The sequence below is a fragment of the Motacilla alba genome, chromosome 24 (genome assembly GCF_015832195.1).
Source record: "Motacilla alba alba isolate MOTALB_02 chromosome 24, Motacilla_alba_V1.0_pri, whole genome shotgun sequence".
Lineage (NCBI taxonomy): Eukaryota > Metazoa > Chordata > Aves > Passeriformes > Motacillidae > Motacilla > Motacilla alba.
In genome coordinates, this window is record NC_052039.1 from 1,707,450 (window position 1) to 1,928,699 (window position 221,250).

Consider the following 221,250-nt stretch of genomic DNA (forward strand, 5'->3'; position numbering starts at 1 on the left):
CCAAAAAACCAGACTTGGCCCTCTCTTCCGTGCTGAAAACAATCCTGAAGCCCTCATCTTTTCCAGTGGCTGCCATAAATCAAGTCAACTTAACTCCTCCGCTGTGCCAACCCCGATTTTGTTTTATTTTGGGGTTTTTTCTTCAGATTATGGGATTTTTAATCTGCTGAGGATTTTTCTGCTGTTTATTTTCTTTCTCTTTTCCCCTTTCACACTTGTGGAAATAATGACATCCTACAGGAAACCTCCCGAGGGATAAAATTAGGGCTGGTAAACACAGGGCAGTGCAGCGTTTTGGTCTCACAGGTTTGTCTGAAAAACGTAAGACTTTATTTCAACTCTAGTTTTTTAGTGGGGGTTAAAGCTTATTTTTTCTTTATTTTTAAACATAGCAACTGTGTTTCTTTGCAGTTCATGTGGTGCTGAAGCCTTTCCTGGTGAAACCCTTGCTGGGATAAATCCCTTTCCAGCTATCACTTGCAGATGTGACCAAAATACAGCAAATTCCCAAAAAAGGAGGCATGTTGGGCATATTTGGGTTCTTTTGGAAAGGGTCAATGGTTTGGGCACAGTATGAGCCCTTGATAAAGCCCCTTTTTGCAATTTTTAGCCCAAGCACGGGGTTCTTGGAGGCGTCATCTGGAGAAGGATGATGCATGGAGCATGTGTGGGGCATTTCCCAGCCCTTTGGAAAAAGCCGGAGCCACTCCCTCACTCCAGCGACACTCCGAGCATACAACCGCTTGCAGGAGAGCCGGAGTGGGAGCCGTGGGCTCTCCGGCGTGGGAGCGAGCGGCCGGGACGGGATGAGCTGCGCACCCGCGGGGGCGCGGGCTCCCGGGAGGCCGCGCAGGTGAGCCGCGCTGCGGCGCTCGGAGCGGGGCACGGGGTGCCGGCTCTGCGGGTGACTGTCACGCACAGGCGACAGGTGGCAGGGTCGTGTGGGTGCGGGAGCGCACGGAGCGCGGAGCGCGGCCGCCCAGGGCTGCGCAAGCGCCCGGTCCCGTGGGAGCGCAGGCAGCGGGAGCGCGGCTGCTCGGTGCCCGGTCTGGCACACAGGGCACTCCGGCCGGGCGGGTGCCCGGTCCCGGCCTTCCCCGTCCCGTGGGTGCGCAGTGCACCTGCTGTTCGGAGCCGCGTCCCGCGGGCCCCGGCTCACATGGATGCCCGGTCCCGGCGGTTCGGGGTGCGGTGCCGCGGGTCCCGGCTCACACGGATACCCGGTCCCGGCGGTTCGGTGCCGCGGGTCCCGGCTCACAGGGATGCCCGGTCCCGGCTGTTCCGGGGCGCGGGTCCCGGCTCACAGGGATGCCCGGTCCCGGTGGTTCGCGGTTCGGGGGCGCGGGTCCCGGCTCACAGGGATGCCCGGTCCCGGCTGTTCCGGGGCGCGGTGCCGCGGGTCCCGGCGGTTCGGGGGCGCGGGTCCCGGCTCACAGGGATGCCCGGTCCCGGTGGTTCGCGGTTCGGGGGCGCGGGTCCCGGCTCACAGGGATGCCCGGTCCCGGTGGTTGGCGGTTCGGGGCGCGGGCTCTCGGCCGCGCTCTGCCCGGCAGCGCACGGAGCCGCGGCGCCCCGCGCGCACGTGCATCCCCGGCACCCCTCCCGTTCCCTTAAAGGGCCCGCAGCGCCCCGCCCGCCGCGCGCTCGGGCCGCGCTCACCGCCGCCCGCTCCCTCCCCTCCTCGGGCGGTGGGTCCGCCCGCGGGGCACCCGTGCTCCCCCCCGGCCGGCGTTGGTTCGCTCCGCGGGGCGGGGCGGGGCGGCGGCGCCTCCCCCGACACGGGGCGCCGGTGGGAGCGGGGCGGGGAGCGCAGCGCGGGGGGAGATAAGCGGCGCCGAGCGGCCGGGCGGCGCTGGATGGAGGCTCCCGCCCGCCGGGACGCCCGCCCCAGCCTGGAATGTCCTGGCGAGCCGCCGCCGAGCGGCACCGGCACCAGGACCGGGACCAGGGAGGGGGCGCGGCGGAGAGGTAACGCGCGCGCTTCCCGCCGCCGGCGCGCGCTGAGGGGGGCGCGGGCGGGCGCGCGCCGGGAGGGGCGAGCGCGGCTCCTCCGTGAGGGGCGAGCGCGGCCCGGGGCGGCCGCAGGTGGCGGCTGCTGGTGGCGGCTGCTGGTGGCGGCCGCTGTCACCGCGCGGGGCTCGTCCGAGCCGTCCGGCTCCGCTGCGTGCCCTCGGTGCGCGGGGCTGAGCCGGTGCACGGCGCTCCGGGGAGCGGGACGAGCCCTCCGCGCTGCCCGCCTCTGATTTATGGTCTCATTTCGCAGGGAGCGCGCCTCCACTCCATTCTATTTGTCATTTAAACGCTGCTCTGCTTGAAGGAGGTGCCGAAGGGGATGGGTTTGGGGTCGCGTCCAGCCTCTTAACCGCCTTAAAATGGTTAATCTCAATGTTTTTAACCTGTAAGGTCACTTTTCTCTGCAATTAGAGCGGTGGAAAGTCAGTCCCTAAGGCAGGAGGTGGTGTGTGATGCCTGAGGTCTCCGGCTGTAAAGCATCCTGACATCTTATCTCTGTTATTATTATTTTTATTGCATTAAGCTGCCTACCTTCTTAAAGCCACGCGATTCTTGAATTTTAAATTACTTTCCCTTGCTTTATCTGTCTCTTTGCCAAAAACAAATATAAATTATATAGTTCCTGACTTCTAATGGAAGAACTTTCCAGCCGTCTGTCCCATGCTTCCAATGCTGATGTTTTTTAAACCAAGAGGGATGTGTTTTTCAGCCGTGACACACTGCCGGGCAGAAAACAGTCAATGTTTATTTTGCTCCTGCCTCGTAACTGCGTAAAGGGTTGGTGAAAGAGTAAATGTGATGGCTTTATGTAGCTTTTTCTTTTTAATTATTATTTTACTGCTTTCCCCAACTGCCTTGCTGCCCCTGGGAAGGAGCAGTCGCACCGAGCCTGTGGCTGTAAAGCTGTCAGCTCTGAAGGGCTGTTTACTCAGAGAGTTGTATCTTTCACACATGCACCAGAAATACAATTTACCAACCCAAACACCAGCCCCGGTCACCGAGGTTACGGGCAGCGTGGAAGTTTTGGTTCTCTGGGGTTTTATCCTTTGTGGCCCGGCGTTTCCCTTGAACAAAGCAGGTAATCCTGGGGTGCTGGCGCTCCCAGCCGAGCTGTGTGGAGCCCGTTTGCTTTTCTCCTCATCTCCCCCGACTCGGGTGTTTTGACAGTTGCGATTTATGGGATGTACAGCCTGCCCGTAGCTGCTTGAAGGAGAAAAAGTGCTTTTGTGGTAGCGGTTGCTGCGGGCGACGGCCAGCTCCTTCTATATTCCAGAAATTCACAGTGAACCTTTCCCGGCACAATTTCTTAATGCTTTTCTGTTGAACTTGATATTATTTGCCTTAATTACAGCCAGCATGGTTTTGTTCCACCAAATTAAAATAGGTGTTGAGAGCATGAGTCTAACACATTGAAACCAAGCCTTGCTTTTTCAAAGCGGCTGCAAGCCTATCTTATGGGAAGGACTTGGTAATGGAGTGATTAAAAAGAAATAAATATTTTTGACCAGTATTCCCCTTTCCATAAAAAGAGGGAAGCCTCTGACTGGCTTGGTCTGCATCCCAGAAACTCCTCAGGCTTGTGGGGAGACCCATGACTGTTGCTCAAAGCTGTTGAAAGCTGGACTCAGCTTGAATGTGGGATCCACTGAGTTACCTATCATGTTAAAAGGTGGGGTTTTTTCCTCCTCAAGGGGTAGGAAGTGAGATGGGAACTGCTGCGGTGTGGAGGGATTAGTAACTCAGCCGAGGATGAGCGGGATGTGGCTTTGTCGCCTGGATTAATGTGATTTACACCCTTAAGCTGCTCTGAGTGCTCGTAAACAGCCGTGCCGTGTGTGCAAGGTGAAGCGTGGGCGGGCAAGCTCGAGTACACCACGGGAAGTACCTCGAGGGGTTGGTTTTTGCCATCCTTCATGCAGTCTTGGTGATTTTTCATCCTTTTTCTCTAGTTCTTTGCCCCCAGACTCTGTGTTCTTTGCCCCCAAACCCTGCCATAGTGGCAGTGGGGTTTGGGCTGGCCCCCCTGTGTGCCCCCTGTGCTGGATCACTGGGCTGCTATGCTGCTAAGATTTTTGGGTTTTACCCCAAAACTGAGGAGCGGGTGGAAAAAAGCCTTGCAAGGAGAGGCCTGGCTGCAGGGCAAGTCCCACCAGTGCTTTCATTATCTCAAGGTGTGCTGTAAGCCCATAAATGAGGCTCCTGCTTACTTTGGCTTGCTGGTGTGCCAGAGGAATAAGGCAGCTGTGCTCTGACTTCAGGTGATGTCACTTGAGGATTTTAACTGTCAGAGCTTAAAAATACCCTGGCTTGTTTAAAGACTGCTTCTGCAGATGTGGAAATGGGGAAGCAAAGCAATGGATTGTGAGTGCACAGCCACATCAGGGTCCAGCATCTCATAAATCCCCCTCTGCCTGTCCCACAGCAGATCTGCTGTGCCTGACGAGGCCTCGGGTGTACCATGACCAGGGGATCAATTGGTGGGTGCTCAAGATGAGGCACAAGACTAACAAAGTTTCAGTGCCAAAAAACTAACGGGGTAACCTGTGATGATTACATCATTTTGGGAGTAAAGCTGTTTTCTGATGGCATGGTACAGTCAGCAGCACTTTCTCCTTTACGGGTGTTGGCGTGCCTGGGTGTGATCAGGGCCAGCTGCTGTGATTTCAGGTTGTTTGCAGGGCTGGGTGTGAGGAGCTGTGGGTCAGGGGCTGGTCTCAGAGTGTTTGTGTGTGCACATAGAATGAGCTCTATTGAGAAGGTTCCCTGCAGGTCATGTGAGCTGTTTCTAGTTCTGTGTGTAAAAAGGCATTGAGCTTCGCCTGGATTTCCCATATCACCCACCAAACCCACTCTTTGCACCTTCTCCAAGAGCTCCTTTACCTCCTCTGTTTCTGCCAGGCCTTTGAGCCTGTGGTGGAACACCTCCTGCACTGCATCCTCCTTGTTCCCATGTCCACAGATGTGACTCTGGAGGGGTTTCATTGCAGTGCTGTGGTCTTGGCACACAGTCCTGTGCAAAATGCCATGGGAATGTGGTGAACCTGTTGGTGAGTTTCCACGAGGCTTCAAAACCTTTGGTTTAGTACCAGAAGCCCTGAGACTGAGTGAGTTTTGACCCACAAACCTGCTGGGATTGGGTATCTCAGGTAATGGTTTTTATGGAATCACTTTAATCGGTGACTTGGAAATGGAACGCCTTTTGTTAGGCAGCATCTCGTTAGTATAAATTAATTGATACTATAAACTTGCCCTTTGTACGTAGAGTCAGGTTGTCTCCTGCCTTGCTTATGAGCTGCTGACTAGTGAGTGGATCCCTTGAGCTGAATCCTGCCCCTGCCTCCTCACTGCAGTGGTTTGCTGTCAGTTCTCTGGCTTTTGGCTTTTCAGTGGGCTGGGGAGCTTCAGAGCCAGTTGCTGTCTGTGTCTGGGGTGAGACTGAGCTAAAAACCTTGTTTCAAGTGGAACTAGTCAACTTTCCTTCTTAAATGGGAATTTGCAGCTTGCCTTGCAATCCTGACTCTCCAGTTGGTACTTGGGCACCAAACTGCATTCTCTGTGCACTATTTTGCTATTTTGACATATTCTGTTAATTTGGACCTATTTTGTTGTTTGGGCTGGTGCTTGGTTGGTTCTCCAGGTGTTTTCCTTTTCCTACACACTTTCTGCTCTCCTGGAGGCCTCTCTGAGCAAACCCTGCTATTGTGTGTCCCCTTGTCCTGCACCATTTGCTCTGGGATGGTGTTTGTCTTTGGCAAAGTCAGCAAAAGCCTCTTTGCTGTGTTACTTTGGCTAGTGCGAGGTCTCCAACTATGCTGGCCCAAGAATTTCTAGACTAGATAGTTTCCTGTGTGTGAGTGTGTGTATGTTCACTTTTCTCAGATGAGTGTTCTTCCAGTAATTTCCTTGGTAGATGGCTCAGTACAACTTCCAGGGCTGAGTGTGTCAGAGTTTTCCACTTGTGTTCCCTAGCTCACTTCTCTCTTTGTGCTGGGGATGATGGTTCTCCAGTGACAGCCACCACTTTAGGGGGAATGCTTGTTCAGCCCAGTCAGGGATTGAGCCTTGTACGTGCAGACCACCTGCCATTTCCATTAAGCCCATACTCATTCTTTCAGTGTGAGGAATATCTGCTGTCTTTCAACAGGAGGGAAAACAATCATGTAAGGTGGGTTGTTTTCCCATTTTCCATACCTATAAGATGTCTTGGAGCTCTTCTATCCAGGTGGGACTCTATTTTTTTTTTCTTTTTCCCCCTTTTTTCCCCCTCCCCTGCTCCTTGGGCGCAGTTTCACGTTACAGCTCCCTCTGAGGACTCGCTGCTGCAGGAGGTGGCAGGTACATTCCTGCCTCTTCCCTGCTGCGGGAATCCAGCACTGGAGCAGCCGCAGGGGAGTGACTCCAGCTAACCCTTCAAAAAAAAAAAAAAGTACCCAAGCCCCAAACTTTCCTGGATCTTGCCCTGCAGTTAGAGTTGCTAAATCTTCCACTTGGATGACTGGGAAGGCCCTGAGGGGCTGGAGGGGGGATGGCCCCTTTTGGCAGCACTGGCTTCTAAATTGGCTTTGCTGTCTCCTGATCCTGTGTGCTCGCTCTGCTGCTCAGCCAAGGGTGGGTGCTTTGCAGAGAGGGAGGGGTTCTGGCCAGCTCCCTCCATCTCCTGCCTCTGGAAATGCCCATTTGAACCAGTCCAGCTCCCAGAAGCAGCATGGGAAAAGGATAAAATAATTCCCTAAAGCTCAGAGTGAGCAAGACCGGCTTGGCTGGGATATTGCCATCAGCTTGGCAGCAGGAGGGAGCTGGGGCAGGGGAGCTGAGCGTGCCAGGGAAGGAGAAGGAGAGCGTCCCTTTGGCAGTGGCTGAGAGGTGAAACCACACCCTCGGCCTCACCTGTCTCTCTGATCACGTCTTTGATTTATACCCTGGGTTCTGCTGTTTAGCTTTCCCCGCAGACTCCAACCATTGAATCTGATAATGAACCAAGTGGTTGAGTCTTATTTGTTTAATTGAAAGAGAAGTTTAATGCTTCCTTCCTCGCAGTGTATGGAGGCTCTGCCTCGCAGCCCGGGGTTTTCTTTGCAGTGAACCTATAAAATGCCAAGACAAGGACTAAAAGGCTTGAGCTGTGAGCAGCTTGTCATTGAAACAGTCTTGGCAAAGAGGCTGAGCACCACAAATCTACATTTTTTGGAGGGATTCACAGGTGTTTTGTATCTGCAAAGATGTATGTGGGTGGTGTTGCCTGTCAAGTATTCCCTGCCAGCTCACCTTCTGTGTGCTGGTGAGCCCTGGGCATCATGAGCTGCCAGCTCCAGCCAAGGGGAGCTGTGGGGAGCTTCTCGGCCCCCCTTAATCTTAGATGAAGAACAGACAGATCCTGCATGTCTCTGTAATCGCTCTGTGGTATGTGCTGAAGCACAAAGTACAGACATGCTGGCGATGTCCAGCCTCCTGGAATTGCTGTTGTATTCTGTGTAGACACCTTCTGTCCAAGTGCAGCCTGCTCTAGCTGGAGATGCTCCTGCAGGGGGATGGGATGGCACCAGGGGGTTTTGTTCCCCAGTCAGTTAAAGAAACCATTTATCTGGGTAAAAGGCCTCACTCTAAAGAATCTTGCAGTAAATTAATCTTTCTTTCATGCCAGTTTGGATGGTAAGCACCCAGGTGACTGTTCTTCTGGGGAACAAAAACAAGGGAAGGGGACAGTTCATGTGGCCCCTTCTGAAACAAACGGTAATTGTTTGGAGTCAAAATGCTCTGCTTGCTTCCAGATCAATCCACTTGAAGTTACTGTAGACAGGTGGTATGTTTTCAGTTTTTAATTTCTTTTTTCTTTTTTTTTCCCTTGCTTGTTGTTAGTGGAGAGCTGATAGATCGGCCCAAATAAGGCCATGAGAAAGGCTGGCCATTTCCAGGAGGATCCACAGACAGTCAGTGCATGACTTGTTGCCTTTATCTCTGAGATCAGGAGATTCCTTTGCAGTGATGGATTAATCCACCCTTGAGTGAATAATATAACTGAGAACAAGTAGGAGCCAGCGCTCCAAACAGATGATTTGTTCAGTACGTGTGTGCCTCCCCTCCCCCTCTGAAAAGCATCTTTCTTCACCGTTTCATTCAGCCTGTTGAAACCTCACAGCAACCTGTGTCTGCACCAGCCCCCGGCCTGGCGAGGCCAGGATGGGGCTGTGCCAAAGGCCTCTGCTCCCAGGTGCAGGAGGAGATAAGCCAGGATGGAGAGAAGGTGCCTGTGGGCTGCTGGGGCTGTGATGTCACCTGTCTGCTCCGGCCATGACATCACCTGTCTGCACGTTCTGGCTGTAGAGAGTGTTGGTGCTGGCACCTGCCCGGGGTGAGCTTGCCCAGCTCCGGTCCCTCCCTGGCAGTGACTGTACCCCAGCGTGAGGCAGCGGGCTCTGCATCCAGGAGAAGTTGTGTAAAGGAGCTGGAATATTGGGGTTGGGGGAGTGAGCTCACTGGGCGCACGGGGGGATGGCAGTGGGTGGCTTTGAACAGAAATAAGATATTTGGGAAGATGGTTCTTCAGTTGTGCCAGGGCAGATCTGTAACTCATAAGCAGAGCCACGGCTTCTGGAGCTGCTTGGGGGTGTCCTGGAGCCAGACGCTGAAGGTTTCAGTGACACCTGGGCAGTCCTTGTTAGCACACCTCCAGTAGGATACCAGGCTGGAAGGGAGTTATGCAGCTACAGCAGTGGAATTCATGTAGTGAGATCTGTAATCATCCCTGTGGATACACTGGAATAATTCTTTGGCAGCTCATATGCTGGGTCTTGTTTCTTTAACATCTTGGAATGCATCAAGGTCTGCTCCTGTTGATAGGCTCGAAGAAGGTGTGAGATGCCTGGGGCTCCTCTTGCTCAGGGACCCCCCCAGGCAGTCAGAGTCTTACTGAGAAAAGCTGCTATAGCTCAAGGTCAAGTTGGTGGAAGTCCCTAGCTCTGGGGACTTTTCCCCAAAGCTTTCCTTGCTTTTCCCCACAAGCTTTCCTTGTGCCATGAGTGCCAATAGCCTTGCCTTGATCCTGTGCTCTTAGGGTGTGGGATTGGAAGCATTGGTGGCAGCTTTCAGGTGTGTTTAGGAGAGTTTCTGTCTTCTGTGGGTTGAAGATAACATACTCAAAATGGTATTCTCCCTCTGGAGAACGGGCTCTGCTGCTGTTGGCTGTACATGATTTCTGGGAGCTGAGGAGTTTTGCTGTGTAATGTTCCAACTCCATGTAGATTAAATGTGTTGCGGAGTCAAAATAAACAATAGCATGTGGTTTTCCTTTGTTCCCCCCCCTTCCCCACAATAAGAGTTCACAAAAGTTCTTGAATTAGGGCTCTGCGTGCCATACGTTCAAGCGTAGGCTCAAATCATAAAGCTTGCTGAGGGCTGTTACTGCTGGGGAGCACTTTCTCCTTGGGGATAGCTTTGGAAATCTCTTTGTTTCTCAGGAGCTTTTTCTGAAGGTGTGTTTTAGTGCAGCACTCGGATACTTGTTGCCTTAAATGCTTTGCAGTGACAATGTATTGCAGCTTGATGGAGATTTGAGACTCCTCTAATAAAATGCAAGAGAAGGAGGAAAACCCCGAGGGTTTTTTGGAACAGAAGATGTTTTCTGTTCCTGCCACTAATCTCTGTTGCAGAATGAAATAGGAATGTATACTTTAAATCTCTGTCAGGGTGTAGAAGGAAGCTGGCAACGGATGTAATCAAAAATGTTATTATCAAAACTCTCTAAGTATGTTGAAATTTCAAACTTAATGGTATAATTTTAAATACAGCTATTCAGACTGAGGCATGGTTTTGGGGTGCAGATTGCACTTCCAAATTGTGCATCGAGATGGGCCAGAGAGGAGTTTGGAGCAGACTGTACGTGGTGGGTACTGCAGTGGTATGGCTGGAGTCTTCAGCCCTGTGATTTCCAGTGACTGGGGTGGCAGCGTTGAATTGAGATGTGGTTTTCTAGATTAAGGACTTTGTGGCTGAGCACTTAAAAAAGGGTCCAGTTTCCAAGTTAGCATTTTTCCTAATTAGTGCATTTGCCGTGGCTTGTACGTAACCAGCACACGCAGAAAGTGTACGTGTTCAGAGTTTGTCTGAAACAGCTCTGGGCACAGTGAACACAAGGAAGCGCACCAGATCTGATGTGCAGCAGCAAAGACTCTACCCAGTGCAAGAGGAGACAGAAAGCTTCCAGCCTTAGACTTGGAAAAAGGGAACTGTGAGTAACCTTCACCCTTGTGACCCTTCAGCCTTGAGTGGAGAGGCTGCAGGTTGAGGATGCAGAAGAAGCTCAAGTCCTTCTCTGAGCCAAAGGTGTGAAGCTGTTTATTTTCACTGGGACAATGTATATATTGCAGGAGGCAGATGCTCGCCTGCTTAACCCAAGCACTCTCTGCTTATCTGGCTCTGGCGAGTGTACAAGTGTTGTCCCTTCTAATCCCCCAACATTAAACAGTCCAGGCACCTTTCCCTGGCTGAGCCTGGGACTGCTTTAAAAAACACACAGAGGGAAGCCAACAAAAAAGAAACATTTGCTTTCTTTGCCAAGTTTAAATGAAGACTAATGCCGTGGTGCTGCTTCATCTTGTTTTTCTTGCTATCTGATGGATGCTAACGTGGGATGGAATCAATCCCGGCAGCCGGTTATCTTTGCAGGGCCCCCATGTTGCTGAGCTCGGCATTAAAGTCTCGTGGGGGAGTTATTTGCTATGAAGAGTCTGGAAATTTCTTCCCATGTGGTGAAGCTGTGGCATCCATCTTCCTTTGGGAAGGGGTCTCCAGGAATCGCCAGTCTGCTGTTGGACGTCCAAACAGAAATCCTGTTCGGCAGAGCAGGATGTGTCTGAGCGAGTGAGAACAGGGCACAGTCAGGTGAACCTGGCAGAAATTTCTCCCTGGTCCCTGTGATGAAACTTAACTCCTTTCCTATCGGTTGCTCGTGTTTAAACTGGTTCTGCTGGGAACAGCTGCCGTGGCCCCGATTTGCAGGAGGAGGTTTGGGCTGTGACTCACGACCTGCCACCATGAGGGTGCTGCCCCGAGTGCCCCCAGCCCTGGGCAGGGGTCCCTGCTGCTGGCGGGGCTGAGCTGGAGGAGTGAGCTTGGCTGCAGTGAGTGAAGCAGGAGGGCTGGAGGAGCCAAACCCTCAGGCCAGAGTTACATGATGACTGCTGCCTCCCTGCCTTGGATCAAGCTCTCCTTCGCTCTGCTGGCATGAGGAGGGAGGCGGGAAGCTGCACCGGTGCTGGGTTGTGCAACACCACTGAGCCAAGCCAACCCAAAGACTCCCTCTCTTTCCCCCGTGTTCCACTACCCCTCTCCTTGCCTGGGAGCCAGGTTGGTTTGTTGTAGCAAACCTGGCCTGACCAACACAATTTTTTCATTTCTTTTTCTGCCGAGCTGCTGCTTTTATCTGGGCCTGAGGCAAAGGGGCTCCTTTTGCTAAGCAATATTGTCAGTTGTGTCAGGACTCCTTCCCTCGAGGTGAAGAAGTGCAGAAGTGTGCGTTTGCCAGAGAGCTCGGACTTCAATTTTGAAACCAGGTTTGGTCTTTTGAGCATGGGGGAAGGGAGGGGAGGAGAGCAGTAAAACTGAATTACTGTAAGGCTGGAGGATGGATTGTGTGAAGGCTTGTTTTAATCGGGGGAGGAAAGGCCGGGGTCTTTCCTGCTCTCTCTCCCTCAGCTGTCCCTGGTTAGCTGGTTTGCTTTTTAATAAGCATTGTTCTGCCTGGAGCCTGGGTCCAGCAGCAGGGAGTGTTGGCATTGCCTGTGACAGCGTGTGGACAGCTGTAACGAGGGGGGAAGCAGTGGCTTGGAGTGCAGGGCAGCACTTTTGTTTAGAGAGCAGAGCCCAGATGGGTCTGTTGCTCCAGCCTGAGCACAGTTCCAGCACGGTGAGTTCGAAGGTGCCGAACGACTGTGCTGTAACACAGGCTTGGCTCTCCGGTTCCAGTGCACCTCCCATATCCTGCAGCCATGAGTTCACAGGCTCCTAATTGCCTATGATGTAAGACAGCAGTCGATGAGGTTGCTATAAATTCTGGCTGCAGGTGTGGATTTAATGGCTGTGCTTCCCTTTAAGGGCTCACGGATAGCATGGATCCCTGCAAGTTACAACAGACCGAGTTGGACTCGGGCTAGCACAGCTAAAAGAACCCATTTGTCTGCGTTTTTTAGAGCTGTTGCTTGCTGGAGGCTACCAAAGGACGAGGTGTCAGTGTTCATCTGGAATTGCCTGGGGAATGAGCTCGCTGTCCTCTAACAGAGCTCAGCCATGGTTCCAGTTCTTTCCATCAATGTTCTCTCGTGGCTAAACCACCCAGGTGCGAGAGTGCCGCTGGAAGGGGACCTTTAGGCAGCCTGTGTGGACACAAGCACCTTTGTCTGAGAGAATGACAGCTTTTCCTGATGACCAGTACATGACTGTGGTTCTTCTAGTCCTTTTTATTTCTTTATTCCTGCTGGATTCTGGTTTTAGAAACCATAGACAAATTATAATCATGGGTGATGGTACTTGACATGCACAATGCAAACTTTTTGGAGGCGAAAATCCACTCCCTGAGGCAGTTACTCCAGCTTGCTGCAGTGTGTGCACCTGTACCTTGTATAATTAGGATGGTGAGTTCCCTAGCTCCCTTGAGAAAAGGGGCATGGCTCACTTGCAGTTTGGTTTTGTATATTTTTCTTCATTTTTGCACACATTCTTGCAGTCCAGGGTTTATTCAGCATACCAGGGTGGTGCTTCATGAGTTGAGCTGAGGCCTCATGCTGTTCAAGTGCTAAGTTCCTGTTCTTGGATGTCCATTCCCAGCCCCTCCTTTGGGCCGGTGCTCCAAGACTGCGTGGGGAGCTGAAACTGCTCCCTCATCCAGGTGAAAACTGAACCTCGTTTTTTCTCTGGCTGAGTTTTCAGCTGGATCTGCCAGCAGATCTGACTCACTTGCTGGCCGCAGGATCCCTGGTGCAGATAGGAGAATGCAAGCCAGGTCCTGAAGGAAGGTGTTGCTGCCCTCCTCGGCAGCAGCCCATCTTTAAATTGGCTGAAAAACTGGTTGCGAAATCTCATTCTTGCTAAAAACCAGAGCTGGAGAAGTAAAGCAGGCGCCTCTCTCCGAGGCTGAGGCCAGCCCTGAGCAAGGAGGGGAGGGGGTGTTGGCCCAAGGACCCTTAGAGAGACATGACTGAAGGCAGCAGAGCTGTCACAGGTGTCCCTTCAGTGGTATGGCACAGGTGTTGATCTAAACGTGGGGAAGAAAATGGAAATATGAGGCAAAGCAGTGCTGAAGCAGGAGAGATGAAGACGGGAGGTCTGAGGGGGCCTGGAAGAGCAAAGGGTGAGAATTTTGTATGTATTTGGCCTACTGTGATGGAACTGTTAAACTAATGATACCCTTAGCTCCCTCGGGGGCTGAAAGCCCTGATTTAGGCATTTAAGCATAATTGCAGCCCAGCAGAACTATGTATCAGGCCAGTGCTCTGTTCTCTGGCTTCCCCGAGGCCAGAGGAGGCAAGAGCCATTCCCACTTCATTAGTGTGGCAGCAGGGGGACTGTCTCAGCTCCTTTGCTGAAGTTAATAATAAAATTAAACTAATTGTTATGCCTGTTTGTGGAGAAGAAAGTGTGGCTTCTGGGATGATTTATTTATTTTTCTCCCGATGCCTGTCTGGCTGTGACCGGTGTTGGAATGGCAGGATGGGAGCCCCAGCTCTCCCCCCTGGGAGCACAGATGTGTCTCGGGAGCAGAGTCGTGACTCGGGAGTGTTTTCATCTGTGTGTGCTGAGGCACAGTACACAAACTGTTAAATTTCCTTCCCTCAGCTCCCAAATCCATTCCTCCAGTCCATGCCAAAGCATGCGTTCTTCTATCAAGACCATATGTACGCCAAGACCAAGGTTCTAAAGTCAAGGTGTTTTTGAAATATTGGAGTGCAAATTAAGTATCTGAGTAATCTTGACTGTCTTCTAAAAAAAAAATTCTCTATCAGCCTCACATATAACTCAAAAGATTAATGGAAGGCTAAACTTTGATCCAAGTCCAGCAGCTGATACCAACCATGAGACTTTCCAGGCCTGAAATCAAAATAGAAAAATCCAATAAAATATACCTCCTTCTCCATCTTTGAGACAGACAGCCTCTTGGCCATGGTTTGGGCTAATACTGCTGGTTTTCCTCAGTTTTGCTTAACCTCTTCTTGTGTCACCTTTGTCCTGTGCCATTGGACCTTACCTAGAGCACTTTGAGTAAATTAATGACATTATTTAGGGTGTTCTATAGCTTGGTAGGGAACACATCTGCTGATTATTGAGAAAGACCATCAGGCTGTGGGATCCCCTGTCCTCTCTGGGGCTCAGTCACTGTCTCATTTGCTCAGCACTGTTTGTTTTTCCTGCCATCTGCCACCCCAGCAAACACTTACTCTGTATTTTGACAAAAAGATCAGCTTTCAGGTCTTTGGGGCCCCTCCCAATTCAAGCCTTTCTATGAACAGTGATGTGCCATTAGAAATAGCAGCACAATTGATAAGGGACTTTAGCCCCAGAATTGTTCTTTGGATTCATCACTGATTCATGGGGGATTAAATGGTGTGAAGCAAGAAAAAGCTTCCTGCAAGGCTGCTTATAAAAATATTTGTTACCTAAACAGAAGTAAAAGTACCAGTTGAATCCTTAGGTGGGGGTTGGCATAGGAAGCACTTGGAGCTGGCCTAGCACTGGTGGGTGTGGGTCCCAGCCATGGCTTTATGGGCAGAAATGTGGAGGCATCACTGAAACCCAAGCTGAGGATTGCAAAGTTTGAGCAACTCTAATTTCTCTCCTTTATTCAGGAGATCCTTATCCTTCTGATAAGGATCTGGAGGGTGCACTTTCATTTGTTTAAAATGCAATAAATAAATATGAGCAGAACATCAAAGGATGCTTTTTCTTGTAATTTTTGACTGCCTCTCTCCTCGGTGTTTCTGTGGATCCCTTGGCATCCATTTCATTGTGTTCTGACCCGTTTGTGTCTCTCACACTTGGTTTATAGGGTTACTGTCAGCAAACTGATTTTTCTGGGGTTTTCCCTTTCACATGTTTTTTTGGGCAATCAGAAAATCCCAGGCGTATGGGACTGTTCAGCAGCGTTCTGCGTGTTTCCCAAAAGCACATGCAAAATCCCTTTGAAGAATGTAATTTTACTGCTTATACTCACAAAATCCTCTCTTTGGTGATGCCATAATTCCAACACAAATGCTTAATTACGGTATTTTTTTACAAAATCCCCAACCCTTCTGTAGCTGCCTGGCTCCTTATCTCCAGCACTGGGCTTCCTGTGATTTAGTAGCACACAAGCTGCAGCTCGAGGTGGAGAAGGGTAAAACGGGAGCACTTGAATGTTTTCTGCCCAAGCTGTGATTACAGCCCGGCGTTTCCAGGCGCTCGAGCCTTCTCTTCGGAGTGTAATTAGGAACACATTGATTCTTATTGCAGCTGGCAGCTGCTCGCTATTGCCTTTTTCAGCTTCTGACCCCCATAGTCCCGCTGACCTTTCCTGGGGTTAGTCGTAGGCCCTTTTCATTGTGATGGGCTCGAAGTGGCTCATGTGGAGTTGATTATTTCCTTGCTTGTCTGGCCTTTTTGGTGCCATAACTCCAAGTCACTTCCATTTTTTTCCCCTGCTTTTGGCTGACCACAGTGAAAGGAAATGCTTTTGCTGGCGACAGGATCGGTTTGCACGCTCGACTGCCTCGATTGAGACCCTGAAAGGGGGGGAGGGGGAGGGTAATGAACACTGTAGGTGCTGCATTTGCTTTTTAAAGGTTGATGTTAATGATTGAGTGGTCATTAGGCATTCATAAAAATGAGGCTTCGGCCGGCTCCGTTGCCTTTTGGCACTCCGGGCCGCGCGGGTTGGCATCAGGAGCGCGTCTGTCGCATCCCCTGGGCAGCGGTGGCTTTGGGAGCGCTGCGCTGTCACCTGCGCTGACACCTGCGCTGTCCGGGCCCCGCAGCGCTCCGGTGTCACCTGTGCGGCACCGCCGAGCTGTCCCGGCCCCGCAGCGCTCCGCTGTCACCGGTACCGCCGGGCTGTCCCGGCCCCGCAGCGCTCCGCTGTCACCGGTACCGCCGGGCTGTCCCGGCCCCGCAGCGCCGGGGATAAGCCGGGCAGGTTCGTCCGTGCAGCCGCGAGCAGGCTGCCGGTGGCTGCCGTGCTGGAGCCCGCTCCTCCCAGCCCCGAAAGCTAATGAAGTCTATGTGCCAGCTGTTACACTCATTTTGCCAGACCCCAGGAGGACAGCATGAAGACAGTCAGTGATCAAAGGCTCTGGAGATCACTGAGGAGCCGAGCGGCAGGAATGTCTGATTGCTTTCTCTTGGAATGCCACAGGCTTCAATACCTCCTTTTTTTTCTTTTTTTTCTTTCTTTTTTTTTTTTAAGGTGTCTTGGTGTGAGATTTAATGATCTAACTCAGCTTGCTCACGCTGAAGCCAGAGTATTTTACTTAATTCAAGGGGATTCATTTGCTCTAAGTTTAGGTGGTTTGAAAATTTGTGGGTTTTGTTGTACTGATAGCAAGTTAAAATGAAATTTTTCTCGGTAATTCTAATAAATTACCTAGGGGAAAAAACCGATTTGCTGAGCTTTGGGTGTTAAATCACAAATGGCTTTATAAAGTGAGGTGGAATAAATCAATTTTGAGTTGATGCTGTTTAGGAAAAATGGGAAGTCTGTGTATCCAAAGCTGGTACACTCCAGAGGGCTGTCACCGTGCAGCTGGCGGGCAGTGCCGTCCCTGAGGCTCAGTCACTTTTTCCTTGGGCTTCTTAGCAAAGGCTGTCAGCTCCTGGAGGCGGAGTGGGCAACCTGAATAACTCCCTCTGTTCCCGAGCATGCTGTTTCCTTCCTCCTCCTCCTCCTTCTTCTGCTCTACCCAACATTTATAGGACCTGGAACGTTTGGGAAGTGCAGAAACCCTTCCTCATTTAGCTGTTCCTCGTGGAACAGCTCACTGAAGGTTGGGGGAGTGTTGGAGTGGGAGTGCATCAACCCATCGAGGTGGGGTGGTGGCGGTTGGGAAGGGAGGTCCTGGTGGTGTCGTGCCAGCTGGTCTGAGATGGCAGGAAGATGATTCAGGGAGCTAAACCAAAATGGGGATGAGATAATGCTCTTTTCATAGTGACTCTGCCCTCAGCTGCAAGGCTGGAGAGGAGAAGTTCACGGTCCAGTAAATAAGTGGGGCAGGATCTCAGCTGTGTTTGGAAGGACACAGGAGCTTGGCACCATGGGAATGCATGGAAAACAGCATTTTGTCATCTTTTAGAGTGTGAAGCCTTATTTGGGGGCAAACTTGGGTAGGAATTAGTTAATTTGGAGGTGAGGGTTAAGTTACGGTGCCAGGACCAGGCCTGTGGGGCTGTGCATTGAAGACCACTGGTTTCTGGAAGCAGTGACAAACACAAAGCTTGGGAAGGGACAGGAGGGTCACTGCCAGAGCTGCAGAAATCCTGGCTGCTCTGGTGCCTGTGCCTCCCCATCTTGGCTCAGGAGGGTGCTCCAGTGATCCCACGGGTTGCTCTCTTGTCCAGGATGACCCATGTCCATCCTGGTGAGGTCTCCAGGCCACACCAGCTGTGTGCCAGCTGCCCTGCAGCATCCTGTGTGCCAGGCTGCTGTGCCATTCTGGTGTTGGGGACAGCCCTGCTCCCGTGCTGGGAAAACACTGTTGAACTGTGCCTTCCCCTCTGTTTGCAGTTTGAGGTGATGGTTTATTTTCTTGCCTGTGCATTCCAGAGGTTGTGGGGCTGAAACTGGGAGCTGCTGGATGCCTGTCCCCACAGCTCTGTGCTGAGGGGTTCCTTTCAGAAAGGGTCTGTGACAAACGAGGCGCACAGCTAGAGTTGTGTCATGTGCAGAAATACTTCATCTTACTAATTACGTCCAGAAGTAGCAGGCACATGTTTCTGGGTGCCCCTGTGTGTGCAGCATGCTTCCCGGGGCCAGGCATCCATTGGAGTGGTCGGGATGACCCCTCCTGCTGACACAAGTCTGTTATCTTCCTTGTTTCCCTTGATCCGTGAGCAATAACATACTTTAGAGCTGACAAGGAGGTCAAGTGCTGCATGAAGATAACTGGAGGATGACTTTAGGTGAAGAGGTCTGGGTGGAAGTAGGGGAAATGTGGCCTTTGCCATGCTGTGACTTTCTGCTGGGCTGGAGAAATGGTCAGGGAAAGTGAAACGTACATTTTCCTGATCCACAAAAACCATGTCTGTCTCTATTCAACGTTGAATATTATTTCTATTAATAACTCCTCTTTTAATTTAAAATGCTCAGACAGTGACACCTCTTACTTCAAAACTTACTTTGACTATTTGATCCACAAGTGATGGAGGTACATCCTTCCAATCTGGGAACAGGGAACAGTGGGCAGAGTTGTTCTGAGCAGAGCTCATCTTGGAGTCTAGGACACTAAAATGGAGTCCCACCTAACCAAGATGCTCCTCTTTCAGATCCCAACAGGACCCCAGTGACTGGTATTTGCTGTCAAAATGTCCCAATTTTGCTGTCAAAATAACCCCTCAGGGTTGTTGAAAAGATGGCAGAGGGGAAGAATCATGTTTTTCCATCCCTTGGGCTCTTTTAGTACAATATTGAAGAGGCAGAGTTTCTCCATGGGATTTCTAAAGACCAAGAAACTACGAGCTGTGGTCTTGCCCTGTTCTCTATTTTTAACAAGGGGCTTCTGGAGTATCACCATCTGCAGAAGAAAAAGAAAGAAGCATTTTTGGGTTATGTTGTGTTGCTGGGACTTATCTTCCCATGTTCCCAGATCTACCGGTGAGCAAGATGTTTCTGCCATCCCTTCAGAAGGAGGTGTTGAGAAGCTTCATTCAGATGCCCGAGTGTTGATGCTGAACAATCCTACTCCAGTTAAAGACAATATTTTTCCTTTTTTTCCCCCCAGTCAGGGAACTTTGGTCTTTGTGGCTCGCTCTGTGTACTCGCTGCTTTGCAGTTGATCTTACCACTCCACAAGCCTGCAAAAGCCAAACTGGTAGGTCAAAAGAGGAGTAGCTGTTGACACTGGCAGCGAGGAACATGTAAGGAGAAAGATAAACAGAGGGAAATCAGAGCCTGGATAAAGTAGATCTCCAAAGATAAAGTTTAGTTAAAGATAATGAGCTGGCCTTGTTTAAAAAGACAGCTGCAAAATAACCCAGTAGCTCCATGTGCTGGGGTTAAAGTTGACCCAGAATATACGTTTCATTGCTTTTGATAAATAAATAGTGGAGGGAAGATTTGGCAAAAAGCAACATTGCCCCCAGCCCTCTTCAGCAAAGTGTTTGATGTTAACAAGTTCTCTGGGTGTTTACTTTGTCCTCTGCGTGCGCTGGTGGAGCGGCGCTCCTGCCCTTGAACCGAGGGAGAATTCAAATAAACCAACCCCTTCGGCACAGCTGGGCTCTTCTGCCATCTGCGGCTTCCCAGAACAGCCCCGGCTCGCCTCGGGAGCCAGCCTGGGCCACGGGATCGCCGGGTCTTCCCAACAGCTGAAAGAAATTTGCTGGATCAGATAAAACTGCCCAGAAACGGGAGCAGAACTCGACAGCGTTTCTTGCCGCCCTCTCAGGCTGTCAGTGTAACCAGAGTGCAGTTTGTGGGCAGAAGTGGCAGTGAGCAAACAGTTCCATAAAACCCAGAGTGATTATTTAATTATGATTGGAGGCTTTTCCTGATGCTTCATTTGCATATATACTTTACAGTGATGGTGTGATGATAAAATATGGTTATTTTTAAATAAACCACAGGAATAATTTTGCTGTTGATATCTGGATCCAGCTTCTTGGAAAGCAACTGGCTCTATGAACACTCAGTAAACTGGGACTTATTCCTACCAAGCATGTGTGTTGCTGCACTTGTTTCTGTGCTGAAGTAAAACTCCCAGTTATTGTGTGTGTGTTGGATACATGTTTATATATGCAGCTGATAGATGAGATGTTTAAAGTCTATGTTGAGTGTTATCAGCAGCAGAATTGTATGGCCGGGCTGATAAATGAAGTAACTGTGCTAAATGAGCTCAGATCTTATCCATCATAGCATTACACAAGGCCAGTTGGACATTTACGTGAATGACAGCTGTGGATTTATTGTTTTCTTGGAGAAACCAGTGTTTGATTGAGACTCAGAGTGACAGAAACACCATTCCTGAGACTCACTTCAGGCAAGTTCTGTTGCTGGTTCCATGATTTAGTTTGTATCTTGCTGGTTTGACAATTTATTGTAGAGTCATTTAGGTTGGAAAAGACCTCTGGGATCATATTTAGTTTGTGTTTTGCTGGTTTAATGATGTATTTATTTTTGATGATGAAAGGGAGATGTCTCGTAGCTGAATGGTCATGTGTGATATGGTCAAGGAAAGGACTGCCCTCTCTAGAAGTAGCCGTGGAGATAAAAGTGGATATAACGCATGCCACAAAAGGATATAGGAGAAAGCACCATTTTTTGGGGTATATAAATGAGAACAAAACTGATATTGGTGTTTTTCATTGCTATGGTTTGCCTGTAAAGCCCAGCAGAAGGAGCCAGCAGATGACAGGTCTCAGTGAGCAGCTTTAGAGCAGTTGAGAGCGGTAGCAGCATTGCAGCAGTAGATTCGTAGAAACTTGTAAAACAAGTGCGGCCTGATGATAGATGGTCAAATGATTATTGTTTGCAAACAATATTATCTCCAATAGATAAGCTGTTTACTTTGGACTCCAGCTCCTCTGGGTGGAACGGAGTCTAATTTATCAAGGCAGAGCGGTTCAATGCGGATGCCTCATGCCCCAGCTGTGGAAAAACTCTTACGTTAAGAATAGTATTTGGAACCACAGTGAAGTTCAGCTCTAACTCACTTTTACAGATGGTTTCTATATTGCAGAGAATATTAGCTGTTTCCTGGTTGTGCTTTTTTTTTTTTCTTTAAACCCCAAACACTTTGTTGTAAGCGAGTTAAAAGACGATCTCCTGAAACTCACAGTAGACATGTGCCTGTTTGTTTTGTAGCTGTTTCCGTGCCTCGTCTTAGTCTGGAGCTTTGGGCTTTCAGTTTGGATAATCTGGCGCTATGCATCCAGCCCCTGGGCGCTTCCAGGCACTGCTCCTCATCGCTGCCAGCAGCCTTGTCACTGTCACCAGCACAGGTAAGGCCTCGCCCAAGCTGGGGACGTGGAGGTTTTGGGGTTGAGCTCAAATTTGGAACAAACAAAGCTTGGGAGTGCATTTCGAAGTGGCCAGCTTTAATGGATGTTGGCAATAAGCTGCTTTTAAGGAAGCATGGAGCACTTGCTCCATGAAACACAGCCTTGCACTCACTATATGACTTTGCTTGTGAAAACTTGGCTCGGGGCAAGCTCCAGAACATGGAAGACTCTGGGATACGTGGGTTTGTTCCTTGGGATCTCCATGGATTCAGCTGGACGCCGGTTCTGCTGCATGCAGTGCATCTTGTGTTCCCAGGGGTTGGGAGGGGCTTGGATTTTCAGGGGGAGAGGGGAATCAGCCCTTTGAAATCCGAAAGCTGATGCGTGGCTGCAGTTGGAACAGCTCTGGTGTTAAAAAAAAGAAGAGGGATGGTTTTAATTGACACATCTGCTCTGTGTAGTCAGCTTGTCTTAACGTAACCACACAAAAAAGAAGCTTTTACTACTTTTAGCACTTCATAGCCAATCGTTATGAGCAAATGGGATAAATTTTATTTTTCAAGCAGTCATAGGAGATAAATTCCAGCTGCAGGGTCACTGCTACCAATTTTGCCTTTTACGCGAAGTGCGGTATTGGTGTCAGAAGTGAGGGCAGGGGCGAAGATGAAAGTAGCAGTATGATTTCATAGCAATTGGTGGCAAGCAGACTGAAAGGTCAGTGCTTCCCTCGTATCCCTGGAAATTCCAACTGAACTAACAGGAAAAACAGTTTTCTAATTAAAAGCTAAAAATGGACATCTGGAGTCCTGCGAAATGCTTGGATACCATTTTTATGGATTTCATCTTTTTTTGTTAAGTGAAGCCACACTTTAATTTCCAGTTTTATTTTATGTTTATGCAGATAGTTTATGGTTCAGTTAAAAATGTGCAGTCTCTCATCTGAAACTCATAACCAGAGTTGGGATGGACTGACTTGAGAAGAAAAGCATGAACCCAGGGCCCCACCTATAAGAAAACTGTCTCTGACTTGGATGTCATTTAATATCATCTTGACCCGTACTATCTGGAATTCCTTAGATCCTTTACAAAATAGAAGTTGTTTTTCCCTGCCAATGTGTCTATTTTTAATGCAGTTTTTTCTCCTAATTTATGTTACTAACCAATTAAATATTACTGGTGTTAATTGCCTTTTGCTTGCTTCCTTCATGCAAAATCTTTAGTGGAGATTTCAATAGAAAACAAATGGAAATACTTCCCAGTGTTTCATTGGCCAGAATAGGAAAAAATCTCTTCCAACAAGCAGGAATTTTCTTCTGGCAAATAAATGGATTCTCATAACCAAGTTCTGTGGAATTGAACCTTTTATTTATTAGCAGCTCTTCCTGTTTCTGTTCATCTTTACTCAGTAAAGATAATGGATGCCCAATTCATCATCCTTGTCCTGATGAAGTCCATGTATTTGGAATTAGCAAGAGCCTTTGCTGTTCGTCCAGCTTTTTTTTATCCGGCTATTTTTAATTAGTTCTGCAGACTCGGAGACGGTTCTGTGTAAATACCTGGCAGGCTCCTGCCATTTCTAGCATTTTACAAGTCACGTCCGGGCCTGCTTCATATGGGACAGATCAGCTACAGCTGCGTGTTCCTGTGCTCCATCTCCTCAGGTGACGGGTGCTGTTTTCCTCTGGATAAATCCAGTGGGATTGCAATTTCTGCTGGCCCTGGCAAGCCTGACTCCTGTGCCTTGTGCACACTTGGGGATTTACTTACCCTTACTGCACCTACCTCCATTTAACTGTTGTTACCCCCTTTATGGGGCTTGAATCTTGACATTTTCCCAGTGTTTGAGAGCGAGCAGGAATCTCCCCTGAGTTCCTCTTGCCAAGGAAAAGGCAGCACTTGCTTGAGTATCACTTGCAACTTGGAGTTTAGAGACCCTTTATATGGTGAGTCTTTCCTACCAGCCACCACATTGTTAACCTTATCACCTGTGTCCATGCAAAGTTCTGGTCTCTAACATATATTGAGTATGTGTATTTTTCCTTTCAGATATAACTCCCCGCTTTATTTCTGAGCCCTCATCTACTGTCCAGAAGTCTGGTGAGCCCGTCCAACTGCGCTGCTCTGCTGAGCCCTCCACAGCTCGCATTTCCTGGCTGTTTAATGGGGAGCCTCTGAACAGCAGGGCGGGAGAGGTGGAAATCCAGCCGGGATCTTTGACAGTCGTGTCCCTGAGCCCGGCGACGTGCGGGCGCTATCAGTGCGTGGCGAGCAGCGGCGTGGGCGCCGTGCTGAGCCGGCCGGCCACGGTGTCCATGGGCAGTAAGTTCATCTGCATTTCTGTTCTTTGCTCCTTGCCAATTCTCAGCTGGCTTGTATGGCTTGTTCTTTGACTTTTAGAAAATGCCCAGATCAAAATGTTCTGGGGTGTTTTTTTTCCTCAGCCAGTATGTACAATACGATGGATTGTACACATCTTGCCTTTTTTTTTATTACATCATCTGAGACCTGTCAGGTGATGCAGCCCTGGAGCAGATTCCCCCGAAAGCTTGTGGATCCCCACCCTTGGAGGCTTTTAAAGCCTCAGCTACACCAAACCATACCTGATGGATTTAGTGTTGGTGTCCGTCTCATTTTGAGTTGAAGGACCTCAAGGGTCTCCTTCAGCAAACACAAATGTTATTCAATGAAATAATATTCATTTCCATGAATTGGCCTGAAAATACAAGATTCTCAAATGCTTCCTTCACAAAGGATGTTGAAAGAGCAGCTGAACTGCCACACCATTGTAGAAGCATGCATGAGAGTTGAGGAGAAATCTGTGGGAGTTGTTGCCTGGGAAATAAGTGGGAGCTGCAGATTTTAACTTTCATTTTATTTGATCAAACCAGTGTTGATGTTCTTCAGGTGGGGACATTCTTCTCACCTCTTAGGGACAGCTTCCCTTCTCTTAGTTGCACTGGTTCTTCTGATCAGTCTTTGCTTTGATGCTTGATCTGTAAATTGTGTGTCCTCGAGGGATTTGGAAGAGGGAGGACAATATCTTCCACATGGGAAGGACAGTGCAGTGCTGAGAACGGGAGTACAATATTCCTGCATGAGTGTGGTTTGTCTGCTTGGGATCTGTGGGCTGTCTGAATCAGGTCTTTGTCAAGCAGGGTTTGAGTGATTTCTCTGGAAGGGTACCTCATCTATGGAGCATGTCCAAAATCCCCTTGGGAGGAAAATCTCTTATAAGTGTTTTGGTAAAGTACTGACCCATGGCCAGTCCCTCTCAAGAGAGCTCCAAGGGTGGCCAGCATAAGAAAACTTCACAGCCTCAAAGAAGTTTGAACATGGAGGGAGTAAAAGAGCAGCTTTCACACTTTTCCTCCTTTCTTGGAGGTTTTGGCAGCACACAGGAAGGTGCTGGGAGCTCTCTGCCTGCCTCATTATCATCCCAGAAAGACAATTCCATGTTTTTATGGATAGGCTTCCTGCTGTCAGTGTGAATTGTCTTCTGTAGTGCCTGCAGAGTGTGTGAGGAGTCCTGCAGCCTTTCCAGTGTCTCTGCTGGCTTTTCTGGGAGCAGTTGAGGGGATGTAGGAATTATTTTTTCTCCTCACTGTTCCCATGTAAAAGCTTTTTGTAGTAAGGAAGTGGGTAAGGAGGGTTTATGCTCTTATGGGCTGCAGGATAGACCAGGCCTGTTGATGTGAGTGTCCAAAAGCTGCAGCAGAGAAAATAATCAGCATGAGACCAACTGTATTCTGAACACACAGACTGAGCTTCCTGCCCTTCCCCTCCTCCAAGCCGTGGCTGCTCTTACCCTGTTCCCAACTCTCTCCAGGTTTAGCTGACTTTGATGCCCTGGGGACAGCAGCTGTTGCAGCAGAGGAAGGAGGCACAGCTCTCATCAGGTGCAAGGTGCCAGAAAGTCACCCCAAAGCACAGGTTCGCTTCCAAGTGCAGGGGAAATGGCTGGAGCAATCAACAGGTGAGGTGTTTTGTGCAATATAAGTATCCAGCAAAAGCTTGCCTGGAGTTTTTTCTTTGAACCTAAGGGAAAAAACTCGTCTGGAAGTTTGCAGAACTTCCTGTACAAATTACTTTATCTAAACCTACCCTTGGAAATGAGTCTCCTTTGCATGATGATTTCTTTTTGATTCTCTATTTAGAATAAGTAGGTATAGCTGACAAATTAATTTTAAAAATTACAGAAAAGGAAGACCTCTTTTGAAACTAAATTAAATTTAATCCTCTTTTCACCTTCCCTGCTTGTTCAGACAACTACCTAATTCTTCCATCTGGAAACCTGCAAATTTTGAATGTATCTTTAGAAAACAAAGGATCCTACAAGTGTGCAGCATACAACCCAGTTACTCACGACCTCAGAGTAGAACTCACTGCACGGAAGCTCACAGTCACACGTGAGTATTCAGCTCATCTTTCCAGAATTAACACAGCTCAAACAGAATAAATAACATCCCTTTTTTTAGCAAGGGCCCATCAGTGCCTCCAACACCATGGTATGTAAGATCTCTCCTGCATTCTTTGCACATTCAGTTCTTATTTCCCCTCACTGTGGAGGAGCAGCATGACTGCTTTTCAAATCCCAGGCAGTCACCTTTGGAAAGGGAATACTGTTAATACTTCTGTCCCCAAATCTTTTTTGGGGCAAGACTTCTGGAAGTGTTACAACATCATGCTCAGTCCCAAGTGCAGTGTTTGAAAGACATGGAGGAGGACAGAGAATGGGATGGGAGGGTGTGGTTTTAAAGCTTGGTTGATTTCTCCTGCAAGGAAAAGCTAAGAGAATTGGGATAGTTCAGCCTGTAAAATAGAGGGTTTAGGGGTGACCTGATTGTGACCTTCCAGTACCTGAAGGGAGCCTACAAGAAGAATAGAGGGAGAGGACCTGGAGTGACAGGACAGGGGGGAATGGCAATGATTCCCCCATTCCAAGGGGGAATGACACTCATAGGTTTAGATTAGATATTGGGTCCCTGTGAGGATGGTGAGCCATGTGAAGCTCTCTGCCAAGAGAGGCTGTGGCTTTTCCATCCCTGGAAATGTTCAAGGCCAGGATGGACAGGGCTTGGAACAAACCAGTCTGGTGAAAGGTGACCAGATGCCCAAACCAATCTGTGATTCTATTCCACGATTCGTCTCCTTTCCTCCAGGCCCTTCTTCAGGTGGCTCCCACATCCTTCACCCGCTGGCTCCCCAGAGCCTGGCAGTGCCCCGGCACAGCGCCCTGACCCTGGAGTGTGTGGTCAGTGGGGCAGCTGCAGCCCCCATCCGCTGGGTGAAGGACGGCCGGGATGCGCTCAGGAGAGGCGGGTGGAAGCTGCTGCACTCCCACCTGGTCACGGACCGGCTGGAGCCATCGGATGCTGGGAATTACTCCTGCGTGGTGGGAAGTGACTCTGGAGCAGTGAAATATGTTAACTATTCGCTTACTGTACTTGGTAAGAATTAAAGACATTTTCACATTTCATTTTTCATCCAGGCAACAAACATACCCTTCATATACCTGCTGGTTTTGGCATCTGCTTCCAAACAGCCTTGCATTCTTTCTCAACCTTAAGCATATTAAAATAAAGAATACAGATCTGTTTATAATGACCATATCCCATCATTTCTCCCAAGTTAAAATCCGTAATTATTTATCTCTTCAAACCATTTGCAGTCTGAAATAATGAAACAGTGAAGGATAACAAACTCCAAGGAAAGAACTGATCCATTTATTTTCCTGCAGAGTGCCAGTGTCGGTAATGTGCCAGGGACCAGATTTGCTTCTTTTGAGGTGGTATGTGAACAAAAACTGGTGAAGGAAGGCGATATGTTTGGATGAGAATGTCAACAAAAGCAGAAAAAATATAATCATATGCTTGGCCTCTTTTGTTTGGCTGCTAGTTGTTCCTCACCTCCGCTTTCCATTATAGCAGATTTTCCTGCTACTTGAGTTTTTCTGCATTCGTGACAGATTTTGTTTGAGTTTTAAAATGTGTGTGTTTGAGTTACTTAGAAAACAGGGTGTTGATGCACAACACACCTCTTTTTGGAGAGTGTCACTAATTAGTTGTTTTGAAAATAGAAGTCTTTTATTTACAAGATTAATGCAAGCATGTGGCTGTTGAAATAAAAGGGAGAAACCGTTCAAATAAGCCCATGCATGGGAAAACCAGCTTCGGCCTGTGCAGCTTGTGCTTCCTGTTCAGCCCTTGGATGTGATAAGCCTGTGTAATGTTTCACAGCAGTTTTTTCAGGACTTAGTCTAAGTCGTTTATGTGGAATCATTTCCCTTTCCAGAACCTGCCTCACTCTCCAGGGGACTGCAGGACGAAACCGTGGCTGCGGGAGCGAGCGTCCATTTCTGGTGCGAGGTTGGCGGCAGCCCTGCTCCCACCCTCACCTGGCTCCACAATGCGGCTCCTCTCCAGCCCTCCCCACGACACTTCCCCACGGGAAGCCACCTGCGGATCTGCGGGGTCACCCTGGAGGACTCTGGCTTGTACCAGTGTGTGGGAAGCAATGGAATTGGGTTTGTGCAGTCCACGGGGAGACTCCGTGTGCAGCCAGGTAGGAGCACTTGGAGCCCTCAAGAACTCACATTTAGCATTTATACTTTAAGCTTTATTCTGTTGTGGTATTTTTTTCCCCTAGATTATATATTAATTTGTTTCTGACCACTAATCTTACAAAGAAGGTGCTTTCAGCTGGATTTTAAGAGATGCAGGGATTTCTGGGGTAGTGTGGCTACTTGATACTTAAAACCTGGATTATCAGCTGCGATCAAATCAGCTTATGATTGGACTTGATGCGATTTATTCTTAAATGGAATCAGGATCCTGTTGTGCTGGGTGAGCTGGTACTCCTAGTAGTATTGGCTGCTGAGTAGTTAAGCCTGTTCCATAATCAAGTTTACACAACAATCATCAGGTTTGGGGTTAATGCACACTTCCCCTCTATCAGATTTGCAGGATCAGGTACCAGCAGTACTTTTGATCTCTTTTCTCTCTAAGATACCTTCTAATACCCAGAGAAGTTGATTTCTGCTGGCACAAGGATGGTGGCAACACTGCCATCCCCGTTCTCTCCCTGTCATGTGTAGCTGAAGCTTTGAACCTTCTCTGGACCAGTTTTGGTTGGTGTGAGCTGTGCAGAGCCTGGCTGAGCAGAGATCTCATGGCCTGTGCATGTGTGGAGTGGACTAAGCCAGTCTTGCCTGCGCTGTGTTCCTCCCTGACAGTCAAGTCTTTGTCCTTTAGAAAGTTTAAAGTGCAGTTTGAGTGTAGGTTTTTATCAGCCTCCTCTAAGGTGGAGTCTGTGCTGATCTCTGCAGTCTGGAAAGGAAGTCTAGAGATGCTGTGTACAGAAGAAATCATTGTTAAAATGGTTAGAAAGAACCACATGTGATTTTTTTAAATTATATTGACTTGTTCTGGCATTAAGTGTCATATCCCTTAGTTGAATTCATTCTTTGGTTGTGTTTCCCCCCAGGCAAAGACTCTGTCCCCATCATCATCTCTTCCCCGGCCAACACCACTGTGGTGGCCGGTGGGGATGTGACCCTGTCCTGCAATGCCACCGGCCTGCCCGCTCCTCTGATCCGCTGGTACGACAGCAGAGGCCTCGTGATCGGCCACCCCAGCCAGGGGCTGCCCCCCAAAGCACAGAGCCCTCCCCCAGCAGGGCCAGAGCCCCGGTGCCCCTGGGTGCCCCGGGCGGGCTGGGGCTCCCTGCGCCTGCGGAACGTGACCCCCGAGCGTGCCGGGCAGTTCCGCTGCGAGGCCAGCAACGAGCACGGCTCCGCCCTGGCCACAGCCTTCCTGACAGTCGGTAAGTTGAAGCCCCAAACTTCCCTCTTGGCTCCCTGATTTAGGTGAGAAATGCCTCAAAATAAGCAGGTGGGTGAGGCAGAATCTCAGGGAAAGGAAGCAGAGGCGTCTTAGTTGTCTTCACGGAGCAGTTCCTCCATCCCACCTTAGGCAAAGGAGGAATGCTGTGTGCATTGCATGGGCTTAGCATCTTCTATGTGAAAAAAACTATCTGAGGGTGTGTCAGACTAAGCCCTTTTCTGACTCAGAGATGGGGCAACTGAGGGGACGAGAGCCTTTCATGCCTTAAAGCCAATCATCTAAAATTACCCCTCGCAGGTCCTAATACAGTGCATCTTTCATAGTTCTATTTCTCCAAAGTATCTAGTCTTTTTTACAAAACCATCCTTTAAAACTTGTTTCTGTTTCCATTTGTCTCTCAACAATATCTGTCGTATTCCACAACATTTCTAAGTCACCATTTCTTGTCCCAATGTTTACATACAAATACATACCATGTGAGCCTTCTGTCAGGTTTTGAGAATTTTCTACAAATCCATTTCCCACAAGGCTGATATTTTTTATTTATATCTTGAAATTACTACTAGGAAAAGACAGTAGTTACACTAAAGCAAAATGGGAAAGAGCCTTTCCTCACTTTGGAATATTATGTGACATTAATAACAGGTTTGAGCTCCCCCAAGTTCCCTCCACAAGAACCGAGATACAGATTTTTAGTTACATGAAGTTACTTAAGTTTCTCAGCTCTTTCAGCACCTTGCCTCAGTTAATTTAGCTGAATGCCAGGGAGATTTCAGGTTAGTGGGATTTAATATGTGGCCCCATATTTAAAGTTCTTTGGTTAGAGTTTAAAACTCCTGTAAATAACATAAAAAGATGCTTAAAGGTTCACTTAGAGGAAAAAAGAAAGAAGAAACCTCAAGAAAGTGATCCCATCATGTAGTTTTATAAATCAGTTATTTTTGGACCTTGCTGAGTGGAAAAACGAAACTAAATATCATCCCAGAATTCAGCCTGCGTTAAAGAGAAAAATCCCAGTGCTTTGCTTCAGAATTTTATGGCAGTGAGTTCAATTTTAATGCTTTGTTTATTAACTTTTATCGGTTTCTAATACGTTGTACTGGCTGCTGATTATGGTGCAGAGGGTGGTTAAGGCATTTGGTTTTGATATAAAAGTCTCTGAGGACTTTCTGGGAGCTGTTAGGGGTTTAGAACAGCTCCCAGCCATGCCAAAGACATGCTCAGACACTCAGCTGTTTAATGAAGAATTCCTGCCAGGTAACACTTCCGAAGCACCTGGATGACTTCAGCTGGGATTCCATTGCTTCAGTAGAAGGATCACCTTAAACACCTCTCAGCTTCAGTCCCCGTTCCTGTAATTTGCCTTGTCCCAGCACACAGTAAGAGAGCCCATTTGGCTGAAAAAAATATTTTTTTTTTCCCTTCTGCTGGATCTTTTCCAGGCTGTGATTCATTGCATGGTCTTACAGTGGGCAGGACAACTTCAGCTGCCATCATAGTGAGAAACCACCAAAATGTAAAATGATGCCTCAGGATCCTGTACCCACGGCCCTCCCTTTTTGGGTCTCTTTTTTAGACAGTTGCAGGAGCTTCCCAGAGCTACTGAACACAAAGTTAAATCTCCAAAATAACTTCATCTTATGGAAATGAAGGAGAAAAATACACTGCAGGCAGTCTGAGTAGCAGGAGAGGGAGTGAAAAACACAAGGAGCATTTAGTCCACACAGGTGGGTGTTTCAGGGGCAAACAGGCTGAAGTTACTCCTACAGAAACCTTAGAGAAGCTCTGAGAAGTCCTAATGTGATTTGAAACACGTGCCAGGTGTGGGTGACCTCACTGATGTGCTGTGTTCAGGTTTTCAGAGGGCTTCCCCAGCCTGTGCTGAGGTATTTGGAGAGCTTGGAAAGAGGGAGGATCCTCTGGCTGTTAAAGGAGCAGGGAAGAAGAGGCTGGGAATGTGACCTGTTTGCACAGCAGAGATAAAACCCAGAGCTGCTGGCTCTGCCTGTGGCTGTACCCTGGTCAGCAGGGAGCAGGAGAACAAGCCAAGGTGCTGTGAAACACAGCAGGTGGGGAAGGGTTTCTGCAGGAGGGGAGGCTGAAAAAGTGAGGGCTCTTCCCCTTCAAAATGAGGCAGCTGAAGGGGAGAAACAACAGTGGGCAGTAGAGTACTGGGTATTATGGAATGTGTGGTTTGGAGCCAGGCTGGGAGAGTTGGGATGGTTCATCCTGGAGAAGAGAAGGATTTGGGGAGATCTTAGACCCTCTTCTCATGCCTAAGAGAGCTGGAGAGAGTTTTTGTACAAGGGCCTGGAGTGACAGGACAAGAGAGAATGGCTTCACACTGCCACAGAGCAGGGTTAGATGAGATATTGGGAAGAAATTCCTCCCTGTGAGAGTGGTGAGGCCACAGAGAAGCTGTGGCTGCCCCATCCCTGGGAATGTCCAAGGCCAGGTTGGATAGGGAGGGCTTGGAGCAACTTGGGATAGTAAAGGTGTCCCTGCCCATGGCAGTGGGGTGGAACTGAATGGCATTTAAAGTCCCTTCCAACCCAAATCATTCTAAGATTCTATGAATACATTCTTTTAATGCCCAAATTTGGGTGATTCAGTCCTTCTCTGGTTGCTGGTGGGATCAGGATTTTGGGTGCATGCAGCCTTTGGCCTGACTCAGCTCAGTGCTTCTGGTGTTCCTGGTGGAATGGGGAAGCTGAGGAAGAAAAATCTCCATGGCTAAGGGGAAAGGGATGGCACTGGGAGCAACAGCCAAAAAAAAGTTCCATAATGACACAGCAGCAGAGAGAAGGCTGATGTGCTGGGTTACATGGGTAGTAATTATGCCAGAAACTTTGCAGAAAGAGCTTTGATCTGAATTACTCAATGGGAATTGTTACCCGGGGCTTGTTTTCCAAAGCAAAAATACAACAACTCAGCAGTTGTTGACGACTCCCCTCCTGCAGCAATAAACACAGCGCTGGCTGTGGGTCTGCTGTCACCAGCTGAAACCACAACTCATCCTCCACTCCAAGAGTCCGTGTCCCCAGTGCCAGCAGGCGCCAAACCAAACCATGCCCACCCACATCTTTGGGGTCCACCACGGAGCTGAGGGCCTTCCACCTCCTCCCATTTGTTTCCAATATCACGCCCTTCCCGCTGCTCCACTGACAGCTGAGATATCCTTTCGCTCAGGGATTGTTCTGGGAGTGTCTGGCATTTTAGGACCATCTGGGCTTTGGGGACATCCTCCCCACGCTGTTGCCTTCTTCCTGTCTCTGAATTTTGTGGCATTGCTAAATAAATGAGAAGAAACAAACAAGGAATGCTTGCCGAGAGCATGTCTTCAATTTGAAAAGAGAACTTTCCTTCCCAGCTTTTTAAAAAGTGGCCAAAAATAGCAGCCACACTTGCTGCTGGTATTTTAATGGAGGTTTGAAGGAATCTGAGTCAGCCAGGCTAACACTGCCTAGGCTTTACATTACCAAGGAATTTGTTTGTTTTGTAAACCAAGTTCCCTTCATTCCCTTCCCCTTCCAGACCCCGGCACGTAACATAAACCTACACAAATCTGAAAGGACGGACAGGGCTCCGAACATCTGGCTGTCCCGCTGCTGCCGTGCGCAGCCTTGAGGAGCTGTGCTGCTTCCCAAACCTTCTTGCTTTAAGTACTGATGTTTTCTTGTCCTGGATAATCTCACATGTCCAACCTGCCACCCTTTTCCTGCCTGGAATTCTTACGGGCCCTGCATCAACCGAATAGGCCTTTTTTTTTGTCTTGTGGCCTCTTTTAGAGTACTGATGCTATATAGATTTCTTTTTCATACCAGCAAAAGTAAATAGGATGGAGGAGGCTGGAGAAGGATTTCTAGAAATGCGTTGGTATTAAATTGCATGTAGATCTTCCTGTAAACTGAGTTTATTCTCAGCATAAATTTTCAAATGAAGTAGTTGAGTTGTGCAGCTTTCAAAGCTTCTCTAAATTACAGCTAAAACCTCAGAAACTGGGGTAGGAGAATGTCCTCTTGTGTGCATGCCAGTGCAGGCCATGAAAAGTTCCTTGTACAACGGCGTACAAATTACTCGGTTTGTCTCACAAATTTAGCTATATACTTATTTATTTCTTTTAACATGCATTGCCATGACTTAATTTAGTGGAGATACGGTCAAACTGTGCCTGTAGACCTTGAGTTTCAGGTTTCCTCTCTTTGCTACTGTGAAAAAAAACACCAAACCAAACAAAACAAACCGAACCCCACTGCTGTGCCCTGAAAAAACACCCAGGCCGCAGCTTGGCACCAGGCTCAGATCTGTGTGGGCACCTCTGGACCTGGTGTTTTGCAGCAGGGCTTGTTTGGAAATGTCACTCTGAAATGATTTAGCGTCCCCTCGGCGTGGGGCAATGTACGTCATCGTGGGGATGTAACCAGACCCTCCTTTTGCAGTTCCTTCAGCAACTGGCACGAGAGCAGGAGAAACAGCTCCTCTGGAGCTTGCCCAGAGCGACGAGAGCGGCAGTGATTTTGGTGCAGAAATGGCATTTTCAAGCTCACCTCCGACAAAATCTCCTCTGGACGCGGCTGCGATGGAGAAAGCGTCGAGCGCCGCCGCCCCGCCCGAGGCCCCCATCATCCTGAGCCCCCCACAGACGCCGAAGCCGGACACGTACAGCCTGGTGTGGCGGCCGGGCCGCGCCGGGGGGCTGCCCATCAACGCCTACTTTGTCAAATACCGCAAGGTACCGTCCCCAGCCGCGCCCACCCTGCGGGGACACACCGCGGGTCTGCGCGTGCCACAAGGAGCCAGCAGTGCCGCCGTGTTGTGGCTGCCAGCCAGGGTCTGATGGCTCGACCCGGAGGCTGCAGCCTTCCCAGAGAGAGCTCCCACAGGAGACAGCTTCCATGGGGTCTGAGGCAGCCCTTCAGCCTCCCCAGAGAGAGCTCCCTCACGAGACAGCTTCCGTGGGGTCTGAGGCAGCCCTTCAGCCTTCCCACACAGAGCTCCCACACGAGACAGTTTCCTTGGGGTCTCAGGCAGCCCTTCAGCCTTCCCACAGAGAGCTCCCTCACGAGACAGCTTCCATGGGGTCTGAGGCAGCCCTTCAGCCTCCCCAGAGAGAGCTCCCACACGAGACAGCTTCCATGGGGTCTGAGGCAGCCCTTCAGCCTCCCCAGAGAGAGCTCCCTCACGAGACAGCTTCCATGGGGTCTGAGGCAGCCCTTCAGCCTTCCCACACAGAGCTCCCACACGAGACAGTTTCCTTGGGGTCTCAGGCAGCCCTTCAGCCTTCCCACAGAGAGCTCCCTCACGAGACAGCTTCCATGGGGTCTGAGGCAGCCCTTCAGCCTCCCCAGAGAGAGCTCCCACACGAGACAGCTTCCATGGGGTCTGAGGCAGCCCTTCAGCCTTCCCAGAGAGAGCTCCCTCACGAGACAGCTTCCATGGGGTCTGAGGCAGCCCTTCAGCCGCAGGGTAACCTCGGAAAGGGGCAGGCAGCCCGTGGCTGTAAGCAGGCAGCTCTTAGCAGTGATTTCAGCTCTTAGCAGAGATTTCAGCTCTTAGCAGAGATTTCAGCTCTTAGCCGTGATTTCAGCTCTGCCTTGTGAGGTGTCCCCAGGCGGACACAGGGACAAAGAGACAGGAGCTCTGTGTAGCAGTTCCACAGAGTTCCTTTATTCCAGCAACCCTGCAAAGGAGGCCAGGGATGACAGGGGTGACAGCTCGCTCCCAAACAGGGCAGAAACAGGGGTTTTTATGGGGAAAAGTGGGGTGGTAAAAAGGGGGAAAAACCAATGGGTTACAAAGAATCTACATGGGAGCCCAAGCATGCTGGGAACTTGCCATGACCATGAGGATTTCTCAATCCAGGAGTGCTGAGATGATCCCATCACAGCCCACTCAAGGGACATCTCTCCAAGGGAGAGGTTTGGCATGCTTATCTGTCTCCACACTGCTGTGAACCAGGACATGGGTTCAGGCCAGGCAGAACACAGTGTGTAGCCGAAGCACAATGTTCCTGTGCACACACAGCTTGTTTGTGGGATGGCTGACACTGTCACCAGTACACTGCTCTGTCTAGTTTTAAGTGGGATTTATCCAGGCTTTTCTGTCCTTTACAGTGTCACTATGGAGAATGGGGCTCCAGGGCGTGTGTGTGCAGTCAGTGGGGTTAAAAATGCATTTAAATGTGAGCCAGCTTGAATCTATGTGTGAGAGCAGAAGGGAAGCTGGGTTTTACCTTAGTGCATCACTGAGTTTGCTACTCTGGGTCCCAAAGGGACTCAATTAAACTGAAGTTATCAAATATGACAGTGAACTGAAATTTGCAGGGCAGTACCTACTATGGCATTAAAAATGGTGTGTCAACCCCAAGCTCTTTTGCTGAACATCACGTGGTGGGATTCCTGAGGTCTCCTATGCAGAGCCAGGAGTTGGACTCCGTAATTCTTGTGGGCCACTTTCAACTCAGGAAGTTCTGTGATTCTAAAATCAGAACCAAGCAATGCCTGCATCTGTTCTTCCAAGCAAACCAGTTTTCTGTGTGGCAAAGCTGTTTGATTTATTTTTCATAAGCTTTTTAATCCTCTGCATCCTGATCTTGTCTTAGCCTGGAGGGAATGCTTAGATTTTTGACCTGTTGGTTCCTGAAAACCAAGTGCCAGAATTTGTCAGTGATGATTTCTCATCCAAAGGTGGTTGGTTCACATAAGCCCTGGAAGCTCTGAATGCTTTTTTGACCTTTTTGACGCTCTCCCTTCTCTCACACCAATCCTTTCCACATTAAATGTGCTCACTCATGCATTTCTCGGCACTGAATTTATCCTAGTTTATAGGGTGGTGCTCTCTTTGTGTCATGAAATTATTTTATTGGTTTCCCTGTTTTAATAGAGGAAAAAAAAAAGTTGGGGGAATAAAAGCCCTGGAGTGGCTGCTGTAGAAGAAAATAGTTGAACAAAGACCTCTGGCATAACCTTTGATAATCCACAGCATTTAGATCTGCCTCCAATGTTTTATTAAAGTCTTATATTGTTTAGTAGTTTATTTTTGGTGGAATCTTTGTCTTTTCCTTTGGGATTTGGGGTAATGTTTTCCTGCAAAGGTCAAGCATTAAGAGACTACCCAGAATGTCTTTCTTTTCTTTAACGGAGCTGGTGATTTCACTGCTAAGTTAAAAAGTGGTTTTGTTTTTAAAAAAAGGAAACGTGCATTGGTAAACCCGAAACCAAATCTTTGGTTTCTCTGCTGACTTTTTTGCCATCTTTAAGGAGTAACTAAGACTTACTTTTTGTTGCCTATTTTAGCCAATAAATATTTTTAAATGCTGAAATACAGGGGAAGCTGGGCAAGTACAGGGGAAGCGTCCTTCTCATTAGGGTATTGGGTCCAGCCCTTTAGTAGCACACAGCTGAAGGCTGACTGAAGGCTTGAAAATCATTTGGGCTCTTGTAGATTTAGCCACAAGTGAAAATGAAAAAAACCCCAGTCAGAACCAACTGTGTGTATGTGCGTGGAGAGGGAAAATAAGTTATCCAAAGAGTGCTGTGGTGCTTACTCCAAGGAGTGAAAGTCCCTGGTTCTGTGCGTGCTGTGCTGACGGTTTCTCTCTTTTGTGCACTTGGGGACAAACCGTAGGTAAATGTAGAAAGCAGTTTTAGTGAGGAGCAGAGGTGCTTTGGGGTGCAGTGCAGCGTGTGAGCAGTCCCCAGTTCCAAGCACGCTGTGCTGACAGTTTCTCCCTTGTGAGCAGCTGGAGACAAACCATAGGTAAATGTAGAACAGCAGGAGTTTTGGCAAGGGGCAGAGGTGCTTTGGGGTGCAATGCAGGCTGTGAGCAGTCCCCAGTTCCAAGCACGCTGTGCTGGCAGTTTCTCCCTTGTGAGCAGCTGGAGACAAACCATAGGTAGATGTAGAACAGCAGGAGTTTTGCCAAGGGGCAGAGGAGCTTTGGGGTGCAATGCAGGCTGTGAGGAGCCCCCAGTTCCGCCTGTGCTGTGCTGATGGTTTCTTCCTTGTGTGCAGCTGGAGACAAACCATAGGTGAATGTAGGAAAGCAGTTCTGGTGAGGAGCAGAGGTGCTTTGGTGCCTGTGTCTGGAGTGATGCAGGCTGTGAGCAGTCCCTGGTTCTGTGCATGCTGTGCTGACGGTTTCTCTCTTTTGTGCACTTGGGGACAAACCGTAGGTAAATGTAGAAAGCAGTTTTAGTGAGGAGCAGAGGTGCTTTGGGGTGCAATGCAGCGTGTGAGCAGTCCCCAGTTCCAAGCACGCTGTGCTGAGGTTTCTCCTTTGTGAGCAGCTGGAGACAAACCATAGGTAAATGTAGAACAGCAGGAGTTTTGGCAAGGGGCAGAGGTGCTTTGGGGTGCAGTGCAGGCTGTGAGCAGCCAGTTCCAAGCACACTGTGCTGACAGTTTCTCTTGCATGCAGCTGGAGACAAACCATAGGTAAATGTAGAACAGCAGGAGGAGCAGAGGTACTCTGGGGTGCAATGCAGGCTGTGAGCAGCCCCCAGTTCCAAGCGCACCGTGCTGACAGTTTCTCTTGCATGCAGCTGGAGGACGGCGTGAGCGCGGCGGGCGGCTGGCACACGGTGCGAGTGCCCGGCAGCGAGAACGAGCTGCGCCTCACCGAGCTGGAGCCCTCCAGCCTCTACGAGGTGCTGATGGTGGCCAGGAGCGCCGCGGGCGAGGGCCAGCCGGCCATGCTGACGTTCCGCACCAGCAAGGGTAGGTGCAGCACAATGTGCCCTGTGTCCCTGGCCTTCCAGAGACATTTATTTAATGACATCAGTCATTTAATGGCATCTGCTAAGCCATATGTGAAATATTCTGCAATTTATTTGCTAAAGAACAGCCTCTAATAGCTAAAATTGCTGTAGGGCAAACTTCTTGAGTGTGAGGCTGTTGGTAAGTAGAAGCTATTAAAAGCTTGATAATATTATTTTTGGGGTGATTGTTCAGATTTGTACTGTGAGGTTTGTCTTGCTTTAAGGAGCAAAGTCAGGAGCAGCCTGTCTTTGTTGAGGTTTTTAATCATAAAAGAAACTCTGCACCATTGAGTTTTCATGTGTCAATAAAGCTGTTCCTGGTTTGCTTTGCAGACACCTCAGTGACAATCTCTGCTGACCACAAGCCAGCTGTTCTGATAGTTGTGTGCAGACAGCAACAAGCACAACATTCCTAATCAGAGCGTTTTTTCTTTCAAGCTTGGACGCTGCTGCCTGTGCTCTTTAGCACACAAATGAGTAGATGTTTTTTGTACTACTGTCCAAGAATGCCTTTTAAGTGACAGAGGGTAGGGTTAGATGGGATATTTGGAATAAATTCTTCCCTGGGAGGGTGGTGAGGCTCTGGCACAGGTTGCCCAGAGAAGCTGTGGCCGCCCACTCCCTGGAAGTGTCCAAAGCCAGGTTGGATGGAGCTTGGAGCAACCTGGGATAGTGGAAGGTGTCCCTGCCCAGGGGAGGGTGTGGACCAAGATGAGCTTAAAAGTTCCTTCTGACTCAAACCCTTCTGGAATTCTGTGATGGACAGGATAGCCTAATTTTTTAAAAAGAATTTAATGTCTTCATGAAATTTGTGAAACATACTTAGATCCTTTGCGCTACCATCCTTCTCACCATTCTATCAATGAACAGATACAAAACTGATGGCACTCAACCTCTGAAAATCTCTCCCCCACTAAAAAAGTCAACAACTCCCCAATTGTGACCTACCCACCACCCAGAACGTCTGTGCCTGATGAAACTTTGGGTCCCTCCCAGGCATCTGGCTAACAACTCAAATCCTGGCTGACCTACTGCTCGCCCTCCACAGCCCAGCAGACACAGCCCCAGCCTGCACCACCCTTGGCCAGACACACAGAAATGTTCAGTGTGGCTGACTGGTCCCTCACCTGCTCCAAAGGGAGCCTCATTCTTCATCTGCATCTGTCAGCATGCTAGATGAGGATTCTACTATGGCTCCTACTTACACAAAGAAACCTCTAACACAGGAGCCCTTCTCCTGCTCCCCCTTCATAGGCTGTGTGCTACCATGAGGCCAAGCACCATCTCGAGAGGCCGCAGTCATCCATCCCCAGCCTCTTCTCAGCCATCCCCTTCCTTGCACAGACCCTCAGAGGCTGAGTCTCAGGAGGATTCTCGTGGAACGCCCCACATTTACCTGATTTTTTGTCCTACACCTCCTCCCTTTATCATCACAGGTGCACATTCCTCCACCCCACCTTCCTCCAGGAGTCAGGTTCAAACAACCCCCCAGGGTATTGTACCAAACTGTGGCAAAATCCCGTTCCACCCCTACTTTTCTGTAAGAGACATCCTGGTGTTCATGCTCACGTTCCTCCTCCTACTAACCCTCCCAGCTTCCTGGGGGGCTGAGAAGCTTCACACCAGCAAAGCCACTTGTCACAGCCCATCATATTAAACCCAGATGATGCTTCCTCTTCACTGTCCTGTGGTCAATCCCTGGCAAACTCGGGGGAGTCAGTACTGCCACCCCACCCTGCTCCATACTATCCTGCCACAGGTCAAAAGCCCTCTCAGCCTGGTGTACTGGCTCCAGCTGCTTCCACAGCATTTTAACTCTTTCTCTAGACATGGATTTCAGTGTATAACTTTCCCCATCTGGTGACGTTGTGATGAGTGGGCTTGGCAGCACAGGCAGGAGCTGGTGGCATCACCACTGAGCACTGTGGATGTCAGTACTGCAGATGGACAGTCACTCACCCGCAGCCTGGGTGGGAAATCTCTCTTGCTCTCCCAGAGAATCTCCCTAATTGCTATCCTGACTGTCCAGCTTGGGATTTGAAGCCAGGGCAGCACGGTAGCAAGTGACCTTGTAGAGTGAGCATTGACAAACAGCATTTCCTTATACAGGCCCTACACTGATGTACTGTCTGTCAAATCTTCTTAGAAAGAACATCATCCTCGAAAAACACGCAGGCTCCATCTCCACCCGTAGGAATCCCCAAACATCCCATTGTTCATGAAGGCACAAATAATTTCGGTGTCATCCTTCCGGACCTGTCTCGCCACAGTGGAGGTAGGAGTGTGGATGGTTTGTGAGTTGGGCACTAAAAGTTGTGTTGCAAAGAGCTGTATCTGAGTTAAGCTGTGTTTATTACTGCTCCAGGTGCTTGTATTGCCTCCTCTATTTCCTGTTTATTCTGAGGCTACTCTGTTACATAGCATATTTCTTAGGATGCTGCTGCCTGCATGTGTGGCTCTCAAAAAACAATAGAATTTTCACTTACAACCCATGTTCTAACTGCTCATTTGTAAACCTATGGCATCTTTTTGCTAAATACTCTGGTTTTCTCTTTCCTTCCACTGAGAAAGAGGAAGAGGAAATGGGAAATGGCTGTGTCAGAGTTTTAAGTTCTCCAAATGTGTGATATCTGTTCTGAATGTTTTCCTGTGGCTTCCCAGGGACAGGCTTATTTCTGATGGTGAGGAGATATAGGCATTTCCCAGTAGATGTAATGTTTGGCCTGGTTTCCAGTGAAAAGAGCACGTTTATAGTCCTTTTTCTCACCCCTCCTTCCCCCAGCCTTTGAACTCCTTGGCCTAGTTCAGGCAGATTTACTCAGGGGCTGAGATCTCAAAGGTATCTAAAATCTGGGGTAAAGCCAAAGGTGAGCGGAGAGGTTTAATAATACAGGCAAGGAGCTGAGCTTGTGGCAGCATCAATGTCAGAGGAGCCACACAAGGGCCTTACTAGTGCCTGGCTGCAAATGCTCAGCTGCTTCGTGCCCCAGAGCCCCCAGCCTGCTGCTCCTTGCTCCACTCCTCTCCTCAGCACCAGCTCCATGTTCATGAATCCAGGCTGGTTTAGTAAAGCCTCACAGCTCTTACAACCAGGTTTATTAACACCCCTCTTTCCCTTCTCTCTGTCCCACTGCTGCCTGTAACTTCAGTGAGTTCCGTAAGTACATCCTGGTGCATGCTTTGTTCTCTCTTCCTTCTCGTTTCTCCAGCACTCATTAATTCAGATGGGTTGAAGTCTCATTGGGTCGGGGGGATTTTGGGGGCTTGAAAATATTTTTCTTGTTCACTTAGTGTATGCATCTGTTCTCATGTAGAAATGGTTGGAGTAGTGCAATACCATGTAATTTTTTAATATTATATTGGTGAGATATCAATTCCTCTTGAATTGTCTGCTCATCATCCATGCTTTGCAGCAGAGTAAGGGCAGTGGTGATTTCAGGAGGATTTAAGATTCTCCTTGTTAATACGTGAAATCCGACACAATCATCAGCAACGAGCCTAATCAGTTGTTAGTGAAAATGAAGTTTCAGCTGACTCTAATCCTCTTGTACCTGAATTTCCCCGTTCAGTTCCAGAAGCTCCTGACCGACCCACGATATCCACGGCCTCGGAGTCGTCCGTCTACGTCACGTGGATCCCCCGCGCCAACGGGGGCTCCCCCATCACCGCCTTCAAAGTGGAGTACAAACGTCTGGGTCGCAACAGCGACTGGCTCGTCGCAGCTGGCAACATCTCTCCCTCCAAGCTGTCTGTGGAAGTTAGGAACTTGGAGCCAGGTATCAGAAATGATCTTTCATTACTGCAGCTCTTCAGGTTTTTTCGTTTTAACTTCTGCTTGGATTACCCCGTTTCTGCTCCATTAGGTTTGGGTTTTGTATATGGCCTAGGAGCTTGTTACATGAATTCAAGATGATTTCTGGCTTTCCATGTGGAAAAAAAACCTCCCATAATTTAATACTTGTTCATGTGGAGAGGAGGGTTGTGTATCACTGCTATTTTTAACTTAATTGTCCTTCTAGTGAACACTCAGAATGTAGAGAAAAATGCATTAGTGGAAAAATGTGACTTCTTCCAGTGTCTAGCCCTGAAAACTCAGGCAAAAAATACAAGAGAAGATGGAGTAGATGGTGATAGGGGTCCTTTGAAGCATCTTCTCAGTGCCCACCAGCTTAGGGATTTCCTGGGCTGATGGAGGTATCTCCAATAGCCTTTGGACTTTCCTTGAGTGACTTCTAGAAGTTGTTTACATCTCCACCTCAGCCTGTGGCGGGGACTCCTCTCCTTTTCTAACTGGATGCTGTGCAAGAAGTACTTCCTAATCTGTTTAGTCTCTTCTTGAATCCTCTTTCCAGCGCTTGTTTTGCTACAAGGCTTCTTTCTTTTCCCTCTTTCCCTTAAAAGGAGAAATGTACAGGTTCCGAGTGATCGCAGTGAACAACTACGGGGAGAGCCCGCGGAGCGCGGCGTCGCGCCCGTACCAGGTGGCCGGGTTCACCGGCCGCTTCTCCAGCCGGCCCATCGCCGGCCCGCACATCGCCTACACCGAAGCCATCAGCGACACGCAGATCATGCTGAAATGGACGGTGGGTACAGCTCTGCCTGTTCTTCCCGCAGCTTGTACTGCAAAGTCGAGGATTAAGAGTTGTTGGCGGAGTGGTGAGCGGGGGTTTTCCTCCCCACGAGACCTGGAGATGATCGTGTTCCTAGGACGGGGCTAAGGCAGTTAGAACTGGGGGACTTAATGGGACTTGTGCCTCTTGAGCCCTTTGCCCCCGTTTCCAGACACTTTTTCCCGCTCAGAGACAGCCCTGTCAGTTGTCTGTTGCGTTTTGCACCATCTCCCGGCTTCCCTCCACCCCACTCCCCTTCCAGCTCCCCGGGGAGCCCGCACAGCCCTCCTCGGGTTACGCCAGATGTGCCCAACTGGCAGCTCCAGTGGGAGGCTGCAGCCGCCCCAGTCCACCTGCTCTGGCACAGACATCTCAGAGGCACCAGTGGGCTTAACTCTGTCCCAAACCCTGTTCATGCCATGAGTTGTGAGTGAGTTGGCTCCGTTTCCTGCAATTCCTGCTGCTTTTGTCAATCCAGGCTGGGGTGGCTGGGAGAGTGTTTCAAACCCGCCGTCTTCCCTCACATCCAGTGGAGGTTTCATGTTAGAGAAACATTTTCCTTTCCCCTGTTACCTCGTCTATTGTAAACAAGTACTTTAAAGTCCTTATTGAAACCCACAGAAATTCTTTGCTCTTGTTTTGAAATCTAACCCCCTGGTATACTTTGGAGGATTTAATGTGTAGAGTTCCCAGTGTTAGTTTGCTCTGCTAGCTCAGCCTTAAGAGATGTTAAGGATAATAAACTTAAAATAACCTCTGGTTCCTCAGGAGGCTGCATAACTTAAAGATTCTTGAGCTGATTTTTAGAGTGACCTTAACTCTTTCTGAAGAGTTTTATGGTTTTAACTTTTCCATTTCCATTAATCATGCAGATTTTCAGGCTGTGCATGGTCAAACCCTAACTGAGGGTTTGGGAAGTAATATGGGAGCAAAGTGTCAGCCCAGGCTCAGTCTCTTGTACCCATGCTACTCTCTGTCTACTCAGGGGAGTTCAGTCACCTTTGCTTACACAACCTCATTAAAAATACTCCTATTTGCATAGCATGGGCTACTTGGTGATGACAACTCAGCAGGACTCAGTTAAAACTTTTCTTCTCTCATGCGGTCTCTTAAAATTCTTTTGCAGTACATCACATCGAGCAACAACAACACACCCATCCAAGGATTTTACATCTATTACCGGCCCACGGACAGCGACAACGACAGCGACTACAAGCGGGATATCGTGGACGGTACGGTGCCGGGCACGCCTGCTTGGAGAAGGGGAAGGACACCCTGTAGCCATGTTGGCTGTGTTTATATGAAATCTAAACTGCTTTTCCCGAGCAGTCTTTATAATATATCTCACAGAAGGAGCTATCTCAACTCCCTAACGTCGGGTTTTGCCCACACGTGAGCTGGTTTCTTCCCTCTGAAGCCTCTTTGACGTGGAAGCTTGAGAGCTAATTACTGGTTTAAGTCTGGCTTGTTATACAGATACTTAATGAAGGTCAATTTAAACTGGTGTAGCTCCAAGTTGTATGAAGAGAAAGCAGTGTAAATGAGGTTTAACCCAGGATAAAAACATCTGGGTTACAGACTGTACTAACAACTAGCTGGCTTTTAAAATTATTTACCCCAGCGTGGACTTTCTAAGCTGGTAGTACCTTGTGTGCAATTGCCCTTCTCTCCTCTTACCTCGCCTAATCACTTCTCCTGCTATAAGGAAGTTGCTTTTAGCCTCAAGTGCTGTAGCACTCTGCAAATGCAACTATGTTTGTGCTTCATTTTGCCTTTTAATCAAGTTATTTTTTTCCCCTGTGCATATTAGATCATCATTTTCCTGGAAGAAGTTATTAGATAATGTCTATATTAGTCCAGAAGTGGAAAACCCTTTTAAAAATATTTTATTTAATGTCCTTATTGCTTGGGCTGAGCAAATGCAGTGATCTCATTCTGGCCCAATGACGTTAATTATTTTCCCCCTCATTTATTCAGTTACAAGAGGAATGGACCTTTATTTTGAAAATTTTCCCCTGCCAGACAATGCTGCACATAGTACTTTGATGCATGACATAAGCTTTTGCACACTATAAAGCTATTAAAGATCCAGAGTTTGAGCTCAGAGGCTTTAAAGAACCTTATGCAGGCTTCACCTTCATCTGCAAATGTATTTTAGCCTTTGCTAGACAGAACTTGTGTGTTTATAAATCTTATACACTGAGCAGTTGGTTGTTTAAGTGGGCTCCACTGTGCTGTGAAATTAGCTTGTTTCGGGGTTTTTTTCCGAGCGTGTGTGTATTGAACTCTTTGTGGCAGTCTGAAACCATTAGCAGCTGCTCCGCTCTGCCAGAGCCTGCAACAGAAATCACTTGGTGGAAAGATTTAAACTTCAGCTTTTCTTTACTGTGCTCCCCTAAATTAGCTTTTCAGGAGGGAAAAAAAAAAAAAGAGAGAGAAGTATTTTCAATTAAGTTGTGATTGGAAGCACTTGATGTGAAATATGTAGAGGAACATGTGACTTAAGGTATTTTTGCCATAAATCACTTGTTCTTTGCTTTTTTTTTCCCCCTCTGTTACCTTTGAATTAATCTGCTTTATGACAGGGAATTTTATCTTGAAATGACTGCATGAGTTGTGGAAAAAGTGTTGTGATGCCTGTGCTAGCTAAGTGCTTGCCGCAGGCTTTCCTCACCGCTTCCTGTTAAGTCTTGTCTTTCGAGACATTCAAAACTCTGCAGAAACCTTTTTTTTTTTCCTTATAAATACCGCTGCAGGCAAAATCATATTTTATTTGACGGAAAAAACAAGCAAAAAGCTCTGATGGCTCCTCGGTATCTCTCAGTCGCTTTAGGCAAAAGCAAAAAAATCCCCCCCTGTCCTGCAGCGATGATCTGCATTTCTCCGTTTCTGCTCTGAATTTCTCTGTTTCGAGAATCCTGGAGATTGAATTTTAAATGTAAATGCAGTCTGATGTCAGTTGTTTAAATGTTTTCCCTTGCTAATGGTGCACGAAGAGGACAGTTAAAGTGCCTGTACTGATTCCAGTTCCACTAATGGTTTGAAGCGGAAACCTAAAACCTGGTGTAGTAATTACCGAAAGGAATGCTTGGGGGTGGGGGCGCCGGGAAAACCGAGCCTGAAGCTTGGGAAAACGTGCGATTTAGGGAAAGGCAGCTCCAGCCTGAGCCGGGGCTTGTCCGCCTTCACTGGGGTGCGGACAGGGCCCGTGCTGGGCAGCCCCCGGTGCAGAGGGCCCTGCTGGGGCCGGGCAGAGGGGCTGCACCTGGGCTGCGCTCCCGGAGGAGCTGGAGCAGCATCACGGTGACAGCCCAGCACGGCCGAGCCTTTTTATTAATGCTTCAATCAGTAGGTGGTAGACAGTTCCTTAGAAACAGTGGAAACAGTTCAAGGTGGTATTTTCCAAGAGGGATTAAGAGCACTCAAACAGTTAATTAAACTCTCTAGAAAAAAAAAAAAAAAAAAAAAAAAAGGGTCGCTGTTTAGTAAAATTTGTCACAAGCCCGTGAAAGTAAAAACTGGGAGTGATTTATCCTGAAATGCTCAGTACTTCAGGAGGGTGTCTAAATGAAAAGCTGGCTGGGGGCCAGAGATGACAAAACTGTCCTATTAGAGGAGATTGCTTGGCTGGGGCTGGGACTCGGGCTCTGCAGGGGCAGTGGCACCAGGACAGCCTTGCTGTGTTCCCAGGATGGTTCATAAAATGCACGTCCAGTTATTTGGGGTTTTGGCCAAATTGAGCCACCCAGATGTGTCCTTTCAGTGGGACACCGATGGCTGCAGTGGTACCTTGCACCTCTAGAAGGTCTGCTCACAGCCAGGTTCTTCCTTGTCCCAAGCTCTCTGTGCCAGTTTCCTTGTTGTTTGCCCTGGGTACTGTAAATAGTCAGCGTAATCCACCCTAAACCCATCCCTCTGACAGTTCCATGTTTAGGCTGCACGGGGCTGCTGTTGAACTTAAATGCACACGTGAGGGCACTTAGATGTCTGGGTTTGAGTTTAGTGAGTTTTGGCTTTTGTAGAGAATTACTTTCTTTGAAAGAAAATACTGAAAAAACCCTCACTTTAATTCATCAAAAGGTCCTTCTAATAATCAATTTCACAAGATAACGCAAGTCTTAGAGAGTCATGGAATAATTTGGGTTGAAAGGGACCTTCAGGATCATCTAGTTCCAGCCCTCTGTCATGAGCAGGGATGCCAGTCGTGGACCATGGCTTCAGCTAAGTCCAGAAGCTACTACTGAAGATTTTTGTGCTTCAAAATTCTTGTTAGCTTGTGCTAACAAGACAAGCTGCAGCGCCCCTGCATTTGGTTGAAAAGGTCCCTGCAATGCTCCTTGTCCATAATTCTGGCTCCCGTGGGTAAATGAGCTGCAATTTACTTTTTGTGTCCCCTCCAGGTACAAAGCAGTGGCACCTGATAAATCACCTGCAGCCTGAAACTTCTTATGACATTAAGATGCAATGTTACAACGAGGGAGGGGAGAGTGAGTACAGCAACGTGATGATCTGCGAGACCAAAGGTGAGGCTGCGGGGCCGAGCCGAGGTGGCCTTTGGGACGGGAGAGATCCACTGGGGGAATTTTTGTGCAGCACAAAAGTCAGCTGTGATGATGACCATAATTTTCTGGAATGTTTCGGAGGATTGTTTTGTCTTCCGAAGCTGGGATTGTTTTGAACATATGGAAAGTGATCCCTTGCACTCCTGAGGCTCTCAGCAGAGCTCTGCAGCTTTGCCTGCCCTCAGAGATAGCGCTGCTGCCTCTGCTCCGCTGATGGCCTCTCCTTAGGAGACAACCATGCGCCTGAAGATGACAGAATTGATTTGTACATCTGTTTTATGTCTTCAGGGCTCTGTGACACGTTGTATAAGTGCAGACCACAGCAATTGATGGCTGTGTTGGCTGCCTCCATCCCTAATCCTGCATGCCTCTGGCACAAAGTTTGTACTGTTCTCGGGAAGTGTCAGATATGGCAGTCACATTTATTTTGCGAAGAATTCCTGTCTCCTTTAATCTCTAAAACCAAGTAAGGCTGTAAAGGGAAAATGCAGACAGTAAACTTCAAATGCAGTGCTATGAAAAAATGTTTGAGAAAAAAAAAAAGAAAAAAGCCCTCTGGGAGCGGAAGCATCAAAATTCAGTGAAGTGAGTAGTGAAACCTTTGAAGGAAGGAGTAGGAGCTGCAGGGCTTCAAAGCTGCACGCACAGTTGGTCTCCCTCCTGCAAGGAATATAACTTTTTTCTCTAATTTTAAAGTGGGCAAGATGTAATCTGTCATTCACACTGCCTCTTCCTTAAAATTTATCTCCCCCAGGCTCATAAGGGTGATCCAGCTTATCCAGCATACCTGCATGGAGGTGCCTGTCTCTCTCTGAGCAGCTTCACTCCTAAGCCAGGCACCTCTTTTAGGGTTTTAGTGTAGAATGAAATAAATCTGAACTGTGGTATACTGGAAATTAATATAAATGCAATTCCTGGGTTAAACCAGCATCTCATTTTCAGTGATTTTCTGTTCATCTCTTGGTTGATCTTCAACTGTGTGGTTTGGAAAGGGGGTTAGCAGGGTTCACATCAGATAAGGGTAGGTCATCTGGCAGAGCCTGGGCAAGAGAAATGAGTGTTGTGGTTTCTCCTGACCTCAGAAGTGGAAAGATTTGTGCTCTTTCAAGTTGAGAGTTAGAGCAGTTGCAGCCACGGGTACCTCGAGCGGCTCGTTAAAGTTCCAGTGACCTCAAAGAGCGGTGAGCAGGCGGGATAATCACCATTTTCCAAGGCAAACAGTTATTACCCAATAGGAGTTGGCATTCTCATTGCAGGATTTAGTGTTGACTTGGAAGCTTTCTTTGCGAGGCATCGGGACTCAGGCTCGGCAGTAATTATTTTCATTTCGTGACGAAAAAAACCACATTTCAAAAACGCATTTAGTGGATGTACACGTGCTTGTCTCTACTCATCCAGTGAAACGCACGCCGGGAGCGTCTGAGTATCCAGTGAGAGACCTGAGCACGCCCCCCAGCCCCCCCGAGCGGGCGGGGGGCAGCGGGGCTGTGGCTGCCAGCGGCCCCGTGCGCAGCGGGGACATGCTGTACCTGATCGTGGGCTGCGTCCTGGGCGTCATGGTGCTCATCCTCATCGTCTTCATCGCCATGTGCCTCTGGAAGAACCGGCAGCAGAACGCCATGCAGAGTGAGTGGGGGTCGGTTTCACGGGGAAAACCTTACCAGGGTAAAATCAGGAATGTCCATGCTGTGTTTTAGGGATGGGAAGCAGTTTCCTGTTAGGAGCCGACTTGCATTTCTGTAGAGACTTGTACTTCCAGGTGGGCCTTAGGTGCAGACTTGAGTTTTTCAGAGCAGCATCTCCATTTCCTCACCCTGATGCTCCCTGTCCTGCTGGGTCCCTGGAGGATTGTGCTGCGGTTTCAGCCAGGGAATGGTGTGGGAAAGCCCAGTGCAAAGTTTCTGTAGTTTGTGTTTAACTTTAAGCCTCTGCATAGGTCTCTGATGACTGCAGAGGCAGAATGTGTGTAATCATAATCACTTGTTAAAATTGTGGAGAGTTAAACCCTGGATCTCTCCCTTTCTTGAGTGCATCTGGAAAGAAAGAGAACTTGCAGCTCTAGGACAAGTCCCTTGTTACCTCTTAGTCCCTGCACAATGAGATGGCATTCAGTGGCCAAGTCTTCCAGAGAGGTGTTAATAAGGAAAACCTGTTCATTAGTGAGCAGGAGCCTGGAGCAGGAGCTTTGCAAGGTGCTCTGCAGCCACCAACAACCCAGAGCCAGCAGAATCTCTGCAGTGGCCTTTTCTGCTCCTTGTGCATAAATCAGCCTTGCTCTTGCTCGGCCTGTGGTTATTTTTAAATACTCTTACTCTCCTACAGAGAGAAATGTGGAGATAATGAAGATAGTGTCTTCAGCTGCAGCCCAGAGAGATCTTCTGGAAGCAGCTTATAGCAGATATAGCACAAGGGCTGTTGGTGATACAAAAGGCCTGGTTTTAGGATGCTCTTGTAGTGATTGACATCAACCAGCTCCTTCCAGACCAACATTTCTGGCCTGTTCTCCAGGATGTGGCTGTTTTCCATGTCTACATGCGTATGCTAAGCAGTTGGATAGCAGAGTTAGTTCACAAAAGCTGGAGAAAGAAAAGATAAGTTTCATTATTTTTTAGGGTTGCTCATTTAGCTTCTCATCTATCAGTAGAAGTGCTTTCAGTGAAAATGTCCTTTGCAGAATACGACCCCCCAGGCTACCTGTACCAAGGGGCAGATATCAACGGGCAGATGATTGAGTACACCACCTTGCCCGGGACGAGCCGGGTCAACGGCAGCATCCACGGGAACTTCCTCAGCAACGGCTGTCCCCACCTCCATCACAAAGTCGCCAATGGTGTCAATGGCATCATGAGTGGAGGAGGAGCAGGACTGTACCCAGGGCACAGCAACTCCCTGTCCAGAACACACGTGGACTACGAACATCCCCATCACCTCGTGAACGTAAGCTCCTCTACTGGGCGGGAGGCTCAGCCCAGACCTTGGGGTTCATTCAGGGGCTGTGGAAGCAGGCCTGATTTGGGTGGGGGAATACTCATCCATTGATAACAGCCAGTTCCACTGAATTCCTTATCCCAGAGGAAGCAACTGGGCTGATATTTGTGATACAAACATCATGGTTTTCATTTGAGAATATCAGATGACAGCAAGAATTCCACTTACTCTGGGAAATCTGCCTCTACCCTCCTCCTAACAGCATGTAAGCTCTGAGAATGCCTCAGTGCTGGGCTGAGATACTTTACTTGTACATATGGTATTTCTCAATCTCCAAGTTAAATACATTTAATTATAGCTGCTTATTCTGCTGCTTTATGGATCACCCGTTTTTCCCCCACCTGTTTCAGATCTGTAACTCTGAGCAATGCTATTAATTATGGCAAAGCACGAATGGCGCAGGAGGTTCCATGGAATGAAGTGCCCCATACATCTTGAACTGCAGCAGAGCAATAATGCTGCTTTCTTTTTCTTTTTTTTTTTTTAGTCCCCTGTTTGTGACTGTTGAGACAGGCTCGTTTTTTGTTTTGAAATTGAAAATAAAATTAAAAACTAATTTCAGTCTGCGATCCAGCCTTTGTATGCTGTGGAAAAATACTTCATTTGCTGAAACGTGTCCTGTTTCCAAGAGAGAATAATGATTTCATTATTGTCTATGGAAACAGATGGCTTGCATTCAAACTTACTAAACTTACTCAAAACTGTGAACATTGCCCAGGAAAACTGAAAGAAAAAGTTCAAAAGTCTGAATAACCCATGCTGTTTCTGGAGAAAAAAAACGGGTCTATTGTTTGTGTTGGTAATTGAGCACAAGCACTTCATTTTATTGAACAACAAATTAGCACTTGCACAGTAGTTGCCACTTCAGTTCCCTCCAGTCTGAGCCCAGACCAGTCAGTTCTTCACCCCATTCTGCCCTTGGCCTACCCATGGAGCCAGAAGTGCCCACTTCTTGTTGTTTTCAAGAGCAACCAAGTCCCAAACTGGTTTGTTTTTTTTTTTTTTTTGACCTGTCCAATCTCCCAGTGGGTGAAACTCTCCAAAAATCTCCAAGCCCACAGGGAGGGAGGATTTGCAGTGCTCAAAAGCTTGCCTGGGACTGAGACTGGTAGTTTGCATTGTTTTGTGTCTCCCATTTTTATTTTTTTTTGGGGGAAAAAAGGAAATATGTTTGTGATTACACAGGTCTTGGTGCCTGGAGCTCCTCTGTGCTTTGAGGTGTCCACCCAATGCTGCTGTCTTGCTGGGAACAGGAGATGGGGTTGAGCTTTTCTTTCCCCACTCCCTGTTGTAGAAAGTTTGAGTCACAGGATCCGTGCCCATGGAGAAGGGCTGGGACTGGCACATGGGCGAGGCCTCGCAGAGGAACAGGATGTTCTGATCCTCCTTAGGTTGCTCTTTATTGTTTCAATGATTGGGTTAAATGAGGAAGGGAGAAACTGGCCAGGATGGCAATCAAGACTAATTAGGCATTTCCTCAGTGCTCCCTATCCCTCAAAAACTTCAGGATAAGCTCTGTCTTTGTGAAAATAGGGATTGCTAGAAGTTGCCTACCACTTGAGCTGCCAAAAGCCAGGTGAGCCTTCCCAGCCCGGCTCCCTCCTGGAGCCCAGTGCAGGAGCCTGGCTCTGCAGCCCCCTTGGAGTGGCTCCCACATCACTGTCTGCCTGGTCCCTAACAATGAGGTATGTGTTAATCTGGGCATTTCAACTGGCTTGTAATGGCCCCGTTAGCCAAAACCAACAACACAAAATCCCTCTCACCCGGAGTCATTGCTGGCTGAGGAATTACCCCATCTGTACAAATACCAAACGGTTCAAAAATCAGTGTAGTGAAGTAAACTGATCTAATCGGAGTAATTACAGGAAAGTGGGATGGGTTTGTATGTGACATCAGCCCTGCAAATTTAATCCTCTGTCTCCCTAAACAAGCCTTGCGTGCTAATGAACAGCAATTCGCTTTCGTGTCTGTCATCAGCGTTAAAAATAAATATATTTACAGTGTGTTTATTAAATTAAACCTCAGCATATTAAGCTGAAAACAGACCAGGGAAATGACCACATACTTGTCTAAGCTGCAGTTATTTACTTTTCCCTGACACACACACTGGCAAAGGCCTCCCCTGGCCTTTGGACAATCGCTCAGTGTTGCTGTGCCACGTACAGCCCGGAGCAGGGCATCGATAATGTGATCAGAGCAGGGAGACTGAGTCCAAGAGCTCTTGGGTGTCCCAGCAGGGATCTGATTTCTAACTATTAATTATTAATCCTTCCTGCTGCAGGGTGGTGGGATGTACACGACAGTGCCACAGGCTGACCCCTCGGAGTGCATCAGCTGCCGGAATTGTCGGAACAACAACAGGTGAGAAATGACAACAACAGGTGAGAAATGACAACAACAGGTGAGAAATGACCTGCCCAGAGAACAGCCCTCCCTCTGTGTGCTGGGGTGGAGCTGGGGCTGACAAAAGATGAGAGCTGTGTCCTCACTAGCACAAGGAGCTCCATGGATGACCTGGAGAGCAGTTGAGGATTTTCCATAGGACAGAATAAAACAAGTTGTTAAAACCCCAGAGCTCACTTTGCTCAACATGCTCCTCTGGTGCTCTCTAGGAAGTGAGGCAGGTTGGGCACTGGATTTTAAGAAAAATCTGTATTTCCTGTGTTCTTCTTCAGTTCTGAGATAACAAAATCATTCCATATGGAGCTTGTCAAATCGGATTTAATTGGTCTTCTATATTTTACACTCCCTGACATTCCCTTAAGAACACTAACCATCTCACTCCTTTGCCTTCACAATGCTGTTCTTTGTAAAACATGGGATTTGAAGTTCTTGAGGCCTTCAGGAGGAGATGACCAGCCATTGTCAGAGTGGGATACATTTTTTTTAATGTGAAAAAGAATTCTTGTGTAGAATAAGGGAAATCTGCCTTCTGCGTTGTAGCTGGGAGTTTGAAACCTAATAAAAATTACTAAGTTTTCACTTTTGGAATTACTGTCCTCCTTAGGCTTCTGACTCAATCTCTGGTTATTTTAATGATTAGAAATTGGACTGAAAGTCAGACAAGCTGGGCTTTTTTTTCAATCATACTTTGATTTTTCAGTACTGTTAAAATCTTCAGCTGCCTTTAGGTGTGCATCTGGCTAAGCTGAGTTGAAATTAATCATCAAATCATTGAATATTCTGAGTTGGACCCACAAGCATCATCGAGTCCAACCCCTGTTGAACAATAAAGCTGTTGTTGAAGGCAGAAAACACATTCACTTTATTTTCATAGTTTTACTTTTTAAAATACCGCTTTTAATGAGCTTTGAATCCTTCTTCCTTCCATAAATATGGGCATGAGAGTGTAATGCTGACAAGCTGCTGCTCGCAGGTGGAGCTGGGCATGCCTTGCCTGGCCCAGTGTCCCTGGCAGGTCTCAGGAAAGCCCAGCACGTTTCCTCACACACCAATGCTGTGATTTCAAGCAGGCCGTGCAGCAGCTCTCACCAGGATGTCTGAGACTCGTGGTAATTTAGAACATGCCATATGTGTTACACTGTAATTAAGAGCTTGCTTCCAGTGTTAAACACATTTAGTTCTTTATTTGCTCTTTTTTTTTTCCCTAAGAAAGCGAGGGAAAGAGTTCCATCCTCTGCAACTGCGCTGCTCCTCCCAGACGGGTCATCAGCAGGGCCTGAACTTTGAGTTTTCACAGCCCCATTCTATATTTGACTGCTTGATAGAGAAACAAGTTGTCCCTTGCAGCTGCCTTGCCCCGGAGGGGATCATTAACCTCGGCTTGGCAGAGAGCTGCGCAGCAGGGCCCGCTCTGTTCCTGTCCTGCCGCTGGGGGAATGGAAAAGGACATGGGAGAGGGGAGTAGAGAGGACCAGAACGTGCCTCAGCTTTACACCAGGGAGCTGGGTCTATGCCCAGGGGGAGGAGGAGGAAGAGGAGGAGGAAGGCCTGTTGGGTTAGTGCAGTCGGCTCAGTAGGTTTTGGCAAGTGGGAATTGGAGGCTGGAGTGGTTTCCCCATTTTGTTCAACCTCGCTGCGCAGGTGAGGGCTGTCCCCCTGGCCTGCCTGTCCTCATCCCACCCTGGAATCACGTGCTGAAATCAGGCAGCTCCCCCGTGGCAGGTGGGGAAGGGAGGTTCAGGTGGACACACCTCTGGCAGGGTGTGCCAGATCAGGAGCGTGGCCTTGGTGCCATGAATCCCTCACCAACCCATTTCCCCCAAATGCCTGGAGCTGTTGCTGCTTTGGGGTGAATGCAGCAGTTTTGTGAATTGTGACCACGTGCTAATGAATCCTAAAGGTTCAGCATTATTTCATAGCTGTTTTCAGCAACAGCCATCTCAGAGCAGGTTTTATTATTGCAGTGCTGAAATCCCTGGGTCTTCTGTTTAAATTAGCACTTTATCCCTCATAACTTCTCATGGAGTCTTGCCAGAGGGAGAAGCTGCTGAAAACTGGAGACCGACTTTGCTATTGTGGACAAAGCCTGTGGTTGACAGGATTGAGACTTGATCTTTTTTTTTCTCTTGTGCCTTTGTGCTAAAGCTCTCGAGATACCTGACTTTTGCAGAGGAATTTACACTTTTGCAGATCTCTCTCCTTTGCAAATTCGCTGCGTTTTGATCAGAAATCTGAAATACCCAATTCAAATGTAGGAACATCAGTTTGTTTTTCCAGCTTTTCCATCTAAATTAGGATTTTTTTAGATTACCGTTTAGTAGAGTTTCAGTATGAAGAATTGATAGAAGATGTGTTTTCCCAGCAGGGATTTTACATCACTCTTCCTCCACACTCTGCTCTGGATATCCCCATGGCTTGTTTCCATCAAAATGTGGTTATTGAAGCTTAGAATGCTGAACTGCTGTGTTGAAACATCCTTCAAGCTCTTACAATAATACAGAGAGCTTCACTCACCCCTGGATCTTTAAGAAGAAACGCCCAGAAACATGCAAACCCAAACATTTAGATGGGTTTCTCCGAGCCTTTTTTTTCTAAATAATAAGTGAGTGCAGTCAAAACCTCTGCGGAGAGAAAGGCAAACTAATAAATGGATTTGTTTGAGGACCAGATGTGTTTCATGTGGATTCTCCAGTGGCTTCTGTGGTATTTTGGTACTTGGAATAATGATTTTGGAGGCAGTTACAGGAGTGGGAGGACAAAATAGGAGAGTGAAGGTTGAAGCTTAGTGCTGCTCCATCCTCACAGCTTTTGGGAGGGGAGCAGGCTCCAGAGGGAACCCATTTGTCCTATTCTGGCTTTGCAGGTGAAGCATCTGCCAGAGGGAAAGCTCACTACAGCTCCTCCTCTGACAAGTTTATTTGTGTTGTTGGGTGTTTTGTTGCTCTTTCAGTTCTTGCAGTATTGATCCCAGGTTTTGATCAGGTTTCAGCTATGAACTGAGCTCTAGGCAGGGCTGTAGGACAGGTCCCTCCAGCGTGATGGTTCTCCTTATTGCCATGACTTTTTTAATGGCATAAAAGTGGTTTCTGGGACTTGGGCAGGACTTAACTGAGACTGCCAAGCTTAACATACCCTGATTTGAAGCCTTCTGAGCTCAGTGCTGGGCTGCTGTCGAGGTCAGCTCTGCTGGCTGCTGCCCTGGCACTGCTGGTGTCCCAGTCCATCTTTCCTCATTTCCAGCAATTTTTCATCTGCTCTGCTCAGGTTTGGGCCAGAATCAGTCTGGAGCAGCACACAGTGCTACTTGCAGGTGAGGGGTGGGTTTACATCTGGTCAGAAAAAAAGAGAAGAAGGCTGCTCAGAGTTGTATCTGCACTAGCACATAGAGACCTGGAGCTTGTTCAGCTTTCACAGGAGCATTTTGGGCTGTCACTGGAGGGTGTGAACACTTTCCATCCTTATTTCCATGTGTTCATCTGCAGATCCATCTCTGTCCTGCATCACATAACAAGGAGCATCTTTACGTGTAGTTTCTCAAAATTTGTGGTAGCTGCACAAGCGAACTTTTTATTTTTGGGGTAGTTAAGGCTTTCTTATGTAGGAATAGTTTATATAAATGTTCCCTGAGGCTGCATTGTTCATGGGGCTGCAAACACTGAGGTGTTTTCCCTCGTGCTGCAGTGGTATGTGTGTCAAAGTCCTGCTCCTTTTTGTTTAAAGCTTAAACACCTCAGCTGTAACGATTGTTCAGCACTTTAACCTCAGTTCCACAGCTTTACAAAGGCATTACAGGGCCACAGTCTGACTGACACAGCAGAACAGGGGAGTTAAATTTCTTATATTGCATCTATTTTTCTAATTTGCATTCACTCCAATAACACTTAGTATTTATTTTTCAAGGTACCTAAGTGTACTGCTTGGGTTTCAAATTTGAGCTCTTTATCTTGGCAGTGAAAACATGTTTTATGGAGTTGCTTTGATGGAGAAATGGACTCACGAGTCAGGTCATTGGGTCTCAATCAATGGGGGAGGGAACTGAGCGTGTTCTGAATGTTTTCAGCTGTCTGCTGGGAGGAAAAAAACCACTCTATCCTTTTTCTAATGTCAGAATCGCTCCACAAATATATTTAAAACTGATTTGACAAATGCTCTGATCGTTGATACGGTAAAACACTCAGAAGTTGTTGGGGGAAGAAGAAAGGGGGGAAGAAGCCACTCTGAGTAACTTTGGCCTCTGTCCCTCCCGCAGGTGTTTCACCAAAACCAACGGCACTTTCGGCAGCAGCACGCTGCCCGTCGTGCCCCTGGGAGCCCCTTTCCAGCAGGACGGGGTGGAGATGAAGCCCCTGAGCCCCCACGTGATGGTGGCCATGTGCCTGGCCTCGGCCAGCCCCGAGTGCAGCGCCCGGCTGGAGGAGGGCAGGGAGAGCACGGAGCAGCCCCCGGCGCAGCTTCCCTGCTGTCGGGAGGGCATGAGCCAGCTCTCTGTGGATTGCATGGACGGTGAGGCATCCCACAGAGGATAGCACCTGGCTGGCAAGCTGGGAATATTCTGTAGGACATCTGTAGGGAGCTTGATTTACTGCAGAGAAGCCAGTAATTAAACCCTTGTAAGAGCAGGCTTGGAGGAAGGTGAAGTGGCCCGCCTTTCCCATCACGGAAAGTGGGAGCAGTGCTGCTCCAGTGCCTGGTCCTGTCATGCCCTTGTGATTGATGCCTCTGAAAAGGGCTCATTGACACACCAGGAGGCTGTGACTGATGGATGCTGCACTCACAGCACACCCATCAGCCCTGACACAGGACACGAGCGTTCCAGAGCCATCCTGGAGGCAGGAGCTGGCCCAGGGAGGGACCCAGTCTCTGTTGGTGGAAAGAGAACCTGTTCCTCGTCCCACCCTGGAATCACTGCACCTTGTGTGCTGAAATCAGGCAGCTCCCTCTGCACCCACCAGGCAGCAGGGAGAGGGGGGTTCAGGTGGACACACCTCTGGCAAGGCGTGCCAGATCAGGAGCGTGGCCTTGGTGCCACAAACTCCTGAGTGACCCATTTCCCCCAAATGCCTGGAGCTGTTGCTGCTTTGGGGTGAATGCAGCAGTTTTGTGAATTGTGACCACGTGCTAATGAATCCTGAAGGTTCAGCATTATTTCATAGCTGTTTTCAGCAGCCATCTCAGAGCAGGTTTTATTATTGCAGTGCTGGGCTGACCTCCTCTGAGCTGTTTGATGCAGGGGCTGTGCTGGGATAGAGCCTGTGCCCTGTGCTTGTGCCTGGTATGGTGGGAATGAGCCTGAGCCCAAAGAGCATCACCCACTGGAATTAAAAGAGTTTTTGGGGCGTGTGGTTCTGTTGAGCTGACAGAGAATCTCCTGAAAAACCCTCCACAACCACCCGCCCTGCTCTTGCTTTGCAGGCAGCAGCTTCCTGCACTCGGAAACATCGAACCACGTTTTGAGCTGGAGTCCCCTCATTCTTCAGCCTGTTTCCAAGGACTGTAAGGAAAAACCAGGATGGAGTTCATCCGGAGTCACCCTAAATGGTTCTGGGGACCTTTGTCAGCTCCAGCTGCGGGAAACCTGAGGCAGTGACCGTTGTCCCCACTTAGCGCAGGAACTGCACCGCAGCGCCGCTGAACGGGAGTCACGGGGGGATGTTAATTATAACAGAGAGAGTCACTATTTATTTTTTGTAGTAGTGTCATATGAATGTATCTTGGTTTCAAAATGGTTGCCTTTTTATATTATTTATGCCTTGAAATCCCTTTTTTGTTGGTTTTTTTTTTTTTTTTCTTCCCCCACACACCACAAAACTAGCCTGGTCATGTGTATAAAAAAGAATTGTAATAATATAAAGAATGAGGATGGGAAATGTGGAGTGTGTTTCCATGGCAATTTACCAGTGGGACAAGCGCTTCCAAGGAGCCCAGGAGAGGGATTTAAGCAGATCTGAAATGAGCAACAGCTGCCACCTCCCTGGCAGCTCAGTGAATGGTACTTGAACCCTCCTTTCCATGAACACCTCCTGGCCTCTCTTGCTTTCTCTGGGAAGATCCCGATGAGGAAATAAGAAGATCAATAAGGAAAATGAGCCTTGGTTGAGTCTGTCCTGTGCAGCTTGAAGCAGAACTTGAGTCAGTGACTGTGTCTTCAGGTGCTCAATAACCCTTCTGCAGAAGTACAGGTGGAAATCCAGCCTGTCTCACTTTCCCACTTACAGAAGACAAAATCCACTTCAACTCTTGGTTTGAGGGATTACTAACAGCTTGGTTAGCTCTGAAATGAAACCAGTCATGGTGAAACAGCTCCCAGCAGCCCTGGGCACGACTGTCAGGAGCCTGCCCATCCTGGACACGGCACGATGGAGGTGCTGCAACCTTAACTGCAGGGCTGGGGTGGGTGTTTTAATTTTTCCTTTCCAAATTTAATCCCAGTAAATAAACCAAACCAGTGCTTGCAAAGCACTCCCTCCCCCCACACGAGTCACAATGCAAAGGCACAGAAATGAAGCACAATTTACAGAGATTGCCACCCCGAGGTGACACATACAGCCCAGAGCAGGGTGTCCCTGCCAGTCTGGGAAGGGAGGGAGCAGGGCCAGCCTGGCTGTGGCTGCTCCAAAGCCCTGGGGAGCTCAGGGCTACTGGTGCAGCTTTGCCAGCCACAGGGTTTGGGGAGTGATGTCTGTGTGAGGAGGAAGCCCCCGAGATCTGCTTTGGTAGCAGCAGCTCCATGGGCTGCTCCGAGTGTTGGAATGGGATTTCTTATGTTTCATAGAATCCCAGCACAGTTTAATTTGGGAGAGACTTAAAGCTCATCCCATTCTACCCCTGCCATGGCAGGGACACCTTCCACTATCCCAGGCTGCTCCAAGCCCCATTCAACCTGGCCTTGGGCACTGGCAAGATTGGGGCAGCCACAGCTTCTCTGGGTACCCTGTGCCAGGGCCTCACCACCCTCCCAGGGAAGAATTTATTCCAAATATCCCATATTGCATTATTTGTGGTTATATTTATTCTTTTGCTTTTTTTTTTTTGTTTGTTTGTTTTTTTTTTTTTTTTAGGGCTGTGCTAGAGCTCCCAGCTAGAGCTGCTTTATTCCAAAGTTCTTTGCACACCATGGACTTCACACCTGTAGGCTTGGGCTGCCACGTACCTCAGAGCCACCACAGATCTCCCTCCTCTCTTTTTGTTTATCTCATCCTCACTGCCTGGATGTTCCTTTTGCAGGACCTGCTGCAAGGCTTTCCCCTTTTCCAGCAGAGATTGGCCCACAAGTGGTTAGGATTTAACTGTGGCTGCTTCGTTTCCCCCAAACACTGAAACTTAACCATGGTTAAATTTGCTTAAATCTCGCCTGTATTGTGGGTGTATCAGATAAAGACGCTCTGTTTTCCAGAGAAGCTGTAATACGCCTTTGGAATGTTCTGTGTTTGGAAGTAATGGTTTTGCAGAGGGTTTGGGTAGGGTTTGTATTTCTGGGGGTGGTTTGATAAAAGGATTAATGCTGCTTTATGGCTGGTGTGGGGACTGATACTCTGTGAGCACTGATCAAGGTTGTTTTGTGTGGCTTGATACTTGCCAGTGGGTTATTATTAACCAAATTCAGGAGAAAATGGCCCAAGGTGCCCTTGTCTCCACAGACAGCAGAGGATGAGGACTCAGGAAAGCTGGGAACTGCCTGGCATTTTCCTTGGGCCCTGCTTCCCTTCGTGCTTGCACCAATGCAGGGAAAAACCATCTCCAATCACTGTTTTTAACCTCCTGTGGTTTGGCCTGAAACTGGGGGGTCTGGAGGTGAAGATGAGGCCCTTTCCCACAAAAAGCTTTGTGGCTGTTCTTGTACCACAGAAACCTCAGCACAGTCCCCAGGCAGCATCCCCAGTCAATGCCAGCCCTGGGGCTGAGAGCAGCGCTTCGGCCCTCGGGCTTTTTTCCTGCCATCGGTGAGAAACTATTTATTGTAGCCTAAATATTTATTTTAGCTCCAGCAGTAACTGCAGGCCCGGGGCTGAGCCGGAGGGGCTTTCGCCGGGTGCTGCGTTTGGAGCCAGCTGCCTCGCAGCCCGGGCACAGGTGGGTGCTGCCGTCCCGAGGTGCGGGAGAGAGGAGAACAGGGAAATAAGGAGCAAAAGCCGGGGTGGTCACGGTGTCGCTGTCACGGTGATGGTGACATTAACTGGGTCCTCGGTGGTGCCCGGTGCTGCCGAGAGCGGCTCTGCGAGGGGTGGAGGAGCCCGAGTGGGTGCTGGGGCAGCGGGGCAGGGGGCTCTGCCCTCAGCCCGTCCCGGTACCTGCTGCCGTGCCCGGGGCGGACGGGTCTCCCTGTGCTGGTGCTGCTTCGGCACCTGCTGCCGTGCCGGGGCCGCGCGAGTCTCTCTGAGCTTGCTCTGCTTCCTCCTCCCCGCCTGCGGCGGCTTCAGCATCCTCCGCTGTGCCCACGGGCTCCTGGGCGCCAGGAGCGGCCCTGCGGGGACACGGGGGCTCGCTGGTGCCCGGGCACAGGAGCGGTGGGCACGGGGGTTTGGGCACTCACGTGCGGAACAGCAGGTCGTGCAGCCCTGGGGAGACAGAAGGGGGTGAGGCGAGGGGGTCAGGGGTCGGGCTGTGGCCCCCGAGGAGCCCCCGCGGCCCCGGCACTCACGGGGGAGGGTCTCCCTGCGGCGGGCGATGCAGCGCACGGCCAGCAGCGACGCTGCGGTGGCCACCAGCATCCCTGCCACCGCCGCCCCCGTCACCGCCGGGTACGCCTCGAAGGGAGGCTCGGCTGGAAGAGAGCAGAGGGAACATGGCAGGCAGCAGGGACGGGCAGAGCCCAGAAAGGCCCGGGAAGGTGCGAGCCTGTGCCCGAAACCTGCTGGCGGCTGCTGACACTCGGCTCCTCGGCTCCACCAGGATGGAAACGCTGCCCTTCTCCACTCAACCCTCGCTCTGCCCCCGCGGAGCAGCCCCTGCCCACTTCACCTGGCGTCTGCACCTCGGAGGGGTGCCCGGCCGTGCGGTGGTTGACGGCCAGGACGCGGAAAGCATAGAGCACCGCGGGGTCCAGCCCCCCCAGGCGCCGGTCGCGGGAGTGCGGCTCGATGTCGCCGGCGGCTGTTTCCCAGGGGCTGGGGGTCTCCCGGAGGGGCTTCTTGGTTTGGCGCCGCTGCACCACGAAGCCGGTGAGGTTGCCGGCGCCCTGCGTCCGCCACTCCAGCCGCACCTCGGTGCGCGCCCGCGTGTACCGCAGCTTACTGATGGTGACGTTGGGCGGGGCTGGGTACCCTGCGGCGAGATGGCACCCGGCAGGCGGGGCTGGATGCCCCCAGCCCACCCTTGATGCCCCCAGCCCACCCTTGCCCTTCCCAGGACTCACGGTCCACGCGGAGGCGGACGGGGAGGCTGGCGGTGCCCACGGCATTGGTGGCGGTGCAGCGGTAGATCCCGCTGTCCCCCGGCCACTCGGCGTCCCGGACGGTGAGGTTGACCCACGCTTCTCCCTGCTCCAGCTGGTACTTGGCCAGCCCCGGTGTCACCTCCCGCTCCTTTGGGTCGTACCACGCCACCGTGGCACCGAGACCGGCACCGCTGCCCCGTTGCCGGCACGCCAGCTGCGCCTCGCCGCCCTCCAGCACCGCCACTTCGCTCTCCGCCTGCAGCTCGGGGACCTCTGCTCGGCGAGGAGAGGGGACACTATCGGCCGGGACGTGCCACCCCGCCGCGGCACGCTGCGGGCGCTGGGGACGGCTCCGGCTTACCCAGCCGCAGGCGGCACTCGGCGGCAGCGGCCCGCAGCGGGTGCGCGGCCTCGCAGACGAACTCCCGGCCGCCCAGGCTGCCGTCGGTGCTCAGCACCAGCACGGCGCTGGAGGGCGCGGGGTCGCCCAAGGTCCTGCCCGCGCTGTCCCGCCAGCGCAGGGTGACGAGCGGCGCGCCCCCGTCCCAGCGGCACCGCAGCATCACGTACTCGTCACCCTTGGTGGCCGCCGCCGCGCAGGCGGGGCTGCCGGACGGGAGCCCTGCGGGACGGAGCGGTGTCGGAGCGGGGCGCTGCCACGCTGTGCCGAAGCACCCCCCAAAAGGACACACACAGCCCCCAGGGTGAGGGGGTTCGGCAATCCCGGCCGTGCCACAGCGTCCCCGTTTTGGAGCGAGCTGGAGGCGCTGAAGGTCCCCGGAAAGGCAGCAGCACTCCGGAGCGCCCGTCCCATGGTTTGGCCACGGCAGCGGGGCATCGCGGCGCTGCCGTGACACCAGGGCGTCACAAAGGGGGGTTGGGGGGCAGATGGGCCCGCTGTCACTCACACAGGGTGGTCCCACATGCAGCCCCCAGGGGCAGCGCGGGGTGGGAGGCCAGGCAGGAGAAGGAGCTGCCGTTCCTGGTGTCTGCCCCTGACTGGATCCTGGTGGCCATGGAAAAACTGCTCCCTGTCAACCCCTCTTCATCCTCCTCTTCCTCCTCCTGGGGGCCCACCCAGCGCAGCCGGGCCAGGGGGAAGCCCCCCGGCCAGCGGCACCGCAGGGCCACATCCCGCTGATCATCGGAGGCCAGGGCAGAGCAGCTGGGGCTCCCTGCTGGTGGATCTGCAGGAGACCATCGGCACCGGGGGAGAGCTTGGGTTCCCCCCAGCCCCACCTCAGACTGCCCCTCCCACCCACATCCTCACCAGGGAGCCGCGCTGGTCCGTCTCACCCTGCGGGGACCTACGGCCCCCCCACGGGGTCACTTACAGTAGACAGTGAGGACGATGGTGGCCTGGGTGCGGGTCTGCAGGTGGCTGTTCTCGGCCAGGCAGGTGTACGTGCCCGCCTGGGCACGGGCGATGGCAGTGATGACGTAGGTCTGGCCGATGTGCACCTGGGAGCCGTTGTGCAGCCAGACGTAGCGGCTGGGGGGGTTGGAGGGAGCCAGGCAGCTCAGCACCACGTCCTCCCGCTCGCCTGCCGAGAAGCCCCCCTGTTCGGGGGAGAAGGGCTCCACACGGATGGCCGGCTCATCAGGGCCATCTGCGGGGACACGGGGCCCTTTAGGCAGGGACAGCCCCACAGAGGGGACACGGCCCTCCCTGGGGCTTCCTCCCACTGATGGGAAGCAGGGCAGCAAAGATCCCTTAGAAAGGGTGCACCATGAGGGCTGTGAGCACACCATGGCATGCAGAGGCCACGGATGCATCGTGGTGACAGCGCCCATGGTGGCCACTGTGGCTAGAGAGGCATTGTGCCGGTGGGGTGTATGATGGCCCTGAATACATCAAAGCAACAACAAGCCATACCATGGTGGCCATAGACACACAGTGGTGGCCACGGAGGCAGCACGGTGGCAGGATACATGATGTCCATGGATGTTCCATGACAGCTATGGACATACCATGGTGGCAAGGTGCTCAGTGGCCATGGACAAACCACGGAGCATTGTGGTGGCCACAGACACACCATGGATGCCACTAGCCCTGAAGATGCCGTGGATGGCATCTTCACTAGACCTGAAGATGCACCCCCCCTCAGCTGGTGGCTGAGGGCCCCCCGAGGTGGGTGGCACGCAGGGCACTCACAGACGATGTCCAGGTAGACGGGGTCGCTGGTGCGGTTGTTGACCTCGTTGCGCACGGTGCAGATGTACCAGCCCGTGTGGCTGCGGTTGGCAGGTGTCAGCTGCAGCTCTGCCCTGGAGCCCCCCAGCCCCGCAGGGGTCACTGAGGGACCCCCTCGGGGCTCCTGGTGCTGCCAGGAGAAGCTCAGCGGCTCTGTCCCCTCCCGCACGGTGCACGTCAGGGCCACCGCTGCCCCCTCCGCTGCCGCCGCCGCCGTCGGCCGCACGAAGGGCTTGGAGACAGGCACTGGGGGCACCGAGTGTGAGCGGCCCCCACGGACATCAGAACGCCCCGGGGCCCGCCCGTCCCCCACCCAGACGGATTGTGTGGCCAGTGAAGTGCCACAGCAGCCAGTAGACGGCTAGTGAGGACACCTGCAGGCTAGCGAGGGGTGCCCTGGCTGTGGGCATGGGTACTAGCTGGGGCAGCTACCAGGACCCGTTTGGGGTGGCGGGATGCTTGGGTAGCCAGGGCAAGGAAAGGAGGGTGGCTTAGTGGGCTGCTACGTTGGCTCGCAGGGGGCTACACTGATTGGAGCCAAAGGAGGTTTGCTGGCGGATGGTGACCTGCGCTGGCTAGCGGAGCTCTGGGTTGGCTGGTGAGTGCTATGTTGGCTTGCGTTGAGCTGCCTTGGCTGATGGGATGCTGTATTGGCTAGCAGTGTGTTATGTTGGCTATAGGATGCTTTGCTGGCTAGTGGCAGACTACATTGGCAAGTAGGGTACTCTGCTAACTAGTGGGGTGCTCGGTTGGTGAATGGGATACTACAGTTGCTAGTGAGCCACCGTGTTGGCTAGTGGGACTCTGCATTGGCTAGTGGGGCACTTTGCTGGCTTGTGCTACGCTTTATTGACTTGTGGAGCCCTTGGTTGGCTAGGGGGGTGTTTTGTTGGCCGGTGGATGGCTCTGTTGGCTACTGGGCAAGGGGCTGCTCTTGACCACGACCTAGGAGAGTGCGATGCTGTTCGCTGCTGGCCAGCAGGTCCCCCCAGGTTGGCCAGAGCCAGGGACTTACCCAGGACACGCAGGAGGACGGCGGCATAGCCCACGCGGAGCCGGCCCCGCTCTGGGAAGAGCCCCTGGCAGAGGAAGCGGCCCTGGGCGGCCACCCGCAGCTCCCGCAGCTCCAGCGTCCCGTTGCGCAGCGTCACCCGGCCCAGCGTCCCCGTGCCGGGGGCCACGGCCACCTCCCTGCCCGAGCCCACGGCCACCGCCCGCGGGAGCCCCTCTCCCTGCGGCGTGAAGCTCCAGAAGACCACGGCCGGCGGGGCCGCCAGCGGCGGCCCGCAGCTCAGCTCCACCGCCCGGCCTCGCACGCCCGTCGCCCGCCATTCCTCGTAGGCCGCCTCGCCGGCCGCCAGCGGCTGCCCTGCCCGGGACAGCGCGTCCCTCAGGCCTCTGCTCGCCCCCCACCCGGGAACCGCGGGCACGGCTCGGTGCTCACCCCCCGCCAGCGCCGGCAGCAGCACCAGGATCCAGAGCCCCCTCCAAGGCGGCGGTGCCCGGCCACGCTCCATGGCTCCATGTCCGGCACCGGCACGCCGAAGCAGGGCTGCGCTCTCCGGCACGACCTGCTCTCCGGTTACCCCCGGGTAATTAAGCCCAGCCCTGATTAACTGTTAATTATTTATCAACCTGCCAGCACGGGGGAACCTGACGCCACTGCCACCTGGGCCCCTGCAATCTCAGGGCTGAGGAGCGGCGCACTAGCGTGCGGGAATGGCAGCACCTTTGCATTGCCCCCACGTGAATTTAATCCCTGAGCGTTCCCTCCTCCACACACAGTATTTTTTTGGCTAAAGGAGGGGAAAATGAACTGCCACTCCCCTGTGATCAAAGCTGGGGGGTTTGGAGCTGGGGAAGCCAGGCAAGGAGCAAGGTTTGATATTTCATCTCCCACTGTCTGCAACGCCCCGGACCATCAAACATTCATAGGGGCGGCTGTGCCGTAACGCAACGCCGAGGGGCTGGAGCAAGCCAGGGGGGATTTGGGGGTGCACATGGTGAGGGGGATCAGGAACATTCAGCAAAGCCTGGAAAACTACCTTCCATCTCCCATCTCCCTCACTGATCCTTAAATTAGAATTACCAAAATCACACTGTTAATACCAAATGTGTGTGCTCTCCACAAAGAGGCTTGAAATGCCCCAGAGGGTTAAAGCTGGCAGCAAGGAACTGCAAAGACAGGGCTAGGCCCCCTCCTGCTGCCACACACCTCTGGCTGCACTCTCATCACCTTTTGGTCACTTTTTGGGCCCATTCAGGTTGGGTTTGGATAAGAAATCTGGATGAGGAGAGCAGGGCACAGTAGCCAACCCGATAAATGTCACCACTGTCAATATTGACCTAATCAAACCTCACCTGCAAGGGTTGATGTATTTCAGAGAATTCTGGTAAAGAAGGAACCGTCCTGGTGATTACAAACCATTTCATTTATTAAAGATTAACAAAGGCACAAACACAGCCCAGTCCCTGAGTCCAGCTTCTGTCCCCACACTGCTGGGACCCCGAACATTTGGGTTTCAGACCCCTGGGATCCAACCTCTCTCCCTCACTGATGGGATCCTTAACACCTGGATTTTAGACCCCCGGGGGTCCAACCTCTCTCCTGCACTGCCAGGACCCTGAACACTTCGATTTTGCCCTGGGATCTGGGATGGCAGCAGTGGATTCCTGCTGCCATCTAGCGAGACAAGGTTCGCTCCAGCCTCCCCTCAGGCAACACAACAAAACTCAACAGCTTCAGGATACAAGAGAACCGGGAAGTCTTCCCCTGAAACTTTTCCTCCTGTTTAGAACTACAACTTGGATTTGGGAGAACGAATCCCTGCTCCTCACTCAGCTGCAAGCTTCTCCAGCTCGTCCATGTCGTATGGATCCAGCTGCTTGATCGTGGTCTCTGTAGGAAGGAAAGAGCAATTGTTGGGATGTGAGTGCAGAGCTTGTTCCCCTGAGCGCTGTCCGTGCCACCTGAGTGCCCCACGCCAGCTGGGAAGCTCCTGGAGTGCTCCCTGCAGCACTTCCCCCTGCAGGGAAATCAGCTGGGAGGAAGTGCAGGGGAAGTGGGGTGAGCAGGGGAATCAGCTGGGACAAATCTGGAGGTGAAATGGATCAGGGCAGCAGGCAGCAAGCGCCAGCAGCAGCCCAACAGCAGCAGCACAGAGCTCAGCCTCTGATGTGCCCACGCTCCCTGTGCCCACCTCCACAGCCACGCAGGACAGGAGGGACTGTACCCTCCAACAGCAACCTCACAACATGAAAAGCACAAGTTAGAGCGCTGGGGGTTCATCCTCACACTGGCTCCTTCTGCCCATGGCTGTGGTTGGGCTCATCCACATGCCAGCTGTTCCAGCTGCTCACTGCTTCTACTCCACGGCAACAATCTTTGCCAGAATGTCTTCTCTGTCTGGTGTCTGCCTCAGGGTCACTCCAGGTTCCAAGGACAGGTGGATATTTGAAGGAACCAAGAGGGCTGAATGGCTCTGAGGCTGGAGTTGTGGAAGGGACACAGTTTCCTGCCCATCAGAAGGCTCCTATAACCTTCTTTCCTCTAAAAATCACAGGGAAAACAGGCACTGGGATTCAAAAAACCATCAGTGCAGCCCTGGCATCTGGCAAATCCCATGAAAATCCTCTTGATGTTAGCAAGTGACAATCAATTTCCACTCAGGAAAGATTTCCACAGCTGCCACCTCCTCTCCCACAGCCAGGGCTGACCTGAGCTGGGGCACCAGGTCCCCTGGGACAAGCACTTGCAAGGAAAGGCAGAAAAAATGCCTGAAAGAGGGAAAGAAAGAAGGTGCTGAGGCATCCTTGGTACTGGTAACATCCCTTGCAAGTTGCACACAACCTCCAGGGCTGCTTCTTGGGAAATTTGCTTGCTGGGGAGCAAAAATCACCCTAAAGGCTGTTTCTGTTACCCATTCCCAGTGAGATGAGCCCCGGGGAGAGGAGCAGCCCAACAGGGACTATCTGCCAACAGGAAATGAGCTGGAGGGGAGCAGAGTCCCAGCCCTGCCTCTCGGAGCGGCGGATCCACGCGGATACTCACGGAAATACTCCTCTATCTTGTGCACGAGCTGCACGGTCTCCCTCTGCACCACGCTGAAGGCGATGCCGCGGTGCCCGAAGCGTCCCGCCCTCCCGATGCGGTGCAGGTAGGTCTCAAAATCCGGCTCGCCGTCCTGATCCATGGGGAGGCCGAAGTTCACCACCGTGGTGACCTGCTGCACATCGATGCCTGGAAGAGAGGGAAAGGATCCTCTTGGGATACCTCGTCCCACAGGAGCTGCTGCTCAAGCCCACGTGGAAGAACAGCAGGCCTGGTGCATTTCGGGCCATCAGAGGGGCGCTGGGTTTGCCAGGATACCTCTGGCACAGACGTTGGTGGCGATGAGGACCTTCTCCTTGCCCTCACGGAAGCGCTGGATGACGATGGCCCTCTGCACCACCGTCAGCTCTGCTGTCAGGATGGCCACTTGGTGCCCGTCCCGGCTCATCTTCCCCGACAGCCAGTCTGCCAGCCTCCGGGTCTGCACACACGGGGAGCGCCTGAGGCCAACAGTTCCCTCCCCAGAGTCCCCTGCCCCTTTTGAGGGAGCTCATGGCGGTTTTCGACACTCCCCTGGGGTCTGCTCCTTTGTTTTGGGGGTCTTGGGAGGAGCCCACTATGCCCACACTGTAAAATGACCCATTCCTGCTGTTCCCAAAGGGAGAGGGGCAGTGCAGGGCTCTCCCAGGCAGGCCCCTTACCTGGCAGAAGATCATGACCTGACCGATGGTGAAGCTGCCATAGAGGTTGCAGAGGGCCCTGTACTGCTCGTCCGAGCTCTGGCACACCATGAAGTACTGCCTGATGTTGCTCAGGGTGAGCTCCTCCTCACGCAGCTTGATCACGATGGGGTCGGGGATGATCCGCTCCGCAAAGGCCCGCACGGGCTCCTTGTAAGTGGCTGAGAAGAGCAGCACTTGGCAGCTCTTGGGAAGAGCCCTGGGGCAGGGAAAAAGCTCTGTCAGCCCCGAGAGCAGCTGCTGCTGCCCAGGAGAAGGACAGAAACCCTAATTTAAACTGATTTTGTCTTGCCTTCAATGGAAAGGGAAGCAAAGATGGCTGACAAGAAAGATGCAGAGGGACTTTTTACAAGAGTCTATAGTGACAAGAATAGGGGGGAATGGCTTCACACTGAAAGAAAACAGGTTTAGACATTAGGAGGAAGTTCTTCCCTGGGGGGATGGTGAGGCTCTGGCACAGGTTGTCCAGAGCAGCTGTGGCTGCCCCATCCCTGGAAGTATTCAGGGCCAAGCTGGATGGAGCTCTGAGCAACCTGCTCTAAGGGAAGGTGTCCCTGCCAATGGGAAAGGGTGGGAACAAGATGGGCTTTAAGGTCCCTTCCAATTGAGGAAATTCTATGGTTCTGTGAGTCAATCCAAGGCCTGTAATAGCTCAAAGGAAAGCTAAACGAGGTGAAGTGCCTTCCTGTGTGTCCAGTGCACGCAGTTGTACAGAAAGACAGCCCTGTGGACAAGCCTCTTTGGCACCATGGGCACACTCTCACAGCCCTTTGGTGACAGATTCCTTTAAAGCTACAGAAGAGAAGGGAAAGCAGGGAATCGGGACAGCAGCTCTCAGCAATCCCCACCTGTGGATGCGGATGCTCTGACAGGAGAGGCCCTGCGTGTCGATCATGATGTCGGCCTCATCCAGCACGAACAAGGAGATCTTTGTCAGGTCCAGGACGCGTTGTTTGAAGCACCAGTCCAGCGTGGTGCCTGGTGTTCCAATGATGATCTGCTCCTCCAGCACTGTGCCCTTCAGAACTGCAAGGGGGCAAAAGGCATTTGGTCGCCTCCAGACACGGAGCTCTCTGCTGCTCTGTGTTTTCCCTTGGCTTGCTCAGACTCTGGCTGCTCAGTGATGCCTTCAAGGGGTCATCATGACACTTCCCTGCAGCCCTGGGACATGGGAACCACTCCCGTATGGGAAAAGGGAGTCTGCAAGCAGCCAGTGATGATGGAAAAGCCTCCTCAGCAGGAGAGGGGCACAGACAATTGCCCTTCATGGATGTCTGGGCAGTCCCTGGTAGCTGCAGGCTCAAAGAGAGGATCCCTGTGCTCCCTTCCTGTTCCTGCAGCAGTGCTGGGAGCTGGGCTGGGCTGGACTCACCTCGGTTTCCCCGGACAGCGTAGTTCACCTTGATGTCAGTGCAGAACTTGCCGATGGTGCGCACCACCTGCCCGATCTGCAGAGCCAGCTCGTAGGTGGGAGCCAGGCAGAGGCACTGCCAGGAGAGCAGAGGAAGGAGCTGTCAGGCCGGGATGGGGCACACGGGGCAGGGACAGCAAGAGGAGAGCAGGAGCATCCCACAGCACTGAGGCACAGGAGGATGGGGAAGCACGGCATGCCTGGAGGCTCAGGAGCGGGGCTGTGTTCCCAGCTCCAGCCAAGGGGGCAGAAAGAAGCTGCTGCTGCTCTTCTTGAGGAGGAAATGCATCTCTCAAGCGTGGTGCAGCTTGCTCCTGTGCCCTAGTTCATGCACACTGCCCATACATACAAAAGGAGATCTTACATGGCTGGAAACAGCTGGCAAAGCTGGTTCTGTACCCAGAAAGGGAACTGGAAGTATGTGATCACCAGAAACCAGCAGTGTCTGCAGCTGCTCCTCAAAACCTAAATCCCAGGATAACTGAAACCTGGATTGATCCACTCTGGCAATCCTGAGGTGGACACCGTGCTTTTGGTCCTACCTGCCACTGGGCCCTGGTGGTTTATCATCCCATTCCAGTGGGTACAGTCACACAGGAGCAGGGACAAAGCCCAGAGCTCTGCCCCTGGCAGTTTCCTGGGCGCTCGGGCCAACCCCTCCTGCAGCAGCTCTCCCTGTCCTGCATTACCTGCGGATATTTCTCGCTGGCACTGGCTCTGCTCAACATGGCCAAGACAAAAGCTGCTGTTTTCCCTGTCCCTGACTGGCTCTGGGCAATCAGATTTTGGGGCCTGCAAGGCAAAAGCAGCTTAGTGCAATGCAGGGGTCGGGGCGTTCCTGCTTGGCACCACAGGGCTGGGATGCGGCGAGGAGCCGGGGCCCAGCCGCCCCAGCCGTGTTCCTACTCACGGGTATGCCAGCATGAGTGGCAGAGCCTGCTCCTGGATTTTGGATGGTCTGTTGAAGCCCATCATATAAACCCCCTGCAAGAGCTCCTTCTTCCTGTGGAAACAAAGCATCCAAGTGCCCGTGTGAAGGAGGCTGGTGCTCTGGAACATGGTGGGGCCGGGGGCTGTGGCAACTCACAGGGGCAGCTCCTCGAAGGTCTTGATAGAGAAGAGTGGGGAGCTGGGGTCCCGCTGCAGGATCTCCACGTGCTGCTGGGACTCCACCAGGGACGTGTGGATCAACTTGTTCATCAGTGACAGCTCAGCCAGCGGCACTGGGAAAAGCAGCAACTCCGTAAATAAACACACGGGATCACAGAATCATTAGGGTTGGGGGGGATCTCTGGAAATCATCCAGTCCAAACCCCCGGCCAAGGCAGGGTCAACTGGAGCAGGTGACACAGGAACGTGTTCCTGTAGGTCTGGAATGTCTCTAAGGAGGGAGAATCCAGGACCTCCCTGGGCAGCCTGTCCCAGCGCTCTGCCACTCTCCATGTCAAGAAGTTCTTCCTCATGCTGAGGTGGAACTTCTTGTGTTTTAGTTTACAACAAAGGGCTTGTAACGAGCATCCTCTTCTCTCCCCAGAGGATTTCTTATTGTTCTGCGGGTTCATTAGAAACACCGCAGGCAACACCCATTATTCCAGATTTACTATCACCACGCTCATAAACGAGCACCTGAGCACAGTGCACGGAGCCCTTCCCTCCTCTGGAAGGAAAACACCCTGTTGATTAAATTACGGCTGGGTATCGTGGGCCGCCCCTCCTCGGGACGCCGCGGGGGTGGCTCCGGCTCGGCTCGGCTCGGAGCGCGGGCTGACACCGAGCTCCCCTCCGCACCCACCTCTCTCCTCGTCGTCCGGCTCGGCGCGGAGCGCGGGCGGCGCGGGGAGCAGGCCGAGCCCGCGGGCGGCGCCGCGGCCGGGCCGCTCGGGGCAGCGCAGCCCGGGCCAGCGGGAGGCCGGGCGGCGCGGAGCGGCACCGTGCCACGGGCAGCCCGGGCCGGGGCCGCCGCCCGCCGGGCCGAGCCCGCGGAGCCCGCGCTCCGCCCCCGCCATGGAGCCGTCCCACAGTGCCGGCAGCGCCGGATGGGGCGGGAACATCCGGCACCGGCCGCGGCGGGAGCGGGTACGGCCCGGGGGGCGCGGACCCCGCGTTGGGTGGGCGTCCTCGGGGTGCCGGGCCCCGGCACCGCGCAGGGCGGGGAGGGGCCCCTGCTGCGCCGTAGGGTGCCAGCACTCGTCCCTGTAAGGTTTAGGCGGCTCCTGGGGCACACAGCCTGTCGCATGGGGTGCTGCTAAGCCCTGCGGAGTTGGGGACACGGGCCATGGAGGAGGGAGAGTCCCTGCTGGAGACAGGGAGCCCGCAGGGTTTGGGTCTGTGTCCCGCTCCCCGTACGATGCTGAATCCTGGGACACCAAGAGGGAAGGAGGTGTCCCCAAGGTGATGGAGATGCAGGGATCCCATGGAGTTTTGGGGGGTCCCTGGGGTGTTGGGGAGCAGGGACCCCATAGGGCAGTGAGGGTCCCCGATTGCACAGAGGGATCCTACATGGTGCCAGCACTGGTTCCTATAAGGTTTTGGGTGTCTGGAGAATAGAGACTGTCCTATAGTGGGCATGGTGGGGCCCTGGGGAGCTGGATGACAGGGACCCTGTAGAGTAGGAAGGGTCCCCTGCTGCAGTCAGGGACCTCACAGGGTCTGAGAGGGGAGGGAAGGGGCCCTTGGGTGCTAAAGGAACAGGGAGGCTGTAGGGTTGGGGTGCTGTCCCCCATAGTGTTTGGGGAGGGTTTCAAGGCTCCTGGGGCGGAAAGACCCCTTCACAGATGGATGAGGATCCACAGGGTGCTGGAGAGTCAGGGACCGCCAACCTGCAAGGTCCCCCAAGATGCCAGAACCCCTTCACTGTGGGGTGACAGTGGAGTCTTCAAGCTTCTTTGTCTCCCATCTGGGATCACCTCCAGGGGAGGTTCAGGAGAGGCTGGACACAGAATCCCAGGCTGCAGCTGTCACATGCTTCCCATCATCCTGCTCCCTTTTCCAGCCATCCCACTGAGCTTTTGGGGACCCTTTCCTACACCAGAACCACCTTTTCAGTCCAGTCCCATATCTTGGAAAAAATTAACACTAGGAATAGTAATAACACTACTAGTAGTGCTAATAATACCTTGCTTCCATCCTAAAGCTCATTTATTTTAAAGATGAGGTAAAATAAGGCAAAGGTTTGCAGAGTTAGGTGATGCAGAGATAAGTCTGGAATAATGGAGGCTGCCTGTAATGTTTCTAATGAACCGACAGAACAATAAGGAATCTTTGCAAATGCTTTATTGAGAAAGAAAGATATTGCCGAGACATTGCAAAGAAAACCTCCTCCACGCCAAACTTCAGCTGCTTGAAGCGCACCAGGGGCATTTTCCAGACTACGGAGGATGTTGAGGAGAAGCAAGCAGCGGGGCTGTGGCTCTAGGAGGTGGTGTTCCGGCGGGGCATGAGGCAGTGGGCCAGGTCCCAGCGCACGCCGAAGCGCAGGGAGTCTCTCTTCTTCGTCGTGGGCACCTCGTACATGTTGGGGACGAGGCGCTTCTGCGCCCGGCGCGGCAGCCCCGACTGCAGCATCTGGTTCCGCATGGCCCAGCGCAAGCTCTGATGTGAATCCTGCCCGGGGAAGCGGAATCTTTCCCAGTCTCGCCTGTACGCGTTGAGTCTGGCCACTGGGTCGGTTCTCTTCACTTTCTCGGCCTGTGGGGCAATGTAAGCGGGCGCCGTGGGCGATCGCCGTGCCACAGAGCGGTTGGATGTGGTGTCGCTCCCAAAATCCCCGAGGAGAGAGCAGGGCCTGTCCTCGAGGAACCAGTCATCATCTTCATAGTGCAGGAAGTCCTCCAAGGTGCCACTGCTGGTCAGTGTTTCCCCTTCAGAGATGGTGTCATCCACATAAGTCCTGGAATGTCCCAGGTTCCATGGATAGGTGTTTATATCTGACTCGATGCTCGGTGACTCATCGGAGACCTCCACCCTTCCATCAGGTCTGTGCCTCAGCACCTTCCTCTTCATCACCAACCTCCTGGTTTCCTTCTGATCCATGGGAAAGGCTGGCTGTGTGCCAGAAACGATGGATGAGTCAGCATAGGGATCATCCTGGAAACATGATGGGACGTCACAGAATCCCTGCCAGGAGCTCGGCGGGCTCATATCAGCTGGCAGCTGCTCCTCACACTCTGCTGTTAACACATCCTCCATGGTTCCCACCAAACTGGGTGGATTCTGCAGAAAAAGAAACCAGGGTTAATTTACTGCAGTACATTCAGGTTGGCTAAAAGTGTCAGAGGGGTTCTGATGCTCAGGTTTTTGGGTTCAGGGGTGTTGATTTAGGTTGGGGGTGTCCTCAGTGCACTGCTAAACCTGCTGCCAGCAGAAGGCTTTTCCCTATAGTTACACAAACACAACCCCTAAATTCCTGCTAGAAAACTATACTGAAATTAATTATGTGATAAATTAAGTACTCCTGGGAAAACACAGGAAAAACACAGGGCAGGTTCCATGCACTGCATGAGAGATAAATGGTCTTTCCATACCTCTGCTTCTAAACCCACAGTATTTAGTCATAATTTAATCAAGAGACGTCCAAGAGGGTGCTTTACTTCCAGAGGAGGGAAGGACTCAGTGCAGTGTGTTTAGATGCTCATTTATGAGTCTGGTGATAGTAAACCTCCAGCCCTGTGACAAAAAGGGATCCACAGAGATTCCACTCTCAGCACAGGTTTAGGATCTCTTTTAGGGCAATTTGAAAAGCTGCGAGTGTTGCTGCTGGGAGCAGCGGGAGCAGATGGCGGGGCGGGATGAGTGGCAGCCATCAGCGCGCTGTCGGCAGCGGGGATGCAGGTGTGAAAGCGACAAGGGCTCCGTGACAGCTCGCCGGGAACGTGCTGCTGCTGACGGAGCAGATCCCATCAGCTGGGGGAAGAGGAGTGATTGAAGAGCCCAAAAAAAGAGATCTGAGTGAAATGAAGCTGCCCGAGCTAAGCACCAGTGGCCCTGCCCTGCCTGTGCTCCCCTGGGAACACCAAGGGGCACTGACTCTGTTGGTAACAGTTATTTTGCAGAACAAGCCTAGAGATCTAATAAAAAACACATAAAAATGCAAATCCACCGTTTTTTTTTTCTTTCCCTGCAGACCCCAAGGATCCAAGAGCAACAAACTGACACTCCAAGGTGGTGGCTATGTCTGAGGAGAGCACAGCTACTGACCACGAGCAGCTCCTGAGGAGGGTGCAGGAGCTGGAAGTGGAGGTGAAGCGGCTGCAGGAGAAGCTCCAGGAGAACAAGGAGGGTGCTGGGAGGAGAGAGGCTCCTCCAGCCCCTGGGAAAGCCAGGAAACGCCAACAACGGCCCTTTGATTTCAGTGCCCACAGCCGCAGACACGTGGCACTGCGCATCGCCTACCTGGGATGGGGCTACCAGGGCTTTGCCAGCCAGGAGAACACCCCCAACACCATCGAGGAGAAGCTCTTTGAAGCCCTGAAGAAGACGCGGCTGGTGGACGACAGACAGACGTCCAACTACCACCGCTGCGGGCGCACGGACAAGGGTGTCAGCGCCTTCGGGCAGGTCAGCATCTCCTGGGGGTTCCTGTCGGTTTTCCTGGGTGGGATGGAGATCTGTCCGATGGGATTACTGCTTGGATTTGTTCTTTAAAAGCCATCAGCTCTTAACCCTGGAAGTGAACCTGGCAATGGCTTCCTGCATGTGGAGTGATGATTTCAGACCTCCAAAGCCTTTTTAGTGCCATTTCCCCCCCATATTAGTTGTTTTCCAGGGTCCTGTTTTAGGAGGATAAAACATTGTTTAGGCTGCAGATTCCCCAATAGCTTGGTGATGCCCTGCCCTCAGCAGGGCCCTCTCAGCTGATTTAACTTGCCAACCGTACAAAAACCTAAAATCTCCAGGAACAGGCTCACTTCCTGCAGCATCAGGCAGCTGAGATCCTGCACAGAAGGGTCTGAGCAGAGCTGCAGCCAGCGGAAGGGAGTGTAGGAGTGGCAGCTGGAGGGAGGGAAGCAAGCTGGCCCGCTTGGTGGGCATGGATCCATCAGGCTGGCTGAGACACTGGGGAGACAGCAACCTTGGTGGCTTCACTGTAGGGCTGATTCTCCTGTCTTCCCTCCCAGCACAGAAAGCAAAGCCAGCATAGGTTTGACTTCAAATAGCTGCTCTGCTCTCCTTCACAGGATGAGCCACATGAAATCAGGGCATTTGGTGCCTTCTCTTGCACCCCTTCAGCACACGGCACCCACAGTGGGAATGAACTTGTTCCCACACCAGGCTTCCCGGCCAGCCAGGCTGTTACTGCCTTCAAGTCATCACCTCCAGCTTGAGAAAAAAAAGCACATTATAACCCCGTGACTAAAGATGAAGCCGTTCCGAGACTGTGTTACGTAGGCAGCCTGCAACTTTCCCTGTTTTATTAATGGAATCCATGGCATCTGCTCGGGTCCTCGGAGGCACTCGCAGCTCTGCCACGGCAAGACTGCCTGACTGATGCTGCCTTCATCTGTAGGAGATCCTGGATTTATTTCCCAGAGGAGTGGGAAGACTTGGCTCCACATGCCGCTGCGCCCATCCATCCACGCTCTAATCCTGGCTTTCCTCATTTCTGCAGGTGATCTCCCTGGATCTTCGCTCCAGCCTGCCGGAGGGGCAGCAGCTCAACGGCCACGGGGGTGAGGGGCAGCAGGAGGAGCTCCGCTACACCCACATCCTAAACAGGGTGCTGCCGCCCGACATCCGGGTGCTGGCCTGGGCCCCCGTGGGGCCAGAGTTCAGCGCCCGCTTCAGCTGCCTGAGCCGGACCTACCGGTACTTCTTCCCCTGCGCCCAGCTGGACGTGGCCCTCATGGACAGCGCGGCCCAGCGCTACGTGGGCACCCACGACTTCCGCAACCTCTGCAAGATGGACGTGGCCAACGGGGTGCTCAACTTCCAGAGGACGATCCTCAGCACCAGAGTGACATGGGTGGACAGGGGAGGAGAAGCCAGGCCACGGGATCCCTTCCGGCTGTGCCAGTTTGAGGTGACAGGACAGGCATTCCTGTACCACCAAGTCCGCTGCATGATGGCCGTGCTCTTCCTCATTGGCCAGGGCATGGAGAGCCCGGATGTCATCGATGAGCTGCTGGACGTGGAGAAGAACCCCCGGAAACCACAGTACAGGTAGGGATTGGTCTGGAAAACCCAATGGGCTGCTCTTCAGAGCAACAGCTGTGCCTGGAGTCCTGCTGGCAAGACATGCCAGCACATGAAGCAGCCTCACGCATGGAAACAGACTGGAATGTATCCACAAGGATCTCTGTTTTCTTGCTCTTGAGCAAAGTTTTGATAGCTCTAGTCCTTGGTATTTGGTGAAAATTAAGCCACTTTTTACTCAGCAAGGAAGTTCTGTGAAGGTATGGGCTGGTTTTGGCAGATCCATTGTTCTTGAGCCTTTTTCTCGTCCCCCCTCCTGTCCTTGTTCCCAGCATGGCGGTTGAGTTCCCCCTGGTCCTGTATGACTGCGAGTTCCCAGACCTACAGTGGCTCTACGACCCAGAGGTGCAGGGCTTCAACGTGACACACTTGCAGCAGCTCTGGGCCAGCCACGCCGTCAAAACCCACGTGCTCCGGGACATGTTGGCAGGGCTGGATGCTGCTCCCGTGGCCACCAGAAAAGGTAAAGGGAGGCTGGGGGGAATAACTTGGCATGCACGCTGACAGACAGCAATTTTAAATGGGATATTGGGAAGAAATTCTTCCCTGGGAGGGTGGAGAGGCCCTGGCACAGGTTGCCCCTGGATCCCTGGAAGTGTTGAAAGCCAGGCTGGATGGCACTGGGAGCAGCCTGGGATAGTGGACGGGTGTCACTGCCCATGGAGGGGATGGAACGAGATAAGCTTTAAAGTCCATTCCAACAGAACCATTATGGGATTCTGGGAATTACAGAGGATTAACTGCTTAAGAAAAAAGAAAAAGAAAGGACGGGATAATTAAATGTTTTTCCATTATGTCACAGGTCCAGAGAGCAGCCTGGTGCCCTGGGGTGAGCTGCAGCCCCCACTCCACAGCCAGATCAGCGGCTTCGTGGAAGGGGTCCAAGCCCGCACCTACAAGCCGCTGCTGGCCCGGCCCAGATGCGAGGGGCTGGAGGCCCGCATCGAGCACTTCGTGCGGAGGGGCCGCATCGAGCCGCCCCCGGGGCCGGGGCTGCCGGGGGACTGGGCCGGGGAGCCCCCCGAGGGCAAGCGGGGCAGCAGTGGAGCCCCCGAGCAGCTGCCCAAGAGGATCTGTATGGACACCGAGTGACGGGGCACCGAGTGACGGGGCACCTCGGCATGGGGGCAGCAGACGCTTCACCCTTTTTTAAATTACTGCAATTGAAAAAAAAAAAGAAAAAGTGTTTTTTCGGTGCTATTTTTTATAAATCTCAAGAAAACCGGCGTGGCGATGTTGTGTTCTGGTTTGGGGGCCACGGGAGTGGGCTCAGCGCTGAGGGATGGCTGAGGCCGTACCCCCCACCCCTCTCGCTCCCCGGTACCTCCGGCCCGGCCGCGCCGCTCCCGCCGCTCCGTTGTGAGCCGCAACTGCCGCCGCGGTTTAAACGCCCCCGCGCGCCGCCATTGGCCAGCGCGGCTGCCGCTCAGCTGGCGACGCCTTCCCATTGGACAGGCGCTCCGCGGTGCTGCACCCGCGGCGCTGCCATTGGCGGGCAGAGGGACGCGGAGAAGGAGGCAGAAGATGGCGGCGGGCGGCGGCGCGGCGAGGCGCTGTTGGCGGAGCGGCGCGGGGCTGGCCCGGGCGGTGCGTGGAGTCTGCGGGAGCGGACGGGCGACGGCGGCTCTGCGGGCGGAGGAGATGGCGGAGCGTCTGCGGAAGAGCGAGGAGCAACAGCGAGAGGTGAGCGGAGTGCGGGCTGCTGGGCCCGGGGGTCTCCGGACTACAACTCCCGGCGTGCGCAGCGCGGCACGGGGCACGGGGAGCGGGACTCGCGGGTGAGGGATCGGGTGGGATGGGAGAAAAACCATCCAGTTCCACCCGCTGCCGGGGACGGGGACACCTTCCCTAGACCAGGGTGCTCCAAGCTCCTTCCAAACGTGGCCTTGGGCGCTTCCCGGGATGGGGCAGTGCTCTGGGCTACCTGTGTCAGGGCCTCACCGCCCTCACAGGGAAGACTTTCTTCCCAATATCCCCTCTAACTCTGTGTTTTGTCGGTGTGAAGCTATTCCCTCTTGTCCTGTTCCTCCATCCCTTGTCCAAAGTCCCTCTCCAGCTCTCCTGGAGCCCCCCTTAGGCACTGGAAGGGGATCTAAGCTCTCCCTGGAGCCTTCTCCAGGCAAACTCCCCCAGCTCTCCCAGCCTGGCTCCAGAGCTGAGGGGCTCCAGCCCTTGGAGCGTCTCCGTGGCCTCCTCTGGCCTGGCTGCAGCAGCTCCAGCTCCTTCCTGTGCTGGGAGCCCCGAGCTGGAGGCAGCTCTGCAGGTGGGGTCTCACCTGGGGGGCAGAGGGGCAGAATCCCCCCCTGCCCTGCTGCCCACGCTGGGGATCAGCCCAGCACAGGGGGGTCAGGGCCAGGGCCTGCCCAGCTCTCACCCACCTGCACCCCAAGTGCTTCTCCCAGAGCTGCTCTCCAGCCCTTCCTCCCCAGCCTGCCTTGATCCTGGGGGTTGCCCTGAGCCAGGTGCAGCTCCTGCCCTTGGTCCTGTTGAACCTCAGGAGATTCCCCGAGGCCACTGACTGAGCTTGTCCCGATCCCTCTGCACTCCAGGCTGCCCCTCAGTCATGGAGCAGGAGCACAGGGAAGGCGAGCACGTTGCTGCAGGTCCCGGTGCAGGTTTGTGTGAGAGCCAAGAGCTGTTTAAACCCCACCACGGGTGCCTCATTCTCTCCTCAGATCCCCAAGGACCCGACACAGCGATGGCTCCGGGAACTTGCTGCAATGAGCCAGCAGCTGCAGAAGGTTCACCCCAACGTCCTGGCCAAGATCCTTAAGCAGAGAACTCTCTACCAGAATGAGGAGATTGTGGTGATAGACAAACCCTACGGGCTCCCTGTGCACGGTGAGCACGAGTGGGGAATGGAAATGGCTCCGTGGTGCTTACGGGATCCTCTGTCTCTGCCCTTCCTGTGCTGGGGTTTCCCTTCCCAGGGAGGGTTCCAGGGGCTTGATTACTGTCTCATCTCAGCCTTCCCCTTGCACTTTGGGGTGATTTAGGGTGCATGGGGAGTATGAGAGGTGAGACTCCTTGCTGCCCTGGGTCACACAGGCGGCCCCGGCATCAAGAACTGCATCGCTGATGTGCTGCCCATTTTGGCCAAGATGCTGGAGAACATGAAAGCTGAGCCCCTCCACCTCTGCCACCGGTTGGACAAGGAGACCACGGGTGTGATGGTGCTGGCACGGAGCAAGGAGGCAGCAGAGAAGATTCGTCTGCTCTTCAAAACCCGTCAGGTGGAGAAGATCTACTGGTAGGAAAGTCTTGAGTGAAGATGGGGCTGTGAAAGGCCTTTAAGAAAAGGGTGAGGGGACAATCCCTGGGGTGTGGGCGCTTTGTGGAAGTAGGGGGTGTTGCTTATCTCCCCCCTTCAGCACCATTTTATGAGACTGGGTCATGGGAGAGGGGCTGAGGGGAGGGTTCCCATCCTGTGAGAGCAACACCCCACAGACCTCTGCTTTCCCTTTCCAGGGCAATTGTTCTGGGGGACCCAGACCCTGTTGAGGGCGTTGTGGAGATCCCCATCGTGGAAAAGGAGGTGCAGAGCCACCAGTCCCACTACAAGGTGAGTCCCGTGTTCCCTCGGCCGCCATTCTGGCCGGGCAGCCCCAGCATCCCCTCCTGTCTCCCTAACTCCCCCTCTCACCACCCTCAGATGACGCTGGCTCCCAACTACCGCCTGTGTGCGGAGGATGGGAAGGTGGTGAAGGCCCGCGGGAACCGGCACGCCGAGCGCGCGGTGACGCGCTACCGCCGGCTGGCCGCCGCCTCCGCCTGCTCGCTGCTGGAGCTGCAGCCCATCACCGGTGAGTGAGCCCTGCCCTGCTCCCTGCGCAGTCAGCAGCAGCCCTGGAAGGGGGAACTTGTCATCAGACAAGACTTTGTCCTGTTTTTGGGACAGAGCTCTGGGAATGAGCCCTGCTGGGGCGATGCTTTGCTGCCGAGCTGTTTGCTGGCTGCCAGCGATTGCGGCACGGCTTTGTCCAGCACTGAGGGTGAGGCCTGGCCCTGCTGGATGTCAGCTTTCTCTTCTTCCCCTTTTCTCCTCAGGGGTGAAACATCAGATCCGGGTTCACCTGGCCTATGGCTTGGGATGCCCCATCCTGGGGGATCACAAATACTCACACTGGAGCAAACTGGCACCCCAGGTAAGGCAGGTCTTGCACTGGGGAGCAGCTGGATACGGCCCCTCGTGTCCCCCAGCTGCTCGTGGGCTGGGGATTTCAAGTCTCAGCTGAAAAGTTGCAGTTTTGAAGGGAACATTTTCTGTCCTTGCTGCAGAAGCTTCCTGAGCTCACCCTGAGGAGGCTGAAGCTGGAGCAGAGCAAGGCTCGGCACCTGCCCCTGCACCTGCACGCCCACCGCCTCGGCCTGCCCCTGGGCCAGCCCTTAGACTTTGTCTGCAAGCTGCCCCTCTTCTTCCAAAAAACCCTGAGGAAGCTAGAGCTGGACATCCCTAAGGACTGACGAGGCAGGACTGGAATGGTGCCATGTATCTGTGCATCTCCAGCACGTGGCAGCAGCTGTGCCCACCTTGGAGCCAGTGGTGGGGTGAAGCCTGCAGTCTCTGTGCTGGTGCTGATGTTGCTGGATTCAGAGTGGGTGTCTACGTGTGCTTCTGGCCCAGGAAAGCAGCTGGACATACTGAGGAGCCTCTAGCAGAGACGAACAAGGCTGGGTGAAAATTGGGCTTTGCCTGATTTGTATTTTGGACTTGACTCTGGGCAATAAAACCTGCAGTTTCCTTGAGGGAAGGTGGTGTGCGTCTCTGTGCTCTGGCTGGGTGGGACTCAGTCCCTGTGCAGGTTTGAGCAGACCTGGTTGCAGCCCTTCCCAGATTTTGGAACTGTCACTTGTCTCTCCAGAGTTGTTTAGCTCAGATTTGGAGAGTCCCTTCACTGGAAAATCCATCGAAAGTGCAATTTGGCAGTGGCTCTGGTATTTTTTTGCTGTGCTGAGAGACTGCACAGGGAGTTCCTTGGCTTGGCTGGGCTGAGCAGCTCCGAGACTGCCCCTGCTCTGTGCTGCCAGCAGCATTGGTGTGGGTTTCTCAGCACTGTGCTGCTGGGAAACTGTTCTGTAACTGCTCCTTCAGTTACTCTATTCCTAATTGTTAGAACCCCTTACTGGGGTCCCCTGCCCTTGGGAGCTTTCTTTGGAGCCAGATTCTTCCCCCTGTGCCCTGAGAGGGAGGTAAGAGGAGGGATTGATGATCTGGGGAATGGCAGCAGATGCTCTGACTCAAAATTACCTCATTTGGTGTCTCCTGACCTGTCTGAGGCGCTTGGGACTGGCCAGCAGGATGTTCTCTGGCCCCTCTGGCTGCTTTGGGTGCTGGAAAGGGCTTCTTATACCCCACTGCGTACCTGGCTGGGGCTTCTTGCTGTGGGAGGGCCCAGTCCCCTGGCTCCCTGCTGGAAATAGCTGGGGACCCCCATGCGCTCGGGCCACAGCGCCAGAAATCTGTTGGCTGATGAGAGAGGGACGTAAAACCACGGGGAGCCAGGAGCGGCTGCGGCCGGGCAGGAACGCTGCCCTGCAGGAATGCTGTCAGGGAGGAAAGCTGCTTCCCAGCCTGCTGCCTTCCCCGCTCTCTGCTGCGGCTGCTGAGGTGGGTTTTTCTATTTCTGTTTGTGAAAAGGCTTCCCCTGTAATTAGGAGGTGATTTAACGCCCTGTCTGAGCTGTCGTTCACAGCTGCCGGACACAGCTCTCGGCAGGCTCTCGGCAGGGGCTCCTCAGCCCGGCTAAGTCGCTCCTTGAGCCAGTCACACCTCAGGCAGCCCTCATCAGTGTCTCTTCCTCCCTTCAAAATGTCCCTCTCGCACACGGCTGCCGAGTACATGCTCTCCGATGCTCTGCTCCCGGATCCCAGCAGTTCCCGAGCCAAGGGCTTGCGGCTGGAGCTGCCGAGCGATCGCCTGCTGAAGTTCGTCACCGTGGGGCTGCCCCTCTTCCTCGTCTCGCTGGCTTTTGCCCGGGAGTTCTCTGCTGGTGAGTTGCAGCTTCTCCAATGTGTTCTTCAGGTTGTGGGCAATCACCAGCGGTGGTTTGGTTGTCGTGGCAAACCCTTTGTATTCTTGATGGTCTCATGATCCAAAGTGGAACAGCCTGGAAAAGTCCAGTTTTAGGAACTGTTCTGCCTCATGGGTGTTTATTGATTGTTTTTAATGGATCATAATTCACTGGGAGAGCCTGGGAACAGCTGTGCTAAGCCCAGGAGTGGCACTGAGGCGATGCCCAGCCTCAGCTGCTTATGTCCAGCACCTTTGGGTGCTATGGGCTTGTTTCCAAGAAGGAGGAAGAGGAGGAGGAGGGTGCCGGCAGCATGGAGAGATGCATTATGACCTCAGGCTAAATCTGGCCTCGGCCAACATCTAACTGCTCTCCCTGAGGATTTGGTTTGACTCCAGTTTCTGGCTGGTTAGTCTATAATTCCCTACACTGTGTACACACTGCTACACACAAAGGGTTTGTGTTTGGGAAGAGATGGAAAAGTCCTGGCTAGAAACACAGCAGCTCCAAAATGACCATGAAAAAGGCTTTTTTTTAATTCAAAGCAGTGCCTGAGATGTAATTACCCTCCTGTAAGGTATTTGCTCGTGGCTTTGGAGTGTTCCTCCACCCTCCATGGCTGAGATTTGCTCTCCTCCTCCTCACCCCAGGCTCCCAGATCAGCTGCTTCTCTCCCACCAACTTCACGGGGAAGCAGTCCGCCTACACCGACACGGCTTGCTGGGACTCCCTCATCCACCATGGCTTCGACGCCGAGGGACGTGCCATCACCAAGTCCCTCTGGGCTCTCAAGGTAGGGTCAAAGTCACGTCTGGGTGCCCCTGCATCCCATCTGGATGTCCACAGCAAGAGCGACTCCACATGCTCAACAACCGTTCGTGTTCTTTGCCCAGGTCTTCCCCTACTCGCTGCTGGTGGTGGCGGTGCTGATGTACCTGCCGTACCTGCTGTGGCGTTATGCTGCCGCCCCTGCCCTGCACTGTGACCTCCTCTTCATCATCGACGAGCTGGATAAATCCTACAACCGCTCCGTGCGCCTGGTGCAGCACATGAAGAAGGTCCAGCAGGCCAGTGCCGAGCCGGAGCAGTTCTGGGAGGAGTACGAGAGGTGAGGCCAGGCCAGGTCACCGTGGCCATCGGAGTCCCTCCATGTGGCATTGTGGCTGCACCCAGGATGGACCTGGGTGAAATGGGCTTGGCTCTCACTCCCCCTGTGTCCCTCCACCCCCAGGGCCCGCCGGGAGAGGTATTTTGAGTTCCCGTTGCTGGAGCGGTACCTGACCTGCAAGCAGCACGCCCACGCCCTGGTGTTCATCTACATCCTGAGGAACCTGCTGCTGCTCCTGTTCTTGGCTGCCACCTGCCTTTACCTGGTCTTTCTCCACCTTAACATCTTCTTCCAGGATGAGTTCAGCTGCTCCATCAAAACGGGGTTGCTCCAGGCGGAGCCGCACATCCCGTCGCTCATCCCTTGCAAGCTGGTCTTCTTCTCCGTGTTCCAGCTCATCAGCCTCTCAGTTGGCAGTGTCTACATCCTCCTCATCCCCGTTGTCATCTACAATGCCCTGCAGCTCTGCCAGTGGGACAAGGGGCTGCTCTCTGTCTATGAGATGCTGCCTGCTTTCGACCTGCTCAGTCGCAGGATGCTCACCTGCCCCCTCAATGACCTCAACGTCATCCTTCTCTTCCTCCGCACCAACATCTCAGAGCTGACCTCCTTCAGCCGCCTCAATGCCGTCAGCGCCCTGAGGGAAGCCACTGCCAACAAGGAGGACATCGATACTGTCATCGACTTCATGACACTGCTGGCTGGGCTGGAGACCACCAAGCCCAAACACCAGGCTTGCCCCCCCGAGGCTGAAGGCAGTACAGCCCTCTCCAATGGTGCAGCCCTAGGTAGGCTTTTTGGGTAGAGACAACTTCTTCCCTCTTCTCTTGGATCCCACACCACAAGATCCCACCCTCGAAATGTGGCTGGACCACCCTAAATCCTTTGCCAAGACCTTAAGGGGTTTGGGGCATAGCTGGGGGTCACTGTGAGGGCTGACAAATCCTGAAAAGGGTTCTGGCACCCAGAGTGTGATGCTACTGCGATCCAAGGTGTGGGCAGGGGTTGCTATAGGAACAGCAAGCCAAGAGATTGCTGCTTAAATCCAAGCTCTGGGCAAACTGCGGGGCTGGGAGGGTCCCTGTTTTTGGCAGCTCATCCTGCTGGGAGTGGGGTTGGGAGTTTTAAATCCTAGGGGGGGCTGATGCCAAGGATGCCATGCCCGCCCCCTTCTCCCATTCGTATGGCACTGGTGGGCACAGTGGGCTGTGTGTGGAGATGGAGATGGGCTTCAAGATGAAACCACATTCCCACGAGCTGCACTGCTCCCTCTCCCATGTGCTTTGGGTTTTGGGGAGCTGGATGCTTCCTCTGGGGTCTCACAGGGATTGCTGGTGCCCATGGCAAGTGGTTTGCAGGCTGTGTGAGACAGCCCGGCCCCACAGGTAGGAGCTGAGAGGCCTGGGCTTCACTCCTGGCCCTGAACACACAGCCTGAATTATGGTTTAAAAAAATCCACAGACTGAGCTGGATTCTGCATCCTTGTTACTATGGCAACCCAGGGCCAGCACAGCTGGCTCCTGGGCCAGTTACTTGGTGCTGGAAAAAGGCCAGATTCTAGTCTACCATTGCCCAGCTAATTAACTGCCTGCTCTTCCCCCCTTGTCTAGAACCAAAGCCTGGAGTGGAAACGATGGGAAAAGCCTCACGGGACTCACTCGGCTCTGCCTGACCCAGAAGGAGGCAGCAGGCAGGGATCCTGTCATCCCAGGATTCACTTTTCTGACACAGCTTTACTGCAGCAGCCAGGCTGGACCCACCTGTGCTTCCTGCACTTGGATTTTCCCTTCTTATGTACATTTGTCCAGCAAAAAAGGGTTAAACAATCAATATTTTGTGCAGAATCTCTTTGGTCTCTTATTCTAAGTGCTGGGTGCTAGGCTGTACCTCTTCCACACAAATTTCCCTGCTCTTTTGGCGAGGGGTGGGGCATGGAGGATTAGGAATGCTCATCTGAAGGAAAAAAAAAGGATCCAGGAATAAAATGAGTTGGTTTATTAACTTTTTATTAGGAGAAGGAGGTGGAAGGCACTTGCAGCCCTCCACAGCTCCCTGTCCCAGCCCAGCTGTAGAATTTGGCTGTGTTTTTTTGGCAGAGCTCCTCTCTCCCCCTCTCCACCCTGCAGCTGGAAGCTGATCCCTGGACCCTGTGAGCACCCTACCCTGGGGATCAGCAGTCTGTGCCCAGAGAAATGGGGTGTCTGGGGGGCCAGGACTAGCTCCATGGGCAAGGGAGCAGCAGTGAGGGGTTCAGCTCCCATTGGTGTGTCCTGCTGCTTCTCCTTACATAATTTTTCAAATATTTAATTGTAAATTGGCTTTTCCCCCTACCCCCACCCTGTAGCCTTGGCTTGAGTCCACAGAGGAGCTGAAAAGAGGTTTAATTAATAAGGTAGTAATGAAGTCTCTGATTCCCTGGCTTGTAAAGGGACAGTGTCAGGAGCCATGAGCGCTTTGCCAGAGGTCTGAGCTCACTCATCTTCCTAATTCAAGGGGGAGCTGGAGCCGGGGAGGAGCAGCAGCTCCCTCCCTCCATCAGTGTTCCCCGCAGGGAGGGTGTCCAGCAGGAAGGGGGGTACAGGCAGCCCCTGGGAGTTGTAGAGGGGACAGGCCTGGTAGTCACAGGGCCACTCGGCCCAGGCATAGCGCAGGCCCAGCACCAGCGTCCTGCAGCCACTCAGGGCCAGAGTCACCGTGCGGGACCCTACTGCCACCACTGGTGCCAGCTGCCACTGGCACGGGGATGCCTGGCTGGAGCAGCACACCTGGGGAGGAGAGAAACCCCCGTCAGTGCTGCCCTTCCCTTTTGCAGCTCTTTGAGAGGATATCGCACTCCTCACCTCAAATGCCTGTGCATCCCTCTGACGGCAGATGAGCTCCTGGCTGTAGGTGACATTCAGCAGCCCCCTGGTCACCTCCAGGACAGCCCGGGTGGGATATGGTCCCTGGAACACGAGGCCCTTGTCCCCATAGGCCACAGCCATGGCACCCAGCAGCAGTCGGTGAGCCACATTCTGCTTGTCCCGGGGGTGGACACTGCCCAGGAAGAGGAGAAGATGGAGCTGGAACCCAAAAACTCCATCCCTACACCCTCACCCCAGCCCAGGGCCCACCTGCCATAGGGAGAGTGCTCATCACCCAGATCCATGGCTACGGCCATGAAAGTGCTGGGCATCCTGGCATTGGGAACAACCCCCAGGTCGGCTGTTTGGTGCCAGCGCAGCCGGGCGAAGCTGTCGTCCGCGCTCCCGCGGCGGTAGGTGGACAGCTGCGAGGCACAAGGGAAACGGGGGAGTGGCTCAGATCCCAAAACTGGCCACTGGTCCCTGCCTGGGATTTTCAGCACTTGGCAGGATGCGTATGTGTTTACAGCATCCTCTCCCTGGGCATCCCCCAAGGACAACGGGGGATGTGACCCCTCTCAGCCCCTGAGACCTGCACAAAGCCAAAGGGGAGCAGCGGCTCCGTCTGTCCGGCTGATCCGGCGTGGAACGCCCGGCGCCAGTCGGCAATGAGCGCAGGGAAGGTGCAGTTGTACTTGTCTGTGTTCAGGAAGGTATTGGCCTCACCTGTCCCCCAAAAAGAACAGCCGGTGAGAGCTTGGTGGACAGTGAGGGCTGCTCCACCCCAGGGGACAGAAACGGGGGCTTACCCTGGTACCAAGCAACACCCCGAAGGGTCATGTTGAGCAGCGGGTGGATCATGGCATTCCAGAGCACAGAGGGCGTTTGTGGGCCAGAGAGATGCTGATGTGGGGAGGTGCTGGAAGACAAGGCTAGGCTTAAGAGGGGTGCAAAACACAAGGCAGCCTTTAGGTTAAAGCAAGCACCATGGCAAAGGGAGAGCTGGGGTCCCTCTCTTCTCCCTTTACCCACCCAGATGTGCCTTATGCTCTTATGCTCTTGGCATGGGAGGGGTTTTTATCCAGAGGTAATAATGATGCATAGAGGGGGCTGTGAGGCTATGGGAGAGGAGGTGGGGTGGGAAGGGATGAGGATACTCCGCAAAAGCAGCGTGGTACAGGGCAGGAGGAGTTTCCACAGCACCTTCTCTCACCTCCCCGTGTCCTCTGGGAGCCCACATGCCTGCAGAACCCGGCGGGAGGACCAGGCCTCGATGGGGGTCCCTCCCCAGGCCACCTCCACCAGCCCGATGGGGGACCCCAGAGTCTCATACAGGGAGCGCCCCAACAGCCAGCACACAGCTGAGAAGTAGGTGAAATTCCCGTGGCCCAGGTTTTCTGCTCAAGAAACAGCAGGCTGCAAAGGGAAACACTGGGGAAAAAGCCATTTCCAAGCTCTCTTAGGGAGGCACATTGCACTCACCAGCTGTCGGGATGGACCATGGCAAATCAATCCGCTCCAGGTCCTCCAGCTCCACACTGGAGCGGGCAGGCGCCGCAGCAAAGATACGGACGTAGGGATAGCGAGCGGCGGCGGCGAGCTCCTGGCTGGCATTGGCCACCTGAAGAAGGGCCAGGAGCATGCAAGCTGCTTCCCTGCCTGATCCCTACCTGGTCCTGCCTGATCTGTGCTGTGGGGCCTTACCTGCAGGACCGTCATTGCCATGTTGCTCTGCCCACTGCAAAGCCACACATCGCCAAAGTAGATGTCCCGCAGTGTCACGTTCTCCAAGCCCTGCTCAGCTGTCAGTGCATAGGGACCACCACGATCCATTGGGTCCAGCACAGTTGTCCAAGTCCCGGAAGGTCCTGGAGGAAGAGGATGGTGCTTATCTTCCTCCACCCTTATGACAGCCTCAAGACCTTCACCAGGATGTTGGATGAGCAGCCATCAACCAGAGGCGAAAGACAGGCAACAGGGAAAAGCTTCTCTACCACAGAGACAGGTTGGGGAAATGGATTTCAGAAGCCCTCTGGCATCAGAGGGACCTTTCTCCTGCAGGAATTTAGGGGTTAAAAAAGAAAACCTGGAAAACAAATGTGTGTCAGAGCAGAAGCTGCTGGGAGGAACTGGGATTACAGGAGCAGCTTGGTGTGTGTGACACTGAGATGTCTCCAGCTAATTTTAGAGGTGCCAAGTCGAAGCGTAAAGATATTCTGCTGGAGCTTAGCATGGATTTTCTGGCTGGATCCTGCAGATCTCCTGGATTGGTGCTCTCCCACAAGACACCTCCAGGCTCTTCGTCTTATGGAGGTGCCCTTGGGCAGCACTTTTACCCTCCAAAGGTGATGAGCTCCCTCCCAACTCTTCAGGCAGGGATGCAGCTGGGATTTGAGGCGCCCCTGAGCCCTCCCAGCTCCAGGAAGTTTCTGCTTGCACAGGCAACGTCCTTTGGGGCTCAGAGATCCCAGAGGATCCTCCGAGGGGGCACAGATCAAAAAAGAACCTGGAAGTGCTCTGGAGGTTCCTCAGACCTGGTTTAGACAGGGAGAGAAGGTAAATTCCCCTTGTCCCCTCCACAGCCTCATCGCTCGGCTCCAGCCTGCGCGGTGCCACCCACTCCAGCAGCAGCTCGGCTCCCGCTGGGCGCCCACGGGATCCACTGCTGGGAACCAAAGTGAGCAAAGGCTGCCACTGCTGGGGAGGGGAATGGCTGAGCCCCCCAGGTCTCCTGGAGAGGGAAAAGCACGAGCTGGAGATGTCAGCAGCTCCTCTGCAGCCTCAGGGCAGCAGCGTGACAAACACAGGGGTGGTGCCAAACCCTGTCTCACCCACCCCACCACTGGCTCTGGTTTGGGCTCAGACAAGTTCTTCAGCCACCAAAACCACTGGTTTCCAGTGAAAGTCTCTGACTGACCTTTAACCTGTGCTGTTTTCTCCATGATGACGAGGCCACTGGCACCTGAGAGAGTCAGGGTCACCATGGCCCCTAGCTCCCCATGGCCCCACACCACAGCCCCCGACGGCTTCTGCTGCAGCACCATGTGGTCACCATAGTAGGAGGCAAAGCTGAGCATTCCCCCTGGAATCAGCAAACAGTGCAAAACATCAGCTCCGAGAGAAAAACACCCTCAGCACGGACTCTGACCCCCTCTTAAATACAGACTGAGATCCCACCTAATTTACAGATTCCTGGTCAGCTTTAAGGTGGTTAAAATCACCACAGAGCTGAGGAAGAGGGAGAATTTAAATTCCATAAGAGGAAATTCACCTCCTAAAGTATAGGGAGCATGTTGCATCTTGTAATACACGGATTTGGATACAGATTTTGGTAAAAATTCCTCTAATAACAGCATGGGAGTGTCTCCCCCAGCCCAGCCTTGCTAATGAATGTTCTTCTGACGTATTTTTCCCTTGGAAAAAGGTTTGTCAAGGGGTGGGATGGAAAACATCGGGTGTGCAGCGTCGGCAAAGGCACCTTCAGTGGGGATGGAAGCAGAGGGCTCAGCCCTGGCATCCCCGAAAGTCCCATTTTTGCAGTGTGAAAAGAAAATCATATTTGAAAAGGGGGTCAGAAGTAATGTGTGAGGGGTGATCTGGGTAGAGAACCCCAGTGACCAAACCAGAGTTCACGGAGCCTCTCTCATCCTAGGCTGCGTTTTAGGAAGGAAAGGAAAGGAAAGGAGCAGCGTCCTGGGCCCCTCAGGAGTCAGCTGCATGGCTGGTCCCGCTGCCTCACGCCACAAGGCTCCGGGAGTTATATAAAAAACAAGTCGGAGGAGAAAAAAAAAACTGAAACTGAGACGCCAGGGAAGAGTGGAAGCTATAAAAAGCAGCTGGGAGGAGGGAAGGGAAGAAGAAGGGAGGAGGGAAGGGAGGAGAGCCCACGAGACACCACCAAGGAGCCGCATGCGGCTCCCACCTTACGTAAAGCATCGTCCCACGGCAGCAGAGCTGGGCCAAGGGCGTTGGGGAGGGGCTGGGGGTGTGAAGGGCATCAAAGTGGGACTCGGGGTGTGCAGAGGGTGTCAAACTGGGGCTCTGGGAGTGCAGAGGGCATAGAAGCAGAGCTTGGGGGTGCAAAGAGTGTGAAAGGTGGGTGGGGGGGTAAGAAGGGCATCAAAACTGGGCTAAAGGGGATGCCAAGGGCCCCAAAGGGGGGCTGGGAGGGCACCAAGGACCCCAAAGTGGGGCTCAGACTAGTGCCAACATCATCAAAGACGGTCTGGGAGTTCAAAGGGGATCAAAGCGGGGCTGGGAGGATTTACAGGAGGTGCCAAGAGGGGCACCCGAAAAGCGGGGCTGGGGAAGTGCCAGTGCACATGCGAGGCTCGCAGTGTGCGAAGAGCACCGAACCGGGGCTTGGGAGGGCCTAGGGAATTCCCTGGGCATCGGAGCCGGGCTGCTGCGACGCCAAGGGTTCTGGCGGTGCCAGGTGCCCCGAAGTGGGTCTCGGGGGGGTCTCAGGGGAGGCTCGCTCCAGGGCCCGGCTGCGGGGGATGCCCGCGGGGCTGGGGGTCGGAGGGTGACCCTCCCCAGCCCTTTACCTGCGGCCGCCGGAGCCAGAGCCAGCAGCGCCAGCAGCGCCCACGCCGCCATCCTGGGGGGACAACGGACTGCGAGGGCGCCGGGGTCCCCGGTACTTCCCAGCGCTGCCCGGTACCGCCCGGCGCCCCCGGCACCCCGGGCTCCCCCCGGTACCGCCCGGCAGCCCCGGTACCGCCCGGTACCGCCCGGCGCTCCCGGTACCGCCCCGCGGGCGGGCCCCGCGCGGGGGCGTGGCCTGCGCACGCTCCGCCCATCGCGGGGGGGGGGCGGTTGCCAAGCGACGGCGTCCGCACCACGGCCTGAGGTGCCGGCGCGGCCCCGTCCGGCTCTGACGGGAGAGGCCGAGAGGAAAGGCCGGGAGCGCGGGGCCGAGGGTTGCGGGGCTGCGGCGGGAGCCGGGGCACACCGGGGCACGGGAGCCGGGGCACACCGGGGCACGGGAGCCGGGGCACACAGCGGGACGGGAGCCGGGGCACACAGCGGGACGGGAGCTGCGCCCCCCCCGCGCCCGCGCACCCCGCCCAGGCCGGGGCCGCGCGCGCAGAGAGAGAGGGGTGGACGCGCGCCTGCGCGGCGGGCACGGGGAGTGTCGCCCCCTAGCGGCGGCTCTGGCCCCCTCACGCGTCGATCCGCAGGTTCGAGTCCCGGTGGTGCCCGCCGGCTCCGGGCGCTGCGGGCTGTGGTTCATCCCGGGCTGTGCCGCTGCAGAGGGTCCTGGAGAAGAGACCATGTCCATCGCCGCCTCCAACACCAGCATGAGGGTGCCCGCCGGCTTCCGGAACCTGCTGGAGGGGCTGGCGCGGGAAGTGCTGCGGGAGCAGCCCCCCGACGTGGTGGCCTTTGCAGCGCAGTACTTCCAAAAGCTGCTGGAGTGCAGAGAGGGTGAGTGGCCTTGCCCAGCCGCCACCCCCACACTGCCATCGCCTGCCCCACGCTGCGTGGCCCAGCCTGCTCCGTCTGCCCATCGCCAGGGCTCGGGCCTGCCCCACGTGTCCCTTGCCCAGGGTGTCCGTCCTGCCCCTGTGCCCGCCATCTACAGCATCGGGGCTCTCCTGTGTGCCCGTCACCAGGGCATCGCACCTGCCCTCGTGCCCATTGCCCACGGCCTTGTGCGTGTCCCAGACGTCCGCTACCGATGGCCATCGGGCCTTCCATTTGTGCCATCACCCGGGATGTTGTGCCCGTCCCACGTGCCCATCGCCCGTGGTACCAGGTGCCCATTGCCTGTGGCATCAAGCCTCCTCCTTCCCCAGCTAGTGGCATTGACCCGGTGGCGTGGGGAGCCATGCTGGAGGACGACCGTCTCACCTGGCCCCCTTCCAAGGTAGGCTGCCCTCCACTCCAGGCCCCTCCAGAGAATCTGAGGTGCCGAGAGCTGCACTGGGTCCCTGCTCCCACCCTGTCCCTGCCACCCTTGTGCCACATCACCTAAATTTTCTTCTTTCCTCCAGGACCTGAAAGAGGCCGAGGAGGTGGAGGGGGAGCGGGGAGCACCAGGGGGGGCAGGCAGCACGCACAGCTCTGGATCACTGTGATTCTGCCCTAAAATGCATGGAGAGGAGCCAAAGGGGAGCATGTCCCCATAACTCTCATGAACTGGGACACTTCTCTGGAGACGCAACCGCAGCACTTGCCCCAAATCCCCCGTTTCCCACTGTCCAACCCCAAAACTAAAAAAAAACCCCTTGGTCCTCCCCTGGCTCCTGCCCTTTTCCCGTGGGTGGGTGCTCCACTCCCATCCTGCCCCTGCGGTGCTGTTTTAATGAGGAATTTTACTAACGAGGTCCCCGCCGTTATTAACGTCGATCACTTGAGATTTCTCCCCGAAAAATCCTGGGTTTGGGGCTGAGCCGAGCACGGGATGATATTTTTAGCCTCTATATTTAGGCCCCTGCATCCCTGGAGGTTGGAAGAAACTTCATAACATCCCAGCGTGAAGGAATGATGTGACATTGCTCCTCTCCTACCCCCTCCATAAGCTGAGATACCTCCATGGAATTCTGGGGGGCACGCAAGGGCCCCCCAGTCCTATTCCTGCCTGTGAATTTCATATTTTCCCACACAGTGTGGTTTCAAAATCCCCCCCAAAAAGTGGGGTTTGTGTCGAAGCCGGCTGCTCTATTTTTGGAGAGGACTGAACCCCCCCATCCATGCTCACCCCATTTTTACCCCCTCTTTCCTGTTTTCCATCGCCATATGTGGTGCTCGCCCACGGCACGGGGCATGACAGCGGCTCCCCTGGGAAAAACAGGAAGGAGGGATGGGGAAAAAAAGCTGGCGGGGACCCCGTGCCGGGGCTGATGCCAACCAGCTACGCCTTGACCCCCCCTGCAGCACCGCCTCGCCGGCTGCCGGCTCCTGCTTCGGCAGCCGGCATCGCTGCCCGCCCAGGGCATCATTCCAGCATCCAATTCCTTTTTCTTTTAAGGATTTTTTCCCTGTTTCTAAAGGATTTTTTAACACCTCGATGCCACCATCTCGAACCACGACGGCGGGATGTTCTCGGCAGGTCTCACCAGCTGCACTTCCCGTTCTCCCCTTCCAAAATCTGAGTTGTTTCCTTGGAATTCAAATTTTGGAGGTGCTGGAGCACCTGAAAAAGCATCATCCAGATGAAGGGGTCCAGGGAGGAAAAATGCAGAGCCTGGAACAGGCTCAAAACCCGCCATTAATGATTAGAAATGTTCTGGCATTTCGCGTCCCTCCTCCGCAGCCGCAGCCTGCGGGAGACGGCGGCGCTCGGCGGCTCTGCCAGGACCCGGCTGCCACGGATGGAGCAGATTTTGGGGGCTAATTGAGGGACTAATCCTAATTTTGGGGCTAACTTCCCAGATCCATGACCCCCAATGATTGACTCAGATCAATCACCCCAAAAATCCTTCCCACTTAACTCGGCCAAAACACCCCGTCTTGTCTCATTGGAGCAGGAAGTGATGGATCTGGAGGGTCTAAAATCCAGGGAAAAGGATCTCTTCCCATCAGAAATCCCAGCAGAGCTGCCAAGGCTTCTCCTGGAAGCTGCAGCGGGGTTTTCTGGAGCAGTGCTATTCCCACTCCCCACCCCCACCCACCCTGGTGTGCTGGTGGAAAGAAGCGATGGTGGAAAAGTGGCTCCAGTGGGAGAGCTGAGTGGCTCACAGGGGAATTTGAGGGATGCTTGGGAGCATTTCCCAAGGGGGGATTTGGGTGCCTGGCGTGTGCTGGGGCAGGGGTGACCCCCATCAGCCTCCAAGTGTGAGTGGAGCAGCTGAGGGAGGCAGCAGTGGTGGGATGTGCCTGGGATGGGGTGGAGTGGGATGGGGAGCAGGGTTTCCTGGGGAGCTGGGGTGTCAGGGGACAAGAGGTGCCACCACCTGCACCCAGCAGGAATGGCCTTGGAGAAAGAGATGGGGATGGGATGAGAATGGGAACAAGGATGGTGATATGGCAAGGGCCAGGGCCAGGCATGAGAGTGATGATGGGGACAGGGAGAGGGACAGGGATGATGGGGCTGAAGCTGGGAATGGGAGCAGGGATTGGCATTGTGAAGAGGATGGGGACGGGAAGTGGGATGGGGATCGTGACAGGGATGGTGATAGGGATGGGGACAGGGATAATGGTAGGGATGGAGAAGGTGGTGGAGGTGGTGGGGATGAGGTCAGGGATGGGGACAGGGCTGGTGGCAGCAGAGGGGACAGTGGCTGTTCCAGTGCCAGAAACAGTGATGTCAGTGGGACAGGGATGCTAATGGAGATCATCGTGATGATGATGATGGTGGCGGCAAAGAGGAAGGTCAGTGCCACCAGGCCCCCAAGCAGGATGACCCCTGTGAGCAAACTTGGCCGGGGAGAGCCAGTGGGGCCCGACTGTGCGGGTGGGTCGGGGGTGCTGGTGCCGCCTTGGGGGGGCCAGGCTGTGTTTTGGGGGCTGGCTGGAGCAGCTTCGGCGCGGAGCCCACGGGCGACTTATGCAGTTGCTTAGCAACTCCCAAACCCGGATTAGAGGCGAGCGAGGCAGGCGATGGGGGGGCTGTGGGCTGCAGCCCCCCGCATTGCCCTGGGGGTCCCTCTTGTTTCCCGGGGTGCCCCAGGTCACCCTGCCAGCCCCAGCACCTCGACGTGGTCTGGGGTGGCAGCAGGGTCTGCAGGGAGCAGCGAGGGCTGTGAAAGTGGCTGGGACTGCAGGTCTGGTTGGAGAACACCCCAAATGTGGGGGGCCAGATGCTCCTATGAGTGGGGAAGGGGTCCCCAGACCCCAGAAGTGGAGCCCACTCCTCTGCTTGGAGCCTGCAGCTGGACACATCACCCCTGGGGTTCTGCGGGTGCTCGTTGGGACGCTGTGTCCCACCATGCCCACCCTTCCTCACCATCTTCATCCTTGCCATCCTCATCCTCCTTCAGGACCGAGTCCTAAGTAGGTCAAGAATGTTTTTTCACCCCGTGCAAACCAACCCGGGGGGCAAAACCTGCCTCCAGCATCACTGTGGGTCATGTACCCCCCAAAAATGAACCCATTCCCCCCATTTGCTATAGCTTTGTCCCCCAGAAAACCCTCCACGCCGAAGGCAAGGCTCATCGCATCTTGGCTCGCATCCCCTGCATGTGATGTGTTCCACGAAACTCCAAAGCGAGCTGCCGGCTCCTTTAAGTGTTAGGAGGGAGTTGGAGGCTGCAAAATAAAATTGGAGGAGGGAAAATAAAAAAAAAAAAAAATTAAAAAAAAAAAGAGGAGAAAGGGAGGAAAAAAAAATAAGGCACCCCTCCTTCCCCCCCAAAAGCCTGGCAGGGGTGTCGGGCTGATAGGCTCGCCCGGAGGAAAGCGCATTACGTAGGCAAGCGGCTCCGCTCAACTTGCCACCTGCGCCGGGAGAGCTGCCGGGGAAGCGAGATCCTGCCGGAGCCCCTCGCCCGCCGCTGGCCGCCCACCCGCCCTCCGCCATGGACTGCTGCAATGTAGGTCCCCTTCCCCCGGTCCCCTGCACCCGCTCCTGCCTTTCATCGTGGTCGCTGCTCTGGGCTGGGGGTGGCCGGGGGGTTTGGGGTGGTGGGGGCGGGGGGCGCGATGGGTGCTGCACCCACCAAGAGCTCAGCCAGCCCCGCGACCCCCCGGCGCTGCTGCGGCCCCCCGGCTCTTCTTTGGACCCCCCAAACCTGCCTCGCACCAGTTTGGAATCCATCCCACCGGGGCCACGGCGCGGCCAGCATCCTGCACCCCGCAGCCCGCTGAGGAAAGCCCCCTGTCCTCGAGTCCAGCTTTTATCGCGCTTTTTCTTCCCCTCACCCCACAATTGCTCTACAGGTGGGCTCGGGGGTCGCGTATGGACAAAGGGCTTAATTGGGGTTGCACCCCTCGCTCCTCACCCGAGGGTGAGCTCCCCTCCCTCCCAGCCACCAGCCGGCTTGGTGAGAAAACCACATCCTTTTCCCCTTTCTCCCTGATCCCCTGACTTTTCCTGCCCCTTTCCCTCTTTTCCTCCCCCTTTCTCCTTTTTTTTCCCCCTTTCCCCACTTTTTTCCCTCATTTCCCCCTCCTGCTAAGACAGCAGCACAGGGAAAAGCCCCCATCTCTCCTCCTGGGCACCTCCAGAGAAGCAAAGCCCACCCTGGATATAGGATTTTTCCTGCCTGGATATAGGATTTCTCCCCTGTGTATAAGACTTTTCCCCTCATATGTAGGATTTCTCCTTCTGAATATAGGATTTCTCCCCTAGATACAAGTTTTCATCAGCTGCATAGAGGTTTTCACCCCATGGATATGGTGTTTTTCCACTGGATATAGGATTTCTCCTGTGAATATAGGATATGGCCCCCTATTTATGGGTTTATGGGTTTTCTCCCCTGAATATAGGATGTCTCTCCTGGATATAGGATTTTTTCTTCTGAATGTATGTTTTTTCCTACCTATAGACAGGATCTCTCAATTTGGTTATAGGTTTCTGCCACCTGTATGTAGGATTTCTTCCCTGCATATAGGATTTCTCCCTTGGATATAGGAAATGCCCCTGCATATATAGATTTCCTCCACCTGTATATGGTATTTCTCTCCTGGGTATAGGATTTCCTCTCTCCTAATATAGGATTTCTCTCTTGGATATAGGATTTCTCGTCTGGATATAGGATATGCTTCTCCATGTATAGGTTTTCTCCCCTGACTATAGGATTCCCTTCTCCAGATATAGTATTTCTCCCCTGGATATAGGTTTCTCCCACCTGTATATAGGATTTCTCCCCTGGATGTAGGTTTTTCTCCCCCACCTTTGCATATATAGGATATCTCTCTTGAATATAGGATTTCTTTCCTAGATATAGGATTTCCTTCCCCTGGCTATAGGATTTCTCCCCTGGCTATAGGATTTCCAGCCCTGGCTATAACATTTCCACCTTGGACATATCATTTCCACCTTGGACATATCATTTCCACCTTGGACATATCATTTCCACCTTGGACCCGTCCTCACCTTTCACAGCAGTAAAACAACCTGAGCAACTTGGTGGAGCCATGGCACGCTCCAACGGGATGATCTTCCTCCCCCCCGAATTATCAGCTTCCAAATAAGCCCCCCAAAACTCCTTGAAGTCCTTTCAAATGCTCATGGGGCAACAGAAAGGCTTCACCCCCACAGCTGCTGGCACTGGATCATGCAATGCCAGCTCATTTCCACCTCATTTCATTTTCCCATGTTTTTCTTTTTTTCCCATTGAACTTGGTGCTGAGTCCAACTGCTCTGGTGGGATGTGGCAGGAGGGGAATGGGTTACAGTGCTTTGTCCTTGGCGGGGCTTTTCCTCCCTTCTGGCATCACCACTTTCCCAAATTTCCTGGTGTTTCCAAGCAAAGCCCTGAGGAGGGATGCAGGAGGATGCAACAGGCTATGAGGAAAGGGGAAACTGAGGCATGACCAGCTCTTTTTGTGCAGGGGACCCCAGCCCCCTGCCAGAAATACCCCCCCAGAACCCATCCTCTGCTCCCATGGATCTTCCTGTCCCTGCATCATAACCCTGGCTGGAGTCTGGCTTCCTGCAGCCGTGTGGTCCGTGGTTGCCATTTCCCCAAGACCCCTGCAAGGGACCCTGGTTTTTACAAAACCCCTCATTTTTAGCAAAGGATCCTGATTTTTTTTAATGAGTAAACCTAATTTTTAGAGCAGGGGCTCATTTAAGACTTCTTGAACGGATTTGTTTGGGGAGGGGGCAGCGCTGTTTGAGTCCCACCAGCTGTAACCCTGCCATTGCCACCGTCAGGAGGGAGCCTGCACAAAGCTGGACGAGGACATCCTGGACATCCCTTTGGACGATCCTGATGCCAACGCGGCAGCTGCCAAGATCCAGGCTAGTTTCCGTGGCCATATGACCCGCAAGAAGATCAAAGGGGGTGAGATTGATCGGAAAACCAAGGACGCCGAGTGCGCCAACAGCACCCGCGGCGGCGACCTCCGCAACGGCGACTAGGTACGCCCCAAATCCCGCTCCTTCCCCCCAAAACCGGGTCACTTCCATAAGGATGCTGCTCTGAGTATCCTTTGCTCTGTTGATTTGGGATGGAGCATCCTTCCCCAAGCTGATTCGGGATGGAGCGTCCTTCCCTGCAGAGATTTGGGATAGAACATTCTACTCAGCGCAGATTTGGGATTGGAGCAGCCTTCCCTGCGCAGATTTGGGATGGAGCAACCTTCCCCGCACTGGTTCAGGGTGGAGAAGGGGTTTTTCCTCCCAGGAGACAGAAACACACAGGCAGGCAGCCCCTGCCTTGCCCTAAATTTGGGTGCGCGCCGTAGTAGTTGGGAAGGATGGGAAGTAGGATGGGAAGGCGCAGCCCTAGATTTGGATTGAATCTCTCCCTTAGCAACACCACCCCGAGCGCCTCGCCTCAGCACATGCTATTTTTAAAAGCCTGTGTCACAGTCTCCTGGCAGGAAAAGGTAAATTTAAAAAGCGCCCACGGTGCCGAGGCCGCGTGGCATTGGAGCCCGGGTGGTGGCTGCGCCGTGCCCGGGCCGTGCCCGGTGCCGTGAGCGCGGGATGGCCCCGGATAGCGGCGGGGCTGGCTCGGGGTTAGCGGCGGGGAGGGCGTGCTGCCGGCTCGGCCACGTGAGTGGCGGGGCTGCTGGAGAGGCAGCTGCGATGGAGCTGGGATGCAGTGAGGATGGAGCGGGAATGCAGTGAGGATGGAGCTGGGATGCAGTGAGGATGGAGCGGGAATGCAGTGAGGATGGAGCGGGAATGCAGTGAGGATGGAGCTGGGATGCAGTGAGGATGGAGCGGGAATGCAGCTGCGATGGAGCTGGGATGCAGCTGCGATGGAGCTGGGATGCAGTGAGGATGGAGCGGGAATGCAGTGAGGATGGAGCTGGGATGCAGTGAGGATGGAGCGGGAATGCAGTGAGGATGGAGCGGGAATGCAGTGGAGATTCAGTGAGGATACAGTGGGGATGAACCGAAGGTGCGGCAGGGATGCGGTGGGGAGGAAGAGAAGGATGCAGTGAGGACGCAGTGGAGATTCAACAAGGCTGCAGTGGGAAGGAACTGAGGATGCAGTGGGGATGGAACTGGAGCTCAGCTGGGATACAGTGAGGATGAACTGAGGGTACAGTGGGAACAGAACTGAGACGTGGTGGGGAAGCAATGCAGTGAGAATGCACTGGAGATTCAGTGAACATGCAGTGAGCATGCACTGAGGATGGAGAGGCAATGCAGTGGGGCTGGGATGAGAATGAACTGAGGATTAAGTGGGGATTTTGTGAAAATCCAGTCAGGACAATATGGAGATACAGTGGGGCTGCAAAGGGCATGCAGTGAGGATGTGTGGGGATGAACTGGGGATGCCGTGGGGAAGCAACAGAGATTCAGTGGGGATGCAGTGGGGATTCAATGGGACTGCAGTGAGGATTGAGCAAGGATGCACTGGGGCTGCACTGGGGCTGCAGTGAGGGTGTCAGAGGGCTGCAGTGGGGAAGCAGCTGCCAAGTGTAGGTGCCCAGAGGTTCCTTTGGGATGCCTTATTAGGTGGACTGAGCAGGTTGGCAGCAGGGGAGCCAGGTTCCCCTCCTTCTGCTGTGGTGCTCTGCCTAGGGGGGTGCAGGCAGAGGTCCCCCCCAGGTTCCTGGGCTGGGTGAGGGCAGAGTGTGGGCAGCAGTGGAGGCTGGACAAGGGTGCAGGCAGGGTGTGGGCGGGCTGCAAGTAGAGCACGGGCAGGGTGTGGGCAGGGGGAGGGCATGGAGAGGGTGCAGGCTGCAGGAGCAGCACGTGAGCAGGGTGCAGGCAAGGTGCAGGGTGTGGGCAGGGTGCAGTCAGGGCACAGGGTGCAGGCAGGCACAGGGTGCAGAGAGCACTAAAGGTGCAGGCAGGGCACAGGGTACAGGCAAGGCTCAGGGTTCAGGGTGCAGGCAGGCACAGGGTGCAGAGAGCACTAAAGGTGCAGGCAGGGCACAGGGTACAGGCAAGGCTCAGGGTTCAGGGTGCAGGCAGGCACAGGGTGCAGAGAGCACTAAAGGTGTAGGCAGGGCACAGGGTACAGGCAAGGCTCAGGGTGCAGGCAGGGTGGAGGGCACAGGGTGCAGGCAGGCACAGGGTGCAGAGAGCACTAAAGGTGCAGGCAGGGCACGGGGTACAGGCAAGGCTCAGGGTGCAGGTACAGGCAGGGCCAGGCCCAGGCTGACCACTCGCTCTCTCCTTGCTTGCAGGGGCCACCAGCTGCTCACCGGAAGCCCCTCGCCACCGGCTCCCTCCCACCGCTGCCCGCCGAGGCCCAGGAGCCCCCGCTTCACCCCCTGCCCCCCGCATGCATCCCCCGGGGTTCCCCCACAGCCAGGCCCTGCCCCTGGCCCTGGCTGCCCCCCCCCACCCCAGACACCCCCCGCCCCAATAAACGCCCCTGCCAGAGCCCCGGCCTGTCCTCGGTGCCTTCTGATGTCACCGGCAGAGGGTGAGGTCACAGCGGGCAGGGGTGGGAGGGCTGTGGGGCAGGTGGTGCCAGCAGTGATCTCCCATGTGTGTACAACATGGTGCAGGCACGCGTGACATCACTGCCAGGCGTGTGACGTGACATCAGGGTGTGGTGTGACATCACTCGTGGGTGGGAGATGACTCGTGAGGTGCTGGCATGAGATGGGTGGTGATGTCACTACTGGACAAGTGACAGCTGCTGTGGCACCATGCAGGTGTGTGTGATGTCACTGCTGGGTGTGTGACGCCATGCAGGTGTGTGTGATGTCACTGCTGCATGTGTGACACCATGCAGGTGTGTGTGATGTCACTGCTAGGTGTGCGATGCCATGCAGGTGCGTGTGACGTCACTGCTGGGTGTGTGACACCATGCAGGTGTGTGTGATGTCACTGCTGGGTGTGTGACACCATGCTGGTGTTTGTGGTGGCTGGAGTGACATCATTCCACTGTGTGTGATGTCACTAGTAGGTGTGACTGTGGGTGTGACATCATAGAGGCACACATGACATCACTGCTGCTGTGTGATGGTGTGACATCATGCAGGCACACATGACATCCCTGATGGACATGTGACATGCCTGTATGGCATCATCCAGGCATCAGTCAGAGGCTGTGATGTCACACACTCATTGTGGCATCGTACATCCTGACACAGGGAGTGACATCACGGTCACGGGGTGTGACAACACGTGCACCATGATGTCACCTCACCCTGAGGAGCTTGGCTGGTGCCCTGTGACATCACCCTGCCCTATGACATCACCCAGAAGGTCGTGGGACATCCCTCCCCGCCTCGAAATCCACACAAACTCACCCAAAGCGCCGGTGCTGGGCAGCGCAGCAGCTTTTAATCAGAAAACCCCTAAAAAACGTGTGTGTGTATGTGTGTGTGTCCCATCACCCCCCTCCCCCCCCATCCCTACTTTCTTTTATGAAAAATCCCTCATTTCACCGGATATATAGACATAGAAAAAAAAGTCATAAGAAGGGGACGCCCTGAGGCAGGGCTGGGGCTGGTTTGGGGGTGATATTTATGGGGAGATTTGGTCCCTCCAAACCCAGAGAGCCCTGCACCCATTAAACACACCCACGATGAGTCCAGCTGCTCGAGGCATCTGTTACAAAGAAAAGGAAACCCAAAAAGGGACCAAAACCACCCCAGGAAACAGGGAGTGGGATGGGCTGGCTATGGGCACCCCTGTTTTTTGGGGGTGCTCACACCAAGGAGCCAGCCCGGCTCTGCGCTGGCACCATGACTGGAACGGCTCCGGCTCGTGCCAGGCTGGAGGGGGGCAGCGACCCCACGGGGGCGGCGGCTGGGTCCTGGCGGCGCCGGGGGGTCCCGTTAACGGCGGGGGGCGAGAGGTTGGGGGGCCGCCCCCCTCCCCGGGGCGGGGGTCCCCGGTAGCTGCCGGTGGTGGTGAGGATGGAGGCGGTGTCGGAGGGGGCTCTGGCTCCGTAGGCTTGCCGGGTGCCGGCGATGGAGGACAGGGTGCTGGTTTTGGACATGGTGTCTGAAGCTGGCCTCCGCACCCACGACGGGGTTTTGGGTGCCACGGCGTCTTCCCTGCCAAGGGGGAGAGTGTCAGAAACATCAGCTCTGGGAACCCTTCCACATCCCCCCACAGCGTACTCTCCCTCAGCAATGAGGTTGTGCAGACATTCTGGACCCCCAAACAGAGGGACAAAAGGGAAAGGGGAAAACAGAGGGGAAAATGCCCTGGTTAACTCTGAAACCTCATGACAGCTGGCCAGAGGTGGAAACTTTCTTCCTGATTGTAACCTCTGAAGCATATTGATGACTGGCCAGAGGTGAAGAACTCTTCCCCACTATTAACTCTGAACCTGAAAAATGACAGGCCAGAGGTGGAAACACCCTGCTCGCCTGTTAACCCTGAAACCTAATGATGATTGGAACCCCCTCCACAGGAAGAGCGCCTCACTTGATCTCGTTGGCTCCCTCCTCCTGGCTGTCACGTTTTTTCCTCCTGTAGCCAACAAACTTCTGGGCAAAGAAGATGATGGTGGCAAGGGCGCCCAGGGAGCCCAGCACGGCGCCGGCAATGACCGCTTTGGTGCCTGCTGCCAGAGAGAGAGAGAGAGAGATTCCCTTGTTGCCTTATTCCCACAGGGACCTCATGGGGACTGTGTCCCCCTCCCCGACCCTGTGGACACGTACTCACTTGAGTGTACCTCCAGGACAATGCTGCAGTTCTTAGAACCTGCTTGGTTTTCAGCCCTGCAGACGTAGACCCCCGACATCTCCAGGGAGAGGTTGGTCAGCTTGAGGGTGCCCCTGGCCCGGTCTGCGGGTGAGAAATTTGGGTGCTGCCTCACAGCCACTCCCACACCCTCCACCTCCTCGTGCGGGAAGCGTTCAAGGGCTTGAAGCCAAAGAATCCCTCAGCTGAATCTTCTCAGGATATTCCAGCCCACCCACCCACCCCACTCTCCAGCCCCACACCTTACCCTGGGCAGGGGGAAAGAAGACCTGCAGGGTGGGCGGCTCGCGCTGCCACTGGTACGTGGGCGAGGGCTTCCCCTTCTTGGAGGAGCAGCTCAAGGTCATGTTGGCCCCCACGACGGCGTTGCCGTGCAGTTGGCAGGTGGGGGCGGCTGGCGGCACTGTGGGCACGGATGTTAGTGCTGAGGGGCACCACGGGGAGCTCCAAGGGAGCCGGGGGGACTGGCGGAGCCTTACCCAGGACGGTGAGGTTGATGAGGCCAACGTTCTTGACGGTGTCATCCTCCACATTGACGCTGCATATGTACTGACCCGAGTCTTGCTCCCGGGTGGTGTTGATGAACACCGAGATGTTGTGGGTGGTGATGGGGTACAGGAACCCCATGCGGGACTTCAGAGCTGTCTCCTCCACCTTCACCTTTCCGCCCATGACTGACAGGATCTGCATAGGGGAAAAACCACGTGCTTTTGCTTCCAGATCGTGCTGCTGGAGAGAAAACCCCCCCAAATCCCAAATTTTGTAGAGCAGTTGCTGCATAAGCCCCCTCCAGCCTTACCTCTGCTGAGCGTCCTGGACATGGGAACTGCAGGCAGCTCCCCACCACAGGCACAAATTCCCCTGGCATGGGCACTATGAGCCACTGTCCCATCATGAGCATCTCCCCATCAGGAGGCCCACAAGAGGTGCCCCCATTGTGGACATTTTCCCATTTAGGCACCATGGGCATTTTCCAAGGACATCTCTCCCCACGAGTATCTCCCCATCATGAGCACAACAAGCACCTCCCTATTGCAGGCACCCTGGCCATGACCCCAGTGTGGGCATCTCCCCTCATGGGCACAATGAGCACCTCCCCACTGTAGGCACCTCCTGATAATGAGGACCACAATCATCGCCCCAGTGTAAGCATTTCCCACCATGGACACCACAAACACCTCCCTGTATAGGCATCTCCCCATCTTGGATCTCTCCCCATCTTGTGTCTCTCCCTGCTGGGGGCACCACAAGCACCTCCCTGCTGCAGGCACTGTGGGCATGACCTCATCAAGGGCATCTACACACCACCATGAGCACCACCCACCAAGAGCACTCCCCCATGGTGGGCACCATGAGATTCCCCCATCGTGGACACTGCCCCATCACAGGCACTACAAGCAGCTCTCCGTGGGTTTGGGGATGGCACTGTGGGTATGTCCCCATCATGGGCACCATGAGCATGTTCCCCATGGTGGGTGCCATGAACTTCACCCCATCATGGGCCAACTCTCCACTGTGGGCACCAGAAGCATGTCCCCACTGTGAGAACCACACACATCTCCCCATGGGCACGTCCCCACCATGAGCATCTCCCCTTTGTGGGCATCTCCCCATCATGGGCGCCACGTCCTTACCATGGACACTTATCCACTGTGGCCACCATGAGGTTCCCTCTGTCATGGACACTTACCCATTGTGAGCATCTTCCCTGCTGGGCACCCTGAGCGCCATCCCATCGTGAGCATCACGTGGTGGGCTCCAGGAGCTTCCCTCCATCATGGCCACCTCATCATCATGGGCATCCTTCCACCACAGGCACCGTGGCCACTACCCCATGGTGGGCACCATAATCTGCCCCCCATGGTGGGCACCACCAGCACCCCCTCCATGGTCACCGACCGGCTTGGTCCCCTCCATCTCCAGTCCTGCAGCCCTGCCCTCTTCTCACCTGGATGGGAGCAGCTTCCTTGTTCAGCATCCAGGTGATGTAGGGCTCCTTCAGGGAGTGGCTGGTGTACCAGACAGGCAGCACTGCCTGCTGCCCCTCCACGGAGTACACCAGGCTCGTCCCCACATGCACCTCCAGCACGGCCAAGGAGACACCTGCCCGTGGGAGAGGGAAGAAACCGGGAAATGACTCAACCCCAGGTGCTACGTCTCCACAAAACCTCACTGACTGTGAAAAAAAAAAACCCATTCCCAAGACAAAAACAATCCCAGGGTATCACCAGGAAGCTGGGCCAAGAGAACATTTTGCCTCCTTCCCCGCCACAGGAAGCGCTTTCCGCCTGCTCCGGAGGACGCGGGACATTGCTGCTCCCTCCCATCCCAGCTCCCGCCCCACACTCAGCTTGGGAATTCCTAAGGCCCAAGTCACCCTCACCAGGAGACAGCCAGCTCCAGCAGGCAGACACCCCCCTTAGCTCAGTACTGGGGTACTCCCAGCCTCCCATGATGCTGCACCAGATCCCATGGGATTTATTTGTGGGGCTCCCCCATGTGCACCCCACAAGCCTTTCCCAGCATCGCATTATCCCCCATTTTTGCTGCCAGCACTAAACTGGGATAATCCATGAGTGGCTTCCTCTGGTGCCCCATCTCATTTGACCCCAAATATCCCATCCCAATCCCCTGTCACCACGTCCTCTGCATCCCAGCATCCCCCAAGCCCCACTGCGAGGAGGCGATGGGGCAAGAGCGGCACCGCAGACCGCAGAGGGATGCTCAGCTCCCGGGGGAAAATCATTCCCCAGCTTTGCCCGTAAGGCTCAGCCAGAAAATTAATCAGCCCGGGCAAGGCTGAGTTTGTGCTGGGGCTGGTTTGTTTTTCCCAGGGGAACATCACCAGGCCCTGCATCCCAGCAGCTCCATCCCTGCATCCACCATCGATCCGTGACCCCGGCTGGCCCTGCTCCTGCCAGCGCCCCAGGGATGCCCGACATCGGGATGCAGGGGGGAAAGGATGATGCTGCCCCGTCATCCCAAACCCTCCGTTTGGGGGGAAAACCCCTGGGTTTGAAGGATTTCGGGAGCTTTCAATAACCTCGCACTTTTCCCTAAGAGCTCAGAGGTTTTAATTGGATTTTTCCAGGGTGGGAAGAGGAAAACAAGGAGCTGGGGGGTATTTTTAGCCTCCTCCCGCATCCGTTCATCCCCCCTCCTGGCAAGGCATTGGTGCCATTTCCGGACGGAGCCTTCCAGCTCCAGGCAGGAAACTCTGCTCCGGCTGATAAGTCTTCTCAGGAATTAAGAAAAATAATTACATTTCCTTTCTCTGGTGAAAAACTGGGAGAAATAAGGCCCAGTCTGGTGAGGATGCGTAAAAATAGCTCACCCGGGCTAAGAACATAAACCTTTAAATCCTGCAGGGTTTGGGGGGGGAGATGCTGCAGGCGCCTGCAGGTCCCAAATCATTGATAATATTATTTATTAATGGTATAAAGCTGTGGTACCAGATCCAATAGAGAGTATGGAAAAATAATGGTAATTATAGGGTATTTATATGTAATTATAGAGATAATTGCATTAAATTAAGAGAAAGTGGAAAGAAATATGGGATGGCGACTCATTAAACAGGAATTTCCAGAACAAAATAGATCATTGAGAACGTATAATTTATAACAGTTAAAAATATAGGTGTATTTTTGTAAGAATAGGGATAATAGTGGGGATGTGAGAGTGATAATAGTGCTCAGAATAATAAGAGTAATGATCAAAGTGAGAATAATAATTATAAAAGTGGGAATAATAATGATAAAAGTTATATTAATAATGACAATAACAATAGTGATTATAAAAATTATAACAATGATTCCAATGTAATTATGACGACAGTCATAATAATTATAATAGTGATGATAATATAAATAATAATAGAAATTATAATAGAAATATTAGAACAATAGAAATAATAATAATAATAGTAATAGTAATAATAATAATAATAATAATAATACAGTTCATTAACTATGCAGATGGCCCAGCCCCTAAACCTCCCTGCATTCCCAAGAACTGGGAAAATCCAGGTGCTTTCAGCCCAGACCCTCCATCATTATAAAAGTGTGTTAAATTGGGATAATCGAGAAGAAAATGGATTATATTCAATTGTATTGTAATTTCTATTAGAAATATTAGAGATAACAGGTAATGGACCTGGTTGAAGAATTATAATTGTAATTTAATAAAAATTAATTCTAATAGTTATAACAGTTACAAAAATAATTATAACGGTGATTCTAATGATAATAGTAATGAAAGAGTGATAAGTATAATGATAATAATAAACAATTAGTAATACTATAGTTCATTAATGATGCAGATGGCATCAATGAATGACTCCGCAGCTTCTACATCCCCGTGCATCCCCAACAGCTGGGGAAATCCAGGTTTTTTAGCCCGCCTCCTCCATCAGCGTGGCTTTTTGGGCACAAAAAAGGTGCAGGGCCGAAGGGTGCCGGCTCCAGAGAGGGAAAAGATGCTCTGGCACCAGCCAGAGGATCCCCATCGCACCCCAGGGATTGACACGGCCCCCTGTGCCTCAAAGCTGCTCCCGGCCTGCAAACCCGGGGTGTTAACCCTGACACCTAATGATGAGCACGTTAATTATGTTAATTGTGCTCTGGGGCTGCTGCTTTGCTCCGTCATCCTTAAAACTCCTGTGGCAGCAGGAGATCCCGGCTCCACCATCTCCCCTCCAGCGCAGCGGGGACAGGGAGGTGGATCCAGATCTGAAGATCGCTCCCCAAAATCCCCTTTTTCACGCAGAATTCGCCCAAATTCCTCATCTCAGACAGACGTGACCCTAGAAAAGGCCGGTGGGGCTGGGGCTGGAGCTGCAGCTCGGGACGAGCCCCCTGGCACAGCTCTGCCTTTGGCCACCTCGACGCTGCAAATCCTCTAATGCTTTAACCAGATCGAAAAAATTAAGCTGCTCGTGGTGCCCATAGGCATCCAGGGGGGCCGGGGCCCTGAGCCCCTCCTGCCTGCTCCTTGGGCTCGAAACCTGGATTTTTATCCAGCTGCCCTGAGCTAAACACCTGCCCGGGTGTTTTCCCCCCGCCCCAGCCCATCTGCTGGGATTTTTTTTGCATATGGAACAACAGAATAGACTTAAATTTACCTTTAAAAATAGCTATCTTTTTTCCCCCCTATGGAATAAATATCTTATAATTTAGCATTCTAAAATACTTTAAATTTTCCTGTGACCAAAAATTTAAAAACAGCTTTAAATTTCCCTTTGAATTTATTCCCTATGGAAAAAAATCACCTTTAAATCCCTGCAATCTTAACATTAATCCCTGCTGATATCAATCACCCTATCCTCATCTAAAACTGCATCCTTTCACCCCCCCAAAAAAGCTGTTTCCTGGCTTTGGCATACCCTGAACCCCCCAAAAAAGTGAACTCCCCCTGCAGCCCCCTCCCCAGGTCTCTGCATGGGGAATTAAACCCCGGAGGCGGCTGGGGTTTGATGACCCCGGTTGATAGGATTAAGGCGCTGGAGTCATGTGAAACCCAGACCCAAATTAAATCCCAAAAGACCAAGCTTGGGATTTAAAACACACAGCGGGAATCTGGCCGGAAAAGGGACCCTTGAAAAAGCTTGGAAAAAGGTCAAGGAGCATCTCAGCACTGCGACGCAGCCAGTCGCCTTCCCTTTTTTTTTAAAAAATTATTTTTGGGGAATTTTTTTCCTTTTCTTCCCTTAACTTTGCCTATTTATAAACGGGCAGATAGGAGATGCCGGGCTGTGCAGCAGCGTCCCTTGGGAAAATCCACAGCGGCATTTCTCACGACCCCGGGGGCGGGGGGGCAGAAAGTGCCCTATCCTCCAGAGAGACCAAATTTGGGGAAAAAAAATTAAATAATGCCATAATCATATGGGACTTTGCTATAGATGGAAACGTGCTTCACCCCTGGTGTGGGAGGGAGAGGCGGAGATGGGATGGGGTGGGCAGGGGATGAGATTGGGATGGGATTGAGGAAGGGACTGGGTTGGGATTGGGGACGGGATGGGATAGGGACTAGGAAGAAAACAGAGGACCAACATCCCCATCACCCTTCTCCCCATCACAATCTCATGAGGATCCCACGGGATGAGGAAGGATTGCTTGAAAGCAAAACTAAAGGAAGAACGCACATTTGGGGTTCTAAAGGGTTTTTTGCTGCGTTTTTAAGCTGTCAGTGCCTGTGATGTCACGTCCCAGGGCTCAAGCGTATTTTTTTTTGTGGGAATCCATCACGATTCCATGCAAAAAATGCCATCAGGATGCGGCAAAGGAGAGCCCTGGTGGGGTTTAAGGGCTGAGTGACCCCCATGCCTCATACAAACACGCTTTAATTAACTTTTATCAAGGAAGAAAACCTTCAAGGAGGAACAAGTGGCGGCTCCAGGACCCCCACCCAGTGTTCTGCTGGAAGGAAATGCTGCTGCCATTGTTTTTGGGGCCGTTTCCTTTCTCCAAAGGCCTCTCCTTCGCTGGGAACGCCAAAGGATATTTCCTTTTGGAGCAACCGTGGCAAGTTCCAAAAAGACTCAAATAGGGTGGGAAATTAGGGGTGGAAGAAGGGAAAAACCCATGGACAAAGAAGCGTTGAGATCCCTCACCTCAAAACCAGCTGGGATGGCTGTGCAGCACCAGTAAACAAGGGAAAACAAGTGGATATTTTCCTGCCAAGTGCCACGCAGGGAGGTGAACTGTGGGCTCACTTTGGAGTCCCCGGTGCATCCCCGTTGGGGGCACATCGGGTTTGGGGGTGCTGCAAGCAGCTGTTCGGCAGCTCCAAGGTACAAACGGCTTTTCCCGGAAAGACTCAAATGTTCTCCACTCCGGGCACTCCTAAAAGGGGAGGCTGGATGGTCCTCCCCTGCTTCCCCCCAACCTGCCTGCTGGGACAGGGGACTGGGGGCACAGAGACAGACGGGTGCTGTGACCCCCGCCCCTGGTACCCCACGGTCCTTCCCGGTGCCACCCCAAAGCCTCCCGGGCCAGTCGTGGTGCCCGGCGGTGCCGGGCTCCCGGGTGTCTTGCCCGGTGCCTCCGGCTGCTCCCGCACCCTGCCCGGTGACCCTGTCGCTGTCTCCGAGTCCTGCCCGATGCCCTCCCAAAAGCTCTCGCTCGTCCTGCCCGCTTCATCCCGCTTTTCCCGAGTCCCGCCGGGCGCACCCCCGGTACCGCCGCGTCCTGCCCCGTTCCTGCCCCGCTCCCGCCGCGCTACCTCGGGTCCCCGATCCCCCCGCGCCTCCCGGAGCGGGGAGCAGCCCCGGCGGAGCTCTCCCGCGTCCCGCCCGGCATCCCCCGGTGCCCCCGCATCTCGCCCCGCCGGTACCCGCGGGTCCCGCTCGGCGCCCCGTCCCCCCGGAGCCCCCCGGGTGCCCGGGCTCACCCAGCAGCGCCGCCAGCGCCAGCGCCGCCCGCCGCAGCGCGCCCATGGCCGGAGCCGCCGCCGCCGCAGCAGGTGCCGGGGGGGCGCGGGGCGGGGCCGCGCAGGTGGGGGCGGGCCCGAGCCCACCACACCCCGGGGGCGTCCCGGGCCCGCCCGACCCTCCCCCGGGGTCCGGCCCGGCCCTCCCCCCCACGGCCGCAGTCATTAATTAGTTATCTGGGTTATTGTTACTTGTATTAGGGTTGGGGGTGAGCTCAACGCGGCGCCGCGATGTCAAATGTCACCCCCCGGGGGCAGCACCGGGACCCAAACTCTCCCCGTGCTCATCCCTCCCACGCCGGCGGGGCGGAACATCCCGTTCTGCATCCCTCGCACTCATCCGACACCCCCCCGCCCTCCAGGTAAACATCCCGTTCTGCATCCCTCACACTCATCCGACACCCCCCCGCCCTTGAGGTAAACGCATCGATCCCGAAAAATAAACAATATCCAAAAAAAGGGCAATTTTGACTACCTGGTTCTCGGGAGCCTCGGGCGGATCCTCCCCGGCTCGGCCAGGGTTATCCCGGTCCTAGATCAGAGCAGGGTCAGAGCTCGGAGCCCCAGCAGAGATTAGACACTGGCGGAGGAGGAGGAGGAGGCGGTGGGGGCAGAATTAATCCCTTCTCGCCCTCGCCACCCTCCGTAAAGCCAGCCTGGCCACCGGCACTGCAGGATCCCGGGAGGCTTTGGGGGATCGACCCGGCTTGATCCCACCGGGAGCCCACCTCTCCGGGCAGCACCCTCACCCTCCGCCGCAGCCGCTGCTTCCGACTCGCAGCAGCTCTCTGCGGCAGCTCACCTCGCTCTCCCGGTCTCTGGAGGCTGGGAGCGGGGAGGGGGCGTTGGTGACCCACCGGTGACCTGCTCCCCCTCCTCACTGCACCGTCTCGGGGCTCACAGGCGATGCCAGCTTCAGATGGGCACTGATCCTCACTTCCTTCAAGGATTCGGGGAACCTCTGCAGGGAAAGCAACCAGCGGTGCTCACCCCACGTAAAAACATCAGCAACTCCTGCAACGACCCCGGGAACAAAGCCCTGGTGGGAATATCCACAGGGAAGAGCTCGGCACCGCCCCAGACTCCCCCAGGGAAGGAGAGGGATGCGTGGAAGGCTCTGTACGTGTTTGTTTGATTTTATTAGGACCGACACATTCATCGTATGTCACAACGTCACCGATGGATGAGCTCCAGGAAATAAAACCCCCCGGCCCCGGCGGCTGCGCGGGGCTGGAGCAGGAACACGCTGAAAAGGCATAAATGCGTCCTCCCCCACCCCCCTCCCGTCCCTCCCCTCCCCACCTTCCCCTTCTCACAGCTTTGATTGTATCCATAAGCAATGGGTCGACAACAGAACAAATAAAAATAATCATTGTTTTTTCCCAGCTGCCAGGTTGTTCTCACAGAGTGTTTTGGAACTCAACTGAAAAAAAAAAAAGGGAAAAAGGAAACAGAAAGGAGAAGAAGAAAAGACAAAAAAGGGGTAAAAAGTGAAAATAGAAATAATAGAAACAAAATTAAAAGAAGCAAACGGAAAAAAAAGGAAAATTATAAAGAAATTAAATTTAAAAAAACAAACAAAAATGACAAGATAAAAAGAAGATAAAAAAAGAAAAAAGATGAATAGAGAAAAAAGAAAAAGAAGAGAAAAGGAGAGAAATAAGAGAAAAAATAATGATTAAAAAAGACAGAAAAGAGAAAAATAGGGAAAACTAATGAGGAAAAAAAATAAAGAAAAAATAAAAAAGCCAGGAATTATTTTAATGTTATAAAAATAAAATAAAATAAAATAAAAGCAGATATGGCAACGCTACTAAGGATGTGGAATACGTCACGGAACCCAAAGTCTTTGCAGGCAACACTGTTTGGAGAGAGGAGAACACTCGATGGTGAAAAAAGTGAAGTTCTAAATTATATACAAGATATCTAAGGGTGGCTTTGAAAAACAGTCCCCGGGCCGGGAGCTGGGGTTTCCCTCGCCGTTATCTATTGCTTATTGAGTCAGATCCAGAGTAACACTCAGAGACGGATGCATCCCAATGAGACACCGTGGAATAAAGGAAAGACCAAACCCTCAGTTGTGGTATGAAGCGCCGTGCGCGCGAGCTCGTCCCGTGTGGAATGTAGCGGCGTGGTGCCGCGGGCCGGGCGCTGCTCCTGCCGCGCCGCTGCGGCCGGGCCCGCGTGGGGAGCGGCCGGCATCCCCGCGGCCGCCTCCAGGCGGAAAAGTCCCGTGTGCCCGGACGGGAACGGACAGGATCCGAGTGAGATGGAAAATGGGGCGGAAAGCCCTGATCCTTATGAAGGACGAGACTCAGTTGTTAAATTTTAAGGGGTACCCGATGGCTTTTTCCAGGCACTCTACCAAAGAGCCAGCAGACAGAAAATCCCTCTCCACTTCCACAAATTTGATGTAGATGGATTTGGGCGAGACGCCGGGCTCTACGACGCAGTTCTGAGATAAAAAGGCGTTGATCCCGACCCAATCTTTGCTGAAGGTTTTGGTGTTTGCCTGGAAGTGTAAAAACAGGCACTGCTGGAGAGTCCGGACCTCGGCGATGCCGAGGTAACAGTAGATAATCCGGGCAGATTCCATATCCACCCGAAGGGAGGCCTGTGGCGAGGGGACCTCGAGCTCCCCTGGAGTCTCATTGCCGGGGTCGGGTGCCCGGTGCTCGGCCAGAGGGGAGGGGAGCTTCTCGTGGCACTCCTCGTATCCAATGGCGTACAGGCCAGGGCTTTTTGGGATCCCCCCTGGTAATAAATACTGCACCACGTTCCCTCCAGTGGGCTTGGAGTGAGCGATGGGAATCCAGTCGATCTCCATGTGCAGCTCCAAGCATCTGGCTTCGCTGATGGTGATCTCCAGGAATTTGTAATAAACATTTTTCCAGTTCATTTTCTGTACTCGGGTCATGATCACCCGACCCTCCGGCTTCTCCGAGTTGAAATATTCCCGGAGCCGCTTGCCCAGGGGCACCTGGGAGCTGATCTCTGCGTAGTGGTAACGGATATCCTCCTTCCAGCGGGTGTTGTACCCAATGCCAAAAATGGCCAGTTTGTTGGAAAGGTGGAGCCTGGAGAAGTCCGTCCAGCTCTGAAACAGCTCCCACTTCAACTGGACCGACTCCAAGATTTGCATAATGTTTTGCATGACGTCACGCTTCCTGGAAATTAAGAGACAAGGAGAGAAGGATAAAGGCATCAGAGCTGAAAAACTTTCCCAGGGAATGCACCAACATTCAGAAAATATTAATCCCCGTCAGCTTTCTTGCCTGACTTTTCTTACTACTGCATTTCTGGGGCAGTTTATGGGTTGTAACAACGCCCTGACGGAGGAATTCTAAAAGAATCTCGACAGAACAAAAACAAACCCAACCCCAACTCCTCCTGATATCAAAGCATCTCCAAGGAAGCATGTATCTGGCACTGCTGAATAAATACACATTTAACTACTGGCTCATTCCTTACAATCCTGGGCTTCTGTCGGCACACGGTTCATGAGCTGCATCCCAAACTCACAACTGCCACTCCAAACACTTCTGCCTCGTTGTTATCCCCAAATTAATGCCAGCAAACGGGACTGTAATTGTGAAAACCCCAATGGGCGCATGAAGCCACTGCCAAGGGCTCTGTCCCAGTGCTGGGGTGGCAACACAGCTCAAGGGACCAAACCCCTGGAGCAGAAGATGCTCCCAGACACATCCCAGACGCTGCGGGATGGACAGAGGCAATCCCTCCAGCCAGCCAATTAGGAAATCCCCACGCTCCCAAAGTGTGTTTTCACTCCCAGCAGCAAGGTTTCAGAGAGGGGTTTACATCAGGAGAGAGCATCTGCGTGCACCTGCAGTGAGCTGGAACAGCTTCCTCCAGGATAAATGAGACCGTTAGGGTGTAATTAGCTGGCAGGGAGAACTCCTAATTTGGGGAGTTATTGTCCTATAATCAAAGCTGTAGAAGACAGTGCAACTCGTTTGCTAACAGAGAAACCTCTCGGTCCAACAAATGGGATGCCAAAGATGTTTCCATGCAACTCTCCTTCCTTTATCCATTGCACCACATCTGGAAAGCTGAACTGTGGAGGCCACTGCACTCCCAGGGGGATTTTTTTCCTTCCACATCCCACCAGGAGGACATACTGTACCAGGTGATGGCACAAGTCTTGTGCAGGGCACATGCAAATTTCCCTGCTCCTGCAGGTTCCCCAAGATCACTCGAGCTCCCTAAAACCAGCCCTTCCCAGCAGCTTCCCCATGGAGTCCAGCATCAGACTGGAGAGGGACACCAAGCCTCTAAGAGCAGGTACAACACCCCGCAGCCAAGGCTGACTGTGGCAGATCATTCCTGCCCGATAAATCCCCGTGGGGATTAGGTCTTTCTCCATCATAATGTACGTAAGGGTTCAAAGAAAACTGGACTGGGAGCTGCAGAGCCTTCCTGTGGCGCTGGAGAGGCCCCACTTCAGAGCCTGTAATCCCAAAAAGCCTTTTACAGGTCTAACTACAAGGCATGTGATTCTGGCAAGGCTCTCCAGCTGCTGGGTGTCCTGCAGGTGACGGAGGCCTCTGGGCTCAGGACACAGAGCTCTGGTTGGACACATGATGGTGATGGTTGGTGCACACCACCTGCAAACCTCACCTGGGCTGTCCAAGCCCCCCCAAGCGTTTCTGAGCATTCAGCTTGGGACAGGTCCCTTCTAACAGTGACACCAGGGCCACATCCACCATCACCTCATCGACCTCACCTGCCTGGTAGCACCAACCATGCCAGAAGACCTTCAAAAGCATTTTGGGAAGTACATTTCCACCACAACTGGAGTGTAACTGAGTTTCTAGAGCACTGAGGAGGGACAGGCTAGACAAGGAGAGCCCAGGGGTTCTTAAAAACACTGATTCCATCAGCACTGAAGTTCTGTTTCCTACTACAAGGAGGAGTCTGAGGAGTCAGTTCCACTACCTGGCAGCAACAGAGAGAAATCCCAGGCAAGAAGAATGCATGTTTACCCCAAATCCATTTCCATTTACTCAAGCACTGTGGCAAAACTGATTTAAAACTTCCCTGATGCTTTGCCATGCTCGGAAAATATCTTTTTGAGGCTCCTGGAAGTGCAAGTTTACCTTCTGGGCACAAGGGGGTAGGACAGCCAAGGGGACAGGGCAGTGCTGGAGCACAGCTCGGTGTCAGCACTGGCACACACGCTCCCCTCCTGACAGCAGCTGAGCTCCAGCTATTCCCTTCCCAAGGCAAAGACAGGAGAGCAGGGCGTGGGCAGGTTTTCATTCAACAGCCGAGGAGCAGAGTGAGGCACTGAAAGCAAAGCCCCCACCTTTATTAAGTGCACTATAAATACTCTGCTCGGTTTAGCTCGGCTGCGTTAGTCACTGCAACTGCTCCTGCAGGGACGGGAATCACTGCATGCGGGCAGAGCTTCAGCAGCACACTGACAAGGGCTTTCCACAGGGAACCCACTGCTTCCAGCACACAGGAGAACGGGGAAATTGGAATTTTAAGGAGTTTTGCTTTTCAGGTTTAGCATCTTCTTGCTTTTGCCAGGACCCAACTTGGCAGAGCTTTGCATTCCCAGGCTGTATCCAGGATCTTGACGACTTAACCAAGCAAAGGTATCATAAGCAGTAAAAATTACTATTATTTAATTATTTATTAATTTAAAATGTAATTTTCTTTCATTCAACAATTTAAAATGATTTATTAAACATGCACTTGTGCATTTGCTTTATTTATATTGTTAATATGATTCCTTTTTCAGGAGGACAATGGGAGCTGAGCACAGGGTTTAACCTGTTGTGTGTCTCAGGATAATCTCACTTTTCAGCTGCAGAAGGTGCCCTAGAGCTGGATTTTCTCTCATCATCAAACCATCACCTCCCTGCTGGAGTCTGGGACCTGCGTTTCTTTCTCCTTGGAAGCTTTTGCAATTCAAATGAGGAAAAACCTGAGACAAGAGTAGGCGCAAATTTGTTCTCAGGCTGTTTCCAAACCAGGCAGACTTCAAAGGGCCCAGAACAGCTGCTTGCACTGAAGATCCACAAGCTTTCTCTAGTGCATCTTCCCAAAACCAGCAGTGAATTAAACCACTTCTCAGAGTCTCTAAATAGTATTTCACTTTTCAAAACAGTTTATGTGGAGACAACAGCCAAGGGCAGACAACAGCAGAGCCGACATGGGGAAGGAGCAACCTGATGGAGGATGGGACATGAGCACAGCTTACCTCCTGCCCTTTGCTTCCCACACTGTCAAAAATAAAGTGAAAGGTGGGAAGTGCCTGTGTGTCACAGATTCAGAAGACTTTGGCCTGCAAGGGACCTAAAAAGCTCATCTCATTCCCATCCCTGCCATGGACAGGGACACCTTCCACTAGACCAGGATGATCCAAGCCCCATCCAGCCTGGCCTTGGACACTGCCAGGGATCCAGGGCCTGCCCACCCTCACAGGGAGGAATTCTTTCCCAATACCCCATCTAACCCGCTGGCAGTGGGAGCCATTCCCTGTGTCCTGTCCCAAGTCCCTCTGCAGCTCTCCTGGAGCCCCTTCAGGCCCTGGCAGAGGCTCTGAGCTCTCCCTGGAGCCTTCTCCTCTCCAGGTGAGCACCCCCAGCTCTGCCAGCCTGGCTCCAGAGCACAGGGGCTCTGGCCTTTGCAGCCCCTTTACCGTCCCCCTAGAAGAGCCCAGGGCTCTCCCTGTGTCACTTGGAGACACACTGCCTGAGTGGGGGCAGCTGTGCTGTCCCACATTGTTGGGAAGTGCAGAGGAGATGGGGTATCTGCCCTCTGACACCCAGGCAGGTTGCACACGTGCTGTAACTAAAAGCTATCCACAGGATGCCCACTAAATCCCTGAAGCTGCAATTGGCCTTTTTCCTCCCAGATTTATAACTCGCTTTTCCCCAGCCCTTTCAGTGTTTTGGGGCTCTGTTACACCTTATCTTCATTCAGCCCTCCTTCACCCAGCCATATTTATTGACTGGTACTTGGGGGACATGGTCCAGACATTCTCCATCCCTTGCTTTCTCCTTTGGTCACATCCATTCCCGTGCCCATGGCATTTGGCTACACGAGCTGATGGCAAAAACCCTCCTGTGATGAGCACAACAAAACTGCACCAACGTGAGCCCAGCACTGCCCGGGGCAGCGAGTTCCCGGAGCCATTGCTGTGTCGGGTCCTTGGGGATCTGAGGAGAGAATGAGGCACCCGTGGTGGGGTTTAAACAGCTCTTGGCTCTCACACAAACCTGCACCGGGACCTGCAGCAACGTGCTCGCCTTCCCTGTGCTCCTGCTCCATGACTGAGGGGCAGCCTGGAGTGCAGAGGGATTGGGACAAGCTCAGTCAGTGGCCTCGGGGAATCTCCTGAGGTTCAACAGGACCAAGGGCAGGTGCTGCACCTGGCTCAGGGCAACCCCCAGGATCAAGGCAGGCTGGGGAGGAAGGGCTGGAGAGCAGCTCTGGGAGAAGCACTTGGGGTGCAGGTGGGTGAGAGCTGGGCAGGCCCTGGCCCTGACCCCCCTGTGCTGGGCTGATCCCCAGCGTGGGCAGCAGGGCAGGGGGGGATTCTGCCCCTCTGCCCCCCAGGTGAGACCCCACCTGCAGAGCTGCCTCCAGCTCGGGGCTCCCAGCACAGGAAGGAGCTGGAGCTGCTGCAGCCAGGCCAGAGGAGGCCACGGAGACGCTCCAAGGGCTGGAGCCCCTCAGCTCTGGAGCCAGGCTGGGAGAGCTGGGGGCGTTTGTCTGGGAAGGGACTCGGGACAGTGGATGAAGTGACAGGACACAGGGAATGGCTCCCACTGCCAGAGGGCAGGGATGGATGGGATATTGGGAGGGAATTGTTCCTTGTGAGGGTGGGCAGGCCCTGGCACAGGGTGCCCAGAGCAGCTGTGGCTGCCCCTGGATCCCTGGCAGTGCCCAAGGCCAGGCTGGACACTGGGGCTGGAGCAGCCTGGGACAGTGGAAGTTGTCCCTGCCATGGTAGAGGGATGGAATGAGATGAGCTTTAAGGTTCCTTCCAACTCAAACCATTCTAGAATTCTGTTTCTCTATGTCCAAAAGCACACCACAAGTTTCACCAGGATTTGAAGGATTTCTGGAGACAATTTCTGCTGAAAATCTGCCCTTGACAAAGAAGGCAGACGAACCCGACTTTGAAGCAGGCTATCTGCATTTTAAAATGCCGTGCAAAGAGGTGAAAGAGTTTGTCAACTATTTATCTGCTGTGGCTTTTAGATGAAATTTTATTTTTTTAAGATAATAAATAAATACCCAGCTTATCTTTGTATCAGCCGTGCATCTTCTGACTGCTTTTAACCTACTGAGTCAGAGTTTACAAGTTCCTTCTCCTCACAGACAAGGGGAAAAGAAACTTTCAGCAAATCTGTGCGTTGGAAAATGCTCTGTGCTTCCACTCCGCACGCAGGACGAGTTTATCGCTGGCTTCACAAAATGCCCCAGAGTTCAGAGACTTCACTGCATTTTAGAGGGAATTTGGGGGGAAAAATGAACATAAAACTCTGAAAGGTCTCATTTACCAAAATCTAATTCAGCTGTTCATGTACGCATTAAAACTTGAAAGAGAAAATTCATGTGGTCCAAGCCTTCACCTCAGAAAATTCAGGATTATTTGCTATGGAGCTCCTTAAAGGTAAAATTACTCCAGAACAGCACGAAGAAACTGTTCAAAGCAGCAGTCACAAAGTTTATACTGAAAAAAGCTATTTTTCTTCAGGTTGCCCCTGAGTTTGTTAAAATGAATTTGCTCCGTATGAAGAAAAAAAAGTCACCTTTGGCTATGTGAATATCCACCTGAAGTGAGGAGTCTGCCAAAGCTACACCGCTGCCATGGAAGCTTCTTGTTAATTACTTTACTTTAAATTTACTTTTATTTTCTTAAGGTTATTTTATTTTCAATTTATTTCTTTTTTTAACTTATTTATATTTATGTTGAATTTTTTCGAGAATTTCTTTTCACTGAGTTACAGTACAAAGCCTCTGCTCTGTATGAGTCATAAGGGATGCTCTGTTGCTGTTCCCAGTGCTGGTGACCTCCTACCCTACAGCAGCTGATTTTCTACCATGGAAAATCCCAGTAACACTAAAACCCACTGCCGTGGGAGCTCCTGTGAGGAACCCCAAAGGATCTGTGAGCCTGGGCTCACTCCCACTGCAGACAGACCCACAACCACCCCTAAAGGCTGGCAGAAAGCTGCCCTGGACAGAGTAAACACAATTCCTTTCATTTTTGGGAATGCCCTGTGTTATTGTTGGAGAGGCAAGGGAGAGTCGCATGCTCCAAGCATTCAAGAGGCTCCAGTGTTTGCCAGATTAAACCCAGCCAAAAGGTTACCAGTAAGGTCTGGAAAGTTATAAAAATGAAAGTCAGAGACTCCCAAGCTTTGGCATGCCTTGCCACCAAGGGAGGGAGCTGCTCCTGTGGATTCTATCTGTGGTTTAAGTCCTCTCATCCACGTAGTAAGTCTCGTTTTGTTTGCTGAATGGCAAAGCCAAGGAGAAACAGAGTTGTGAAGCTTTTCAACTGTTCTGAGGTAATGGGAATAATGCATAAAGCAGATTCAACTGTATGAATAGTCTTGCACAATGTATTTATAATTATAAACAGAAGTTTCAAATATCCTCCCCTCCTGCACATTATCCCCAGGGAAATACATTCCAGGGTAAAACATTCATAAATTACTTACTGCGTGTCTTCTGAAGATTCCTGTTTTATCTTTAATGTTCTTTTTGTGGTAGGCATTTCATCTGAAAGGTAAAATTGCAACACATAATTAGATTTCAAATAATGTTCTTAGGGCTTTAAAAAAATAAAAAGCTTGAAATTAAATAAAAAATATATCTGAGTTGCTTCCTAAGCCAGGCAGTCTGCTGGAGTTCTGCAAGAGACAGCTCCAGCTCCTACGCCCTCCGTAATTGATTGAGTTTTTCTTTAACTTGGAAGAGATACGGTCAGTTAAGATCTGAATCTCTCTCTGCAAGTGGAAAACCTTTCATGGACGAGGCTCCAATCCCATCCATTAAATCATCACGCATCGGCAGAATTGCAAACTACATTGTTTCAAGGAAAAAAATAAGAAAAAGCGATTCTGCTTCTAACGGCACATTTCAAGAGGAAGCAGCAGCAGAACTGCATCTGTGTTCAATTCAGATGTTGTGTGCCAAGTGCTTTGCTCACAACTTCTGAGCGTGAAGGGCATCGTCAGCCCAAGCGCACGCAAATGTCCCCGAAACTGGTGACAAACCAGGAGATCCCAGCTTGACTCACCATAACAAGCCACACCAGACAGAATTAGCCATCATTTACATACGTTTTGTAACGTTTTCTTCTCCCCACTGTTTCTCTCCCACATATTTCTGACTTTTAAATCCCCCAGGGAAGGAGTCTGAGGAACTGGAATGCGGTTAACAGCCAACTTGCAAATTTTAACATTAAACTGTGATCTAAGGCTCTTCCAAAGCATCCTGACTCACCAGTCCCCCAAACACAGATGTGTACAGATACCCAACTGCATCTCCTCTCCCTCTTTCATCCCATAAATGGGGAAAAAAAGCCTTTATACAATTCACCTTCTTCACCTGCATCTCCATTGGATCTGATCAACTTAAAGCTTCTGCTGCGAAAAAACCCTGCTCAGGCAAGGGAGGAACACACACCCATAGGAGAAGTAGCTTGAGAGAAATATGCCTCAAGAAACCTACTTCTTCCCAGAAGTGCTCAGATTGGAGTGTGTTTTCTATCAGGGATGTGGTACCCTGATATGTTTAACAAAGTTCAAAAAGCCATGAGCAACAATTAAACCTCCAAATTAATTTAAAAACTGACTTTTAGGCAGAGACAGCAATAATTCAGGCAAGAAAAGCACATGGAAGAGTTTGGTTTAGGTCTCAAACATCAAGTGCTTGCTTGCTATTTTTTAATTTTAAAAGGCCACACCTCTGGATATAAATATATTGACATGTTTAATATCAATATATCAAGGTAAATAAGAAAGAGCAACATTTTCTACAGTTGTTGCTGTTGCCAGCAGCAGGCTGAAGCTCTGTTCACAGTTTAAGCAAATGATGTTTGAATGGTAACACTCAGGTACCACTGAAAGGGAAAATATCTCCTGAATCCCATGAGGGAAAGTAAAACTGGGAGTGAAAGGACAGACAGGGAAGCTGTCACATCTGCTGTTTCTGGGCAAACAGCTCTTCTTTCCTCTAGTCCTGATCCACAGTTTGCTTTTGATTAATTGAAGGATTTCTGTCCCTTTTCTCCCTAAGGATGTGTTTAGCCCCGTGAGCCCATTCTGTCCGAGCAGTGAAAGCTGGTACAGAGGTATGCGTGTGCCAGGCAGCCAGGAGCACAGGTGAAGCCCAAGGAGGGAGATGGGCCAAGATGGGATTTCTTACCCAACTCCTGCTCGCCAGTCTGGTAGCAGTGAAGATCCTGACTGTGGTTTCCCCAGTCCTCCTGAGAGTATTCCTCCATCGTGCTGCCGTCCGACTCCAGCTCCTGGTACAAGCCGCTGCTGTTGATGAGGACGGGCTGGCAGGGCTGGGAGTCCCATCCTCCCTGCCCAAACACCTGCTCCAGCTGTTCAAACGTGTAGCTGCTTTTCCTCTTGCCAACGCCGTGCTCCTTCACGCGGCTGTAGCACCTGCGGAGGGTCTGAGAGAGAGAAGCAGCTCAGTCAGGGGGTGTGGGGCTGGACGAGCACACAGGCACTCACACACAGTCACACAGGCAGAGTTTAGGGCTTTGGGGGTTATTTCTGTTGGTCAGATTTGCCCCACGCTCATGAGCAATGCTCCCAAATTAATCTACACCCACCAGGAAGCATCATATCTATCCAACATTCCCGCTCAGCGTTAACATCTATGACACAGGACAAGTTGTGTAGCAGCTACAGATTCCTCAGATTTAACTTGGGTAATTTATCCTCTTTCTCACTTTAAAAAAAATTTAAAAAATCCCCAGATCGCCTATGAATGCAGGGAAAAAAATAAAATATAAATACCAAGAGCCCCCCAGTCAGAGACACCAATCAGCCAGGAAAATGCACACCTACTATGAGGAGGAGAAAGCAGAGCTGGTGTTGTGCCCACAGCTTGGAGAGGGGAAAGCAGGCAGGAGAGAGAAAGGAAAACAGAAAGACTTCCCCCAAAAGCAAAGACAGTCCAACCTTCCTTACTCTGGTAAGAAGACACAAGGTACAAAATGGATATGCCTAAGCTATTCAGCTAGGAAAATATTTATTACTTACATATTTTTGCATTCCTTACTAACTCACTCTGTCTCTTGTGAAGCTGCTGAAATTTAAAAGAGGTCAAATCAATAATGCTCCCAGTTCCCAGACTTTGATATCAAGCATCAAGTAAGTAACAGCACTGAGGTGGCTTGGCTTGAGCAGCCTCTCAAACAGAGCTGGGGCACAACCTCCCACACAGATGCCAAAGCCTCACCCAGTTCTGGTGATCCCTTTGACATCCCACATCAAGGGCTAAGCCACTTCACTGCTGCTGGATAAGCCTATGGTTCCATCCATGTTTTCCCCCTAATCTGGAGCAAAAGACAACAACTTGGGGGTAAAAAAACTAAAGCTTTCTACACAACCCTCAAGGTGGTTTTAATTCTACCACTGCTCTGAGTTTGAAACACAATGATATGCCCCAGGTTTTCTGGGTCTTGGGAATTTTTTCAGATTGGTAAACTGCTAAAAAACATTTACTCTTTTAAAAATTAAATTCATCAGATTGCTGAGGTTCTGAGTGGCAAAGCTGTCTCCAGAAATCAAGACAGGCATTAATATGGGAAGGACTAGTCCTGCTCCCTTGCCTTCTGCAGGAGGACTGTAATGGACACATCATTACAAAAACTACTTGGTTTTTTTTCCCCCCAAAGAAAGGAACTTTTAAAACTCCAGGAAAGCTGGAACCTACCTAATGCTCCTCATACACTGGTTTAACAGCATCAGCAGCAAAGGGATACATTTCTAACCAGTTTCCTCCTGAGATTCAGAGCCCTGGGGGCAGAAGCAAAACCGCTAAGCAGCAAGTCAGTATTACCCTGCTGTTTTAAACAAAAACACACGAAAACAACACAAAATAAAAAAAACCCATATAAACACACAGGCAACAACAGGCATGAGTTATTCCACAGTTTAAGGTGGAACCCTTCCCACTTTTGCCATTACTACCTCAGGATAAACAGGCAGATCCTCTTTGGACAGACAGCAGCACATTCTAACTTTCTGAGAGCAGGGTGGAAAACAACCTACTGTGGCAACCTAGCACCAAAACCCAGCCTAGACACCTGTTGGTATTTGCTGGTGCAAAGAGGGCTCCCTCAGGCTGGGGTACAGATACATTTGGTTGCTAGAATTCAGCTTTCTCACTCCAATTTCTCTCTGTTCAGCTCAAATCTCACTGGCCAATAAGGGCAAAGTCACATCACTCCCAGACTCTAAAATGCACCCAGGTTAGATTTTTTAAAATATATTTTCCAGGCCCCAGTCCTTGTACCTGTGCCAGTTTATCCATAGGAGTCAAACATGGATTTAGAGCCTCCAGTTGAATTTATTAGCAGCCTTCAAGTGAAAGAAACTGTTTCCAAAGCATCCCTACGCTCGGCCAAGCCCCCTGGGAATGCCCGACACCCTCAGCCACTCTATTTTCACACCCTATTTTCAGCATGTGCTTCAAACATCTCTCCCCACCAATGGGGTTATGGAGGATCCCACACTAGGTTGTAGCCTCGTAGTAATTAATTATTTCAGTCGTGCTGCAATCTGGCTTATTTACTATCAAAATAATTTAGCAGCAAGTCAATGCAGACAAGTAGAAAAACTAAAGGGAGCAACACAGGAAGGGGATGAAAATAAATGAGCAGCAGTGTGACTGCTCATTACGTGATACTTTTGGAGGCACTGCCCAGATGCTCACCTGGCTGTGTGACCTCTGCTTCTGCAAGCAGATAACTTAAAATTTGAGGGAAATAATCTCAAATATAGGGATTTCCAAAGCACCAAAGGGCCTGTGGCTAAGAAGCTGGTGGCTCCTTGGTCTTGTGTGCCAGAGAATCAAGATTCCTGCTAGCTCTTTCTTCTTGGAGGCTCTCCCCAGTGTCTCCAACAGGCAGTCTCTACAACTTCTCCTGATGCTCCCGCCAAATACCGTGAGTCAGCCTTGCTTCATCTAAGTCCACAGGCTTCTTCAGAGAACTGAAGAATTGCTCAGACCTCGGGAAACCTGGCCATTTTACACTCCTTAACCTTACTCTCATCATTTCATTCTGATCTCCAGGATCTAAGATCTGGTTTTTCTTACGCACCTCCTCTACTCCTCCCGGTGTCCAGCTCACCTCCCGCTCCGCGGCTCCTGAAGTGCACATACACAGATTGGTACAGATACAGAAAGCAGGAAATTTAGGACAAGTAACTGAAAACAGACCTGATCACTGCCCAGTGACTGCTCAGACTGGAAGAGACCGAGGCTTTTGCTTATTGTTCTGCAACACTGCCTGCAACACGAACACACATTATCCCCTTAATTTATAATCAGGAAAACCAAAGGAGGAGACAGTCACAAAGCTCATTGTGGATTTTCTCACCATTTCTAACTCACGAGTCCTCATCTCTACAAGTGAAGCCACCGAAGAACCTGGAGCTCTGCAGGAACTGCAGGATGAGGATGAGAAAAACCTTTAGGAAGGCTGCAGACATGGTCCTCCTCCCAGCAAAAAAATAAGATGAGGGAGAACCAGACCACAGCAAGCTTTTTGTATATAACCTGAGGTCGTCCAACATGGAATTCCAGATCCCTGATCTGAGACGTGCTCTTACTCAGGGAGAAGCTATGGGCTCTGCAGAGCAGTTTGGTGGCCTGTGGCTGTGTCCACATTCATCTGTTTAAGTTGATTCATTTACAGCAGCCTAAAGGGGTGCAGATGTCCCAGAGCACCACCTAGCACAACACTCAACTTCAAAGAAGCTCTTTTACTTCATGTAGAGGAGTTCTCAGCTTTATATCTTGAATAAAGAACAGCAGTGTCAAACAGCTCCCTCCCTCATCATGTCAGCATACTCGCAGGAAACACAAGATGAAACTACACTGGGACAAAAGAAACAGCTTTTGAAGCCTGGAGCGGTTGTAGGGGACAGTGAAAGGTCTCAAAACCTCCATTTTTAAGTTCCTGGGAGCAGAAGGTAACAAATCTGTGCAATAACTTCAGCTCATGAACTTTCAGGTTAAAAGCTATGTGCAAGGCAGGAGAAAACAAGACTTACATGGGGTATTGCCTCAACAAGCCCCATTTCTGTGGTTTATCAAAAATAAAATGAGAAGAGCAGCGCCTCAAACTCTTGGGAGAGCCACACACCACCGCAGGGAGGCAGCTGATGACACTGATGCATGTCCAGCGTGAGGCCCCAAATAGGAATACCCCTCTGCAGAACCTGAGAGCCCAGCACTCAAACAGGCCCCCAAGAGCTCAGGGTCAGTCCCTGGAGCAGCCACAGCCCAGTCTGCAAAAGCTCCAGCCCCACAGCTGGCTGCACATCTGTCCAAGGGGACACAGCACTGGGGACACGATGGCTGTCACAGTGAATCACTCTCTACATCAAAGAGCAAGGCCTTGGTTGTGTCCTGATTTACCCAGACACACAAGGACTTCCTGAAGGATTTGGCTCTGGTACAGAGGAAAAGTGATGGGAATGCTCTGAGGGGAGAAGGGTTGGGGGGCAAATATAGACAAGCTGATTTCTTGATTGAGGTAAGAACCAGAGCTCTCTTTGGACAATGAAGAAGCCAAGTCACCCTGGCAGACACAGGTAGGGGGATATCATTTGAGGCACATAGGGGGATATCATTTGAGGCAGGCAGGGGGATATCATTTGAGACAGGCAGGGGGATATCATTTGAGGCAGGGCAGACTCAGGTTTTTGTTAGGGAGAGCTGGAACCAAATGAAAACTCACAGCCACCACTGCCAGTTTCTAAATCACAATTAAATGTGATACAAAATAAACCCCTCTTGCTGGGACAGGAATTATTTACAGAAGCTCCACAGCCAATTGCAGAGGTTGGCCCCCATGAGACAGGACTTTGCCAAGATGAATGAAGCTGGGGTTTAACGGGCTGTGTCCCATCAGGGGGAGGAAACCAGTGACATGGTGTTGTGACAACAGACCCTGCAGTGCTGCAGGCTCAAATCAAAACCTGGCAAGATGCTCCACTGCTTGCTGCTATCAGAATGCTGAGGATACTCAGACCCTCACTGGGATTTGTTGCTAATTGAGCCAGACCCCTAGAGACTCCAGCACTGCCTGCAGAAAGGTTGGCAGCTGGACACCTCTGTCTCCCAATGGTCCTGGTTTTCTTAAACCAGAACTGGATGAAAAGAATAGGAATGAACTTGTTAGAGCTTGAGAAGGCAGAGAAGCACCACCCTCCCCCAGACCCACCAAACCAATGACTTTGTAAAGAGTGTGGATGTAGTGGGGGGTCCTCCAGACAGAGCTCAGCTTGCAGAGATCACTGAATCACAGAATATCCTGGGTTGGAAGGGACCCACAAGGATCATCCAGTCCAACTCCTGCCCTGCCCAGACACCCCAACAATCCCACCATGTATCTCAGGGTGTTGCCCAAATGCTCCTGGAGCTCTAGCAGGGTCAGTGCCATGACCTGTCAGTGCCATGACCATTCCCTGGGAAGCCTCTGTAGGTACCCAACCACCCCCTGGGGAAAGAACCATTTCCTGATATCCAGCCCGAAATGGATGAGATGCCTGAGTAAGCTTCAACCTGCTCCTGGCATGACCTGCTCAAACATCACTTACTTTGGAGCGATGAAAGCCACACCTGAGCAGGTCACCTTGCCTTCAGAAACAAGATCATTGCAAAAATCAAACTTGAAGCTGCATGCATCTACTTGTGATCACTGTGAGAAACATCATTACACCACTCACAAAACCACACTTCTAAGGAAAACCCAAACTGCAGCAGCCTGGATGAAAAGAGGTCTGAGATGTACTCAAGAAGCCATGTCTGTGCGTGCCTCGAGAGATCAGACTCAAACCCCTGCCGGCCCTCACTCTCCAGTGAATGGAGGGAGACCACGAGCCCACCCAGCAGAGGAAGAGCAGCACAAATGATTCCACGGGTGGGAGGGAAAACACTCCTCTCCAAAAAGAGCTTTACTGAAGTGGCAGAAAGCATCAACAAGGGAAATGGCTTGTGCCGTTCAGAACCCTGAAACACCTGACATCCACCAGTGTCCCAGCTGTGTGTGATCCCGAGGTCTCTAGAGGAAGGTCCACACCACTTCAACTGTGGTGTGAAAATGTTACCAGGGAGACCAATCCCCAAATCCATGGGAAAAGCTGGAATTGAAATACTAAAAGCGGCTTGAACCCCAATTTTCACCACTATTGGTGAAAGGTTTGGTAAAGGTGAGACCACAGCAGTCCAGAAAGCATTGTCTGCTGGGCCCCCAAATTTACACACTCAGCAAGAGGGAGGTAAGCAGGAATCTGCCCCTGTGACAGCACCTGAAGCACAGTGCAACAATCAGGAGCACTTTCAACATCTTCCCAAGTCCTCCATGGTCAGAGAGCACTACAGGAAAAAATTGTGTGTGCCCCGTCTAGGATTAATGTTCTCAAATCTCCCTAAATGAGATTAATGCTCAAGTTTTGCAAATCTGTCCTGCTGCAATAAGTTCCTGACATTCAACTGTTTCTGCCTCAACAAGACAACCTCCCAGCTCCCTCTGGGAATCACTCTGCACCCATGGAACGAGCAGTGGATGGCCCAGGTACACCAGAACAATCAGACCAGTGCATTATGGACACACAACACGGCTGCAGAAGCCACTGGATCATAAAGACACTAGTCCTGCATGTGCAATCAAGCCAGATTCTCACCAGCACAACAGCACTCTGCAGATAGCCCAGCTGAGAGAAATCCAAGAGTGTTCATTCCACGTGACACTCATATCCCAGACATGCTCCTCTGCCACAGCCCCACAAAGGACTGAAACAATTGAATCTGCTCTTTGTCACTGAAGGGTTTATTTTTTCCTGCTATAAATGTCAAGAAAAAGTTGCCCCCACCTACCAGAGCACATGAGATCCTCCAGTGAAAAGCTGGGCTGCTGGGAAGGATTCAAGGAATGGCAAGAAACCCAGCACATCTGAATCTGTTTAAGCCAAGGGAAGAAAGGGAGGTAACCTGAGCACCTACACACATCACAGCCCAGGGAGTTAATGGATGGGGACCTGGACTGAGATAAACTCAAGATAAAGACACCACATTCCAAAGAAATAGAATCATGGAACTGGGTTGGAAGTGACCCTAAAGCTCATCTTGTTCCAACCCTCCTGCCATGACAGGAACACCTTCCACTGTCCCAGGTGCTCCAAGCCCTGTCCTGGACACTTCCAGGGATGGAGTGGTCACAGCTGCTCTGGACAGCCCGTGCCAGGGCCCCAGCAGCCTCACAGGGAACAATTGTTTCCTAATATCCAAAGTAGCCCTGCCCTGTCACTGGGAAGACATTCCAACTTGCTCTGCCACGCCAGGCTCTTGTAGAAAGTCCCTCTCCATCCTTCTTGTCAGCTCAAATCAAAGGCAAAGTTACTTTGGAGGTGGATGGTTGGCAGGTTGCCATGAAACACACCAAGTTTGACACTTCTGAATCACAAAGACAGCCACTCCACTCACTGGACCCAAGGATGGGATTCTGCCTGAAATCCTGTAACACCCAGCAGCTCACACTAGATCACAGCAAGCACTGCTTCTGAGACAGCTCAGCTGGAGCAGCTTTTCCTGCCTTAAAAAGCAACTCCATGCAAGGTTTACAGATTGTTTACATCACAGAGCAGCTAAAACCACAGCCCCCCTTACAAACAAGCCCCACCATCATCGTCTTTGTGGTGCCTAAAGCAAGAAATACCAACAGCTGATAGTCAGGTGTGATTTTCCATCCCTTTCCATTTCATGTGGGTTTGTGGCACTCCCATCTACGATTTGTTCTTTCTGAAGCACTGAACCAACATCTTCAAGGTATTTCTTTTCCTCTGGAAAAACAAATTACTTTTGTGGACAACCACAATCCATCCAAAACCTCCAGTCACCCATCTGAGGGGAGGAGGAGGCTGCCATACACAAAAAAAACCCAACAGCAGTGGAACTGGATTGGCAGCGATCCTTGGGAATTCCTGCAGTCAGGAGTTAAGATGTTGGAACTGCTTCTCTTTGAATCAATGGGCTGGCATTGACTCTGGGAAAGGCAAAATAAAAGCAGTAGCTTTTCTTTTCACATTTCTGCAGTAGCTGAAGAAATGACATTTTAAAAATGCCCTGAAATTAGTTTTAACAGCAGTTTCTAAGAAGGGATTTGTCTCTGCTGGGGAAAGGCTCTCCAGCTGCACCCGCAGCCAGAGGATTTCCAGCCCTGAAATACTCTCTCAGCCCAACTGAGCAATGTGCCATCGGGAGGACGAGTCTTTGATGCCAGCTTCCATACAGACACAAGCAAGAGAAGCAGAAAATCTCCCATGGGTTTAAAAAAAGGCCTAAAATCTGGTGTTGAAGAAACAACTGGAGCCCGTTATTTCAAGAACATTCCTTTAAAACAAAACAAGCCTTTGCTGCCTGAAAACACCCCTTGACTCACACAGCTCTGACTGCAGCACCCGAGCTCACCTGTGCTTTCCCAGAGCATCCCATCCCTGCAGCCACCTGGGGTGGCTGGAAGAGGATGAATTGATGGGGTTCCAGCACACTGATGGAACATGTTCCATGTACCCCATGGACTGTGACCTCCAAGCTGCGTGGCCTTCACACAACAGCTTCACAGCTCAAGGCAAAGGCTCATTTTCCCATGCTCAAAGTCCCAGCAAAGCTCCTGCTGCGTGGTTGAAGCAGCAGCAGCCAGGGCAGGGCACAGGATCCCAGCAAGGCTGGAAAGGGTTTGGCCAAGTACTCCATCACCTGCCTTAAAATCCCAGCTCTAAGGTCAAAGCTGAAAACAAACAGCTCTCCACGTGCTGCTGTGGGAAGGTGATGAGTTTCAGGATAGAAAACCAGGCTAAATCCTTGCTCAGGAACATAGGGAATAGGAGGGGGCTGGATGGAAAGAACAGAGAGTGGCACTGAACGAGCAAGGATTAAGGACAGAACACAGTTTGAAGGGATGAGGATGCTATGGCACACAAGACAGCTTTTCTGGGAATGCAACAGGCAGAAATCAAGATGTTCCATTCTTCCTGCAGCTCCCAGCTGCAGAGCTACCCAAGCCACAAATCTCAGAGCCACCAAGTTGGACTCAAGGTCTCCTTCCAAAGGGAAAGCTGCTGGAACGGTTCCATGTGAATCCCTAAATTTGAAACAGACCCTCCCAGAGTGGCTCCAACCTGACAGTGGCCTCCTTCCAGCTGCTGATGTGCAGAAAAGCGCACGCAGATGGTGAGACACAGGCAAAAATCTGCATCAGGACCTTTCTGCACACCCTGTTTGAATTAAGAGAGAATGCACCCTGCCATACAACTGGAAAACCCTCTGCTTACAGGCTGACTTGTTCCTTTCCAGCTCAACTGGCTGTGAGACTCAAGATCTGGCTGTGTCCAGGAACTGCTGGTGTTCCCAAGGAAAGCAGTATGGCATCCTTATCTAAAATTCATTTAAGAACCACCTGAACCCGGAATGTTGGAAGCACCATTTATTATCCACCAGCAAAGTCTCAAGCTTCTGTCCCCTGATGGACATGAAGCATCCTACAAAACCATGGAAACGCAGAACATTTTGGGTAATAAATGGAACGGTGCAGCCAGGTGCTCCTTCATCACCATCTCCACAGCCCTGCTTTCAGTGTGGAGGGTTCCAAAGTTCCTGTGCCCTCCTCTTGTTCCTGCAGCACATGACAGTCCTGCTCCATCTCAGAAGAATCCATGCACGACCCCTCCTCACCCAGGAGTAACTTTTGTTTGTGGTGGACATTGAAACGTCAAGCAGCCAATCCTGCCTGGAATCTTACAGAGACTGGGACTTTAGGGTTGGCAACAGCTACCACGACTATCTCAATAATCCCTTAACAGGGGAAATTCTGGACACCCAGGAGAGCTCACAGCTCTCAACAAGGGCTCATTTCCCAGCAATTGCAGGCCAAAACCCACTGAGAGCACAAAGGCTTTGGAAAAGCCACATTTCTGCTGCTCCAGATGGCTGTGCTGAGGAAGGCCCTCACCGTGGGGGATCCAGGACAAGCAAAGTTTGGGTGTATGGGGCCAGAGCCAGCAGCTGTTCCTCCCCTGCACATGGCCCGATGAGAGGCCAGGCTGTGCACAGGAGCACTCACGGATGGAACACAGATAACTCCCTTCCAGCTGGGAATACAGTGTTGAAGGAGAGCCCACCCCCAAGTTCTGCAATCAGGAAACATCTAACAGGTCTGTCAGGAGCTGCTCTTGATGGTAAATATCAACCTTGAGCTCTTTTTCTGCTGTTTGATGGGTGGTTTCTTCCAAGCTTCAACACTTCAGGGGCAAAGACGTGTTCAAGCCTCACTTCTGAAGGGAAAGTGGGAGCACCCTCAGCTGCAAGGAGCTCAAACTGCTGGGAGTCACCAAAATGCTCCCAAAATCAGCTCCATGCAACAGCACCATCAAACCCAAAGAGCCAGTTCTGGGCTGTTCTGACAGTGAGATGACACCTCACAAGCTGCCAGCATGCCCCGAGATGGGGCTGGGAGCCTCGACAGCCCTGACTCCCATCACAGCCCAAAACCACTGGAGAAAGGAACTTTTCCATCATGCAACTGCCTCTGGCAAAGCTCTCAGGTTTGCATTAGAGCTGATTCAAGCAACAAGCACCTTGAGAGCCACTAGGAGAATTCACAGAATCTCAGAATCACCGGGTTGGAATAGACCTTCAAGATCATCGAGTCCAGCCCAGCCCCAACACCTCAACTAAACCCTGGCAGCCAGTGCCACATCCAGGCTGTGTTAAACACACCCAGGGATGGGGACTCCACCACCTCCCTGGGCAGCCATTCCAGAGCTTTATCACCCTTTCTGTGAAAAACTTCTTCCTGATATCCAACCTGTATTTCCCTTGGTGCAGCTCGAGGCTGTGTGCTCTGCTTCTGTCAGTGCTGCCTGCTGAATAAGGAACTCCAAGAGGCTTCTCAGTGCAGCAACATTCCTCTCCAAAAATATTTGGGTGTGTTCAAGGGAAAAAGATCCCGGAGCAGCAAATACACAGACACGAGGGAAATACATCGAGAACCCCAACCTTCTGTAGAAAGTGGGTTTGTTTGGAGTATCTATTTCCAGAACGGGCTGCTCTAATAAGCAGGGATCAAAGTGGAAATCTCTCACTCTCAGGCATTCCTGATGCTGCAGCATCCTTTATTCCATGTATTTTCCACGTTAAAGGCAGCCCAGGTGTACCCACCTGAACAGCCCCAGCCCAGTGTGGCTAGCAGGTGTTTTTAAGGGACAAACAACCAGAGAAACAACCATCCACTGAGCCCCAGCAACAACAACGCATTTATTTCTCACTCCAACAGCATTTGAAGTGGCTGCAGGAGCCCAACGGGTCAGGAAAGGAGAATCAGAGCCAGAGGGAGATCAGAGGGTGTAAATCATCCTCCCAAACATCATCCACATCTACAAACTCAAACCCCATGGTGATTTCCACAGCATCCGAGTATCTCCTCTCTGCAAAAGCAGGATGCACACAGCGACTGCTCCCAAAGCAGGAACCAAACCCAGCCCTTTTACCCAGGGAATGATGGAACTGGAAAGGCCTCTCTGGAAAATGCAGCCCATGGGGCTGTTGATCAGTTACTCAAGAGCTCTGTGAAGCCACAGCACATTCCTGTTGAGCCATCAGACTCTACAAAACAACTCCACAGCAAGGGACAAAGCCAGGAGTGCAGGAGCAACCAGAGCCAGCCCCTGTAACTGGGGGAACTGGGAGCCCTGGTTTCCCAAGAGGGCGGCAGGAAACAGCCAGGGCCAACCCCTCGTGGACAGAGGATGCTGGAGGACACAGGAGGGGACAGAGCCAACCACAGCACCCACAACACTTGGGGCCAAAGGAGAACACGCAGGGGAAAGATCCTGCTGGGGGTGTCCCCATGAGGGAACACAAACAACTGGGGTGCTGTGTGCCTCCCCAGTCAGGACCACGGGATGCTGCCACAGCCCACCCACGCGAGAGGAACTGAATCCATGGGATGCAGTGCCCGTGTCCCAGAGGTGCTGCTGGAGGCTACAGGAGCAAGGGAGGGACCCAGAGAACGTGGCAGCCAGGAGACACCAACGGAACCACGGGGAGCCAGACAGAGGAGCCAGGGAATGGGACACCCTGCACCCAGGGCAAGGGCTGGGCTCCGTGCTGGGGACAACCGTGCCCAGCCAGAGAAAGCTCCAGAAAACTGCAGCACGGAGACCCCGAAAGGCCAAGCCCTGGGGACACGGTGCCCCCAACGCCAGGGCCGAAGGACAGGCTGACACCCACAGCCAGCGCCAAAGGATGCTCAAGACAGATCCTGAGGGGACTGAAGCCCTGGGACACGGTGCCCCAGCCCAGGAGCAGGGAACGCTCAGGAGGACAGCTCTCCGGGGAAGGACCCCAGCCCGCCCCGGGGGCTCACACACCGGCGGGCGGGCGGCCGAGCACGGGGACCCCCGGCCCGCCCTCCCGTCCCGTCCCGGGCCGCGCCGCCGCCCCCCAGGGTACCTTGATGCGCTCCCGGCACTGGGACGGGGTGCGCTCGTAGCCCAGCTCGGCCAGGGCGCGGGAGACGCGCTCGTACATGGCGGGCCCGGGCGCTTTGCTGCCGAACACGGTGCCCGCACCCTCCAGCTGCTGGTACCGCGCCTCCACCAGCCGCTCATTGCCCCACACGGCGATCAGCGCGTTGGTCTCCGCCGGCGTCCAGGACATCCCGCGGCAGGCGGCGGCCGCGGCGGCGGCGGCGGCGCCGCCGGGCGAGAAGGAGACGGAGGGCGAGGCCCCGCCGCGGGCGCCCAGCGCGGCCCCGCCGGCCGCCGGCCCCGCGCCCAGCGGGGAGGCGCCGCTGGGCGTGGAGGGGTCGGACAGGCTGGGGTTGCCGTCGCTGAGCGCGCCCGGTGAGCCCGGCGACAGCACCTCCATCTTGGGGACGCGCAGCGGTGGCTCGGCCGGTGGGAGCTGCGAGGAGCCGCAGGGCGCCGCCATGATGGGGGTGCGCACCGAGCGGGCGGAAGTGACGCGACCGCCGGGGGCGGAACTTCCGGCAGCGCTGGGGCGGGGGGCGCGCCGGGAGGGGCGGTGCCAGCGAAGGCGGGACCGTGACGCGCAGAGGGGGCGCGACAAGAGGGCGTGGCCATGGAAAGGGAGAGTGACTGGCGGGGCGGGGGCGTGGTTCCGGTGAAGGGGCGTGGTCGAAGGCGGGGCAGGGGGCGGGGCATGGGCGTAGTGGGCGCGGTTGTAAAATGGGCGGGCACGCTGTTTTGCGGTGAGTGGGCGTGGTCCGTGGGTGGGCGTGGCTCACCGCCTCAGCACCACCCGAAGTGGGCGTGGCCGTGATGGGCGCGGCCCCCCCGGGCAGGGTCCCCTCAGACCCCTCAGGACAGGGACCCTTCAACAGCTCCCTCCCATCGCCCGCGATTCGCCCTGGCCCGAGACCCCAGATGTGCGGCCGAACACCCCAAACGTCAGCTTTAGGCCCCCCAGCCTTGGAGAGGAGCATTCCCATAGTACTGGAGCCCGTTCCCCCGGGCCGGGCACCCGCTATCCCGGGTGTGGAGCACCCCTGGGGCCTGGGCTTCCAGAGCTCCAAACGCCGTTATTGAGCCTCCCCCAAGGACTGAGGCGGAGTCCGGCGGGGCGGGGACCTCTCTTTTCCCACCGCTCGCTGCCCCCGGCCCTGCTGCCTCCGACACCCCAATTAAGGGTGACCGTGATTGATGAGCCGGGGCGCAGCTCGCGGGGTGGGGGGCACACCCCAGCTGCGCCCCAACTCTTCGTTAAGCCAAGACTAACGAGCATCGGGGAGATTCCACCCCTCCAGACCCGCTCAAACCCCCCCATTCAAGGGGGGGGGTGGTTAGAGAGGTCCTATGGGACCCCCGCCCGGGTTGGTTAATTAAACGCTTTAATTAGGGCCGTGTTGGTTAAACAAATGGTGGGAGGGCGGGGGAGAAGGACGGAAGGGGACATCCCCCCTACCTCTGTCTGCCCTGCCCGCAGCACGGCGCGGAGCGATCAGCAGTGTAATTATACCCTTCTAATTAGCGGGATTAGGGGCTAGCGGCGGCGCGAGCTGCGCATGTGGGGGGGACCCCACACTCCATCCCCCACCCCGACCGGGCTCTTTGTCACTGCTGTCCCCAGAGGTGTCCACGAGGGACGTCCCCAATACCTACATGTCCTCAAAGGGATGTCCCTGCTGCCACCACATCCCCGAGGGTGTAATGAGCCAGCGTGCCCCCTAAAGGGATATCCAATGGCAGTCCTGTGGCATGTCCCCAAAGGGATGCATCTGCCCCGGCGTGTCCTCGGTGCCACCACATCCCCAAGGGGTTGTCCCTGTTGCCAGCATGTCCACCCACTGTCACATACCCCAAACGGACACACAGCGGGCGTGTTCCCAGAGGGATGTTCCCACTGCCAGCATGTCCCCAAAGGGGTGTCCCCAATGTCAGCCCCACATCATGTCCCCAAAATGATGTGTCTGCCACCACCATGTCCCAAAACAGAAGTCCCCACTGCTGGTGTGGCCACAAAGGGATTGTCTCTGCTGCCACCATGTCCCCAGTGGTAAGCACCCACTTCCCTGGAGCGGCCTCAAAGGGGTGCCCCCACTGATGTGTCCCCACTGCCACTCCTGAGGCATGTGCCCAAAGCCATGCCTCCACAGGCAGCTCTGCTGTGTGTCCCCCGAGGGCTGTACCCACCGCCACCCATCCCATGTGGGGTCTCGGGAGGGTGTCCCCACCGCTGGTGTGCCCTCAGATGGCCACACCAGCCGCCATCGCCCCCGCGGCTGCAGAGCCCCATCCCCAAGCCCCCCGGAGCTGGCCAGATCACAATTAGAGGCCGGGGGAGGGGGAGGCGGGCCGGATGCAAATGAGGGTGGCGGTTAATTAGGGCCTGAACACTCATTACGGCCGAGAGCAGCTGATTGCGATGCAGCTCCGAGTCCCGGCAGCGCCATTTGACCGCGCTCTAATGACAGCGGGGTGGGGGGCGAGGGTTGAGCGGGGGGACAGGGGGTCCCCTCAGCCCTGCTCACCCACGGCACCTCCGCGGTTATTCCTGGAAGGAGCAGGGTCTGCGCTCAGCCCTGCCGGGAGCCGGGACCGTGCCCGGCCGGGGCTCGGCCCAGCCCTGCCCGTGAGGCGGGACCGTGCCCGGCCGGGGCTCGGCCCTGCCTTGAGCTGTGGCAGCTCTCAGCCAGGATCGCCCCGTGTTCTGGATGTTCTGGAGTTATGGACGTTCTCAGCCGGGCTCACCTGTGAAACGGGCTCTGGGTGACCTCAGCCAGGATCACCCACGCAATGAGTTGTGGCCGTTCTCAAATGAGACTCACCTGTGCGGTGACTTGTGACTGTTCTCAGATAAGGCTTATCCGTGCAGTGAATTGTGTGTGTTTTCAGCCCAGACTGAGCTGTGCAAGGATTTTGGGGTGCTCTCAGCCAGGGGTCATCCACGAAATGAGTTGTGGCCGTTCTCAGCTCCTGGGGACGTGCGGACGGCGGGAAGAGCAGCTTGGGGAAGCAGTGGGGAAACAGCCCCCTGGTCCCCAACGCTCCCCCGCCTCCTCGTTCCAGTCAGACTTCCAATTCAATAGGCATAATTAAAAGACCGTCAAAAAGCCGAGCGGACACGTCATTAGACCCACAGCGGTGTGTTCTGCAATTTACTGACCTGCTCGTAATTAACCTCCTGCCGCCAAAATACGCTGCTGAAAAGAAGTATAAACTTATTACTGGCGACAGTGGCTAATTAAAGCGAAAGCTGTAATTATCCCGAGATGTGGCCGCAGGCAGGAAACTGATGAAAGGAGAGAAAAGACGCTCGATGCAATATTCGGAAGGACGCGGGGATGCCGGGCGAGGCAGCGCCCTGCTGCCGCGCAGCGCTGCCCATCAGCATCCTGAGCGCCTGCATCCCGATCCAGCTGCCCTGCCCGCTGCACAAAGGGGACCCAGGCGGGCTAATTCGGCGCGGGGGCAACCGGCACGCCCCCCTCTTTGTCTCCCTTTCACAGCCAATATCCCGACCCCAGATGGGTTAATACATAATGCAGACAAGCAAGTAATTGCTTGCCTTTGTGAGGCCGTCAGCGCTGGGTCCCCGGCCCTCTGATCCCCCATTAGCGGCCATGCAAACAAGCCTTCCACCCAATTAAGCCCAGCTTTGATAAAGCCTTTCCCAATGATGTGGCGGTCCCAAACTAGCGATTCGCACATGAGCCACTACCTGTTAAACCCGGCGTCGGCTTCCTTCGGGGACGAGCATCCCTCGCCTCTCGCCGTGACCCAGCTGCCGAGCTCTGCCCGGCTTCCCCCGGCCCTGAAGGGAGGCTCGGCTGATAAATGATCTCGACAAACTCTATATTAAAGAGGTGGAAATGGGATGTTAATATACCCCAAGCCGCTCGTCTCGAGAACACATGGGCTCCGGCTTTGCAAAGATGCTGGTAATGAGGCGGGCTGGGATGCCCGCGAGGAGATCTCGACGCACCAGCCTCCTGCGCCTGCCAGGTGCGGAGGACAGACAGACTGACACCCGTCCTCTGAGGCATCCCTACGCCGTTCTACAGAGGCTCCATGGGTCATCCCCTAAAGCATCTCAATCTGCTCACTGGAAGCATCCCAGCAGCATCCCCTAAAGAATGCCAGCGCACTTGCCTGGAATATCCCAGCTTTATCCCTTGCACACCCTGACATCATCCCTTAAAGCACTTCAGTGGGCTCCCCTAAATCTTCTCAGTCATCCCCTAAAGCATCTCACTGAGCTCTCCTAAAGCATCCACAAAAAATTCTGGCACCATCCCCTAAAATATCCTGGCATCAACCCCTACAGCCTCCCAGTGTCATCCCCTAGATCATGCCAGCATGTTCATCTGAAACATCCCAACATTATTCCATCACATACCCTGGCATCGTCTCCTAAAGCCTCTCACTGTCATCCTCTAAATCATTCCAGTGCGCTTCCCTAAAGTTTTCCAGGACCATTCCCCTAAAGCATCCCAGCACCATCCCCTACAGCATTCCAGCATTATTCCTTGCAGCATTCCAGTATACTACAGCACAGTGCCTCACCATCATTCCCTAATACATCCTGGCATCCCTTCGTGCATCCCAGACTCATCCCCTAAAGCATCCCACTGCCATTTTCTAAAGCATGATAGTTTACTTCCCTACAGCATCCCAGCATCACACCCTGAAGTCCCATAAGGTTCCCTAAAATATGCCAGCATCTCTCCTTAATTCATCCCACCATCATCCCCTAGAGCATTCCAGTCTGTTCCCTGAAAAAATCCCAGTATCGTTCCTTAGAACATCAGCATCAACCCCTAAAACATCCCAGAGTGCTCCCCTTAGACAGTGTTATCCATGAGTGCATCCTGACACCATTCCCTACAGCATCCCAGCATTGTCCCCTACAGCATCCCGGTGTCATCCCCTACAGCATCCCAGTGTCATCCCCTACAGCATCCCAGTGTCATCCCCTACAGCATCCCAGTGTCATTCCCCACACCATCCCGGTGTCATCCCCTACAGCATCCCAGCGTCATTCCCCACACCATCCCGGTGTCATCCCCTAAAGCATCCCAGGGTCATTCCCCACATCATCCCAGTGTCATTCCCCACACCATCCCAGTGTCATCCCCTAAAGCATCCCAGTGTCATTCCCCACATCATCCCAGTGTCATTCCCCACACCATCCCAGTGCCATCCCCTAAAGCATCCCAGTGTCATTCCCCACACCACCCCGGTGTCATTCCCCACACCACCCCGGTGTCATCCCCTAAAGCATCCCAGTGTCATTCCCCACACCAGCCCGGTGTCATCCCCTAAAGCATCCCAGTGTCATTCCCCACCAACACCACCCCAGTGTCATCCCCTACACCATCCCAGTGTCATTCCCCACACCATCCGTGTCATTCCCTATACCATCCCAGTGTCATCCCCTACACCATCCCAGTGTGCTCCCCAAAACTCTCCAGCTCCATGCCCTAAAGCATCCTAGCATTGTTTGTTAAAGCATCCAAGCATCATCCTCTAAATCATCACAGTGTCATCCCCTACAGCATCCCAGAGTCATTCTCTTATGCTCCCCTAAAACATCTCGGCATCTTTCCTTAAAGCATCATAGTTATCCCTCAAACAATCCCAGTCTTGTCACTCCCTAAAATATCCATCATCATTCCCAAACGATCCTACTTTTATCCTCTAGAACATCCACTACATTCTCCTAAAACATCTCAGCATCATCCTTAAAGCATCCCAGCACTGTCCTCTCAAGCAAGCCACCATCATCCCCTACAGTATCCCGGAGCCATTCCTGACAGCATCCCAATGCCACCCCTTAGTGCATCCCAGTGTCATTCCCCACACCATCCCAGTGTCATTCCCCACACCATCCCAGTGTCATTCCCCACACCATCCCAGTGTCATTCCCCACACCATCCCAGTGCCATTCCCCACACCATCCCAGTGCCATTCCCCACACCATCCCAGTGCCATTCCCTACATCATCCCAGTGTCATTCCCCACACCATCCCAGTGTCATTCCCCACACCATCCCAGTGTCATCCCTAAAGGATTCCAGCTCCATCCCCTCCATCCCCACTACCCCCAGTCCTCAGCATTGCTTTCCCCACCCCCGTGCTCCCCTTTCCCTCCTCCCCACCCCAAGCGCTGCCACAACCTCTATAAATATTCAAAAAGCCGCATTTCCCGGCTAAACGCCTGGCTTGGGGTGGGGGGCTCCCGGGGGGAATGTTAATAACGGGGCTGCCAGGGATTCCCCCCTGGCAGCGGGGAGGGGGGACCCAGCCGCTCATTTGCCCAGACAAATATCTTGTCGCTCCTCATTATGGCCAAACTTTGTGCCTCAGTTTCCCCCCCCCCCCCCCCGCCCCTCCCATCCAGCTCCCCGATGCTGCTCAACGAGGGTTGGTTGGGGAAAAAAAAATGAAGAATAAGAAAGCAGCAAAACCAACGTAGAATAATGAGAATAACAAAGTATGGAGGAAGCCTCCCCCCATCTAAAAACTTTGAGGAGGGGGATTTGGACAAAGCCTGGGCAAACAGTCGCTAATCGCCAAATCAAGCAGCAATTAAATGCCGTGGCAGTGAGAATAAATCTGCTAACGAGGAGGCGATGCCCCCGCACTCGCTGTTTGCCCAGCTGATTAACGGGATGCATCTGAGGGGGATTATCCATCGGGATGAGGCGGCTCCTTTGTGTCCGTTCCCCATCACAAGCTCTCTCAGAGGAGGCGCTGGATGTGCGTGTGTCACCCCTGGGAGCCCATCGCTGCAGCCTCAGGCCTCAGAGTGGGATTAATACAGAGGTGCTTTAATCCCTGAGGCTCCCAAAACCTCCAGGATTCCCATTAAAAATTCTCACATTTTCCAAGGACTCCATGAAAAGGGGCCCAAGGGTTTTCCACGGATTAACACCCTTTTCCATCCTGTACTTCTGTGCTGGAGATGTCCCATTCCTCTGGTCAGCTTTTCAGAGGGACCCAAAAGGAGAAGGTGGGGGAACGTAGCAGCATGCTATGTTTAGATATTCCAGCATTGCCATCAATTCCCATCCCACAGAATTATTCAGGTAATAGTTGGATAAACCTCTTCTTTCATGGACACTTTTTTTTTTTCTGATCCTACTGAGAAATCCCTGTGCTGCCACATTGCCAGCAGGAGAAGAGGAAAAGCTTTGTGCTCCTACTAAATTAATATTTATTTACTTTCTCTGTGCCTGGCTCCAAGGGACAGATGAATAATGCATTGCCCACCGGACACCTGGCAGATTCGGTGGGATATGGAGAGCCCAGAGGATGCTGCTGAGGCTGAGCGGGTCAGATGTGCACCTGTCTGCAGCCTCAGCACAGCTCTGGGTGTGGAAAAGCAGCCTGGGCAAGCTCTCCAGATGTGCAAACTCCAGATGTGCGCAAATGGAAACCACCTGGTTCTCCAGATGTGCTTGAGCATCCCTGTGCCCTCAGCTGTGTGCCCAGCTGTGGCATCAGGGACCTCTCCAGCTGTTGGTCTGAATGCAGCTGCATCCCCCACATCGCCCAACCCTCCCAGATGTGAACATCCTGGAGATCCCTGGTGCCCCAGATGTGTGTGGAAAAGCCTCCCCCCATCCCAGCTGTGCCCTGTGTCCTCCAGATGTGAACGCCCTTGGGGACCCAGATGTGCAAACACATGTGGACACACTTCTGCTGCTGCTGTGCATGCAGATGTGAGGCCCCTTCTCCCTCCCAATATCCCAGATGTGCACGCCCAGTCCCCCAGGTCCTCCCCCATTGCCCCTTCCCCACCTCCTCCTTTTCCCTGAGCCCCCTCCAGCTTCCCCACACTCCTGACTTCCCTTTCCCCCCACTTTTACCCTATTCCAAGTGCCACCGTCAAGAAATCCTGTAACGAGCTCCCCCCAGGAGCCCCCCCATAATGAACCTCCCTAATTAATTCCCCCAACCCCCTCCCCCCGTGCTCGCTGAAGGAGGCTCATTGCTTTCCACATCAGCCCCAACACAGTAATTAAACGGCCAATTGCTACTTACGGATTCAATGGTGCTGATTCCTTCGTGTTTCCCCCCTGACCCCACAAATTCAAGGCCACTGGTGGTCCCAGCGCCCCCAAAGTGTCCCTCCCTGTGTTACTGACTCCGACAGCCGCATTTCCCCGTGGGGTGCGGGGTGGTGCTGCCTTTCAGGGTTCACTGAGGGGGGGTCCCGAGTGGGGGGTGACAGCAGCCCCAGGTGGTGTCACGTAATTTGGGGCGAAGCCAGGGAGCTGCTGCGTCTCCTCCTTCTCCTCCCTGCAGCCCTAGGAGCTCCCTTTTCCTCTGCCCCTCAAAAAGTCATCCCCGTTCCACTCCGCCATGAAGCCCCCACCCCATGCGGGACATCCCCCGCCTTCGTCCCCATCCCGCTTCTCAGGGACGGGGAGGGCACACAGGGACACCCCCACCACCCCGCCCCAGCGCCGCCCTGGCCCTCCCCTACCCGGGGGGCGGTGCCGCAGGCTGAGCCGAGCCGAGCTGAGCCGGGCTGAGTCGGGCTGTGCTGAGCCGCGCTGGACTGAGCCGAGTCGAGCCGGGCTGAGCTGGACTGGGCTGAACCGAACCGGACTGGGCTGAACTGAGCCGAGCCCAGCCGAGCAGAGCCGAACTGAGCTGAGCCGGACTGGGCTGAACTGAGCCGAGTCCAGCCGAGCAGAGCCGAACTGAGCTGAGCCGGACTGGGCTGAACTGAGCCGAGCCCAGCCGAGAGAGCCGAACTGAGCTGAGCCGGATCGGGCTGAGCCGTATCGGGCTGAACCGAGCCGGACTGGGCTGAACTGAGCCGAGCCCAGCCGAGCAGAGCCGAACTGAGCTGAGCCGGACTGGGCTGAACTGAGCTGAGCCCAGCCGAGCAGAACCGAACTGAGCTGAGCCGGACCGGTCTGAACCGAGCTGAGCCCAGCCGAGCAGAGCCGAACTGAGCTGAGCCGGATCGGGCTGAGCCGGATCGGGCTGAACCGAGCCGGACTGGGCTGAACTGAGCCGAGCCCAGCCGAGCAGAGCCGAACTGAGCTGAGCCGGACTGGGCTGAACTGAGCCGAGCCCAGCCGAGCAGAACCGAACTGAGCTGAGCCGGACCGGGCTGAGCCGGACCGGTCTGAACCGAGCTGAGCCCAGCCGAACAGAGCCGAACTGAGCTGAGCCGGACCGGGCTGAGCCGGACCGGGCTGAGCCGGACCGGGCTGAGCCGGATCGGGCTGAACTGAGCCGAGCCGGATCGGGCTGAGCTAAGGCAGTCTTTGCCCTGCCGGTTAGTGTCGTGCAGAGCCCCCCCGAGCCCAGCCGATCTCAGCCGAGCCGAGCCGAGCCGAGCCGAGCCGAGCCGGGGCAGGATGCTGCGGTACCTGCTGAAGACGCTGCTGCAGATGAACCTGTTCGCCGACTCGCTGGGAGCCGAAGGCTCGAACTCCTCCTCGCTGCTGCTCGGCATCAACCGCTCCATCGCCGCGCTCCACCTGCCCGATCTCACCCCCGGTAACGGTACGTGCTCCCCGGTCCTTCTGTTCCCCCGTCCCGGCGTCCCTGCTCCTGGTCCAGCCGGGATGCTGGAAGCACCCACAGACCCCAGCCCCAGCTGAGACCCCACCAGCACCGACACTGGATTCCCAGCCTGTCCCCTCGTCCCCAAACCGGGACCTGCCCCGTGTCACAACTCCGGAACTGACCCAGTGTCCCCACACTGGCCCCGTGTCCCCATTCTGGGACCAGCTCCCTGTCCCCAGACCAACTCCCGGGAGTGATGTGATGTCCTTAGATCATCTACACGACCCCAAACTCAGACCAGCCCGCTCTCCCCTAGCCAGGACTGTCCTGGTGTTCCCAAATCAGTCCTGTGTTCCCAAATCCTGAACTCCAAGCAGCTCCCTGTTCCCAAACTGTCCCGTGTTCCTCATCAACTGACAGACCGCGAGCTGGGACAGACACCAAACTGTCCCCATGTCCCCAGACCAGTCCCCAGACCCCAAACCAGGGGCAACCCAGTGTCCCCAAATAGCCTTCATGTCCCCACATCCATCCCCAGTCTCCAAACCAGGACCAGCCCTGTGTCCCAAACCTGTGCCAGTGTGCCCAAACCAACTCCCGGACAAAACGAGGAGAGACTCCATGTCTCCAAACCAGTCCTGTGTCCCCAAGCCAATCCCCAGACTACTAACTGGATCTGGCTCCGTGTTCCCAAACTATCCCTACATTCCTAAACCATCCCAGTGCCTTCCAACCAGCTCCGTGTGCCCTAATCCTCCCCATGTCCCCAAACCAGCCCCATGACCCCAAAGAGCAGAGTGGGGGTGAAGGAGGGGTGAGGGAGAGGGTGTCTGACTGAATTTTGACTAAATTTTGAGCATCTCCCCTCTTTTTCAGTCTGTGCCCCTCCTGCTGGCCCTGGGTGGCTGGGGAGGGGGCGGGGGTGTTCCCAAACCTCATGGGAGCCCCTGCCCCTGCATAGCCAGCCGGGCACAGGAAGGGGCCTGCCCTGACCCCCTGCTTGTCCCAATTAGTCACCGGGCCCAGCTGCGGCCCCCTCAGTCCCTGCTGTGCCCCCCGGGGTACCCAGTACCCTGCAGCATCGCTTCCGTCCCCATGGCAGCCACATCCCATCCCCATGGCAACCCCCTGGGCACCCCAAACTGCAGCCCCTAATGCCCGCATCCTGCCCCAGCGTGTGGGGGAGCAGGGGAAGGGCGTGTGAGAGTGGGAGTGTGTGTGCATGTGCATGCACGTGTGTGCATGTGTGCATTTATGGGCAGTGTGCATGTGTGTGCATGTGCATGTGTGTGCAGTGTGCATGTGTGTGCATATGTGTGCACGTGTGTGCAGTGTGCATTTATGGGCAGTGTGCAAGTGTGTGCATGTGCATGTCTGTGCAGTGTGCATGAGTGTGCATGTGTGTGCATGTGCGTGTCTGTGCAGTGTGCATGAGTGTGCATATGTGTGCATATGTGTGCATGAGTGTGCATATGTGTGTATGTGTGTGCAGTGTGCATGTGTGTGCATGTGCATGTCTGTGCAGTGTGCATCTGTGCATGCGTGTGCATGTGTGCATGTCTGTACAGTGTATATGAGTGCCTGCAGGTGTGCATTTATGGGCAGTGTGCATGTGTGCATGCACGTGCATGTCTGTACATTGTGCAGATGTTTCTGTGTCTATACAGCGTGCAGGTGTGTGCATGCGTGTGCAGCATGCATGTGTGCATTTATGTGCTGTGTGCACACGTGCATGCATATGCAGTGTACGTGTGTGTGCATTTATGTGCAGTGTGCACGTGTGCATGCACGTGCATGTCTGTACATTGTGCATGTGTTTGCGTGTCTGTACAGTGTGCAGGTGTGTGCATGCGTGTGCAGTGTGCACGTGTGCATGCACGTGCATGTCTGTACATTGTGCATGTGTTTGCGTGTCTGTACACACACATGTGTGTGCATGCAGCAGTGTGGGTAAGCGTAGGCTCGTGGCCCCACCTGAGCACGTGTGGATGTGCATGGATCTGCATGGCTGTGCATGCCCCAGTGTGTGGGGCACGTGCACATGCACGTGTGCAGATGTGTGCATGTGCGTGTCTGCGTGTATGCCCTGCATGAATGCACGTGCATGCATCTGTGTGTGTCAGGGGCATGCGTGCCCCTGCCCGAATGCACACGTGTGCATGTCTGCGTGTAAGTGCAAGCACACGTGTGTGGTTGCATCTCTGTGTGTGTGTGTGTGCACACCCCTGCGCGACTGCCCACGTGTGTACATGCACCTATGCATGCAATGCGTGTGTGCACACGTGCACCTGCACTTGTAATGCACACGTGCACACATGCGTGTGTGTGTAATGCACATGTGCACCCGTGTGTGCACAGACACCTGTGAGTGCCTCTGTGTGTGTGTGTGTGCGCCCCTGCATGGCTGCCCACGTGTACATGCATGCACCTGTGCACAAACACTTGCCGTGCACGGCTGCTCGTGTCTGTGCAGACCCACACCTGTGTGCACACGTGTGGCTGGGCATGCAGTGGTGTGTGCCTGTGCCACTGGGCCAGCAGTGACACTTGGGGACTGAACTACCACGACACCCCAGGTGGTGCTGGGGACACACACGGTTCAGCCCAGCTGGCCCCAGCAAAATGAGCATTAATTATGCTGGCATTAATGACCATCTATTAATTCCCATGCCTTAGCAGGGTTGGTTTTTTGGGTTTTTTGGGTTTTTTTTTTGTTTTTTTTTTTTTTTTTTCTGGAACAGCCCCACAACCCCAATTTGGGCTTTTTAAAACTTAAAATTAAGCATTTTCTGCAGCCCAGAATGACCAGCTCTGATACAGAAAGTCAGCACTTGCAGCTGATGGGAAAATCCCTGTTTGGGAAGAATTTAGCCCCAACCCCATTTCATCAGGTTGGAAACTGGGTGGAGAAGTCCATGACTGGGAGCAGAGCTGCTTTGTCCCACTGGCCTTGCCTGACTCCCTCCTGATCCAATCTTAAGCTGCACCAAGGGAAATTTAGGTTGGATGTCAGGAAGAAGTTTTTTCCAGAAAGGGTGATAAAGTTCTGGAATGGCTGCCCGGGGAGGTGGTGCAGTCACCATCCCTGGGTGTGTTTAACACAGCCTGGATGTGGCACTGGCTGCCAGGGTTTAGCTGAGCTGTTGGGGCTGGGCTGGACTCCATGGTCTTGAAGATCTCTTCCAACCCGGTGATCCTGTGAATTGTGTGATCCTGTGATTTTGTGAATTCTGTGATCCTGTGATCCTGTGGTCCTGCTCCCTCCCCACGGCACCCACCCTGGGATATGCTGGGCTGGGACGGGCCACACTCCATCTCTCACCTCGCGCAATCCAAGCAAAGCAGGGTCTGGGGCCAGGAGAGCACCCCCCAAGCCAAGGATGCTCAGCCCCCAAACCCATCCCTACCCCTCCCGACTGTCCCGCAGGATCCCACACCCCGCTGGAGGACACGGCTCCCCGCATCGTGGAGCACCCCACGGATGTCCTGGCGTCCAAGGGGGAGCCGGCCACGCTGAGCTGCAAGGCCGAGGGGCGCCCGGCCCCGGTGGTGGAGTGGTACAAGGACGGGGAGCGGGTGGAGACGGACCGGGAGGATCCCCGCTCGCACCGCACCCTCCTCCCGGGGGGGTCCCTCTTCTTCCTCCGGATCCTGCACGGGAGGCGGGGAAAGCCCGACGAGGGCGTTTATGTCTGCGTGGCCAGGAATTACCTGGGGGAGGCCACCAGCCGGAATGCTTCCCTGGAGGTGGCCGGTGAGTCCTGAGGGCGTTGGGAGGATTTGAGAAAGAGGAGATTTGGGGTTCTGGTATCGCCCCGAAGCCCAGCCTGCTCCTGTAGCTGCGGGACGAGGGGCTTTCACACTCCCAGGCTTCTGTTGCCAAGACAAGAGGGGAAAAGAAATGAAAATAATTAGAAATAAATAAAGTGAAAAGAAATAAAAGTTAATTCAAGTAAGTGAGATGTATTGGAAATAAGTGAAACTAAGTGAAACCTAATGAAAAAAGAAAACAAGCGAAAATAAATGAAAATAAAATTAAGGAACTGAAAATGAATGTAAATAACAGAAAATAAATTAACATAATGGAAAAAAGAAAGAAAGTGGAAATAACTGAAAGTAAGTGAAAATAAATGAAAAAATAAGTGCAAATTAGTGAAGAGAAATAATGAAAAAACTGAAAGTAATTGAAAATAAATGAAAATTACTACAAAGGAGTGAAAATAAATGAAAACATGGTCAAAGAAATAAGGAGAAGTGAACTTAATTGGAAATACATGAAAATAAATGAGAACAATTGAAAATATTTGAAAGCATTTGAAAATCAAGTAAAATCAATGAAGATAAATTAAAATCTGTTCGAGCCAGTTCAGACCCCCGGAGCTGCCCCCAGCCCGGGGGCTCAGGGCTGGGCAGCTGAGGCCGCGGTGTCCCCGCAGTGCTGCGGGACGATTTCCGACAGCCCCCCGGGGACGTGGTGGTGGCGGCGGGAGAACCGGCCGTGCTGGAGTGTGTCCCCCCCCGCGGCCACCCCGAGCCCAGCGTCTCTTGGAAGAAAAACGGAGTCCGGGTCAGCGACAAGGACGAGCGCCTGACGGTGAGGGAGGGGGCCAGAACTAGGCTGAAGGTGATCTAAAGGGGACGGGGAATGTTACAGGGACGCGGGATGTGCCGGGGATGTGGGGTGTGACATGGATGGGGGTGCGGTGAGGATCGGGAACGTGGTGGCGATGTGGGATGCAGCAGAGAGTTGTGTGATGTGATGGACATGGGATGAGATGGGGATGTAGGATGGGATAGGGATATGGGATGCTTCAGAGATTTGGGATGCAATGGAAACGGGATGTGATGACAGTGTGGGTGCAGTTGTGAGATGTGATGGGGATGCAGAATGCAGTCGGGGTGAGAGATGCAATGAGATTTGGGGTGTGGTGGGGACGCAGAATTTGATAGGGATGGGAGATGTGTGTGTATATGCAATGAGGATGTGGGATGTCACGGAGATATGGGATGCAGTGGCAGGTGGGATGCAGTGGGGATGTGGGATGTGATGGGGATGTGGGATGAGCTGTTCTTCCTGCAGATCCGTGGTGGGAAGCTGATGGTGGCCAGCACTCACAAGAGCGATGCTGGCGTCTATGTGTGCGTGGCCACCAACGTGGTGGGGGAGAGGGACAGCGAGCCGGCCGAGCTGGTCGTCTTTGGTGCGTGGGGATTTAATGTTTGGGGTGTCAGGGGAGTGGGTGCTATCCTGCTGGGACTGACGGCCACCCCGCAGAGCGCCCAGCATTTGGCAAGAGGCCCCACAACCAGGTGGTGCTGGTGGAGGGGACGGCGGAGTTTGCCTGCGAGGTGATGGGGGATCCGCAGCCGGCGGCGCGCTGGCGCAAGGAGGAGGGTGAAATGCCACTGGGAAGGTGAGTAGGGGGCGAGGGGGATGGCTCGGGGACACCAAGGCCAGCCCGGGTTCTGTGGTGCAGCTGGGCGGCATCAGTGTGTGCCAGCCTGGTGTGCTTGGAGCAGCTGGCATCCTCATGGCCCTGGTGCATCCTCCATCCTCAGCACATCCTGCGTCCCCACTGCATTCCACATTCCCATTGTGTCACATCTCCATCACATTCCACATCCCCCTTTGCATCTCAAATCCTCGTTGCATCCCACATCTCCTTTGCATCCCACACTTACCGCATCCCAAATCCAAGTCACGCCCCATATCCTCACCTCAACCCACATCCCCATTGCATCCCACATCTCCATCACATTCCACATCTCCGCCACATTTCACATCCCCATCACATCTCCCATTTTCCTGCATCCCAGATTTCCACTGCACCCATCACATCCCACATTCCCATCACATCCTCCATCCTCACTACATCCCCACCCCGTGGCGCCTTGCGCCCTCCTGGTGCCCCAGCACGCTGCTGGTGCCACAGCCTCGCGGGGTTCCCCCAGGTGGGAGGTGCTGCCAGACAACACCCTGCGGATCAGGCGGCTGCAGGTGGAGGATGAGGGCACCTACACCTGCGTAGCTGATAACAGCGTGGGCAGGTCGGAGGCATCGGGCACCCTCACTGTGCACGGTAAGGGGGGCCCTGGGGAGCACCCTTGGGTGCTGGTGGAGCGCCCAGAACAAGCCCTTGTCTCTCCCCACACTTCTGCAGTGCCCCCCCAGCTTGTCACTGGGCCCCGTGACCAAGCTGTCACCCCTGGCCAGAGCGTGACTTTCCAGTGCCAGAGCAAGGGCAACCCACCACCCGCTGTCTTCTGGCAGAAGGAGGGGAGCCAGGTCTGTCTCCTTCCCTCATCCTGGACCCCATACCCAATCACAGCCCCATCCTCATCCCAATCCCATCATTATTTCCGTTCCATCATAATCCCCATGCTAATTCCCACCCCATCCCCATTTCATCTCCATTCCAATCTCATCCTATCTCAACCTCACACCAGTTCCAATCCTCATCCCTACCTGTCCTCATCACCATCCCATCACAGTCCCTATTACATCCCTGTCCCCATTCCATTCCCTTCACGGTCCCCATCATACTTCATTCCACTTCATCCCATCCCATCCCATCCCATCCCATCCCATCCCATCCCATCCCATCCCATCCCATCCCATCCCATCCCATCCCATCCCATCCCTGTCCCCAATCTCATTCCCACCCCTAACCCAGTCCTCATCTCATCCCCTGCCTCTCATCCCTCATCCCCTCGCTAATCCCGCTCCCTCTCAGACCCTGCTGTTCCCGGGCCAGCCTCCAGTCCCTTCTGGCCGTGTGTGGGTGAGCCCCAGCGGTGCTTTGACCATCGCCAACGTCCAGCCCAGCGATGCCGGCCACTACCTGTGCCAGGCCATCAGCGTGGCCGGCAGCGTCCTGGCCAGGGCAGGCCTGGAGGTGGCAGGGGGTAAGTGCAGTGCCAGTGGAGAGCTGGCACATCCAGCATATGAATGACACCCACCCCACCACCCAGCAATTCCCAATTTTCTCCCTGCAGCACCCCCTGAACTCCAGCCGCCGGTGCTCAGCCTGCTTCCCACTAACCGGACGGTGCTGCCAGCGGGGGCCACAGTGCGGCTGCCTTGTGGGGCAGGGGCCCCTGAGCCCCCAGCCAGCGTGGGGTGGCTGAAGGATGGCAGTGTCCTGGTAGGTGTCCAGCCCCGTGCCAGCCTGCTGGAGAACGGCACCCTGCAGATCACCGGCCTCCGGGTGAGCCGGCCCCGGCAGGGGCACCCGTGGGGGTACTGAAAGGGGGCACCCACACCAGGGAGGGGGCAGTGGCTGCGAGGGCTGGAGCAAAGGGAGGTGGATGCTCACTGTGGTGGGTGCAAGCAGTGCTGGGGCTCAGGCTGGTGGGTGTGAAGCGTGGTGGGTGCTCAGGGTGGTGGGTGCTGAGGTGATGGGTGCTCAGGGTGATGGGGCAGGAGCTCTTTCCCCTGCAGGTGAGAGACTCCGGGCTCTACAAATGCGTGGCCACCAGCCCAGCGGGCGAGACGAGCTGGGGCATCTCCTTGGAGGTACAAGGTGGGTCATGGAGATCTCACCGCAGCAGGGACACTGTGGCACTGGGAACAAAGCCACCCCAGACCTCCGTGCATCTCCTTGCAGGTGATGAATCCGACCTCTCCCTGCCTTCCCCTGCACCTGATCTCCTCCCTGGGCCACCCTCCACCCCTGTGGTCACCAATGTTACCAAGAGCAGTGTCACCCTGAGCTGGAAAGGGAACGAGGACAGTGGTGCCACCGATGTCACCTCTTACATAGTGGAGGCTTTCAGGTATCACACAAGCCTCTTCTCTGGCTGCAGGGATGATGTGGTGGCCTGATACCACCCTGTCACGAGTCACCCCTGTCCCCTGGCAGCCAGGCGGTGGGTGGCCCATGGCGGACAGTGGCAGCTGATGTGGAGAGTGAGACCCACACGGTGACCGGCCTTGTCCCTGACACTGTCTACCTGTTCTTGGTGCGGGCGGTCAATGCCCACGGGCTCAGCGACCCCAGCGGCGTCTCGGAGCCTGTGCGCACCCAAGGTGAGACCCAGCAGTGACATCAGTGGAGGTGTCCACAAACCCCCCACCCTTGGGTCCATCTCCACTTGGTGACACCAATGGAGGTGCCCGTGCACCCAAAATCTTTGGGTCCATCCTTGCCCAGTGATGCCAGTGGAGTTTCCCATGATCCTGCCATGGGTATGTGCTGTCACCATGGCTCCTTCCCTTGGTGACACTAGTGGAGATGTGGCCAGACCTTCCACCCTCTCATGTTTCCAGCAGACACCAACCCCATGCAAGGGCTGGATCCTGAGCAGGTGCAGCAGGAGCTGGCACAAGTGGCTGTGCACCTGAAGGAACCTGTGGTGCTGCCCCTGGGCACCGTCCACCTCTCCTGGACCGTGAGTGCCGAGCCTCCCTACCGGTACAGGGCTCCCAGTGTCGATCATGCCCCCATCCCACCCTTCCCTCGGGTCCTCAGGTGGAGCACCAGGCACCCTTCCTTCAGGGCTACCGGGTGCTGTACCGGCAGCGCGGCGGGCGCTGGGAGGAGGCACGGACAGTGTGGGCACCAGGGGAGCGGGGGGCCCTGCTCACCGAGCTGCGCCGGGGCCAGGACTACGAGGTCAAGGTCCGACCCTATTTTCATCATCTCCATGGTCCCGACAGTGCTGTGCGAGCTCTGCGCACCCCTGAAGCGGGTGAGTGCGGGGATGGAGGGGATAGTGCGGGTCCCTGGGGACATCCTGGGGGTGATACCCCATGTGTCCTCCCCTGGCAGCCCCCAGTGCCCCACCACGAGCTGTCAGTGTGGCTGGGAATGGAACCAGTGTCCGCATCTCGTGGCAGCCACCACCTCTGGCAGAGCAGAACGGGGTCATCCGCGATTACCGGGTAAGCGTGGACAGCAGCAGGGATGTGGCAGCTCCACTCTGTCCTCTCATGACACCATGTCATGGTGTCCTTACGGGTGTTCCCCGTCTTTCCCTCCTGGTCCCCGCCAGATTTGGTGCTTGGGCAATGAGAGCCGCTTCCACATCAACGAGAGCGTGGAGGGGACGGTGCTGGCAACAGTGTTGCGGGGACTTGTCCCCGGGGTCCCTTACCGTGCTGAGGTTGCCGCTGCCACCAGTGCCGGCGTGGGTGCCCGCAGTGCCCCGGTCCCCATCCACGTCGGTGAGTTCCTCATTGTCACAACTGGCACCCGTGGGTGGGGCGTGATGGGGTCACCCACTGCGGTGCTGGGGATGGCTGCTTGGCACCCTGCCGGTGTGTCCCTCTTTCCCGTGTCACTTGCAGCCCCCCTGGTGGAGCGAGACGCGGGGCCAGCAGGCGGGAGCAGCTTGACTGAGCATTTAGCAGAGGTAGCCAGGCAGCCAGCCTTCATTGCCGGCGTTGGTGGCGCTTGCTGGGTCGTCCTCGCTGCCTTTGCTGCTTGGCTCTACAGCCGCCGCCGGAGGAAGAAGGAGCTCAGCCATTTCACTGGTACAGGGGGGTGCTACCCCCGGGACCCCTCACCCTTCACCCCTCACCCATCAGCCACCCACCGTCCCTCTCTTTACAGCATCCTTTGCCTACACACCCACCGGTAAGCCCGTAAGCGCTGCGGGGTCCCAGTACGGCCTCTCGCTGCCCTCACCCCCATCTCTCTCCACAGTCTCCTTCCCGGCTCCAGTGCGCAGCAACCCCAGGTAACCCCCCCGGCACCCCCTGCCCTCCGCAGGAGCCCCAGGGCTGACCACCAGCATTCCTTCACCCCGTCCCCCTGCAGGGCAGCTGCCGGCGGTGGTTACCCGTGGCTGGTGGATGCATGGCATGGTGGCAGCACAGCCAGTTCTGCCGGTTGTTTGGGGAGCACTGAGAGATACTACAATGGTGAGGGGTCGGCATGGGGCTGGGTGGCTCTTGAGGGAGTCATGATCAGCCCTGATGACGCTGGTCACCCTCTGCAGATGCTGGCATCACTCGTTACATCGCCCAGACGGAGCAGTTTGGAGCGGGGGCTGGCGAGGGGCCGGTTTACAGCACCATCGAGGTTGACAGTGAGGAGCTCTGCACATTCCCCCGTCCCTTCTCACAGTATGGGACCTCCTACCCTGGGGGTGGTTCCCAGCCAATGGATGCTGCAGCCTCCCAGGTGCCCCGTGGCCGGGCTGAGCACGGTAGGGTGGTCGGATGGGTGGGGGCACAGGCGGGTGCTCGTGGTGCGGTGCCCTCCCCACAGCCCCCCCAGCATCCCTCCTTGGCACAGGGGCCAGAGCGAAGCTGGGGCAAGCAGTGAAACCGCCGGTGGTGAGCTGGACAGAGCTGCTGCCCCCACCGCCCTCAGCCAGTGAGCTCAGCCAGTGTGCCCAGGAGGAGGAGAAGGAGGAGGAAGAGGAGGACGAAGAGGAAGAGGCAGCTGGAGGGTGAGTGTGAGGCCTTGGGGGCTGGGCACGTTGCTCCCAGCAGCTACCCTGTGGTCTCCACCCTGCAGGCTGGGGATGGAGGTGTGGTACCCTGGTGAGGACATGCCCTGTGCCACTGCTGCATCCTCACCCACCACCTCCTCCGGCTGCCGTTCCACCGCCACGCTGACACCATCACCTCGCACCACGGAGGACATCCCTCGCCTCCGCGACTTCGATAGCTCCCTCCTGCCCCGGTAGGAGATGGGCCTTGCTTGGTATGGCCGTGCCATTGGGGTCTGGATGTCCCATCATGGTCCAGATGTCCCACCATGGCCTGGGTGTTCCGTCGTGATCCAGCCATGTTGTCACTACTCAGCCCTGCCATGGCATCATGGTCCAACTGTCATTAGGGTCCAGTGTCTCACTGGGGTCCAGATGCCTCACCATCGTCCAGATGTTCCATCACAATCCAGCCATTTTGTCACCATTTGGCTCTGCCATGCTGTCATAGTCCAGCCATGCTGCTGAGGTCCAGATATGTCATCTGAGGTCCAGGTGTCCCATTGAGCTCTGGATGTTGTGACCAGTCATGTTTACATGATCTAGTTCCACTGTTCCACCATAGTCTGGCATCGCCACTGGACTCTGGATCAGGCTCTGGATGTCCCACCATGGCCTGGGTGTCCCATCACAATCCAGCCACGCCATCATGGTCCCGCTGTGCCACCATGGTCTGACCATGCCATTGGGGGTTTGGATGCCCCAAAGGAGTCTGGATGTCCTACCAGGGTCCAGGCATCTCTTTGTGATCTATCCATGGTGTCACCATCCACCCCTGCTCTCCAGCTGTGCTCTGGCCGTGCTGTCGTGACACATCCCTGACATTGTGGGTGACTGGGGCATTGCAGTACAGCTGCACCGAGACAGGTGGGCCGTCGTCACCCAGCTGTGCTGCCGTGGCCCAGCTCTGCCATGGTCCACCTGTGCCATCGCAGTGCTGGCATGTCACTGCACTCCAGCTGTGCAGCTGCAGTCAAGCTGCATGGCTGCAAGCCAGCTGTGCTGTGATCTAGGTGTATCATGATTTAGCTGTGCAGCTGCAGTCTGCCAGTGTGCTTGCAGTCCAGATGTGTGGTGATCCAGCTGTGCCACTGCAGTCTAGCTGTGTGGCTGTAACCCAGCTGAGCAGCCTCTATCCAGCTGTGCTCCAGATGTGCCATTGCAGGCCAGCCCTGCTATCACAGCCGTGCCAGCCTGTGGTCCTCCACCCTAGCTGAGCCACAGCACTCGTCCAGCTCCCCTTTGCCACCCCAGCTGTGATCCAGCTGTGGCACTTCCACCCAGCTGTGATGCTTCAGCCCACCTACACCGCTGCCATCCAGCTGTGACAATGCCACATGGCTTCTTCTGGCTCCGGCACAGCTCTAGAGGGCTTGTGCCAGCACTGTGGTGGCCACTGAGCCCCCCTCCCACTCCCCCCACCCTGGCTTCACTCCACCCCCTCTTTGCCAGGAGACCCCCCCACGGTGTCAGCACCCCCCCACAGGCACCCAGTCCCTCGGTGACTCCGGATGCCAGCGAGGGCCACGCACCCCGAGACCCCTGCCCTCCTGGCACAGGTGAGCCCCGAGGGCCAGTTTGGGTGGCTGGGGGGCTTATTGGCTACGGTGGGGCTGACGCTGCCATCCCCACCTCCCCAGGGAAAACCCGCGGGGTGATCTCCAAAAGTCGCCTGAAGCCCAAATGCAGCCGCTACCGCCGGGAAAAGCAGACGGGAGGTGAGCGGGAGGAAAGAACCAGGGCGTTCAGGAGGCTCAGGGGAGCTGAGCCCTCTCCTCTCCTCCCTCTCTGCCGCAGACCTGCCGCCGCCGCCGCTGCCGCCGCCGGGCGAGAGCCCCGGTCCCTCTGCGGAGCCGGAGCCGAGCGGGGCTGAGCGCAGGGGCGCGCACCGCCCGGCCCGCGGCCGTGAGCCAGAGCCGCCGACCGCGCCGCGAAGGGGCTGGGGGCGCCGCTGCGAGCCCCGGCCTTGTCCCTCCCCTGCAGATGAGGTCACCCCCTACAGCAAGCCCTCCTGCCTGCCCCGCGGGCAGGTGTCTGGCAGCTGCTCCACCACCGGCAGCGTCTCGTCCCGCGGCTCCGGCAGCTCCCGCGGCCACGGCTCGGGGCGCAGCCGGACCCCGGGGGACCGCGGCGAGGGCACCGGGCACGGCCGCCGCCCCGGGGCCCCGTACCCCTGCCCGCCGCAGGAGAAGCGATAAAAGGGAGGGCGAGTCGGTGACAGGTTGGGGACATGGGGATGGGAACACAGGGGACACGGAGGGATGTTCTTTAATTTCTGAGTGGCTCCGCGGAAACAGGGTGGCACAGAGGTCGCGGCCAGTGGGCGTCAGAGTGAGGGAGGACACGGATTCTTGGGGTGGGGCAAAGAATTCACAAGGAATGAGGACCCTGGGAGGGACAGGGATGCTCAGGAGGGACAAGGAAGATGCTCAAGTAAGGATATGAACCTTGGGGACAGAAACAGTTGGGGCAGATGAGCAGAGGAGGGATGAGGGCGCTGGGGAGGGATGAGGAAGATGTTTAAGTGGGGCAAGGATCCTGGAGACAAGGACAGCTGGGAGGAACAAGGATGCTGGGAAAGGATAAGGACGTAAGAGAGGGATGAGGGAATTGAAAGGGAGGGGGACAGTTGGTCAGGCACAAGATTACACAGAGGTGACAAGGACGCAGCAGATGGATGAGGGTACTGGTCAAGGACAAGGAAGGCTGGCAGACAAGGATGCCTGGAGGGAAGAGGACATGGAGGAAGGACAAGGATTTCTAGGGCATTGAGGATTGTTGGGGGGAAGAGGACACTCGGGAAAAACAAGATTGCTTGGGAGGGACAAGGACAGTAGTAAGGGACAAGGAGGATGGCTGTAGGGGGATGAGGACAGTGAGGACACTTGGCATGAGGGACAAAACAACTGATGAAGGATGAGGACACTCAGGAGGGCTGAAAAGCCTGGGAATGAGGATGATTAGGAGGGACGAGGACATTTGGAGGGAGCACAAGGCCACTCAGGTGGCTTGGGAAGGATGAGAACATTTGGGAGAGAAAGGGATAGAAAAGGTGGGACAAGGATGCTGAGGAAGGGCATGAACTATCAGAGATCACAAGGACAGGTGGAAGGAATGGGAATAGTCAGTGGGAATGGGGATGGTCAAGAGGGTCAGCGACCCTAGGGAAAGACAAGGACACGGTGGACAACAGTGCTTGGGCTGGAGAAGGATAGTTAGGGGGAATGAGGATGCTGGCAAAGAGCAGGACACTGAGGGAGGACAAGGACACTTAGAGGGATGCAGACTCTTGGGGAAGATGAGGATGCTGGGGAGAAATGAGGAATTTGGGAAGGGGTGGGGATGCTGAGGAGGGATGGGGACACTGTGGAAGAAGAAGGACACTTGGGAAGGACAAGAACGCTGAATAAGGAGGGACACCCACCCACCCTTTGTGGGTGGCTTTTCATAGTAAAAAGCCCCTGTTTGGGGAACTGCCTAATAAAGCCCAATTTTAGCTGAGCCAAGGGGTCTGGCCTTGCTGTGTCCTGCGTCCTGGGGATGGCCACCCTCCTGTCCCTCCTGTCCGCAGCTCACCACCTTCCCTGGCCCAGGGGCTGCCAGTCCCTGACCCTTGGCCACCTGGAAAGTAAAGGAAACATTTTCCAACACCCTGCAACACCTCACCCCCCCAGTGCCCACCACCCTGGCACTACTGGGGCACTGCGCACCATTCTGTGAGCTGCTGTTCACAGCTGCCTCTGTCCTGGCTCTCTGTGGCACCTCCAGCGCTTTCCACCAGTCCCAGGTGGTGGAGTGGACTCCGGGTGGGAAGACCTGCTCCAAGGGCGATGGTGGTGGTGAGGGACCTGCAGGGAAGAAGCCAAGAGATGGTGGCTTCACCACGGTGTCCCGATGGAGCCATCTTCCTTGAGGAGGTGACAATGCTCAGGGTCAGAGAGGGGTCCAGGGACCTTCACTCACCCCCGTAGGCCCCGTCGGTGTCCTCAAGGCTGTAGCAGAGGCCATCGACAGCCACGGCCAGTGCCCGGGCAAAGCTGGCGTCCAGGAGGAAGGAGCCGTCGCAGGAGCTCACCAAGCTGCAGCGGGTGCTGGCAAAATTGTCCTCCGAGACAGACCCCCAGCCGTTCAGCAGAGACCCTCCTGGCGAGCCCCTCGTTGCTGTATGCTCTTCCTCCTCCTCCTCTTCCTCTTCCTCCTCTTCTTCCTCCTCCTCCTCACCTAGCTCAGAGGCTGGTGGCCCATAGATGTAGCCGTAGGTGTGCGGTGGCGAGAAGGACCGTGGTGGGGTCGGTGCCAGGGGCCTGTGGGGAACACAGTGGGGGTACTGCTGGCACCAGGGGATGCAGCAATCACGGGAGTGTCCCAGGGGGATGGGGAATACCTGCAGCAGGTAGTGTCCTGGTCCATCTCCAGGACCTCAGCCACCTGCTGTTGTGTGAGGACCCCATCACTGAATGCTGGTGAGAGGCGCCCGGTGGCCAGGGACATGTCCTTGGCGTACCTGGTAGCCAGGAATATGTCCCTTGAATGCCTGGCCTCCAGTGACATGTTCCAGGTGTAGCTGGTGGCTGGGGACATGTCCTTGGGATACCTGGTGTCCAAGAACCTGTCCCGGTGACCAGTGACTGGAGACACCTCTTCGGGATGCCTGGTGGCTGGAGATGTGTCCTTGGGATGCCTTATTGATGGTGACATGCTTTCAGGGGACCTGCTGCACAAGGACATGGCCCTTGTGTGCAAGGTCAGCAGTGATGGGTCCTGGGGGTCTGAGGTATGTCCTCAGAGTACCTGGTGTCCAAGAACTTGTCCCTGTGGTGCTCGGGGACTGGTGACATCTCCTCAGGGTGCCTGGTGAGTGGGGATGTGTCCCTGGGATGCCCAGTGGTTGGCAATGTGTCATTGGGATGCCTCAAGGCTGGTGACATGTTTTCAGGGGACCTGCTGCACAGGGACATGTCCCTTGTGTGCAAGGTCACCAGTGATGGCTCCCTGGGGTACTTGTTGGCTGGGGACATGTCTTTGGCATACCTGGAGGCCAGGAACTTGTCCCTGCAGTGCCTAGTGGCTGGGGACATCTCCTTGGGGAGCCTTGTGCCTGGGGATGTGTCCTTTGGGTGCCTGCTGGCTGGAGACATGTCCCTGGGGTGCCTGGTGGACAGTGAGATGTCCCTCTGGCACTTGGCTACTGGTAACGGGTCTCTGGGGCACCTGGTGACCAGGGAGGTGTCCTCAGGGTGCCTGGTGGCCAAGACCGTGTCCCTCTGGTGCTTGGTTGCTGGTGATGGATCCTTGTGGTGCCTGGTGGCTGGTGACATGTTCCGGGGGGTCCTGGTGACTGAGGGCACATCCTTAGGATGCCTGCTGTCCAGGAACATGTCCTTGGGGTGCTCAGTGACCAAGGACATGTCCCTAGGGTTCCTGGTGGCCGGTGACACACCCCTGGGGCTCTCAGTGACTGGGGATGTGTCCCTGGGGATCCCAGTGACTGGGGACATGTCCTTGGGATGCCTGGTGACCAGAGATGTGTCCCTGGGGCACACGAAGGTCGGGGACCTGCAGGTGCAAGGGACATGTTGGGTTTTGCAGCGAAGGGTTGGGTTGCAGGGCACCCACCTGGATGGGGACACCCAGACTCACCGTGTCACTGGAGGATGCCAGGCAGGGGGTGGTCTCGGGGGTGTCACCGGTGACGTGGTTACACCAGAGGCCAGTGGGGTGCTGCCCCGATGTGGTTTTGGAGAGCTGAAGGCCGGTAGCCGTGGGTCCCTGCTGTCCATCACAGCAGCGGCGGTGTCACCATCGTGTCCCCTTGGCTGAGGCTGCCTGGCTGCCAGCCCAAAATCTGTCCCCCACTCGCCTCCACTTCCAGTGACAGGGATGTGGCTGGGGCCAGCTATGAGCACCGGGGTGCTGTGCACTTGGTGCAGCTCTGCGAGGGGAGTGAGTGACACAGAGCCATGGACCATTACCCTGGTGTCCCCCATGTCCCCCCCGTGTCCCCCGCACCAACCTCTCTTGCGAACACGCTCCCAGGGTGCTGGGTTTGGGGTGCTGGGCGAGGAATGCACCCCGGGGTGCCCCCCACCGCAGCAGCCCATGTCCCCAAGGGGTGGTGGGCGTCCTCCACGGAGGCTGCTGTGGATGGGGGGCGTGGGGGGGCCAAGGCTCGGCGGCTCCAAGGAGAGGGCTGGAAGAGTAAGAGAGGTCAGGGCACCCATGAGGCCATGTGTCCCCTGTCCCCTCTGTCCTTGGGTCTGTGTGCCCTCAAGTCCTCACTGCCTGCAGGCAGACAACAGGGGACACCAACGTGAGGCTCCCATGGCACTGGGGGTCCCTGGCATAGGGTGGGGGTACACTCTGCTGGTCCCATGGCACTCTGTGGGGGTCCTAGGCCTGGGCCGGGGGCCCTGTTGCAGCAGGTCAGGGTTCCACGGAACTGGGTGGGGATCCAGCGGCACCACTGGGATGGATGGGGGTCCCACAGTACTGGTGGGGGTTCCACGGCAGAGTGGGGGCTCTGTGGCACTAGGCGGGGGTCCCAACCCTAGTGTTCACTGGAGGGGTGGGGGTCCCATGGCAGTGGGTGGGGACCCCAGTCTCCACGGGGCTCACTGGAGGGGTGGGGGTCCCTGCCATCACTGCCCAGGAGCCGGCTGCTGAGGCTGCTGCTGCTGCTGAGGTTTCGGGGGGCACAGCTGGGTTTCCAGGGACCACCAAGCCATGGAGAGTCACCAGCCACCAGCCTGCAGGGCAAGAGGAGCTGTCAGTGCATCAAACCCCACCACACCGGGGATCTGCCGCGTCCCCCACCCCACGGCTCTCACCTGTGGCGAGCTGCAGCATCCTGGCTGGCACGGCGCTGGCAGAGGAGGAGGAGGAGGGCGAGTAAGGCCAACCAGAGCATGGAACCAGCGGCTGCGATGACAGCAGGCTGCCGCAGTGCCTGGACCACCCTGCTGCTCCCTGCTGTCAGCCCTACAAGGGTCCCATCAGTGTCACTTCATGTCACCACCTAGACCCCCACCCGCACCCCACCTTGCTCTCCATCTCCTACCCAGGACTCCACACGTGGCATTGCTGGGAACCCCCAGCCCTGCGCTGTTGAAAGCTGCCACCTGGACACAGAATTCAGCGCCGGGGTGTGGGAGGAGGGTTTCCAGGCGGCGGGTGGCTCCGTCCACTGTCCTGTTGGTGGGATGCTGCCAGCCCTCACCCCTTGACCAGACCTGGCAGGCACCGAGAGGAAGTGTCCCCTTAGACCATTAGCCTTGATGGCCCCCCTGTGGATAGATCCCCGTTGGACGGACTCCTTCAGATGAACACCCCTTGACAGACTCCCATTGATGGGTCCCACATGGATGGATTCACTTGGATGCCTCCCCTTCGATGAATCTCCTTGATGGACTCCCCTCAGAAGGACCCCTTTGGATGAGCTCCCTTGCATGCCCCTAGGATGGACCTCCTTGGGTGAAAACCTCTTGGATGGACCCCCACTGATGGACCCCCCCTTTGGGTGGACCCCCTTGGCTGAATCCCCTAGGCTGGACTCCTTTGCATGAGCTCCCTTGGCTGCCACTAGACCAATGCCCTGGGAGGGACCTCCACCTTGGTTGGCCCTTCTGGATGAGCCCCCTCCTGGACAGACTCCTTGGATGGTGCCCCCCTTGGATAGACCCCCCCCCCCCCATCCCCCACATTGACAGGCTCCCTTTCGGGATGGATTCCCTTGGATTGACCCTCCTTGGCCAGAAGACCCCAGCCCTGCCCCCTTGCCCCGCTGCCCCAAACCTGGTAGCCCCGGATGACGCCGTTGTGTGCTTCAGGAGGAGGTGGCTCCCAGCTCACAACCACGGTGCCGTTCCCTGCCTCGGCCTGGCTGACGGTGACGCGCTGGGGCGCTGCACTTGGCACTGCCGGGACAGGGATGCTGAGACCCCTGGGACCCCCGACCGACCTCCCCATCCACCGCCCAAACATCCCGGGGGACACACGACGCACCTTCCTCGGGTATCCAGAGGTGCCTGCTGTTGCTGTCTGAGCCCTGCGTCCGTCCGGTGTAGGGTCGGACCTTGAACTCGTACTTGTAGCCCCTGCGGAGCGCAGGGATGATGGCGCTGAGCTCCCTGCCCGCATCGTGCTGGACCCAGGAGGTGGCGACCGGGAGCAGGCTGCGGTACAGCACCACGTAGCCCACGGGCACTGGCACCGGCATCAGCATCTGAAGGAGACGGGAAGGATCCCAAGTTCAGGTGGGACACGGGGATGTGTCCCGTCCCCCCTGCCCTGGGGAGCGGCGTCGCACCAACCTGCCAGCGGAGCTGGACAGCAGCAGTGGGCAGTGCAGTGCCGTTGTCCAGGTGCAGCCGCACGGCCAGCAGGTCCCGCGGGGCAGTCTCCTCCTGGCCCACTGCCAGCCGGTCTGTGAGGCAGGAGAAGGTGAATGGCAGCACCAAGGCCCCCAGGCACCTGCCCAGACACCCCCCTCAGATACCTGCACATGGAGATCCTGATGTCTACCTGGATGGACTCACTCAAATGAACCCTTTTGAACACCCTTTAAGGGGTTTGTCTTGAATGGACCTCTCTTGGAGGGGCCCCCTTTGATGTGTTGCCCATGGGGACATGGGATGGGATCCCATGATATACCCCTCCATGACGTCCCTCTTAGATGGATCCTTTGGATGGATATTTCTTGTTCTATCCCCCTTTACTGTACTTCCACCTTCCATAAACCCCCTTAAATGGATCCTCTTGGAGGAACCAGGTTGGCTGGATCCCCTTTAGGTGGGTGATCTTGAATGAATCCCCTTGGATGGACTCCCACCTCAATGCATTTCCTTAGATGGCTCCACTTACATGGACCTTCTTGGATGGATCCTGTTGGATGGATGTGTTTAGACAGACACACCTTTGGAAGTTCTCCCTTTGATGGATCCCCTCAAATGACTCAGCTGGATGGACTTTATCTGATGGATGATGGATGATGGACGGCCTTGGATGGACCCCCATGGACAGACTGCCCTTGGATGAACCCCATTAGATGGACCCTGTTAGATGGATCCCCTCGCATGAACCCCAAGATGGCCCTGGGTGCCTGTGGCGGTGGAGGCACGGAGGTCCCAGCACTGACCCTCCACGTGGAGGAAGGTGGTGGCGGCGGCGGTGCCCAGCTGGCTCTGCGCTGTGCACACGTACGCGCCGGCATCGGCGGGCGTCACGGCGTAGAGGCGCAGGGTGTGCTCCCGGTCCACCTCGTGCCTGCGGGTCACCAGCTCTCCGTCAGCCTCATCCCCACGCCAGGCATGGGACATCTGCCCCCTGCCACCACCTACCTGCCCCAGGGCAGGTCTCCGTGCTCCTTGTGCCACTGGACCTGCGGCGCTGGGTCACCTCGGGCGCTGCAGCCCAGCTCCACGGTGCTGCCAGGCACCGCCGTGGCGTCGCTTGGGTGCCGCACGATGCTTGGCTTCTCTGCAGGGGGACATCAAGGACATAGCACCATGGCCGGGTGTGACGTGCCCACCACCTGTGGGAGACCCTTGGCTTACCCAGCACAGAGACGCGGGCAGCCCGGCTCTCCCTCTTGCCTGCCGCGTTGGCCGCCACGCAGATGTAGAGACCAGAGTCGCTCCGTTGTGCCGATGCCACCTGCAACTTCCCCTTGGTGACCGTGTACCTGCCACCTACCAAGTCCAAGGTCACCCCATCCTTCTTCCAGGTAATGTAGGGTTCGGGGTACCCCAAGGGGGGGACACAATCCAGCTCCAATGCTTGTCCCGCTGTGGTCACCAAATCACCCGGCTGCAGGCGGAAATTGTCCCGCAGCACTGCGGTGGGGAGGGCACATTGTGGATGGGGGGAACAGGATTGTCTGGTGTCTCCCCACCTGCATCTCCCACCCACCAGGTGTCCTTACCAGCTGGAGTTTGGGATGCCGTGGCCATGCTGGGGAGGCGGCAGCCTGTCGGGTGACAAGGAGGTGGGGAATGGCAGTAGGTGCCCCGAGTGGGCACGGTCTCAGATCCGGGCTGGGGCAGGGGCAGGGTTAAGTGGATTTTGGCCCCCGTGGGCTGCACTCACCTCCGCGGTGCAGGGCAGCGAGGCAGAGCCCCAGGCCCAGTGCTGTCTCCCAGCCGCCCGCCATGCCGGCCCTGGCCAGCCTTCCCGTTTCCTCCCGAAATCCCGGTTCCTCCCTGCCAGCACCGGGGCTGGATCCGGCTCCGGATGGGGGGGTACAATAGCCGGATGTGGGGGCCGGGAAATGCCGAAGCGGGGGGAAGGTGACGGGGAACACAAACATCTCAGCCATCCTGTGGCAGTGGGAGCGCCCGGCCACGGTGGCACTGGCAGCACCCGGAGACAGTAGAGCAGGGAACACCAGCGGTTATTGAATTTAATTAGTCAGAATAAATTCCCCTTTTCCTTCACCATGTTCAGAGGAAGACAAATTAAGAAGAAATGGGCTCTCAGCTGAGGACGCCTTCAGTAGGTAGCAGAGGGAACAGCCCAAGGTCGCCCGAGCACTAAAGTGCCAGTTTGAGTGCCAGCCAGATGCATCGGGTTTGTGTGGTTTTACCTGTCAGCCACTTCTCATGTGTCCCCCCACCCTGGGGACCCTTGTCACACAACGACACCCAAGGGTGCCACCACCAGACGGGTAGTACGTTTAGTTTATTGGTTAGTAGCGCAACCCAAGCACTCCGGGGTGCCCCGGCACCCACCCCAGGTGCCCCAGGGCCCGGCTCGCTTGGCCAGCTGCTCTCTGCTTTTCATCCTAAACCTATTTCCCATGAAGGCTTGGGGACAGACAGCGCCGTGTGCCCCAAAACCGGGGGATTTTCACAGAAAATCCTATCACGGCAAAGGGGCAATGCTTGGACCGGGGCTTCCAGCCCACGTTTAGGGGACATTGCAGCTGGGGAGCTGGGCGGGCAGGAGGGAGCCCCCTGTTTACACAGCCCGATGTGTGTTGCGCCCTTGGGCGAGCTTGTGTGCCAGTGCAAGTCCTGCTCCATGCAGGGGGGCTGTGCCACGGCGGGCAGGCACCGTGCTCTCGCACACACGTGTGCATGCAGGGTCGCTGGGCGTGCAGCGTGTGTGCTCCCCGTGTGCGTGTGCACGCTCCAAGCATGCTCAGCTGCTTTGTGCTTGCTCTTTCCACACACACCACACACCCCCTGTGCAAGCACAGCACACACTCTTTGCACACTCACCGCAGGCTCCACGCGTGCCCTGTGCCAGCTCTGCAGGTTCACTCTTGTGCATGCTCTGAGCACACTCAGCTGCTCGCTTTGTGCACGCTCCTTCCACACACACCATGCGCGCTCTGTGTGTGCTTCGTGCAAGCACTGCACACACCCTCTGCGCTCACCCTCTGCGCTCACCCTCTGTGCTCATCCTCTGCGCTCACCCTCTTTGCACGCTCGCCACATGCTGCGTGCGTGTCCCGTGCAAATGCTGTGTGCGTGTCCCCTCCCCGCGCTCCCTGCACGCTCTGCACAGGCGCTCTCTCACGGACTCTGCGCACTCTGGGAACACACACGCGGGGCTGGCACGCTCACAAAGGCCGTGCAGGCTCGGTGGACACTCCGCACACACCAGAAACGCTCTGTGCACGCTCTGTGCAGCCTTAGCTGTGTTCTCTCCATGGGCTCCCCGCGTTCTCTTGCACGCTCTGTGCATCCTCTTCGCACACTGTGGGCACGCTTGCTGCACACCCTGGTGCCTGCCCCCATGCGCACAGTCCGTGTGCCCTCCTGCACGCCCCGTGCACATGTGCGGCGCTCCAGCGCTCCCTCTGCACGCTCCACGCACCCTCTGGCACACCCTCCGCGCACTGATTGCATGTTCTCGCTGCACACGCGTGTGCACGCTCGTCCCGGCGAGAAAGCCATTAAAGCGATGCCCCAGGAAGATGGGGGACGGAAGAGGGGAGCTCTGGGTGGGATCAATAGGAAATTAGTGACTTTACGCCGAGCAGAATGACGCCCAGTGGTGGGAGCGGGGCTGCGCCGGTGTCCCCGCTGGCTCGGTGGCGGCAGTGTGGCCGTGCTGGTGTCCCTGCCCGCTCGCACGCTGCCACCAAGGCGCGCACAGTCCCCGCCGCTCAGGCGCTGATCTCCACGGCGTTGGCCTCCTCCTGCTCCCGGATGACATGGACGCCGGCAGTCCGCAGCAGCCGCGGGGCGCCGCGGGACCGTGCCGGCGAGCCCGGTGGTGACCTGTGGGTCCGCGTCGAGGCGGGCGAGCGAGCTGGCGAGCGATGGTACCGGCGAGTCGAGCGCCCCACCGGTCCCGGCGAGCGGCCGGCCGCGGGGACTGGCGAGCTGGTGTAGCCCGGCTCCACCGTGCCGCGGGGCTCCGGCAGGGAATCCTCCTCCGCCTCCGGCGAGTCCTGCCGAAAGCCAAGAGGAGGAAAACGTGGGACGCGTGCGAGACCCCGTGCGAGACCTACTGGTGCTATCGGTGCTGCTGGCTCTGCTGGTGCTTCCGGCTCTCACCTTATCCTTGAGGATGTACAAAGCCACCGGGTTCTTGCGCTCGTGCTCGCCGCTCCGCGGGATGCCCTCGGCTGTGTGGAGGGAAGCAAGGTGCTGCTCACCATGCCAGCAGCATCGGTGTCCCCCCGGCCCCCCGCCGCCGCGCCGAGGCCGGCACTCACCGTCGTGCTTCAGGCGCTCCTCGTCCTGCTCGGCGTAGTCAGAGGTTGGTTGTGTCTCTGCTTGTCGCTTCTCCCTGGAAAGGGACAGGGCATGGATGGGGCAGCGCTGGCATCGTGTTAGGGGCACGGGGGGAACTGCCTGTGGCTCATCCAGGGGAGGGTCAAGAACCGCAGGGAGGGAGAGGTGGGATGGGATGGGATGGGATGGGATGGGATGGGATGGGATGGGATGGGATGGGATGCGATGCGATGCGATGGGATGCAATGGGACGGGGTGGCGTGGCGTGGCGTGACGTGGGATGGGATGGGATGGGATGGGATGCGATGGGATGCGATGGGATGGGACGGGGTGGGTGGGATGGGATGGGATGGGATGGGATGGGACAGTCACGTCATGGCACGGCACGGCACAGCACGTCATGGCATGGCACGGCACAGCACAGCACAGCATGGCATGTCATGGCATGGCGTGTCTTGGCATGGCATGGGATAGGATGTGTCAAGCTGAGATGAGATAGGATGAAGGACAAGATAGGATGGGAAGAGATTAAATGGGACAAAACAGGATGGGACAAGACAGGATGGGACAAGATGGGACAACCCCCTTTGTCTCCCATGTTATCCCCACACGTACTTCTTGGAGGGTTTCCAGCACGCACACACTGTCACCAGAGTGACAAGAAGGAAGATGCCGCCCGTGGACAGAATGATGTAGAGAGAGCTCCGGCCTGCAGGAGAGGAATGAGGGGGGACAACCCCCAGAAATTTAAGCTGAAAGCATCTGCAAGGGATGGCCAAACCTGGGAGTGCAGGAGGGGAGAGGGAGTGGCTTACGGTAAACAGTGAGCTTCACTGGGACGCTGCGGCCATGGCTGATGGGGTTCTCCACCAGGCAACTGTAGACGTCATCGTCAGCCATGAGAACACGGGTGATGGTGAGGATCTTCTGGTCAGGGGAGAGGAGCAGGCGGGAGTCGTTGCTCAGCGGCCGCCCGTCCTTCAGCCAGGTGTAGGTGGGCTTGGTGCCGTTCTCGTGTGAGCAGTTGAGGGTGAAGAACTCACTGAGCTCCAGCACCGTTGAGGAGGCCACCAGCACTTGCGGCTTTGAGATGGGAACTGTGGGCAAGTAGAGGAACCACGGTGATGCCATGTTTCAGGGGGTGGATGGGCTCAGGGGGCAGGAAGAGAGACATCAAAACCCCCATCAAAACCCCAAAACCGCCTCCCAGCTGGAGAAAGCCCTCCCAATATGTGCTCAGGGAAGACATCCCATGGATCACCCAGTCTCCCCTGGGTGTCCTTCTTGCCCTTACTGTCCACGGTGAGGTTGATGGTCTTCTCGCCGGTGAAAGTGTCGTCGGTGATGGACACCTCCACCTCGTAAGCGCCCTCATCAGCCAGCTGCAAGGGGCTGATGAGCAGCGAGCCGTTCTCCAGCACGCGGATGCGGTCGCGGTAGTCGGGCCGCAGGTTGCCAATGATCTCGGTGCCGATGGACTGGACGACGGTGACGGGCTTGTCCCTCTTCAGCTGCCACTTGACCACCGGCTTGTCCGCGCTGGCGCTGGCGTAGCGCACCGACAGCAGCGCCGCCTTGCCCGCCGTGCCCCGGACCAGCGGCGTGGGGCTGGTGATGTTCACCCCTGCCAGCAGACCTTGCGGTGCCAAGCATGGAGGAAACAGGGAAACCTCAAGCTGGAGCTGTGCTGAGCACCCCCAAGGTGCCCAGCTGGGTTCCGTAACCTTTGCAAAGATGCACGCGTGACCCCAAAAGCGCATGAGGGGTGGGAGCCCTCCTGCACTCAGATCAATACAACGCGAAAAAAATCAAGGAATCGCCCCCAAAATTGCTTTGGGCATGGGAGGTGGGTCAGTGCAACCTCCTGTGAAGATGCTTTATCACCCCCCAAAGCCGCACTGGGGGTGGGAGTGCTCCTGCAGCCAGGTCAATATAACCAACCCTTTGCAAAAATGCATGTGTCACCCCAAAAATGCAAGGAGGAGGAGTGGAGGTACACCTCCTGTTGCTAGGTTCTGCAAACATGCATGTGGTGCCCCCAAAATGTGCAGGGCTTGGGCAGGAGCTCTCCTGCAGCTGGGTCAATGCAACCCTTGGCAGGAATTCATCTATCCCCCCCAAAAATGCAGGGGGATTGCTCCTACAGCCAGGTCGACGCAACGCTTGGCAAAAATGCACACGTCACTTGCAAACATGCAGGGGGTGGGAGGCAGGTCAAGGCAACCCTTGCAAAGTTGTGTCACTGCCCTGCAAAAGCTGCCTGGGGAGGGAGAGATGCCAGTGCTCTGATCAGTGCAATGATTCGCAAAGATACCTTAATTCCACCAAAGATGGTGTGGGGGGAAGGATTTTGTATCCCACCCCCATCCCCCTCGGATGCTCCTGTCCAGACAAAGCCCCCTCAGAGGCAGAACTGCACCACGAGAGCCTATGCACGTGCATTGCTCCTCATCGCTGGTTTTGTGCCAAAAAAGGCAGGGGAAAAGTGTAAAAACATGATTTTCTGGGGGAGGGGACTCCCCAGAACATTCTCCCTCCCCAAAATACCTTAGCATCCCCGTCCTGACATGCCAGAGGTCCCATCCGCGGGCCCCCCATGCGGATACCGTCATCGGCAGCGAACAAACCCCATATTGAGGAGGAGGGGAGAGTGGGAAAACCAGCTGGGCTGGGTGAAGCAAGAAAGGCCTTAAACAAGCCCGAAAAGTCATGGGACCTATTGGTATGCAGCGTCCGTCCGTCTGTCCTCCCCGGCAGCGCCACAAACATGCCCTGGCTCGCCAAATTTAGGGGATCCCTCACCCCACGGAGGCATGGGATGGGGATGTGGCCTTCGATGCATCCCTGCCCCCTCCCCGTGCGCCGTTGCTCTTTAACTGTTTCTTCCCCCTTTTTAACCCTGTTCTTAATTTTTTTTCTCCATAAAAAAAATAATTGGGAGTTCATCAATAAATCAGGAAATGTTCCATTTTCCTACAGCATTCTTGGCTTAACGATGGAGCTCTCCCAGCCCTTTTCAATGGCTTTTGTTGAAAAAGCCCACCAAAAATCCTCATTTTTACACTATTTTGTGGCACAAATCCCTATTTTTTTAAAAGCCCTGCAGTATTTTTGGGGGTGTCCTTGCTACAGCTCTGGCTGTTTTTAGGGTCTAAATCAAAGCTAGCAAAGAACCCAGTTGGTTTTATTTTTCATCCATCCTCTCCATCTGAAGGGAAACGGGGCCTCCTCAGAGCTGCCTTTGGGTGCAAACTTTGGTAAAATGGAACAAAATTGTTGAAGGTGATTTTCTGTGTTGCCAGACCTGGGACGGGGTGGTTTGGGGCTCATTGAATTCCAAAAAGTGAGAATTTAGAGAAAAAAAAGATGGAGAAAATGATGGAGAAGACAGAGGGTTGCAGTGGGATAAGGCAATCCTAGAAATGGAGTGAAAAATGACTTTTTAATGGAAGCCAAAGAATGGGTAAGAGAAAATGCTTGGAGATGCTAAAAAATTTGGAAAAAATGGGGTCCGGGGAAGAAAAAAAACTGGGGAGAAGCTCAGGGTGGGGGCAGTGCCAAATCCTCCCCACATCAGGACCTGCTTGGCTCCGGAAAAGTGTTCTCCCCAGTTTCGATTCCAATTTTACCCCCTTTTTTCCCAGCTCCCAAGCAGAGGGTACGCTCGACAGCGCAACAACCCTCCCTCCAACCCCCCCATGGGGCATCACCACCCTCATCACCCCCCCGGCCCTCACCCTCCGTCTGGATACTCCCAGGACCCGTGGAAAAAACGGGAAAACCATGGGAAAACAGGGAGAAGTCCCTACCTGCATGCAGCGCCAGGAGCCAGGTCAGCGGCAGCAGGCAGGGGGGAGCGGGGAGGCCCCGCGGGGCAGCCGGCGCTCCCCACATTTCGGGCAGGCTCGCCCCCCGAATCGCTCCGCTTCCCCACTCCGGGCACGTCCCTCGGAGCTCCCGGCTTGGCGCTTCGCCCGGCTAATTTATTTTTTTCCCTTCTTTTTTTTTTTTTTTTTTTTTTTGTTCTTTTCTTTCTCAATAGAGCCCTGTGTCCTGGTGGCTTTCGCCTCCTCGGAGGCCTGGAGCTGACATTTATTTGAGGAAAAACCACTCAGATTTGCATTTTCTTCCCCGGTTACAGACCCCCAGTTCCATGTTTTGCCTGTCCCCGGGACACACTTGGGGTGGGGGAGCATCACCCCATGGAGCCCAGCTAAGGTTTGCCATCCCCACCGCGACAATCCAGTGGGATTCTGGGCTCTGAACGCCCCACTCAGCTAAGCTGGGGTTTTCTTTAGGAGGGGTATTTTGCAAAGCTGGACCCCCACCCCAAAAAAGCTACCCCGCTTTTTTTTTTTTTTCTTTCTTTCCCCTCTTCCCAGGCTCTAAAACGAAGCCCGGTGGCATCCAGGCTTCATTCCAACTCCATGCCAATTAGCGCCAGCTCCCCGGGCATCGCTGAATAGGGCAGCGGGATGTGAGGCAGGATGCCCGAGCCATTTCCCACCCCCCTCCCGAGCCCTGCCAGCCTCATCACCCCAGTGAGCCACCGCCCACCCCCCCGGGGGTCTCCGGGCCCCCAGAAGGGGTCGGTGCCTCCAAGCATGCTGCCCAGAGGGAGGGGGATGCTTTGGGGGAGACGCGTTATGGGGAGACGGTATGGGGGGGGCTTGGGGGATGCTGCAGAAAGAGGCTTTGAGGGAGTTTTGGGGAGACATTAAGGGAGGCAGGCTCGTGAGGCGGTGCTTTGGGGTCACGCTATGGGGAGGTGTTTTGGGGGGGCCTTTGGGGGGATGCTGTGTGGGGATGTTGTAAGGGGACACTTGGAGGGGGTCAGGGATGCTGTGGGAAGACACCATAAGGATACTTGGGAGCTGTTTGCACGGGATGCTCTGTGTGGCGTATTCCAGGGCAGTTTCGGGGATGCTCTGAGGCAGACACGGTGCCCCCCCCGCCTTTCCACCGGAGGCGGGACTCGAACCGGGGACCTCAGAACCGCGAGGGGCCGGGGCCGGGGCCGGCCTGCGGTTGGCTATGGCGGGGGGCGGGGCTTGGGGCGAGACGGGGCGAGGATGGGCGTGGCCGGGGCTACTGGGGGCGTGGCCGAGACTCCCCGAGGCGTGATCGATGCGAGATCGGGGCGTGGCCGCGCCTCCTGGGGGCGTGGCCAGAAGGCGATCTGGGCGTGGCCAGGGCTGCCGGGGCGTGGCCGTGCGGCGGAAGTGGCGCCAGGATTCAAAGCTGCGGTGGCGGCGGAAGTGGCGGTTGGTGCGGCCTGAGGGGCTCCGGCGGGCGCGGGGCTCGGCGAGGGGCATTGGGGGACATTAGGGGGACTGAAGGTGCACTGAAGGTGCAGAGGCGTCCGGAGGCGTTTGGGGGATACGGGAGGATGGGCCCGAGGAGGCCGTGGAGCAGTGCCCGGGGGCGGTGAGGGTGCGGAGGCGCCTGGGGGGCGCCTGGCTGGGGTGGGGGCCGTGGAGCGGGGGCACCGGGAGACTGGAGCGCGAACTCGAGCGAAGGGGCGGCTGGAGGCGGGGTGCCGCGGGGCTGGGTAACTGCGGGGCAGTGGGGAGAGGAGAGAAGGGGGCAGTGATGGGGCAGAGCGGCTTTCAGCCGCCAGGGGCTGGGGGTGCCCGCTCGGAGCGGGGAGCTGCGGGCGGGGTGCGCGGGGAGAAGCGGGAGGGCGCCGGGGTGCGGGTTGGGGTGCCGGGAACACACGCTGAGCTCTGCTCCCCGTCCCCAGGGCCGGGCCCGCGGCGGTGCCGGCATGGTGCTGCCCTCGGAGGCGCCGGGCAGGCAGCAGCGCAGGTGGCGGGTGCTGACCGAGAGGAACCGGAGCGTGGCACCCGTGGGCGCCTGGGTGGAGAGCGCGCCGGGGCAGCAGAGCCCGGCCTTTGTGAGTGCGCCGAGGGCACCATCTGCCGGGGCATCTTGAACCCTTCCGTGTGCCAGTAAAACCCCCAGCGCGGCCAGAGCCAAAAGGGATCTTTTTCACAGCCCGAGGGCAGCCAGGAACACGGCTCCTGAAAATAATAATTTGTTTTAATGTGATTTAGTGAGGTCAGAAGCCGCTGTGATGTCCGTGTAGACTGGCCTCCCCTTTGAACGAGCCCTCAGCATCTCTCTGAGTGGATCCCCCTCCAATACACTGTGTTTTTTGAGGAGAAGTGAATAAATTTTAAACATCAGTCAGGTGGGGAACTCAGCCAGTGCTGCTCCTTACTTTCCCACTCATCCCTAAAGGATGTCAGGGAGTTGAGATTTTATTCTGTGTTGCTGATTAAAAAAAAAAAAATTAAGAAATTAAGCTGAGTGTTTCAGGGTCTGGAGCCAATCTTCACTGTACCTTGTTAGAAACACTTCAGGAAATCTTCATGCATGCTTATCTCAGGGATTTCTGTTTTGAGGGTTATTCTAATAGGACTAAAATTGCATTAAATATTGGATGATGAGTTCAGTCCCCTGTAATTAATGTCTGAACATTAAAGAAGCTCCTGCCCTTCTGAGATGATTTATTTCTATATTGTAATTTAAGTCCTGAAAGGCTGAGATAATTTATGGAAATCAATCATCTCCATATTCCACAGGACTTCCATCTTGGCACTATGGAACTTCTGGGGGAGCTGATCTTTTCCTGACAGCTTCAGGGGGCCTGGATGCTCCTGGGGCTCCCCATGTGAGGCTTCTAGAGGTGAATGAAGCTGCCCAAGGTTATCTGAGCTTATTTAATACACTCAATTCATCCACAGTGATGCCTCAAGCATCGGAGTTGCTGCTGAGCTGGGCAGTGGGTGAGCTGGCACTGGGCTGTTCCCTGGAGCACTGTTTTGGTTTCATCCCCAACAGTGCAGATTTCTCCTCATCTTGGAGTTTTGTTGGGCTGTGCTGACCCTGCTGTTCCAAGTTCATCTTGGGCCTCACCCCTTTCCTCCACCCCTTCAGTCTCTGGTTTCTCTGGCTGTGTTGGCAGCCAGGAGAGCAGTGCTGTTTTAATTTGAGCCATGGTGGTGGTGTTTGGCAGAATTGCAAAGAAAAAAAAATGGGATTTTTGGGTTTTTCAGGTCATTGCTCTTGATCTTTCTCTTCAAATGGTACAGATCTTCTGAAGCAGTGTTGTGCTCTGTGAACTGCTTCCCTGATGTGCTTCCAGTCTTGCAGAAATCACCAGGATGAGGGGCTGGCCTGTCCCTTTTGGATCCAGGCTTTGGATATTTGAGCATCCTTTAATGGCAGCAGGAGCTGGGGGCTGCTCCGGGGGTCTCCTTTTTCTTCCCTGTGTGCTGCAGAGAGGCAAAGACAGAGGTGTGCATGCTCTGTGTCTCCAGTCAGACTCAATCCAGCCCATAATAACCCAGCAGATATTGTCCAAGCTGTTATTCCACACATTTTGAAACAAAACATGGAGTTTGCTGTGGGTGCTGCTCCTCTGCCTGGTTGCCCCGGGTGGGGGAGAAGGGAATCCAGGGACAGGGGCTGCTCCAGTGCTACAGTGAAGCCAAACCCTGGTGAAATCTGCTTCCCCCTCGCCCAGGCTTCGGCATCCCGGGTGGAGGAGGAGCTGAAGGAGCAGCAGCAGAGGAAGGCAGCCAGCCTGAGGAGGTTCCAGGGCGAGGTGAGGCAGCGGGTGAACCGGCAGGTCAGGCTGCGCCGCAGGCTGGAGCTGCAGAAGGCCTACGAAGCAGTAAGTGAGGCTCTGTCAGGAGAAACTCCTCCAAACACAGCGTAAATTGGGAAAAATCCACACACTGGAGTTTAAGTCAGCACCTTAAGTCAAGGTGTTAATGAGAAAAAATGAGAAAATCTGAGGTTCCAGACCTGGTGGTGGCAGTGTCCAGGCTGGGTCAGCGTGACACTTTGGTTGGTGCTGGAGATGCTTTGAAGCCTCCCCAGGGAAAGGTTACTGGCTCCCTCAGGCAACAGCAGAACAGAGTTCTGAAGCTCTCTGTGGAATTGCCTGGAGTTAAAAAACAATCAGGCAGGAGTTGGGTATGATGTGGATGTGTCCTGGCTGCCTTTGAAGCAAAGCAGTTTTTCTGCTGTTTCTTTTCCCATCCCTTTTCCAGAGCAGCCGAGTAGTTTTCAAACAACACTTGTTGTCTGTCTCCAGATTCCCTTTTCCCCCATGGGCTTGTTTTGGATTATCCTGTGAATATATTTAATTCTTTCTATTCTCAAACAAGTGCTGGGGAGGCTTGCCAGGATCTGACTGTGGCAGAAAAGAGAATGCACTGACGTGTCACCAGCTTTGGCCCTCCTAGGGGTGTTTGGGCTGTTTCCATGGCTGGCTGGGGATGTCCTCGTGTAGCTCTGCCAGTTCTAAGCGGGAAGCCCGCAAATGCCCTGAGCCCAAAAGAGCCTGATGCTTCTTTGTATTCTCAGCGTGGAGAGCCAAAACCTCCCTCCCGAGAAATTTCACCCAAGGGTGGTGACATGTCACCACGGTTGACATCTTGCCGGGTCGTGGTTGGAGATCCCTGTGGCTTTTTCCTGGCAGGCAGAGAGGGAGAGCTGTGCTGCTGTGCAGTACTCGACCCCCTGGAAGAACACGTGCCTGTTCCAGAGCTTCCCTGCTCCCATCATCTGTGCACCCAGTGCTGCCTGTGGCCCAGGAGAGGAGCATGGGGAGCCATTCCAGCAGCAAGCTGCCGAGGTGAGCCCTGTCCCCCCGCGCTTCCATCACTGCTTCGGCATTTTGGATCCTCAGTGAAATGGGGAACGGGCCATGTTTTCTTTTTTTCTTCGACAGCACATCCCTGGTATTTGGGTTTAGCTATTGAATGAAACGTTAGCTCGCATTGCCACCCTGAACGCTGTGGTGCTCCCCAGAGCATCCAGCCGGGTGGCTGTCCCAGATGCTGTGGCTGAGCTGCTCTGGCTGCTGGCAGGCACGGTGTTTTCCCAGCCGTGTCCTGGCGCAGAAGTGGCACTAGGTGGTGCCACCTCATTGCAGCTTGTCTCCTGCAGCCCAAAATCTGGGAAAACCTGCCTCAAGGACTGTTTAAGTTGTTTTCTTTTGATGTTTATGGTGCAATTGGTGGTTTAGAAAGCCTGTGCGCTCACCTAGGAGCTGGCATTATTCCAGTTGGAGAAACATGGGATGCATTCCAGTTGGAGTACCTTGGGGTGGAAAATCACTTCTGGCTGGGTACCAAGCAAGAAAATTTGGGATCTGGCATCTCAGCAACATGCTTTGGGAGCAGATGAGTTGCCTGGATCAGGATTTCAGTACCTTGGGGCAGCTCTGAAAGGCCCTGATTGTGTGTTGGGTGGTGCTGCCTTGATCTGGCTCCCTGGCTGGAGCAGACTGACTGGGAGATGTCTCCGTGCAGCTGACCTTGTGCTGTGTTCTTTGCCTCTGCTCTGGGCTCAGCTCAGCAGGGCTGTGCAGCAGGTGCGGCGCAGGCTGGCCTCCCGCAGGATCGCGTCCCACGTGTCCCCCAGCGCCTGGAGGAAGGAGGTGAGGAGGGCTGGCTGGGCTGAGGGCAGAGAAATCACCTCACAAACTGCTAAAGGTTTGGCTCTAATGAGCAAATCAAAACATAATTCAGGAAGTTTCTCCAGCAGGAATTAAATAAACTGTGCTTTCCTGATGCACCTTGTGGCTAATCCATTTCAGAGAAGGCAGCAGGATAAAGTGTGTGAAAACATCTCTGAGATGAACTCAAGAATGCAAAATAGACTTTTAAAGGTAGAGATTGTGATCTGGGTATCTGAGAGGAATGTGATGACCAGCCTTCCCTTCAGGTGCCTTTATTTCTTCAAACCTCAACAAGTCTTTCCATTGCATCAATTCTTGTTTTGTGTGGGTGGCAAAGATCTGGAGGGTTTTTCCTCACCCGGGGCTGGCTTCTGGTAGAGAATGGTTGGCATGCAGCTGCTTTCCTCAAAGCAGTGCATGGAAGGAGGTCAGTCCCACCTTTTGTTCTGCTGAATTTCATCCTGCTTTTGCTCCTTCAGTTCTCAAGACTACTTTTGTGTTGTAGCTATTTTCCCGGTCTCTGTGCCAAGACCTTTCTTGAACTGATGTACTTTGGAGAACATCAGGAGCAACCCAGCCTGGTGTTTTGATTTATTGCCTCTGGAGCCAGCTTCCTGCCCATCCTGTAAATCTTCATTCCCTTCTCTTTTTCAGGTTCACCAAAGGTGAAGTAGATCTTTGCTGATTATCTAGAGACTAGCCTCTATAGAAGGGCTGCTCTGGCTCTTCTTTGTGCTCTTGGATTTCTGATGAAGTTGGTCAGCTCTGCAAATAGGACTCAGAGAAACACAATAATTGTGGTCCCAAAAACCTTGTTACCCCTTTCCAACAGCAAGCATCCTTCTTGTTTGAGCTTCTAATGCGTTCAGTGAGATAAGTTGATTTATGACCTCACATAAATAACAAAGCCACTGCCCAGGTGAGCCAGAGGGTTACAGGAGATCCGTGGGAGTCCTGGGCAAGTCATCCACAGCAGTGAGAAACACTGGGAGGGGTTTGGGACCATCCTCCCATCCCAGCCTCACTGCACCTACAGTTAATCTACATAAGGAAGTTTAACAGCTTCCCTGATTTATTCTGGGAGGAATATATTGATTTATTGCATTGCTCTGTTTTATTACTCCATGATATACGAGGAGAAAAAAGCTCCCATATTAATCTAAGTCTCTCCCTGTATGAAGGTTTGGCATGTCCCCAGCCTGGCAGGACAGCAGCGTGTTCCCTTCTCTTCAGGTGCAAAAGGCTGCCACAGACATAACCATGGACCCGACCCCCTCGCTAGTGCTGCCTCTGCTTTTGTGCTCCCTGGATTTCCTTGTGCTTTGTATTCCAGCCCATTTGTTTGGTTTTATCCCAAGGGTTTTTCACCCAATACTTCTACAGTGCAAGTGGGGTCAGTAGTTTAATCAAGATGCTTCTTTCTTCCTTCATCCAGGCTGATAATGAAATCAAAGAGCAGAGCCCACCTAGTTCTTACCCTATTTCTGTGCAGAGAACTCCTGAGACCAAATCTGGGCCATGTTTTTAATCAGTTTTGTGCATCCCACATCAGACTTCCATCTAACAGGTTTTGCTTTACCCCAGTGTTGAATTAGGCCACTGTCAAGAGCTCAGTTGAACCCCAGAGTCTTCTGCTGCTCCTTGCCTGAGGCCTCTTCCTTCTGTTGTAGGAGACATTCAGCTTATCCTGGCCTCACTCTTGACAAATTTATGCTGGTTGCTGGTTATCTTGTTTTCTTGTGGTTTACCCATAGTTTGCAAGGTGATTTCCTCTTGTTTTTTCAAAAGTCACTGTTAAACTCTTGAGGCTAAAATCTTCTATTTGGTGTTTCCTTTTCCTCCCCTTTAAATAAAGGAAGACACTCCTTGTGCCCTTTTCTGATAATCTGGACCTCCATAGATTTCAGGGAGCTGTTTGCACCTTAGCTGCTGTTCCCGGCCCAGGGGAGGTCCGTCCTCCTTAAAAACCTCAGCTTTAGGAATAACCAGACTTTTTCTTAGTAGTCCCAGCATTTTTCTCCCTGCTACTGCTAGCTTAAAGCAAGTCTTTGGCTGAAATGTTTTTTTCCCCCCTCAGTCCTGTTTTCTGCATTTTTCTTCTTCATTTTCCTTTCTCCCTGTAAAGTGATAATAATCCATGTTCCTAAGATTGCTGCTCTTTCTCTGCCCCCCAAGATTTCTTTTCAGGTTAAAAGCATCCGAGGAGTTAATTGCCTGCTTTCCCAAGCAGATACTGGAGTGGTAATTGCCTGGAAATGACCTGTCCAGTGTTCCAGCTCATCCTGTTACCGAGTCTTTGCCTTCAGGCTTTGATGGACAGCTGTAGCTCCCCGGCATGGCAGCGCCCAAATTCTTTTCCCCGGTGTCTCATTCCACCAACTTGGTGTTGCTTTTCAACAGTGTCGTGTCTTTCTGCCTTCAGTGTTCCAGAGCAACTTCCAAAGCAATAACCCTTCCCTTATACTCCCTTATCCTTACCAAGCAGCCATTCTGTCATGTTTCTATCATAGTGGGGTTGATGGAGTAATTCCTATTGTGCCTATCAAACAAATTCCATGTTCAGACTGACTCCAGGCTATTCTCTGGCCTTCCCAAATGGCAGCAGACCCATATCAAGGAATTCTTGGCATCACCTGTTCTCCTACTGATCCATCCTTTCCCTCTGTCAGCACTCCTGCGCTTCCCTTCCCACCATGCTGAAAGAAAAAAAAGAAAAGCAAGGGGAAAAAAACCTATCCTGGCTTCAAGCTTGCTTCTGGCATTTTAATTCTTTATTTTGTAGGAAACAATCTGCTGTCTCTCAAAATATTGTGGATTGCCACTGGGGAGCCTGCCCACTTCCCATCTGAAGGAGTGTACTCTGTACTCGGTGTCGCTCAGAGATTCCAGCTCCTTGCCACTGTGAAATGGTGCCTGGAGAGGTTTCTGCCTTGCCTTCCCTTCACCCCACGTCTGTCCCACTGCTTCTGCAGCTGGGGAGGGCACAGTCACAGTCACCCTGCTACATTCCTGTTTGCCAGCTCTGGTGGCCCGTGGTGCTGCTGAACACATGGTGCTGCCAGATCACATCCGAGTGACAGCACACACAGCCTCCTGTGTGTTAAAGCTGCTCCAAGGGTGTTCAGTTTTCCCTTGGCACCAAAGCAGCCAGATTTCAATTCCATGTTTCCACCCATGTCCTCCCTTCTCCAGGAACCAGACCCTTGCCTGGCAGCTGCAGTGCCCATGGAGGAGAGTGAGGAGCTGCTGCTGGCAGGACACCACGATCTGCCTGCTGAGCTGCTGGAGCAGGGCACAGCTGCACGTGGCACCGGGCAGGATGATGGCTTCTACATCAAAATTGAGTTTGAAAAAGTGAGACTCGTGCAAAGTTGGTCTTAAGTGGTTTGGATCATTTGGTGTCTGGAAGAGGCTGCTCTTGGAGTAGAGCAGTTACTCCCTCAGGCCTGTTTAACTCTTAAGCCCACCATCCTCAGAGTGGGCTTGGGAGCAGTACTGGAGCTCAGTGAGGTCGGCACTGCCATTCCCTGCTTTCATGGCCTTGGATTCCTGCCTGCTCGTGATGCCACTTGGCAGCTGCCCAGGTGAAAGCTGAAACCAGGGCGTGCAGTCACATCGTACCCAGAGCCATGCTCAGACCATGCAAAAGACCCGAGGGTGGAAGAGATCAAAGGAGATCAAATCAGTCAGAAACCTTGAAAAGAGGGAAAAAAAAAAAAAAAGCTTTGTGTCAGGTGAAGGAGATGGCTGTGGCCATGCCTGGGGGTGGCAGGCCCTGCCCTAGGAGGGGTTAAGGAGGGCTTGATGTACTTACCCTTCCTCTTTTGTTTTCAGGCAGCTGTTTTTGAGCGTCTGGGGGGTGGAAATGGTTCATCCTGATTGCCTGGGGTGATTGGCAAAGGCTTTATGGCTGCGGCAGTGTGTTCCCAGCCTTGGCTGGGGATTAGTCCAGCTTGGAGCAGAAATACTGGCGGGGCAGATAGGGACACAGCAGAAGTTTATGCTGAGGTTCACACTGAGCTTTTGGGAGATGTTGGCTGTGGAATTCCCCTTACATTTATTTATTTTTCTCACACCTCAAAAAATTCATAATAGAAGTTTGGGATGGGGAGATGTGCATCCATATTTAAAGTAAACCAGAACCCTCCTCCAAGGATATCTTTAGAGGTGTTTTGACAAAGCTTTCGTGCTCAGATTCCTATATCCTATATGTGGCACATCTCCTGTTCATGGCCAATCTGGACCCCAGATAAAGCCCATTCCAAGGTGGGTCATCCCTGTTGAGGTCTGGAGGGATCACAGAGGCCCTGCCTCCAGTGAAGAGCATTTTGCTGGGGAAGATGAGAAAGAGCTGTGGTGATGCTGATGCTGCTCCCTTCCATTATCTCTCAGGTCTGCGGTGGGTCGGTGAAGGACTCGAGCCTGCCTGGGCCTCCTGGGAGGCCACAGAGAGAATACCAACCTCCCCTCAAACTCTGGGCTGGTGTTGACCAAGAGGAAACCAGGAAGCAGGTCTGTCCAGGGGAGCCAAGCCCCTTGTGGTTTTGTTTGAAAGAGATTGGGTGTTAGGAATGCTGCTGGCTCTAATGAGAAACCTCAGAGGAGCTTTGATGTATGAAACCCCTACTGGGTTTAGTTTGTCAGCTTTTGGTCTCAGGTCTAGGGCAAAGCTACCAGGTTATTTTTTAAAATCTGTCATGACTAAGTGGAACTGTTACCTGCTCCTCCTACAAAATCTGGGATCTCAATAACACCAGAAATTTGAAGGAGAAACAGGCTCCTTTCATTCTGCCTGGCCAAACCATGGGGTGCTTGCTGCAGTTGCAAGGAGCTGAAGAAGCTGCCAAAAATGCTTAAAAGAAAAAAAAAAAAGAAGGAAGAACAAAGCCAACTTTATCTTCTTTAAATACAAGGCTGGAATATAAAGGTTTCTTTGCTTTTGGGAATAGCCTCAAGCTCAGCCTGCAGGCCAAGTGGATGATTTCACAGTGAGGGTTTACAGCCGTGTCCTGGACAGTTTGGACAGTTTGGCTCATGCTAATCTCAGTGATACAGAGTGATGATGTTTCTCTTGGATGCCTAAAGCCAGTGACTTTTATTTTCCTGCTTCCTCCTGCCATGAAGAAGAACATTTCTTTCTCCTTTTGTCACCTTTCTTGCAGTTTGCAGTGTAAAATTATGAACAATTTGCATGTTTTTTGTTTCTTACAAGTGTTTTCAAACCAGCTGATCCCAAATACGGTTGTGGTTTCTCGCCAGTGTGACAGCAGCTGGGGCTTCTCAGGCTGCTCCTCCTAACCCTGCTGTTCCCTTTCCTCTTTCTTTTAATCTCCTTGGCTCTGATCCATCCAAGATAACTGGTTTTGCTGCACTCTCCTCTGCCTGGGTTTTTTCCATCCGGTTTTCTTCACTGGCAGCGTGGTGATCTCTTCTCCTCCTCCTTTATCTCCAGCTGTGCTGGGCTCTCTCCACCGAGTGAGGTGGACAAACTCAGCCCAAAGGTTTTGGCATTCATGAGGAAAAATCTGCATTAAACTTTTGGGAGTCATGGAGCTCAAACTGTCTCTGTACCCCACAGCAGGAGGGCTCTTCATGTGAGCTTTAGCCAGGAGGTTTCCCTGCCCTTGCTGCTTCAGTGGGATCAGCCAAAGCCCAGACACTAAACCCTCAGCATCCAGATGGGAGTTCTTCCCTGCTGGCCCCCTGGATTTGTCTCAGCAATGGTTTTGCCACCTCAGTGGTTCTCCTGCATGCAGAGAATCCAGCTTGGTGTCATACTTTATCTTTTGGAGGAGATACAGGGTTCCAGTGCACTGCAGGGGAGCACCAGTGTCCACATGGATCCAAATTCAAGCAGGCTGAAGTTGGAATTGGCTCTTTTCCCCTCAGCAAAGCGAGAATTTAGCAATTTGCCAGGTGGCAGAGCTGCCATCCATAGGCAGTGCCAGTGGAGGGATGCTGGTACAGAGCTCTCCAGCGCTCCGAGAACACTTGGTCTTTCCTACCTTGGTGCCGTCTCTCCAGCTTCCAGTGCTGGGTCTCGTGCACTCAGAGAGGTTGAGGGTCTTTTGGGGAAAGAGCGAGGTTCCATCTTCCAGCAGTCAAGCTGAGCACTGATATCACTCGATGTTTACCCCAGGCATCCTTCCCACATGTCCTTCTCTTGTTCTCCGCAGCGGCAGAGCGAGTTCCTGCGGTGCCGGCGCCTCTGCATGGCCCTGGAGCGGGAGCGAGTGCGCGAGCGCCAGCGGCAGCACGACAGGCAGCAGAGAGTTACCCAGTGAGTCCGGGGTCACCTCCTCCATCGGGGCCCTTCAGAAGGTTGGAAAAGTCTTGTGAGTTTGGTGTAAACCAGGCGCTGATGTGTAACCCCGCTGGGGTGGGATTCACACGGCCAACCCCCCAGCAGTGACCCTCAGGCTGTGCTGAGTCCTTTAGCACTTCTCTGTCCAGTTTTGAAGTCCCTTGTTTAGGAGCTGGGAGCCAAATCGTGGGGCTGGGAGACGTGCAACTTCCCAAACCACGGCTCTGGGAACTGTGGTAGTTTGAATTGCTGTTAGCATAGTTTAGGGTAAAGAAGCAAAAAGGGTTTTTGTATAATGTCCACAGATGTTTTATTTAGCTGTGCGGTGAGATGTTTAGGTCTCAGCATCCACACCCACAGAGTCTCACTTGCTCTCTCTCCTGGAGCTTGGGGGCTGACTCTGGTCTCGGGGCAATACAAAGATGAGGGCTAATCAAGAAATAGGGAAGGTGTGGCTCAGGAACTTAGGAACAGACATAAGAACAAGAGAAGGAGCCAATGGGGCCTAACACCTTTTGGAGGGAAGCTTCTTGTGTCTCCCTAAACCAGAGAATGCCTCCCCGGAGTCTCCACAGGGAACCTAAGCCTGTGTTCAGAAACTTCGGGGTGAGGTTATGTCGTTGTGCTAAGCTGTGACCATCCCTGGCATTTTTAATATCAGACCCTTCACCCTTGCGGCCATAAAATCTTATACAGTGTAATAAAATATTTTACAGGCATTTGTCCCAGAGTTAACACTCGGTATCTGTGTAAAAGTATCGGTTGTGGTGGAGCTTCCTCAGCGTTTCCTGTGAAGGGGTTGACTAAGGAGAAGCTCTGCAAATTCACAGCAAAATAGGAGAGATCCTCCAATTTTTGTTTTTTCCCCGGCTTTCCTTTGAATGAGATGACGTAAATCTGACCACCCTGGCTCTTCTGTGATCAGGCTTTGGGGGAGTGGGACGGGCACCACAGCGCAGGATTTCATGGGCATTTTTTGGGAAAAACTGGCAGTCTAAAGCAGTGCTCCTCGAGCCACATCCTGACATTCCAGTGGCACTTGGGAGCTTGGGAGAGCTTGTCCTACCCTGTGAATGCTGGCAAGGCCCCAGGGATTCCTAGTAAGTGCAATACCTTTTTATTATGATTTTTTCCCTTGGAGTGTGTGCAGAGGGGGAGCTGGGTCTGTAATTACAGGGTATAAAGCCCCAAGCTGGCCTTGGCCTCAGTTTCTAGAGCAGATTTATTGTGCTGTACTTAAGGTTCTACATTTCATTTAAAAAACATTTCCAATTTTATAACTCAACCAGAGAAGGTCAACTTAAACACTTTCTTTCTGGATGTAAAGATTTGACCCCCTACATGAAGCAAGGTCTGAAATGTCTTGTCCTGGCTTCTTCCCAGCCTTGATTTTGGTTTTAATGCCCCCTGGCAAGGAGTGGCCTGCGAAACGCTGCTTCATTTGGGAATAAAAGGTCAGATACTTTGGTGTAGAGTCTTTGTGCTTTGCACTTGCTGCTTGTCAGGGGAATGTGTGCTGTGTTTGGTGGAAGTTACACAACCCAGGTCCCACTAAAGGGCTGGAGGGCCGTGTAGGTGCAAGGGAGATTGAGGAAATAGAGGAAAACTTGCTTAAAGGTACATTTTAAAGCCTGTTTTGGAGTAAAGCTGGGATCCTTAGAGTGTCTTTGCTGTACCCAGCCCTGTCACACTTCCCTGTCCTGGAAGGTGCTTACAGAAGGATCCAAGCTGCCTCATAATCAGAAACAATGGGAAGTGGGAAGCTGGGAAGCCAAGGCATTGGTCCTTTCTGGGGGGTGTTAAAGAGCCCAGCCTACATGCTTTGTTTAAGGACAGAAGTGCAGCTTTGGGGAACTGCGTGTGGCAGGAGCACATGTGAGTGTGATACAGGAAGGGGCTGGTGGGAAAACAGGCAGGCAGGAAGAGTGTGAGGGCAGGAACGCATTCACAGGCTGGTGTTGCCATATGGGGGAAGAATGGATGCTCAGGAAGCTTTTTTTGACCATTCTATGTTTAAAGCCAATATGTTTGTTTATATTTATTTATATTTAATGCTGTAATTAGGGCAGAATTACTTTTGCCTTTGAAAGCAGCAGCATCACCCAGATTCCTGTGCCCTGACCTGACGGCCAGGAATGGAGGTTGGGATGGGAAGCTCCTTCTCTGAGCATGTGTGTTCCTGCAGGATTAAGAGGCAGAAGGAGAATCAGCGCCGGGCAGAGGAGCAGAGGATGCGGGACATGGCTGAGCAGAGAGAGCCCTCCCCAGGAGAGGGAACCTGGGAAGCCCTGGCCCAGCTCCAGCTGGAGGAGAGGAGAGCGAGGGACAGACAGCAGCGGGATAAGGAGAACATGAGGTACAGGCAGCCTGCACTCCTTGTGCAGAGCCAGGTGTCACTGCCAGCGGTGAATGTTTGATCCATTGCAGGTACGTTGAAGCTCTGAGAGCCCAGATGAGGGAGAAAGTCAAACTCTGTAACATTGACTTGCCCCCACTGTGTTCCTGTGGGTCTGATTTCTGGGATTCCCACCCGGATACCTGCGCCAATAACTGCATCTTCTACAGAAATCACAAAGGTGAGAGCTCCTGCTTTCAGAGAGGAGACACCTGGGCCTGATTATACAGGGAGAAATCAAAGCAGGATAGGTGTTTCCATGCTCCTGGGCTGCTGTGCAGAGATGCTCCTCCAAATATGCTCTGGAGAGGGCAAGTCAGGGGCTTTGCTGCTTGACCCAACCTCTGTCCCTTAGGGAGTGTAGTGGCATCCTAAGCAAGGCACCAGACCCTACAGTGTGTTAAAATACACAGCTGTGACACAGCCACATGTGCCTATGGACACAGCCATGAGGAAAATGTTGCAAAGCATCAATTTTAACGACACAGAGCCCTCTGCCTTAAATACTGAATCTTCTGCCAGGAGGATGCACAAAGATGTGGAAATGGCTTTCCTTAGGTGATGGAGTGCTCTGACCTTGAGCACAGCTTGGGAAAATGCCTGACTGGGCAACTGGGAGTTATCAGGGAGGGAAAATAGAGACATTTGGGTTCATAAAATAATCTTTGGCTTGTGTACTGATTTATGTTCGAGAGTGTGCAGAGTGTGCAAATGGGTGTGTGGAAAACTACAGGCATGTTGATTTACCTTAAACCCCAATCTCTCTGTTCTGGTGAAAGGCTAGAGCCAAGCCCAGTTTCAGGCCATAAGTGCAACTCTCATGCCCTGATAGTGTTTGTGTCCCCGTCCTGCTCAGCCTACAGCCAGGCGCTGCACTCGGTGATCTCCTGGGCCCGTGCAGCCACGCGCTCTCTCCAGGACTTGGCTGCTCCCTGTGCTCGCAAGGGGAGGCGTCTGTGACCCAGGAGCTGCATGTCCCGGTGCCTGGGCTGAGCAGGGAGTGGGGCTGTGCCGTGTCCTGCCTGCCCCTCCACGCCAGCTGCGAGGACGGCGTCACCTTTGCTCTCCCGGTTTGTGCTGTGCCTCTCCCACTCTGCCCCAGGGGTGCAGCTGGCCGGGGCGATGGTCGATGGTCGAGGTGAAGGAAGCAATTGCTCTGTGGGGTTGGTTTATGGCAGGCACTTGCATTCCAGTAGCTGACTATTGACTACATATTCTTATTGACTAATCATTATTGTGGAATAAACTGATTTCAAAGATTGCTTGTCTCATTTGAAGTGTGAAAGGAGGAGAAATTAGGTGCCAGGGGTCAGTATCTCTTAGGGGAGGATTTCTAACCTTTCCCTGCTCCCTTCTCTCCCTTTTCCTAGGGCTTCTGCCAGCCCTTGCTACTTGGATCACGTTCCAGAGGCAGGTATATATTGTTCTCTCCTTCTTTTCTGTGTGAGGACCTCTCTTCCAGAAACACCCACGCAGCTTTGTGTGACCTGACCCATGCTCCCATAGCCTCTACTTTGCTCCTGAAAGGAAGGAGCATTTTTCTAGTAAAAAAATCTACAGGCCTTTGCAGGAGTGACTGGAGCAAGAAGGGTTTTCCCAGAGCTGCCTGTGGTGAGGTAACGTGGTGCCGGGCAGAGGTTACTCCATACCCTGTCATTAATATTTACTCCTTGCTGGCCGCCCTCTCCAATATTAACCACGGCAGGAAGGATGGGTGGCCGAGCGTGCCGGATCATTTCTTTTCCCTGCTCCCATCCCATTGGGCACAAAGCAAACCCACCTCCGGTCCAGAGGTGGCACGGAGGCACGGAGCCAGGGACTGCTCCTTGGTTCCTCCTGGAGAATCATTCACTGAGGGATCCGTGGTGGCTAATGCTGTTTATTAACAGCTGCTTGCGTCAGTGCTGCAGCCCTGATTCAGGGTGTTGGAGTGGGTTTGGAAAGGGCAGGATCTGCCCCAGGAGGGGGCAAGGTAGCAAAGGGCTAAAGCTGTAAATGGGTTTCTTGTGACTGATTTCATCTCTAGGGCAGCTGAGGACAAGCAGTTCCTTGGCATGTCCCCAAGGAACTTGCTCAGGCCGCGGGGGACCCCTGTTTCTACCTCTGGAGTGATCCCCAAGGGCGCTGTGGGCTGATTCGGGGCTTAGCTGTATTTATTCCTTTAATTATTGCTGCTCCTCATCCTCAATCTGCCCCTAGCAAGACAAATTGGATACTTTGAAAGGGGGTGGGAGGAAAGAAGGACTCACACCATCCCTGGCGATAACCCTGAGCCATGTCTGGGGCAGCTCAGTCACCATCAGGGCAGTGACGCCTGTTCGGGGGTTGCTGGGATGGGAAGGGAAAAGTTAAATCCAGTTTTTTTCTGCTGGAAAACAGAGCATCGGGGGAGCTCGCAGAGCCCCGGGGGCACATGAAAAGGGCCGCTCGGTGCCTCGGGGGCTGAGCCGCCTCCCGCTGCCCAGCGCGGCCGTTCCCTCGTTCCAGCCGCAGCTGAGGGCGGTGTTTGTTTTCGAGGGAGCGAGGACAGCCCGCTTCACCCTTCGCGGCCGAGGAACCGGGGCCGGGCCGGGCCGGGGCGGGACCGGGGCCGGCGGGGCGGGAGCGGCGGCCCCGGGGGCGGTGAAAAGGAGCCGGGGGTGCCCGAGCGCCGCCGCCGCCGCCCGCCATGAGGGCAGCGCTCGCCCCCGGGGTTCGCCTGCTCCGCGCCCTCCCCCGGGACAGCCGGTGAGCGGGAGCGGGGAGGGGGCACGGCACCGGGAGTGGGACTGGCCGTGGACACAGGGACCGGGACTGGATATAGGGACCAGCGCCGGGAGCGGGACTGGCCATGGACACAGGGACCGGGAGCGGGACTGGATATAGGGACCAGCGCTGGGATCGGGACTGGCTCTGGATATAGGGACCGGGACCGGGATCGGGACTGGATATAGGGACCGGGACCGGGATCGGGACTGGCCATGGATACAGGGACCGGGACCGGGACTAGATATAGGGACCAGCGCCGGGATCAGGACTGGCCATGGATACAGGGACAGGGACCGGGACCGGGACTGGCTCTGGATATAGGGACCGGGATCGGGAATGTCCCTGGATATAGGGACCGGGATCAGGACTGGTCCTGGACATAGGGACCGGCACTGGGGTCGGGACTGTCACCGGGATCGAGACGAACCGGGATAGGGACTGGCATCGGGCAGGGATGGTCTCTGGAACGGGGCTCACTCTTCCGTGGACCAGCACTGGAACAGAGACTGCCCTGGACACTGGAGCTGACACCAGGACGGGGACCAGAACCGGCACAGGGATCAGCCCCGGGTCAGAGAGGAGGGGGTGGCATTCCACTGGGGACTGGCAACCGCTGGAAGTGGAACTGGGATAGAGACTGGCCCTGGGCATAGGGACTGGCAGTGGCATGGAGGCTCCAGTGGACCGGCACCAGCATGGGGCCAGCCCTGGGACCAGTGCCAGACTGGAGGCCACTTGTCTGGGGACTGACACGGGACAGGGATGAGACCTGGGCTGGGGACATGGATGAGAGGTCACTCCCCAGGGCACAGCATCGCCCTCAGGCGCTGGACCCACTGTGAGACGGGATCAGCCCACACCGACTGCAGCCCAGGGCTTGGGACTCGGCCTGGGGCGGGGGGAACCTCGAGATGGGCACAGGACCTGACAGCCTGCAGATGTCTCAGGCCCTCACACTCAAAATTCAGTGGGATGTGGCCAAAACGGAGACCTTGCCTACTGCCTTATCCTTTGATGAGGTGATGGGACTGCTGCCCATTTAATTTCAAGTAATAGTCGGATTTTTTGGAAGCCCATTGCCAGACACCCCTGCTTTTCCATCTGCTGGAATTTTCTCTGCCAGAACACGTAGGGTAAAAAGAAAGAACCCGACACCCAAGTGTCTGGCCCAGGGGGGCGCTGCATGTGAACTTTATCTTCCCCTACCGTGGCCTCTCTGCTCCTCTTGGATTGGTCCTGCAGTCACTAGCAGTGATTTTGGGTGGTTTATTCATTTTTTGGGGTGGGAAGCAGCAGTTTCTCAGCCACAGTGCAGCCTTGGAGCCAGCACCACAGCACAGGGAGTTGCCCTGGATGTGCAGGACACCCGTCACTGCTGCAGCTCCAGGGAGAAGTGAAACTGCACAGAGGAGCAGAATGGGCCAAAACCACCAAAGGAAAGCTTGGTTTTTTTTCTAACTTGGAGCAACCCCGTGACATGTCTGTGTGCTGCAGCTGCCCCTGACTACTTGCATAGTCTGTGCTGCCATAAAACCCTTCCTGAAGGCAGGATAGCTCCTTCAGAGATACTCATCTTGCTCCAGAGAGTGCTAGATCCTACTTGGGATTCTCCAGGCTTTATCTGTTAGCGTTGATTGGTGCAGTATCCCCATTTCCTGAGCCCCGACTCCCCCTTTCCCTGCATTTAATCCAAACAAAGGGGATGAAATGGCTTTTTGGTGGAGGAAGGGGAGCTGGTATTGCCCCCTGCTTTTTTTTCCGGCTTATCTTTGATTAACCCTGGGAGTGATGATGAATCAGCACAGTTTCCACTCGTGACACCAGGAAGGCACTTGCTCACCCTGTGTTTCGGTGGGATGTAACTGCTTGAGGAGGTGGAAACACTGCTTGATGTTCCCCACAAAACTCAGCTGATCTTTTAAAGCCACAGCCTGGGCTTTTTTAGGGGGTCTGCTCACGTCCTGATCAGCTCAGCTGAGCTGGTTCAGGTCACCAATCCAGTAGAAGAGTCCCACTGGGTGCTGAGGCCACCCATCCCTGTCCCACAGCCCCTGACCTCTCTGCTTCCTTCCTCCCGCAGCTATCGGGGACTGACTCTGGTTCTGACCTTCCTCTCCTACACCAGCTACCACCTCTCCCGAAAACCCATCAGCATCGTCAAGGTGAGCTCCAGCCTCACCCCTGCTGTGGGGACAGGGAACCAGGAAGGAGCACATGGGGAGGGGGGTGCTGACAGCACTTTGATTTCACCCCCTCTCTCTCTCCCTGCAGAGCCAGCTGCACCCCAACTGCTCAGCCTTGGGCCCGAACCCCCACAATGACTCCAACAGCACCACATGGTGCAGCTGGGCCCCTTTTGGTAAGGCTGAGTCCCCCCCAGGCACCCCAAAACCCATGCTTGTGGCAGCCAAATTGGGCTCCCCCATTCCCTAATAGCAGGTCACGGCCAGGGACTGGCAGGGAGCCAGCTGCTCATTAGGCACCCGGAGGTAATTAAGTGATGAAGATCTGTCCCATGCCCCTGGGCCAAAGGGCAGCAGTGGGTGGTGACATCCAGGACAGGACCAGGTCCCAGTGCTGATGGCACCTGGCCATGCCCCCAGAAGCCCCCATGGAGACCAGGCTTTTGGGAATGGGGGACAAGACCAAGCCAGCAGCCACGGGGATGGGACACAAGATGGGGGCCAGGCTGAGGTGGCCCTAATGTTTGTTTTCCAGATGGGGACAACTACAAGGAACTTTTTGGGGCGCTGGATAATGCCTTCCTGGTGGCCTACGCCATCGGGATGTTTATCAGGTACCCAGGGCCTCTCCCTCCACTCACCAGTTTGCGCCAGTCTGGCGGGAGCTGGTTTCCATTGGCATGGGGTTGTGCTGGCAGGAAAGCAGCCAGGGATCCGCTCGGGATTCAGGTACTGGCTCGGTGTGATAATGCCCGTCGCTGGCATCACCTGTGACAGCTTCTCTTGTGCTCTTCCCTCTCTCTGCAGCGGCATTTTTGGGGAGCGCCTCCCTCTGCGCTATTACCTGTCGGGGGGAATGGTGCTGAGCGGGCTCTTCACCGCCCTTTTCGGCCTCGGCTACTTCTGGGACATCCACGTCCTCTGGTACTTCATCGTCGTGCAGGTGTGTTGTGCTGGAGGATGCCCAGGCTTTACCACCGTGGCCTCATCCCAGTTTTTCAGTGGCCTTCAGGGGTTGGGGTGGCCCAGTTTCTGAGCAGGGCAGCGCCGAGCATTTCCACTCCCCGCAAAGCCTGGCTGTGCGTGGCGTGGGCGTCGAAACCGCCGGGCGTGCCCGGCTCCGAACCGGGCAGCTGGTTTGGCAACACCAGCCCCTCCCAGGTCAGCCATGGGAGCGATGCAAACGGCTCCAGGATTGCCCCAGCAGGGAAAAAACCAAACAAACCCAGTGTTTTCTTAGCAGCTGTGGATAGGGGTGGCTATTTTTGAGCCCAGTTGCCCCAAACAGTGCAGGGCTCCGTGGCTGTGGTCGGTGCTGGCTGGGTGATGCTCCCATCTCTTGCAGGTCTGCAATGGGCTGGTGCAGACAACAGGCTGGCCTGCTGTCGTGGCATGTGTCGGAAACTGGTTCGGCAAAGGAAAGTGAGTTTTTCTCCTACGTGTCCCATGGCAGTCCTGGTCCCTGTTGACCCTGGCAGCCACCCCAGAGCCACTGACCCGGCTGTGTCCCCACCAGGAGAGGTTTGATCATGGGCATCTGGAACTCGCACACCTCCGTTGGCAACATCTTAGGGTCGCTCATCGCCGGTGCCTGGGTCTCCTCTGCCTGGGGCCTGTCCTTTGTTGTGCCTGGCATCATCATCGCCATCGTGGGCATCATCTGCTTCTTCTTCCTCGTGGAGTGTGAGTGTTGTCATCTGGGGCGCAGCAGACAACCAGTATAATATATACAATTTTCCACCATGCCCATCTCTAAGCATTTTTGGTAATTGCAAATGCTTATTTCCAACCTGTGGCTGGCAGGGATGTGGATCTGACCACCGTGGGGATGCTCAGCATCACTGGGGTTATCCAGGCAGGCTCACCCCCCATACCAGTCATTCCTCTGAGCCTTTCTAGGAAGTATCAGGGGAGTCTTTTGGGTCTTTACTGGGGAAGAGAGTACCCAGAGATGCAGCCTAGACCTGGGGGTTCCCAGCCCCTGTGAGATGCTGGAGGGAGACCAGGAGGAGTGGGGCTGCTCCAGGCTCTCCTCACAGGGTGTTCTTTCTCCCTGCAGATCCTGAGGATGTTGACTGCAATCCACCTCAGCATCACGTGAGTCGTGCCGGTTGCTGAGGGGCCTCTCCTGGGCTGGGTGAAACAACTGGGTCATCAGGTTGTGATGGCAGGAATTAGAGCAATGTTCAGTTGTTACGGGGGATGGTTGTTGCTCTTCCACTGGGAGCATCCTCTGGGTCATGCCCCAGCAGCAGAGCCGATGTTTCAGTCTCCTCCAGCCATGAGAGCCACATCTGCTGCTTTTGGCTTGATTTTAGACGGCCGCTGATGAGGATCCTGGAGGAGTGACCACCAGTGAGAAGGATCCTGAAGCAGTCATCTCCAACGAGGGCCCACTCAGCGTCTCAGGCCAGAGCAGCGTGGATCACTCCAAGAGCCCCAAGGAGCCAGCTGAGGAGCCTGAAGCCATCAGCTTCCTTGGGGCACTTCGGATACCTGTGAGTGCTAGGATGGAGAATAGAGCAAAGCCAGAGCAGCTCAGAGCAACCACAGGGCAGGAAATAGGAAAACCCCACCATCCAGAGGAGGTTGGGCTCCTCTGATGTCCCCTCCTCTCCTCCCAGGGCGTAGTGGAGTTCTCCCTGTGCCTGCTCTTTGCCAAGCTGGTGAGCTACACCTTCCTGTACTGGCTGCCCCTCTACATTGTCAACGTCGGTGAGTTTTGGGGACAGTGGGGCGGGAGCGAGCCTTGCAAGGGGAGCATCTCCTCACCCCTCTCCTCTCCCCCACAGCTCATTTCGGTGCCAAGGAAGCCGGGGACCTGTCAACCCTCTTTGATGTCGGGGGTATTTTAGGTTTGTCAACACACCGGGATGGAGGGGGTGGATCTGGGATGATTTAGGGACAATCCTGGCCTTGACCAGCCTTGGCTGGTGCCCCCCACAGGCAGCACCATCTCTTTCCCCCAAGAGGTTTGTTCAGTGTTCACAGCACTCAGCAAGCAGCAAATGCCCCTCCATTTTATTTTGGCATCCATTTGTTTTGCCGACCATCACAGCCTCTTTCCTCAGGTCTCGCTTGCTCAGGCACTCCTTTTCCTACAGTTTGCAAACATGGAAGAGACCAGAGTGGCATGGAAATGCTGAGAAACCATCTGCAGAGAGGAAGTGGAAGGGATAAATCAAAGCTCTTCACTCTGATATTGTTATGTTTAACCTTGGGGGCATACTGGTCAGAAGACGGGGGATGAAAGAGCATCACGCTGATTTTGGGCTGAGCCAGGGCAGAGCTCTGCCTTTGGGGTGGTGTGAGTGGCACCTGTGACTCTTTCTCGTAGGGGGGATCTTCGCTGGCCTCATCTCTGACTACACTGGCGGCAGAGCCACCACGTGCTGCGTGATGCTGGTGGTCGCTGCTCCCATGGTGAGCTGTCACACGGGCTCAAAACCCGTCACGAGGCTTTCCTCTGCTCCGGCTCCTTTGAGTCACAGCTGCCTTCCTCTTCCCAAGCGCCCGGGACGAGCTGGTCACGCGCTCGGCTGAGATGAGAGCTGGGATTGATTCACGTGCCCAGATGTTTCTGGGAAGGATGTCCAGCTCTAGGGGCTGGGGAGGGATTGCAGAGACCTTGCCAACTCAAAGACCCTGTCGGTTTTTCCATCCTGCCATAACTCTGCTCAAAGCCTTGGGGGTCCTACCGAGCCGTCCAGCTTTTGTCTCTTTGATTTTCGTCCCAAAAGCCCCCATGCCAACGGCCTCACGCTCCACTGGAACTTGGCCTGGACGTGCTTCCCAGGCACCTGCACAGAGCTCATTTGGCTTTGCTTCCACAGCATGGCTAATTAGCTGTAATCCAATCCTGGCTGGCTCTGGGATGGGAGCCTCTCCTGCTGAAGGAGCTGGCACGTGCTGGGGGCAGAGGGGCTGGGTCACATCCACAGCCCCGAGAGCACCGTTGGGGCAAATTGTGTCTGGCTGCAGCTGTGGGAGGTGGCAGAGCCTCACTGGCCATAAATCATGGCAGCACCTCTGTTTGCCAGCTGCCAGGTATTTCATCGTGCCAGTGGGATGCAGAGGTCAGGGGTGCACTCAGCCCCCCATCCCAGCTGGTGCTTGGCACGAGCAGTAATTCAGGCCCCCACATTCTCCATCCCATTCCCAGGGTACGCTGCGAGGAAAACTCTTGGTAAAACAGCTGGAGCAGCCATAACTGGTTCACCTTGTGTCTCTTTTCCAGCTGTTCCTGTATAACCATGTGGGTCAGAACGGCATTGGCACATCAATAGGTAAGGAGCTCCATGGTGCAGCTTGGTCCTGTCACTGAAGTGGTGGAAGACACTGAGGATTTACCTGCCTTTATTCCTCCTCTTGAGCCAGGCTCCCAGGCTGGATGTGGGGGAGGGTGGTGTTGGATGAGTGTTCACTGCCTGCTGGGTGGGATCTTCATGGGAAAATGGAGATGCACAGGAGATGGATGCGTGGGACAGCAATGTCCCCACACGGGCTGGGGATGATGGAGCCAATGTCCTGCTGCTCCCTGCACCTAAAGATTTAATCTCTCCCCGGGTACCTCTGCAGCGATGCTGATCATCTGTGGTGCTCTGGTTAACGGGCCCTACGCGCTCATCACAACAGCGGTGTCGGCAGATTTGGTAAGAGCTGCACCTCGGACCCCGCCACGCTGCCCTTGCACATCCAGAGGCTGTTCCCTCTTTCCCAGAGGGATAATTTGCTGGGATTTTTGCACTTTACCTTTGTTTTCCAATGCCTCCCAAGCCCAGTGGAGAAGGGCAGAGCTGTCACACCTGGAGCTGCACTTCACACCCTCCCTTGAACACAGGGGTTTTTCCTGTTGCTTTTTCACCTTGGCCACATGGCTGTGTTTCAGCCTTGCTGCATCTCCCTCTGAGCACAAGCAGAGTGGCAATATTTGGTGGCAGATCCTCTGGGAATTTCTGCCTGCTGTTGGGGATCCATGGTTTGGCTGCAGGCAGCATTTGAGTTTGGTCTTCCCATCCATGGCTGGGTCTGACACATGGAAATTGCTGCCTGGGACATTGGCCTCACTCTGGGAAATGCCAGCCAGGACCCCAAAGCTGCTTTTGCTCCTTATGTTTTATCCCTCCATCCTTACAGGGCACCCATGAATCTCTCAAAGGAAATGCCAAAGCCCTCTCGACCGTCACGGCCATCATCGACGGCACGGGATCTGTTGGTGTGTCCTGGGGGGTGCTGGGGGTCCTGGGCCCCTCTCGGGTGGGGACAGGGCTAACGTGGCTCCTGTGCCCCACAGGTGCTGCGCTGGGGCCGCTGCTGGCAGGGCTCATCTCTCCCACGGGCTGGAATAACGTGTTTTACATGCTGATAGCAGCTGATGTCCTGGCTTGTCTGGTAGGTGTCTCCTTGGTAGGACTCCTTTCTCTGCCCTGGGCTGTCACAGGCTCCCTTTTAGCTGTCTGCTCACTGGTGGAGGGCACAGATGGTTCTCAGAAGGCATCCAGGCACAGGGCAAACTGCAAAGGCCTGTACTGGTTCTTGGTTTTCTCAGCTTTTACAGAGATGGGGTAACTGAGAAGTGTTTTAGAAGATTTTATTCTATTATCAATCTCAGTAATAGTGAGACACAAAAAACTCAACACCATTCCATCAGAAACAAACCTATTTCCTAGTAACAATACCTTATAAATGTTTTTCAACCTATACACAATATTACTGTTACTTTTAACACTAATCACCTATATTTTTTCCCCACATAGTCCTATTACATCTTTCCTAAATACATCTTTCCTATTACATCTTTCCTAATACATCTTTCACAATTCTAATTCTCTAAAATATTTAGTCTTTCTACAAAACCATATTTTGAAACTTATTAAAACTTATTTCTAGTTCAATCTCTCTCTCAACAATGTCTTCTCTAGTCCATAACCTTCCTAAGTCAATACACCTTATCTCAGTATTTACATACAAATACACAAGACTGTGTAAACTTTCTATCACGTTTCGAGAATTCTTTCCAAATCTATTCCCCACAGACTCCAAAACTCTGCTTTCACTTGGCTATTCCCAGCAACCTCCTCCTCGCACAGGTTTAGCCCTTCGCTGGGAGGAGCTGTAGAATTGATCTGCTGGTGGTGGGAGCGCTCGCGCCAAGGCTGGAGGCTGCAGTGCCCCCGGCCTTGCAGCGACCCTCCGCCCTTCCTCTTGCAGCTCCTTGCTCGTGTGGTGGTCAAAGAGGCCCGTGGCTGGTGTGGCCCCATGGCGAGGCAGAGAGGGTACGTAGCTGCCCCCCCGGAGCGGCCCCCGGTGCCCCGGTGCCCGGGCCCGGTGTCGGTGCTGCTCCAGAAGGATGTTTGTTATCCCTTGCTGTCGCTGCTGCAGCTTCGCGCGGGCGTCGCGAGGCCGCCCGCCCCGTGTCCCGCTCCTGTGCCCTCTGAGACATTTGCACCTCAAGCCAAGGCAGCACCTGGGGGATTTTAGCCATCTGCACCTCAAACAACACTTGGGGTGCTAAACACAGTGTCCTTGTGTCTTTGTAGCTCTAGTGTGCAGCTAACAGAGTCAGTGATGGATGGGAAGTAGCTCGGTGTAAGTACCTTCACTTGAGCCCCGAGGATTAAATGCAAACACAAGCCTGATCCGTTCTGATTCTGAGTTTCACTTCGCAGGCTCAGCCTAGAAATAGCCACTGCTCCAATCATTCAGGGCCGAGATCAAGATTTGGGAATCAAAAGATCAAATTGCAATGGCCAGGGAAGAGTGTGGGAGGGTGGGGGAGTGGGAGGAAGCAGGGAGAGGGCAGTGCATCCTTGTCTCCGGCTGATTCAGCAGATACCGGCCCAGGTGCCCAATCGATTGGCATTGATTAATGCACTTGAAACAACTGAATTTATGGCTTTGCCCACCTGTGCAGCTGAGCTTGATCACACGCAGCCAGGGCTGGCTAATCGAATCCATAGGCGAATCGCTGCAGCGAGTGTATGAATAATCTCCAAATCAGCACTGCCCTGGCTCCCGCTGCCACCAACAGCCCCATGTGACATCTAAGGGAAGGGGCCACCGCCAGTCCTGGCAGTGGGGCTGCCAGACCCCGAGCCCCTGCGAACGTTTCGTCCCTTATGTCTTGTGTTTGCAGGTGAAAGAGCAATAGTCTGGGCCTCGTGCTGCGGTAAGTGCAGCCCAAACCTCCTGCTGCGGCTGCCGGTGGAGGGCTGCCAGGCTCTGCTCTCCTGTGCCGGGGCTGGTTAGGGTGACAGCTGCCCTCGGGGTTGACAGCATCCGTGTTTGCACCAAGCCCGGGCTGCTTTCTGCTGGGGGAAGCAGCTGGCTCAGTTGGTGGCAGTACTGCAGTATCTGGAGGGCTTTGGGGAGTGTCTCTGGAGCAGCTTGCAGAGATTGCACAAACGCTGTAGGATTTTTGGGGACATTTCAGCTTCGGCCAGAGACAAAACAGTGGCTGGATCTCCTCCTCGCGCCTGCTTCTCCTGCTGGTGCTGCGGATGGGGCTGGGCTTTCCCGGCAGAGCTGTGCTCCCTCTCCATCCCGGCAGAGCTGTCCTCACTTTCCATCCCGGCAGAGCTGTCCTCCCTCTCCATCCCGGCAGAGCTGTCCTCCCTCTCCATGTCCGGCAGAGCTGTGCTCCCTCTCCATCCCGGCAGAGCTGTGCTCCCTCTCCATCCCGGCAGAGCTGTGCTCCCTTTCCATCCCGGCAGAGCTGTGCTCCCTCTCCGTGTCCGGCAGCACCGCAGTCCCCCCTCGGTCCCGCGGGGCGCTGAGCCGCTCGCTTGTCCCCGCAGGTTTCAGGAGTTGTGACGCGCCCCCGGAGCCGCCGCAGGGCCGGAGCGAGGACAGAGCCGGGCACGCCGGGAGGGAGCGCGGGCGCCGCCGCAGCCCAGCCTCGGGCCCGGCCCCGCGGGCTCGCTGCCGCCGTGGGTTTGCTCCCGACGGAGGCAGGGGCGAGGAGTGGTCGAAGGGCCCCGGCCGAACGCTTTTCTGGGTCAATCCTGCACCGTCGGCCGTTTTATTAATAAAAACGTGTAAAATCCGTGTGGCCGCCATGCCCTGTCCTGACAGGCTCGGCCAAGTCTGTGAATACCTGGGGGCAGTGATCGCACCCCTCTCCTTGCTTTCCCCCGTGTGCACTCTCTCGTTTGTGAGCCTGACCCATCCAGACCCTGTCTGGTATGCCAATACCGTGCTTGGTATTCCAGGATCTGGATCAGGAGGATGATGCCGAATCACTTTAGGCCCTGCCTCCCCACAAAAAGCTGCTTCTTCTACACAGGGAACATCCCTGGGCTGAGCCCAAATTAAGCTAGGTTTGCTCCTTGACTCATCCCACTGCAGAAACAGACTAAACCCGATGTTCTTCCTGATTATTAATATTCCAAAATCATGCCATTTAGCTCCAAAAGAAGAACATGAATGAACCCCCACACCACGGTGAACTGTTCACACACTCTGGCTGCTCTCGGTCCGGTGCTGGCAGCTGATCATCTTCGTTAGGCGCTTCTAATTAGGAGTGGCCCCAGGAGGTTACAGTGGTGCTGCTGGCTGCCGGCCCTGCAGGCTCCCGGGGCAGCGATGGGGCTCAGAAGCCCCCTCGGTGTGAGCTGACTGAAGCCAGGGCCAGCTGTGCAGCCAGCTGTGTGCTCTGGGCGGGGGGGCAACTTTGATGTGCGCGGAGCTGGGGCGCTTGGAAGCCACGGGATGTGTTTGCCATGCCCTGGCATGTGCTTGCATCCCCTGGAATGTGATTGCAGTGCCCTGGGATGTGATTTCATTCCCTGGGATGTTTGCAGTCCCCTGGGATGTATTTGAATCCCCTGGGATGTGATTGCAGTGCCCTGGGATGTGATTTCATTCCCTGGGATGTTTGCAGTCCCCTGGGATGTATTTGAATCCCCTGGGATGTGATTGCAGTGCCCTGGGATGTGATTGCAGTGCCCTGGGATGTGATTTCATCCCCTGCGATGTGATTGCATCCCCTGGGATGTGCTTGCATCCCCTGGGATGTGTTTGAATCCCCTGGGATGTGACTGCATCCCCTGGGATGTTTGCTGTCCCCTGAGATGTGATTGCATCCCCAGAGATGTACTTACATCCCCTGGGATGTGTTTGAATCCCCTGGGATGTGATTGCAGTGCTCTGGGATGTTTGCAGTCCCCTGGGATGTGATTGCATCCCCTGGGATGTTTGCAGTCCCCTGGGATGTGATTGCATCCCCTGGGATGTTTGCAGTCCCCTGGGATGTGATTGCATCCCCTGGGATGTGCTTGCATCCCCTGGGATGTGATTGCATCCCCTGGGATGTGCTTGCATCCCCTGGGATGTTTGCTGTCCCCTGGGATGTCATTGCTGTCCCCTGGAATCTGCTTGCAGTCCCCTGGAATCTGCTTGCAGTCCCCTGGGATGTTTGCTGTCCCCTGGGATGTGACTGCATCCCCTGGGATGTGACTGCATCCCCTGGGATATGATTGCAGTGCCCTGGGATGTTTGCAGTCCTCTGGGATGTTTGCAGTCCCCTGGGATGTGTTTGCAGTCCCCTGGGATGTCATTGCTGTCCCCTGGGATGTCATTGCTGTCCCCTGGGATGTGTTTGCAGTCCCCTGGGATGTCATTGCTGTCCCCTGGGATGTTTGCAGTGCCCTGGGATGTGTTTGCTGTCCCCTGGGATGTGCTAGCATCCCCTCACCACCCGGGGATCGCGCCTGGCTCCGACTCAGCCCAGGGCAGAGCAGTGCCCGGTGCCGGGGGCTCTGTGTGTGCCTGGGATAAATTGCAGCTCTAATTGACTTCACCTCCTTGGATCTTGACCCGAGGAGAAAACATCTGGGCCTGATGTGATTTTATTAAGTGCCGATTTCATCAGCAAAGGGGAAAAAAGGGTGGGGGGGAAAAAGGAGGAAACTTGCTAGCCAGTTGGACCAGCTCCCTGTAAACCTCTGAGGGTGATGGGGTGGCACAGGGGATCAGGCAGCTTGGAGAGTGGCAGCAGGGGCCTTCAGTCCCCTCCACTCTGGCTGGTGGCGCTCAATGGGCCTTGGGGAAAAAAGCAGGAAAAATGATGGAGCAGGCAGAGAAAAACAAAATCCCCACTTGCCCTTTTTCCCAGGAAAACATCAATCCCACTGGGCTAAACCCCGATGGAGCCATCGGGAGAGGTGTCACTACAGGGTCTGTCCTCAGCAGAGCCTTGGGGTGACCCTGCAGCGTCCCCAGGCTCAGGCCACACGTGGCCTCTGTGGGCACAAGGACCTTGCTGCTGGCAGAGATCCCTGGGCTGGGCTGAGCGTGGCCCTGTCAGTGCACGTGTGATGGAGCTGTCACACTGCTGAAGGACCTAATGACCATCCTCTTGGGGAGGGGGGCCTCAAAATGCCCCTTCAGGAAAAAAATCCTCTAAGTCCTGACACACACGGGGGCTTTCTGCAACAGCAAGTGGTTTGGGGATTTTCCCCCCTCCTTTCTTCCTTTTTTTTTTTGCCTTTCCCCCCTCCTGCTTGTTCTTTCAGCTGCTTACAATTTTTCTGGGACAAATTTAGGCCTGGGCCGTGTCCCACTTCTGTTTGGAAAGTCTGAACAGCCTTGGCCCCGCTGCCAGGAGCGAGGAGAAAGGGCACACAGCCCATGGCAGTTTTAAACTTAAAAAAAAGAGCCAAATGCCAAAGAAAACTCCAGATCTCTCTGAGCTTTGGAATTGAAAGGTGAGTGGGAAGGCAGAGAGGGGATCCCCTGGGTTTGGCTTAGCCAAAAAAGCTGTTTAAATGGAGCTGAGCTCCTCTGGGAGGAATCTGGAAGACGACGTGCCTTGTTCCTCCTCTGCTGGATAAGGGGCTGCTGCTTTTCCTCTGCCAGGAGCCCCTCTGGCACTGCCCTGAGAGCGTGGACAGTGCCCACCTCTGTCCTGTGGTGGCCCAAATCCCACCCCAAACGGGCTCTTTGGGTTTGGTAAATGCAGCATTTGGGTTTCTCTATGTGACCTGTCTTAACTCAGAACGTCCCACAGACATTCTCGGACGTTCCAGACCCAGGTCAAAAGCATCTGAGACCCTGGCATGCAGCCAGAGACCCCTGTGGCTTTGAATCTGACCCATGGAACAGTTTACCAACTTTGCAGGAAGAACAAGAAGTCACAAAAGTTTAGATATTGCAGTAGAAGCAGTCATGAAGTGAAAGGAAGGATTTCTGAGTGCTGTACAGGGGGGTTTGAGCCTTGTACGCAGGGGTCCAAGTTTTGTACATGGGGGTCAGGAGTTCTAAGATGGAGGGATTTGGGTGTGCCCTGTCCTCTTTCTTTCTCCTTCCTCACCTCCATGTCTTTAGTGATGTTGGCACTCACAGATTGGTTTAGAGTAGAAAGTCACCATTCAATATAGATGATGGGCATTGGGGAAAAGGTATAAACATGTAGTATGTAATATATGATATAAAAGATGGCACCAGCCCCCTGGGAGGGCAGAGTGCCTTTGTCTGAGCTGCTGAACGGGCCACAGCAGCTCAGGAGAAGAATCTTGTAGATAACCAACAATAAACAGCCTTGAGAACAGACAACAGAAGACTGCTGAGTCTTTCTTCGAAGGCACGGGTTGGAGGAGGGACTTTTCCATCTTTTGGGGTCACCCCAATCCGGGGGTGAAACCCCACAGTGACCCCGCAGTCCCACAGCACGGCAATGCCAGCCCCCAGGAGGCAGATGGGGAAGGGGCTGCTCCGATTTTGGAGGAATGCTGCTGGTCTGCTGGGAAGGTGCAGGGGTGGCTGGGGCACGGTCTGCAATTACCTATGCAAGGAGCAGCTGGCAAAGGCTGAAGGGCTTTTTAATTAGCAGCCAAAGGCAAATCAGGATCCAACAGCAGGGAAGCTGAAGTCAGCAAAGTCAAGGTGGAAATCTGAGGGCAGTTTTTCCAGGGAGGGTAATTAAGTGCCAGCAGAGAGCAGCGTGAGACATGAGGAATTGCCGTCATTCAAGGACCTTAAATCAAGGAGAGGAGTTTCCCTGCAGACACTCTGCTCCTTCCATCTCTGCTTTGGCACTGCTCCCTGCCCTCAGGGAGGAGGGAGCAGCTGCCCTCAGGCTGGTGAGCCTGGCACTCCCTGGGCATCCTGGTGCAGGGGCATCCCTGCCCACTTCTAACGAGCCAGGCAGAGAATTTAGGGAGATGAAAGGACTGCTTTTCCCCTGCCCTGAAAGCAGCCAGCCTGCCCTCATCCTGGCACACACGGGGTCTTCTAGCACAGCAGCTTTCTTGAGCTGATTCAGCCTGATTTTCTGCCTGCACCTCGGGACACGGCAGAGCTGGCTCTCTGATCCTGCAGGAGGAGGGCTCCTTGGCTTTAACATCCTCTGAGGTCCCAAAATCCTCACCTGCAACCGAGAGGTTGGGGTTTAAGGCAAACCTGCCCTCCTGTGGCACGTTAATTCCAAAATAAAGGATCAGGCTGCTAGATGGAGGCAGATGTGCTAGAAGGGATTATCCTCCAGGAGTTGCAGCTTTGGGATGTGGATGGAAGCAGAAAATCACCGTTTGGGGCTGGTTGGGAAGCAGCTCTGGCTCATACCAATTCCTTGACGTGGTCTTTCCTGTTCCAAAAATAAACAGGAACCGTTTGGAAAGCCCCTATGCGGGGAGGAGCAGAATGAATAAATAAATACACAGAGAGCCCGGGCTGAGCTCATCCAGCTGGTGGCTCCCCACTGCCAAGGGTTGTGAAGGATGAGGATGAAGCTCAGAATGTCTCAGTGGGGGTGAGAGCACATGAGGCTCTTTCCCCAGTTAATGGGGTTTTTGGGAAAATGCTGCAATGACCTCCTTGAGCAGGAGCCACTGTGTCTTTCTTGCAGCATGGCTTTCTGCTCTCCCCAAAATGACTGCTGCTCTATCAGCCTTTCGAATCATTTCAGTCACAAGCAGTTAAGGGGACAGAAAAGCCCTTATTTGAGTTTAATTCCAACGCAAAATGGGTTGTGAAGTTTCACGTTTCTGCTGTTAGGGTTGAGTTTTTAATGCCCCAGCTGCTTTTGCTGTGCTTTCCCTCTCCTTTGCTGGACTGAAGCCCTGGTGAAACTGTGGCCTCACTGAGGCTCCCAAATCATCCCACAAACACGGGGATAAAACACAGCAGGCACAGAGCTGGAGTGCCAGAGAAACTCCATGTTCATTAATGCTATTAACACAATGAATTAAATATGAATTTTGTTTCAGGTGTAACATCAAAATCACCAGGAGACCCCAATGTGCTTGTGTTGCATAAATGCTCAGCATTTCCTCAGCACGCTCCCTTGGACTCAGGCTTCAGGACAGGAAGGGATTGAGCGTGGCTGCAGTTTGGAAAGCACAGATGCCTCTTCTCTGCTTTTTTTTGGGACCGTGCTTACATTTTTTAGCTGACTGAGTCAGTGCTCTGGAGTGCTGGGGCATTTTCTGCCAGGGAAGCATCACCTCCACGCCCACCGGCTCTGCCTTATCAATCTTTCATGTCCTGAAAGCCCTGCTTGGTGACTGGCAGCTGTCAGGGTTGGAAAAAGCCCGTTGGTTCTTTAATTTACTGTCATCAGTTCAAAATGAAGAACAACAAAAAAAAAAAAAAATCTCTAAAATGGGGAAAAAAAGCCCCTGAGTTTCTGCCCTCAAGTTTTTGGCTGTATTGACCCTGACCACTGCTCGGGGCTGTCTCACTGGCTTTGACCTCACTGCAGGGCTGTCTCACTCGACCTCACTTGCTGCCTGCTCAGCCATGGAAGGCTGAGCAGCTCCATCCCTGTGGGGCTGGAGAACACGAGCCATAACAGAGCCCACCTCACCCCGTGCCCTGGGCACCTGTGGGAGCCTCTCCACAGTGCAGGGAGGGGAAAGGCTTCTTCCCTGCTACAAAACAGGCACAGGATGCTCCAAGCCACCAAAAATGCTTGTCTTCTGCAATTTAAAAGCCCTTAGAGATTTCATGCAGGAAAACAAGCTGCTGCCACTGAGGGCACGGAGCAGCAGTGGCTGTGCACACAGCTTCATCTCAGCACAGGCTCTGCTTCAGCAGGACTGCTCCCCTGGCTTCCCCCCAAAAATGGGCACAAAAATGGCACTCAACCCCATTGCTGCTCCTGCAGAACACAGAGAGAGTATTCTCCCCCAAGAGGGGAAAAGAGGGACAGGGAAGGTGTTGGAGGTGACCAGCAGCTGCAGCAGGATCTGTGCTAGGATTGAGCAAAGGTTTGAAGTTTTAGGGTCGCAGCAACTGTGAGCCTTTGGCAGCACCCAGGGTGCCACCTCAGGCCCTTCCCAGGCAGGGAACACTCCGGTACCTGCAGGGGGCTTTTCCATGGCTGGCAGGACTGCTCAGCACCCGGGAGGGCAGACACAGCTTCTCCCTCACTCCTGGGAGGGCAGCTTTCCAGTTGCTGTTCTGGCACCACTTTGCATTCACTCCCCCCTCCAAGGCCTCTGATTTCCAGTCCAAGGGCCCATCCCAAACACTCCACAGCCACACACTGATGTTTGTTTGGGTTTTTTTCTCAAACCCCCACATCTGCCCCATGGGCACTGTCACCACAGCGTGGCCACATGTGACATCCCTGTGGAATAAACACAGCCCGAGTCAGGGATTTCTCCAAGTGTTTTATTAAACCACAGTGAAAAAGGAGCAGTACCACACTGCTCTCGATGGGTACTCGTTTGTTTGTTTGCTCTACCCATCTCCTGTGGTAACAGTAACAAACCATCTGGGTTCAGTTCAGTGCACTGACTCAGGAGCAGCACCAGGGCTGGGTCTCAGCTCTCTGTCAACGAGAGCAGGATTCAGAGGGTCACACACCTTTGCAGGTGCAGAGGCTTGAAGCCCTGGCGAGGAAGGAGCTCATGCTCAGACCAAACTTTGCTTTTTAAGATGAAGCAAAGGCTTCACTTGCTTCGCTGGCCCTTTCTGAGCTCAGAAAGAACATCAGGGTCTCCTCCAGAGCAGCCTCCTGGTGCCTCTGGTTTATTCCCACACAATCAGGATGTCCTTCTTGCAGAGATTGCTGTCTCTAGCTGCTGTGGAGCGGCTTGGCATACACAGGCTCCATGAGGTGGTAAATCAGGAACAGGAACAGGCACCCCAGGAAGACCAGGCTCATCACAGCCAGGAGGATGAAGCGGCCAATGAGGAAGGTGTCCACAACCTGCAGGGAAGAGAAACACAAAGATCCCAGCAGGTCACAGCCCCAGTCTGCTCCAGGAGCCCGGAGGGAGCGCACCATGTCCTGGAAAAAAGAACTCCGGGGCTCCCCCAGATTTCTCTCCTTGCTTTTCATCCCCGGGACGCACAGTGTGCGACAAATGAGAACAAGAATCCTGCAACAAGCTACTGGGAATGTTAATGTGGAGCAGCACAGTTCTGAGCACAGGGAAGAGACAGCAGTCAAGCCCTGAAGCAGCTCTCCCCAGCCACAAACCTCCAGCCCTGATTCCCTTTTAGAAGGGAGATAGCGAGAAAAGAGAAAAATAACAATTAAAAAAAAAAGCTATGGTAGCTAGGCAAGACAAAGAGAAGCCCACGGCGAGGAGGCTGTTTGTGAAATCCCCTCTCTGCTGCCCAGACCCCCCAGAGCTCTGCTCAGCCCCAGCTCAGCTTTATCCATCGCATTAGCTCAGCCCTGGTGCTCCTGCAGAGAGTCTCTGGTGAGCCAAGTGCTGGCTCCTTCTGCACGTTTCACTTTTTAATTAGCCAATTAGCAGAGTTTTGGTGCAGAAAGCCCAGGTCATGTATTATTGATAGGCAGGGCAGGTCCAGTCCAATTGAGGATCCATAAAAAAATAAGCTTTCCAATTCCATTTGCCTCCCGGGCAACAAACACGCACTGGGCTGCCCTTCATCTCACTCCTAACCTTCACAGGAGCAGGTCAGATGTGACACAGAGGGAAGAAAAGAACATTACAAGTACCTTTTAGTAGGGATTTACACAGGACAAGAACCAGAAGAGCAATAATTAACATGCATTAATAATAGAACAGAGGAAACGGCACCTGAAAGGCCACAAAACTTTGTGTACTCAAAGCCCAAAGAGCTCTGGGAGAGCTCAAGGTGGCAGCTCAGCCAGCCTGATCCAAAAACTGGGGGAGATGCCTGGGCCTGACAAGGCAGATGGCTTCAAGCACGGCAAGAACCTACAAGAGAGCTGAAGAGCTGTTATTGGGCTTTAATCAGAAATCAGAGCTGAGGGAGAAGTGGAAGGAGAACGATAAGGAAAGGGAATGGCAGAGAGGGAGCAGAGGCTGCTGGAGCCGGGAGGGACCAAAGCAGGAGGGCAATCCCTGCACAGAGCCCCTGGGGACGGGAGGAGGGAGCCAAGCCCCCCGGGTCAGGTGGACCAGTGTGTAAATCAGCAATTGAGTCACAGAAATTAATGCTCCAGGAGCTGACACAGCCAGTGCCAGTGGGAGACTGCTGGAGGAGGAGAGCACAAAGGCAGCACGGGGCAATCTCCGGGGCACGGGGATGAGATGGTACCGGGGCTGTCTCTGAGCTAAAAGCCCATTCCCGGGGCCTCAGGGCATCCTGCAGCCCATCCCCGGGGTGAGGAACCATCCCCAGGGCATCCTGCAGCCCATCCCCGGGGTGAGGAACCATCCCCAGGGCATCCTGCAGCCCATCCCAGGAGTGAGGAACCATCCCCAGGGCATCCTGCAGCCCATCCCCGGGGTGAGGAACCATCCCCAGGGCATCCTGCAGCCCATCCCAGGAGTGAGGAACCATCCCCAGGGCATCCTGCAGCCCATCCCCGGGGTGAGGAACCATCCCCAGGGCATCCTGCAGCCCATCCCAGGAGTGAGGAACCATCCCCAGGGCTCCAGGATGGCCGCAAGGGCTGTCCGTGGCTCATCGCGGGGCACGGCCGGGGTGCCGCCCCTCCGCCCGGGCTCACCTCCTCAGCGCCGGCGGGGGTCGGCCTCTCGCCCTCCCGGGGGAAAAGCAGCAGCGCGGCCGTGAGCGCGGCGGCTCCGAGCGTCACCGGCACCGCGGCGACCCTGCGGCGACAGCGGGGAGCGGCGGGGCGAGCTCAGCTCCGGCGGGCCCGACCCCGCGCGCACCGGGACAGTCCCGCCCGGTCCCCGGGCTCACCGGGACAATCCCGCCCGGTCCCCGGGCTCACCGGGACAGTCCCGTCCCCATTCCCGCGCTCACTGGGCCCGCGCCTCTCTCGCCCCCGCTCTCACCGGGCCGGTCCCGTCCGGTCTCCGCTCTCACCGGGCCGGTCCCGCCCCATCCCCGCTCTCACCGGGCCGGTCCCGTCCCATCCCCAGGGCTCACCGGGCCGGTCCCGCCCCATCCCCGCGCTCACCGGGCGCGGCCGGCGCGGCCCAGCGCCATCACGAGCAGCAGCGCCATGGCCCAGAGCAGCAGCAGCGCCAGCACCCCCGGCCCCACGCCCAGCGCGCCCGCCATGCCGCCCCGCGCCGCCGCTTCTGCCTAGCAACCGCGCCGCCCCGACCAATCAGCGCCGCCCGCAGCGCCGCCCGCGCTGTCTATTGGCTAAAGGGCGGAGGGAGGGGGCGCGGACCCCGCTTCCCCTGCCCCGCCTGGCGCTCTCTCGGCGCTTCCCATTGGCTGAGGGTGGAGGAGAGGGCGGGGCTTCCCGCGCGCCGCCGGAGGCGGGGGCGCGCCCGGGGGGCCGAGTGCCCGATCCCGATCCCGGCCCCGATCCCGGCCCCGATCCCGATCCCGGCCCCGATCCTGGACCCGATCCCGATCCCGATCCCGATCCCGATCCCGGCCCCCATCCTGGACCCGATCCCGTCCCCGATCCCGGCCCCGATCCTGGACCCGATACCGGACCCGATCCTGGTCCTAGTCCTGGTCCTGGTCCCGGTCGCAATTCCGATCCCGATCCCGATCCCGGTCCCGGTCCCGGTCGCAGCCCCCATCCCGGCCCCGGTCCTATTGAATCCCGGCCCTACTGACCCGGTTCCTATCGAACCCCGGCCCTCGTGGCCCCATGGGATCCCCCGGATCCCGCTCCAGCCGCTCCCCGTCCCGCGGCCTTGGACCCCGTCCGAGCGCTCGCGGCTGCTCCCGGTGGAACGGGAGTTTCCCTCCGCTCCCGTCCCGGTGCCGACTGACCGGTACTTCATTACCCCGCCTTGGCCGGCGCCACCCAGCTCCTGCCCGCCCCGCTGCAGGGAGCACCTCTGGACGCTTTCACCCCAAAACCCTAAAAATGGAGCTGCCCACGCTCTCGGTTATATTTAGGGCCAAAATCTGGAAGATTTCGTTAATACAGTAATGCTGACACGGGTTTTGGAACAGCCGTGCTGGGGGGCTGGCACAGCCAAGCCAAGCTCGGGAGGTTTGTCAATGCTGTAAGCATCTTCTAACATCAAGACTAGAGGAATTTCCATTTAAAATAAATATTTCAGCCTGCTTATAAATCCTGTCTCTTCATCACCACATCTTGCCCATCGGACCCATGCCAGTGTGGTTTGATGAGTGGCTTTCTCATAGAATCTCAGAATCCCATCATGGTTTGGGTTGGAAAGGACTTTCAAGATGATCCTGTTCCAACCCCAGGCACTCCGGGCTCAGTTAACCCAAAAACCCTGAACATTGGTATTTTCTGTCTGAGGCACTTGAGTCTGCAATGCTTTGGCTGCATTAGGTGTCACCTGAGTGGGCGTTTTCTGTCGCTTCTTTCAAGGGGAGGAATAAAGCAGCGGTTAATTATTCCGTGCAGCGCCGACCTGCCTTTCCCTGAGATGAGATCGGAGTCGCCAGCGTGACACCAAATGCTTCAGCAAGCAGAACACAAACTGGCTCCAGCACCTGCCTTTACTTGGCATGGAGCAGCAGCCGGCTGCCAACACATTAAAAACGTATGTTTGACTGCAAGCTCCCTCCTGCTCTGCTTCGTGTGTCAATCGCACCAGGCAGGGCTTCTCCCCTCTGCGCTCCCCGCCTTGCCGGTGTCCATCTCTGCCGTTCTCTTCCCACTCCTCCTCTTCTGCTCCCTCTGCTTCCTGCTCCTGCTGGCCATGAGAAATTAAACGTTTGCTCCTGTTGTTTGGGAATCTCCCTTTGCTTTTCCCTGTTTTCCAATTTATTTGCATTTTTTGGGTTTCTAAACCCTGAAATTTCTCCTTCATAGCCCTGTTTTCAGCTGGAGCTTTCTGCTTCTGCCATTCTTTTGCATCCTTTGGCTTTTCATCTGGAAGTGATAAGTTTTATTCATCAGCCGCTAAGGCTTTTCCTTGGTTTATTTTTCTCTCGTACCTCTTACCCACAGCTTTTCCAACGGCCTCGTTAACCTCTTCCCACATTGATTGGGTTTTTATTTCTCATCTCCATGCCGTGGTGCTGCCTGGTAGTTTCTTGCTGCCAGCAACAGCAACGTTAGGCCAGGTCAAGAGGTTGAAGCAGAGAGCTTGAATCATCCAGCTGTTGATCCTGCTGGTGGACCTCACCCATCCCAGCTATCGGGCCAGAAGCTGAGGGATAAATGCAATTTACAGCCCAGCAAGCACGTCCAATGGCCAGCTCGGAGCCTTGCTGCCTGTTGGTTTTACCCCCACCGTCGCAATAGGGCTGATGGTAACTCAAGCACAAGATCCAGAGCTGGAATGAGGTGAAATGGGCCCGGCAGCCCAACACCCTCCAAAATGTTTATATAGTTATCCCTTTAATATTACATGCATTCAATATTTAATAATATATGTAATATATAATATATAATATATAATATATAACATAGAATATATAATATATAATATATAATATATAACATATAATATATAATATATAATATATAACATAGAATATATAATACATAATACATAATATATTACATATAATACACCGTATATATATAATATATAATATATAACATAGAATACATAACATATAATATATAATATATAATATATAATATATAATATATAATATATAATATATAACATAGAATATATAATATATAATATATAACATAGAATATATAATACATAATACATAATACATAATATATTACATATAATACACCGTATATATATAACATATAACATATAACATATAACATATAACATATAACATATAACATATAACATATAACATATAATATATAATATATAATATATAATATATAATATATAATATATAATATATAATATATATAATATATAACATAGAATATATAATACATAATATATAATATAGAATATAGACTATAGAATATAGAATATACTATATAGAATATAATATAAAATATATACTATATATAATGTGTTATGTATATATTTTATATATTATATATTATATAATGTACACAGTATAGTATATAATATGTAATATATAATCTATTATATATATTATAATTTATAATTTATATTTTTATTCTGTATTTTATATGTTATATGTTATTTTTTATGTGTTATATTTTATATATAGTGTATTACATATAATACATAATGTTTAATAATATTTGTTTGCCCGGTCCCTATGGTGTCACAACGAGGCTGCAGGTTTCTCTGAGCACAATGAGGGCAAGTGGTAAAGCCACAGAGAAGGAACACTGGGGGTTTATTGGTGTGATATTTCCAAGCACAACCTTCACCAGAACTGTCTTCAACCCATCTGCAACAAAGCTCATCATCCTAAACCCATCCCTCTTGTGCATCTCAGCCTCCTCCCAGCTTCAGGAGTGCCTTCCTGGGGATTTGCCTTGCAAACTGCTCCATCAGCCAATCAGCTGAATGCAAAGATCTGATTTTATTGCCAAAGAATCGTTTATTGCTGGCCTAAAATAACTTTTCCTTCCAGATTTTACCTGCTGGGATTTGGGCCCATTTATTGCTTGTGTCAGAGGTGCATTGCAGCTGGAAAAATGTAACAGAGGGTGGGAGAAAGGCAATGCTGGGTATAAAAGGTGAAATAAAAAACATGGGACAGCAGCAAATATTGAGGATTTTTGTGTTGTTTGCATGACTCTGGAGAAGCTTCATATTTGTGTTTTTTTTCCAGGATAGCTGTTGGTGTAGGGATGTTTGCTGGTGGCACACATTCAGGTTTCTCCAAGACTTTTTATTTGCACCGTGTGACGTTCGGACCCAAGCCCTCGTGCTGGGGACAGGACACGTCAAAGAGATGACAAATGAAGTGGTGATGATCAATTCCAGCTCCAGTGTGTTTGGTATCCATCATGCAGGTATCATAAAGCCTTTCCTGGCCAGGCTCTCAAGCAGTAATCTGCTTTAAATGAGGAGAAGCTGAGTCATACAGATGCTGTTGGGTGCTCGTGGCCCAGAAAACCCAATTCAGAGGATTTATTTGAGCACAAATAATTCAGTGTTCTCCAGTGGATGGGTGCTGCTGTCCTGCCAAGGAAAAGGAATGATTTGATGGCTGTGTCATCACTGCAGATAGTTTTTCCCTAGCAAGAGATCAGGGAATATTGTATTTGTGGGGACTCTCGTGGCAGGAAGGAACGATGAATGTGACTCCATGTTCTCAGAAAGTTAATTTATTATTTTATGATACTATATTATATTAAAAAATATTAAACTAAAGTATGCTAAAGAATACAGAAAGGGTATTTACAGGCTAAAAAGATAATAATGAAAACTCGTGACTCTTTCCAGAGCCCTGACACAGCTTGGCCCTGATTGGCCAATAAGTCAAAATAATTCACAGCAGAAACCAGTGAAACAATCACCTGTTGGTAAACAATATCCAAACACATTCCAAAGGAGCAAAACACAGGAGAAGCAAATCAGACAATGATTGTTTTCCTTTTTCTCTGAAGCTTCTCAGCTTCCCGGTAGAAAAATCCTGGGCAAAGGGATTTTTCAAAAAATATGACTGCCACCAGGGAATTGTGACATTTCTTGGCAAAGGCGTGACGAGCATCCTGAGGCTGGCATTGGATGAGATGGCCTTGGCAGAGAGACACAATTAGTGCTGAGGCTAATTAAGCGCTTGGCACAGGAGGATGGAGAGGTCACCTTCCTCCAAGGCCTGCAAGACGGGATCACATGGATCAAAGCTCTCTTGTGAGGGGAGCAGCCCCTGCAAACAGGGCGGCTTTGGGTCAAGGTGGCCTCTTTTGGCTTAAAACCTGCAAATCCACCATGGCCAGCTCATCCTGGTGGCCAAAATAACCTAGTATCAAATGATAATAAATGATCAAAGTCTTGGTGGTGGCGTTGGAAGCGCTGAGGGAGCTGATTTAAAACTGCTCGCGCAGTCGTGAGACTTCCACTTTTACGGCTGGAGCTCCCCGGCGCTCCAATATTAGAATTAGAAAGAAACAGGCGTTGATGCAGGAAAGAAAATATTCTGCTCCTGATTTAAAGACTAGCGAATTGCTAAATATTTTTATTAGTGGCAAATTTGCAGCTTGCTGGAACTAATTTCACGCCCGGTAGATATGGAGCTTAAGCTGGGAATGGCGTTAAATTGCTCTCTTGTCAGGGCGTTTAAGCCTTGTGATGGGGACCTGTTGGATGGTGGGGACCCCTTTTTTGGGGGGATCCCTCGTGGGTTGGGAGTCTGGAGATGGTGGTTGGGGAAAAGACTCTCAGTACAAGTGTATAATTTCGTCCTCGGTGTGATAGGAACCACCAGGTCCCCTTATTTGCATAAATTTGTTTATGGGGTTTTGCTGCAAACCAGCGTGGTGATGAGGCCCCAAGATCCTTCAGCCTGGAAAGATGTTATTTGTATTTTAGGGATATTTTGGAGATTATTCAGGATATCCAGCATTTAGTTGATTTTCTTAATTTTAAAATTTATTTAATCAATTATAAAAATGCACTGAATTGATTTTGAAAAAAATTAATTTATTTGAATTGATTTTTTTAATTTGGAATATTCCAGGTTTAGTTGATTTAAGGGATGGGTTAAGGTTGGAACCACCATATCCCTGAGTGCCACTTGCCCTCTGGACCCATTTTTTCCATGTTTTCTTTGTTGGCCAGATGTTTTACAGCTTGCCAACCCAAATTTGGGCTGGTTTTCCAGCCCACATCCCTCCTTCCTCCTCCTGCAAAGTCTCTGAGTGCCCCAGGAACCCCCCAGCTCAGTGCTGGGGAAAAACCCATCCCATTTCAGCTTGCCCAGATACAAACTGGGACAGGTGCAGGTGTGGGGTCAGAGGATGTGCAGCTCGAGGAAGCAAAGCCAGGGCATCAGGGGGATCCAATTACTTCTCTAAAAATACTGCCAGGAGGGTGGCAGTGGTAAACAAGAGCTATTTAAATCCCTCAGTCCCCTTTCTGTGATGGGAAAAATGAGGTTAAATTGTTCTTCCCAACTTACCTGGAGGATACACGCAGCTGAGAAGCACTGAGTTGTCCTTTTCCAAAGAGACATCCCCCCAAAAAAGAAAGTTAAAATAATAGGAGAGGGTTAGTAATGTCTCCAGTGGGGATAGAGCTCTCTCTCACAGGAACCCACTTCAGATTATCTTTTTCTAGCTGATGGCGGAAATCAATTTTAATCATCCTGACAGGAAATGAGGATGTAAGACTTCAAACAGAATAAATCCTGCGACATTAAAAAAATAATAAAATGGAATATGAAGTCACTTTTCAAAAGGAAAAAAAAAATCCCATCCCAGCAAGTGGAAATGCCTCTAAAAGGCCCTGGCTGGTGGGAGGAGAGAAAATATTTCCCACTGGGAGAGAAGGCTGACATCAATCCAGGAGCACTTGGAGAAGGTGGATGGAGGAAGAGAGGGTGTCTCTGTCATCACATCTCTTGCAGTTCCTCTTAATGGTTCACATCACTCCCGCGTGGGAGGAAGTTGGTAATTATTTGGTTTTGGTGACTTGCTGTATTAAATGCACCTTTACTTCAGTCCAGTAAATTTATAGCCTGGTGCAAATAAGGTTTTTGATACTTGGTTCTCCGCAGTTCAAGCAACTGCTGCAATTTCCCTGAAAACCCTACAAAAAGAAAGTCCCTGCAGTTGTCTCCTGGGGAGGTTTTAGTGTCATCGTGCCCACATGGGATGACATGTCCCCATGGACTCAACATGGGATGGTATTGTGGCAAAATCTGTTCCAACCAAGGAGAGGAAAGAGGAGAGAAACTGCTTGAGAGCTGAAATTTGGCTGTGGAGACCTCTGTGGGTGCTGCAAGGGATGGAGAAGAGGCAAAGCTAAAGCAAGGAGGTAAAGAATCCATAGAAAATAAGAAAACTGAGGGGAAAAAGAAAGACAACAGCAGGCTCTGGGGAGATGGTAACAATTAAAATTTGCTTTTCTAATGGCATTGCCGAAGTCTCTAAAGCCCACAGTCAGATGTTTTTCCAACAAACTTCTATTTCCCACGCATTTCCCCAAGAAATGCTATTTCCCACCAATCTTTCCTTTAAAGACTGTCCGTGTGGGTCCTCCTCGCATCATCTCTTTGGAATCCTTGCTCCTTTACCTGTGTCCACCCCCTCTTCCTTCCCACCCAAGAGTTCCAGGTGAGAAACCAAGGAGCCATTGATAATGAAACCCACAACACTTCATCTTAAGTGGCTCATCATCATTAATTCTTTTGGTTTTCTTCACAATGGCATTAATCACTGGCCACTCATGAGACTTTAATGTGCCCATAATAACCATCCATTTTAATTCCATTGCAATTGAGCAGTCAGTAATGTCTCAGAACTGGAAAGGGTTGAGCAATGGCCACGTCTGCCTATGGTGGGATGCTGGGTGACTGAAAGCCACCAACAGCTGCTGAAATGGCCCAAATTTGTTGCTGAGACCCCCAGGACTTTCAGGTGTTGGAACTCAGAATGTCCCACAGACATTCTCGGACGTTCCAGACCCAGGTCAAAAGCATCTGAGACCCTGGCATGCAGCCAGAGACCCCTGTGGCTTTGAATCTGACCCATGGAACAGTTTACCAACTTTGCAGGAAGAACAAGAAGTCACAAAAGTTTAGATATTGTAGTAGAAGTAGTCATGAAGTGAAAGGAAGGATTTTTGAGTGCTGCACAGGGGGGTTTTAAGCCAAGGGGTCCAAGTTTTGTACATGGGGGTCAGGGGTTCTAAGATGGAGGGATTTGGGTGTGCCCTGTCCTCTTTCTTTCTCCTTCCCAGCCTCCATGTCTTTGGTGATGTTGGCACTCACAGATTGGTTTAGAGTAGAAAGTCACCATTCAATATAGATAGTAGGCATTGGGGAAAAGGTACAAACATGTAACACGTAATATATGATATAAAAGATGGCACCAGCCCCCTGGGAGGGCAGTGTGCCTTTATCTGAGCTGCTGAACAGGTCACAGCAGTTCAGGGAGAAGAATCTTGTAGATAACCAACAATAAACAACCTTGAGAACAGACGACAGAAGACTACTGAGTCTTTCTTCAAAGGCACGGGTTGGAGGAGGGACTTTTCCATCTTTTGGAGTCATCCCAATCGGAGGGTGAAACCCCACATTCAGGCAGGTGGATTTTTTATTTTGCAGTCAAGTGTGTTTGCAGTTTTCATTTGGGTTTTATTCTTGGCTCCTTGCAGCACCTTTGTTCTCGTCCTTTTTCATTTGACACATATCGATTTTTTTCCCGCTGTTTCCTGGGCTGCAGCTTGGAAATCATGTGAGGTGGTGAGGTGTTTTTTTGCTGTTGTTATTTATTTCTTTTTTAAATTTAATTTCCTTCCCTATTTGTGTGTGATGGCAGGGAAATGACTTGTGGTGTGACCTGGCTGGGCTGAGCTCTGCTAGGTTGAAGCAGTTACCTTCAGATGTCGCAGTGTTACCCTTAACTTCACCTCTCCCTGACTCCTGAGCACATGGGATGTTTTTTTATATCTCCAGATTAAATTTTAAGTTTTCACACACCCCAGGGCTGTTGGTAGAAAGGGTGTTCATGTGTATGTGACCTTCAAGGTGCTCAATCAACTCCTGGCTTCATCCGACCGCCTGTGGACCACTGAAGGATGGAGACCACGCTCCTCCCGGGGCCTCCTCCTCTGGGCTGCACCAGCCTCTCATTTCTCCTCACTCCCAACCTCATTTTTTCATTGCTGGATGGCAAAAAAAGAAAGAAAAAAGGAGATGAATCCTTCCTGCTGCATTGTGACTTTGTGGTCCTCCCAAAACCCCACCCCAGCTGCCCTGTGTCCTGCAAGGGCACCATTTCATTCCAGCCCAGGGGTTTTGGGCTCAGATCTCAGAAGTTTTCCATCCCAAAGGATGCATGAAACTTATTTTGCTTTCCTTTGCCTGCGGAGAAGATATTATGCAGTGCTTTGGTTTTCTGAGGTCCACTGGCAGCTCCCTGAGACAGCTCTGGCAGCCAAGGATATGAATCACTGAGATGGTATTTAAGATCCTTCAGGTAACCTGTACAAGGAAAAAAATTAAAAGGCGGCTAATCAAATGGCTTTGAGGGCTGTAAAAAAGCAGAATTCAATCCCTGCAAACTTTCCAAGATGTAATTTCAGGAGACATCAAAGATTACATGAACCTAAGAAAGTAAAACTACTCAAAATTCAAAGTTTATAGTCCATCTGTCTCTTTGCTTCAGGGAGCTGGTATTAAATTTATTGCTAAATAAAACAAATAAGCCTAGGAAAAGTCAGCATCGAAATCTGCATACTTGTAAGAGAATTAGCAGAGCTCTCTTGTTATGATGGCTGCTTCTCAATTTGCATCTTTAAAGAGTTGTGACCATCTCTCTGCTTCTCCCTTCACCAGCTCCTGGGGAGCCAGGCTGGGGCTGCCACGGCTCGGGGAGGAGATGCAGGTGAAGGTGGAGCTCCCATCGTGGGCTGGACCCAGAAGAGGACGGGGAACGAGCGCCAGAGCCCAGCCAAGGTGAAGAAACATCTCAGGTGGAGTCAGAATTTTAAAAGGGCAGGATCAGCATCTCCACGCTGTGTTTGCCAATCGTCAGGTACTGCAGGCATCCAAGGGGAACATGACTTGGAGGGGGGCTCAGCCTGTTGACCAGCCCTGGTTTGGTTCTGCAGTATTTGCACAGGGTTTACTTTTACAGTCATTTATAATTTTATAATTTTTATAGCATAAAATAACATGTATAATTTTTCTATTTTTACATTTTAATATTTTTTATATTTTATATTTTTAACATTTTATACTTTAAATAATTTTATAATTTTTCTATTTAAAATTCTTACAATTTTTATATTTTTATATTTTTTTCAAGCTTTATAATTTTTACCATTATTTATAATTTTTGTTTCCCCCCATGGGTATCCCTCCAACCCATCTCTATCTCAATCAGCTGATATTGCCTCTGGAAAACAGACTCCAAAGCTTGCCCAAGTGCTGGAGGTAAGTCACTTGAAACATCCAGAGCCTTCTCTTTTGTTATTTATCCCTGGAATGCTTGGGAAAGGATCAGTCAGTCAGATGCTTTCAGTAACTTTGCACAGGAGAGCCTGAAGGAGCAGCAAAAACCAGCCGAGGACTTATTATGCCCTGAAATTAAACATTTAAGAGGAGTAAGTTGGCAGCAGGGATTTTCTAATCAAAATATATATAACCTGCCATTTATCCACCACTTGCCCTCTGGAAGGACCCCAAAATGCTTTCCTGGCTCAACAAGCCATCACCAACCCCACTCAGCCAGCGTGGGGAGGGGAGAAATCCCAATTTTTTCGATGTTTTCCCACTCAATCTCAGCTGCTTGGTGGAATTTTCCCCAATGATGGGGAAAAATCCTTTATTTTGGCTTTAGCTTTCTTTATTATCAATCCATCAATCTCTCCCAAGAAATAAACCTAATCTTATTTAATCTTGCATAGGAAAACCTCTGGGAATATAGAGCCATGCTGGCACTGATCACTAATTCTTAATATATCCTCCTTGTCCCTATGGATTATTGATAAACTCCTTAATTATAGTCTCCCATGTATTTATCTATTAGTTCTTGTGAAATTACATGCTCATTTGCGTGTCTGAGATTGTTTAAAATGCACTTCAAAAATGTGGCTTCAAAAATAACATCATTGTCTCGGTGTTGTAAATCTCATTATTCCCAGGAAAATCATGTGCACAGGTAAAAGGAGGAGTTGTCCTCTGAGTGATGTACCAAAAATGGGGGGAAAATCAAGTTATGGAGAAATCTTCCATGAGTTAAACAGTTGAAACAGTTGAAACAGTTAAAATTTGGGGAGTCCTTTAATTTCATCCCCGTTTTGGCACAAGCATTGTTGGGTTTGGACAGACAACTGTCTGTCTCTCTGGATGGTCCCTACGTGGGGTTTAAGGCTGCATTGGTTGATGCTGAATTTTCTTCTCACTCCTCGAAACTTACTGCTGGAGAGGGTTTGGGAAGGTGCGGGAAAATATTCACGCCCTTAAATATCTCCTAAAAACCCAGCAGGAATTTTAATGAGTGATTTGCTTTGCACATCATCTACAGACCCAAGTGTGGTGCCTGAGCCAGAGGGATGAAGGGCTGGTGGGAGAAACACCCTGCCTCAAAAAGTCCTAAATTGCCTTTAGGGATTCCTTTGCAGCATGTTTTAACTCCTGAGGGGATGGACACTCTCCCTGCAATTTGGAAGGGACTTTGTACCCCTCCAACCTGCTCCAAGTTCCTGGAGGCTGAGCCAAGTGCTCAAGCCAGGCTCAGCCTGAAGGAAATGTCCCAAACCCCTGCCTTGTTTTGAACATCCGCCGCTGAATAATTTACTCAGCTTTGCTCTTCTGCATCTTGCAGAGAATCCCGTCACAGTTTTTCTTAGAGAAATCCGACACGAGCAATAATGCAATCTTGGAAAGAGAATTGAATTATTTATGGAGGAGCGGTGAAATGATGGAGACTAAACCTCTATATTTTATGTAATTTGTTTTCTCCTGAAGCCTGTTATGTAAAAATGTAAATATTGCTGGTTATGTGTGTCGCTGCTCCTGCCAAATGTTTAATATTTTATCAAACCTGCTCCGAGTACTCGTCTCTTTTGGAAAGGACCCGTCCATGTCCTCTGGAATTAGTGCCAGTGAGTTTGTGGCAATTATATATTTACAACGCTGATTTCACACGTGCAAAAAAATCTCCCTGAGGTGCCCCTGCTCCAGCCTGGGGCACGGGAATGGCACGACCCCCAGAATTTGGGGGATTTTTAAGTGGAGGGGGTTTAATTTCAGGGAGGTTTTCCAGCAGTCTGGGTTGGGATAGGGATGGGAAAAGGTGTCTGAAGGAAAGGAAGGTTTCCTGGTTTTGGGGTCTGGACACCCCTTCCAGCTGCAGCCCAGGGTGGAAGAAGTGAGGGTGCCCAAACTCTTCTCAGTAGGGATGCAGCCAGGCACCCCTGGTCCTGGAGATCTGGAGGCTCAGGGCTGGTGGGATGAGACCTGACCAAAAAAAATCACTCAGTAATGACCTGTTGCAGCAGAAAAATGCTTTTTTAATTTTTTTTTTTTATTTTTTTTTCCCCTGGGTAAAAGAGCTACGAGATCGAGTGCAAGAGAATTTTAATTTATCACCAAAAAAATTCCAACAAGCTCCCACGGCTGGGTGATGAAGTGGCCAATCCAAATGGGAAGTGTATTTTTTTAACCAGGCATAATAATTGATGATAATTAACCTCTGGAAAAAAACTCTCCAGGGAAGAAGCAGCTTTTGCCTTTGTGAAGGGAAAATCTGGGCCTGGATGCTTTCCCTGGAGTTTTAAAGTGAGATTCCAAAACCAGTGGAGGAATTGCTTTGGAAATTGGGGAGCAGATTGGGGAAGATAAATGAGGGATGCCCAAGGAGTGGATGCGGGATATTCAAGGATCAAATGTGGAATATTCAAGGATCAAATGTGGGATATTCAAGGATCAAACGTGGGATATTCAAGGATCAAATGTGGGATATTCAAGGATCAAATGTGGGATGCTTGAGGAATGATGCTTGAGGAGCTTGTTGCTGCTGGCTCCAGGAGACATGTCCCTGCACCACGAGAACCCTAAAATTTGGAGCTCTTGGATATTTTTGGCAATGATGTAGCTTAAAATATGCCCCCCGTGTGTGCCTGCTCTTTTACATCCCTGTTTTCCAAGATGAGACGTGAGAAAGATGAGATGCCAAGTGTGGATGATCCAGTGGTCCTTTGATATCACGGTGATGGCTTTTCCATCTGCCTCCCCTTCTCTCTTCCTTTCCACTTCTCCAGCTCCTGCAAAACCCAAAATATTTTCTGTCTGGCATCCCCAGCTGGTTGAAACAACCGGCGACAGCTTTATGGCTCCTCATCTTTGCTCGCTTCTGTGGAATAGTAATAAGGGAGGGGGAAAACGTCCTGCTGGCTGATTTACAAGGCAAGAAATTCCTATAAATCATTCCAACATCACCGAAGGACTGGGGGGGATGCTCTGAGTTCCTGCTGCTTTTCTCAGTGATGCAATGCAGTGATTTTTTTTTTTTATTT

The 221,250-nt window shown here is 53.6% G+C and overlaps 18 protein-coding genes across 52 annotated transcripts; 9 read left to right on the forward strand and 9 right to left on the reverse strand.

Moving 5' to 3' along the window:
- The first annotated feature begins 718 nt into the window (after nt 1-718).
- On the forward strand, nt 719-59,226 carry CDON (cell adhesion associated, oncogene regulated). Of its 3 annotated transcripts, none has more exons than XM_038161253.1 (20): nt 719-853; nt 21,047-21,183; nt 23,230-23,502; nt 25,010-25,156; nt 25,446-25,589; nt 26,343-26,630; nt 27,475-27,744; nt 28,666-29,004; nt 33,464-33,756; nt 37,568-37,742; nt 39,930-40,058; nt 41,353-41,559; nt 42,185-42,366; nt 43,520-43,625; nt 46,794-46,916; nt 48,354-48,581; nt 49,630-49,892; nt 52,225-52,304; nt 56,596-56,849; nt 57,759-59,226. In XM_038161253.1, exons 2-20 carry the CDS (start codon nt 21,108-21,110, stop codon nt 57,923-57,925), a joined length of 3,744 nt encoding a protein of 1,247 aa, XP_038017181.1. In that variant the 5' UTR covers nt 719-853; nt 21,047-21,107; the 3' UTR covers nt 57,926-59,226. The 3 variants fall into 3 exon arrangements, with proteins under 3 accessions (XP_038017181.1, XP_038017180.1, XP_038017182.1); XM_038161252.1 differs by lacking the exon at nt 719-853 and adding an exon at nt 1,832-1,968; XM_038161254.1 differs by lacking the exon at nt 719-853 and adding an exon at nt 17,778-19,055.
- Nucleotides 59,227-59,365: 139 nt separating this feature from the next.
- On the reverse strand, nt 59,366-65,591 carry VSIG10L2 (V-set and immunoglobulin domain containing 10 like 2). 4 transcript variants are annotated; one of them, XM_038161258.1, is made up of 12 exons: nt 65,358-65,581; nt 64,929-65,282; nt 63,875-64,159; nt 63,054-63,329; nt 62,628-62,906; nt 62,081-62,341; nt 61,699-61,992; nt 61,305-61,607; nt 60,985-61,107; nt 60,877-60,901; nt 60,635-60,807; nt 59,366-60,558 (listed from the first exon to the last, which is right to left on the reverse strand). In XM_038161258.1, the coding sequence occupies exons 1-12, from the start codon at nt 65,428-65,430 to the stop codon at nt 60,485-60,487; spliced, it is 2,520 nt and encodes an 839-aa protein (XP_038017186.1). In that variant the 5' UTR covers nt 65,431-65,581; the 3' UTR covers nt 59,366-60,484. The 4 variants fall into 4 exon arrangements, 3 of the variants coding, with proteins under 3 accessions (XP_038017186.1, XP_038017184.1, XP_038017183.1); XM_038161256.1 differs by having other exon boundaries at nt 60,689-60,807; nt 64,929-65,587; XM_038161255.1 differs by having other exon boundaries at nt 64,929-65,584.
- A 735-nt stretch (nt 65,592-66,326) lies between these two features.
- Nucleotides 66,327-71,974, reverse strand: DDX25 (DEAD-box helicase 25). Of its 2 annotated transcripts, XR_005259697.1 has the most exons (11): nt 71,908-71,974; nt 71,203-71,338; nt 71,026-71,118; nt 70,805-70,907; nt 70,077-70,191; nt 69,553-69,730; nt 68,666-68,903; nt 68,283-68,445; nt 67,965-68,153; nt 67,209-67,690; nt 66,327-66,812 (listed from the first exon to the last, which is right to left on the reverse strand). XR_005259697.1 is itself a non-coding variant. In XM_038161277.1 (10 exons), the coding sequence occupies exons 2-10, from the start codon at nt 71,313-71,315 to the stop codon at nt 66,748-66,750; spliced, it is 1,257 nt and encodes a 418-aa protein (XP_038017205.1). In that variant the 5' UTR covers nt 71,316-71,338; nt 71,908-71,974; the 3' UTR covers nt 66,327-66,747. The 2 variants fall into 2 exon arrangements, 1 of the variants encoding a protein (XP_038017205.1); XM_038161277.1 differs by lacking the exon at nt 67,209-67,690.
- Nucleotides 71,975-72,070: 96 nt separating this feature from the next.
- On the forward strand, nt 72,071-78,593 carry PUS3 (pseudouridine synthase 3). 3 transcript variants are annotated; one of them, XM_038161269.1, is made up of 5 exons: nt 72,071-72,191; nt 75,238-75,671; nt 76,723-77,273; nt 77,579-77,769; nt 78,109-78,593. In XM_038161269.1, exons 2-5 carry the CDS (start codon nt 75,285-75,287, stop codon nt 78,396-78,398), a joined length of 1,419 nt encoding a protein of 472 aa, XP_038017197.1. In that variant the 5' UTR covers nt 72,071-72,191; nt 75,238-75,284; the 3' UTR covers nt 78,399-78,593. The 3 variants fall into 3 exon arrangements, with proteins under 3 accessions (XP_038017197.1, XP_038017199.1, XP_038017198.1); XM_038161271.1 differs by lacking the exon at nt 72,071-72,191 and adding an exon at nt 72,323-72,506; XM_038161270.1 differs by lacking the exon at nt 72,071-72,191 and adding an exon at nt 73,952-74,089.
- Nucleotides 73,016-78,703, reverse strand: HYLS1 (HYLS1 centriolar and ciliogenesis associated). The gene is made up of 2 exons (XM_038161280.1): nt 78,631-78,703; nt 73,016-74,327 (listed from the first exon to the last, which is right to left on the reverse strand). The coding sequence occupies exon 2, from the start codon at nt 74,301-74,303 to the stop codon at nt 73,527-73,529; it is 777 nt and encodes a 258-aa protein (XP_038017208.1). The 5' UTR covers nt 74,304-74,327; nt 78,631-78,703; the 3' UTR covers nt 73,016-73,526.
- RPUSD4 (RNA pseudouridine synthase D4) lies at nt 78,704-82,057 on the forward strand. Its single transcript, XM_038161279.1, has 7 exons — nt 78,704-78,989; nt 79,982-80,147; nt 80,355-80,556; nt 80,775-80,868; nt 80,959-81,109; nt 81,354-81,451; nt 81,585-82,057. Exons 1-7 carry the CDS (start codon nt 78,831-78,833, stop codon nt 81,768-81,770), a joined length of 1,056 nt encoding a protein of 351 aa, XP_038017207.1. The 5' UTR covers nt 78,704-78,830; the 3' UTR covers nt 81,771-82,057.
- Nucleotides 82,058-83,115: 1,058 nt separating this feature from the next.
- PANX3 (pannexin 3) lies at nt 83,116-86,277 on the forward strand. Its single transcript, XM_038161278.1, has 5 exons — nt 83,116-83,296; nt 83,968-84,110; nt 84,211-84,425; nt 84,549-85,213; nt 86,036-86,277. The coding sequence occupies exons 1-5, from the start codon at nt 83,116-83,118 to the stop codon at nt 86,095-86,097; spliced, it is 1,266 nt and encodes a 421-aa protein (XP_038017206.1). The 3' UTR covers nt 86,098-86,277.
- Nucleotides 86,278-86,410: 133 nt separating this feature from the next.
- Nucleotides 86,411-92,016, reverse strand: SIAE (sialic acid acetylesterase). 2 transcript variants are annotated; one of them, XM_038161260.1, is made up of 9 exons: nt 91,816-92,016; nt 90,186-90,350; nt 88,973-89,136; nt 88,751-88,889; nt 88,482-88,629; nt 88,078-88,187; nt 87,861-87,994; nt 87,539-87,693; nt 86,411-87,461 (listed from the first exon to the last, which is right to left on the reverse strand). In XM_038161260.1, the coding sequence occupies exons 1-9, from the start codon at nt 91,865-91,867 to the stop codon at nt 86,909-86,911; spliced, it is 1,620 nt and encodes a 539-aa protein (XP_038017188.1). In that variant the 5' UTR covers nt 91,868-92,016; the 3' UTR covers nt 86,411-86,908. The 2 variants fall into 2 exon arrangements, with proteins under 2 accessions (XP_038017188.1, XP_038017187.1); XM_038161259.1 differs by having other exon boundaries at nt 88,482-88,665.
- Nucleotides 92,017-92,087: 71 nt separating this feature from the next.
- On the forward strand, nt 92,088-93,600 carry SPA17 (sperm autoantigenic protein 17). Its single transcript, XM_038161281.1, has 4 exons — nt 92,088-92,120; nt 92,452-92,698; nt 93,070-93,140; nt 93,268-93,600. Exons 2-4 carry the CDS (start codon nt 92,545-92,547, stop codon nt 93,349-93,351), a joined length of 309 nt encoding a protein of 102 aa, XP_038017209.1. The 5' UTR covers nt 92,088-92,120; nt 92,452-92,544; the 3' UTR covers nt 93,352-93,600.
- A 2,947-nt stretch (nt 93,601-96,547) lies between these two features.
- Nucleotides 96,548-102,606, forward strand: NRGN (neurogranin). Its single transcript, XM_038161282.1, has 3 exons — nt 96,548-96,747; nt 99,036-99,242; nt 101,474-102,606. Exons 1-2 carry the CDS (start codon nt 96,733-96,735, stop codon nt 99,240-99,242), a joined length of 222 nt encoding a protein of 73 aa, XP_038017210.1. The 5' UTR covers nt 96,548-96,732; the 3' UTR covers nt 101,474-102,606.
- Nucleotides 102,566-112,596, reverse strand: LOC119711294 (endothelial cell-selective adhesion molecule-like). 5 transcript variants are annotated; one of them, XM_038161274.1, is made up of 8 exons: nt 112,186-112,596; nt 111,859-111,963; nt 105,907-106,061; nt 104,438-104,642; nt 104,206-104,361; nt 103,920-104,042; nt 103,680-103,818; nt 102,566-103,303 (listed from the first exon to the last, which is right to left on the reverse strand). In XM_038161274.1, exons 3-8 carry the CDS (start codon nt 105,934-105,936, stop codon nt 102,952-102,954), a joined length of 1,005 nt encoding a protein of 334 aa, XP_038017202.1. In that variant the 5' UTR covers nt 105,937-106,061; nt 111,859-111,963; nt 112,186-112,596; the 3' UTR covers nt 102,566-102,951. The 5 variants fall into 5 exon arrangements, with proteins under 5 accessions (XP_038017202.1, XP_038017203.1, XP_038017201.1 ...); XM_038161275.1 differs by having other exon boundaries at nt 111,859-112,596; XM_038161273.1 differs by lacking the exons at nt 111,859-111,963; nt 112,186-112,596 and adding an exon at nt 111,345-111,495 and having other exon boundaries at nt 103,680-103,815.
- A 461-nt stretch (nt 112,597-113,057) lies between these two features.
- MSANTD2 (Myb/SANT DNA binding domain containing 2) lies at nt 113,058-135,623 on the reverse strand. 9 transcript variants are annotated; one of them, XM_038161263.1, is made up of 7 exons: nt 125,841-125,998; nt 125,722-125,768; nt 124,332-124,414; nt 123,656-123,701; nt 122,802-123,060; nt 121,091-121,151; nt 113,058-114,550 (listed from the first exon to the last, which is right to left on the reverse strand). In XM_038161263.1, the coding sequence occupies exons 4-7, from the start codon at nt 123,665-123,667 to the stop codon at nt 113,698-113,700; spliced, it is 1,185 nt and encodes a 394-aa protein (XP_038017191.1). In that variant the 5' UTR covers nt 123,668-123,701; nt 124,332-124,414; nt 125,722-125,768; nt 125,841-125,998; the 3' UTR covers nt 113,058-113,697. The 9 variants fall into 9 exon arrangements, 8 of the variants coding, with proteins under 8 accessions (XP_038017191.1, XP_038017194.1, XP_038017195.1 ...); XM_038161266.1 differs by lacking the exon at nt 125,722-125,768; XM_038161267.1 differs by having other exon boundaries at nt 123,656-123,698; nt 125,722-125,998.
- An 8,519-nt stretch (nt 135,624-144,142) lies between these two features.
- ROBO3 (roundabout guidance receptor 3) lies at nt 144,143-157,106 on the forward strand. Its single transcript, XM_038161570.1, is given in 24 exon segments — nt 144,143-144,675; nt 148,106-148,432; nt 149,115-149,272; nt 149,759-149,879; nt 149,954-150,092; nt 150,631-150,758; nt 150,840-150,964; nt 151,413-151,584; nt 151,675-151,886; nt 152,120-152,201; nt 152,286-152,454; nt 152,541-152,707; nt 152,951-153,069; nt 153,150-153,369; nt 153,450-153,562; nt 153,673-153,844; nt 153,968-154,153; nt 154,233-154,359; nt 154,440-154,543; nt 154,621-154,929; nt 154,932-155,061; nt 155,127-155,312; nt 156,571-156,677; nt 156,759-157,106. Coding segments are annotated over 24 exon segments (3,954 nt in total). The 5' UTR covers nt 144,143-144,527; the 3' UTR covers nt 156,992-157,106.
- Nucleotides 157,107-157,347: 241 nt separating this feature from the next.
- ROBO4 (roundabout guidance receptor 4) lies at nt 157,348-165,430 on the reverse strand. Of its 8 annotated transcripts, none has more exons than XM_038161579.1 (21): nt 165,202-165,430; nt 165,038-165,082; nt 164,670-164,804; nt 164,454-164,592; nt 164,252-164,379; nt 163,978-163,998; nt 163,428-163,540; nt 163,120-163,339; nt 162,910-163,031; nt 162,176-162,347; nt 161,946-162,096; nt 161,734-161,864; nt 161,132-161,308; nt 160,759-161,050; nt 160,150-160,674; nt 159,910-160,062; nt 159,713-159,832; nt 159,503-159,622; nt 159,082-159,422; nt 158,829-158,966; nt 157,348-158,739 (listed from the first exon to the last, which is right to left on the reverse strand). In XM_038161579.1, the coding sequence occupies exons 1-21, from the start codon at nt 165,428-165,430 to the stop codon at nt 158,612-158,614; spliced, it is 3,600 nt and encodes a 1,199-aa protein (XP_038017507.1). In that variant the 3' UTR covers nt 157,348-158,611. The 8 variants fall into 8 exon arrangements, with proteins under 8 accessions (XP_038017507.1, XP_038017505.1, XP_038017503.1 ...); XM_038161577.1 differs by having other exon boundaries at nt 159,910-159,990; nt 164,670-164,948; XM_038161575.1 differs by having other exon boundaries at nt 159,910-160,059; nt 164,670-164,948.
- Nucleotides 165,431-165,773: 343 nt separating this feature from the next.
- HEPACAM (hepatic and glial cell adhesion molecule) lies at nt 165,774-171,789 on the reverse strand. The gene is made up of 7 exons (XM_038161580.1): nt 171,611-171,789; nt 169,096-169,437; nt 168,617-168,898; nt 168,417-168,510; nt 167,783-167,856; nt 167,622-167,692; nt 165,774-167,515 (listed from the first exon to the last, which is right to left on the reverse strand). Exons 1-7 carry the CDS (start codon nt 171,693-171,695, stop codon nt 167,228-167,230), a joined length of 1,236 nt encoding a protein of 411 aa, XP_038017508.1. The 5' UTR covers nt 171,696-171,789; the 3' UTR covers nt 165,774-167,227.
- A 1,139-nt stretch (nt 171,790-172,928) lies between these two features.
- On the forward strand, nt 172,929-187,239 carry CCDC15 (coiled-coil domain containing 15). The gene is made up of 11 exons (XM_038161229.1): nt 172,929-173,069; nt 173,545-173,697; nt 175,333-175,482; nt 176,296-176,451; nt 177,172-177,258; nt 180,472-180,633; nt 181,672-181,791; nt 183,456-183,559; nt 185,769-185,939; nt 186,011-186,159; nt 186,835-187,239. The coding sequence occupies exons 1-11, from the start codon at nt 172,929-172,931 to the stop codon at nt 186,936-186,938; spliced, it is 1,497 nt and encodes a 498-aa protein (XP_038017157.1). The 3' UTR covers nt 186,939-187,239.
- A 1,309-nt stretch (nt 187,240-188,548) lies between these two features.
- SLC37A2 (solute carrier family 37 member 2) lies at nt 188,549-198,966 on the forward strand. Of its 3 annotated transcripts, XM_038161626.1 has the most exons (20): nt 188,549-188,705; nt 190,807-190,888; nt 190,998-191,085; nt 191,445-191,523; nt 191,717-191,852; nt 192,255-192,331; nt 192,426-192,592; nt 192,969-193,006; nt 193,228-193,407; nt 193,534-193,624; nt 193,702-193,764; nt 194,247-194,332; nt 195,147-195,195; nt 195,488-195,561; nt 196,046-196,124; nt 196,203-196,300; nt 197,120-197,184; nt 197,449-197,497; nt 198,045-198,077; nt 198,706-198,966. In XM_038161626.1, exons 1-18 carry the CDS (start codon nt 188,647-188,649, stop codon nt 197,489-197,491), a joined length of 1,554 nt encoding a protein of 517 aa, XP_038017554.1. In that variant the 5' UTR covers nt 188,549-188,646; the 3' UTR covers nt 197,492-197,497; nt 198,045-198,077; nt 198,706-198,966. The 3 variants fall into 3 exon arrangements, with proteins under 3 accessions (XP_038017554.1, XP_038017555.1, XP_038017556.1); XM_038161627.1 differs by lacking the exon at nt 198,045-198,077; XM_038161628.1 differs by lacking the exons at nt 197,449-197,497; nt 198,045-198,077.
- Nucleotides 198,967-205,510: 6,544 nt separating this feature from the next.
- On the reverse strand, nt 205,511-209,070 carry TMEM218 (transmembrane protein 218). 5 transcript variants are annotated; one of them, XR_005259704.1, is made up of 4 exons: nt 208,844-209,070; nt 207,807-207,909; nt 206,908-207,048; nt 205,931-206,063 (listed from the first exon to the last, which is right to left on the reverse strand). XR_005259704.1 is itself a non-coding variant. In XM_038161487.1 (3 exons), exons 1-3 carry the CDS (start codon nt 209,011-209,013, stop codon nt 205,929-205,931), a joined length of 408 nt encoding a protein of 135 aa, XP_038017415.1. In that variant the 5' UTR covers nt 209,014-209,069; the 3' UTR covers nt 205,511-205,928. The 5 variants fall into 5 exon arrangements, 2 of the variants coding, with proteins under 2 accessions (XP_038017415.1, XP_038017416.1); XR_005259706.1 differs by lacking the exon at nt 208,844-209,070 and adding an exon at nt 208,224-208,564; XR_005259705.1 differs by lacking the exon at nt 208,844-209,070 and adding an exon at nt 208,224-208,564 and having other exon boundaries at nt 206,908-207,059.
- Between the last annotated feature and the right edge of the window lie 12,180 nt (nt 209,071-221,250).

Bases quoted from the DNA above. Each gene is read 5' to 3' on its own strand.
- CDON (XM_038161253.1), top strand. From the start codon at position 21,108: ATGCATCCAGCCCCTGGGCGCTTCCAGGCACTGCTCCTCATCGCTGCC. The intron at 23,503-25,009 runs GTAAGTTCATCT...AACTCTCTCCAG, and splicing joins GGCCACGGTGTCCATGGGCA to GTTTAGCTGACTTTGATGCC. The intron at 25,590-26,342 runs GTGAGTATTCAG...CCTTTCCTCCAG, and splicing joins ACGGAAGCTCACAGTCACAC to GCCCTTCTTCAGGTGGCTCC.
- VSIG10L2 (XM_038161255.1), bottom strand. From the start codon at position 65,430: ATGGAGCGTGGCCGGGCACCGCCGCCTTGGAGGGGGCTCTGGATCCTG. The intron at 63,330-63,874 runs GTGAGTGCCCTG...GTGTCCCCGCAG, and splicing joins CGTCTACCTGGACATCGTCT to ATGGCCCTGATGAGCCGGCC. The intron at 62,342-62,627 runs GTGAGTGACAGC...TCCGTCCCGCAG, and splicing joins TGCATGTGGGACCACCCTGT to GGCTCCCGTCCGGCAGCCCC.
- DDX25 (XM_038161277.1), bottom strand. From the start codon at position 71,315: ATGAACAAGTTGATCCACACGTCCCTGGTGGAGTCCCAGCAGCACGTG. The intron at 69,731-70,076 runs GTGAGTCCAGCC...GCCCCCTTGCAG, and splicing joins CGCTGTCCGGGGAAACCGAG to TTCTGAAGGGCACAGTGCTG. The intron at 68,904-69,552 runs GTGGGGATTGCT...TCCCTGCCCCAG, and splicing joins CAGAGCATCCGCATCCACAG to GGCTCTTCCCAAGAGCTGCC.
- HYLS1 (XM_038161280.1), bottom strand. From the start codon at position 74,303: ATGGAGGATGTGTTAACAGCAGAGTGTGAGGAGCAGCTGCCAGCTGAT.
- PUS3 (XM_038161269.1), top strand. From the start codon at position 75,285: ATGTCTGAGGAGAGCACAGCTACTGACCACGAGCAGCTCCTGAGGAGG. The intron at 75,672-76,722 runs GTCAGCATCTCC...TCATTTCTGCAG, and splicing joins GTGTCAGCGCCTTCGGGCAG to GTGATCTCCCTGGATCTTCG. The intron at 77,770-78,108 runs GTAAAGGGAGGC...ATTATGTCACAG, and splicing joins TCCCGTGGCCACCAGAAAAG to GTCCAGAGAGCAGCCTGGTG.
- RPUSD4 (XM_038161279.1), top strand. From the start codon at position 78,831: ATGGCGGCGGGCGGCGGCGCGGCGAGGCGCTGTTGGCGGAGCGGCGCG. The intron at 80,869-80,958 runs GTGAGTCCCGTG...CACCACCCTCAG, and splicing joins GCCACCAGTCCCACTACAAG to ATGACGCTGGCTCCCAACTA. The intron at 81,110-81,353 runs GTGAGTGAGCCC...TTTTCTCCTCAG, and splicing joins GGAGCTGCAGCCCATCACCG to GGGTGAAACATCAGATCCGG.
- PANX3 (XM_038161278.1), top strand. From the start codon at position 83,116: ATGTCCCTCTCGCACACGGCTGCCGAGTACATGCTCTCCGATGCTCTG. The intron at 83,297-83,967 runs GTGAGTTGCAGC...TCCTCACCCCAG, and splicing joins TGCCCGGGAGTTCTCTGCTG to GCTCCCAGATCAGCTGCTTC. The intron at 84,426-84,548 runs GTGAGGCCAGGC...CTCCACCCCCAG, and splicing joins TTCTGGGAGGAGTACGAGAG to GGCCCGCCGGGAGAGGTATT.
- SIAE (XM_038161259.1), bottom strand. From the start codon at position 91,867: ATGGCGGCGTGGGCGCTGCTGGCGCTGCTGGCTCTGGCTCCGGCGGCC. The intron at 88,890-88,972 runs GTAAGGCCCCAC...GCCCTTCTTCAG, and splicing joins TGGCAATGACGGTCCTGCAG to GTGGCCAATGCCAGCCAGGA. The intron at 88,188-88,481 runs GTGAGAGAAGGT...CTTGTCTTCCAG, and splicing joins CTCCCAGAGGACACGGGGAG to CACCTCCCCACATCAGCATC.
- SPA17 (XM_038161281.1), top strand. From the start codon at position 92,545: ATGTCCATCGCCGCCTCCAACACCAGCATGAGGGTGCCCGCCGGCTTC. The intron at 92,699-93,069 runs GTGAGTGGCCTT...CTCCTTCCCCAG, and splicing joins GCTGCTGGAGTGCAGAGAGG to CTAGTGGCATTGACCCGGTG. The intron at 93,141-93,267 runs GTAGGCTGCCCT...TCTTTCCTCCAG, and splicing joins TCACCTGGCCCCCTTCCAAG to GACCTGAAAGAGGCCGAGGA.
- LOC119711294 (XM_038161272.1), bottom strand. From the start codon at position 111,390: ATGGGCGCGCTGCGGCGGGCGGCGCTGGCGCTGGCGGCGCTGCTGG. The intron at 106,062-111,344 runs GTGAGCCCGGGC...TCCCACGGGCAG, and splicing joins GGCGCTGGCGGCGCTGCTGG to GTGTCTCCTTGGCCGTGCTG. The intron at 103,819-103,919 runs GTGAGTACGTGT...TCTCTCTGGCAG, and splicing joins TGTCCTGGAGGTACACTCAA to CAGGCACCAAAGCGGTCATT.
- MSANTD2 (XM_038161261.1), bottom strand. From the start codon at position 135,617: ATGGCGGCGCCCTGCGGCTCCTCGCAGCTCCCACCGGCCGAGCCACCG. The intron at 123,061-135,137 runs GTACCCTGGGGG...TCTCTCTCTCAG, and splicing joins AGTGCCGGGAGCGCATCAAG to ACCCTCCGCAGGTGCTACAG. The intron at 114,551-121,090 runs GTAAGTAATTTA...CTTAATTTCCAG, and splicing joins GAATCTTCAGAAGACACGCA to GAAGCGTGACGTCATGCAAA.
- ROBO4 (XM_038161572.1), bottom strand. From the start codon at position 165,430: ATGGCTGAGATGTTTGTGTTCCCCGTCACCTTCCCCCCGCTTCGGCAT. The intron at 164,593-164,669 runs GTAAGCCAAGGG...GTCCCCCTGCAG, and splicing joins TGCCCGCGTCTCTGTGCTGG to AGAAGCCAAGCATCGTGCGG. The intron at 162,348-162,909 runs GTTTGGGGCAGC...GGTGCCTGCCAG, and splicing joins GCGTCATCCGGGGCTACCAG to GTCTGGTCAAGGGGTGAGGG.
- HEPACAM (XM_038161580.1), bottom strand. From the start codon at position 171,695: ATGTGGGGAGCGCCGGCTGCCCCGCGGGGCCTCCCCGCTCCCCCCTGC. The intron at 168,511-168,616 runs GTAAGCCACTCC...CCTCTCCTGCAG, and splicing joins AGTGAAGCTCACTGTTTACC to GCCGGAGCTCTCTCTACATC. The intron at 167,693-167,782 runs GTGAGTGCCGGC...CCCTCCACACAG, and splicing joins GGAGCGCCTGAAGCACGACG to CCGAGGGCATCCCGCGGAGC.
- CCDC15 (XM_038161229.1), top strand. From the start codon at position 172,929: ATGCGAGATCGGGGCGTGGCCGCGCCTCCTGGGGGCGTGGCCAGAAGG. The intron at 176,452-177,171 runs GTGAGCCCTGTC...CTCTGGGCTCAG, and splicing joins TCCAGCAGCAAGCTGCCGAG to CTCAGCAGGGCTGTGCAGCA. The intron at 185,940-186,010 runs GTACAGGCAGCC...GATCCATTGCAG, and splicing joins CGGGATAAGGAGAACATGAG to GTACGTTGAAGCTCTGAGAG.
- SLC37A2 (XM_038161626.1), top strand. From the start codon at position 188,647: ATGAGGGCAGCGCTCGCCCCCGGGGTTCGCCTGCTCCGCGCCCTCCCC. The intron at 193,007-193,227 runs GTGAGTCGTGCC...GCTTGATTTTAG, and splicing joins GCAATCCACCTCAGCATCAC to ACGGCCGCTGATGAGGATCC. The intron at 193,625-193,701 runs GTGAGTTTTGGG...TCTCCCCCACAG, and splicing joins CCTCTACATTGTCAACGTCG to CTCATTTCGGTGCCAAGGAA.
- TMEM218 (XM_038161487.1), bottom strand. From the start codon at position 209,013: ATGAAGTACCGGTCAGTCGGCACCGGGACGGGAGCGGAGGGAAACTCC. The intron at 207,910-208,843 runs GTCAGTAGGGCC...CTGTCGCCGCAG, and splicing joins CGGGGTTCGATAGGAACCGG to GGTCGCCGCGGTGCCGGTGA. The intron at 206,064-207,806 runs GTGAGCCCGGGC...TCTTCCCTGCAG, and splicing joins CCCCCGCCGGCGCTGAGGAG to GTTGTGGACACCTTCCTCAT.